We start from the raw sequence: 206,470 nt of genomic DNA on the forward strand, positions 1-206,470 counted from the left end.
GTTGCCATGGGAACGGGAGGGAACAGGCTGGAATTGGGCAGGGTGCTGGCACTGCCAGGGTGGAGCTGCCCGGCCTGGGTGCTGCTGGAACAGTGCCCACCGCCGCCCCGGGGACACGGCCCGAGGGGAGGCTGCTGTCGCCGGGGCAGTGCCAGAGCAGCGGGGCCGGGGCCATGCACTGCCCGGGCCCTGCCCCTCAGCCCAACCCCTGCCCCTCATGCTCCCCTTCTGCCCCTGGGTCTGTGCCAGAGCAGAGCTGGAGCCATCCACTGCCCCGACCCTGCCCCTCAGCCCCGACCCTGCCCCTCATGCTCCCCTTCTGCCCCTGGGTCTGTGCCAGAGCAGAGCTGGAGCCATCCACTGCCCCCACCCTGTCCCTCAGCCTCCCCTCCTGCCCCTGTGCCCAGCTGCAGGCGGGTTTGCAGCTCCAGGGCTTTCCCAGCAGCACGGCCAGCTCCCCTCCATGGCCAGGGCTCTCTCCCTTGCCGTTCTCCAGCCCCATCAGGGAGGTCCCACATCCCCTTTCGCTGCTGCAGCCCCTGCCTGGGCTGAGAGGGGGCTCAGCACAAAGCAGAAGTGCCCCCTGTGCCAAAGCTGCCACCTATGAACAGTGGCACAGAAAGAGACCCTTTGTGGCAGCCTGCAAAGTCCTGGATGCAATAACAGCTGGGCAGCTGGCATTAATAACAACAATAATTGTATAATTGTTGTATGGAAGGGAGCTGCCGAGCCCTCTGAGCAGACACAGGGATGTGCCTGGAGGGGCAGGGGCTGGGGTGTACCTGGGCACGAGCAGTGCCCGGGACAGCCCCGGCGTGCCCAGAGCTCAGGGGGTGAGGGTCCCGCTGCCCCAGGACAGCAGCACTGCAGCACTGGGGGCAGGCGGCCTTGGGCTGGGCTGGGGTGGGTGCCAGGCCCAGCCTCTGCACTCCCCAACAGCGCTGGGCTCACTTCAGATCCCTCTGGGAGACACAGAGGGTGACGGAAACATCACCGAGAGCTTCCAAGGCTCAGGCCGTGGAAAGTTTGATTCCTGGCACCAGGGGAGGTGTGTTTCCTGTGGGTGACAGGCATCCACCAGGGGAGGGCTTTGCAGGGTGGCCCTCCCGGCCCAGCAGCCCAGGGAAGCGTTCCTCACGCCTCTGAGGGCCACAGGGCCAGCCTCGGCGCGCTGCCCGTGGCACAGGGAGCTTGCCCACAGCACAGGTTGCCAGGGTTTCCAGGTGCTTTAACTGCTGCGGTTTCTTTGCTCCTCACAGAGCGTTAAACAAGTCTGGAAGTGGCTCTTGTGGGCTCCCATCGCACGCACACCCTGCGCAGGACCTGCAGCAGCTCCCGAGGGTGCAGCCAGCACGGGACAGCAAGGGGAGGCTGCATCCCATCCCTGGGGTCCCACCGGCGCTCGGCAGGCTCGGTGCCACTGCCCGCAGTGCTGTGGGCACGGGGATGTTCATCTGAGGGCTCCTCACCGCTCTAGGGCTCGTTAGAGCAATTCATCACCAGCCCCACACCCCGTGCCGTGCCCAGCCCCGGGGCAGCCCCGCACAGAGATCCCCTCACTGCTGACATTCCCGAACGCCAGCGCTCGGGGGCCGTGATCGTGCGGTGCAGAATTGTTCCAGCAGCCCTTGGCAGCGCTAAGCTGTTCCCGGGCAGTGTCGGCGCCCGGATGACAGCCTGGTGACCGGTGCCAGCAGCTCTCCCTCGCTCCCGAGCCTTGGGGAGGGCTCTGACAGCGCTCCGAGCTCCTGCCCGGGCTGCCAGCTCCTCTCCGAGGGATGGAGGGGAATGGAACGGATGGAATTGCCTCCCCACGCTTCAGCGGGGCTGGCTGGGGGCCCTGCAGGGACAGCCAGGGGCTCAGCAGCCCCAGGGGCACAGCCCTGCCTTGGCTGGCACTGCGGGGACCCTGCCAGTCTCAGGGAGCCCCTGCACACTGCCCTGGCCTGATGGGCATCTCTCCCTCCCTTGGGCTGCCTGTGCCTGGGGCTCCCTGAGGGGTCTGTGCATCCCAGCTGGATGGGGCAAACAGGTATTTTGGGTATTTTGGGCACTGCTGTGTTCTGCAGGCCCTCAGAAGGCACTGTAGCCAAGAGAGGGTTCTGTAACCCTGTGATGCTGCACTCTGCAGGCCGAGGTCCCTGCTGTCACACCTGGGTTTGCCACCTGACAGCAGAACAGCACTGAGCCCCCTGGGTGCCAAGGATTTGGGATTTTGAAGGTGTTTGCTGTCCCTACAGGTACAAGGTGTCACCAGGCACAGCCATCCCCCTCCCGTGTCTGGCTGCCTCACCTGGCTCCAGGCTGGGCACACGTGGAAGGTGCAGGTGGCAGGGCTGGGTCACCTTGGACCATCTGTGCTGGGCTGGACACACCATGTCCGAGCAGGTGATCCCCAGGGCCACCAGGACTGGCCTGGGGGAGCAAGGCCAGCACTGCCACTGCTGCCAGCACCCCTGGGAACAGCTCTGCTGGGCTCTTGCACACCAAAGTCCGTCACTAATTAAGGATTTAATATCCAGATCTCTGGAACTGACCCATCCCTTACTGCCACCATGGAATTCCTTCTCCCTGTCTCTCCCCCAGGCAGTTGGGAGCACAGCAAGACACTCGGGTACCTGCTGTGAGGTGGTGGCCCAGGAGCTGCAGGAGCCACAGGAAATATTGCTGTATTTCTGGGGGCTGAAGCAGGCCCCAGATGCAGCTGACAGTCACACACCCCGCGTCACAGCAGCAGCGCAGGGTCGCTCACCACACCAGCTCCTGCCCCACTCGCTGCAGGCAGAGGCTCCCGGTGAGTCCCAGCAGGAGCTGCTTGCAGGGCACTGGGATTATCCTCCCCAAGGGCACGGTGGGGAGCCCAGGGCCAGCCACGTCCCTGGACACCAGCACAGGCCATCCTGCCCCAGCAAGGACAGGCCCAGGAGCCCCTGTGCCCGCCAGGAGCCACCTGTGGCTGTGTCAGTAAATGGGCACAAACACAGGCAGCGAACGGCGATCTCCAGAGCCCCAGCACAGGGAGCCCAGCCCTCCTCTGGAGCCCCTGTGCCCGCCAGGAGCCACCTGTGGCTGTGTCAGTAAATGGGCACAAACACAGGCAGCGAACGGCGAGCTCCAGAGCCCCAGCACAGGGACCCCAGCCCTCCTCTGGAGCCCTGCAAAGAAGGGAAGGGAAGAAGGTGCTGAGGTCTGGCAGCCGTGGCCGGGCTCCTCATTACCGTGGGATTTGCTGTAACAGATTCCCATCAGTCACAGGAGAATGATGGGTTTATTTTTAAACAGATTAAGCATCTACTGCTGACAGAGCACATCTCAGCACTGCCCGGGCAGCGAGCAGTGCCCGTGGGGAAAAGGCAGTGGGAAAACCCAGGGGAGGCAGTGGCTGAGCTTGGCTGGCTCAGAAATGTGCTGTGAGATCCTTTGGAGGCAGATGTGAGTGTCCCATCAGGGCTCAGTGGCACTGGGACCTCGGGGCTGGCACTGCCATGGCTGCAGCTGCCGGGCACTGAGGATGTTTTCCTGTCCCTTATAGAAACACATAAAACATTTGCTAGTTCAGGGAGATTCTTCTGGATAAGGCAAGTGAATCAGCAGCGACTGATCCTCCTGCTCTCTCTGGACAGAGGCAGGCTGGGGGCGAGGGAGCTGATGGCATCACTGGAGGCTCAGCAGGAGTGAGCCTGCAGCATTGGGGCAGCAGAGGATCAGCCACAGCCCCGTTCAGGTGTCCTCATGGCCCAGAATTGGCAGGGAACGCTTAGGAGACGGTTTGTTATGGTTTGTTGGGTTCCCATTCCCGGGCACGGGCCCTCTCCAGTGCCCCCCATGCAGCTCCCAGGGAGATGGAGGATTTTTCCTGTGTTTCTGCTGGATCCATCCTTCACTAAAAATAAAGCTGACTTTCCTGCAGCGGGTAAAACCAGTGATGAAAATCCCCATGAATACTTCATCAGGCTGCCTGCCTGCCTTCCCATGGATTTTCTGTCGCCAGGAGAGCGTTTCCAGCAGCCGTTGGTGCCTGGAAGCCAGGACTGGGGGGAATCCAAATCAATCACGGCTGAAAGAGGGAATTTTCTGCTAAAGCCGACTGCTCCCGGTGACATTATCCATGTAAGAGCTCTGGCAGTGCTGCAGGGAGGGTTTTACCCCAGGACAGAACGCGGGGCTCAGGAACCAGGGCTGGGGCACCCCAGCACTTTGAGGATGTGCTGGGGATGCAGCACGAGGAAAAGCAGCAAGAGGATGAAAATTTGGCAGGGAAGATCCCGCTCCGAGGGCACAGGAAGCTGCTGGAGCTGCAGGGACACCTGAGGCTGTGCTGACAAGGAAGGTTTGGAGGCGATGCTGCCGCAGGGGTCAGCAGCTCCCCCCTCCTGGAAGCTGCTCCCGGTGGTCCCAGCCCAGGGACCCGCTGGAGCCCGTCCCGTGCCTGTCCCGTCTCCTGGGCTTTCCCACCTCACCCCATCGCTGGGGACACCCAGCACGGCAGGAAGAGGTTCCCCGAAAACAAGGCCTGAAGACCAACGTCCTCATCGCCTCGTGTCTGCCTGAGCAGACACTGAATCATCCCAAGCTGGCATTTAAAATAGCAGCATTCCTGTTTTTAGCAGGAGCATTGCTCAGTCCTAAGAGGAGGAGCAGGCTCTGTGGGATCTGCTTGCTGTGCACCGCCGGGCACGATGGAGGCACCGAGGGGTTTGCCCGGGGGTGCCCGAGGGCTTCGCCGCACCCTCGGCCCCGCTCGGGCCTGCTCCGGCCCTGCCGCTCGCTGGTGTCACCGGTGTCACCCGGGGCCCTGTCCCGGCTCGGTGTCACCCTGGGGCCTGTCCCGGCTCAGTGGCACCCCAGCGCCCTGTCCCTGCTCGGGCCCTGTCCCCACTCGGTGTCACCCGGGGCCCTGTCCCCGCTCGGTGGCACCCGCGGCTCTGTGCCACTGCCGCAGGACAGGTACGGCTCAGCTCGTCCTGCCTGACCCAGTTAGCACTCGGCAGCGAGATGCGGCTCTGGGAGAGCAGAGCTGCTCAAATCCATCAGAGCCAGCGGCATTCTCCCTCCCTGCTTCCCTCCCGCAGGATCCCACCTCACCTCCCGCCGTGCCAGGGATGGGCTGGGGGTCCTGGCTCGGTCCTGGGACCCCTCCTGCTCTCAGGCTCCGTCCCGAGGCACAGCACACAGAGCCTGAGCTGCTCTCCGTGCCCAGGCCAGATCCTCCCCAGCCCGGCCGCCCTTGTCCCGCACACACACGGGGCTGTGTTAGCTCCCATCCTCGGGGATGCCAGGTTTGCCATTCCTGCCAAGGGATGCCTTCCTGCGCCCTGCTGCCGGGCAGCCTTGTGTCACAGAATCACAGGATGGATGTGTGAGAACGCCCTGAAGGCCATCCCACCCCTGCCATGGGCTCGGACACCTTCTGCTATTCCAGGTTGCTCCAAGCCCTGCCCAGCCTGGGTTTGAACAGTTGTGGGATGGGGCAGCCACAGCCTCCCTGAGCAGCCTGTGCCAGTGTCTCACCAACCTCCCTGGGAAATGCTCCTTCCTCACATCTCACCTAAACTGACCTGTTTCCAGGTCCCTGCCTTCAGGACTCCCCAAACCACAGCACACGTTCACACAAGCCAGGCTCTTGCACAACCTGGCTCACTCCACCGGTGTTTATGTAACCCAGGAGCCTCAGCAGCAGTGACCTGCTTCCCTCTAGCCTGCTTATCAAAACCCCCAAACGGGACTGCAGTGGGTGCCAGCTCAGGGCAGGTGCTGGCATCGCCTGGAGCCCGTCCCACTGCCCCAGCACGTTGGACATGCCCAGCACGGGCACCCCTGGCAGCACACACAGCACAGAGCTCACCTGGCCCCAGGCAGGCTGTGCAGAGCTCACCTCCAACCGGAATCCTGGTGCTCCGTGCCCAGCTGGAGCTGCAGAGGGAGATTCCCCCGGGAATGCCCAGCTCTTGGCCCAGGTGGTGCCAGTGCAGCAGCATCACCCACCCACAAACACATCCCAGGACCCACAGAGCCCACTGCATGGCCTGGGCAGCGTTTGCCCTTTTATGCCTGAAAATGACCCAGAAACACGCCCAGCCGTGCTGCCAGTGCCTGGTGAATTGCCTCTCATGCACCTGGGAGTCCGTTGCTAATGAGGGCTGATGAGAGCTAATGAGCCCTCAGCTCACCCCAGCTTGGAGCTGCGGTGCCCATTGATCCCATCCCGGGGTTTCCCACTGGTCCATCAGCCTCAGCAGAGCTGGCAGGAGCTGTCCCAGCCCCGGGAGGAGAAACCCAGGCAAAGTGCCCGGAGTGGAGGCAGCAGCAGGGCAGGGGGCTGGAAAGGGTCAGGGTCTGCACTGCCCCCTCTGCTGCACCCTCTGCTGCACCCTCCCACAGCATTCTGCATGGCTGCCTCCTGCCGCATCCCTCCCACAGCCCTTCACTGCTCTCCTCCCCCTGCTCCTTCCTGCCTCTCTCCTGCTGTCCCAGGCTGAACCCAGAGAGGAGAATTCCTTCTGTGCCAGCAGGGAGGGCTGGGGCAGCCAGGGTCCCCAGCTGACAGCTCTGAAGGGAGGGGACAAACCCCCGTCCCCTCAGACGGGGGGTCTGGGGAGCAGAAGGGGAGCATGAACAGGGGACAGCATCCTCCTGCCCATGGCTGCACCTCAGGGATTGCTGCTCAGTTCAGGAATTAATCCTGAAAAGCCGAACATCAAACAATCCCTTAAAATCCCACTTTCCCGGTGGTTTTGTGTTGAGAACAGTGACACAATGACTGCAGCCCTGGTATCCAAGAGCTCCCCAGAGCCTGGCACCACATGCACAAGCCAGATTTCTGCTATTCCACAGCCAATTTTATCATTACAGCAGAATTTTATTTTTTTTCCTGAGCTGGTGTGTTCATAATGGTGTGAAACCAGAAAAAGCAGGAATTCTTTCACTGAGGAACAGCAGGAAAAATACAATGCAAAGGCCTAGGTTTTGCCTGGCAGTGGAATGAGGGAGTTTCAAATGTCAAACCTGCTGAGCTTTGCTGCAGCTGAAGGAGCCCTTCCAAGCCGTCAGAGGTGTCACTGTGTTGGATTCAGGCTCTCTGTTCCAACTGACTTCAGAAAATGGCAAAAACACGCCTTTAAGCCCCAGCCGTTGGCAGCGTTGGCTGCACAAATAAATACGCTTGTCATCGCTTGATTTTTTTCCCATTTTCCAAGTTAAAAATGTTCCGGAAGCCAAATGCCACCAGTTGGACCCATCCCTGGGCGTGCACACAACCAGCAGGGACACAGGGTGGGCCCAGGGCTGGGGCAGGTGGAAATCCAACCTCAGCATCCCTGCACTTCGGGTAACTAAAACGCAGTATAGAAAAAAGGGAGGTTTCTTAAAAACCCAACACATGAATCTGCCAACAGTGAAGGAAATCAGATATCCACTGGGAAGGTAAGGCTGGGACAAGGGCAGCTGGAGGGGTGGTCAGTGTTAGCAGCAGGGGTGGCAGCACCTGCAGTGCCAGAATGTGCCTGTGAGGGATCACAGAATCACAGAATAGTGGAACCACAGAATAATGGAATCACAGAATCACAGAATCACAGAATAATGGAATCACAGAATCACAGAATAATGGAATCACAGAATCACAAAATCACAGAATAATGGAATCACAGAATCACAGAATAATAGAATCATGGAATCACAGAATAATGGAATCACAGGATCACAGAACCACAGAAGTACAGAGTCACAGAACCACAGAATCACAGAACCACAGAATAACAAGGTTGGAAGAGACCTCTGAGATCATCGAGTCCAACCTATGCCCTAACACCTCACCCAGACTGTAGCACCAAGTGCCATGTACAGTCTGTTTTTAAACACATCCAGAGATGGTGATTCCCCCGCCTCGCTGGGAAGAGCATTCCAGTACTTTACTATTCTTTCTGTGAAGTTTTTTCCCTAATATCCACCCTATCCCTTCCGTGCCGTGGCCGGAGGCTGTGTCCTCTGGTTCTGTCAGTGCTGCCGGTGGGACAGACCGACCCCACCTGCACACACCTCCCTTGGGGAAGGTGCAGCCAGCCCCAGCGGGAGGAAAGGAGGGACCCTGGCCAGGGCAGGATGAACTGCTTGGAGGGTGGGAGCCCCTCTCGGGCACGGGCACACCTGCGGGCACACCTGCGGGCACACCTGCGGGCACACCCGGGCCATGCTCAGCCCGCCCAGAGCAGGGTCTGGGGGCTCAGCGTGCCTCTCCCAAAATTCCAAAAATGCAATTTCCCCCCCAAAAATATCTCAGGGGAAACTGAGGCACGGAGAGACCCCCCAAAAAATGAATTTCCCCCCTCAAATATCTGGGGGGAAACTGAGGCACGGGGGTCCCCAGAATTGGAATTTCGGGTGCCTCCCCACGCAGAGCAGCGCTCTGGGGTCCCGGGCCGTGCCACAGCCGATCGGGGGTGCCAGGGCACGGCAGCGCCGGGGCTCGGTGCGGGCTGGGGAGGGGCACAGCCCGGCCGCCGGCCGAGGGACCGCAGCCAGCCCGTCCCGTCCCCGCCGCGCTGCCGCGGGCAGCTGTTGGCACGCTGTCTGAGCCGGCAGCGCCGCTGCACCTGCATGGCACGTCAGGCGTCGGAGCTGCTCGTTCCGGGGATGGATCGGGAAGCAGCAGCCGTGTCCGCGGCGAGCAGCGTGTGATGTGGGCCGTGAAGTGGAGGCAATTACAGCTCATGATTTGACAAAGCTGCTCCCGCTCCGGCGCTTGCACGGAGCTCCCTCAGCCCGGGCAGGGTCACTGCGGAGCGATGGGTGAGGAACCAGCTGGAAATCCATCCCTGCTCCATCCTTATTCTGTCCCTGCTCCATCCCTGCCCCATCCTTATTCTATCCCTGCTCCATCCCTCCTCCATCCTTATACCATCCCTGCTCCATCCCTCCTCCATCCCTGCTCCATCCCTGCTCCATCCCTGCTCCATCTCTGCTCCATCCTTATTCCATCCCTGCTCCATCCCTCCTCCATCCTTATACCATCCCTGCTCCATCCTTCCTCCATCTCTGCCCCATCCCTGCTCCATCCTTACTCCATCCCTGCTCCATCCCTCCTCCATCTCTGCTCCATCTCTGCTCCATCCCTGCCCCATCCTTATTCCATCCCTGCTCCATCCCTGCTCCATCTCTGCCCCATCCCTGCTCCATCCTTACTCCATCCCTGCTCCATCCCTGCCCCATCCTTATTCCATCCCTGCTCCATCCTTCCTCCATCCCTGCCCCATCCTTACTCCATCCTTACTCCATCCCTGCCCCATCCCTGCTCCTCCCCAGTTCCTAACGTCAGTGGTGAATATAAAACAGCAGCAACAACAACCTCCAGCCTGTGATCTCATTTGCAGCCCTCAGTGACAGCACTGAATGAGCCAAAAAAGGGGAAAGTCGTTTTAATTAAAACTATTGCTGGAAGAGAATTGTGATTAACTGATGTCATGCATTAAAATTACAAATCCTGGGAGCAGAAGTGACAGATAAAATAGCACAAATTGGTTACAAATCCATTTGCTTCAAAAAAAAAAAAAAAAAAAACAAAACCAAAACAGCTGGAAACAGGCACATGGTTTATTATTACAGATTAATTAGCTGTGGGGGTTCATGCAGAGGTGCCAGCTGAGATGCCAGCCGTGTCCGTGCCCACTGTGCCCTCATGACGCTGGCAGTGCAGGGCCCGTGTGCCCTGCAGGTGAGGGGCCGGGGGCTGCCCGGCTGCCCCAGGGGATGGGGTCTGCCCACGGCTGCTCTGGGGGCACAGGACACCCCAAGGGACAGCACGGGGTGGCACCACCGCCACAGCACGGGGAGGCTGCCCCGTGGAGCTGCAGTGTTTGCCCACACCACGCCGCGTTTCTATTTTTTGTCATTCCCCTCGTTTGACACATTCTGGTGATGTTTCCATCCCGGTTGCCATGGTGACTCGCGGCTGCTCCGTGCCTCCTTCTCTCCCAGGTGCTGGCACAGGAGTCACCAAGGCCCCGCCGTGCTCCCGGCAGCCTGGGGGCAGGAATGGCTTTTCTCCTGCAGCTGCCCCAGCCTGTCCATCCCCAGGCTCCAGCATTAATGCTTGAGAAGTTCCAGCGAATCCCAGATTGGTTTGGGTCGAGGGGACCTTGAATTCCACCCAGTGCCACCCTGCCACTGCCCCGGGTGCTGCAAACCCCAATGTCCAACCTGTCCTGGGGCACTGCCAGGGACCCAGAGCAGCCCCAGCTTCTCTGCTGTGGATGGAAACTCACGCCATGTGTCTAAGCAAGGGCTGCAGCCAAACCCTGAGCAATGCTGCTGGGACAGTGCCCGGGCTGCCAGGCCAGGATTGTCCCTGATCTGACAGGATCACACACTGAGGAGTGCAGGGACACTTTGGAGCAGCCCTGGCAGCCCAGCCCTGCAGGCAGAGCTGCTTGCCCACTGCCAGCCCCACTGCCATCTTCATTGCCAGCCCCACTGCCATCCTCACTGCCATCCTCACTGCCATCCTCACTGCCATTCCCACTGCCATCCTCACTGCCAGCCCCACTGCCAGCCCCACTGCCATCTTCATTGCCAGCCCCACTGCCATTCCCACTGCCATCCTCACTGCCATCCTCACTGCCATCCTCACTGCCATTCCCACTGCCATCCTCACTGCCATCCTCACTGCCATTCCCACTGCCATCCTCACTGCCATCCTCACTGCCAGCCCCACTGCCAGCCCCCTGCCAGCCCCACTGCCAGCCCACTGCCATCCTCACTGCCATCCTCACTGCCATCCTCACTGCCAGCCCCACTCCCCAGCATCCCCTGGAGATGCTCCTGAGGCTGGGCATGGGCAGCCCTGAGCCAGATGAGCCCAGCAGACCCATCCCTCATCCCCCGGCCCGCAGTGCAGGCAGGGCCCACCCTCGCTCTCTGCAGAGCAGCTGTGGCAGCAGCAGCAGCAGCAGCCCCGCGGTCAGGGAGTGCTTGTGCACTCGGTTCAGCGCTTTTGGAGCTGCAAGGAGCCGGCCGGAGCAGCAGAGAGCGGTGCCGGCCCTGTCCCGGAGCTCTGAGCTCGGGCAGGGAGCGGTGCCGGCCCCGGCCCCGGACGCGGGAGGGCAGCCGGGCACCGCGCAGGGGCCGCGCCCGAGCCCCGCCACCCCGTGTGCCCGGGGGCTGGTACCGCCCGGGGACTGGCACTGCCCGGGGACTGGCACCGCCCGGGGACTGGACCCGCCCGGGGGCTGGAACCCACCCGGGGATTGGCACCGCCCTGGGGCTGGCACTGCCCGGGGACTGGAACCCACTCGGGGACTGGAACCCACCCGGGGATTGACACCGCCCGGGGATTGGCACCGCCCTGGGGCTGGCACCGCCCTGGGGCTGGCACCGCCCGGGGACTGGAACCCACCTGGGGGCTGGCACCGCCCGGGGACTGGCACCGCCCTGGGGCTGGCACCGCCCGCGGGCTGGCACCGCCCGGGGACTGGCACCGCCTGGGGAATGGACCCACCCAGGGACTGGCACCGCCCGGGGACTGGCACCGCCCGGGCACCGGCTCGGGCTGGCGGCGATTCCGGCTGGCCGAGCACATTGTGGTGCAGATTACAGCGATGTTCCCAGGAAGATGGTCTGTCACATCTCATCTCATTCTGCATTCCGGCTGCGCTCTCTGCGCGCCCTGCCCGGCCATGGCAGCACGCAGGGTGCTAGCACTGCCCGGGCTGTGGAAAGAGTCAATGCGGCCCTGGATGGGGCACCACGGGGGCACCCCAGAGCCACTGCCATGCTCACGGTGCCACCAAAGTCCCCACGGGGCTCGGGGTCCCACCAAAGCTGCTGCAGCACTCGTGGGGCCAGCGCCCGGGCTGGGCAGGAGCTGCCCCTGTCCCAGGAGCTCAGCAACAGCAAAAGGAGGGACAAGGTTCTCCAAAAGAGAAGGTGAATGTGTGCTGGAGGTGCCAGGGCAGGAGAAGAGCATTCAGGGCTCAGGCACACTGTGCACTGCTCCCCAAATATCCATGGGCTGGCGGAGCACAGGAGAGCTGGAGAGCGACTGTTCGCAAGGGCCTGGAGCGCCAGGACATGGGCAATGGCTTCCCCTGCCAGAGGGCAGGGTTAGATAGGGTTTTGGGAAGGAATTCCTGGCTGTGAGGGTGATGAGGCCCTGGCACAGGTGCCCGGAGCAGCTGTGGCTGCCCCTGTATCCCTGGTAGTGCCCAGGGTCAGGTTGGACAGGGCTTGGAGCAGCCTGGGACAGTGGGAGGTGTCCATGGCAGGGGTGGGATGAAATGGCTTTAAGGCCCTTTCCAGCCCAAACTGTGCTGGGATTCAGAGATTTATTCACCTGCACAATTGTACACAATCCAGGGACAATGACAGGGCTCTATCAGTTCTTTGCCCTTTTGCCCAAAACAGAACACTACTGATCCACTAAATACTCCCTCTCACCATCCAGATCAGCCGATTCTGAAACGGGTCTTCAATCAGAATCTTTCTGCCCATCCATTTACAAACTTGCCTGGCACACATGGATTCTTGCAGCAACCCAAACATCTGGCTGGTCCGAACCCCCATGTCACTCCGAGGACATTTCCCCACCCTCCTCAGCCCTCCCCCCAGCCATGGAACTGCCAGCGAAGGTGGAGCAGGGTGAGAAATGGATGCACCTCCCCGCTCTGCTCCCAGAACAATTCCGGGATTCATCCTTCCCTGGCTGGCTGTGCTCATGAATAAACACCGCCGCTAACAGCCCTTTACCTCGGCCCCAGGGAGGCATTTCTGCAATTTCTTGCTAGAATCCCTCTAAATGCATCGCTTCCCGGATCCCCCGCGGAGATGTTTGCACCAGCAGGAGCTGCGGCGTGCGGATGTCAGCAGCGGATCGGTTCCGATCCCACCTCGCTCACCTTCCCTTCCCTTCCCTCGCCCCGGCAGGCGCGGGCGCCAGCTGCGCTGCAGCCTGCCCAACGCGGCTCCGGCCCCGCCGCCAGCCCCAGCCTGCCACAGCAGAGGGCGAGGAGACAGTGCCACCGTGTCTGTGCTGCTGCCAGCGGGACACAGCGCGGCGGCCGGGACGCCGCTCCTGCACCGGGAGCAACGGCACGGGAATACGGCACAGCTGGCCAAACACAGCCTGGGCAGCACCCCGGGGGCCGCAGGGACCCCCTTCCCACCCACCGTCCTGGCTGGGCCCCCAGCCCCGGCCCCATCGCCACTGGGATGCGCTGGGCGCCCTGGCACAGAACCGGGTGGGAGCATTCGCTGCCAACCCCTCAGCCAGGCGGGATGCGCCGGGGTGCCGGGATGCCCTCGGGTTCTGGGATGTGCCCAGGTGCCAGGATGTCCTTGGGTACCGGGATGCCCTCAGGAACTGGGATGCACCAGGGTGCCAGGATGTCCTTGGGTTCTGGGATGTCCTCAGGTATCAGGATGTCCCTGGGTACCACGATGCTCTCAGTGCCGGGATTCCCTCGGGTACCAGGATTCCCTCAATACCAGGATGCCCTCGGGTACCAGGATGGGCTCGGTTCCCCTCATGGAAGTGGCACCATGGTGAGGGTGAGGGTGGGGGGGGGCGGTGCAGAGCCCAGCCCCGTGAGCCCCCTTTGGGACCCCCGGGGGATGGATGTGCTGGGTGCCCGCGGTTCCCTCCCCTCGGCAGAGGCGGTCCCGTGTCCCGGCCGTGCGGGAGCAGCCCGGCTCTGCACATCACCAATCTGTCAGCCTTCCTCACCGGCGGCTTTCGGAAAGCCCTGCAGGCAGGTGCAGGTGCCACATCAATATGTCAGCGCTCTGATGACGGGTTCATAATATTTTCTGCTTGCATTCCACTGTCTCCGTGTATTAGCAAACAGGCGTCTCCCAGCGCTGCTCGCCAGAGCCAGGGGTTGGGATTTAATAACAAAATCATCCTGGTAAATCATTAGTTGGTGATTCAGCATGGAAATGCCTCATTAGCACTTCAGCATGTGCACTGTGTGACTTATGAAAACCTCTGAATTATGACTAATTAAGTGCAGGCCAAAATAATATCCCAGTTCAGAACAATAGTCAGGATAAAATAAAAAGTAAAAATTAAATGAAATAAAATGAAATAAAATGAAATGAAATGAAATAAAATAAAATAAAATAAAATAAAATAAAATAAAATAAAATAAAATAAAATAAAATAAAATAAAATAAAATAAAATAAAATAAAATAAAATAAAATAAAATAAAATAAAATAAAATAAAATAAAATAAAATAAAATAAAGTAATTAAATGTGTGAGGCCACCAAAACTGGTGCATACTGGGAGGAGAATCCACGTGCACAAGGTCAGAATGGAACAGTGCACAGAAATTGTGTTGTTTTGGAAGATTCCTCCACCCTGAAGCGCTGGGACACAAAGTAACATCAACCTCTAATTAACAGAAGTTTTAAAACCTTCACCATGCTAATTAACTGCTACATTAATCACAAGAACTTTGACTACCAGCACATTCAAAGCCCTCTCCAATCAAATCCCTTTTGCTCTGCAATGCTTGACCCCAGGCACTCTGTGCCTGCTTGGCTCCTCGTGGCACTGAGGGTGGGGGTCCCGCCGTTCCCCACCCAGGACATCCCCCGGCAGCCCCACGGCGCTCACGGGGGCTCCCACGCTGGCCTCAGTCCGTCACGGGGAGCAAGTGATGCTGAGCGACCCTCTCACCCTAAGAAAGGCTCTAAGAATAATCTCCTAATACACTCCTGCATCCTGTCGAGGCTTTAAATAGCTGTTTGGAGTTCAAATTTTAAAAACTGTTGAGCTCAAATCATTTATGACAACTTGGGAGCCAAAAATAAATGGGGATGAGGAAAGAGGAGGAGCCGTCCCCCGCCGAAGGCGCCGAGGAGAGGAGCCCGTGGGCTGAGCCTGCGTGCAGCCAGGGTCCCTGGGGCTCAGGGCTGGGGGACAGGGGACAGGGGACAGGGCTGGGGGACAGGGCTGGGGAGAGGGCTGGGGACAGGGTCACCCACCCCGGGGTGGCACTGCCCAGGCCTGTGCCCAGCTGGAGGCACTGGGAGTGTTCATCCTGTGGGGAAGGGGCACAGGGGGCTTTGCCTGGGACATGGAGTCTGGCTCCAAGGAGCCCCTCTGAAATGAGGAGGGACTGTCTGACTGCACCAGCTCCTCATGATGTGGGTCCATTGTCAGGATACTCCTTTGTCCTACGGAATATCAGCCTGTACTCTGATCCAGTTTGTAATTGGAAAAGTGCAGGGAGCGCTCTCTCAGCTCCGCTCCAGGGACACCTGCAGCACAGCTGTGCACAGGCTCTGCCTGTGAGATGCACTCTGAGCTCGGGAGAGGGCAAAACAGCTGCCAAATCACACAATTCCAGAATGGCGGGGGCTGGCAGAGATCTCACAAACCCCCTTGTTCCACCCCTGCCATGGCAGGGACACCTCCCACTGTCCCAGTGCCCAGCCTGGCCTTGGGCACTGCCAGGGCTCAAGGGGCAGCCACAGCTGCTCTGGGTACCTGTGCCAGGGGCTGCCCACCCTCACAGGGAACAATTCCTCATTCCCAATCTCCCATCCATCCCTGCCCTCTGGCACTGGGAGCCATTCCCTGTGTCCTGTCCCTCCATCCTTGTCCCCAGCCCCTCTCCAGCTCTCCTGGAGCCCCTTCAGGCCCTGGCAGGGCTCTGAGCTCTCCCTGGACCCTTCCCTTCCCCAGGTGAGCATCCCCAGCTCCCCAGCCCGGCTCCAGAGGGGCTCCAGCCCTGGGGCAGCTCCGTGCCCTTGCCTGGTCTCACTCCAGCTGGTTGTGCCTCCCTTTCCCTGGGTCCACCCAAGCCAGGGTGACCCTGTGTGACCCAGGGCAGTCCCCACAAGCGCTGTGCACTCGGGCCAGTGCTGCCATCCCTGTGTGGGGCACACCCTCGCTGTCCCCTCCCTGTGCCAGCCCAGCCAGTGCCAGCCCTGTGCGCCAGGCTGTGAGCAATCGCCGCTCCCGGCCTTTCCAGAAATACTCTGCTCTCCTGCTCACTGACCTCTGATCCTTTATTGCGTTTGCATTCTTCTGGAAAGCCCAGGAACGCCGAGGATGCCCTGACACTGGCGTCAGGGGGGAGGCTGGGACAGCCCATACTACAGGTGACATCCAGCCCACACTGTAGGTGACATCCAGCCCATTCTGTGTGTGACACCCAGCCCATTCTGTGTGTGACACCCAGCCCATATTGCAGGTGACATCCAGCCCATATTGTAGGTGACATCCAGCCCATATTGCAGGTGACATCCAGCCCATTCTGTGTGTGACATCCAGCCCATATTGCAGGTGACATCCAGCCCATACTACAGGTGACATCCAGCCCATTCTGTGTGTGACATCCAGCCCATTCTGCAGGTGACATCCAGCCCATATTGCAGGTGACATCCAGCCCATACTACAGGTGACATCCAGCCCATTCTGTAGGTGACACCCAGCCCATATTGCAGGTGACACCCAGCCCATTCTGCAGGTGACATCCAGCCCATATTGCAGGTGACATCCAGCGGCTGCGGGAAGCAGTGCAGCCCCACCGCCACCACGGGCACCTGGCCAGGGCACAAGCTGTGGCTGCCCCTTCCCTGGAAGCGTTTCAGGCCGGGTCGGGCGGGTTTTGGAGCCGCCTGGCCAGGCGGGATGTTTGGGTTAGATCCTGCCCGTGTCAGGGGGCTGGAACGAGGTGGTGTGTGGGGTGCCCTCCAAGCAGTGGGCACAGAGCTAAGCCGGAGTCTGGGCAAGCTCAGTCTGGTGCCAGTGCCGGCACATCACCCGCGGTGCCCGCAGGACACGAGGCCGCTGGAGGGACACGCCGGCCCCTCCGCACCCCCAGGGGTCCCAGCGCTGCTCGGAGCAGGCACAGGGATGGTTCGGAGGTATTCGCAATTTCCTCCCACCCCGGGGGGACTCCCGCCCCCGCCGGCCGCCAGCGGCACGGGGAGAGCTCTCACTGTTTAATAACAGAGATGGGGCACAGGCAGCACAAATGAACCTGCTGATGGGAGCAGCAGGGCAGACACACAGGGCTCTGCTTGGCACGCAAGGCTGCAGCCCCTCGTGACTGCCACAGAGCCAGGAGATGGTGGGACAATCCCGGCCCTGCAGCTCTGGGACCTGATGGATGCCACAGCCCCACCTGCTCAGGTGTGGGACCCGATGGATGTCACAGCCCCACCTGCTCAGCTCTGGGACCCCATGGATGTCACAGCCCCACCTGCTTGGTCCCGGCCCCACTGCTGCCCTGCCCTGCCCTGCCCTTGGGGACAGCAGCCCCTCTGCCGCCGCGGGAACCGGCGCCTGTGCCAAGCAGCGCCTTTGGGGCCGAGCCTTGTTTACTCTGCACTGGATGTTCACATCCCGGAGCCGCTCAGCTACATAATCGCCCAAACCAACAGGGGCCCCGCGGCCGCGCTGCGCTTTGTGCTTGCCCAGCACGCTCGGGGACATCAAAGCCCTGGCTCGGGCCGCAGCCAGCCCCCGGGCCCTGTCTGGCCGCGCTTCCCGCCGTGCCCGGGGGCGCTGGGCAGGTGGGAGCGCCCTGGGAGCGGCGGGCAGCGCTGCGGGCCGGGCCGGCTGCCCCGGGAGCGCTGCCTGTCCCAACGCTGCCCGGGATCCTCACAGCTCCGAGGAGAAGGGCTGCGGCCATGCCCGGCTGGAGCCGGGGGTCTTTGGGCTCGGGGAGTTGGGGCAGGGGGTGCTGGCTGGACACGGACTCCTTGCACCAGTGGTGTGCTCTCACACTCTCACGGCCCTTTGCTGCTGCCCTGGTTTGCCAAACTCCTCTATTTCACAGCATCCATAACAGAGGGGACGTGACTGTCACCATCTCCTACCTGTGGGGTGGCTCTAGTGGGCCAAGGGACAGCGTCCCAGCTCCGGGGGACACAGGGAGCGCAGGCTCCAGCTGCCTGCCTGCCCCACGGGCCAGGGGTACAGGCCCCACCACCATATTTGTTCTTTGAGCAGCAAATAAACCTGGGCCAAAACCAGAAGGGTTTGTGGCCACAGCCGCGCGGAGCCCACAGCCAGCAGGCCTTGGTGTCCCACACGCGCAGGAGTTCCACAGCTCACTCTCCTCCAACAGGAGCTGTAGAGGTGTTTTAGTTTGGAAAAACATGCTATTTCCACCTGCAATGTCGTCCTGTGCTCGTTCCATGCCTGGGAAAGGGGGGCAAAGCGCTGGGAAGCAGCGAGTGAGACACTGGGAGAAGGACAGGGAGGATGTGGGGCACCTGGACCAGCCCAAGGCACTGGCACTGACAGCTGCTCTGTCACCCCCACCCTTCTCTGTGCACCCAGGGCCGCAGGGCAGCTGAGCCAGGACACCCTGCCCGGCCCAGCCCGCAGCTCCGGGGCTGGCGCTGCTGACTCACAGCGGGACAATCTCCGGCCCAGCCCGAGTGCCCTGGGGCCCGGGGCCGCTCCTGCCCGCGGCCAACGCCCCGAGAGCCCCGGGGCAGGGCAGGATCCACCTGCGCGGGGCTGCACGGCCCAGCCTCGGCTGCTCTGCGGCTGGGAACGGCACGGCTGAGGGTGAGGGTGCTGGGGGCGAGGGCTGGCCTGGAGTGAGGGTGCCGGGGGTCAGCCCTGGCCATGGTGTGAGGGTGCCGGGGGTCAGCCCTGGCCATGGAGTGAGGGTGCGGCCGGCCTGGGCTGGCCGTGGCCCCCAGACATCCCGGGCTCTGCTGCGTGGCCAGGGATGCCCATGACTGCCCAGGACAGACCCGGCTCTGCTGCTCTCCTTGAGGTGTGACGGGAGGAACCGCTCAGGGGGATGTGAAGGACAGCGCCGGTGTTGTATTGCACGTGGGGACGCGGTGACGCTGCCGTGGGACACAGGACGGGGTGTCACCACTGTCACAGGTGCCCCAGCACCTCTCTGAGCAGCTGGAGCAGGAGCAGGGGCACCAGACCCTTCCCTGCCCCTGCCATGGGCCTTTCCTGCATTTCGGGGTCCCGGGGCACGGCGGGCTGGGGTCCGCGCGGCTGTGGGCGCCTTTCTGCAGCGTCAGACGGATCCGCCCGGCTGCACCCCCGCGATTTATTCGGCTTAATCCGGCGGCGGGCAGGGCCCACCGCGCCCCGGCGGCCGGGAGCCGGCTCAGCCCCGGGGGCCGGGCCCTCCCCGCAGGGAGGGGACTCGCTTATGAAAGTTGTGCATGGGGAGTGTCCGGGGGGCCGGAGCAGACGAGCGCAGGGCGCGGGGCACTCGCTGCGGGCCGCCGGGCGGGCTGGGCTGCAGCACCCCGCGCTCCATCCCCGCGGCACCGGGACAAGCGGCACCGGGGCACCCCGAGCTCCATCCCCGCGGCACCGGGGCACCCGAGCTCCATCCCCGCGGCACCGGGGCACCCCGAGCTCCATCCCCGCGGCACCGGGGCACCCGAGCTCCATCCCCGCGGCACCGGGGCACCCCGAGCTCACCGGCCCCGCCGCACCCCGAGCTCCATCCCCGCGGCACCGGGACAAGCGGCACCGGGGCACCCGAGCTCCATCCCCGCGGCACCGGGGCACCCGAGCTCACCGGCCCCGCCGCACCCCGCGCTCCATCCCCGCGGCCCCGGGACAAGCGGCACCGGGGCACCCGAGCTCCATCCCCGCGGCACCGGGGCACCCCGCGCTCCATCCCCGCGGCACCGGGACACCCCGAGCTCCGGCCCCGCCGCACCGCACCGGCCGAACCCGCGGGATGCACCCGCAGCGCCGCGGGAGTCTCTGAGGCCGCTCTCGTGCCCTTATCACTTTTCCAGCCCAGCTTCTGCACTCTGACTGTTGGACGGAGAACTGATAAGGGTATGCGGGTGGCACGAGCACCGTCCCGCCGCGCTATCCCGGGGCTGTCCCGGCTCCAGCTGCGGCTCCAGATGTGGGCTCAGCTCCGCAAAGCAAACGCAGGGGATACTGAAACATCTTTTTTTCAGTAAAACCTGGCGGGTCCCGTCACTCCGGGGTTTTCCGTTTCAGCATCTGCAGCAGGTCTCCAGCAGGAAAGTGCATCTTTTCGGAAAAGGTCTTGAAATGCTTTTTAATGCATTACCGTTTGCTTTGTGTTTCAGTGAAGTCAGCTGGGAATTCTTTGGGATCAACGTAAAGAATCATTATAAAAGTAAGAAATGAGTGTAAGACTCCTGTGCTTTCCTGTGCCTGCAATTGTTTCCGTTTAAAGCCATTTATTCCCGACATTTCCCTGGGTTTCTAGGTGAGTTCCTGCCGGCCATCTCCAGCCACGGTAGCCGGAGGAAATGATGAGCACTGCAGAGGGACCAGGGCAGCGGACCCGGGATGAGGTAAGGGGGTCTCTGTGCTCCCCTGGGGGGCTGCAGCCCACGTCCCACCCAGCCCGGGGCTGCCGGGGGTCCCACAGGGGCTGCCCTGCATGGCAAACCGATGCCCCAAAGCACCCAGGAACCCCTCCACATGTCCATCCTCCTTTTCCCAGTGTTCCAGCTATTCCCACCTGTCAGATCTTTCCTCCCCTGAGGTGTTGGGCAGAGCGAGTGCCAGCACAATGCCCATTCTGGGTGCTTGCCCATGGATGTGTGGCTGGAGGGGGAGGAAAGAGCCAGCACCAGCACAGGGAGGAGGTTTCTTTCCCCAAGGGATACAGCCTGGCCTGGCTGAACCCCATGGGCCGCACGGCCACACCGGGGGCTGCCCTGGCCCCCGGGACCCCCACAGCCCCCGCGGCTGCAGCCCCACAGCCACCCCTTGCTGCACAGGGCTCCCCAAAGCACTGACACCCCCAGAAGTGCCCTGCACACCCTGGTGCCTGACAAGGGCTGCAGGGGAAACCTGAGCCCCACGGGGCTGGGTGCCCCAGATCCCCAAAATTCCCAGGTCAGGCATCAGGGCAGGGAGAAAAGTGGAGACTCAGCTCCATGTCAGGCATTGCATGCACATGGCCTGGCGAGGGAATGCACCCCTAAACCCACCCCCTAACCAGAGCTGGGGCCCCTCCTGACCCCTGGCTTGGCCCCAGACACTGACTCAGCCCCAGAGTGGGAGTCTGAGGCCCCCAGGCTCACTGCCACAGTGCCACACTGGTGCCACACTGGTGCCACACTGCCACACTGCCATACTGGTGCCACAGTGCCACACTGGTGCCACACTGGTGCCACAGTGCCACACTGGTGCCACACTGCCACAGTGGTGCCACACTGCCGTGGGCCAGGCACGGCTCCCTTCTCCCTCTGCAGCCCTTTGGGATCCAGGGCTGAGCCGCAGCCAGTCCCTGCCACAAACCCTTGGGGCACAGAGGGAAGCCCAGCATTTGGGACACGCTTTGTCACCCCTCGTCGATGGCTTTTTGTCCCCCAGTGACTCCGGCGCCAGGCCAAGGGGCGGGCAGGGTGTGACCCCGCCACACCCCAGCTGTGGGCACACACAGCACCGGGCCGGCACCGGTGGGCTCCGAGCGCTCGGGGGTGCCAGCACTGCCCCGCACACACCCAGGCAGGAGGCGCGGAGGTGGCGGTGGTCGCACAAAATGCAGCGAGGGAGGAGGGGGTTTGTCCCCACCATCCCGCCCTGAGCCGGCTGAGGGACGGAACCGGGGCGGTCACGGCATCCCTGGGCACCGGGGGCCGCCCTGGGGAGCACCGGGAGCTCCGGGAACCCCGAACGGGCGGGCGAGCGCCCCGAGCCCCCGGAACCCCAGATGTGCGTTGTGCATGAGGGGCCGGTGGGGGCCGGGACCCCGTGCGATCCCTGCGCAAACAGCCGCCGGCGGGCTGTCGGTGCGCGTTCGGCTTTGCCCGCGGCAGGAGCGCGATCAGCCGTGAAAAGGCGGCTTAGCGGCGCCGGGAAACTCCTGAGGCAGCCGAATTCCCGCGGAGCCGGCCCGGGCCGGGGGCTGAGCCAGCGCCGCCGCTCGCCCCGAGCGCGCTGCCCCGATATTAAAGTCCCGAATAGGAAATTCCACCGCTTCAGACAAAAACAGCAGCCGGATATTTCATAAGTGTCCCGGCGGACATGAAAGCCGCACCAGGAAATTTCGCTCGGCGGAGATATTAAAGTGGATGCAGCCCTTGGGGCACGGGGCGAGGGGCGGCCGCGGGGACACGCGTGAGCACATCCCGCCGTCCCTCGTGTCGCTGTCCCGGCCAGCCCTCAGCCCCAGCAACGGGCACCGGGCACGGGGCTGAAGGGCTCGGGGTGACACACGGAGGGCAGCAGCCGAGCCCCAGCAGGGCACAGGGCAGGGTCCAGGGGCGCTGCCCTGGGCTGGAGGCGCTGCCAGCTCCGGGCACGGCGGTGGCACTGCCCCGGGCACAGGGCACAGGGCAGGGTCCCAGGGGCGCTGCCAGCCCCGGGAAGGGCACTGGCACTGCCCCGGGCACAGGGCACAGGGCAGGGTCCCAGGGGCGCTGCCAGCCCCGGGAAGGGCACTGGCACTGCCCCGGGCACAGGGCACAGGGCAGGGTCCCGGGGGCGCTGCCAGCCCCAGTGGCACTGCCCGGGCACGGCGCAGCATCGCTGAGCCCGGCGTTGCCGGGAGCGCCGCCCCCGCAGGCACGGAGCGCGGCTAATTGCAGGTTATTGCAGCGCTCTGTCATCAAACACGGATCCGCTCTCTTCCGACACGCGCTCCGAGCAGCGCACACTCGGATGTGCTCCTGCCTCCGCTCAGCCTCTCCTCGGAGCGGCGGCTGCGGGGCCGCCCCGGGGCGGGGGTGCGGCGCGCTTGGGGACGGCAGGGACCGCAAGGCTCGGCTCATCCCGCCCCTGCCACGGCAGGGACACCTCCCTCCCACCGCCCCAGGGTACCCCCAGCCCTGCCCAGCCTGGCCTGGGCACTGCCAGCGACCCAGGGGCAGCCCCAGCTGCTCTGGGCACCTGTGCCAGGGCCTGCCCACCCTCCCAGGGAACAATTCCTGCCCACATCCCATCCATCCCTGCCCTCCGGCAGTGGAATCCATCCCACCTCGTTCTGGCACCCAGCCCCTGTGTCCCCAGTCCCTCTGCAGCTCTCCTGGAGCCCTTTAGGCAGTGGAAGGAGCTCTGAGGTATCCCCAGAGCTTTCCCTAAGACATCTCATGCCCCAGCTCTGGCTGAGGCAGGATCCAGCAGCTCAGATCCTGGCTTTACCCCAGCTCAGCCCGGAGCCCCACACCTCTGCCATGCCCAGGGACCGGGCACTGACCTTTTCCTGCTGCTGCTCCCTGTGGGGATTCCCCAGAACTGGGAGTCAAACACAACCCAAAGAGCATTGTGATGGCTCCTCGAGAGAAAACGAGTTTCTAAAATTAAAGGAGCAAAATAAGACAATGGAATATTTTTGCATTGATTTTCTTGCCATGAATATTTATAAAACTTAGTTCAATAATATTAAGGAAATACAGGACAGTGCTGGGTGAGAGCTGCATCCCCATCCCATGGCAAGGCACACACTGGACCTCAGTGCCTGTGCCCCAGAGGTGCAACACTGATCCCAGGAGCTCGGGGCAGGGAATCACCTATCCAAAACCCAGAACCCCCCCCCAAAATAACCCCAAAAACACAAGGAACTTATTGCCCATTCCCACAAGCAATAAACACGGTGCCCAGAGATTGCAAGCATTGTTTTCCCCCTGCCCCACCACAGCACACTGTCACCTCAATTGGTAAATAATCACACAAATTGCCTTGTCACTCCATCCCTTCTGTGGCTGCCCCTGGATCCCTGGAATGTCCCGGCCAGGCTGGACGGGGTTTGGGGCACCTGGGACAGTGGAGGTGGCCCTGCCATGGCAGGGGTGGCACTGGGTGGGCTTTGAGGAGCTCCCGAGCCACTCTGGGATTCGGTGATGCACCCCTGCAGCGCAAGAGGCCTCATCCCCCGTGCCACCCGCAGGGATCCATCCCTCCCGCCAGGAGCTGATCTCCGCCCTGGCACCGAGGGCATCTCCGGCCCCTGAGGCGAGGGGGGCTCTGCTGCCCCTCGGGAGCAGCCCCGGGGGAAAGCCACGGGGAGAGGCAGGAATGTGCAGAGCGCAGAGGGAAACGGGGCAGGGACGGAGATGTGCTGTCAAGGCAACACGAGGGCAGCGCTGGGAGAGGGAACGAGGGGGGACGGGGTACCCTGGGGGCACAGGGAGCCAAGGGTGGGGACAGGGACACAAACACCATCCGCTGCCCCGCTGCCCACCAGCACAGCTCCAGCCCTGCTGCTGGTGAGGGAGGATGGCCCAGGGCCCCTCAGCATCCCCCGAGCCCATCACTGCGTGCTGCCCCACGGAACCCCCAGAGCCCATCACTGCGTGCTGCCCAGCCCTACAGAACCCCAGAGCCCATCACTGCGTGCTGCCCAGCCCCACGGAACCCCCAGAGCCCATCACTGCGTGCTGCCCCACGGAACCCCCAGAGCCCATCACTGCGTGCTGCCCAGCCCTACAGCATCCCCAGAGCCCATCACTGCACACTGCCCAGCCCCACAGAACCCCAGAGCCCATCACTGCACACTGCCCAGCCCCACAGAACCCCCAGAGCCCATCACTGCACACTGCCCAGCCCCACAGAACCCCAGAGCCCATCACTGCGTGCTGCCCAGCCCCACGGAACCCCCAGAGCCCATCACTGCGTGCTGCCCAGCCCCACGGAACCCCCAGAGCCCATCACTGCGTGCTGCCCAGCCCCACAGAACCCCAGAGCCCATCACTGCGTGCTGCCCAGCCCCACAGAACCCCAGAGCCCATCACTGCGTGCTGCCGAGCCCCACAGAACCCCAGAGCCCATCACTGCGTGCTGCCCAGCCCCACGGAACCCCAGAGCCCATCACTGCACACTGCCCAGCCCCACAGAACCCCAGAGCCCATCACTGCACACTGCCCAGCCCCACAGAACCCCCAGAGCCCATCACTGCACACTGCCCAGCCCCACAGAACCCCAGAGCCCATCACTGCGTGCTGCCGAGCCCCACAGAACCCCAGAGCCCATCACTGCGTGCTGCCCCACGGAACCCCCAGAGCCCATCACTGCGTGCTGCCCAGCCCCACAGAACCCCAGAGCCCATCACTGCACACTGCCCAGCCCCACGGAACCCCCAGAGCCCATCACTGCGTGCTGCCCAGCCCCACAGAACCCCAGAGCCCATCACTGCACACTGCCCAGCCCCACAGAACCCCAGAGCCCATCACTGCGTGCTGCCCAGCCCCACGGAACCCCAGAGCCCATCACTGCGTGCTGCCCAGCCCCACAGAACCCCAGAGCCCATCACTGCGTGCTGCCCAGCCCCACAGAACCCCAGAGCCCAGCAAGGGACACAAGCTGCCACCCTCCAAGGCCCAGCACTGAGCAAACGTTGGCACCAGAGACACCAAGGGGGGCGGCTCTGGCTGCTCAGTGGCACAGGCCACCACAGTCTGATTTCCAGACCTTTCCACAATTAGCCAGTCTGAGCCAAACCTGCTCCCCACACTGAGGAGCAGAGTCTGGAGAGGTCCCTTCCCCGCCCATCTGCAAACCCTGCTGCCTACAGGAGAGGCTGAGACTCTGCTCAGGACGGGCATGGAGGGCCCAGCTCAGAGAGGGGGCAGCAGGCACAGCCCGCTGTGAGGCCCATGGCTGGGGCAGCTGCACAGGGACACAGACCCAGCCTGGATCCCAGCTCAGCACCTCGGCAGGGAGGGCTCAGGTGTGATCGGGGCACGGGGAATCCCCTGCTCTGCTCGGCACCCGCAGCCCTGCTGTGCAAGCTGCGGTCACTGCCCCCAGCCAGCCGGGGCAGGGCAGGGACGGGGCGCACGCAGGGAGCGAGGGCACAAGCACAGGGCTCCGTGCTGCTCTGCTCGCTGCCTGAGCCCCACAGCCAGAGCCCCACACCCGGGGCACCCTGCTCCCCCTTCCCTGGGCTGTCAGAGCCCCAGAAAGCTCCAGCTCCTGCTCAAAATGAGGCTTGGGGATAAACCAGGGAAGCTGCGCCCTGCTGAGCCCTGCTCCCCACGCACCCATGCCAGCAGCAGTCCCTGCCAGGCCCTGACAGCTCCCTGAAGCTGCTGCTCTATTTTTACCCCTTGGTTGCTATAGAGACATCAGAACCGCTCCCCGTGATGATGCAGCTGCTTTTGGGTGATGCAGGCTCTTCCAGAAGCACTGCATCACCTGCTGCATCACCCACTGCATCACCTGCTGCATCACCTGCTGCATCACCCACTGCATCATCACCCACTGCATCACCCACTGCATCACCCACTGCATCACCTGCTGCATCACCCACTGCATCACCTGCTGCATCACCCGCTGCATCACCCACTGCATCACCCGCTGCATCACCTGCTGCATCACCTGCTGCATCACCTCCTGCATCACCCACTGCATCACCCACTGCATCACCTGCTGCATCACCTCCTGCATCACCCACTGCATCACCCGCTGCATCACCCACTGCATCACCCCCCATTCAGGTCCCCTGGGACACCCCTCTGGCCCCAGGGACGTGTGCCAGCCCCGTGCCCTCGGCACTGCCCTGGGATGAGTGAGGGGTCACACAGACCTGCTCCATCCCTCACTGGTGTCCTGGGATGAGTGAGGGGTCCCACAGACCTGCTCCATCCCTCACTGAGGTGCCCTGGGATGAGTGAGGGGTCACACAGACCTGCTCCATCCCTCACTGGTGTCCTGGGATGAGTGAGGGGTCCCACAGACCTGCTCCATCCCTCACTGAGGTGCCCTGGGATGAGTGAGGGGTCACACAGACCTGCTCCATCCCTCACTGGTGTCCTGGGACGAGTGAGGGGTCCCACAGACCTGCTCCATCCCTCACTGAGGTGCCTCAGGATGAGTGAGGGGTCACACAGACCTGCTCCATCCCTCACTGAGGTGCCTCAGGATGAGTGAGGGGTCCCACAGACCTGCTCCATCCCTCACTGAGGTGCCTCAGGATGAGTGAGGGGTCACACAGACCTGCTCCTTCCCTCACTGAGATGCCCCGGGCTGCGCTGAGCTGCTGCTTCCCCAGCCCGCCCCGGGTGCTGCCACGCTGGGCAAGGCTCACCACGGCTCCGGGCAAAGCCACCAGAGGGGACAAGGAGCAGCTCCCCCTTCTCCAGCTCCCCTGTTACCAGCTCCCCCTTCCCAAGGCAGGGCCAGAGCCCAGCCAGACCTCAGCAGGCTCCAATAAAGGGGGGGGCAGCTCCCCGGCTGCTCGTCCAGGCGGGGTGGAGCTGGGGTGGCCCCACAAAGCTCCCAGCATCTCTGCTGCTCTCTGCAGCGACGGTTCTGTCAGCTCTGCCCTCTCTGTGCTGCCCAGGTGAGGATGCTGGGTGCCCCCCGTGCCACAGGGGACTGGCATCGCCAGCAGCACTTCCAGCACTGCCCATCTACACACCCCCAGGGCTGTTCCGCGTGGGCAGAGCACCCTGCGGTGGCACCAGCCACCTCACAGCCACCCCGTCCCTGCTCTGTCCCAAACCCATCGTGTCCGGAGCCCGTCCCGCTGCCCCCAGGCTCTGCGGAGACCAAAGCCAAGGCTCAGACCCGCACAGAGCTGCAGCCTCTCCAGCAGGCACCCCTGCAGCCCGTTGCCATGGCATCCTCGGGGATGGCACAGAGCAAGACAAGGAGGATGAAGACAGGTGGGCACGCTGGCTCTGCAAAGCCAGGGCACGGCCGGGGCAGGTGTGAGCCCCTCTGGCAGCAGGCAGGGGCCGTCCTGCTCCCCTCCCAGGGCTGGCACGACAGAGCTGGCATCGCCACGCTCCCCTCCCTGCTGGGGCATCTCCCACCCAGGGACACCTGGGGGCTGTGAGGCCACGCCGGTGGAGCAGGAAAGGGAATTCTCGGGGTTGAACATCCTAAAGGATAGGTCACTCCTGCTTGCCAGCCAGGAGCAGCCAGCCTGGGGTGCAGCACAGGGGTGAGAGCTCTCAGGGGCTGCCAGGGGGCAGAGCACGAGGGGGGTCCTGCAGGGGAGGGGGCTCCCCAAGCCTTGCTGTCAGCATTCTCCTCATTGCAATCATCAGGCACCTTCCCTCCTCCCTCCTTGCCACCACCCCTGACCCCGCTGGGAGCAGAGCAGATCCCCCTCACCACGGGGATGTGGTGGCTTCCCCTGGGCTCCTCCTGCCACCAGCTTGTCTCTTCTAAATTTGTGGGTTGCAGGAGTTTATTTTTAAGGTGTTTATTTTGTCAAGGTGTTTATGTTATGTTGCTGTTAGGACTTAATGTGTTCATTTTTGACAAGTAAAGTGGTGTGCTCATGCATCAGAAAATGGACAGATAAACATTTTTGGGGGGTTTATGGCCAGTTTAGGCAGCTACTGCAGAGTGTCTGCGTTACCAAGTCAGGAGGAACCTGCCGTAAGATTTGCCAAATGTTCCCTAACATAGTAAGACTGACTTAATTTCTCTGCTGGCTCCGATTCTCACTGTCATCATCTCTGAATGAAGAGCGCTGCAATATTAGATTATACTTTATTAATCACAAGAGAAATTTCCCCAAATGTTAATGTGATGCGGGGGGTGTGATGACAAACACCCTCACAGCCGTGATGGATCTGCAGAAGGGCAGAACCCCGGGGGTCAGGGTGGTGGTCGGGGCATCTGTGACCATTTCCCCCTTCCTCCGAACTCCCTCTGTGCCGGGACTGCTCCGAAAGGGCACCGAGGGAGGCGGAGGAAGCTGATGGGGGGCAGGCTCCTGCCCGGCTGCGGGCTCTGGGGGCGAAGGGGGGCCAGAGCGGCAGCACAGCGCCCAGGGGCGGCACCGAGGGCAGCAGAACGGAGCCCAGCCGGCCCTGCGCGGCACGGAGCGCTCGGGCTGCCCCAGGGTGCGCTCACACCGCGCCGTCATCGACATCAGAGGGGCTCGGGGGCCGTGATTGCCGTGCTCCGAGCGGGGACAGCCGCGGGTCTGGGGAGCCCCCGGAGCAGGGACACGCACAGACACCCCGCACGGGTGGGCGTAGACGGGCAGGGACCCCGCAGACCCCCGCACACGGACAGGGACCCTACAGCCCCCCGCACACCGACACAGACCCTGCAGCCCCCCGCACACCGACCCCACAGCCCCCCGCACACAGACACAGACCCCGCAGCCCCCCGCAGCCCCCCGCACACCGACACCCCCGCCCGCCGCTCCCCGCACCCACCTGCGGGCGGACGCGCCGCCCCCCGCGCCCTCCTCCTCGCGCAGCGCCGGGCACCGGCACCAACGATCGGCACCGGCACCGCCACAGGCACCGGCACTGCCACCGGCACCAACGATCGGCACCGGCACCGGCACCGGCACTGCCACCGGCACCAACGATCGGCACCGGCACCGGCACCGGCACCGCCACAGGCACCGGCACCGGCACCAGCTACTGCCATCGGCACCGCCACAGGCACCGGCACCGGCACCAGCGACTGCCATCGGCACCGACACCGGCACTGCCACCGGCACCAACGATCGGCACCGGCACCGGCACCGGCACCGGCACCAGCGACTGCCATCGGCACCGCCACAGGCACCGGCACCAACGATCGGCCCCGGCACCGGGCATTCGGCACTCGGCACCGATACCGGCACGGCACAGGGCACAGGGCAGCGGCACCAACGCCGGAGAGCGGCACCGGACACCGGCACGGGCACCGGCGGCAGGTACCGGGCGGGGTGCGCACCCCACCATCCCCTCCGCGGCCGGGGGCGGCGGCGGCGGCGGCAGAGGGATGGCCGGGGCTCGGAGGGGCGCGGGGGACGCCAGTCCCGGCCGGAGCGGGGCAGAGCCTCCCGGGTCTCCCCCCGGTCCGAGGGGCCCCCACGGGAAGGGGCCGTGGGCAGCTCACGGGCAGGGAGCGGCACCGTGGGCGCTTTTGGGAGGGGCTGGGAGCAAAGCGGGCACTGACCGCGGGTCCAGGGGCGGCGGGATCCCCATGGAGGGCTCGGAGGGATGGATGGGGAAGGGCCGGGAGGCTTGTGCCCTCTCCAGGGGCGCTCTGGGGGCACCGGCTGCTCCGGCCTCCAGCAGCACTCCGAGGAGCGAGGCAGGGAGCGGGGGCAGCAGGAGCGGTGGCAGCGGGGTCAGAGGGGCGGCAGAAGCAGGGGGCGGTAGAAACACAACAGACAGCATGACTGTGGCTGCTTCTGCTCCCCTCCGGCAGTGAGGAGGCAGAGATCCCGGCTCCAGCCCGGGAAGCCATCAGGGCAGTTCGCGCAGTCTCCGGTGGGCTCCGCGCTGGGGCCCCCAGACACAGCGGGCCGGTGGAGACCGTCAGAAGCTCCCTGATCTCCTGGGGAACCCGAGCACCCATCCGGGCAGCTGCTGCACGAGGTGGGGGACACGGCCACAGGGACAGTGGGACGCGGGGCAGTGCCCAGAGCTTGGCACGCCGGGATGGCAGGAACAGAGCAGTGGGGCTCAACTCTTCCCCGTGGTTCCCCCACAGGCAGCAGTGCCGTCGCCCAGGGGAAGCGGCAGCAGCTGCCATGGATGAAGGGACGGAGCTGGAGCTGGGGGGCCACTCCCTGCTGAAGGCCGTGTGGCTGGGCCGGCTGCGCCTGACCCGGCTGCTGCTCGAGGGCGGCGCCTACATCAACGAGAGCAACGACAAGGGCGAGACCGCGCTCATGGTGGCCTGCATCACCACGCACGTGGACCAGCAGAGCAGCCACAAGGCCAAGATGGTGAAGTACCTGCTGGACAACAGAGCCGACCCCAACATCCAGGACAAGTCTGGCAAGACGGCGCTGATGCACGCCTGCATCCGCGGGGCTGGGGGGGACGTGGTGTCCCTGCTGCTGGACAGCGGGGCAGACCCCAGCCTCGAGGACCACTCGGGAGCCTCAGCGCTGGTCCACGCCATCAACGCCGAGGACAAGGCTGTGCTGCAGCGCCTGCTGAATGCCTGCAGAGCCAAGGGGAAGGAGGTGATCATCATCACCATGGACACATCAGCCTCCGGCACCAAGACCGCCAAGCAGTACCTGAACGTTGCGCCGGCGCTGGAGTTCAAGGAGAAGGCTCCCCTCGAGGAAAGCGCAGCCCCCTCCAGTGCCCACCTGAAAAGTCCCGTCTCAGCGCCTTCCCCTGCCGAGAAGGAGAGCAGCCCTCTCACCCCGCACCCTTGTCACCCTGGGGACCCTGAGCCCCCCTCCCCGGGCCGGCGAGCTGGCGCTGCCCGCAGAGCCCAGCTGCCCCGGCTGAAGCGGCTGCGCTCGGAGCCCTGGGGTCTGGTGGCACCCTCGGTGCTGGCGGCCTCCAGTCACCGCGACGACACGCGGCCCTGCGCCGACAGCGAGGTCATCACGGGCATCGGCGACCTCTCGCTCTCCAAGAAGCCCTCCGTCGCCCGCAGCAGCAGCAGCAGCAAGGGAAGGGACCCCTCCCTCTTCCCGCCAGTGGATGAGCAGGCACCGGGGCCGCTGGCACGGAAAGCCGCCCACGAGAAGAGCCCGGGCGCCCACCCGTGCCTGTCGCGGAGCGCCACGCTCCCGGAGGAGCCGGAGAGCACCGGCTCGGCCGCCAGCTCCGCCGCAAGGACGGACGCTCCCCTCTGGCGGAGGCCGGGCACCGAACACAACGGGGAGCCGCCGGTCGGCGAGGCGGGGAAGGCGCCGTCCGAGAGGCGCAGGCTGAGCGGGTCGCAGCTGGTCCTGCCGGACGGCGGCGGCGACTCGCCCTGCGGCAGCACCGGCACATCGCCCAGCGCCGGCCGCCGCCGGCCGCCCGGCCTGCTGGAGCGGCGAGGGTCGGGAACCCTGCTGCTGGACCACATCTCGCACGCCAGGCCAGGATACCTGCCCCCCCTGAACGTGAACCCCAACCCCCCGATCCCTGACATCGGCTCCAGCAAAGCCCCCTCCCCGCTGGCCGCTGCGCTGAAGCCGCTGGTGCCCCTCACACCCGGCTCGCCCAGGCGGGGCGACCTGAGGGCCCACAGGAAGCTCCTCCGCAGGCATTCCATGCAGGCCGAGCAGATGCGGCACCTCTCCGATTTTGAGGAGGTCGTGGCGCAGTAGCCGTGCCCCGTTTGCTCACAGGGAGGTGGCCAGGGCCGTGCTGGCCCCGCAGAGACGGGACGGGTCCCACAGAGTGGGCGCTGGCTCCGGGGACACTTTGGTGGCCAGCGGGCTCAGCCCTGAGCCCGGGGGCTGAATCGGGCGCGGGCTGATCGGGAGATCGATCCCGCACCGTCCTAGATCGCCAAGCTCCGTGCCAAGGATCCCACCTGCAGTTCACTTATTCCTCACTAGTTGCAATCCGCTTTTCTTACATTCTGCTCGTTCTCTCACCGAATCCCGGCCCGGAGCCCCCGGCGGTGATCTCTGGGGCCGAGGCGTTCGTGAAGTGCCTTCCAGGAGGGAAAGGGGCTCAGGACGCGGGGACTCGAGGGGCGGAACCCCGGTGCGGCCACGGACCGTGTCGGTGCTCTCCCGGAGCGGGAGAGGGAGACAGTGCTCCACCTCCGGTATTCCCGGAGCTCCGGCGGCTCGGCACACCCGGCACCGCTGCAGCCCCGTGGGCTGCGGGCCGGGACGGGCTTGCCTCGTCTCTGAAGCGTCTGAACCTCAGGGGTTCATTCCCCGCCACGCCGAGGAGCTCTGAATCCAGGAAGCGCTGGATGTCCCCCCGAGCAGGATGGTGCCAGCCCGGCCGCACGGGAGCCTCTGCCAGCGGCGGGGAGCCGGGATGCCAACCCACCGAGGGTGACACGGGCTGAGCCCAGCGCTTCATCCCGCCGGGACAGCCGCAGGCACGGCGCCAGAGCCGAGACCCCGCGGGCCCCCCGCCCCACGCCGCTCCCCACGCACGCTGTGCCGGCCGTGAGCCGCGGCTCCCGCAGCCTCCGTCGCTCCACGATCGCGGTTATTCACGGGCTGCGTGCGCGCAGGGGGCAGGGCAGGTGTTGGGGTGACGCCGTGGCCCTGCGGACACTCGTGCGCTGGTTTTGCACTGCACTAATAAAGCGCTCAGCTTTGGACCGAGGCTGCTCTCGCGTGGAGCCGGCGCCAGCCGCCCGCACGGGGCCCGGGAGTGCCGCGGGGACCGCCGGGGCTCCCGGAGTGCCCGGCCCCGACACGCCGGGGGGTCCCAGGGCCGGCGGAACGATCCCGGGCTCCCCGCGGCTGCCCGCCCCGGGGCCGGAGGTGCCACCCCGCCCCGCCCCGTTCCGCCCCGCCCCGTTCCGCCCCGCCCCGCCCCGTTCCGCCCCGCCCCGTTCCGCCCCGCCCCGTTCCGCCCCGTTCCGCTCGCAGCGGAAGCGCCACGTCAGGGGGGCGGTGCGGGGGCGGTGCCGGGTTGCGGGTGCTGGTGCCGGGTTGCGGGTGCCGGTGCCGTGCTCGGTGCGGGTGCCGGTGCCGTGCTCGGTGCGGGTGGCGATGCCGGGCGCGGTGCGGACGCTGTGCCTGGCCGCGCTGCTGGGCGCGCTGCGGGCCGGCGGCACGGAGCTGACGCTGGAGCTGCCCGACAGCGCCCAGCGCTGCTTCCACCAGGAGCTGGAGAGCGGCGTCAAGTTCACCCTCGACTATCAGGTACTACCCTGCCTGTACCTTCCTGCAGCCCTGCATGCTCCGTGCCTGCACCCCCTGCCCGGGCCCCTCCGCCCCGTTTGTGCCCCATCCCTGTGCCCCTGCCCGTGTGCCTGCCCGTGCCCCGGTGCCCCCTTGCCCACAGCCCTGCCGTGTGTGCGCTGTTTTCTCTGCCCGTGCCACCTGCCCGTGCCTCTCCCACACTCCCATCCTGTGCCCTGCAGAGCCCCAGGCAGGGCTGCAGTTCCACCCCAGCTCCCTCCATGCTGCACTAGGAGTTGTTCCCAGCCCCAGCTCCATGCCCGGCAGTGCCCACCTGAGAGCCAGGCCTGGGATGTGCCCACACCAGCCATGGACCTGACCTCCCTGACCTGGGTCATGAGGGCTGTCCCTGTCTCCAGGACCCCACTTGAGCCATGGGCACCCCAGCTGAGTTGCTGGCACCGTGGTGCACAACTTCCCCAGGGCTCCCCTGGCTGGGCCCCATCCCATGGGCATGGTGCCCGCTGGCCTCTCACAGAGCTGTGGGGCTGGGCAGGGGGCCCTTGCCACGTCGCTGGGCGTGTGCCACCATCGGAGATGCGTCTCCTGCACAGGTGATCAGCGGAGGGCACTATGATGTGGACTGCTACGTGGAGGACCCCAACGGCAAGACCATCTACCAGGAGACCAAGAAGCAGTACGACAGCTTCTCGCACCACACCGAGGCCAAGGGTGTCTACACCTTCTGCTTCAGCAACGAGTTCTCCACCTTCTCCCACAAAATCGTCTACTTCGACTTCCAGGTGGGCGACGAGCCGCCCATCCTGCCCGACATGAACAACCGCGTCACTGCCCTGACACAGGTGGGTCCCGGGAGGGAGGCAGGAAGGGAGGCAGGGTCCTGCTGCAGCCCCAGGCAGCCTTGTGGGATGGCAGTTGGGGACGTGTTCCCTTCCTCCTGCACTGGATGCAGAAGTGCCAACCGCCGGCCAACAGCCCCACCACACACCACATCCTGTGCCCTGCCTTGCTCAGGGGGCTGCGCGGGCTCTGGGCTCCCCTCTCTGCAGCAGCCGTGTCCATCCCACGTGAGGGAATTGCATCAGCCATTCCATCCATGGGTGTGTGCTCTGGGCTGGGCATCCGGGTGCCCTCGTGGGTACTCTGTCCCAGTGGGGAACCACCTTGCATGGGCTCTGGCAGGAACCTACCACACAAACACTGCTCTTGAGCGTCCTGGCACGGCCCTGGGCCCCCTCAGCTGAGCCGTGTCAGGAGTGACAGGGCGCTCCTGTCCTTGTCCCCAGCTGGAATCTGCCTGTGTCACCATCCACGAGATGCTGAAGGCGGTGATCGACTCCCAGACCCACTACCGGCTGCGGGAGGCGCAGGACAGGAGCCGAGCCGAGGAGCTCAATGGCCGCGTCTCGTACTGGTCAGTGGGGGAAACCCTCATCCTCTTCGTGGTCAGCATCGGGCAGGTGGTGCTGCTCAAGAGCTTCTTCACCGAGAAGAGACCCAGCAGCGGCGGAGCTGGCACCTAGAGCTGCTGGCTGTGCCCGAGTGCAGCGGGCAGCGGGACAGACACTGCGCCTCTGATCTGTGCCGGGACAGGCGGGGGTGGGACAGGGGGCGACGCTGCTGAGCTGGTGACACAGCCACCCGAGGACAGGCGTCCCCAGCATCACCTCCCATTTGCCATCGTCTGGCCTACCCTGTCCCCTCGCCTGGCCAGCCTGTCCCCGTTCTCTGGCTGCACTGGGGAGCAGGGGGGACCAGCACAGCACAGCACCGGGCACCCTCGGGACTGGGACGGGACTGGGACGGGACTAGGATGGGACTGGGACGGACTGGGATGTAACTGGGACTGACTGGGACGTGACTGGGACAGGACCATGCGCTGCCCCTGAGCCCTGTGCAGCCACCAAGGGCAGGGGCAGCCCTGGCCCCCTTGGCATCCCCCAGTGCCCCCAGCCCCAGCAGAGCTGCCCGTGGGCTGGGGGGGTCTCTGTCTGCACCCCAGGTGCCCTGTGGCGGGCAGGGTGCTCCCAGCAGCGGGACACAGCACCCGCAGCATCCAACAAGGGAAGGCTGTTTGCTGGGTGGCTCTGGCTCTGCCAGCTCCTCCCCTCGCAGCAGTTCTCAGGCTGGCAGCAGGGGGTGTGCCTGTACCAGGTGGTATTTTCATACACCAGTCCGTGCCTGAGACTCAGCCCCCTCACACATTCCCCGCACACGTGCCAGGGAAGCCCATCCCTGCCCCAGAAGCACGGGGGACCCACACACGCCTGGGACTGCAGCCCCTCATTCCCTGGAGCCCCACAAGACCCCTGGAGTGACTGGTGTGCTGGCCCTCCAGCCCTCAAGCAGGTGTGAGATCATTTTTCAGAGCTGAAGCAACTCCACTAGACTTTGCCACTTTCAAATAAATCCCTGCAAGCATGGCTGGCACTGCCGTTCTTGGGCACAGCCCTGCCTGCCTGCCTTGCCCCCTGCCCACACAGCTGAGCTTGCTCCTGGCACAGGACACGAGGAGGAGGACCCTGCTGGCCGCCAGCAGGAGCAGGAGCAGCAGCCCTGTGTGTGCCCTGTGTGAGGCTGCAGCGTCAGTGGGCTGGGATGGGGTTCCCACTGCGCAGCGGGGACTGAGGAGCCAGGGGAGCACGGGGGGCCCCGGGCAGAGCCCAGCTCGGGGGTCCCTTCCCTGGGGCTGGGGGATGCCAGGGCATCTCTGGTGATGCTCGGGGCGCAGTGAGGGGCCCGGGCAGCCTCAGCCCTGGCCCAGCTCCCCGGGCCCAGCAGCCCCCCCGTGCTGGCTGTGCCGGCAGCGTGGCCTTGGGCAGTGCTGCGGGCGGGAGAGCTGCCCCCGGTGCCTCCCAACAGCCTTGGGCAGCAGCCAGCAGCTCCTGTTTGGAGCACAGCCCGCAGCAGCAGCGCCCCGGCACTGCCTCCAGCCCTGGCAGGACCAGCCCTGCGCCCTCCGTGGGGATGCACAGGGAGGGAAGCCCCCAGCCCTGGCCAGGCTGGCATGGCCCGGAATGTGCCCCGGCCTGGGGACTCCTGAGCCACCCACGGTGGGGACAGGGCAGCTGTGACCCCCATGGGTCAGGGGCTGGCTCTGGGGACACCAGCTCAGCTCCCAGCGGGGGACACGGGAGGGACAAGAGGTGGCCACAGGACACTTTATTGCCGTTCAGGGCACAGAGAAGGGAGAGGGGACGGGGGCACCCCACCAGCCCCAAGCCCCCAGAGGCGCTTTGGGCACAGGGAGAGATCAGCAGTGCCTCCATCCGCATGGAGCTGTGCTGACCCCCCTGCCCCGCGGCCCCAGGTGGTGTCACAGGGAGCTGCGGTGGCACGAGGGCTCCCTGGCAGCCCCTCGGGGCCTGCCCAGCCCCCGGGCTGCCCGCTGGGGCGGCAGGGAGGAGGCCGAGCAGCGGAAGGAGCCCGTGGGTGGGGAGGGGGGCTGGGCCGGGGGGCCGTGCCTGCACGGGCACCCCCAGCCCCCCCGGAGCGGGATGGTGAAGAGCCCGTAGGTGATGGGGTCCAGGCACGCGTTGAAGAGGCCGAAGATGAAGAGGACGTGGGTGAGGGCCGGCGAGATCCTCTTCTCCACGGCGCGGGGGCAGAACCAGTGCCAGAGCCCCAGCAGGTAGTAGGGGGTCCAGCAGAGGATGAAGGAGGAGACGATGACCAGGCTCATCCGCAGCATGCGCAGCCGCGCCCGCGGGATGTTGTTCCTGGAGCACCGCAGCGACGCGTCCCGCGAGGAGACTGGGGGGGAAACGGCGCTGGGACGGGGCCGAGAGCCGGGGGAGAGCCGGGGGTCCCTGCAGAGCTGGGACAGGGCGGCACGGGGTGCCTGGCACTCACAGAGGCCCGAGCCCATGCGGCGGGAGATCTCCAGCAGGATGCGGGCGTAGCAGCAGACCATGATGAGCAGGGGCAGCAGGAAGAGGCAGGCGAAGCCCACCATGTTGTAGAGGGTCTCGTGCCAGGCCCGGGGGAAGCTGCCGCGCGTGGTGCACTGCGTGAAGTTGTGCGGGGGCTGCAGGGTGATGGTGTGGAACAGGAACAGCTGCAGACGAGAGAGGTGGGGTGGGGCTGATGGGGGTTTGTCCCTTCCGAGCCAGGGAGGGCACTGGAGGCTGAAACAGGGACCCCCGACCCACAGGGACGGACCCAGCTTCGGGGGGAATGACCAGTTACGCCCCTTGCATTGAGAGGGGCCTGGGGCATCCCCAGAGCGGGCAGAGCTGGGCAAGGGGGGCGCTGCCACAGCCACTCCATCGCCAGCTCTGCGTGCCCATCCCACAGGGCCGTCCATCCCCTCCCTCTGGGTCACACGGCGGCACCGGCCCTGGCAGCGGGCCCGGACAGTGCCACCGCACACGGGGCCGGGCGGGGTGTTACCAGAGAGCCCGGTGGGTACCTGTGGCACGGCCAGCCCCGCGCTGAGCAGCCAGGCCGCCTGCAGCATGGCGCGGTTGCGGGCGCGGGCGCGGGCGATGGCCAGCGGGCGCAGGATGGCCGCCTGCCGGTCCAGGCTGATGACCACGGTGACGAAGGCCGAGGCGTACATGGCCAGCAGGCGCAGGTACATGAGCAGGCGGCAGGCCAGGTCGCCCGCCCGCCACTGCAGCGTGATGTTCCAGACGGCGTCGAGCGGCATGACCAGCACGGTGAGCAGCAGGTCGGCGGCGGCCAGGTGCCGCAGCAGCAGGCGGATGTGCGGGCGCCGGCCGCTGCCCCGGCCGCCCACCGCCCGCAGCAGCGCCAGGTTGCAGCCGGCCGAGAGCGCGAACAGGCCGAAGGTGACGGCCACGCGCGCCTGGGCGGCCGCAGAGAAGGTGGGCAGCCGCGGGGGCTCCTCGCCCCTCTGCTCCGGGGGGCTCCAGGCGCAGCCCCACCCGGGGGCCGGCGTGCCGGGGGGCTCCGTGCTGCTGTTCCCCACCGCGCGGCCCGGCTCTGCACGGCCCCTACCTGCCACAACAGGCAGAGGGGCAGCGGCAGCCCTGAGGGGGCTCTGGGCGGGGCAGGCCGCACTCGGCACTGTGGTCCTGTCCCCCAGAGCCCCCTGCCCAGGGCCGCAGTGCCCACGTCGCGTCTCTGAGCTCACTTCCCTGTGTTCCATCCTTGCCTCGCTGCGTCCTGCTCTACCTCCCAGCCTCCAGCAGCCCCCAAAGCCCCTCCGTGCCCCCAGAGATAACGGGGTCCCTGGCACCCAGCAGGGCAGAGGAAGACAATGGCAGCTGACCCCAACACGCCCCCACCTCAGGCCATCACTGCTGTGCCCCTCATGATCCTGCCTGGGACGGGGACCCCACCCAGCCCAACAATGAGCCTGCAGGACCAGACACCCCATTCCCCCTGCCTCACCTGCATCCAGGGAGTCCTGCCTGGCATCCCCCAGCCAGGCCATGGCAGGGCTGGTGCTCACACAGTGCCCAGGCTCTGTGCTGAGGGCTCCTGCATCTGCTCTGGGCACGAGGGGAGCGGGGCAGGTACCAGGGCAGGTACTGCAGAGAGGCAGCACCTGCTGCTGCTGCAGCTGCTGAGGCGTGGGCGCCCTTGGCTGCTCGGAATGGTCCTTGACGTAGCCAGCAGCTCGGAACAGCACGGTCCTTCCCCTGCCACCCACAGCACACGGACACACACGTAAGCATGCGTGGTGCTCACATGGGAACGGACAGTGGGATGAGCCCCACATCTGTGGGAGAGACCCCCCAGCCCAGGGGGTGCTGCCAGCGCCCCCCAGCTCTGGCACTGCTGCTGCTAGGGCCAGGAATCAGAGCACACAAGGGCTCCTTGCATTGAGGTGCAGCATTTGGGGGGCCCAGAGACGCACAGGTCCCTCCTTCCAGCCCTGTGGCTGCCAGCTGCTCCCCCAGACTGTGCTCATCCCCATGGCAGTGTCCCCATGGCTGGAGCCCAGGTCCCTTCAGCCCTGGCTGGAGAGCAGGGGCTGCAGCCTAGGGGAGGGCAGGCCAGGGGGCTGCTTTACATCTCAAAGGCTTGTCTCCTCCAGTCACGCCCTTCCTCGGCCCCAGCAGAGGATATTAACCTCATTAGAGAGTCCTTTCACACTCCATGGGGTTCATTAACCCCCCGCCCTTCACCCCAGACCCCAGAGCGGGGAGGATACTCCCCTGACACATTAGCACATGGCTGCCAGGTCCCAACACCCTCCTGCTAATGGGGACCCCAGACTTCAGGGAGCCACCAAGGGGTGGGAGCAGAGGGTCCCCGTCACTGGCTCCTGGCCGCGTCTCCAGCCCGTGGGCTCAGGCCCACCCCCACACCGAGCTGATCCCCAAATCTGCCCCTCTCACTCTGCATGGGGGGCCCCCACAGCCCCAGAACTGCCAGGTGGGAAGGCTGGACCTGGAGGGTGCTGGGGATCCTCAGCCCTGCCTGGCCGGGGGTCCGGCCCCAGGACAAGGGGAGCGCTCCTCTTGATACTCCCCCAGGCTGCTCCCCAGCTGGCTGCCCCTCAGCCCCCAGCCCTGCAGCCCAGCGAGCAGAGCCAGGCATGGCTCTCCTGGGCATGCCAAGCCCCATTCGGTGCCCAGCTCCTGAACAGCCACACGGACACTCAGAGAGGGCACAAGGGTTTATTCACATCCAGCCGCGCCCGGCGCGTCCAGCACGGCTCCAGGCTCCCACGGGCAGCTTGTTCCTGCAGCTGCCCCAAGGGCCGCGTGTCCCCAGGCTGCAGGGCTCCAGACGGGCATCGCGGCTGCTCCAGGCCCGGGGACTCACCCGGGTCAGTGCCGGGGCTGTGCTGGGAGCAGAGCCTCCAGCAGCGAGAGCAGGTCCTCTGCAGAGACATCCTGGGGAGAGACAGGGACAGGGTGAGCACCAGGCAGAGCAGCAGGCAGGGCTGGGGCCGTGGCAGTGACAGCCCAGCCCCTGGACAAGGGACTCCATTCTGTCCCCACTAATGGGATCCCGACACATACGAGGGAGGGAAGCACCAGGAAGGATGGGGCAGGCTGGGGGACCCACCTCAGCCCCTGCACAGAGCAGGGCTCCCCTCTCCATTGCCTACCCCAGACAAGGCCGTTGTTACCCCAAAACCAGTTCCCGCACTGCCCCACACCAGGAGCACTCTGAGGCCGCCCCAAGGGTGTTAATCCCTGCCCCTCGCCAGCCCCGTGTTGAGTCACCCCAGTCCCCAGCAGCACGTACCTGGGTGACTGTCCCTGTGCCCACAAACTCTGGCAGCAGCAGTCCCGTGTCCAGGACATCGCCGGGGAGATCCGGGGGGGCCGCGGCCCCTGCGGAGTGGGGAGGGGTCAGCCAGGGTGACGCAGCGGAGGTGACAGCCTTGTTCAGCGCTGAGGAGGTCCCCACCGCGGGCAGGTACGGGGGTGGCCCCCACGTCTCCGTCTGGATGTTGGAAACCACAAGAACCTCTGGAGGGGTCCCGGTTGCAGGGATGTAGGAGGGAGACCCCCAGGTCTCCATGGCGATGTTGGGACCCCCGAGTGCCTCTGGGAGGGTCCCTGCAGCAGGGGTGTAGGGCGGTGACCCCCAGGTCTCTAGGCCCAGCTCCGGAGCCCCAGGCACCTGTGGGGCCGTGCCCGCAGCAGGGCTGCAGAGCGGCGACCCCCAGGGACCCGTCCCCAGGCCGGGGGCCCCGTGCAGCTCCGGGGGCATCCCCGCCATGGCGGGAGAGCCCCAGCCCGCGGCGCCGGGCGGCGAAGCACCGCGGGGCTCCGCGTCCCGGCAGCAGCCCAGGCCCCGGGGACACAGGGGACAGTGTCGGGGGGCCGGCGCGCCGCGGCCGAGCCCCAGCAGGGCGGACAGGTGGGCGATGTAGCGCGTGGCGAGGCGCAGGGTCTCGATCTTGGTGAGGGTCTGCCCGGCGGGGGCCAGCGCGGGCGGCAGGTAGTGCCGCAGCCGCAGCAGGGCCTGCGCCAGCCGCCGCATCCGCAGCTTCTCCCGCTCGCTGGCGCTCTGCCGCGGGAGCCCCGCCGCCGCGCCGCCCCGCAGCGCCCTCCTGCCCCGGGGGCGGCTGCCGTGCCCGCGGCGGGGCCCCCGGGCCGCGGCGGGGGACGCGAGCCCGCACGAGTCGGGCGATGCCGCGGGAGAGCTGCTGCTGTAGCCCTGCGGGTCCGCGGCGCCGCGCTCGGCCCAGGCCTGCGGCGGGGCGGCGGGCAGCGTGCCGTGGGCCATGGCAGCGCCGAGGCTGGGCCGGAGTGCCGGCGGCTCCGGGCGCCCGCCTTTATGCCGGCCCGGAGGTGTGAGGAGGCACCTCGGCGGCCGCAGCAGCGGCAGCACTTCAAAGGCCGGGGGGCCGGGGGGGCCCGGCGCGGCTGTGAACGCGGGGTGACGAATTTCACCCCAGAGGTGTGAAGCGGCTCGGTGCTGCCCGCGCGGGGCGGGGGCCGGGGCTGAGACCCACCCGGGAGCTGCAGCGGGGCCTCAAGGGCTCTGCCGGGGCAGCTGCAGCGGGGTCTCGGCACGGGGGTGCAGGGGGTGCCCTGGGCCGCTGTGGGGCTCTCATGGGGCTTCGGTGCGGTTTGCAGTGGGTCAGCGGTGGCGTGTCCCCGCGTCTCCCTCCGCTGCCCCTGTGGCTCCGTGGGACACCCCCAGCCGGTTTGGGGGTGCGGGTGTCCCACCGGCCCCTGGCGGACCCTCGGGCCGGTGCCGGCAGTGGCCGGGGAGCCCCTCGGGCGGGTGCGGAGGGCCGGGGCTGGGAGGAGCCCCCCCGGCGCGTTCCCAGGCCCCGCAGGTGTCGGGCCGGCGGGTGTGAAGGTTTCCCGGGAAACGGCCCCGCCGAGGCACGGAAAATCCATCAGGGAGCAAGGGGACACGGGCATGGCACGGCACGGCCCCAGAGCTGGGGGACAGCCTGGTCTGGGGGTGCACGTGGGGGCACAGGAACCCCCGAACTGGGTGTGCACTGGCTGGCACTGCGGGGCGCAGGATCCCCGAACTGGGTGTGCACTGGCTGGCACTGCGGGGCACAGGACCCCCGAACTGGGTGTGCATTGGCTGGCACTGCGGGGCACAGGACCCCCGAACTGGGTGTGCATTGGCTGGCACTGCGGGGTGCAGGATCCCCCAGCTCGGGTGTGCAAAGCCCTGGGAATGTGAGGGGCACAGGACCCCCGAACTGGGTGTGCACTGGCTGGCACTGCGGGGCACAGGATCCCCGAACTGGGTGTGCACTGGCTGGCACTGCGGGGTGCAGGACCCCCAAACTGGGTGTGCACTGGCTGGCACTGTGAGGTGCAGGACCCCCAAACTGGGTGTGCACTGGCTGGCACTGCGGGGTGCAGGACCCCCGAACTGGGTGTGCATTGGCTGGCACTGTGAGGTGCAGGACCCCCAAACCGGGTGTGCACTGGCTGGCACTGTGGGGCACAGGATCCCCGAACTGGGTGTGCACTGGCTGGCACTGCGGGGTGCAGGACCCCCGAACTGGGTGTGCACTGGCTGGCACTGCGGGGTGCAGGACCCCCGAACTGGGTGTGCACTGGCTGGCACTGTGGGGTGCAGGACCCCCAAACTGGGTGTGCATTGGCTGGCACTGTGGGGTGCAGGACCCCCGAACTGGGTGTGCACTGGCTGGCACTGCGGGGCACAGGATCCCCGAACTGGGTGTGCACTGGCTGGCACTGCGGGGTGCAGGACCCCCGAACTGGGTGTGCACTGGCTGGCACTGTGGGGTGCAGGACCCCCGAACTGGGTGTGCACTGGCTGGCACTGTGGGGTGCAGGACCCCCGAACTGGGTGTGCACTGGCTGGCACTGCGGGGTGCAGGACCCCCCAGCCGGGCTGTGCAGAGCCCTGGGAACGTGAGGGGCACAGGATCCCCACAAAGCTGGGGGCGCAGCTGAGGGGATGCAGTGGGGACTCAGGAGCCCCAAACCGCGTGTGCAGCGAGCAGTGCCCAGCACGGAGCCAGCCCACCCGAGGCCACCAGCCCCATGCCAGCATCCAGCCCAGTCTGGGCGCGCAGGGGTGTCCGAGGGGCGCCCCACGGCCCGGCCAGGCACGGCCCCTCCCGGCCGGCCCCCTCCTGGGCCGCATTAGCTGATGCGCTCCCGGGTAATGAGTTCTGCGCCCGCCGCAGCCGCTTCCCACCTCCCTGTTTGCACAAGTGCTGCAGCGCGGCCGGGCCGGGGCAGCGCCGGCCCTGGGGTCAGAGCCCCCGCAGCGTTGGGAAAATCTTTAGTTCTGACAAAGAGTGTCTAAGTCTTGTGAATTCCTTCAGCTTCAGCCAGAAGTGCTTAGTCCTGTATTAATGTATACAAGTGGTTATCTCAGCCTTAAATAGCGTGGGCTTGACCAACACTGGTAAGAAGATATATCTCAGCCAGACCACAGAGCTGGGATGTATTCAAAGAAAATATTTTTTTTTTGGTTTTGGCCTATTACCAAAATCAGATAATTTGAGGAATGGGGTGTTCCCCAAACAAGCACCAGAGAACCTCAAACACCCCTACTCTTATGTGAATAAGCCCCCAAAAGTGATATAAATATGCAAAGGAATTTGTGAGACTGTTTAGCATACATGATGAGTTTTGGGAAATGTAATTAATAACTTACAAAGCTTTAAACTAGTCTGTTAGGCAGCTGTGGTATTGGTAGTAGGAGACATCCCCTGCACACCCAGCACTGAAATAAAGCGATGCTACTTTCTAATACTGAACTTACAGTGTTAGAGGGTTTGACTCCCAACTTCTGGTGACAGCAGGACACCCTGCAGCCCCTGACCCCGGGAGCAGGGTGGGTTCCCCCGTCCCTTCAGCCCCTCTCAGTGGAGCAGGGTGCAGGGCCGTGAGGCAGCACGGGCAGGGCACACGACAGAGCTCAGCCAGCGCCCAGCTCAGGCTGTACCCCCTGAGCCCCCGGAGCCCCCAGGACACCTCCGTGCCTGCTGGGGACCCGCCATCCCGGAGCAGAGCCCGTGTGGTGTCCGGGGCTCATGCTTGTCCCTCTGTCCCTCTGGGACGGGCACCGCTCGCAGGGACAGTGCCCGGGCTGTGCCTGGTGCAGGGTGGGCGCTGCCAAGCGCCCGGGGCTGGGCACAGGGCAGGGGCCTCTGCGGCTCGGGCTCCCGGCATCGGAAGGTCAAGGCCCGGGCTGCGCTGCCGTGCGGGGCGCTGCGGTGCGGGGCGATCCGCCGCGGGGCTGCGGGGCTGGCGGCACGTTAGCATCTCTCACGGCCGTGTGAATGGGTCCCCGCACACTTCCCAGCGCCGGCAGCGCCAATTAAGGACCGAAGGAGTCAGATCTGACACCTCTGCAAATGGGCCCGGCATTCCCAGGCTCCTGCCGCCCGCCCGGAGCGGGGCGAGGCTGGGGGAGCTCGGTACCTCCAGGTGGGCGCAGAGGCATCACCCCGCACCCCCGGCCCAAATAACGCCGGGTTACCCCCAGACACGGCCCGCAGAACCGTGCCCAGCCAGGGCCAGGCACAGCCCGCGCCCTCAGCCCCTTCGGCAGAGTCCCCTGCGTCCCCTCGGGGCAGGAACGGGGTCCGGGGGCCCCACGGAGAGCCTGAGGCACCCCCTGGATCGAGACCCTGTGCCTCACCCCCTACTACACCAGCCACCTCTCTGCCCTGCTGGGAGGCACTGTCCCCGGGGCCTGGGTGTGCCAGGACACGGACACGGGTGTGCTGGGGGTCACCTGCCATGGCGGGGATCCCCCCAGAGCTGCACGGGGCTCCCGGCATGGGGACGGCTGCCTGGGGTCTCCCCTCTGCACCGCAGAGGTGCCTGGGGCTCCAGAGCTGCATGGAGGGTCACCCCCTACGCCCCTGCTGCAGGGACCCTGCCAGAGCTTCAGAGCACTCCCGGCTGCCCTGTCCTGCAGCCTCCCCACAGATGTGCCACAGCTAATGGGGCACCTTCCTGCTGCTGCCTGGAGCCTCCCAGGGCAGGACTGACGGACACGGGGCACCACAGGATGCCCACACCTGGGTCCCAGCTGCCCTCACATCACCAGGTACCCAAAGACCCTCCCCGGCCCAGCCCCTGCTCCTGCAGGCTGGGGTGCAGGATGGTCCTCGTGGGGTGGGTGCAAGGTGGGCTGTCCCACAGCCGCTCGCCTCACACAGCTCGGCACCCTGGGCCCCAGCCAGGCTCACCTCCCCAGCTCCTGCTGCAGCCCGTCCTGCCCAGCTGCACCCCAGCACTGTGGGGCTGGAGCTGCCTGCAGCCCTGGACACAGAGCCCACACGGGCACGGCGGCATGGCAGTGGGGCTGTGGGGCAGTGGCAGAGCCATGGGTCAGTGGCACAGCCATGCTGCAGAGCTACACGGGATGGGACAGACGCCAGGATCCTCCCTAAAGCCGCCCTGCAGAGCTGCTTCCCTATTCCTCGCTGCGGGACCTGCTGGCTGCACCCCAGCACGGGCGGGCTGGGAGCACCCTTCAGCCTGCACCCCACACGCACAGCCAGGTGCTGCCCACTGCCAGCCCAACCCAGCCCGGATGTGTCCCAGGGCCCACCCAGGCTGTCCCCAGCCCTGCTGACCCCCATCTCCCACCCGCCTGGGGGTCTCGTCCCTTCTCTGAGCCCAAAGGCAGCTCTGTCCCTGCAGGGCGGCCGTGAGGGACAGTCCCTCCTGCCTGCCACAGCCTGGCCCTGCCCCGAGCCTGCAGCACCTGCCCGGAGCAGCGCGGGCAGAGGGTCCTGTGCCAGTGCCCCAGAGCAGGGCCCAGCAGGGGAGCTCACACGCCGCTGTCAGACAGAGGGGCTGGGGCTGGCGTCAGTGAAGCCCCAGAGCCACTTAGCACCAGGCTCCTAACAGCCCGGGGGCTCACAGCCCCGGGCCCTGCAGGGCCCCTGGCACTTCCTACCCGGTGTGTCACAGTCCCCACAGCACGGCCCCAGCCCACAGGGTGCCCTGGAAACTGGGCAAGTTTTTATTTACTGCCCAGAGCGCATCAGCCTGGCCTCCCCTTGGCCAGACCCCGAGTTCCCCGTGCCCATCATGCAGGCGTCAGCCCATTCCTGGCAGTGCGGGGGCTGGAGTGGCCGAGGGTCCGTCCTGGAGGCCAGGGAATCACAGGCGCCTCTTATTTGGTCCGGGTCTCGCTCTCAAACCAGCTCTGCACCGCGGCCTTGTTCTCCTCCACCCACTTGATGTTAGCGCGGGTCTGCTCCAGCGCCTGCTCCAGCGCCCGCGTCCCCGACCCGAACCCGATGTCCTGGTTGTCCTCCTTGAACTGCTCCAGCTGCCAGGCAGAGACGGGGCTGGAGCAGGCAGGGCAGATCCCAGCACACTGCACACCCCCCAGAACACCCCTGGGAGCGCTCCAGCACCACCCCAGCACCTCTCAGCTGCTCCCTGGCAGGACCCCTACAGCCCCCAGGAGCACCCCGATGGCCTCTGTGAGCCCTCAGCAGCCCCCAACATCATCCTGACAGCCCCAGTAGCACCCTGAGAGCCCCCAGCACCATCTCAGCAGCCTCCAGGAGCACCCCAACAGCCTCCAGCAGCCCATGCAGCACCCCAACAGCCCCCAGGAGCACTCTGACAGCCCTTGGGCGTCCCTGCCACCACCCCAGCAGGCACCCAGCAGCCTGTGACAGGGACAGAAGCCTCTTGGACCCCTGGGCTCACAAGGGGCAGGAAATCCCCTCTCAAGGGCTGCTGGCACAGGGCAGCTCTGCCAAGGCTGGGGTCCCTGGTCCCCCGGCTCCTGCCGGGGTCCAGCCTCACCTGTTGCAGCTCAAACTCTGTGGAGAAGCGCTGGGTCACAGATAAAATCAGGCGGGAGAAGGAGAAGGAGCCGCCGCCATACCTGGGAGAGCAGAAGTGTGCTGAGCCAGGGGGAGGGGACAAGGGAGGGGACAGTGCCACCCCCAAGGGGCGCGGGCAGGCAGACAGGGGTGCCCCAGCCCCCGCGGTGCTCACTGGGTGAAGAGCGTCCTCCAGTTGGCACGGATGAAGTCCCAGGCCAGGGACTGCCCCACGACGTTGCTGGCAATGCTGTTGATGGTGGAGGTGGCATCCTGCTTCCGGATCTTGGTAGGGTCGAGGGTGTACTGCAGGTACCTGGGGGGCACAGTGAGGGGCTCAGGGGCTGGCAGGGGCAGCGGACACGCCGAGGGTGATGGGCTGGTGGGGACACAGCGCGGGGCCAGCCAGACCCCACACGCACCGGCTGAGGATCCAGGGGTCGGGGCTGCAGGCGAGGGCTGTGCGGAGCTTGTCGGCCTCAGACACCACACGGGCCTCCTGGAACTTCTTCCAGAGGAACTGCCAGGCATCATCCCCGCCCGTGGCCACCATGCTGCAGTAGATGGCCGAGCGCAGGTTCGGGGGGACCCTGTTGGGGTGAGAGCCGTGGGTGCCAGGAGCCCCTTGCCGTGCCCATCCCCACCCCACACACAGCACCGCGGCTTCCCAGCACTCACGGGTTGGGGCTGCTGGTGCTGTTCTGCCACTGGCTCAAGTAGTTGGCAGCCAAATGCTGGCAATCGGTGACACCGTAGGAGCAGGCGGTGCTGATGGCATTGGCCTCGTTGTACCTGGGGGAGAGAGGCCGTGAGGGCTGGGGTCTGGCACAGGGCACCCACTGGCCAGTGCTGGCACGAGGCAGGGCTGTGCCCCCTACCCAGCGCAGCCAGGGAGACCCCAGGGACCCAGCCCAGCCCCAGGGTACTCACTGGACCATCAGCAAGCTATCATTGAGGCGAGTGCTCCAGTTATTGGTGAGTTTCTTGTAGTGCTCAAAGAGAGGGGTCACCTGCTTTTTCATGTATGCCTGGGGGCAAGAGGGGGTCAGTGCCCAGTGACACTGGCAGCAGCCCCCACACCACTGTGGGGGCAATCCTGGCCCCTCACGCCCAGCACAGGGGGCTGGCACCACTCACCGACATGGCCCCAAAGACCTCGCTGCGGTCAAACATCAGCTTGAAGTACTTGAGGTTGGTGAGTGCTGCCTGCCAGGGCATGTATTCCGTCTCCCGGCTCAGGAACCGTGTCGTGTTCAGAGCCAAGGTCACATCCACGTACTTGGCCCTGTCAGGGGTGACGGCAGCGTCACCTCCCCAGCCTCACTGGCACTGCCCAGCCCGGGCACCCACCCCATGCAGCCCCTCACCCCAGTGGCACCCAGACCACCAGGCAGGGCTCACCTGGCCAGGTTAAAGGCGTCATCAATGATCTGGGCACGGTTGATCACAGGGAAGACCTGAGAGAGCAAAGTCAGTGTCTCAGGGCAGCCAGAGCGCGGTGGTGTGAATGGGGTCCCACCCCACAGCCCTGAGCGCCCCGTGTACCGAGTGGTTAGTGTCAAGCTGCTGGACGAGCTGATTCCAGTTCTCCTGGTTGTAATTGACACGGAAGTACCCGGTGACATTGAGGTTCAGCAGGAGCCAGTCGGGGCTGGTGAGCCTGAAGTCGTTGTTGGTGTCTGGGAAGGGGACAGGAGGCTGTGCCAGAGCTGCACTCGCACCCGCCAGGGAGGGCCAGGCTCAGCCCCCAGCACCACTGCCTCCCTGGGAACCCCGGCCAATGCCGTGGCAGTGGAGGTGGCAGCAGGACCCCCACTCGCGGCCAGGACATGCCATACCTGTGACTTTGGTCAGCCAGGTGTCGTTCCTGCGGCCACTGCCTGTCATCCAGGTGATGGGGACGATCCAGGTGTAGCTGCGCCATGGACAGACAGGTGGTGGGACTGGCCCTCATCCCCTGAGGCCTCAGTTCCCAGCCAGCCCTGCCACACTCACTTGAAGACAGAGGGTCTGTCCACAGAAGATGTGGGGTCCAGCAGGAAATGGGCCTGGCGGACGGCGCCGCTGCGGGTGTCGACAGTGACCACAGGGAAGCCCATCTGCAGCGTCCAGCGGTCCATGATGTTGCTGATACTGTCAGGCAGCTGGACCTTGTTCTTGTCCACCGCCTGCGGGGATGGCAGCACCTCTGGTCACCAGGGCCAGGGGCACGGCCAGCGTGGGGCACGGCCAGCGTGGGGCACGGTCAGCGCTGCAACCCTCACCCAGCACGTGGGACCCCGCCACACCTGGCAGCCCCCCAGAGCCAGGGCCAGGGATGCTGCAGGAGCACCAGCCCCCTCCTACCTGCTGCAGATGGACCCAGAGGTCAGAGTAGATGGTGTTGCTGTAGGAGAAGGTGTGGAGGTAGGACTGTGGGAGAGCACCAGGAGAGACGGGTGAGCAAGGGCAAGTCTGGGGTGTGGGACCCCCCTAGAGCAGCCAGGCAGGTCTCTACCACGGGATGCCCACCCTGCACTGGGCTCGCTGCCCCCCAGTACCAGCAGCACCTCACCTGCAACCCCTCCTTGAAGATGTCCTCGCTAAGGAAGCTCGAGAGCATCCGCAGCACCGATGCTCCCTGCAGGGACAGCAGGTCAGAGAAGCCAGGGGCGCCCCAGAGTGCATCCCCACCCCAGAGCCCCCGTGCACACCTTGCTGTAGGCGATGCTGTCGAAGACTTCGCTGATCTGGGCTGGGGTGTTGATCTCCTCCTCGCGGAAGGAGAGCGGGTGGGAGCTGGCCAGGGCGTCGGTGGCCATCACGGTATGCAGCTCGTTCAGCACCATCAGGTCTTTCTGCAGAGGGGGCACCAGCACCCTGCTCAGCCCCGCTGCGCCGCCGGGCACCGGGGCAGCCCTGGGCTGCCTGCTCCCCCGCCCGTCGCCCTGGCACTCACAATGTTCCAGTCGGGCTCAGCAGAGTCGGCACCCAGGTACTCCACGTACGAGGCGAAGCCCTCGTTCAGCCACAGGTCGTTCCACCACCGCAGCGTCACCAAATTCCCAAACCACTGCAGAGGGCACAGCACTGCCTCAGCCGCCAGCCGTCAGCCAGGGCGGGGGGCCAGGGGTGCGGCAGGTACCTGGTGTGCCAGCTCGTGGGCGATGACGGTCACCACCCGCTCCTTGTTGCCGATGGAGGAGTACTCAGCATCGAAGAGCAGCGAGTTCTCCCGGTAGGTCACCAGCCCCCAGTTCTCCATGGCACCCGCATTGAAATCGGGGAGGCCAACCTGGTCTGGGGGTGGAGGGGTCCCGTCAGTGCCCCACTGACAGCACGCTGGACCATCGTCCCCCCTGCAGCGGGCACTCTACCCGGTGCCCCGGGCACCCCGCAGCACCCACCAGACTTGGGGAGCGGGTAGGCCGTGTTGTAATGCTTCTCAAAGAAGTTGAGGATGGGACCAGTGACTTTGAGAGCGTAGGTGCCCTGGCCCTCTTTGATGGCTTCGGGGCGGCCCCAGATGCGAATCTGGAGAGGAGAGATGCAGGACTCATCAGTGCCCAGGCTCAGCCACCCAGGTGGGCAGGGGGTGCACCCCACCCCATCCTACCAGTGTCTTCCCCGTGTTATTCTCCACGGGTTCGAACTGGCTGACAATGAAGGCCAGAAGGTATGTGGACATCCGGGGAGTGGTGTAAAACTTGGTGACGCTCCAGATTTCTCCACCAATCTCCTGCTGCGTGGTGTCTGTAGAGATCAGAGAATCACCCCACAGCCCTGCCAGGCCCCCAGCCCCCCAGTGGGGTCCCCCCGCCCCACTCACTTTCGTCAGGCATGTTGGAAATGGCCTTATAGCCAGAGGGGTAGATCAGTGTCACTGTGAAGTTGGCTTTCATGGCCGGCTCGTCGAAGCAGGGGAAAGCCTTGCGTGCGTCAGCCGCCTGCATCTGTGTGGTGGCCACCACCTGCCTGTGAGCCAGCCCCATCAGTCCTGGGGGTCCCTGGGGAGGCCGCACCCCCCAGTCCCCCTTCTCCCATCCCCACTGAGGCGGCATGAGGATGCAGGGGTGGCACAGAGGCTCCACACACTCATCCCATGGTCCTGGTGGAAGAGGAACCCCAACACCAGCCCATGCCCTGCACTGCCCTGTGCCAGCCCCTTCCCACCACCACACTGGGCCAGCCCTGTGGCTTCCGCCCTGTCCCCTGCCCTCCACCTACTTGTTGCCCGAGGCATCCGTGTATTCGCTGCGATAGAAGCCAGCCAGGTCATCGGCCAGCTCCCCGGTGAAGCTGCTGGACAGCCGGTACCGCTTGCCCTGCTGCAGGGGAGCGCCCAGCTGCAGCACCAGGTACTGGGTGGGAGTCTCCAGCCAGGTGCGGGAGATGGCAGGGAGTGTGCCACCATCCTCTGCCTGCAGGGTGGCATGGAATGTGCCCTGCATGGTGTAGTTCAGGTTCTTGCTGTGGATGAGGATGAGGTCGGTGGCTTCCTCACACAGGAACACCACACTGCTGTTCCCCTTGAAGATGTACATGTTGTTGGCATCAGGCTTCAGGAAGGGCTGCAGGGACACCTCATAGAACTCTGGCTTCAGCGTGGCCGGCAACCTCCACTGGTTCCAGGGGTTGTTGGGGGCAGGGGTGGTGGTGCTGGTGCTGGTGCTGGTGCTGGTGCTGGTGTTGGTGCCAGGGCTGGCCGTGGTGCTGGTGCTGGTGCCAGGGCTGGCCGTGGTGCTGGTGCCCACATCTGATATGCCCTTGTTCTTTTCCTGGGCGTACACCACCGAGAGTGCAATGATGGTGGCCACAGCCCCCAGGCCCAGCACGATGGCCACGATGCCCACGGTCTTGCTGATGAAGAAGCCACCTGCCATGGTGGGCAGCAGGAGCGGCACTGGCAGAGACGGCGCTGGTGCAAGCACGGCTTTTAGCCTCTCGCTCGCACGAGGTTTATTAGTCCAAGTTAATGGGTGAAGGATTAAATGGCCATGGGGTTCAGGGCGGTGACACGCCCTGGGATGAGCTTTCCACCCACCCGCCCCTCAGCCTGGCAGGAGCACCACGGCCCGGCGCCGCTGCTGCAGGGGCAGAGCTGGCAATGGGGGGTGGCACCATCGGGGAGCGTGCAGGAGCTGTGGGCCTGGACCCCTGGAGTCCTTCCCCAGCGCTGGCCAGGCCCTGCAGAAGGAGGGACAGAGCAGGTGGTCACAGCCAGCAGCCACATCCCCACCACGCTGCGGGGCCCAGCGTGCGTCCCCATCAGCCAAGCCAGACGCAAACTCAGTGTCACCCCATTCACCCTCGAGTGACAGGGTCTGAGCCGCTGCCAGAGGGTCCAGGCTGCCCTGGCGTGCGGGGCACAGCTCACAGGCTGCCCCAGCCAGGGAATGCAGGCGCAGCACGATGCCTGGCAGCCCCACCCAGGGAAAGCAGGTGCTGCACGGGGCCTGGCAGCGGCGGGGGAATGTGGGGGGAATGCTCGGGCGGAGCTCCCTCTGCCCACAGCCCTCTCAAAGTCCAGGGTCGTGCCCCTGGAGGCAGTGGGGTCAAACTCCATCCTTGTGAGCCCAGCCCCAGTGGGCACAGGTGAGGTCCCCACCCAGGGACCTGTCACACACTGGGAAAACATAGGAAGTCCTGTGCTCAGGATCTAATCAATCTCTCCATAGGGAGATATGGGCAGGTGTTGCCAGGAGCCACAGCTGGGGCAAAGGGCAAACCAGGATGAGTGAGTGGTGTCCTCAGGGAATCCTTGCCCTGTCCCTGACAGCACCCAGCTGCACCTGCCAGGGCCACTGTGCCCGGCATAAATCACTCGGGATGCTGCTGGTGTTCCTGGCCCTTCCTGTTAGGCACAGCCATGCCCCAAGAACAGAGGTCACTGCTGGCTCTCTCAGTGCCACCCCCAGCCTGGCTCTGGCCAAAGGCGTTGGGGACAGTCCCCCAGAGGCCCCAGGGGCACAGGCGGCCGGGAGGGTGCCAGGCACTCTGCACACCGCTGTCCCAGGCCTGCTGGCCCTCCCCACAGCCCCTCGGGCACAGCACGCAGGCATCCCCCTTGGCTGGCCTGGGGAGGGGCTGGATGGAGCCACCGGGGAGCAGCAGACACAACACCCACACCCGCCTCCCCCAGCCTGCAGAACTCTGTCCCCACCCCAGTGCACCCCTCTCTGGAGCCCAGCCAGCAGCACACACATCTCTGTCCCACAAGCGGCACAGATGCTGGGCGTCACCCCCGTGGGCACGGGGTCCCTGGGGCTGTGGCCTCACACACCCCACAGGCTGACAACCCCAGAGCCCCCCACACCGCCATGCACCCCAGAGACCCCCCAAGTTCCGCACTGCACACGGGCCCCATAACCCCCATGTACGCGAACCGCACTGCCAGCCGCACAGCCCACAGCCCCCGCAGCCCCTTGCCCCGCTCGGTGCAGCCCAAGGCACCCCGCGGAGCCCCGCTTGGGCTCTGCACCCCGAGCCTCCGCAGCAGCACGGTGCCCGCTCACCTTCCTGCGCTCCGCCGGGGCCAGCGGGTCCCGCCGGCCCGGCTGCCGCTTCCTGCGCCCCGCGGGTCGCCCTGCCCGTCCGAGCTCTGCCCGTCCGAGCTCTGCCCGCCCCGGCCCCGCGCTCTGGCTCCGAAGGGAGGAAAGCTTCCTCCGAAGCGCCAGGGCAGGAACGCGCAGCTCTCGCCCCCTTAACCTCGTGTCTGCCGGCCGGCGGGGCGGGGGCACGGCCCGGGGCAGCGCGGAGGGAGAGCAGGGCCGGGAGGCAGTTCTGAGGCAAAAGGCGGCCGGGGACCGGGCCTGGCTCTGGGAACGCGCTCCGGCGGGCAGGGCTGAGCCGAACCGGCCGAGCCTGGCACCCGCGGGTGCCACAGCCCAGCACAGCCGGGGCAGGCGGTGGGCTGGGGCCCGGAGCCATGCCCGGAGCCGTGCCCGGCGTCAGCACCATGCGGCAGCTCGGAGCGGCCAGGCGCTGTCCCCCACAGCCCCTGGCAGGCCGCATGCCCCGCTCGCTGCTGCTGTGGGCCCGCCTGCTGACCCAGCCAGCGCGGCCCCTCCGGGCACAGCGGGGCACGGCCCGCGCCTGGCGCTCCGCTCCGCACCCGCTGCAGCTCCGGGGCTGGGGCTGCCCGGGCTGGGGGCTCGGCCCGGCCCAGGCCAGCCTCAGCCAGGGCCGGGGAGCAGAGAGCGGCCGGGCCGGCAGAGGGGCTGCCCCGCAGAGGGGGGCCCAGCGCGGTGCCGGGCCTCAGCCCAGCGGCAGGCCGGGCAGCGGGGCCGAGCTGCCGCAGAGCCGCCCCGGGCGCTGCCCAGGGAGCACGTGGGGCCGGACACAGCCTCGGCGCTGGGAGTGCTGTGGCGTGGGGCCGGACACAGCCCACAGCATTGGGGGTGCTGTGGCGTGGGGCTGGACACAGCCTCAGCGATGGGGGTGCTGTGCCGTGGGGCCGGACACTGCCCGCAGCGTTGGGGGTGCTGTGGCGTGGGGCCGGACACAGCCTCAGCGATGGGGGTGCTGTGGCGTGGGGCCGGACACAGCCTCAGCACTGAGGGTGCTGTGGCGTGGGGCCGGACACAGCCCACAGCGTTGAGAGTGCTGTGGCGTGGGGCCGGACACAGCCTCAGCACTGAGGGTGCTGTGGCACTGCCCACGGCAGCCCAGCCCCGTGCCCCGGCCTGGCGCAGAGCAGCTCGGCGACTCCCTGGCCATGAGGTGAGCCGGAGCATTCCCTCCGACTGTCCCAGTCCTGCCAGACTCCGCGCCCCAGCCCCAGCACATGGCCCCGGCACGATGGCTCACCTGCACCCTTCGCCGGCACCTACGACACGACAAGGAGGAGGAGAAATAGGAGGAAGCAGAGGAAAAGGAGAGCCAGCAGGGAAGAGGACACAGCAGGTTGCCCAGCTCCTTGACCTCCAGGCTATTGGCCAGCTGGGGAAGGGTTAAGCTGCAGGGAGGGGAAATTCCTTCCCGGCAGAGTCACGGTTTCCCTGCCAGGGGAAGTGGAGGCAGAACCCGGAGCACAGCTGGGGAGCAGAGGAAGGGCCCCTGGCCAGCCCCAGGGCTGGTGGCCAGATGGAGCCTCGGCGGAGCCAGGGGCACGGGGTACGTGGCTGACAGAGCCCATCGGGGTCACTGTGACCCCCAGGACAAACCCTGCTCCTCCCCGGCCTCAGAGCAGCCCAGCCCCGCAGGTCCCACACACCCACAGCAGACACAGACACGGCTTCAGGGGCAGTTTATTGGGACACAGGGATGCACTCCAGCAGCCCCAGCCTGGCCTGACCCTGCAAGCCCCCCAGGCACTCACTCCCATCCCTCTTGCTGCCACAACCCCGCTCCAGCATGTCCCCCGCACGCTGTCCCCAGGGCACACAGCAGCTCCCAGGAGTGACCCCACCCAGCTGGGGCCCATCACAGAGAGCAGGACCAGGGCAGGGGACAGCCATGGCTGGGAGGGTGGAAGGGACAACCTGCAGCTCCTGACAGAGCCGTCGCTACAGGCACACTTTTGCCTCGGGGAATCCCAAGAACCCCAGGAGAGGCAGGAGCCAACTCTTCCCCGCAGCGAGGAGAGGCTGCGTGTGCACAGGGAGGGAGGGGAAGGAAGAGCAGCCTCCGTGTTGGGGGACCAGGGAACAGAACTGGGCCCAGGTGCAGAGGGAGGGACCCCCAGCCCGTTCTCTGAGCCCTGTCACTGCTACTTGCCCTCAGCCACCATCGGGGCCTGTGTGCCACACGGGCAGAGCCCCGGCAGGAGCCGGGGACCCCAGCTCTGCTCAGCAGGCAGCCCCCAGCACGGGCTGCTCACATGAACTGTGACAGGTTGGGCACTTTGATGTTGATGTCCCCGATGTTGATGTTGCGGGGGATCTCGGGCAGGTTGATGTTCTTCACGGCCGACACAGCGCGGGAAGGAGCAGCTGAGAAGCCTCCCTGGGGACAGAGGGACCGTGACCACTGGTCCCACCCCAGAGCCCCCCTCCACAGCCCCTTCACCATAAACCTTCAGTGGCCTGGGGTCGTTATCCTTGACAAAGGAACCGCTTCCACGGGCAGCTCCCTGCACTCGTGACCAGCACCACGGGGCAGGATGTCCCCAGCCCCATCCGAGGGCTCAGGCAGGCGGACCCTGGGAGTGCCCTGGGTACCCCCCACGCCCACCCCCGTCCCCATGGGCCACCCCCGCACAGCCCAGGCTCCATCAGCTCCCAGGGGCACAGCCGCAGTGTCACCGCTCACCTCTGCCTTCTCCAGCTTGCCCTGGGCCTCCACCTGCGCCACGATCTCGTTCATGTTGGTCTCCAGCACCATCCCGCCGATCACCATCTCCTGCAGGATGTGGTGCACCTGCCAGGGAGGGACACGGGGAACAGAAGGCTCAGGGCCCGCTCCTGGGAGCTCGTCAGGGGCCAGCATCTCCCCAAGGGACACAAATCTACCCCTGCCCCCTTCTGAGCTGCCTGGAGAGCAAAAGGGTTGCCAAGGGGAGCCCCAAAGCTCCACTTTCCACCTGCACCCCACTGGAGATGACACCCACCCACCGGGCCCCTGCAGCAGCCTGATGCAATGGGTTCCACTGGCACAGCCTGGACACGTGGCTGGTCCCTCCTGGGCCAGGTTACAGCAGGAATGTGTCCTAGGGATGACCCAGCAGGCAGCAGGGCCCTCAAGGGGCAGGACACTTCTCCCCAGAAGCTCCTTCTCCTCAGAAAGCCAGGCCAGAACCTGGCCTCTCCCCTGTCTCTGAGGAAGGTCGAGACTGTGACACGGGCACAGAAAAAGCACACAGCTGCCAAGGGAGTCTGCTCCTTTCCTGGCATCCCTCGAGTTCAAGGATGAACAGGCAGGCAAGGCCAGTGCAATCACACAGCCAGAACAGGGAAAGGAACATTGCTGAGTTGCAATCCCAGAAATTGCAATCAGCCCCGAGGTGGCAGCCAGGCTGGGCTGGTGGCTACAACTCCCTCCAGCTCCTGCTCCTGGCTCCTCTCAGCACTGCCTGCACAGTCAGCAGTTCCCAGTGAGCCTCCAGCACAGATAATGGATTTATGGGTCCCAGATACTTCCGTGAAAGAGGATACGCAGGAGCACGGTTGGGTTATGAGATTGTTTTATGGTTTCACAGAGCCAGGCTGCACTTGTGACACCTTGTGAACTTCAGGACAGTGCTGGGGAGAATAAAGAACAGGAGAGAACGTGCAATCCCAGCAACTGCGGAGGGGCAATCCCAGCTCTGTGCGGTGACCCAGCCCAGGCTCCCCACAGCCCCTGTCCCACGGTGCCTGCAGCAGCACGTGTGTGGGATCAGCAGGGCACAGGGTGGCCCCAGGCAGCTCTGGCACCCCCATCCCACAGCCCAGTCCCAGTGCATGCTGAAGCAGCGGGAGCAAGTGGCTCCCACAGCCTAAAAGGATATGGGAGCATCGGGAAACGTTCCTCCGAGATCTGGCTTCAGCCCAAGCTGGCTACAAACCAGCAGGGCAGAAATCTTGAGCAAGTTTTGTTTTCCAAGCCAAAGCACAACACTTCCTGAGAAATCTGTGTTCCCTCTGGGACTCTGCAGCTGCTCAGTGCAGCTCACACTCCACTGCGAGGAGGAAAGCAGGGCTGAGAGCTGAGCACAGCCCACCCTGAGTCCCCCTTGGACAGGGCATGCCTGCACTCTGAGGCTGGGGCTCCCAGCACCGGCAGCCACAAGCACTGGTGTCACTGGTGCCTGAGCAATGCCCCCCTCCACCAGCCCATGGCAGGAGCAGGACCCCAGGCCTGCCACAGCTCTGGTGCCATGGCCCTGTGCTGCAGGTAGTGCAGGGTGGAACTTCAGACAAAAAACAATTACAGAATGCAGCCAAAGCTGCACCTGGACCCCTGCCCAGGGAGACATTCACTCGTGGGCCTGCCTGGGCATCCCAGGGGGGCAGCCTGGGCCCAGCAGGACACACCAGCACATTCCCAGCACCCCAAATGCTGTCCCTCTGCACCCAGCTCCGGGAAGCACAGGAACACGAGCACATCTGAGACATAAACATGTGCCAAATATAGAGAGAGACCAACCGATAATGGCCAAGAGTTGAGTCAAAGCTGGGAAGCAGCAGGAGCATGGCATGGGGAGGGCTGGGAGAGCCTGGGTGGCCGAGCTGGGGTCTGCACTACCAGAAACCCCCAATTCCCATCTCCTGAGAATGTTCCTCTGTCAGGAAGGGTCAGAGGAAGGGTGAGCCCACTGCTGCTGGCCAGGGTGCGATGCGCCCTGCCCAAGGGCTGCAGGCTGCCCCTGGGGCTCACTGTTTGACATGCAGAGCTCATGTAAAGCTGACAGTGAGGCTGAGTGAAAAGCTGCTGGGTCCTGCCGCTCCCACAGGCAGCAGCCACGGGCATATCCTGCCCCAGCTGTGGGCAGAGGTTACCTGGGCAGCTGCCAACACTTCTCCCACAGCTGCTCGGCCCTCCTTCCAGCTCTGATAAACACTTAGGGCAAACAGTGAAACCAAAGCCTGACCTCAGCAGCTGGTAACAGAGAGATACCCGGGACCTGCTCGCTCCCCCTGCCTGCCAGTTCCCCAGTTGGAATCACCAATGGAAAGGGAGCATTTTACTTCCTTTGACTTTTTCTTTCCCCAGTGCTCTTTTTTGTTGATATGTTTTTGTCTCCAGCAAAGCAAGAAAATCTTGATCAACAGCAACACAAGCCTGCACCCTCAGCCAAGCCTCTCCCTGCTCCAAGCCTATTCCTGGCTACCTATCCCCAGCCATCTTCAGCCTTGTGACCCAGGACATGATCTAAGAGGACGCTTCCTGTCCAGATCTCCGTCCAGCTCAAGAGGAAGCATTACAGGCTGCGCTCAAACCAAAGTTTACCCAGCACTCTGAATTCCAAACACTCCCATTGTTCCTGCCCTTTTCTTTGCCACCAGCTGTAGCACAATGTAAATTCCCACGAGGTGTCACGGCCTGGAGCAGAGGCAGAACGCCCCGGGCCCTGGGCAGAGGCTGCCAGGTGCAGCAGAGCTGGCTGTGCAGCACACACCCACAGTGCCACCCGGCCCTCGGCTCTCTCCTGGGGAGCTCACAGTGCGAGTGCCTCGCAAAGAACACGGCTGAAAGCTTCCCATACAGGATCCCAGTGCCCCCAGAGTGACCCCTGCCATCCCCACACTCTCCTGGCCAGCCCAGCCCAGGAAATGCAGCTCTGGAGCAGCCCCGAGCCCAGCACCCACCTTGTCCATGTGGAAGATGAGGTCCAGCTCACAGACGTTCTCAAAGCACTTGTCCAGCGTCTCCACAAACACCTGGGAGAGACAGAGACCGGGCAAGATGGTCACACCAACCCCGTGGAACGCTCCAGGAACAGGACAGAGGGACTGGAAAGCTGGAGAAGGACCTAGGCAAGCGTGTGGCTGAACATGAGCCCAGGTGTGTCCAGGTGAGCAAGAGGCCACTGGCACCTGGCTTGTGTCAGCCCCAGCGTGGGCACAGGCCCAGGGCAGTGCCTGTCCCCTGAGCTGGCACTGCTGGGGCACCTCCAGCTCTGGGCCCTACCTGACAGCAGAGACCTTAAGGGGCTGGAGCGTGTCCAGAGCACGGAACAGAGCTGGGAAAGGGCTGCAGAATTCCTGAGGGAGTGGGGAAAGGAGCTCAGCCTGGAGAAAAGCAGGCTCAGGGGCACCTTCTTCCCATATCCTGGTGTTCAAAGGGTGGCTACAAAGCTGGAAACTCTTGTAATGCGTGGAGGCACATGGAAAGACACTGAATGATGGGTACAAGTTCCTCTTGGGGAGACTCCAGTAAGGCTCAAGAGGAAAATTTTTTCCAAACAAACAGCGGGTGAATAATCTCCATGAGGAAGAGAGGTATTCCCCAACACTGGGTATTATTCACATGCCAGGGTGTTGGGAATTGTCTAGGCCATGCTTTGCCAAGAAAGGCTGGACCAGACAATCCCTGAGGTCCCTTCCAACCCGGGATTCCAGAATCCTCGCATTAATGGTTGGACTTGGTGCTCCCAAGAGTGTTTTCCACCCTGAATAACTCTATGTGTCTATTTTTAAAGACATTCCTTCAGACTGCCGTCCCTGCTGCTCCCAGGTGAAGGAGCCATGTAGAAGCGTGCAGCCCCCCGCCACCACGGCCCCGAGGGCTTCTCAGGCCTTCCAGAAGGGCTGGCACAGGGCTGGCACGGCCGCGAAACGGCCCTGGGTGGCGCCAGGGCAGCTGGGCGCTGCGGGGACGCACCTGGATGAGGTCCAGGATGCCCAGCTCGCTCTCGGAGGAGTCCACGCAGAACACGAAGTACAGTGTGGCGTAGTGGCGGTAGATCAGCTTGTAGTCGGAGCCGCCGAACAGGCTGCGGGGACAGGGGCACGGCTGAGGGGCACAGCCCGCACTCGGGGGAGCGGACAGCCCGGCACGGCCCCTCCCGGCCGCTACCTGCCGCACTCCAGGAAGTTGCAGATGTGGTCATCGCGCTTGAGCACCAGGTGGAAGGTGTCACGGATGATCTGCTGCTGCACCTCTTCTGCCTGCAGGAGGAGAAGCTGGCTGGGCGCCCGTGGCACCCGCGGCTCCGGGCCACGCGCCGGTCCCGGTGCCCCCGGGGGCATCCCGAAGGACGCGACCCGGGCAGCGGCAGGTGCCGCAGCGACCGCCCCGCTCCCGGGACACCCCCGGCCCGCCGAGCGCACGGCGCCCCCAGCCCTGCGCTGCTCCCGGGCCCGCACGGGGCTCAGCACCCCCGCCGCAGCCCAGCGGGGCCCCGGCCCGGTGCCGGCCCCGGTGGCGCACCAGGTGCTGGTAGAAGCGGACGAGCCGCGGCTTCCCGTGGTTGTTGAACACGAGGATGGCGTTGATCATCCCGGCGGCGCGTCGGGCCGGGCCGGGCCGGGAGCAGCACTGGCAGCAGCACCGCGGCCGCGCACCCACCGCAGGAAGCCCCTCGGCCGCCCCGGAAGCGCACCGGGCTCCGGTGGGCTGAGCCCGGGGTGACCCTGCGGAGCGCCGGGCCGCGGGAGCGACCAAAGCCGCTCCTGGGCGGGGGCGCCGCGCGGCTGCACCGCGCCTGCCGCCGGGGCGGGCTCCTCGCAGCCCGACGGGGCGGACGGGCAGGCCTGGAGCCGGGATGCGGCGGCCGCTGCCCGCGCCGCGACCACCGGGACCACCGCGACCACCGGGACCGCTGCTCCCCGCGCGCGCCGCCAGGGGGCGCGCCAGCCCCGCCGCGACCGGCGCAGGGGCGGGGCTATGTGCTGGACCACGCCCTCTTTTAAAGGGCCAGCGACTCTGTCTGCCCGAAGGGCACGGGCGGGGCAGAGCTCACGGGCCGCTGCCCGGTCCCGCCTCCCCCAGCGCGGGCACACACCGGCCAGGGCCCGCAGGAACGCCTTGCCCTGGCGACTGTGAGAACAGGGCGGGGCAGTCCCGCGGGGCACCGGGCGCTAGCCACGGGCCCTAACCCGGAGGGCACGAACACGGCTCCTCGGGACCGGCGGGCACGGCGGGGGACATGGAGGGCAGGGAGAGCAGGGTCAGTGCGCGCCGCGCGGGGCGGGGAGGAACGGGGAGGGGAACGGGAGGAACGGCGGGACCGGCGGCGGCACACCGCGCGTCCTGATTGGCTGCGGCGGCTGCGGCCCCGGGCCTCCCCCTTCCGATTGGCTGAGACAGCAGCCTCATGAATCCGCGTTCTGATTGGCTGTGATGGCCGCATCCGTCTGAATCCGCGTTCTGGTTGGCTGAAGTGGCCGCATCCTTCTGAATCCGCGTCCTGATTGGCTGAAGCGGACGGGCAGCGGCTCCGTGACAGCCGGCGGTGCCGGGGCCGGCCCGGGCCCGCTCCGGGTCCCGCTCCCGCTCCCGCTCCGGGTCACACGGCGCACCTCGCTCTGTTCCCCGCTCCGTGCCCCGCTCTGCGTCCCGCCCTGTTCCCCGCTGCGTGTCCCGCTCCGTGCCCCGCTTTGTTCCCCGCTCCGCGTCCCACCCGAGCCCTGCCCGGTGCCGCGCTCCGTGCCCCGCTTTGTGCCCCGCTCCGTGTCCCGCTCGGTGCCCCGCCGGGTGCAGCTCCAGGCACAGCCCCTGGCCGGGCGCCTCGGGATGCAGAGCCGCGAGCCTCCTGCGCCCCGTCCCTCTGGGCAAATCCCAGTGCGGGCAGAGCCGTCTGCGGCCACGTGCGGGGCGAGGCCGGCCGGGCACTGCGGAGGGAAGCGGCGTTCGGGGACCGGGGGCACCGGCGGCTCCGGGCCGGGCAGCAGCGGGACGTGACGGGATGCTGGGCGGCCGCAGACAGGCGGGGGGGTGTGAGCACCGGCAGGGGCAGCGGGAACAGGGCAGGGAGCTCAGTTTTCACCACGAACGCACACAAAAACAAACCAGGAAAGCAGAAGTGAGCCCAGACAAAGGGCTGCGTGTGGAGACTGACTCTGCTGCGATTAGTCCGGCCGGCGCCACCTGCTTCCATGGAGATGAGAATCTCCCGACACACCAGCCGAATCACGGCTGCCTCCGCACGCTCCTTCTGCTGTGGGGAGGAGACCCTCCTCCTCCTCTTCTTCCTCCTCTACCTCCTCTTCTTCCTCCTCTACCTCCTCCTCCTCCTCACGATTGGGAGCCAAGCCTGCAGCCCGCAGATCCTTGGCTGGTGCCACCCACTGTCCTTCCCGTGCCACATCTCACCCCATCCCTCCCTTTGGGGGCCAGCGGCCTCCTGCCGCCCCATCCCCACAGCCACGGAGCCCAGCCTCTCCCTCTGCCTTCTTGGGGCAGCCAGCAGCACCCCTTTTCCCAAACCCTCCAACTTCCGAATCTCCTGCTCCCCTCCCACACCACATCCCATCTCGCTCCCTGCTCCTGCCACCCCCGTGGCCTTTCCCTCCGCCTCTTTGTGTTGGGTGAACAGCATCCCCCAAACCCCTCCAATTCCTGTCACACCCCTCATTCCTCTCCTCCCGTTTCGGGGGAGAGGGGAGTCCTTGCCATCAATCCCTACAAGCTATTTGGGCCGCACATGACCTTTCCCACCGCCGTGGCGGAGGAGAGCGACGCCCGGCTGGCCCTGGGTGTGCTGAGGAGGTCACCCCCTCCTCGGCATCATTCCGTGGGGCCACAGCCCCCGGAATGGGGGGTCACGTAGAGAATGGGCCCCGTGCTGCGGGAGGGGACACAATGCAGGGTCACTGTGGGCACAGGGACCGCTCCCAGCCCGCTGCCCCCGCCTCCGACCCCCCCGGACCGGGACCGGGACCGGGACCGGGGGCGGCCCCGGCTCCGGCGGACGGCGCTGCTGCAGCGGGGGGGCGGTTCGCCGTGCTCGGGCAAGTTGAGGAGGGGGAGGAAGATGAAGGGCGGGCGAGTTAGGAGGAGCTGCTTTGCATCCCTTCACGTCAGCCCTGCCTCATTCCCTCCTTCTTCCTTCCTGCGCACCCAGCGCCGGGCCCGGAGCCGCCGCCGCCGCCCCGTGGAGCCGCCGGTGAGTCCTCACCGGACCCCCCGTGCCCCCGGAGCCCCCCCAGCGGCCCCGCCGCCCGAGGGGCACAGCCGCGGGGACCCCGCGCCGCCGCCGCCGCCGTCCTGCCCCGCGCCGCCGCGCCGGGAGCGATGGCGGCGGGAGGCACCGGGCGGAGCGGCGCGGACGGCGGGTCCCGGTCCGCCGCCCCTCCGGGACCCCCCCCGGAACTTTCCCGTGGCCGCGCTCAAACTTTCCCGGCCCGGAAAGTTGCGGGAGGGCGCGGGGCGGGGGCCGTGACCTGTTGCGGGCGGGGGGAGCACCGGGAGGGCCCCGCACCGGGAGCGATGCTCGGGCCGGGCCCGCACCGCGGCCCCGCTCCCCGGCCCTGCCCCGGTTCCCGCAGTTTCCCGGGTTTGCGAGCCCCCAGCGGGAGCGGTCCCGGGTGGGGCCCCGTTCGCGGCGGCGGAGTGCTGCGGGCAGTGCGGGAGGCTCCGGGCCGCTCCCGCACCGGGCGGGTCCCGCTCCACCTTCAGCCCCGGAGCACCCCGGGGTGTCCCCGTGTGGCAGCTCCGGGGGCTCCGTGGGGACTGGGGGGCCTTTGAGCTCTGCGCCCAAACAAGGGACCGCGGGGAGCTCTGGCCTTAACAGGGTGTGATGGATAAATTAGTGATAATGAATTAATTAGTCGGGCATTAGGATTTTTCTTGTGAGCAGCTGGGTAGGAAGAGAAGGGTGACCAGGGAGAATAGGGGCAGCCTGATCTGCCCTGGAGTGGATCCTGACCCCACGCCACGTCCAAAGCCTGCAGCTCCATCAGACTCTGTTCCCCACGCCCGGTTGCTGCCCCACGCCACAGCCCTGTGTCTGTCCCGTGGCACTGTCTGCTCCCCACACGGTGCTCCCGGGCTGGCCTCGGTCACTGCTCTCGCCCCGGTTTGAGCTGTCCCCCCCGAGCTGTGGGTCCCAGCGGCTCCCCCAGGGCACAGCTGGGTGCGGTGGGTGCTGTGGGGGCCCAGGCTGGCCACAGGGTTGCACAAACACACCCTGGGCCGGGGGCAGGCTCCAGGCGTGGTCCCGGGTGCCCAGGCCCCGGCTGGCCGTGGGGAGCAGCGGCTGGGGCGGTGCTGGCCGGGTGTGCCCGTGCCCTGCTGCCACCCTGGTGCCAATGTCCTCACTGCCTGGAACGGGCACGTCCCCTCGCCTGGGCCCAGCTCCTCTCCTCGGGCAGCCCTGCGTTGTGCCCTCTCTGTGGGTCACACTGTGTCCCCCAAAAGGGGAAACAGGAGCTCTGCTGCACCCCAGCACAGCCCCACACCTGGGGGTGCCCCTCAGGGTCAGACACGGGCCCCTGCGGCAGGGAGTGGTCACCTCTGGTGGTGCAGGTCACGGCTCATGTTGGCACTTTGGGCTTGGTTTAATCCCCAGAAGGTGTTTGTTCGGGCAGTGTTACTGGGCCATTTTAATTTATCAGCGAGTTTGGGAGTCACGGTGTGGACAGGGAGGAGCGCAGGCGCTGCCTGGCTCTGCTCTCCGGCTGGGAGTGCTGAGGAATCTCCAAAGCAGCGAGTTTGTGCTGCCAGGAGCACGCCAGCATCCCAGCCCGTGAGGGACAGGCTGCCTGCCCTCCTTTATTTCCTTATTCCTGGTGGGGGAGTCCGCCCAGCTCAGCCCCGGCTCCGGGCACGTCCCTGGGGCTGCCAGCCTGGAGCCGGGCGGGCACGAGGGGCAGCCTTGTGCCAGGGGGGTTCTGCTGGCTTTGTGGCCTCTGCCGCCCGCTCCCGGTCTGGTTCCCCGAGCCCCGCACAGTGCCCCTGTCTGGGCTCAGGTGCCCGCTCCTGGAATGCTCAGGGCGCGGGTGCCACGGAGGTGGGGCGGTGGGGCTGGAGGAATGCTGCAGGATGGCTGGGATGGGGTGTGCCCAGCAGTGCCAGCAGTGCCCAGTAGTGCCCAGCAGTGCCAGCAGTGCCCAGTAGTGCCCAGCAGTGCCAGCAGTGCCCAGCAGGGCCAGCAGTGCCTGGCAGTGCCCAGCAGTGCCAGCAGTGCCAGCAGTGCCCATCCTGTCCCTGTGTGCTGCCTGTGGCTGGAGTCCCCAGTGTGAGTCATGCCCTTCCCAAAGGGCTTGGCCTAGGGCACAGAGACCATGGTCAGTGTTCTCCCTTTGTTCCTCTGTCCCACATTTTCCCCTCAGCCCCCTGCACCCCCTCCCCTCCTGCTCCTCCCCCTGGCTGTGGGTCGCAGTGGGGCTGGTGTGGGAGAAGCCCTGGCACAGCCCGTGCCCAGCATGGCATTCCCTCAGCCCCAGTTCCTGCCCAGGCACGGGGAAATGTGCGTGTCAGAGGGGAGGGAGGTGCTGCTCAGAGCTGTGGAGGAAGGCTGTGTTTGTGTGTACATGGGGGTCTGTGTTGTGTTTGTGTGTTTGGGGTCTGTGTTTGTGTGTTTGGGGGTCTGTTTGTGTGTTTGGGGCTCTGTGTTTGTGTGTACGTGGGGGTCTGTGTTTGTGTACATGGGGTCTGGGGTCTGTGTTTGTGTGTCTGGGGCTCTGTGTTTGTGTGTTTAGGGGTCTGTGTTTGTGTGTTTGGGGGTCTGTGTTTGTGTGTTTCGGGTCTGTGTTTGTGTGTTTGGGGTCTGTGTTTGTGTACATGGGGGTCTGTGTTTGTGTGTTTGGGGTCTGTGTTTGTGTACATGGGGGTCTGTGTTTGTGTGTTTGGGGGTCTGTGTTTGTGTGTTTGGGGTCTGTGTTTGTGTGTTTGGGGTCTGTGTGTGTTTGGGGTCTGTGTTTGTGTGTACATGGGGGTCTGTGTTTGTGTGTCTGGGGCTCTGTGTTTGTGTGTTTGGGGTCTGTGTTTGTGTACATGGGGTCTGTGTTTGTCTGTCTGGGGTCTGTGTTTGTGTGTTTCGGGTCTGTGTTTGTGTGTACATGGGGGTCTGTGTTTGTGTACATGGGGTCTGGGGTCTGTGTTTGTGTGTCTGGGGCTCTGTGTTTGTGTGTTTGGGGGTCTGTGTTTGTGTGTTTGGGGGTCTGTGTTTGTGTACATGGGGTCTGTGTTTGTGTGTTTGGGGGTTTGTGTTTGTGTGTACATGGGGGTCTGTGTTTGTGTGTTTGGGGTCTGTGTTTGTGTACATGGGGTCTGTGTTTGTGTACATGGGGTCTGTGTTTGTGTGTTTGGGGGTCTGTGTTTGTGTGTTTGGGGTCTGTGTTTGTGTGGACATGGGGGTCTGTGTTTGTGTGTTTGGGGTCTGTGTTTGTGTGTACATGGGGGTCTGTGTTTGTGTGGACATGGGGTCTGTGTTTGTGTGTTTGGGGGTCTGTGTTTGTGTGTACATGGGGGTCTGTGTTTGTGTGGACATGGGGTCTGTGTTTGTGTGTTTGGGGGTCTGTGTTTGTGTGTACATGGGGGTCTGTGTTTGTGTGGACATGGGGGTCTGTGTTTGTGTACATGGGGTCTGGGGTCTGTGTTTGTGTACATGGGGGTCTGTGTTTGTGTACATGGGGGTCTGTGTTTGTGTGTTTGGGGTCTGGGGTCTGTGTTTGTGTGTTTGGGATCTGTGTTTGTGTGTTTGGGGTCTGTGTTTGTGTACATGGGGTCTGTGTTTGTGTACATGGGGTCTGTGTTTGTGTGTTTGGGGTCTGTGTTTGTGTTCATGGGGGTCTGTGTTTGCACACAGGGGCTGCTCTGCTCGCCCGCCTGCAGCCTCAACAGAGGGCTCTCCCCCCAGAGGGAACAAGCAGTGATGAACTTTCTGTCCCAAACTTTAAATGAAAGGGGAGAAACACGAGTTGACTTTTCCAGGCCTTTCCGTGCAGCTGTCCATCTGTTGTTTGAGTGACAGTCGGGTATTTCTGGTGCAAATTCACAGGAACAGTGTGTCAGCACCTGTGGACGGCTCTGCAGTGTCCCGTGCTGTCACCTCCTGCTCCGCAGAGGGTTTGGGCCCTGTTCCCTGCAGAGTGCCACAGGTTTTAGTTAAAGTGACCCGTGCCCAGGCGCTCTGCCGTGCCCAGCAAAGACAGACTCACGGGAAGTTGGGGTGAATGTTCTCCAGACTGGCTCCAGGGATAACCCAGGACAGTGCTGGCTGTGAGAGCAGGGAGGGCTGGTGGGACAGGGCGCGTCCTGTGGCCCTGGAGATCCATCACCACATTGCCCCAAGCCCCATCCAGCTGGACCAGCAGGGCTCGGGCAGCCACAGCTTCTCCGGGCAGCCTGTGACAATTCCCTGCCCTCGTCAGTCTGGTGCCACCCTTCCTGGCACGCCAGGTCCCTGTCCCCGGTCCCCTCTGGCTCTCTTGGAGCCCCTTTGGGCGCTGAGGGAGCCCTGGTCACCCTGCAGGTGTCCCCTCTGCAGACATTGCTCGGGCAGGGCCGTGCTGGGCAGTGTGGGCAGGAGGAAGCAGCCCTGCTCATTGTTCTGCTTCCACTTCTCCTCCGTGGGGAGCTGCCAGGTGCCCGGGCAGTGCCCAGCCCCACGTGGAGCTGTGGGACAGCAATTTCCTGGGGCCTGTGGGTGGGAGCCACCAGCAGCCCAGGGTGGGACAGGGAGGGACGGTGAGGGGCTGCTGGGGGGCTCCTCCTGCCCCTGAGCCCCCCAGCACTGCCCCGGTGCCCCCGGGCACGGCTGGCACTGCCCCGGCCCTCAGAGCCGCCCAGGCTGGAGCCCACGGCCTGCCCGTGCTGGGGCTGGCCTGACAAGGAGAACGGGGAGGAAGGACGGGCAGAGCTTCCAGAGGAAGAGTGCTCAGCACTGCCTCTAAATTTATCTTTCCTGTTTCTCAGCAGCAGCAGCAGCATTGTCTCATGCCCATTCTCTGTGGTGCCAGGCGTTGTTCTCCCCTGTCCCTCTCACCGTGTTATCCCGGTTTAACCAGCTCTGTCTCTCCCCCTCTTTCGCTTTCAAGTTTCAATCCTGGTGAGCTCCTGGCTGCTTTCCCCTCCTCTCAGCCCCGGTCTGTTCCCACACCCACCCTCCCAGGGCCCTCCCCATGTCCCGCAGCCCCAGCCCTGCCCTGGGGGTTAAACTGGGGACTGGGTGGTTTCCAGTTCCCCTGGGCTCAGGACTAGAGCCCAGGAGCAAGCTGGAGAGCAGGGGTGGGAGCTTTCCCTTTGTCCAGCCCGTGGTGGGCTGCTCTGAAGGGAGAGCTTCTCCTTGGAACCATTTGGTCTGACAGGACCTTTGAGATCACAGAAGCCTCAGGGCAGCCTGGCCTGCTCTGAGCCTCCCCAAGGGATGACCAGGGATGCCCTGGGCTGGCTGGGTGGATTGGGGACACCCTGGGCTGGCTGAGCAGATGCCAGTGCCCCCCAGTGTCCCCAGTGCCCCTCAGTGTCCCCAGTGCCCCCCAGTGTCCCCAGTGACCCCCAGTGCCCTCTGTGCCCCCCAGTGCCCTCAGTGCCCCCGGTGCCCTCAGTGCCCTCTGTGCCCTCTGTGCCCCCAAGTGCCCCCAGTGTCCCCGGTGCCCTCAGTGCCCCCAGTGCCCTCTGTGCCCTCTGTGCCCCCAGTGCCCGTGGTGCTCTCAGTGCTCCCAGTGTCCCCAGTGCCCTCAGTGCCCCCAGTGCGCTCTGTTCCCCCAGTGCCCCCCAGTGCCCTCAGTGCCCCCCAATGCCCCCGGTGCCCCCAGGCCAGGCTCACCCAGCACTGGCTCTGTTTTCAGGAGCAGCCCCGAGCTGCAGGGCCCTGGGCAGTGCTCCCAGGGGTGTCGGGTTCTGTCCCTGTGCCCTGTCCAGCCGCTGACACTCTGCACAGCAGTGCCAGACCCGTTCTTCCAACTCCTTTGCAAAAGATAAATATGTGTGTTTTTGTGTAAAATCCTGGCCTGTGCCCGGAGTCAGGAGCCCTGCAGGAGCTTTCACAGCATGATGACACACAAAAGCACGCGGGCAATAAGCGGGAATGGCATTCCACCCTGGCCCTGCGAGCAGCAGCCGAGTGCTCTGCTCTGTGGCTCTCAGAGGTGCTGGCCATGCAGACAGACCTGGTGCTGTGGGGCAGCAGCACAGCCGGCTCTGGGTCAGCCCTGGCTGGGAATTCATGCTCTGCCGCCGGCAGGGTCCTCTGTCCGGTGCCTCCTGCTCCGAATGTCCAGCCCAGCCTCCAAACACTCGTCCCTGACCTGCTCGGCTGTGCAGAGAGGGATCTGAAACCTTTCCCACCGTGGGGATGTGAAAGTGGAAGTGGTGTTGGCAGCTGTGCAGCCGGGTTTGTTCTGTAACGGGGCACACGTCAGGGAGCCTCACTGCTGGGCAGTGGGAGTGGGGCAGTGCCAGGTGGGCGTCCAGAGCCCGGCGCGGGTGTCAGGGGCTCGGTGCGCCCCAGCTGCTGCCGTGCCTCCTCCTGCCGTGGTGGGAAGCTCTGGTTCCCTGCCCTGTGTCCCCTGGGGCTGTGCGAGGTGGCACTCGCTGTGTGTGGGTGTCCCTGCCCTGCAGCCCCTGCCTTCCCCAGCACAGCCTCCAGCAGGCACACGCGTGGCACATTACCCGCTTGAGTGTTAATTATCACGCTCAAATTAGCGCCCCTCAGCTGTGATTAACTCATTAACCAGCCCTGTGCAGGGACAGCAGGGTGGCAGAGCTCAGTGTGCCCGGCTGTGGGCACAGCAGCCCTGGCATTGCAGCCCTGAGCAGGCACAGGGAGGGTGGCAGAGCTCAGCAATGCCCGGCTGTGGGCACAGCAGCCCTGGCAGCCCCAGCTCTGCAGGATCCCTCTCTCCAGGCTGGGATGAGCTGCAGGAGAGCAGTGGGAGCTGCCTGTGCTGTGATGAGGCTCCTGAGTGCTGGGGCTGGGCTCTGGGCTGCAGGGCTCAGGGGTGCTCCTGGGACACTGAACCTGTCAGCACAGGTATTGCTGTGTTCACCTTCCTCAGTGCCCCTGGTGCCAGGATCTGTGCCAGCCCTGGGTCTCCATTTCTCTGTCCTCGCAGCCCAGCACAGGGCAGAGCCTGGGGACACAGGGACAGAACCAGGAGCCACTGTCCTGCAGAATGGATGGGCTCCACACATGGAAATACCAAAACTGAAATTGTTCCAGGCATAAGGGCAGAGATGCTCTGGAAAGTGACACCCTCAAGTGAGAGCCTTCCCACTGTGGGGATCTTCCCTTGCACCAGAGCAGCTTTCACATCCCTGTGTTCCCTTTGGGGTGACACACATCTCCCATTTGTACCATTTTGGGTTGATTTTCCCCTTTTACAGCCAGCTGGGCAGCACACACCAGGATTCCTGAGCTCCTCCTGCCTGTGCGTTGTCTCCTCAGAGCTCTGGCCACGTTTATGGCTCTGCCCCAGAGTCCCAGCAGTTTGTGATTAACCACAGCTGGGGATGCTGAGCAGGAGCTCAGCAGGGCTGGTGCCACATGGAGTGGGGACGTTGCTGTCACCCTCAGCCCGGGCTGCCCCGGGGTCTGTGCAGGGCCCCAGGGAGCTGTTGGCCCTGCCCCAGAGCACCCGCTGTCCCGGGGGCTCCATCTCCCTCTGTCCCCGTGCCAGCCCTGCTCTGCCCCGCACCCCGGTTCCTTTGGGCCCTTTGGGCGCTCCGGTGCACCCCACAGCCAGGCTCTGTTAGCCCTGCCTCTGCAGAGGGTGCCGCGGGAGCAGGGGCAGTGCTGGGCACACACACCCAGCCCCGTTGGTTCTTGCAGGCAGGGCTGGGCGCTGGCAGGGATTTCAGGGCAAAGGGGCTGCACCCACGCTTTGCCCTCTGCTCCCTGCAGGGCCCAGCGCAGCCCCAGGGCCTGGGTTTGCCCCTGCCGCAGCCAGCCCTGATCTGTCCTGCAAGGCTTTGGGCTGACCTGGACTCACGCTCGTTCCTGCAGGTTTGTTTGCCCGGGTGTTTGCTCCTGCATTGCCCAGAGGACCAACAGTGAGGTGGTGAAGGCAGTGCCACTGCAGAGTCCCTTTCCTGCTGTCCCCATCTGTGTGTGTGTGAGTGCTGGGTTTGTCAGCGCCTCGGCGCCTTTCAGGGGCTCCGCAAAGAGCAGATTTATTTTCTGCTATGCTGAGAATTAGCTCCCCTTTCTTCCTCTTCCCTCTGCCCCCGCTGGAAAGAGAGAGAATGCAGGGAAGAAGAAAGGATTTCCATCGCGGCGGTGATTGGCACAGCCCTGAATGAGAGGTCATTCCAGCCGGCTCTTTCTTTTCAGGGCCCTTTTTTCCTGCTCCCTGTATTCAGGCTGGCAGCATTCTTTCTTTTCAAAGCTCCTCTGTCTGTCTCTCTCTTCCCCCTCCTTTATTTTTCATCCCTTTTCTTTACTTTTGCTGTCTTTTCATTCTGTTTTTCTCCACCCCCTTGGGGCTCCATTTTTTTCTTTCCCTTTTCCTCTATTCAGTTCCTTTTTTTCTCCTCGCATCTCTTTTGAATAGCTCGGCTATTTTCGGAGAGGAAAGGGACTGTGCCGGGGAGAAGCCGTTGCAGCAAGGAGGAACTTGAAAGTCTTTTCTTTCCCTGTTTATTTCGTTTAAAAGCAAAAATTGTTTTCCAAGGCAGAGCCGGGGTTCTGTGTGGAGCCTTTGAAGGCAGGCTGGGACAGCGGCAGGGCTGGGGCCCGTCTGCTCTGGAGAACCATTCAGTGCCCAGCACCGGGGCCCTGTGCTGCCAGAGGGGCTCCAGGCAGCAGCAGCCCCTCGCCCCCAGCCCTCCCCACACCCCTCACCTGGGCTGGAGGCTCTGGCTGCCTCTGGGCTCGGGGCAGCAGCGTTTGTGGGGATGGGGTGACCGTGATCCCCAAGGGCAGCCCCTGGCGCTCTCTGCTGCAGCACACGCCTGCGTGCAGGGGGAACGGAGGGAGGGTTTGGTGCAAAGGGGAGTGGGGGGCTCACACAGGGGGTCCGTGAGGACACGAGGGGTGTGCCAGCTGTGCAGGGGACAGCTGTGCAGGGGACAGGTGTGCATGGCCAGCTGTGCAGGTGCCAGCTGTGCGGGTGCCAGGTGTGCATGGCCAGGTGTGCATGGCCAGCTGTGCAGGTTCCAGCTGTGCATGGCCAGGTGTGGAGGTGCCAGCTGTGCAGGTGCCAGGTGTGCATGGCCAGCTGTGCGGGTTCCAGCTGTGCATGGCCAGGTGTGCACGGCCAGCTGTGCGGGTGCCCCTCGGTGTGCCCGGTGCCTGCGCTCAGGCCAGAGGTACACAAGGTGCCAGGCTCCCCAGAGCAGTGGCAGGAGGGGTCCCACACCCCGGCCCAGGGCCCGGGGGTCCCGTGGCTCTGAGGAAAGCAGGTGAGCCTCAGCAGGTGAGCCTCAGCAGGTGAGGCTGGGCCGTCTCTGCTCCAGGTGCCCCCAGAGCTCGGCTCGCCGTCCCCGCTGCCCCGGTGCCCTGGTGCTGTGCTCTGGGAGGGCAGGCCTGGAGCATGGTCAGTTTGCTGTGCAGTTGAGGGAGGAGGGCTTGAGGCACAGCAGCTCCTTGGGAAGGCAGGTGGGGCCAGGAAGAATCCCCTTCCCAAACGCTCCCTGCCTGGGCACCGCTCTGGGCATGAACCACCGGCGGCTTTGGGGCAGCTTCAGTGGGGCTTTGGCATGGTGTTGATGCAGCTTTGGTGAGGTTTTGGTGAGGTTTTTGTGCACCTTTGCCTGCCCACAGACCACCCCAGCATTTGCCCTGGCTCAGCCCACACAAGGTTCCCAAAGAGACCTCCCCGAGCAGGGACAGCTCTGGTGGCCACAGGCCTGCTCTGCTGGCCTCCTGGCTGTGCCACCACACAGGGGTGCCATGGAAGGGCCTGGCTGTGCCAGCACACAGGGGTGCCATGGAGGGACCCCCAGTCAGAGCCAGGCTCCCTTCCCTGCCCCTTCACCGCCCCAGAGCCGCCTGCCTTCCTCCCCTCGTTCCCTTGCCCCCTGCCCAGTGGATGCAGCCAGGACTCTGGTTTTCAGGAAACGCCTTTCCCACGTGGATTGTGGTCTCCCCTTGTTTGGCTGTCACACAGAATTTGAGGGGGAGCTGCTGACTTGCGTGCTGGCTGTGTTGGGATCGTGGAGTCAGGGATTCCCACATCTGGAGGGCCCTCAGGGATCACCTGTCCCGTCTTTTCTGGGAGAAGTCCAGACTGGGCCAGAGGGGCTGCAGGTCAGGGCGGTCAGGGGCTGCAGGAGGGTGGCAGGGCACTGTCACCCCGCTGTCCTTGGCCACCTTTGGGTGGGGGCTGCGGGAGGGCAGAGCGGGGCCAGGGCCCGTGGTTAATTAAACAGATCATTCCTTTAAAGCGAGATCCAAATAATTGTAACCCTGAGATAGAGAAGGCATTGGAGGAGATGAAATGGGAGAGAGAGAGAAAGGAAGCAAAGGACAGAGGTTCAGAATGGAGAGGGAGATTAGGAGAGAGATGAAAGAGAGAGGAGAAAGATAAGAGGGAGAGAGGGGACAGATCTGGCGCGAGATGGGCGTTGCCAGGGAAACGGGAGGAATGAGGGAGCAATGGAGGGATGGAGGAGCAGAGGATACGGGGGGTGGGGAGCGAGGGATGGAGGGGCACAGGGATGGAGGGGCACAGGGATGGAGGGGCTGAGGGATGGAGGGGCTGAGGGATGGAGGAACAGGGATGGAGGGACAGAGGGATGGAGGGGCTGAGGGATGGAGGGGCTGAGGGATGGAGGGGCTGAGGGATGGAGGGACAGGGATGGAGGGACTGAGAGAGGAACAGAGGGATGGAGGGACAGAGGGATGGAGGGGCAGGGATGGAGGAACAGAGGGATGGAGGGGCAGAGGGGTGGAGGGGCACAGGGATGGAGGAACAGAGGGATAAAGCCCCAGTGTCAGAAGCAGGAAAAGGGGAATTTCCAGCAGAACAGGAAGCAGGATGAGGTGTCACAGCTCAGCACAGGTGCCTGTGTGCTGGGAAGAGCATTTGGGATGGCAGCGGCAGCCCCTGCTGCACCCCAGTGCCAGGGCTGATCCTGGATCCCCGGGCAGATAACGGAGGAACCAGGCAGCTCTGTGCTCATCACACTTGTTCTGCAGCACTGGAAACCTCTAGCTCTTGGCAACCATTCCCTTTTCCCTCCCAGTCAGGGTTTGCCAATAACCATACATTTTCAAAGGGGCAAATATTCACCTCTGACTGATGGACACGGTGATCAGAGTGAGAATATCCCAGTTCTGTGGAATGTTTGCTAAACCATCACCAGCACCTCTCTGCAAGCCCCGGGTTGTGTCCCTTGTCCTGTGAAGCCAAAGCCCCCAGAGGCTGCTCCTCCTGCACCCAGAGGCTTCAGGGACACTGTGGTGCCACTGCCTGGGGATTGTGGCTCCCTGAGCCACTGACAGTGCAGGTTTCTTTCTTCTGGAGAAGTTTTCCTTAAAACAAAAGTTTTCCTTTGAAAATGTAGTTTGACAGTATCTGGTGTGGAGACGCTGACTGAATTTAAACAGGTGTTTGTTTTCTGCGGCTGCTGCCCGTTTCTCAGAGGTTTGGCTCATTTTTGCAGCAGTTCCTCTGTACCAGGGTCAGTTCTGGGGCAAGAAGTGCCAGTTTCGGTTCTGCCACGGCGTGTGGGTCAGCCCCTGGCACACAGCACCAACAAGAGCCAGGGCCAGCAGTGCAGCCAAGGTGACCCCCAAATCCCTGGGCTGGGGCAGGGCAGACGTGCTCGGTCGGGTTTAAGAATAATTTTAGTTGTGATTTTCAGGAGAACAACATTTTTCTTTTTGGAATTGTGGGGGGTTGAGCAGCTTTATGTGAAATCTGCAGGCAAGATGAAAGCCTGTTTTCCCCTTTATTAAATTTAAATGAAGGCTGCTTTTGAGAAAGAAAGGAAAATAAAATCAAAGGTTTTCTCACAAATATCAGATACATTATCAGCCATTTTCTGGTAAGAAGTCTTGAACAGGTTTACTCCCCCCTTTCCCAGTGAGAGCCCTGCAATGGGGTCCTGCAATGGGGGTAGCCAGGAGCAGCTCCTAAATGTCCTCTGTGCCGTGGCACCGGGCTTGTTAGGCGGCCTGGGAAGCTGTGCAGGGTCGGGTGACACAAAGTGCTGCAGGTGCCAGCTCTGGGCACTTGGCACTGGCACTGGGCACTGAGCTCTGGCACTGGCACTGGGCTCTGGCACTGGGCACTGGGCATTGGGCTCTGGCACTGGGCACTGGGCATTGGGCACTGGCACTGGGCTCTGGCACTGGGCACTGGCACTGGGCTCTGGGCATTGGGCACTGGGCTCTGGCACTGAGCTCTGGGCACTGGGCTCTGGCACTGGCACTGGGCTCTGGCACTGGGCACTGGGCATTGGGCACTGGCACTGGGCTCTGGGCACTGGGCATTGGGCACTGGGCTCTGGCACTGGGCACTGGCACTGGGCTCTGGCACTGGGCACTGGCACTGGGCTCTGGGCATTGGGCACTTGGCACTGGGCACTGAGCTCTGGGCACTGGCTCTGGGCACTGGGCTCTGGCACTGGGCACTGGCACTGGGCATTGGGCACTGGGCTCTGGGCACTGGCACTGGCACTGGGCACTGGCACTGGGCATTGGGCACTGGGCTCTGGGCACTGGGCATTGGGCACTGGCACTGGGCACTGGCACTGGGCTCTGGGCACTGGGCTCTGGGCACTGGGCTCTGGGCATTGGGCACTGGCACTGGCACTGGGCACTGGCACTGGGCTCTGGGCATTGGGCACTGGGCTCTGGGCTCTGGGCATTGGGCACTGGGCTCTGGGCATTGGGCACTGGGCTCTGGCACTGGCACTGGGCACTGGCACTGGGCTCTGGGCATTGGGCACTGGGCTCTGGGCATTGGGCACTGGGCTCTGGCACTGGCACTGGGCACTGGCACTGGGCTCTGGGCACTGGCACTGGGCTCTGGGCTCTGGCACTGCCCTGCCCCTGCCAGGCTGGGTGGGCTCCTGCTCGCCTGCTGGGGGCTGCTGCTCCCTGGGAGAGCTCAAATCCATCCCCAAACCCTCTGGATTTGGGTACTGGGCCTCCCTTCCCTGCAGCAATGGTTGGGTGAGGGCTGGTGGGTGCTGCTGCCTCTGGGCTGCTGAGGGGAGCTGGGAGTGGGGCCAGCTGGCAAACGAGGGTCACTAATTGGTCACTAATTGGTCACTAATTGGTCACTAACCCCTCCCGGAGGCTGTGGGGCAGCTGGGGCCGTGCTCCCCCCCAGAGCCGCTCTGGGGCCATGGCTTGGGTGGCTCTGGGCTGTGGGTGCTCCCTTAGCTCGGACCCTTTGGGTCTCAGGTGTTACAGGCAAAGCTGTGGGTGCCAAGGTGAGGCTGCTGTGGGCCAGATGAAATGTTTGAATCCATGCTGCCCAGCTGAGGATTTACCAGGCTCTTATCTCTAGAGCAGTGGTGCTAGCTGAGGTGGGTGGGGTGGCACAAGGACTGGGCAGGTGGGTGAAACCGAGGGAGGTAAAACAGCGAAGGGAAGGGAAATGTGTCCACAGACACAGCACTTAGCCCGGTGGCTGGGAGATCTGAATCCAGCAGGGAATGTGCTGGGAGTGGAGAGCCTGGTGTGCAGATGCTGCTGCCACAGTGGCCCAGAGTGAGAGAAGTGAGTGTCTGGGGAGCTAATCATGGAGCAAGAGAGGGAAATAGAAGTAAAATAGCACAAAGAAGTGAAAGCCATGAAAAACCCTATTGTGGGTGAGCAGGTGTGAGTGAGGAGCTGGTGGAGACTCTGAGGGGGCAGCCAGGGCAAGGGAGGGCAGGGTCTGCAGGATGTGCCAGGGCAGAGCCTGGATCTTCCCTGATGTGTTGGGAAACACGGGAGCAGAGATTGCACCAAAACTAAACCTTGGAGTGGGAGGAGAAATGAAGAAAGAACCCCAAATTTCACAACCCCAGCGCTCAGGGCCAGCAGGCCCCAGTGCTGTCCCAGGTGCATGGCGGGGCAGGTGGGTGAGTGGGCTGGGAGCCGGGCCCTGCCGCTGGCACGGGGGACACTGCCTGTGTCACCCCCGTGGGACGGGGCTGGCAGTGAGGGCCTGAGCCCGGTGAGGGCCTGGGCCCGAGGGAGCCGCGCCTGGCGCAGAGGGCTGCCCTGCAGAGCTGCGGGTACCGAGGCTGGAGGAGCGTTCGGTTCCAGCAGCGGCACGGAGGGGCCCGGAGCGCGGGGCTGAGGGGCTGGGCAGCAGGCACCGGGCCCGGCCGGGCCGGAGGAGGTGCTGGGGTCCCTGCCGGGGTCCCCGCTGGGAACAGGAGCCCGTGCGGCGCTCGGGGCTCGGCGTGCCCCGGCCTGGGCACGGTGCTGCTCGGTGCTGGGCCCGGGGCCGTGCCCGGGGTGCAGCGGGGCTGGCAGCGCTCTGCGGGCAGTGTCCCGGCCGTGTCCCGGGCAGCCGGAATACGTGACCCCCCCTCAGTGCCGGGGCGTTGGGCAATGGTGAAATGGTGTTTCCAGCTGCCGCGGCGAGTCCCGGGGCGCGGACAGGGAAGTGAGAGCGGGAAGTGCGGCCGTGCCTGCGCCCTGTTCCTGCTCCCGGTGCTGTTTGTGCAGCTGCGGCTCCGGGCGAAGCTCCTGCGGCGTGTGCCGGGCTCGGGGCGCGATGGAGACCAGCGCCGAGAGGTTTGTGCAGCGCAGGCTTCGGCTTCCCTGCTGAGAGGGCAGCGCGGCCCCTTCCCGCTGCCCAGAGCAGGAATCCGCACTTATTTCCCTTAAAAGCCTCTCTTTTGGGGTGGCTGTAAGGTTCTCTGTACTGCTCTGGGGAACATGTGGGTGCGTTGTTCTCGTCTCGTGGGGCTTGTTTTGGGGGGCAGAGACCCATGGTTGTGCTGGGGGGGCACTGAGCCACCCCTCTGCCCTGCTGGGCTCGTGGGGAGAGCAGCTGGGTCCCCTCTGCCGTGTCCCCAACCCCGTGTCCCCCCTCTGCCGTGTCCCCCTGCCTGCGGGGCAGCTCGGGGCCCCGCGGGACGGGCTCGCAGCTGGCGGGGTGCGGCCCCGGGGCTGCTCCGTGCCCGCCAGCTGCCGCCTCCCTGACCGATCGCTCTTCTTCCTCCCAGCCCTCCTCCTCTTCCCGCCGCCGCCCTCCCCCACTCCGCGCTTTGTTTCGCTGCCTCCGCACTGGCGCTCCCCTCATCCCCTTCCTCCTCCTCCTCCTCCCGCCCCCATCCTCTTCCTCTCCATGTCCCGTCCGCTGTGTCCCTGCCCGCCGGGAAGGAAGGGGTGCCCGGGCAGGCGGGGTACCTGGCTGAGACCTTCCCCCGGCAGCCTGACCCGGGGCCAGGAGCCCCCCGTGCTGTGCCCAGTGCCAGCCCCGCGGTGGCCCAGCAGATGTCAGGGAGCTGAGGAGGGACCCGGTACCCCGGATACCCGGTACCTGCGGGCAGCCAGGCCCCTGTGCTTGGTGCTGCTCCCTTCTCTGCCTTTTCTCACTCTGGTTTGGACCTTCCCCATCCCATCCCCTGCCACGTGCTGTGCCTGGTGTTTGGGGCGCAGGGCAGTGGCATGAGGGGACACTCCTGGGCTGGGCAGGAGCAGAAGCTGCCTGCAGCACGGAGAGAGGCTGACGTCCCCAGCCATGCTCGGGGTCCCTCTAGCCGAGCTGGCTGCAAGGATGCTGCCCAGCACTGTGGGGTTTCCCTTCTCCAAGGCGGAGGTTCATCCCACGATCTCCTCCTGCTCTGGGGTTCTCCTGGGACTGTGACAGGATCTGGCTCAGAATTTATCCGTTTTACCTCCCCCGCAAGATTTCTTTGTTGTAGCTGCAGGAATAATTGTATTTAGGAGAGCACTCCTTCAGCAGGAGGAAGCGGCAGCTCCTGGCTGTCCCCGCTGGGGGAGGGTGCTGTGGTGGCACTGGGAGCCCCAGGGTGAGCGTGCCAGCCTCCAGGGCTGAGCCAGCACAGCCCTGCCTGTGCCAGCCCCACTGCCAGGCTCTGTCCTGGTGGGTCTGGGCCCCGTCCCTCACGCTCCCTGTGCTGGTGCTGCTCCTGCTGGGGCTCAGAGCCACACTCGCACACTCAGCTGTTCCCAAACTGTTGGGTTCCCTGCAGTCACTCTAGGAGCCTGAGGGCATGCAAGCAGCCAGAGTAACAGCCCATCCGGAGAGGCTGAGAGTGGGCACGGATCTCAGCTTCCCTCCTCACCCCAGCCCTACAGTGGGAACCCCTGGGGCCGCTGTGTCCCCACATCCTGGGCTCTGTGGTGCTGGGGGCATCACCGCTGTGGGGCTGGGGTTCCCTGGGGAGGGCAGTGGGGGCTGGCTGAGCCCCTGAGCACGGTGTCTGTGCTGGTGGGTGCCAGGGGCTCAGGGTCGTGTCTCTCCCCCTCAGCCATGACAGCGTAGGCCGGCGGCGAGAGATGGATCGGTTCAGCGAGTGCGGGACGCAGACGGACGCCGTGGTGGTGCTGTCCCTGGCACAGGCTGCCGTGCTGGGCCTGGTGTCCGACAATGAGCTGCTCGGCGCCACCGTCACCCCCACCGGCTTCTTCCCGGGGCTGGCCGGGGAGCAGCTGGACAATGCCGCCGCGGAGCCAGGGGAGCCCGAGGGAGAGGAGCAGGCGCCCGGGGATGGGCAGGACGAGGACGCCCTGGAAGCAGACTGCTCCCTGGAGAAGCATGCCCGCAGGAGGAAGAGGCCGCCCGTGAGGCTGATGCCCAAGGTCAAGAGTGAGAAGGCAGAGGTGGAGGCTGAGCCGCCGTACAGCGCCTCGGTGCCCGGGGACGAGGAGGGCGAGGGGCAGCACGGCCACGCGCCGCAGCCCCCAGAGCCCAGCCAGGAGCCGGCGGTGCAGAGCGGGGCCGTGAAGATGATTGACCTGGGCACCTTCAGCAGGAAGCCCCGGCGGCTGCGGCACCTGCGCCGGCACCGGGAGCCAGAGGGCAGTGAGCGCCGGCACCGCGAGCCGGAGGGCAGCGAGCGCCGGCGCAGGGGCAGCGACCCGGCCGGCGGCACCGGGGGGGCCGCACAAACCGCGGGCACCTTCGAGACGGGGGCTCCGTCCCCCGGGGAGGCCGAGGCCCCCGCGCCAGCGTCCCCCGAGCAGGTGAAGAGCGAGCAGGGCTGTGTGTGGCAGGAGCCGGGCGAGCTGGAGGCGGCCGGCGGCACCAGCGAGCACAGCAGGAAGGCGCAGCTGGACCGGCTGGACATCAACGTGCAGATCGATGACTCCTACCTGGTGGAGGCGGGCGACCGCCAGAAGCGCTGGCAGTGCCGCATGTGTGAGAAGTCCTACACCTCCAAGTACAACCTGGTGACCCACATCCTGGGCCACAACGGCATCAAGCCCCACTCCTGCCCGCACTGCAACAAGCTGTTCAAGCAGCCCAGCCACCTGCAGACCCACCTGCTGACCCACCAGGGCACGCGGCCCCACAAGTGCGGGGTGTGCAGCAAAGCCTTCACGCAGACCAGCCACCTGAAGCGGCACATGCTGCTGCACACCGACATCAAGCCCTACAGCTGCCGCTTCTGCGGCCGCGGCTTCGCCTACCCCAGCGAGCTGAAGGCGCACGAGGTGAAGCACGAGAGCGGGCGCTGCCACGTGTGCGTGGAGTGCGGCCTGGACTTCTCCACGCTCACCCAGCTGAAGCGGCACCTGGCCACGCACCAGGGCCCCACGCTGTACCAGTGCCTGGAGTGCAGCAAGTCCTTCCACTACCGCAGCCAGCTGCAGAACCACATGCTGAAGCACCAGAACGTGCGGCCCTTTGTCTGCACCGAGTGCGGCATGGAGTTCAGCCAGATCCACCACCTCAAGCAGCACTCGCTCACGCACAAGGTAGGGGCTCAGGCTCCTCTGGGGTGCTGCCCTCATCGTGCCCAGAGGAGATGTGCCAGCTCTGCGTGCAGGTGCTTGTGGAGGGGAGTATCCCAGCGCTCCCAGTCTCGGGGGGAGGTGGGTGGTGCAGGTGGGCAGTAGCACCTGTGGCTGGCGTTAGCTGGGGTCACTGACATGCAGTGAGGGGATCCCTGGGACCCAGCCCCTGCCCTTCTGGGGGTTCCCTTCCTCAGGGAGGGAGTTTCAGACCTGCTGCAGGGTAATGTGGGGAGCCCTGTCTGGGAGCTGTCACCGCCCCTCTGGGCACGGTGTGTGTGGGTACTTGCCCTTTTCCTTGGGCTCGTTAATGGGGAGCAATTGGGCTGAGCCCCAGAGCAGAGCTGGCACTCAGCTGCACTTACAGAGCCTGTCCAGCCCCCACCCACAGCCCCTGCACATTGCTGGCCTCAGGCCAGGCTGGGCTCTCAGATACACACCGTGCTGTGCTCAGCACAAGGAGCCCGTCCCTTGCCCATGGGGTCCCTTCTCCACTCCTGGCACCCCTCGTGTGCCCAGTGCCAGGGGTCTGCCCGAGCTCTCCCCCCGGCAGGGCGTGAAGGAGTTCAAGTGCGAGGTGTGCGGGCGGGAGTTCACCCTGCAGGCCAACATGAAGAGGCACATGCTGATCCACACCAGCGTCCGGCCCTACCAGTGCCACATCTGCTTCAAGACTTTCGTGCAGAAGCAGACGCTCAAGACCCACATGATCGTGCACTCGCCTGTGAAGCCCTTCAAGTGCAAGGTACTGGTGGGGCTGGGGCTGGCGGAGCTGGGGTGTGAGAGCACAGGTGCTGCTGTGCTGTGCCCACAGGAGTCTGGCCAGGCTGAGCCCTCGGGCATGGAAGCGCTTTGTGATGCCTCCCCTGCTCACTTGGGCATGGAATATCTGCCCTGAGCTGTGGTGGGAGCGTTGCTGCTGAATGAGAACCAGTGCTTCTCTCTGAGCAGTGTTGGGTGCTCTGGAGCTCCCAGCAGCACCAGCCGGGCATCCCCGCGCAGAGCAGGAGGCGGGAGGGAACCCCATTGTTCTGAGCCGGGAGGGGCTGCAGGAGGGCCGCAGCCCCGTTGCTGTTGCTGGGAGCCCCAGGGCAGCCTGGGGGCCAGGCCTGTGCTGCAGAGCCCTGGCCAGCTCGGGTGACCGCGGGCTCGCTGCCGGCAGGTCTGCGGCAAGTCCTTCAACCGCATGTACAACCTGCTGGGGCACATGCACCTGCACGCCGGCAGCAAGCCCTTCAAGTGCCCCTACTGCTCCAGCAAGTTCAACCTGAAGGGCAACCTCAGCCGGCACATGAAGGTCAAGCACGGGGTGATGGACATCAGCCTGGACAGCCAAGGTGGGTCCCCAGCACGGCGCTGTGACTGCCCCGCAGCCCTGGAGCCGGGCTGGGCCATGCTGGCCGAGGCGGGTTCGCTCTCCTCGCCCAAGGGCCGCCCCACGGGCACCCAGATCCAGCAGGGCTGAGGCTCCCGGGGAGCTGCAGGCTCCAGGCCCAGGCAGGGGGAGCTGCTGGCCCCAGCCCTCCCCGCAGGTGCCTCACTGTGTCCCTGTGCTGACTCCTAGATGCCATGATGGAGCTGGCTGGGGCTGACCACACCGAGCTGGATGGCCAGCAGGAGATGGACGACTTCGAGGAGGAGAACTCTTACGGCTACGGGGCTGTGGGCAACCCCCCAGACGAGCACACGCTGGCCGAGCAGGCCATGAAGGAGATGGCCTACTACAACATGTTGTAGCCCAGGCTGGTGGGGCTGTGGGGGCTTGCTGGGTTAAGAGGGGCTGCAGCACCCAGTCAGGTCCCCCAAGCTGGAGGGATGGCTTCCAACTGGGCTTGGGGAACACAGGGATGTCCAGAAGACTTTGCTGGACCTGCCTTGGCTCTGCTGCTGCCCCCCTTGCCCCTGCCTGCACCCTGCAGCTGCTGACTTGAAGCTGCAGGCAGGGGAGGCGTGACCCAGCAGATCACTGAACGAGTAAGGATGGAAGGGGCTGCTGTGGAGCAAGATGATGAGCATCACTGATTATTCTACCTCCTGGGTCCCCCCTCGGTGCACAGGGGTTCCCCTGACGGGCAGAAGCCCTGCCCGCTGAGGAGGTGGGTTTGCATTTCCCACTCCCCCGGGGCTCTCAGCCCTGTGCCAGGCCCTGGGATGCAGAACAGAGTATTTTCATAGAAGCTCAGGGTGCAGTCAGCGCCCACAGCTCCGGCTCTGGAGCTGCAGCCAGCGGTGGAGCCGGGGGAGGCAAACCCAGCCCAGCCCCAGCAAATGATGGTATTTTGAAAGTAATTTATTTTTTTCAGATGTGCCGCGTGGTTGGTTTTATCTTTTCACTGAGTTCAGTTCCCTTCAACCAATGTGCTTTGTAAACCCGTGTAAGCTGTGTGGTCTGTGTGGGGAGAGGGGGTTGTGAGGGGCTGAGTGGGGTCCTGGGCAGAGGAACTGGCACCCCCTCCTTGCCCCCCAGCTACTCTGGGCTGGAGGGAAAGGCTCTCCCTGGGGCAGCCTGTGAGGTGGGGTTTGCCCCTCCATGCCCAGGGATGTGGCAGGGAAGCAGTGCTTCCCTGGGGCAGTGCTGAGTCTGGCACCACGCTTTGGGCTCTTCACTCTGTGCTGTGGGGCAGAGGACTCACTGCACCCACAGCACACAGGAGCATCCCCAGGAGCACCCAGAGCTGGGCGGGTCCTGGCAGGCATCAGGAGCCAGGGGCCAGCCAGGGCACAGGGGCTGGGGCACCTGTGCTGACCCCACACACCCTGCACTGTGTCAGTGGCTGAGCACCATCTGCCCCATCCCCAACGCCCCGGGGTGGGTCACTCAGCCCACTGCCCCTGCCAGCCTTGGGGCAGGATGGAGATGGCCACAGAGCCTTGCTGAGCCTGGCAGGGCTGGGGACCCCCAGACGCTGTCCTCAGGCCAATGCCAAAATGCTGCAGTGCATGGCCCCCCCAGGCTGGCAAGGCTGAGCTGAGGGCTCTGGTGCCCCCCCTGTGTGCAGTGCAGAGCTGTGCCAGGTGCTGTGCCGTGGCTGGGGAGATATTTAATGGCACAAACTGTTACGGGGTACATGAATCAGGGCAGGACACACACACACCCACACACACCCCCCCACCCCACACTCCCCTGCTACAAAGGCTTTAAAAACACTCCTAAGAAAACTTTAGAAAAATTATTCAACTGTTCCTGAGCTGTGCTGGGGAGCTGGGGAGGGCACTGGGCCCCTCCCAACCCCATCCATCCCAGAGATGGAGAGGCCGTCTCCTATTTCTTGCCCAGAGCCTTGTCCAGGTTGTTCTTGATGGCATCGAGGAAGTCGGTAGTGTTCACAAAGTGCTCATTCAGCTTCACACTGGGGAGACAGACAGGGATTGGGGGGGGTCCCTGCCTGCCTCCTCCCACAGGCACCACAGCCCTGGCTCCAGCATGTGGCCCCTGCCCAACCCAGTCAGTAGCGAACAGCCAACCTGAGTCCCTGGGGACTGTCCAGAGAGGCCAGCAGCTACCACCTGTGGCCACTGTGCCCAGCCAGCTCCTGGACACTTTCCTACTCTCAAGGCTGCCCTGCAGGGCCAGCCCGTCCTTGTGGTCACTGTGCTGTTCTTGTGGCCACCCTAGAGGGTCCCCCCACCCGCACGGTCACCCGTGCAGCCACGCTGCCCCCCTTGTGCCCTGAGAGCCCCCGTACTTGGCAAGGCCGTGGATGCAGCCAGCGAGGTCCTTGGTCATGGTCCCGCTCTCCACGGTGTCCACACACACCTTCTCCAGCGTCTGCGCAAACCTGGGCACGGGTGTGGGGCACGGTTTGCGCAGCTGCTGCCACGGTGCGACCAGAGCAGCTGCTGCAGGGACCCTCCCCGGGGATCCCACCCCCTGCTCACTTGATGAGCTCCGGGTTGCTGTCCAGCTTGCCGCGGTGCTCCAGGCCGCGCGTCCAGGCGAAGATGCTGGCAATGGGGTTGGTGCTGGTGGGTCGGCCCTGCGCAGAGACAGGGGTCAGCTGTCTGCTGGGGACACCCTGCCCTGGGCAGCCTGGCGCAGGCAGCTCACAGGCTCTGCCCACCTTCTGGTGCTCCCGGTAGTGGCGGGTGACAGTGCCGTGGGCGGCCTCGGCCTCAATGGTCTTCCCGTCCGGGCACACCAGGACAGAGGTCATCAACCCCAGGGAGCCGAACCCTGCGGGGGGACAGGGGTCAGGACAGCTCCGGGGGTGACGCTGCAGAGCCCACCACACCCTACCCTGCTCCACCTTGGGCCAGGATGTCTGACTGGACATCCCCGTCGTAGTTCTTGCAGGCCCAGACGAAGCCGCCGGAGGATTTCAGCATCTGGGCAACCATGTCGTCGATGAGCCGGTGCTCGTACCAGATCTTCAGCTTGTCAAACTCCGTCTTGTAGTGCCTGGGAGCCCGGGCCGGGGTCAGCCACGCTCACCCCACGTGGGTCTCACTGCCAGCACCCCCAGGACAGCCCAGACCCCCCCCCCCAAGGTCCATACTTATCAAAGATCTCCTGGAAGATGTCCTTGAAGCGCCCGTCATAGGCCTTGAGGATGGTGTTCTTAGTGCTCAGGTAGAGCGGCCACTTCTTCTGGATGGCGTACTGGAAGCAGCTGTGCGCAAAGCCAGAGATGGACTGCAAGGGAAGCGCAGAGCCTCGTGGCACCCTGTCCCTAGCTGGCATCCCCAGGGTGGGAGGCACGCTGCCCCGAGGGCCCCCTGAGCCCCAGCAGTACCTCGTCCGTGTTGTACATGCCCATGCCCACGCCGCCGCCGGGGAAGTTGAACACCTCCCACTCCTTGGTGCCGCTGCCGTCCTTTGGCGTGAAGATCATCTTGAACGTCCCGGACTTGTCCACCACGAAGTCGGTGGCTTTGTACTGAGGGGGCAGGCAGAGGGTCAGGCAGGGGCGCAGGCAGCTGCTGGGCAGCCACAGCTCCCTGCCGTGCTCTGGCTCACCTGGTCACCGTGGGCGTGGCGGCCAATGGTGATGGGCTTGGTCCAGCCGGGCACCAGCCGGGGAATGTTCTTGCAGATGATGGGCTCCCGGAACACCGTACCCCCCAGGATGTTCCGGATGGTGCCGTTGGGGCTCTTCCACATCTTCTTCAGCTTGAACTCTGTGGGGCATGCAGATGGGACCCCTGAAGCAACCCCAGCCCCCCTGAAGCACATGCCTCCTGCCAGCACCCAGCTCCACTGTGCCACGGGCTGCTGCCAGACCCTGCTGCAAGGGGAGGGAGACAGCCAGCATGAGATCGTGGCTGGCACAGGGCACAGGTCAGCGTGTCCCCAGGCCCATGGGGTCCCCACAGCACCCACAAGCCCCCAGGGTGGGCAGAGGGGCACAGCACTGAGCATGGTGCAGCCCCAACCCACCGGAAACCTGAGCTGGCAGTGGGAAGGCACTGCTGACCCCAGAGGGCACAGACAGGAGGCTCAGCACCCCACGGAGCTGCCAGCACCCCCCCACAGCAACGGGAGCTCGGCCCCGTGCCCACCTTCCACCCTGGCTTCATCAGGCGTGATGGTGGCACACTTGACAGCCACGCTGTACTTCTGCGTGGCCAGCGCTGAGTCAATGGTGACCTGGTCATCCGTCTTGTCCCGATGCGGCAGCCCCAGGTCGAAGTACTTTAGCTGGACATCCACGTTGGGCAGGATGAGCTGAGGGGCCAGCAGAGTGTCAGAAGGCGGGAACAGCGTGGGGTGCCGGGGGAGCAGCACCACGGCATGGCCAGCCCTGGCACCCCTCCCAGCCCAGCCTGGCTGCCTGCCCAAGCTGGTTCCCCCTGCCCCAGGTGGTTCTGCTGACCAGGATGATCCCCCCTGCCTTGAATAGGCCTCTCTGTGTGAGACAGCCCCTGCTGCCCACAACCGCCTCACTTAAAGGTCGTTCTGGTAGTTGTGCCCATTTTACGACCTGCTTCCTGCAGACAGAGGGACGGAGGCAGGAGGGACAGACAGAGGGCAGCACAGGGATCACCGGCTCTCCGTGCAACCCCCCAGCTTCCCGGGGGCACACCCCCCATCACCTTCTCCTTAATGAAGGCCCAGATGATCCGTGTCATCTCGTCCCCGTCCATCTCCACCACTGGGTTTGCCACCTTGATCCGCTTGTCGGCATCTGGAGAGCAGTGGGGGGGGTGTGAGGGGTGCACCCCTGGTCCCACGGCTCCACACCCTTGTGTGGGGCCAGGGCAATCTGTGGGCACCACACAGCTCCATCCAGCCAGGTGTGGGTGCCACCCTGGCTCAGGGCCAGGTACAGGCAAGCCTCACTGGGATCTGGGCCCCTTATTGGGGTCACCACTGCTGGAGTGGGGGTCAGAGTGCAAAATCCACCACGTGAGGGGGACAGGGACAAGGACACATTCCTCCCAGAGTGGGATTTACGTGCAAGCCGGGCTCCAACGCCTCAGTGAGATCAAGAATGGGACCAGAACCAGGAGCAGGTGCAATCCCCTGGGGCCAGATTCAGGCACAAACCGAGGTGCAAATCCCTGTGTGGATCCTGGACCAGGACTAAACCCCTCTGGGTGCCAAACCTGTCTGTGGCTCAGGCTGTAAACCCCCACGCGGTACCCAGAGCAGAGGTGACCCTCCCTGAGTGGGACCGGAGCATTGATAGGCAACAAAACTCTGCGTGGCACCACGACCAGGATTTTGGTACCCTCCTGAGGGGCGAAATTCCGCGTTGGTCCGGGACCTTGAGCGACCCCCCCCCGCACCAGGCTCAGACCAGGTACGAGCTGGAGTGCAAAACGCCACGTGGAACCGGGACCAAACTCCCCAGGGACCAAAGTCACCTGTGAAACCCCCCGTAGAACCGGGACCACCCCCCCAGGAGCACACCCAGCTACAAAACCCGCCGGGGGTCGGCAGGGGCCCGCGGACCGTCGGTACGCGCCACTCCGGATCCCGTTTCAGACACCGCCCCCCTAAAGAATCCGAGCCGCCCCCCCGTGGGTCCGGCGCGCTCCCCGGGCTCGGCGGGCACAGCCCCGCGGTGTCCCCCCGTGTCCCCACTCACAGTGGCGGCGCTGCCCCGCGGCGGCGGCGGGCGGCGGGCAGCGGGGCAGGCGGCGCAGCGCCGGGGCAGCGCGGAGGTAACGGGCGGCCATGGCGTGGGCGGACGCGACGGGGCGGACACCGGGGCGCGGCTCTCTCCGCCCCGGGGCGGGACACAGCCCCGCTCCCCTCGTGGGGCCCCGCGCGGCTCCGAGGGGCCCGCGGGGGGTCCCGCGGCGGGATCGGGCCTGGGCCGCGTCCGGCCCCGGCGCCGGAGCTCGGCGCGGCCGCGATCCGCAGCACCCCCGTTCCCGCCGGAGGGATGTTGCATCCCTGGCTACGTCGGGGTTACGGATACGTGGCCAAACCCCGCGTGGAATGGGGACCAAACTCCTCCGGGACCTGATCCTGTTGTAAATCCCCTCGTGGAACAGGGAACAAAACCCCCTGGGACCAGACCTAGCTGCAAAACCCTGCCTGGGACCAGAAATTAAACGAAACGTGGGGATCAGACACCGGTTTGAAATCCCTCGTGGAACTGAGAATGGCCCCACCCCCCAGGACCAGACCCATTTGCAAAACCCCTCGTGGAACCGGCATCAGACACCCTCAGGATCAAAAACCCAGCTGTAAAAACCCTCCTAGAACCGGGACCAAACCCAGCTGCAAATCCCCGTGTGAAACTGGGGTGGCACATGGGGCTGGGGGCGTGCGTGCACGGCCTGACCCTACATGGAAGCCGCGTCCCTGCTCCCGGCTGGGCTGGCGCGTGACTCGGCAGCTGGATCCAGCAGGACAAGGGCAACTGCCACTGTTCCACCGGGGACCTTCACCTCGCCTGGCCCCGCTGGGGAGGACGAGGAGGAGGAGGAGGAGGAGGACCACGACGACAACGAGGACAACTACCGTGATGACAGCGACGACGGGGGTGATGCACACCAGGGGCACCCCAAGAAGGTGCACGGAGTGTGCCAGGGTTGCCAGGAGGCTGCTCGGGCTGGGAATTTGTTGTCCTGCTGTCCCAGCCAAGCCGATGGCTTTTTTTAGCCACATGGGACGGGCAGAGCCTGCTCCGGGAGGAAAAACAGCCCTGTAGCTGGCAGCCCCCGGCGGAGGGGCAGGGGGAGCTGCGGCAGTCCTTGACGTCGGCTGGCTTTAACATTAACCAGAGCAGGAGCCGCGGGCTGCCGGGGGGGCCGGGCTCCGCCGTGTCCGTGCTCCCAGCGCCCGGCCCGGGCTGCCGCGGCCCGCCGCCCCGGCCGGCCCTGCTCGGGGGCTGCCCCCCGGCTGCCCTGGCCCTGGCCCCGCGGCCGGAGCCGCCCAGAGACCGCAGCGCCGGCAGGACGGGGCCAGGCCAGCGCCGGGACGGTCCCCGCGAGGAGGGCCCGGGGGCGGCCATGTGGCACAGGCCCAGGGCAGGCCCCACACAGCGGCACCGCCCGTGCATCCCGGGCCGCGGCCCGGCCGCCTCCCGCTGCTCCGCTCCAGCGTACGGCCACCCTGGGGACACAGAGGGCCGGCATCCCGGTGTGCTCCACGGCCGCCCTGGGGACACAGAGGGCCGGCAGGGGCCGGCACTTCAGGGGGGACAGGTCCCGGAGATTTGGGGCCCAGCCAGAGGTCGAGAAGGACACGGTGTGGGGCTGTGTGTGTCTGCCCGTGGAGGGGGCACCGAGGGGCTGACAGGGCCGCGTTCCCTCATGCTGCCCGCAAACACACGAGCCCTCAGCGCTGCCCAGAGCTGCTGGCCCGCGGGCTGGAGTGGGGGCTGTGTCCCCCCTTGGGCGACCATTGAGCTCCTGGGGCTGCCAGCGTGGCCCTGCCTGGGCACTTCTGCCAGGCCAGTGCAGGCAGTGTTTCAGTGTCCGTGATCCCAGCAGCTCTGGGTACTGCTGGCACCCAGCTGCCAGCCACCAGCTCTGTGTGCCACTGTGGGCACACCCACGGCCATGCTGTCCCTGAACCACACAGAGCTACGCATTGCCATGAGGTGCCCAGTCCCATGAATTGCCCCAAAACTCCCTGAGCTCGCCACCACCACAAGGATCTCATCATGATGCCTGGGGCCGTGTACACAGGCATTACGTGTCCCCATAGCCACCCCTGCTACCAGGGACCCTCAGGAAGGGCCCCCAGTGGGTGCTGCCCCCCAAACCACTCTCCCCAGTAGTCCCATGGTGCTGGAAGCCGCTCAGTGTGCTGGGGCTGAAACACTCAGTGCTGGGCAGGACCCCTTTAGGGCCGGTGCCATCCCAGGAACCGTGGGGGCAGCGATGGCCCCCTGCAGTTCCCGCCCCCCATGGGGGTGACTGCCCAGGCGGGAGCAGCAGCCCCACATTGGGGTGACTGCCCAGGCAGGAGCGGCCGCCCCACATTGGGGTGACTGCCCAGGCGGGAGCAGCAGCCCCCAAAGTGGGGGTGACTCCCGGGCGGGAGCAGCAGCTCCACACTGGGGGTGACTGCCCAGGCGGGAGCGGCCGCCCCACACTGGGGGTGACTCCCGGGCGGGAGCAGCAGCCCCCAAAGTGGGGGTGACTCCCGGGCGGGAGCAGCAGCTCCACACTGGGGGTGACTCCCGGGCGGGAGCAGCCCTCCCCCGGCCCGCGCTGGCCCGGGGCCCCCGGCGCGGCGGCGGGGCCGGGGCGGGGCGGGGCGGGGCGGGGCGGGCCGGCCCTTTGTTGTGCTGCGGGCGGAGCCCCCCGGAGCCGCCCCCGCACCGCCCCGCGCCGCCGGGGGGAACACCCCGGAGCCGCCCCCGCCGCCTGCGGCTCCCGCCGCGCCTCGGAGCCGCCGAGCGGGTGAGCAGCGGGGGGCACCGGGCGCGGGAGGCGTGCGGGAGCAGCGGGTGTGCAAGGGACGGGCGCGCCCGCGGGGTGCGTGTGCGAGGGCCGGGCTCGGGTGGGTGCGCGGGCACGCGCCGTGCAAGGGGCCGCGCGTGCACGTGCACGGGGGTCCCCGAGGGACGGGTGCGGGGGCTGGGAGTGCGTGAATGTGAGAACGCGCGGGTGTGTGACCGTGTGTGACTGACTGTGTGTGTGACTGACTGCGTGATTGTGTGCCTGTGCGTGCGAGTGACAGCGTGTGAGAGTGTGTGTGCATCACTGTGCGTCTGTGTGTGTGTGACAATGTGTGTGTGCATTGCTGCGTGGCTCTGTGATTGTATGACAATGTGTGAGTGACAATGTGTGTGCGTCGTTGTGTGATTGTGTGACTGTGAGTGACAATGTGTGTGCATTGCTGTGTGGCTGTGCGTGAGTGACAATGTGTGTGCATTGCTGTGTGTGCACCTGGGTGTGCCTGTGTGACTGAGCCGGTGGGTGTGCCTGTGTGTGTGCCTGTGTAAGTGTGTGTGCATGTGTGTCTGTGTGTGCCTGTGTAAGTGTGTGTGCCTGTGTGTGTCTGTGTGTGTGTGGGGTGCAGGCGTGCCGGGCCGTTCCCACAGCCTGTTCCCAGGCCGGTGTTTGCCGCCCAGGGTGTGAGCACCCCGTGACCCGTCTGCGTGTGTTTACATGTGCCGGGTGTGCGTACAGCAGGCCGAGGGTGTGGAGGCACACACACGGCGCTCAGGACAGCGTCACAGCTGCTCACGGGCAGGCGTGTCAGAGCCCGCTCGGGACTGGGCCACGCGTGTGTGCGGTGTGTCCCACGGGTGTGATGTGCCCCGACGCCTGCGGGGTGCACATGTGCTGTGTGTCCCACACATGTGGCCCCAGCGTCTGAGGATCTGCTGGTGCCCAGGCAGCCCCTGGTCTTGGGCTGCAGGGAGGGTCAGGGTCCCATGGGCTTTTGGGTCATCCCTTGGGCCCTAGTGCCTGCTCCAACTGGGCCTGGGGCTGCTTAGGGGGCTGGCACCCCCTCTGACCCCGAGGAGCACCAGGGCAAGGGTAGCGAGGGTGCCACGGGACCGAGGGTGCCGTGGGGCTGAGGAGACCGGTGCTGCTTTGGGCTCTGTGGAGTCAGGACTGGCTGGGAAGGGGGCACCCATCCCTGAGCCTGGACCCTCCATTCCTGTACTCCGGGGAGCTGACACACCTGTGCTCAGAGTCCACCACCTCGCTGCCCCCCAAGGGTGCTCAGTGGCTGGGGTTCCTGATGGCTCTTCCCTGCCCTGTGCCAGGGCTGCCCAGCAAGGGGTGGGGGCCCTGTGTACCCTGCAGCTCCGTAGGCAGGCAGTGCAGGGTTCAGACTGGTCCTGGCATCGCAGGGGACAGGTGGACTGTGGGGATACCCCCTTGTCCTCAGAACTGTCTCTACCATTGTGCAGGAGCGATGGGAGCAATGAAACGGGTGTGTGTGGTGGGGCACCCAGTGCCCCGGGTGCAGGTGCCCCGCAGTGCCCTGCCGGGGCAGAGGGGATGCTGTGGGGCAGCGTGGGGCTGGCTGTGTGCCACCACCCCCGCCCCAGCCAGGGCGTCCTGGCAGTAGGGTCTGAGCTCACGGTGGGCCAGAGAGGTGGGGGGCAGCCCAGCTTGGCCCCGAGGGAGGCCCTTGGCTAGGCAGGGTGTCTCAGCCGGTGCACGTGGAATGGGGGATGCCCGGGGCCCGTGGGGAGCCTGTCAGAGCTGCCAGGAGCTGCAGAGCGCTCCAGCTGCGGCCGGGTATCCCCGCTGCAGGGAGACCCGCGGTGTGCGGGCAGCCGGCGCTCGGCAGCTGGGGCTGCAGCATCTGTGGCTGGGCAGGGCCCTCCGCTCTCTGCAGGTGTGCATGCGTGCGTGCTCACCCTCCGTGCGTGTGCGTGCTCAGAGCAGGCACTGCCGGCTGCTGTCTGGCGGCTCCCGCAGCCAGCCGGTTCGGGGGCGAGCGTGTGAGCCCCGCCAGGTGGGGAGAGCCCGGCTGCGTGGGCAGCGTGCGAGCCGGGCGCAGGTCCCTGAGCAGGGGCCGTGCTGGGGCAGGCTGCGGGGGCTGCTGGAGCCGCTGGGCAGCAGCAGCAGCTGCGGTGAGGCACACGCAGCCCGGCCCGCTCTCTGCAGGCGGCAGCAGCGCCCGGTTCCATCGCTGCCTTCCCAGGCACCCGCTGCCAGTGGGAGTGGGGTGCGGGCGCTGGCGTGGGAATTCGGTGCAGAAACCACCGCCCCACCTACCTGCTGACCCCAGGCCACGGGTTTTGGTGCTGCCCAAAGCCCAGAGAGGTTTCCCCGTTGCCGGCAGTGGGCAGGGAGGGCGGCACGGCCGCCGCAGCGGGGCGTGCCAATGCCTGCAGCGGGGCGTGGGGCACGCACGGGCCTGCCGGGGTGCAGAGCGGGGCAGGGAGCTGCGGTGCCCCCGGCACTGCCCCGCTGGCAGCTGCGTGGGCAGGACAGGAGATAAATGGGAGTTTGGCGTAAACAGCCCTGGCTGCCAGCAGCGCTGGAGTGCCGCTTAAAGGCACAGGCTCTGGCCTGGTTCTGCTGCCTGCTCCTGCCCTCCCTCCCGGCCTGCTCTGCCCTCCTTTTCCTCCCTGCCTGCCCCTTCCCTTTCCTTCTCTCCTGCTCCTGCCCTCCCTGCTCACCCCAGAGCAGCTGCCCTCCCCACGGGGGCTCCCCCGTCCTCGCTGCATGCCATCGCACCCGGGTGTTGACGCAACCCTGCCACGGCCGTGCACAGGTGGCAGCCAGGTCCCTGGAGCCCCCCAAGATGCCGTGGGACGTGGGGCAGGGGGCCATGGCTGCAGGGTGAGCGCCTTCTCCCACCCTGTTCAGGGTGACGTGCTCGGCTGGCTGAGTCCCGGCCGTCTGTGCCACTTCCCGGGCAAAGGGTGCTGCTGATAAGGCTGGGGTGGAGCTGTGGGACTGTCCCGGGCCTGGGAAGGAACAGCAGGAGCAGCGGGAACAGGAAGGGAGCAAAGTCGATTTGGGGCAGAAGGGCAGCCCAGAGCCCCAGCACTGGACAGCAGGTATGACCTGTGAGTGGGCACCATCCGGCAGTGCCAGGCGGGCAGAGTGTGGGAGTGTGGGCACGGCTGTCCCGGGAGTGTGGGCACAGGCATCCACGGAGTGTGGGCACGGCTGTCCTGGGTGTAGGGGAGCGTTTCTCCTGGGCAGGGGGCTCCAGGTGGGTCCCGCCATTGCAATCCAGGGCTGGGACTGACCAAGAAGGACACGGGAAGCTCTGCCCCAGACCCCACACTGGGAGGGCAGCGCTGGGTCCCCCGGCCCCAGTGTGCTGCCTGGGGGATCCTCGGACCCCGTCCCCCTGTCCCCCCGTCCCGTTGCCATGGCGATGTAAGGAGTTGTCATTAATAACAGTTGCGTGGGCGCTGCTGGCCGGGTGGGCAGTGCTCTGAGGGCTCGGTGAGCCCTGCCCACGGCCCAGCCAGCCAGGGACAGAGCCCCCCGAGGGCCAGGCAGAGATCGTGCCCAGCACTGCCTGCTCGGCGGGACCCCTGGCGCGGGCACAGGGGCTGGCAGGGTTGTGTCGCCTGCACCGAGTGCTGCCTGTGGGGGCACCGCTGCCGGCCAGGTGTGCCCGTGGTGGGGCTGGCTCAGGCACCCGGTGGTACCCCGTGGCTCGGGAGGGAGGGAGGGAGCGCTGGGCTGCGGCGAGCAGAGCCCCCAGCCCCGGCAGTGTGGCCGTGGGGCACAGCTGAGGGACAAGGGGGCGGCTCTGGTAGCGGCCACGGGGCCGAGCTGTCCCCAGGAGGGCAGGACACTCCCGGGACAGCTTTTCCGGGGACAGCAAGATGTGCTCCCAGCCAGCCCCCTGCACGCCCCGGGGTCCCGGCCCCACCGGCCTTCCCTGATCGCGGGGAGTCCCTGGCTGCCGCCAGCCCGGGGACAAAGCCCCGTTCCCTCCGGACCGTGGCGGCCGCGGGGCGGGGGCTGGGGCCGGGTCCCGCTGGGGCGGCGTGGGGGCGGTACCGGCGGGGAACCGCCCGCCTCCTCTTCCGAGCGGCCCACCCCGCCCGGGGCACCGGCGGGCTGGGGCCGAGCGGGTCGGCGCGCCCGGGAGCGGCTGGGTACGGCTCGGGAGCGGATCAGGAGCGCTCGGGCGGGGCCGGTTCGGTCCGGCCGGCGGGGCCCGCCCGTGGCTGTACGCCCGGTGCCGCGGGGCGGGGGCCGGGCCGTGCCGTACCGAGCCGCTGAGCCCCTTCTCTTCCCGCAGGTCTGCAGCGCCCGGGCGGCTTCGCGGCCGCGGCGGAGCCCCGCGGCTCGGTCCGGGATGGCGGCGCGGCCGGTGCTGCCGGTGCTGGCGGCGCTGCTGCTCTCGGCGGCTCCGGAGCCTGTCCCGCGGGTCAGCCTGCCCTACGGTGAGTGTCCGCTGCCTTCGGTGGGTGAGGGTCCGCCGGCACCGGGGAGGGGAGCCAGCCCCCGCCGAGGGCTCCGGCTGGCGTCTGCCCCGGGGCGGCGGAGCGTCCCGCGTCCCCCGGGCTCTGAACGCCGCGTGGAAACGCCGTGTGACAGCCCCGCCGGCTCCCCGGGACACCGGGAGCCCTCCGTCCTCGGGACACGGAGCACGGCTGGGGCAGAGCCCCGGGGTGCTGCGGGGTGTGCGGTCACGCAGGCCCGCGCAGAGCCGCAGCGGGGGTGGGTGTGCCGGGGGCACCCGGGACCGAGCACTTGTGCCCCGCGAGCGGGGCGGCGGTGGCGGCCGGGTTCCGTACCAGATGGGGAGGGTGAGCCGGCCGGGGCACTCTGCTCAGGGTGTCCCTGGGGTGGGGGACGCGCCACAGCCCCTCCTGTGCCGTGCTCAGCTCCGGACAGCTCTGAGCCCCTCTGCAGGCACTTGTCACCTGCGAGGCCCGAGTGCGGGGGGCTGCGCTGGGCAGGGGCCAGGAGGGACATCCAGGAGGGTGCTAGGGCAGGCAGAACTGTAACAAGTGGGGGGCCTGTTTGCAGCCCCCTCTGCCCTGCAGAGCCCCCAGCAGCTGGCACGGGCTGGGCGAGGCGTGGGGCGCGCTGCTCGGGCTCACCCTGGCAGCTGTGCCGTGCGGGGGAGCCACCCACGGCTGCGCTGCCAGGAGTGGCTGGATCCAGCTGCTGCCGGCCAGCAGAGCCCATCCCGTCCTGCGCTGGGAGGCTGCCGTGGTTTGGGCAGCTGCGAGCGCTCCCTGGCTCAGCGTGCTGCGCTCACTAGTGTCGATGTGGCCCCAGCACACGCTCCCATGACCGCTGGCCGCGGCCGTGGTGGCTCCAGCAGATGTGGGACCTGCTGAGCTGGACAGGAGGCTGGGACCCAGTGAGACAAGCAGCTCGGCATCGTGCCACGCTGTGCTGTGCCGTGTTGAGCCACGCTGCCCGGCCCTGCCTGCACAGACCGGTTCTGCCCCGTGCTCTGCACACCTGTGGGAGCTGTGGGGCTGCAGCCACGGGCACTGCCCGGGGATCCCGGCCTGGACCCCGGCGAGGCGGGGCAGCTGGGTGGGGAGCAGGGGCCGGTGGCCGGTGTGTGTCCGGCGGTGGCTCCCTCGGAGCTGCCCACGTGGGGCTGCGGTCGGTGGAAGGGAGGAGCTGGGAGCTGCTCCCCTGGGAGCACTGGATGTGCCTGCAGCAGGTTTGTCTGGAAGAAGCAGGTCTTGTCCTGACAGGTCCCTGGCAGCCACACCAGCAGCTAGCTCCCCGTGTCGGCACAGCTCTGCAAGGCACAGGGGCCCCGTTGCCCCTCCGCTGCCGTGCCCATCACGGGTGGCATCGCCCCACCACTAGGGTGCAGGGCCCCTCACAGGAGGATGCCCTGGGGCATCAGCTTCCTCCTCTCTGCACCACTGTGGAGAGCTGGGCTGGTGCTGGGCCCAGCTGAGCCCCCCGGAACGGGGAGGATGCTGCCCCATCTAGAGGCACCTGGGGTTGGTGGAGCAATGGGAGGGGAGAGCTACAGGGTGCTCCCCACAGTACCACTGCCCCACAGCTCCTCGATCCCTCACAGTGGTTCTCGCCAGGCAGGGCCTGGCAGGAGCTCTGGGTTTGTTGTCCTGGTGGGGCTCTGGGAGCAGGCAGGGGCTTGGGGGAGGTCAGGGAGTTGGCAGCGTGAGTCAGCCCGACGTGTCCCGCTCACACAGCCAGGCCCATCTGATTCAGAGCGGCGCTAGGAGAGGAAGGGCTTCCGGGGCCAGGCCACCCACGCGGGACAGGACGGCATGGGACGGGACAGGACGGGCACTCCCTGACTCAGCATGGACTCAGCACGGCCACTGGCCCGTGTCCGGCACGGGCTGAGCCCCGTGGGGCAGTGTGGGCAGCACGGGCTGAGCCCCACATCCAGCACGGGCTGAGCCCCGTGGGGCAGTGTGGGCAGCATGGGCTGAGCCCCACATCCAGCACGGGGCTGAGCCCCACATGCAGCATGGGGCTGAGCCCTGTGTTTTGCAGAGGCTGAGCCCTCTGGGGCAGTGTGGGCAGCAGCAGGATGAGCCCCACTTCCAGCACGGGGCTGAGCCCTCTGTTTTGCAGAGCCTGAGCCCCGCAGGGCAGTGTGGGCAGCATGGGCTGAGCCCCACATCCAGCACAGGGCTGAGCGCCGCATCCAGCACTGGGCTGAGCCCTCTGTTTTGCAGAGGCTGAGCCCTGCGGGCTGGGGCATGAGGATACTCCCAGCGCTCATCTCCCTGTGGGCCTGGGCTGGGCTGAGCCTGCCGTGCTGCAGGGCTGAGTCCAGGGCTGGACGTGGCTGGGCAGCTGCCCCAGTGCTCAGCAGGGCTCTTGTGGCATCCTGAGGGCCAGGAGGTGGCTGTGCCTCGCGGCGGCCTCGGGCACTAGCAGGGCCCTGCACAGTGCGCTGTGGTGTGTCTGGCGCTGTGGGCAGAGCTGGATCTGGCCCTGGCTGCCCCGGGTGGGTGGCATGGCCGAGGTGCTGGGCAGAGGGACAGGAGCAGCCGTGGTGCAGGGTCCTGGGGTGAGGTGCCAGCACGAGGCTGATGCCTGTCGCTCTGCCCCACAGACTCGGCCGAGAGGGTGGTGCGGCGCTTTGAGGCACCTGGCGTGTCCAACTACACGACCCTGCTGCTGAGCCCGGACGGCAGGACGCTCTACCTGGGGGCACGAGAGCTGCTCCTCACCCTCAACACCAGCAACTTTCAGCCCAGCTCCCCAGCTCGTAGGGTGAGCCCAGGGTGGGCTGGGCGGCCCTTGGGGAGGGAGGGGGCACCCAGCTGGAGTGCTGGGGATCCCCACCAGCATTTGGGTCCGTGTGAGCCATCGTGTATTCAGGACCAGCCGCCCTAGAGCAGGATGATTGAGGTGGGGAGGATGTGGTTGCTATGAACAAGCCCAAGGAGGGTGTGGGTTGACCAGACAGGGACGGGGGACTCCCAGTGACTGTCCCTTCTCCACAGCTGCTGTGGAGTGCAGATGAGGAGAAGAAGAGGCAGTGTGTGTTCAAGGGCAAGGACCCCCAGGTGAGCCCCACTGCCAGCAGGCGTCGGGGGCAGTGGTGGGTACGGGCAGTGCCCTGTGCGGGGTGGGTATGGGTGAGAGCTGAGCCAAGGGCTGAGCTGGGTCCTCTGACCCCCACAGAGGGACTGTCACAACTACATCAAGCTGCTGCTGCAGCTGAACAGCACCCACCTGTACACCTGTGGGACCTGCGCCTTCAGCCCGGCCTGCGCCTACATCGTGAGTACAGGAACAGGGTCCCCTGCAGGTCCCCCCGTGCCGTCAGGGCCCTGCCCTGGGGTCCCTGGCACTGGGACAAGTGCTGCTGGCTCACAGCCTCCTCCTGCTGCAGAACGTGCAGCACTTCAGCCTGGAGCGGGACGCGTCGGGGAAGGTGGTGCTGGAGGACGGGAAGGGACGCTGCCCCTTTGACCCTGAGTACCGCTCCACAGCTGTCATGGTCGGTAAGGCACGACACCCTGGGACCCCCGCCCTTCCTCCTGTGCCCCCTGGAGCCCTCGCCCTCCCTGCAGCGCCCTGGGACCTTTGCCCTCCTCCCCGTGCCTCCTGTCCCTGCGTCTGCCCGGCCAAGCCGTGCCAAGGCCAGGCTGTCTCGGCCCCAGCAGGGCCATGCTGGTGCCGTGTGGCGGGTCCCAGCAGGAACGTGTCTTTGGCAGACGGCGAGCTCTACGCCGGGACCGTCAGCAACTTCCAGGGCAATGAGCCGACCATCTCCCGCAGCCAGGAGAGCCGCATCGCCCTCAAGACCGAGAACTCCCTCAACTGGCTGCAAGGTGAGGGCTGAGGGCTGGGGCTGGCACGGCTGCTTGGGGCCTCTCTCCCCTGCAGCGAGGGAGGAAAGGAATGGGGCCAGAGTGCTGAGGGTGCTCGTGCCCCCAGACCCAGCGTTCGTGGGCTCAGCCTACCTGCGGGAGAGCCTCCCTGCCGGCAACCCTGAGGGTGACGACGACAAGGTCTACTTCTTCTTCAGCGAGACTGGGAAGGAGTTTGACTATTTTGAGAACACCATCGTCTCCCGCATCGCACGTGTGTGCAAGGTGGGCATAAGGCAGCAGGGGGGTGTGGGGGCTGTGCCTGGGGCGTGACTCGCTGCTGGGGTGGGGGGATGTGGGGCCATCCTGCACACCTGGACCCCCATTCTCTCAGTGTGTGGGGTGCCCTGCGGCCGCGGCATCGCCCCCTGACCCGCCGTGCCACGCAGGGGGACCAGGGCGGGGAGCGCGTGCTGCAGCGGCGCTGGACAACCTTCCTGAAGGCACAGCTGCTCTGCTCACACCCTGAGGACGGGTTCCCCTTCAACGTGCTGCAGGACATCTTTGTGCTCACCCCGGATGAGCTGCGCTGGAGGGAGACGCTCTTCTACGGTGTCTTCACCTCGCAGTGGTGAGTGGTGGGGAGCCAGGGCAGCACGGGGGGTTTGGCAGGGCCAGGCCCTGATCTTGCCGCGGGCTGTGCCCGTCCTCACCAGGAACAAGGGCGGGCTGGGCAGCTCGGCCGTCTGCGCCTTCCCCATGCGCAGCGTGCAGCGCGCCTTCGGCGGGCTCTACAAGGAGGTGAACCGCGAGACGCAGCAGTGGTACACGGACACCGGCCCCGTGCCGGAGCCCCGGCCGGGCATGGTAGGTGGCCCCTTGGCGCCTGCCCGAGCGCAGGACGCAGCACTGCCCCGTTGCTCTCCTGCTCCCAGTGGCTGCCACAGCATGGTACCCAGCCGCTTCCCCAGGCCCTTCCGAGCCCCTTCCTTTCCCTGCAGTGCATCACCAGCCACACGCGGCACCTGAAGATCAATTCATCGCTGCAGATGCCAGATCGAGTGCTGAACTTTATCAAGGACCACTTCCTGATGGACAGCCCTGTGCGCAGCCAGCCGCTGCTGCTGCAGAGCCAGCGGCGCTACCAGCAGATCGGCGTGCACCGCGCGCCCGGCCTGCGCGGCACCTACGACGTCCTCTTCCTGGGCACGGGTGGGTGCAGGCGGGCTGGGCAGGCCAGGCTCTGTGCCCTGCGCCCCGGCCCTGCTCAGCACGGCCCCTCTGTTTGCAGACGACGGGCGGCTGCACAAGGCCGTGAGGGTGAACCACGGCGTGCACATCATTGAGGAGATCCGCCTCTTCCCTGACGGGCAGCCCATTCTCCAGCTGCTGCTGGACCAGGACCAGGCAGGAGCTGGGGCGAGGGGGGCACTGGGGGATCTGCCTGCTTGAGGCTGGTCCTGTTTGTGGGCTGGGGGACAGAAACCTGGGAAGGCAGGGGTGTGCAGGAGCCCACCCTGCTGACCCCAGCGTGTCCCCTCCTGCAGGGTCTTGTGTATGCAGCCACCTACACAGCAGTGGCCCAGGTGCCCTTTGCCAACTGCAGCCTGTACCGCAGCTGTGGGGAATGTGTGCTGGCACGGGACCCCTTCTGTGCCTGGAGCCGGGGTGCCTGCCGCAGGCTCGCCCCACATCCCCCGGCACACCCACAGTAAGTGTGCACCCTCTGCCATCCCCTCCACCCCAGGGCACCCCACTGCCCTGCCCTCCCTCTGTTCCCAGGCTCTGGGCACAGGACATCGAGGATGCCGACACGGAGCGGCTCTGCCAGCCGGCCAACGCCTCCCAGCCCCGTCCCCGCATCCTCCTGCCCCCAGGTGAGTTCCCGCTGGTGCTGCTGTGAGTGTGTGTCCTGGGGGATCCCCCAGACTCCTGATCCACCATCAGCAGCCCCTGCCCACGGCTGGGGCCCCGTCGCTGATGCTGGCTTGTCTCTGCAGCCTCAGGCTCCCCGTGCCAGCAGATCCAGCTCCCTCCCAACGCGGTGCGGCCGCTGCCGTGCCGGCTGCTCTCCAACCTGGCCTCGCGGAGCTGGCTGCACAACGGGGCTCCTGTCAACGCCTCCTACCTGGTGCTGCCCGACGGAGCCCTCATTCTGGTGGGCAGCCCGGAGCGCGCAGGCACCTACGAGTGCTGGTCGCTGGAGGAGGGCTTCCGCAAGCTGATGGCCAGCTACTGCGTGGGCGTGCAGGAGCCAGCCCTCGGGCCAGCAGACCCTGGCAGGAAGGTGGCTGCTGGCCGTGACGCCCTGGAGACGGTCAGCACATCGCGGAGCACCTCAGCGGTGGGCAGTGCTGCAGCACGGCTGGACGGCAAGACCTACTGGACCGAGTTCCTGGTGATGTGTGTGCTCTTTGCCGCCGCCGTCCTCGTGCTGGCCTTCTTCGTGCTGCACCGGCACCGCGACGGCATGAAGGCCTTGGTGGAGCCCGGCGACCCCAGCAGGCACCAGAAGCCGCCCCGCAAGCCGGTGGAGAGCCTGCCCCTGAATGGCAGCAGCCTGCCCAGCACGGCTCCTGAGCACAAGGGCTACCAGGCCCTGCAGGACAACTACATCGTCAGTACCCCCGTGCATGAGCCCCCAGGACCTCCACGCACCTTCTCTGAGTCAGAGAAGAGGCCTCTCCACGTCCGTGACAGCTTTGTGGAGGTGTCTCCTGCCTGCCAAAGACCCCGGGTGCGCCTGGGCTCCGAGATCCAGGACTCGGTGGTGTGACGGGGACGACAGCCGAGCCCTCACTCACCACTGCCTCTGCTCTGCTGAGCCTCGCCGGACCATGCACCACTGCCAGGGTTCGTGTCGTCTGTGTGTGCATGCCCAGAGCCCGGCACCCACCCTCTGCGGCAGCGCCCACCAGCCAGCGGGGCCTAGAGCCTGGCGGCTCCCTGGCATCACCTCGGTACCTGTGGGTGTGAGGGGCGCCTCGTGCCCGCCAGGGCCCTGCAGGACGGCTCCAGCCCGGCGTCCCTGCTGCAGGGATGGGCACGGCTCCTGGCTCAGGCTGCTGGTGCCGGGCTGACCCCCTCTATGCAGAGGGCAGGAGGGGCGGCCGCAGACCCCCCGTGCCCCAACTCACTGTGACGTCCTGCTGGGGACCCAGGGCCACGCGTGCGGCTGGGCAGCGCCAGCCCCGCGGCATGTGCTGTGTGTTTGTGCTTGGTTCGTTTTTGATATGTGGAAAATGTGAATTGTGTCCGGGGAAGGGGAGCTGGGAACAGCTTCCCCTGCGCTGGGTGGGCAGGGACACCCCCACGGCCCCACGCGCGTGTGTGGAAACGTCTCTTGTTTTTATATAAAGTCCTTCAGACACGTGCGTGCGGCAGGGCTCCGTGCCTTCCTCAGGCAGAACCTTCCCGGCTGGCCCCGTGGAGAGCAGCCTCGTCTGGCTCTCGCTGCAGCCAGAGGCAGATCTGCCCATGCCTCCAAGGGGACAGAGGGCTGTGCTGGCCATAGCTCTGTGCTTGGCTGAGCACTGGGCCAGGGCACGTGGGGCCCTGCAGGGACAGTGGCTGTGTCCCTGTGACCTCCTGGCAGTACTGGGCTGTCCTGGGGCCCGTGCCACGGCAGGGTGGTGCAGGGAGGCCCTGTGGTGCGGGAGTGCAGAGCAATGGGGTGATGCCATCCTGGCACCATGAGAAACAGGAGAAGGCAGAGGTGACCAGGAGTAAGAAAACTGGGGGCCTGGGGCTGGGAGGAGGGCAGCCCCCAGCAGGAGAGAGGCGGTGACAGCCCCCTTCCCAGGAGCACAGTGTTGTGCTGCATGTGGGACCCACTGCCCGTGCAGGGAGCATCAGGTCCTCGTCCCCATCCCACCCTGCTGTGGGCTGACCCTGCACACTTTGCCAGCAGGACCTGACTCCGTGGTGGCTGAGGGCGAGGCCTGGGATTGCAGCCAGTGCTGGTTGTGAGCCCTCCCGCAGCTGGGAAGCACCGGCAGTGCCAGCACAGGCTGGGGAAGCGGTGAGCTCCGCAGAGATGGCGTGTCCAGGCAGGATTCCCCCGAGGGACCAGCACTGCCTTGCTCCCAGCTGGACCCGTGCACGGAACTTCCTGCACAGCCTGTTCTGGGACATCAAAAAAGCCACTGGAGGCGTTGGCTGGTGAGCTGCCAACAGACACGGCCCCGGGGCTGCAGGGGCACGGGCCTCGGCGGGCAGATACCGTCAGCACCGTGGGGCAGCGAGCTGGAAGGGCTGGCAGCGCCAGGAGCAGGAGCCACCGTGTGGGAAACAGCCACGCCAGAGCCCCGAGAGCCAGCGGCTGCTTTGCCCCAGCACGGGGCCAGCCGGACCCACCGCAGTGCCGGCAGGGCAGAGAGGATCCTGAGCAGGGACAAAGGACCCTGCTGCTGCCGCCCGCAGTGACGGTGCCACTCGCTGCCCAGCGCTCCCCTCCGTGCCCCGGCCTGAGCACCGAGCCCTGTGCTGCCCAGAAGGACCCCAGTGTGCAGCAGGCGGCCCTGGAAGGGCTGTGGTGGAGCAGGACGTGGAGCCGTCCCCTGCAGCGGCGGCTGGCGGCAGGCAGAGAGGGCTGGCAGGAGCCCATGTCCCCAACACCCTGGTGGCACCCGTCCCACAGCCAGACAAAGGCAGCAAAGAGCAAGGGTGAAACCAGAGCCCTTTAATTGTGTCCTTACAGGGACTGGGGGAGGAAGAGGCCAGGGCGGCAGAGCAGCTGCTGTGCTGGAGCCAGAAGAGGGCAAAGACAGAAAGGGAGGAGGAGGAGTGCAGGCTCTGAGCACAGCCGTGGGGGGACAGCTCTGCTCTGGGGTCCCACCTGTACAGTGACTCCTGGGTGACTGCTCAGAGAAAGTACCCCCCTTTGGGTTATTGCTTGTGGAAAATGATCCGCTTTTTGGTTATTGCTCAGAGAACCCACATTCAGTTACTGCTCAGAGAAATGGATCCGTGTGGCAGCAGGCAGGCTCCCAGAAATACAGGAGAGGCAGAAGAGGCTGGCAGGGGAGGCAGCTCCCTGCCTGCTGCTGGAAGGCACAAGGTAGGAATTGGTCCTGAGGGCAGAGTGGCCCCAGGCAGGAGCAGGGCTGCCCTTGGAATGCATAGGGATTCAAATTCTAATGCTGAGACGGCAGAGGAGCTGCAGGAGAGGCAGATTCCTGGGACTCCCTGCTGCCAAGCAGGCACCTGAGAGGGGAGCAGGAGGGTTCCTGCCCAAGGCATTGCAGCACAGCCTGGCCACTGAGGGCCTGGGGCTGTGCTCCCTGGAAGAGGAAATGGCTGAGCCCACAGAGAGCTGCAGGAACTGGAGCGGAGCTGGAGGAGTGCTGCTGGACAGCCAGGGGCTCACAGGACAATCTTGAAGGAGCTGCAAGAGATACGACAGGATCTGCACCTGCTTGCTAGCTGACACAAAGGGTTTACAAGCACCCAGCGCTGCAGGGACCAGAATGCCCGTGTGGGAGAGGCTCTGCAGAGCCAGCAGGGGATGCAGAGCTCTGGCATTAGGGCAAGCTTGGCACAGGGCAGCCTGCCCTCGTGCACCACAGCTGTGCCCCAGTGCCAGTGAGCAGTGAGGGTGATGAGCCCCAGCCAGGCTCTGGGGACCCTCACCTGGCAAAGTCGGGGGAGCGGGAGACAACGTGCTGGAACTCGGCGAGGTTGATGGTGCCGTCCTTGTCGATGTCGGACTCCTCCAGGATCTGCGGGGAAGGGGAGCAGTGAGCTGTGTGCCGGGGCTCTGCAGGGCCCGTGCCCCGGCTGGGAGCCCTCACGTTTTGGATGAGCTGCTCCATCTCTGCGCTGCTCAGCCGGGACCCCTCGCCTTGCCCTGTCAGGCAGTTCACCAGTTGCTCCAGGTCCTTCCTGTCCAGAATCCCATCGTTGTCAAAGTCTGCGGAGACAGACAAGGTAGGTTTTGGCAGGGCCACAGTGACCCCAGGGAGCCACAGACACCGGCACTGCACCCTCCATGCACCTCACCATGCCAAACCAGCTGTTCCCACAGGGAGCTCCTAAAGCCACTATCCCCATGGGTGCTCCAAGGGCACTGCCCGCCCTCCTGAACGTCAATTCATCACCCTGCTCCCGCTTCCTCCAGGTGCAGGGATCCCAGAACACAGCACCTGTCCCCAGCCTTACCAAAGATGCGGAAGGCATAGTAGGATTTGACGTCAGAGGTGGCAGAATCGCTGAAGACACTCAGCATATCAAGGAAGTCTTCAAAGGACATGCTGTCATCCTCGGCCTCTGAGGTTGAGAACACGTGGCAGATGCGCTGCTGGAAGGGGTTTGCCTGCAGACACGGGAATGGCTCAGGCAGGGCTGGGGCCCTGCTGGCCCCATCAGGCACACCTTGGCTGTGGCTGGAGGTGAGCAGGTGCCCCGCTCTGCCACTGCTCCATCACCCATGGCACGGTGATGTCTGTTCTGTGTGCCTCCCGGGGTGCAGCCCATGCAGCAGGGATAAGCAGGGTCCCCCGTGGCACAGCAGGAACCCCCAGGGTCCGGCACAGCAGGGACCCTTGGGATCCTCCATGGCACAGCAGGGATCCCTGGATCGTCACTTGCTCGATGAGGGCAGGGAAGCTCTTGGCTGGCACAGCGAGGCCGTGCTGGGCGCACAGGGCCCTAACGCGGAGCAGCAGTGTCCCGGGTGTGCCAGGCACCATACCCGCAGCTCAGGCAGCGTCAGGATCTGGCTCTTGGGGACCCGCGCGGAGCAGGCGTTCTGCCTCTCCTCCTTTGGCAGCAGTTCACTGAACCTCCGGTAGGCACTTTAAGAGGCAACAAAGAGAGCGGCTCTGTGGTGCGAGGGTGGCAGCACCGTGTGCCCGGCCGGCACCGGCCGCGCTCCCCAGGGCGGGCCGGCCCGTTCCCACCGCTCCTGCCGGCTCTGCCGGGCCGGGCCGTGCCGGGCTGCCACCGGAGCAGGGAGAGGGGCCGGTCCGGCTGCCGCCCACCCGGCTCCGGGGCAGGCTGAGGGTCACCGGGCCGGCCCCAGCCCCAGCTCCGGGTCAGGGCGTCACCGGCAGCACCCGCGGACCTTGGCCCCGTCACAAGCGGCTCCGAGGGAGTGCCCCGGCGCCTCCCGGCTCAGCGGGCCGGAACGGGAGCTCTCCGTGCCCCGCGGCACAGACTGAAGCCCCGCGGGACCGGGCCGGCAGGCGGGGGGCACTCACGGCGGTACTTACAGCAAGATCTCCTGCTTGCTCAGGAACGTCAGCTCCTGCGGGGACAGCACGGCTCAGCACCGGCACCGGGGCCAAGGCCTGAGGCAGGGCAGCCCAGGCGGGCCCCGCAGCCGGCCCTGTGCCCCGGTGCGGTACCTGGTACTCGCTCAGCAGGTCCCGCGGGATCAGACTGGCCGAGCCGCCCATGGCGCCGCTTCCCTGCGCGCTTCCCCGCCCGCCGCCGCGGAGCTGCCCGCCCCGGGCGGGGCAAACGCGCACGTACCGCCGGCCCCGCCCGCCCGGCACGCCCGGCTCCCCGCCCGCCACCGCGGAGATGGCGGCCACGCCGGGAGGGGAGCCGGGGGAAGCGAGCCCCGAGGAGTTCGTGTACAGCGAAGAGGACTTCGTGCTGCAGGCAGCCGGCTGGGGCGACCCGGGCTCCGCGCCCTCCCGGTTCGACCGGGCGCTGCTGGCGGGCTGGAGCGACCGTATGGAGCGGGGACTGTTCCGGTACCGGCTGGGAGCGCTGCCCACCCGCGTCCTGCCCGGCGCCGTGCGCCTCGTGGCGCAGCTGAACGAGCAGCGCAGCGCGGAGCGCCGCCCGCCGCAGCCCGTCCGCAGCCTCCGCGACCCCTTCGACCCCGCCGCCTTCAACTTCACGCGGCTGCGCCCCGCCGAGCTGCTGTTCCGCCTGCGCCGCGCCGGCGGCCCGGAGCCGCTGCTGGTGGCGATCAACGCCAGCCCGCTGGAGCGGGGACACGTGCTGCTGCTGCCCGAGCCGGCGCGGCGCCTGCCGCAGGCGCTGACGGCCCCGGCGCTGCGCGGGGCGCTGGAGGCGGCGCTGCTCAGCGCCCACCCCGGCTTCCGCGTGGGCTTCAACGGGCTGGGCGGCGGCGCCTCGGTGAACCACCTGCACCTGCACGGGCTCTACCTGGACCGCCCGCTGCCGCTGGAGGCGGCGCCGGCCGAGCCGCTGGGGCCGCGCCTGGCGCTGCTCCGCGCCGGACCGGCCCCCGCCTTCCTCTTCTTCGCCGCCGGCCCCGCGGCGCTGGAGCCGGTGTCGCGGGCCGTGTGCCGCGCGGCGGAGCACTTGGGCGCCGCCGGGCTGGCCTGCAACGTGCTGGCCACGCGGGGCGACCCGCCGGCGGGGCCCGGGGGCGGCCGCGGGCTGCGGGTGCTGCTGTGGGCGCGCCGGCCGCTCTTCGGCCCCAAGGCGGGCGAGCCCTTCGCCGTGGCGCTGTGCGAGCTGGCGGGGCTGCTGCCGCTGCCCGCCGAGCCGCTCTACCGGGACATCACCGAGGAGCAGGCGCTGAGCGCCATCCGCCAGCACCTGCTGCCCGAGCCCGAGCTGCTGCACCTGGGCGGGGAGCTGGCGCGGCTGCTGGAGCGGTGATGGCACGGACAGCGGCCGAGGCGCTGAACTGGGGGCACGGGCGGTGGCCGGGGCGCGGAACCGGGGGCACGGACGGCGGTCAGAGCGGTGAACCGGGGGCACGGACGGCGGCCGGAGCGCGGAGACTGTGGCATGGAGAGCGGCCGGAGCTGAACCGGGGCCACGGGCAGCGGCTGGAGCGCCGCAGAGCTGAGCGCACCGAGACCGGCAGGGGGCGCTGCGGGTGGAGGACATGGAAGTGACGGTCACGTGGCCGCGCGAGGCCGCTCTGGTCGCATGCCCGGCTCTATGGTGCGGTCGCCATGGGAACGCGGCGGAGCCGGGAGCGGTGCGATGGCGGCGGCGGGCGGCAGCGGCAGGGGCAGCGTGGGCCCGGGCCCGTCCCCGGAAACCCCTCCGAGTGAGGGGGCGCCCATCGCCGCAGCCCCCCGGTACCGTCCCGCTGCTCCCGCCGGACCCGAGCCGCGGAGGAGGCGCAGGCGAGTGTGGGGTCGCAGCCCCGGCAGGGTCCGGCTGGAGCCCGTCCGGCCACCCCCGGCGGCGCCTCCCGCTGCCTCACTCGCGCTCGGTCCCGGCCCCAGCCCAGCCGTGGCACAGTGCCCAGGCGGTGCCCGGCGCTCCCAGCCCCCGGGAGCCGGTGCGGGTCCCTCTGACCCAAAATAAATAGTGTTGCCTGAAAGTGCCCCAAGGATCCCCTGTGTGACCCAGCCGGGCACGGCTCCGTGCCCAGGAGCGCCCTGCCCGCCTCCTTAGGGCTGTAGCGAGCCGGGCTGGCTCGGTTGGGCTGCCCGCTGTGCTCTGTGTGCGTGGGGCATCGGGGCTGTCCCCACTGTGTGCCCTACCCGGTGCCTCGCTGAGCTACTGTCATCTCGTGTCTATTCCAGTGTCCCCTCCATCAACCTGAGCGGCTGCAAGTACGACAGCGGTAAGTCAGAGGGACGGGGACCCGCAGGCTCCCCTGGCGCTGCCAGCCAGCAGCGCTGCTGGCACCCTGTTCCCGCTGGTTTATTCACTGCTGCCGGAGTTTGTCACACTTTGGACTGAGATTTCTCCCGATTTAAAATGCAACAGCAGCGCGAGCCCTCAACATCCCCCCACACTTGTGTTTGCCAGCTGTCTGCTAAAATGGGCAAGAGGGGTTGGCCACATAAAACTGGTGTTCCTGACGCCTTCCAAGGGGTTATGCCAATACCTTGTACCTCTGAGAGGGGAACTGCAGCCCGGAGAGCTGCATGCTCCATCCCTTGGGGTTTGTCAGTCCCTGAGCGCAGCCCCTCGGGCAGGGATGTGTTTCACACCCCATCCCCGGTTCCCTGGGGTGTGTCAGCCGCTGTCCGTGGTCCCGGCTGGCCCTGTCACTGCTTGCCTTGGCACAGTGCGGCGGGCGGCGCAGCACTGCGGGATGAAGGAGGCGGCCGAGCACGAGGAGTGGACGGTGTACTGGACGGACAGCACGGTCACTCTGGAGCGCCTCATGGAAATGAAGCGCTTCCAGGTAAACAGAACACCTGCCCAGCAGGCATCGCTCGGGACACAGGGCTGTCTGTGGAACAGAAGCGCCCAAAGTGTGCCTTGTGCCATCTGTGCCTCGGCGCCAGGGCATAGGGTCAGATGCCTCTGCTTGTGCCATGTCCCTGGCTGGTGTCATCAGCAGCACTCAGCAGCTGTGGTGGGAGCAGCAGCGTGCCAGCCCTGTGATGTGCTGTGAAATAAACAGCTCTTAGGCTGCTCCAGGGCTAAGATGGAATAGGCAGATAAATCAGTAGTGAAGCCCAGATAAAGCAAGTCTCACCCCCAGCAGTAGTTCAAGGCAGCCACAGGCCTGGCTTCCCTCTCACTGCTGGTTCTCCGTGCACAGGCTCTCCTCGGGGCTGGGAGAATCCATCCCCGCAGGGCGCCGCTGATCGGGGTTTTTCTGCACCACTTTCAGAAAATCAACCACTTCCCAGGCATGATCGAGCTGTGCCGCAAGGACCTGCTGGCTCGCAACCTGAACCGCATGCTCCGGCTCTTCCCCAAGGAGTACAACATCTTCCCCCGCACGTGGTGCCTGCCAGCAGAGTGAGTGGCGTGGGACAGCGCCCTGGGGACAGGGGACACGGGCAGGGAGGCTGCTGGCCTGCTCCTTCTGGGCACCAGAGCCCAAACCTGCATTGCTTTGGCACACACCACCCTGACCTCTTCTGCAAACCTCCCAGCAGAGCTGGAGATGTGTGCAGGGAAAAGGAGGGACGGGGAGGCTGGGTCGGGTCACACAGGGACCCATCTGTGACTCCTGCAGATTAGGAATGGGAGTTCAATTCATCCCCTGCAGAAGTTCAGTGTGTGCTGGCCTGCAGCACCATGGTTTCAGTACCCACCTGTTAGGAGAGAGTTCAGAGGGGTGTTTTTGGCAGCTGGTGATAGTCACCTCTCCCTTGCACAGCTACGGAGATTTCCTTGCCTATAGATCCATGAGGAAAGCAAGAACATACATCTGCAAGCCTGACAACAGCTGCCAGGGAAGAGGGATCTTCATAACCCACCACCCAGAGGAGATCAAGCACGGGGAGCGCATGATCTGCCAGCAGTACATCTCTGAGGTACTGGGGTGGTCCTGGGGGAGGATTCCAGCATGCTCCCTGCTCCCCGGGTCTCCTCAGGCCTGCTGGAGGTGTCGGTGTGGCTGTGGCACATCGGGGACACAGACAAAGCTTGTCCCTCTGCTGAGCAGCACAGGCAGAGGAGCAGTTCCTCAGCTCACCCCTGCTCCTGCCTCTTTCCTCTCAGCCCTTCCTCATCGATGGCTTCAAGTTTGACATGCGCATCTACGTGCTGGTCACATCCTGTGACCCACTGAAGATCTTTCTCTACAAGGAGGGCCTGGCCCGGTTTGCCACCATGAGGTACATCGATAACAGCACGAGAAACCTGGTAAAGAGGAAGTTTTAAAAAAACTCATATAGTATCAGTAGGTATCAGTCCTTAACTTGTTCTGGGGGCATTCCAGGCCTTGAAAAGGCAGGTATTGTATTGGGGGTTGCAGGAGTCCCAGCTTGATGCTTTCCTGTCCTTCCTCTATGCTCCTTCCTCCACCTCACAGGAGGTGTTTCAGGAGGGATAGTACATCTACCCCAAGGCCCCACATTGGGGCTGTTCACTGGCATTACTATGGAATCATGGAATTGTTTGCTTGGATGGAACCTTGGAAGGTCTCCAACCTCATGCTGAAAACCTGGTTAACAATAAATTCATACCTGGTTTCTCAGGGTCTCACCCAATCAGGTTTTGAAAACCTGCAGAGTGAAGCCTCTCCCCACCCCTGGTGTCTCTGGGCAGCATGTTCTGCTTCTGGCCCTGATAAGAATGCTCAGTTCCACACCATTCCTACTCTGCCCATGCTCCAGGCAGAAAAGAACATGGGAGTATCTGCTGGGGCTGTTTCTGTTCTTGCTCAGTGGTTCAGAGTGAACAAACATCTCTTGTGGTTCCCTGCCAGGGTGACATCTGCATGCACCTGACCAATTATGCAATCAACAAACACAATGAAAATTTCAACAAGGACGACATGGTGGGCAGCAAGAGGTACTGGCATGTCCCAGCACTGCAGGAACACTGCCTGGGGACACAGGTTTACCTCAACTTTCCTGGAGTGACACAGCTGAGCCCTTACCACCCCCTGTTCCCACACAGGAAACTGTCCACCCTGAACGCCTGGATGGCAAAGCACAACTATGACACATCAAAGCTCTGGGCAGATATTGATGACATTGTTATAAAGACATTGATTTCAGCTCACCCTGTGCTGAAACATCATTACCAGAGCTGTTTCTCCAACCGCACTACTGGCTGTGCCTGCTTTGAAATCCTGGGCTTTGACATTTTGCTGGATAGAAGGCTGAAGCCATGGCTGCTGGAGGTGAGGAAGGAGTGGAGAGCTCAGAGCTGGGCCACTAGGACAGGGAGTTTGTTTGATTCAAAAGGGCCACCTTGCTCACAGAATTAACCAGGCTCTGAAGCCAAACAACCTGCTGTGAGCAGGATCCAGGAGAACCCATTTCCTGCACACCATCTAACAACAGGGATTTTCCCAAGCCTTCAGACCCCTTGTCCTGGGAGCGCCCTGAATTTGTGACAGCTGCCCCCTGTGGGGTGGGGTCCAGTGACCTGTGGCACAAGTGGGCAGGAGAGAGTGCTGTGTGTGGCTCCTGTCTCTGGCAGGGAGCAGAGCATCCCGGGGCGTGGCTGGGCTGCCAGGTTAGGTTACCTGCTTGTCTTGGCAGGTGAACCACTCTCCCAGCTTCAACACAGATTCTCAGCTAGACCATGAGGTGAAGGATGCCCTTCTGTGTGACACTTTCAACCTGATCAATGTGCACGCCTGTGACAGAAAGAAGGTGCTGGAGGAAGACAAGCGGCGGGTAAAGGAACGGCTCCTGCAGGCCAGCCAGCCTCCCTGGGAGTCCAGGTACTGCTGCTCCCCCACGGTGCTGCAGGTCCCAGTGAGCAAAGACAGGCACGACAGAGCAGGATAACACCAGGGCTGGCTGTGGAAGCTCCCAGAGCCCGGGCCATTGTGCAGCCTCTGAACTGTCCCAAGCCATCTGCGTCCTGCAAGGAGGAGCCACGGCTGCTCTCTGGGTGCCAGGAGATCTGTGACACCTTGTGCTCTAGGTCCTGACAGAGCTCTCCCCAAGCTGCATCTGCCTGTAATCTCTTTTGCTGGGGATGGGCAGTGCCAGCATCCTGGGCTGGCAGGGATGCTCACATGAGGAACCACAGCCCTGCCTCAGGAACTGGGGATACCCTTCTGCAGGGCAGGGGTCCTTTCCAGGACTGAGGGTTTCTCGTTTCTCTGTCTGCCCTATGTCCTTTCACAAGCCCGTGGTCAGTGAGCCTGCTGCCTGGCAGGCAGGCTGTGGCTCTCTCCAGCTGCTGTTTCCATCAGGAGTCCTGGGACAATCCCGGGACATGCTGGGCACACCAGCCCCACGCTCTGCCTGTGCCAGAGCCTCCCTCACAGCTCCCTGTGCTCCGTTCCGCTGCAGGCGCAGGGAGCAGGAGAGCAGCCAGGCTGCCTGGCTGGCACAGGCTGAGACCTACGAGAACGAGCACCTGGGGGGCTTCCGACGCATCTACCCAGCACCCGGGACAGAGAAGTACGAGCCATTCTTCCAGCAGAGCAGGTCCCTCTTCCAGGATACAGCAGCATCCAAGGCAAGAGAAGAGCATGCCAGGTATGCTGCTCCTGTGGAAACCCACTTCTCACAGGTGGCATGGAGACTGCTTGCTCCTGACCCCTTCCTGGGGAGCAACTCTAATGCTTGGCACGTGTAAGAAAGCGGGGAGAGTGGGAGGGGAAAGGAATGACCCTGCATGTGCTGGGGCAGCACAGCAAAGTGGCTCCTTTTGGATGGACTCCAGAGAGGAAAGGGCAGTAGTCCATTGACTTTTGCACCGTGGAGACACCATTTCCCAAATGTCGCCCTCCCTTTTGGCAAACACAGCCTAATCCAAGGGCATCTCTCTTTTTAAAAGTCTCTTTACAAGCTTCCCATTCCCTCTCTTGGCACAGTTCCATTATGGGCTATTCATATAGAACTTGGGCCTGCAGTAAATGTCCCAAGGTTGAAATCTGCCCCAGAGCCCTTTGCAATTGTGGCTCTGAGCTGTGAGTGACTGTGCTGTTGTGTGGCAGGCAGCAGCTGGAGGAGATGCGCCTGAAAAATGAAAAGCTGGAAGCTATCAGGAAGAAGAAAACAGAGAGGAATAAAGGCACAACTCCTACAACCCACCTTTCCTACAGAAGCACCAAGTCATGGGACAGAAAGGTATGTCAGTGTCAGCACTGTCTGTGGGCTCTCTAAGTCACTGATATGGCTCTGGGAGCTGCACTGAGCCATTGGGGCACCCATGAGGCAGAAATTCCAGGTTTGACTCCCTGCCTGAAGTTCAGAGTCAACAACTTGTGTCAGCACTACTTGCAAGCACCTTTCCACTTTGGCTCTCACTGGGATCTCTGTCCCTGCCGGGACTGTAACTGTGCCCAGGGCTGGAGCAGCTCATGGCTGTCTCACCTGTGCATTATCCCAGCTTCAGCTTTGCTATAGCTCAGGTGTGTCTCTGCCGAGGTGCAGCGTGTGCAGTACAACTCCATGAAGCCCCAGAACATTGTGGAACACGAAGAGAAGAGGAGACTGAATGCTCTGCTGCAGCGTGAGAAGCAGATCCGAGGGCTGGGCATCACTGAGCTGCTTTCCCAGCTGCTCCCCACGGCTGAAACCCAGAGACCCTACGTGCTCCAGAGCCAGGTAATGGCACTGCCCACAGCCACCCCACACAGAAGTGGACTGGAGCAGGGTTGGGCACTGAGCATCTCTGCTGGGGCAGGATGGCGGCTGCTGCAGGCACGGCAGCTGCTGTGCCTTCAGAATGACGAGTCTGGAATGGTGCCGGGGACATAGCTGGGGACAAAGTGCGGGGTGATGCTTCACTGTGCACCTGGTTGTGACTAGAGACTCTTCTTTCCCATCTCCTGCCAAGGCCTACAGAAGTAAGCCGTGGCCATTTTCCTTCCCTCCTTCCAGCTACTGTTTCCCTGGGATGTCATTGAGGAGCACAACGCCCACAAATTAATGATGCTTTTCTCATTCCTGGGAGTCCCAGCTCGGCCCTTGGCACACAGGGTTTTACCCAGCCCTGCAGCCCAGGGCCTGCCACAGCACATGGCAGGCCCAGATCCCAAGGACACGGAGACCCTCTGCATTCGAGGCCAGAGCATCCCGTGCCACGCGCGGCGCAGGGGCGCCCGGGCGCAGGGCGGGGGCTGGCAGCAGGGCCCGGCGGCGGGGGCGGCGCTCCCCCAGCCCTGCGCCCACCCCCGGGGGCAGCAGCCCAGGGAGCAGGGTCTCCCTGGCACCACCAGCCAGGCTGAAGGCTGTAAGTACACAACGCTGCCAGGCTGGGAGGAACGGGTGGGCTCCGTGGAGCTCTCAGGGATGCTGGGACACTGCTAAGCGGTCACTGTGCTCTGCTCGGGGCACTGGTTACCGCTGGAAACCTCTGAGGCCTGGAGATCCCATCTGCAGGGACAGGGAAGAACCATGGGTGGTTTCCCAGGATCAAGGGTTGATGTGCAGGCACGGGGGAGTGTGAGAAGCAGGAAAGTCAAAGGGGTTTTGGGGACGCATTAGGTCCTGGGCGTCAGAGGGGACATGGTGACACAGCATAGCCCCCACTCTCTTCCCAGCACACTGCTCCCTGCCTGTGCTCCCACCCTCCAGCCTTGCCCAGCCCAGCTCCCTGGCATCGGCTTCACCCACTTTGCAGCCTCAGGACCCTGAGGAGCAGGGGCAGAGGAAGGGCTGCCAGAACCGAGCCCACGGGGAAGGGCAGTGGGGGCTGCTGAGCTGCAGGCTCTGCACGACCCCACAACCATCTGTGCTGTTGCAGGTAACGCTGGTAGTCGGTCATCCTCCGATGGGGGCAGCTGTCCCCCGACGTCCCCAGCCAGCCCCCAGCAGGCCCCATGTGATGGCACTTCCAGCTGTGCTGTGGAGCTCCCCGCCGCCACTGCCGCGCAGCACACACACACCTCACACCGCGGCAGAGCCTCGTCGTGCCAGTGCGTCACACCACGCCGGCACCTTGCCCCGTGCCACTGCCCCTCAGATTCACAGCCTGAAAAGCACAGGTAACACGGCCAGGGGCTCAGCCTTCCGCCCGTGCGTGCTTGCCTAAGAACCAGGACTTGCAGGATGAAACCAGCACAGATGCTGGCTGCCTCCATCAACTCTGGAGTCAGCTGCTGAGCCCCCTGACCAGCACCTGGGCCCAGCACGGCTCCGGCCACCTGCCCCGGCTGCCTTCACCCCTGCCAGGGCCGGAGACTGGTGCTTGTGCCCTGCCCGCTGCACGGCCGCCTGCGCTGAAGCCCTCCGGAGGCCACCTCTCTCAGGACCCGTCGGAAGCTCCCGCGCCGGCCCCGCCCGTCCCCGGGCCTGTTCCGGGCCATGGCGGGGCTGCTCCGGCGCGCCCTGCGGGCCGCGCCGCTCCTCGCCCGGGCCCCGCGGCGGGCGGCGGCGGCGTGGCCCGGGGACCCGGAGCCGCCGGACCCGGCGCTGGAGGACACGCAGAGGTGCGGAGCGGCCGGGGCGCGGCGGGGCGAGCGGCGGCCCGGGCGCTCACGCGTGTTCCCCGCAGGGCGCGGCGGCGGCGGGCGGCGGCGCGGATGGAGCGGCTGCGGCGGGAGCTGGGCGGGGGGCGCGGAGCCTCCGAGCGCGTCCTGACCTGGCAGGCCATGGAGCAGCTGCGGTGAGCGCGGGGCCGGGCGGGCCGCGCCTGCTGACCGCCTCGGTGAGCGCATCGGTGACCGTGCCCGTGCCCTCAGGTTCCTGCGGCGGGAGCTGCCCGAGGAGTGGCCCTTGGAGCGCCTGGCCGAAGGCTTTGGCGTCAGCACGGACGTGGTGCGGCGGGTGCTGCGGAGCCGCGTCTGTCCCTCTCCGCAACGCCGCCTGCGGCAGGACCAGCGGGCGCTGAGCGCCGCCGCCACGGCACCGGCACCGGCACGGGGGGCGGGGGACGGGCGCGAGGTGCGCGCCCCCGACGGGACGCTGCTGTACCGGCTGCCGCGGGGCTGGGGCGGGCCGGGGCCCGGCGCTCAATAAATGCACTTGGGGCCCGCCTCCGCCTGTGCCGCTTCCGTCGCGCCGGCCGCGGGCTCCGAGACCGCGGGGATGAGCTCCGAGGCGGCGGGGATGGGCTCCGAGGCCCTGGGGATGGGCTCCGAGGCGGCGCGGCTGCTGGAGGCCGTGGACTTTGCAGCCAGGAAACACAAGGACCAGCGGCGGAAGGATCCCGAGGGCACCCCCTACATCAACCACCCCATCGGTGCGGAACCCCCCGGCACCGCGGCCCGCTCTCGGGAGCCCCCCGCGGCCCTCTCTCCTACCCTGGCACCCCTCCTGCCCCGGCGCGCTGCCAGCCCCCGGGAGCCCCTCGCCCTGGTCCCGGGACACAGCCGTGTCCCTTGTCCCGTGTCCTTGGGCCCGATGGGGGCAGAGCTGCCGGAGCACGGCGGCCCCGGCTCTAGGTGTGGCTGCCGCCCCCCTGTTGCCCGGCCGTGCCTGGGGCCCGCGGGAGCTGCTGAGGGGCCCCCGTGCCGCAGCCGCCGCTGCCAGGCCAGGGGACAGCCCCACCTGGGGGGCACTGCCAGCCCCCCGGACCTTCCAGCCTGCCCAGCCGCGGATCCACCGCGCAGGACGGGCCCGCGGGGTGTGCCCTGCCCAGGGCTAGCCTCGGGGAAGCCTCGCCGCTTCCTCCCACCTTTCCGTTCTCGCTGCAGCCGTGGCCAGGATCCTGGCGCATGAGGCCGGCGTGACGGACATGGTGGTGCTGCAGGTAACGCTTGCCCTGCCCCGCCCTGCCCGCTCCCCGCGGCTCGGCCCGCTCCCCGCAGCCCCCTGGTCCCCTGCTCGCCGCAGGCCGCCCTGCTGCACGACACAGTGGAGGACACGGACACCACGTTCTCGGAGATCGAGGAGCGGTTCGGCGCGGAGGTGCGGCGCGTGGTGGAGGAGGTGACGGACGACAAGAGCCTGCCCAAGATGGAGCGCAAGCGGCTGCAGATCGAGCGCGCTGCCGCCTGCAGCCGCCGCGCCAAGCTGGTCAAGCTGGCGGACAAGCTGCACAACCTGCGGGACCTGAACCGCTGCACCCCGCAAGGTGCCGGGCCCGGGGCCCAGGGGGCGCGGGGAGCACGGCGGCAGTGCAGCGGCACCGGGCACCGGCCCCGCCGGTCCCGGCCCGCAGCACGGCTGGCGCTGCTGCCTGTGCCGAGGGACAGAGGGCCCCGCGGCCGCGATGGGCCGGGGCGGGAGGCGGGGCCGGTGTCAGTGCCGGTGTGTGTGTGCCGGTGTGTCAGTGCCGGTGTGTGTGTGCCGTTCTCTCCGTGGGACCGGGTGGTGCGGGCGGCCGCGGTGTGGCGGAGCCGGAAGTGACGTCGCGCGTGTTCCCGCAGGGTGGTCGGAGGAGCGCGTGCAGGAGTACTTCCGGTGGGCGGCGCGCGTGGTGTCGGGGCTGCGCGGGAGCAGCGCGGCCCTGGAGGGGGCGCTGCAGCGCCTGTTCGAGGCGCGCGGCGTGCCCACGTGACCGGGCCGCGCCCGCCTCCTCCAATAATAAACGTGCGCACAGATCGGCGTCTCTGCGTTGCCATGGTATTGCGCGGTTCCGCCGCCGTCGAGTTCCGGCCGCGCCGCGCCCGCGCCCGGGCGTTCCGGTGGCGCCGCGGTCCCCGCCATGGCCCTCGCCGGGCGGCGCGACGCGCCCGAACCGCCGGACTTCGGCATCCTGAAGCGGCTGGCCCGAGACCAGCTCGTCTACCTGCTGGAGCAGGTCCGGGGGCATCCCCCACCGGGGCGGGCATCCCCCACCGGGGCGGGCATCCCTCACCGGGGCGGGCGCTGGGGGTTGGCGGGATCGGCACCGGCCCCGGGCGGGGGTCGGGAGCCGGGGCGGGCGCGGCTCGGGGCAGCCGCCGGGTGCCCGCCCATGCCCGCCTGCCCGCAGCTGCCCGGCAAGAAGGACCTGTTCATCGAGGCCGACCTGATGAGCCCCCTGGACCGCATCGCCAACGTGTCCATCCTGAAGGTACCGCGGGGCCGCTCGGGCCGCCCGCGCCCGCCGCCCGCCGGCGCCCGCGCCCACGCCGCGCCTGTCCCCGCAGCAGCACGACGTGGACAAGCTGTACAAGGTGGAGACACGGCCGGCCCCCGGCGCCAGCGACCAGTGAGTGCCCGGGCGGGGCAGGGCAGGGAGGGTCCCGCGGCCCGGCCCGGTACGAGCGGCCCCGGCCCCTCTCGGTGCAGGTTCTGCTTCCTGGTGCGGCCGCGGGTCAGGACCATGAGGTTCATCGCCGGTGAGTGCGGCCGGGCCGGGGCCGGGGCCGGGGCTCCGCCCGAGGGGCTCTGCGGGCCGGGGGGAGCCGGGCCGGGCCGGGCGGGGGGCGGCTGTGCAGGGGCTCTGCGGGGTCTCCACAGATATCGTCAACGCTGACAAGATGTCGGGCAGGAGCAGGAAGTACAAAATCATCTTCAGCCCCCAGAAGGTCAGTAGGACCCACGGTGATGCCCATTTGCACTTTCCACTCCCCTGTGGGCACCAAAAGTTGTTAGTTTTTAACCCAGAAATGTTTGCGTAAACCCAAGCGTTGTGACACTGGGAAGGCGCTGACCCCTGCAGAGCTTTTCCTGCTCAGAGCTCACCTGGCCCTGAGGGTCTCCCCTTCCTTCCCTTGCAGTTCTATGCCTGTGAGATGGTGCTGGAGGAGGAGGGGGTCTTTGGTGGTGAGTGGGGCTGCGGGGCTGGCCCGGGGAGCTGACACCAGAGGATCCCAGTTACACCCCAGTGCTGGGATCCCCGTGTGGGCAGGGAACACGGGTTCTCTCGAGGCTGGCTGCCAGCCTGCAGGCCAGTGTGTGCCCACACAGCACAGCCCCTCTCCTCTGCCCGAGGAGAGGAGAGAGGGTCCTGCCCCTGTCCTGTCTAGAGCTCCACAGGCCCTCTTCTGGGGCTGCTGTGATTCCTGGGGCTGTTCCTGCCCAGGGCTGCATCAGTGTCCCCTGTTCCTGTCCCGCACACAGATGTCACCTGCGACGAATGGTCCTTCTACCTGCTGCCACTGGATGAGGACATCATTAGCATGGAGCTGCCCGAGTTCTTCCGTGACTATTTTCTGGTCAGTGGGACACGTGGGGGGTGACAGCCTCTCTGGGGCTGGGGACAGGAGGAGGTGTGTGGTGCCCTGCTCAGCCCTCAGTCTGCTCCCAGGGGCAGGTTTTGCTGGGCAGGGGTGGCTCGGCCCCAGCTGGCCCCTCTGCCCTGCCCGGGCAGCCTCGGGGCAGTTCCCGCTGTGTGCTGGGGATGGAGCTCCCAGCCCTGCCCAGGCAGCCCTGCCCAGGCAGCTGCCCACACTGCCCGCCTGCTCCCAGGAGGGAGATCACCGCTGGATCAACCCCGTGGCCAGAGCCCTGCAGCTGCTCAACTCCCTCTATGGCCCCTTTGGGAAGACCCACGGCATCGGCCGCTGTGCCAAGGTGGGGCTGGCACGGGGGGCTGCGGCTGGCAGGGCCCTGGGCCCCTCAGCCACGGGGCAGCACATCAGAGCTGTCACCGCCCGTGCCACCTCCTGGGCGGATTTTGGGGGTCCCGTGTGCCAGGGTGGGTAGCGCGGGGGCGGCTGCTGCTCGCTGGGTGCCCCGAGGGCGGGAGTGTTTGTGCCTGGCCTTGGCCATCAGCCCCGCTGTGTGCCGGGGCCCTGGCTGGGAGCCCGGGCTGTGCCCTGCCCTGGCACCCTGTGCCCCTCACAGATGAGCTACGAGCTGTGGCGGGACCTGGAGGAGGAGGGCGACGGCGAAGGGCAGGGCAGGAAGCCCGAGATTGGCCACGTGTTCCTCATGGACAGAGGTGGGCTGAGGCAGGGGCGGCACATCCCAGAGGGGCAGGAGAGCCCCCGGGGCAGCAGGAGGAGCGGGAGGGCAGCCCGGCCGTGCTCTCCCTGCAGACACCGACTACGTGACAGCGCTCTGCTCCCAGGTGGTCTACGAGGGGCTCGTGGATGACACCTTCCGCATCAAGTGTGGTACGGGGCGAGGGCAGCGCGGGCAGCGCGGGCTCTGCATGCACAGAACGGGGCAGAACGGGCTCTGCACCCACAGCACGGGGCTCTGCACCCACAGCACGGGGCAGAACGGGCTCTGCACCCACAGAACGGGGCAGAACGGGCTCTGCACCCACAGCACGGGGCTCTGCACCCACAGCACGGGGCTCTGCCCTCACCTGGCCAGCAGGTTTTGTGCAGGTTTGTGCCTGGCATTGTCAGGCATGGTGCTGTTCCCACAGGGACAGTCCCAGTGTGCTGCTGGACGTCATCCTCACTTTTCCCAGGAGACTGGGCTGGCATCCCCTGTCTGTGCTGCCTCTTTCAGCAAGGCTCGTGCATGTGGGAATGTTGCTGTGTCTGGGACAAAGCAGCTCTTGGCTTTTCCCTGCAGGCAGTGTGGATTTTGGGCCAGATGTCACCTCTTCTGACAAGAGCATTAAAGTGCTGCTCAATTCCCAGGACAAAGTGAGTGCTCAGGAGCCTCGGGGGATCCCTTGGTGGGAGAAGGCAGAGTGAACCATTCCCCGCTAAGGCTGAGCAGGGGTGGCTGGGGCTGCTGGGCCCTGGGAGCATGGTTCAGGCACAGAGAGCACAGAAACCTGGTGCAGCTCCACTCTGAACCTGTCAGAGTCCCTGCGTGCAGCGCTGTGTCACAAAGGAGTGCTTTAAGGTCACTAGGGGAACCCCAGCACAGCTATGTGCAAAAACAGGTGTCATTATAAAAGCTGCAGCTTGACAAAATTCATTGGTAAAGTTCTAAATGGTTAAAGCACACAGATGAAAAAAAATTATAAATCAATCCATCCAAACCAAAATCAACTCAAAAATATCTCCATGGAGGTGGAGGTGGGGAATGAGGGGGGAATCCAAAGGATAGGAAAGGAATACAGCTGACCCTCCTGTTGAGTCACAAAGTTCATAGTAATTTTCCATCCTGGCCACAGTTCAGGTTGGTATTTGACTATGGAATTTGACAATGAAAATATTACTCCACTTGGGTCTTTATTCAGGTTACAAAAATAATTTTCCCAGGCTGTTCATTAAAAGACAGTAGCTGGTTAGACAGTGCTAGTTCCTGGGAAGAGAGAGAGTTTCTGCTGAGCTGGGGGGACCCTCAGGGCTGACCCTTGAGGAGCTTTCCCAGACCTGGCGTGGCCTGGCTCAGAGGGACACGCTGCCAGGGGCTGCTGTGCTGCCAGCCAGGGCTCTGGGGCACGGGTGGCACTGCCAGCGAGCTGTGCGGGCTGTGGGCAGCATTGGCCCGGGGCTGCAGCTGGCCGGGCCCTGGCAGCTGTGCTGCTCGCACAGGTGTTCAGCCAGATCCGGAACGAGCACTTCTCCAACGTCTTTGGCTTCCTGAGCCAGAAGTCACGGAACCTGCAGGCGCAGTACGACGTGAGTGTCACCCTGGGATGCGTGTGGCACTGTCCCTCGTGCATCCTGGGCACAGCCGCAGTGCAGCCTGGGCACCGTTCCCCAGTGCAGCTTGGGCACCATCCCCCAGTGCAGCTTGGGCACCACCCCAGTGCAGCTTGGGCACCACCCCAGTGCAGCCTGGGCACCACCCCAGTGCAGCCTGGGCACCGTTCCCCAGTGCAGCCTGGGCACCGTTCCCCAGTGCAGCTTGGGCACAGCCGCAGTGCAGCTTGGGCACCATCCCAGTGCAGCCTGGGCACCATCCCCCAGTGCAGCTTGGGCACCATCCCAGTGCAGCCTGGGCACCGTTCCCCAGTGCAGCTTGGGCACCATCCCAGTGCAGCCTGGGCACCATCCCCCAGTGCAGCTTGGGCACCATCCCCCAGTGCAGCCTGGGCAAAGCCCCAGTGCAGCCTGGGCACCATCCCAGTGCAGCCTGGGCACCATCCCCCAGTGCAGCTTGGGCACCATCCCAGTGCAGCCTGGGCACCGTTCCCCAGTGCAGCTTGGGCACAGCCACAGTGCAGCTTGGGCACCATTCCCCAGTGCAGCTTGGGCACCATCCCAGTGCAGCCTGGGCACAGCCCCAGTGCAGCCTGGGCACCATCCCAGTGCAGCCTGGGCACCGTCCCCCAGTGCAGCTTGGGCACCGTTCCCCAGTGCAGCCTGGGCACCATCCCCCAGTGCAGCTTGGGCACCATCCCAGTGCAGCCTGGGCACAGCCCCAGTGCAGCCTGGGCACCGTTCCCCAGTGCAGCCTGGGCACCATCCCAGTGCAGCCTGGGCACCGTTCCCCAGTGCAGCCTGGGCACCATCCCCCAGTGCAGCCTGGGCACCATTCCCCAGTGCAGCCTGGGCACCATCCCAGTGCAGCCTGGGCACCATTCCCCAGTGCAGCCTGGGCACAGCCCCTGCTCTCCCTCTCGCAGCGGCGCCGGGGCATGGACATCAAGCAGATGAAGGACTTTGTGTCCCAGGAGCTGAAGGGACTGAAGCAGGAGCATCGCCTGCTGAGCCTGCGTAGGAACCGAGGGGCAGGAGGGGCCCTCGGCTGTGCTGCTGGGGCTGGGGGCAAAGCAGGGGCTGGGGGCCCTGGGTGTGCCCAGCAGGATGGGGCAGGGGCTGCTGGCCTCTCCCCTCAAAGGCACTGTGTCTCTTGGCTGTGTAGATATCGGTGCCTGTGAGTCTATCATGAAAAAGAAAACCAAGCAGGACTTCCAGGAGACCATCAAGGCTGAACACTGTGAGTGCTGCTCCATCGGTGCCTGCCCCACTCTGAGCCACGGCCTCGCTGGCCCCAGGCCCGCCCTCGTGCCTGGTGTGCCCTGTGTGGCCCCGTCCTCGCAGCCCCTTCTTTCGGGGGTGTCCCAAGCTCCCCAGTGGGGTCAGGCTGCAGTGTGAGAGAGGGACTGTGGGCTGGGCTGGGGGCCATTCCCTGGGGTGCTGGAAGGGCAGCAGAGCCCAGCAGGCTGGCAGGAGCCCTGGGGTGACGCTGCCCGTGCCCCTGCCACAGCACTGCTGGAGGGCTTTGACATCCGTGAGAGCACCAGCTTCATCGAGGAGCACATCGACCGCCAGGTGAGAGCAGGGGCTGCTGCCTGCAGCAGGAGCACGGTGCTGGCCCCTGACCCTGCTCCCACAGGTGTATCCCTTAACCCCACTCCCACAGGTGTCCCCCGTCGAGAGCCTGCGCCTCATGTGCCTCCTGTCCATCACTGAAAACGGTGAGTGCCGCGCTCTGCGGGGCCAGCAGGGCACCCAGCCCCAGCCTGGCACGCAGCTCACCTGCTGCTCCCCGCAGGTCTCATCCCCAAGGACTACCGCTCCCTGAAAACCCAGTACCTGCAGGTGAGCGAGAGCTGGGCCGGGCGGGGCCCCCTCCCCGTGCTCCCGGCCACGAGGGGCTGGGCAGGGGCACGGCAGGGGCTGGGCCCTGGTGCACAGCTGCACGTGAGCCCCAGCACGGCCCCTGCCTGCACAGCCCCTGCCTGCACAGCCCCCCTGAGCCCCTGCACAGCCCCTGCCCTTGCCCTGTGCCTGCTGGGGGCTCTGAGCAGCCTGTGCCCTGCCTCAGAGGGGCCAGCCCGTGTGCTGCCCGTGCTCACAGAGGGCCCACGCTGATCTGATGCTGCTCCCCGCTCACAGAGCTACGGGCCCGAGCACTTGCTGACCTTCCACAACCTGAAGCGCATCGGGCTGCTGACCGAGCAGGCAGCCGGGGAGACGCTGACAGCCGTGGAGAGCAAAGTCAGCAAGCTGGTGACAGACCGTGCTGCAGGTGAGGCAGCCCCTGCGCCGTGTCCTGCAGCCCGGCAAGGGGAGCTGCTGGCCCAGCTCTGGCTGGAGGCACGCGGCCAGTGATGGTGCTGCAGGCAGGGCAGGGCAGGACAGGACAGGGGGCTCTGCTCTGGGGCACCAGGGCTGGCAGCACCACGGCCGTTCTGCACAGCACACAGCTCTGCACAGCGCTGCCAGCCTGGCTCCGCCGTCCAGACAGAGCCTCCCCAGCTGTTCCTCCCTGTCGTGTTTTCCAGGAAAGATCACGGATGCATTCAGTTCTTTGGCCAGGAAGAGTAATTTCCGAGCCATAAGCAAGAAGCTGGGGTTGGTACGTCCTCAAGGGCTGCTGGCTGGACACAGTGACACAGAGCACAGAGCTGTGCTTAGCCCGTGCCCAGGCTGCAGGCCTGGCAGCCCAGGGGCACACAGCTCAGGCCCAGAGCTGCTGCAGCTGCTCCAGGCAGCCTGGGGGCTTCTCCTGGGGCTGGGGGCCACTGCCAGCTCCCCACTCTGCCCTGGCCCAGCGCCCTGCGAGTGCTGGGGCTTTCCTTGCCCCCTTCAGACACTGCAGTGGCGCTGGGCAGGCAGCCCCGTGTCCTCCATCCTGGGCAGGGCTCCTAGGCTGCCGGCAAGGTGACATTTCTGGGACATTTCAGGGACATTTCTGTCCCTGGCCCCTGCTGCACAGCCCACCCAGGCCATGTGATGCTGGCTCTGGCACGGTGGGGACAGAGCTGTGCTCCGAATGTCTGTGTCTCCTCACCCCTGCACCTCTGAGGGTGAACGGGGCACCTTTGGTGTCACCTGTCACTGCAGATCCCTCGGCTGGATGGCGAGTATGACCTCAAAATGCCTCGGGACATGGCCTATGTCTTTGGCGGGGCCTACGTGCCCCTGAGCTGCAAGATCATCGAGCAGGTGAGCTCACCTGCTGCGGGACAGAGCCGGGCACATCCCTTCAGCCCTGCCCCCTTCTGGGGCACCCGGCAGGGTCCGTGTGCCCAGGCCTAGGGCTGGTGGTGGCCGTGTGCCCCGAGAGCCCCCCGAGCAGTGCCCCTGCCGTGCCGTCCCTCAGGTGCTGGAGCGCCGCGGCTGGCAGGGCCTGGAGGAGGTTGTGCGGCTGCTCAACGGCAACGAGTTCTCAGTGTCAGGTAGTGGGGCTGGGGGCGGCGGGGCTGCCCGCTGGCGTTCGGCCTCCTCATGGGGGCTGGCATGGCCTACAGCGCCCTTCCCTCTGCAGACAGCGCCGTGGAGGACAACCCCGCCTGGGATTGCCAGCGCGTCATCCTCGCCGTGTTCCTGGGGGGCTGCAGCTTCTCCGAGATCGCGGCACTCCGCTTCCTGGGCAAGGAGAGAGGTACGAGCGGCCCGGGCAGGGCAGGCTCCGTGCTCCGTGCTCCGTGCTCAGGCTGGAGCCCGCGGGGACGGGGCTGGCAGTGCCGGCGCTGCCCGGCTGGGGCACTGACAGGCCTTTCCTGCAGGGTGCAAGTTCATCTTCCTGACCACGGCCATCACCAACAGCGCCCGCATGATGGAGGCCATGATCGAGGCCAAGGCCTGAGCCCTGAGGGCAGCCTGCCAGTAAAGATTCTGCTGACAACGACGCGGCCTGCGCCTGTCTGTGTGCGAGCGCGACCCGCTGGGCAGCCTTGATGCCGGGGCCACTGCGGGCCGGCGGGCCCGGTGGAAGCCGCGGCTTAGGGCCCGGCGGGGACGCGCGGGGAGCGGCGGGCACGCGCGGGCTCCGCCCGGGCGCAGTCACGGTGCGCTGTCCAAATGCGGCCGCGCGGGGGCGCCGTTACCGCGCAGGGCGCGGCGGCGGTCTCGCTTCGGATTGGCTGGCAGCGCCCAAGGCTCTGCACTGCCATTGGCTGGGGGCGGCTCGGGGGCGCGGCCCGGGTGGCGGTTGTGGGCGGGGCCGCGGCGGCGCGGCAGCCAGTCAGTTTGAATCGGCGGCGCGCAGCGATGGAGCGCGGAGCGGTGAGGAAAAGGTGCGGCACCGGGGCCGGGATAACCGCGAAAACCGGGATAACGGGGGCACACCGGGGCCGGGAACGGGAGCCGGGGCGAACCGGGACTCGGGGCTGGGGCGCGGCGGGGCGGAGGCGCTGCGGAGCGCGGCGGGTGGTGCCGGAGGGACGGGCGGGGCTCGCAGGCTCTCGGGCCCCGGCCCGGCCGTGCCGCTGACGGCCCCGCCGTGCCCAGCGAGGCGCTGGCCAACGAGGCCGTGTCCTGCCTGAACCGCGCCTTGGCCGCGCTGCGGGACATCTGGGAGGAGATCGGCATTCCCGAGGAGCAGCGCCTGGAGCGCACGGACGTCGTCCGGAAGCACATCAAGGTGAGGGCCGCCGGTTCTTCTGTTGGGCCGCGCACCTGCTGCATGCAGCGGCAGCCCGCGGCCCGAGCGGCTCGGCCTGAGCCCACCCAGCGCCGCTCTCTCGGGGCTCAGCACGGGGCCGGGGCTGCCGCGAGCGCCGGGGGTCCCTGCCCGGCTGTTGCCGCGCTCTGCCCTCGCCCCGCGCAGCCCCGTCCTTCCGCGCTCCCCACACCCGCTCGGGCACAGCCGCGGGTCCCTCTCCGTGGTCCTGCTGCCCTGCCCGCCCTCGGTTCCCACGCCCTGCCTCTAACCACACCCGTGTGCAGAGCCTCCTGGACATGATGGTGGCGGAGGAGGAAAGCCTGAAGGAGCGTCTGCTGAAGAGCATCGCCGTGTGCAGGAAGGAGCTGGACACTCTGTGCCGGGAGCTCCAGCTGGGCCCCTTTGAGGTGAGGCGGGGGATCCTGGGCTCTGCCTGGGTGTCCCAAGAGGCCCGAGCTCAGAAGGCAAATATCTATTCAGAACTGCTTTTCTGGATGCTTGGTAGAGGCGAGGGCTTTGTGGCTCCTCACAGGCCAGGCATTGGGAGGTGGCTGTGTGGTGCTCTCCAGCACCTTGTTTGGCGTGTTGCTGGTGTTCATGCACCTTCCTGGGGAACATTTCACTCACAACCAGGCCTGGTGGCCCCGTGTTTGTATAAAAACTCCCAAGCATGAGCCGGGTGCTGGAGAAGTGTGGAACAGAGCTGATTTCTGGCCTCTTGCAGACGGAGGAAAGTACCATCCTGCAGATGGAGAAGAACCTGCGCACGTGTGTGGAGGTCCTGCAGAAGCAGAAGCGGGACCGTAAGCAGGAGCTGAAGGCCCTGCAGGAGCAGGACCGGGCCCTGTGTGACATCCTGTGCACAGCCCTGTTCTCCATCGACACCGGCACCGTGCCCAGCCTGGACGACCTGGACCGCTACCGGCGCCACGTGGCCTCCCTCAACACCCTGAAGGTGAGCCTGGGGCTCAGGGGCCGCTGAGGCGCCCACAGGGGGCCCTGGGTCTGACACTGCACCCACCCCAGGAGCAAAGGCGGGAAGAATTTGTCAGCAACAAGCGTCAGATCGTTCTGCTCATGGAGGAGCTGGACCACACCCCGGACACCAGCTTCGAGCGGGACGTGGTGTGTGAGGATGAGGAGGCGTTCTGCCTGTCCGAGGACAACATCAGGGCCCTCCAGAACCTGCTGCAGCAGGTACGCAGCACTCTGGGCCAGAGCTGGGGCTGCCACCGCGATGTAAGAGCAGCCGCTGGGCTCTGGCAAGGCTGCTGTGTGTTAGAGCATGCTTCCAGGGGCACCGAGGGGCTCTCGTGTGCCACGGTGTGTTGCAGTTTGAATTGCTGCTAGTAAATTCCAGGGTAAAGAAGCAAAAGAGGCTTTGGCATAATATCCATAGATGTTTAATTCAGCCGTGCTGTGAGATGTTCTCCTCTCCCACACACACCCCCCAAGGTGCCCCTCTCCCCCATTGGCCTCGTGGCTGACCTTGGTCTCCAGGCAGTATCGAGCTGAGGCTCTATCAGGGAAAAGAGAGGGAGAGCCTCAGGAGCACCTGTGTTGAGGCATAGGAACCGGGGAAGGAGCCAGTGAGGTGTAGCTTAGGAGAAGCCCCTGCCCAGCGGTGAGGCTCAGTGGGTGCAGCAGAGCCGGAGGCTGCGCTGACCCCACACTCCCCTTCCCTCCCTTCCCTCCCGTGTGCAGCTGGAACGGCGGCGGGCCCTGAACGAGGCGCTGTGCGCGGAGCTGCGCTCGCGGATCCTGGCGCTCTGGGAGCGGCTGCAGATCCCGCAGGAGCAGAGAGACTCCTCGGCCGTGCACCTGGCCGGCTCCAGAGCCCGCACCAGGAGAGCTGTAAGACCTTGCGGTGCTCACGGGGCAGGGCTGGGGCAGCAGCCCCGGGGGCTCTCGTGCTCCTGGCTGCTCGGTGAGGGCTGAGGGGAGCGGGGAAATTCTGCCTTTGTGGAGGGAGGAGCTGGAGGCTCGTGCTGCAGCTGCCTCCTCTAGAGAGCGGCTCACGCTGAAGATGAACCCTGTTCTCCCCTCTCCTCGCTGACCTTGCTCTGCTCCCGGGGCAGCTGCAGCAGGAGGTGGACCGTCTGGAGGAGCTGAAGCTGCAGAACATGAAATCCGTCATCCACGCCATCCGGGCAGAGCTGGCTGACTACTGGGACAAATGCTTCTACAGCCAAGAGCAGAGGGAAAGGTTCAGCCCCTTCTATGATGGTGGGTGCTGGCTGGGCAGGCAGATGTGGGGAGGGATCCCAGGGCTTCCAGCAGCCCCCTGACCTGGCTCTTGTCCCCCTCCAGAGGATTACACAGAGACCCTGCTCGAGCTGCATGACGCTGAGGTGGGAAAGATGAAGATCCACTATGAAAGACACAAAGATCTGTTTCAGGCTGTTCAGAAGTGGGAGGAGAACTGGAAGCTGTTCCTGGAGCTGGAGGTATTGTCTGGGCAGGAGCATGGGGAGCCGTGGGTCAGGGTGTGCCTCTGCTCCCCTGGGACAGTGCTCTGGAAGGAGCTGGGAGCCACTGGGGAGCCAGGGCGGGCCAGTGCAGGGATGAGGTGCTGTGTTTCGAGCACTGGGGTGTTTGTGCAGGGCTGGCTCCTCTGGGGCCTTCGCCATGTGAGGTTGAGGGGTCTGGGTGGTGTGTCTGTGCCTCTCCTGACCACCCTTCTCTACCAGAGTAAAGCAAATGACCCCAGTCGCTTCACCAATCGAGGAGGAAACCTTCTGAAGGAGGAGAAGCAGCGAGCAAAGCTGCAGAAGACGCTGTCCAGGGTAGGTCCAGCCCTGGGGAAGGACCTGTGGTCCCACTGACAGAGGAAAAGGGATCCTTGGGTGTGGGGACACCTGCGGTCAGGGCAGCCCCTACACTGCCCTCGTGTCCTGATCAGCTGCAGGAGGACCTGGAGAGGAAGGTCCAGACCTGGGAGGAGGAGTTCAAGGGACCTTTCCTGGTGAAGGGGCAGCAGTTCGTGGAATATGTGTCAGAGCAGTGGCAGCAGTACCGGCTGGAGAAGGAGAAGGAGAAGCAGGAGCGGGTGAGTACAGAGCTGAGCGTGTTGGCTCCTGCCTGGGAGTGTCCCTGGCTCCTGCCTGAGAATGCCAGCCTAGGGCAGTCCCTGCTGGGCCCCGGCCACCGCCCTGGGCTCTGCCGGCTCATTCCCAGCTTGGAGGCAGCAGCACTGGGGCTGGTGCCCACGGCTGTCACGTCTGAGCGGGCCGAGGTGACGCTTTGCTCTGGCCTTGTGTGACTCTGTGCTGAAGTTCCTGCTGCGAGGCCGTGCCAGGCTGTCAGCAGGGAGCCTGGCGGTGTCACACTGTCGGCAGCCCCCGGTGCTCAGTGTGTGAGTGCAGCCGTGTCCCACAGCACCTCAAGAAGAGCCGGGAGATGGAGGCGGAGATGCTCTACGGCAGCGCCCCCCGCACGCCCATCAAGCGGCGCATGCTCAGCCCCCACACACCTGCCAAAGTAAGCAAGGTAAAACGTCCCTGCAGGCGCTGGGCTGGGCTGGGCGTGCCTGGAGCGCAGCCTCGGGCTGGCTCGGCCCCGTGGGGACGGCTCGGGTGCTGCAGCCCAGGGCAAGGGAAGGTGTCCTGTGTGACGCGCGCTCTGCTCTCTGCTCAGCTCCACGGCACCTCCAGCGCCAGCACCGCGTCCAACACCACTGTTCGCTCGGCCCTTGGGGCAGCCCTCTCCCACTCGCCCACCTCTCGGCTGCCTCCCTCCGGGAAGAAGGTGAGGGGCCTTGGGGACTCCCTGCCGGGGCTGGGCTGCAGGGGACAGGTCAGCTGAGGCGGTGCCGCTCTTCTGCTGTCACCCCGTGGTTCACCGCCTCCCCTGCTGAGCCCGTGGGGGACAGAAGCCCCTGTTTGTCTGCAGTTTGCGGTGGGGCTGCTGCCATCCTGCTGGGCTGTTTCTGGGACCTGAGGGAGGAGGAGGAGGGCGCCAGAAAATCTTAGTCCAGCCGATATTTCTAGTGCACCTGTTCCTTAGTGCTGAGCCTGCAGCTTGAGGGACCTTCAAAATGTGTGTGGGCTGCCAGACAGAGCCTGAGCATCCTTGCCTATGGCAGGGGAGGGGAACAAGATGGGCTTTAAAGTCCCTTCCCACCCACACCATTGCAGGACTCTGTGATTCTGTGCTGTGTGTTTCAGGGGCCAGAATTGGAGCGCAGAGTCTGGAGAGCCCCCGGAGCCTGACCCTGCTCTGGCTCTTCAGAGGGGAGGGCGCTACAGGTGCCACAGCTCTCCTGCATCCCGTAACTGTCACCTTTCCCCACAGTTCAGCCGGGCCCGGACCCCCACCCGCCCGGCAGTGAAGCCCCCCCGACGCAGGCTGAGGGAGCAGAACAAGGAGAACGCGTTGCAGCTGGACAGAACCACCCTGAGTGGTGGGTGCACCCCCAGAGCCCCTGCCCAGCATAACCACAGCGTTAGTTCTGTTGCCAGCACCTATTCTGAGTTTGCGGTAATTCACCTCTTCTAACCCCCCTGTCACTGCACAGCACAGGACCTTTGCTCCTCCTGTGTCCCCCCGTGTGTCCCCCTGTGTCCCCTCTGCCCCATGGAGAGCTTCTGGCAGAGCTGGTGGCAGAGGGCCCTGAGCAGCGCCGGGGACAGAGCCGTGCAGGGACAGCTCCAAGGCAGAGCCCCTGAGCGTGGAGTGAGCAGGGGCTCCGGGGGGGCTGCCTTCCTCTCTCAGGGTGGGGACCCTGGGCACCCGGGACAGCCTCTGTCCTCGCATCAGGCTGGGCTGAGCCAGGGATTTACCATTGTGGGACACTAACAAAAGTTTTCTACTCTTTATACACTTCAGTAAAGAAAGGCATTAATGTTCATGGGCTACATAATACAATTTGTATTCCATCTCCCATTGGCGGCCTGGCCTGCCTCTCTCTGTCCCCTCTGAGCTGTGAGGCAGCAGCCCCCTCCCTTCCCTCATCCCGCTCGTTTCCCCGCTTGTTTCCACAGCGCCAACTCTCAAAGGCTTCCAGCTCTGAAAGTATCTCCCGTGTTCTCAACTCCACCACCAACAATGCCGCGTGATGCAGCCCTGCTCCGGCAGCAATGCAGGGCCTGCAGCAGCTCCCGCTCCCGGATAACGCTCCCCTCCGTTGCTGCTTTAGAAATGTGCTTTTATTAAATAAAAAATTTTAGATGTTGTAAATAAAGTCCTTGTACAGCCTCAGCCTCCGGGCGCGTCTGGGGGTCCCTGCGCGGAGCGAGGGCAGCACAGATCCGCGGGGCGCGGCCTGGCGGGTCTCAGCCAATCAGGAGCAGGGCTGCTGCTTTTCCGGCCAAGTCCAGCGGCCTCAATCTGTGCCCGGATTGGCCAAATAAACTGGAATTCCGAGCTCTGATTGGCTGAAAGAGCTGGCGCTCCAATCCATGAGGTGATTGGCCAAACAAGGAGCTGTCCCCATCATTTCCTCATTGGCTAAAAAAAAAAAAAACAACAAAAACCTCGAACTTTCAATCCTCATCCGGATTGGCTGAAGAAGCAGTCCAATCCGAATCCTGATTGGCTGAAAAAACTAGCGCCGCTGTGCCCTGGCGAGCCACGGCCGCACCTCAGTGCGGACCGTGCCGAGCCAGAGCCGCACCTCAGTGCGGACCGTGCTCTGCGCCCCCTGGTCCAGCTGTGCGTCCCAGTCCCCCTGAGTTCTTCTGCACGCCCCAGAGGAGCAGAATCAGCCCCAGCTCTGTGCCAGCGCTGCTGTCTGTGCCACTCCCCAGAACGAGCACCGTGCTCACACAAACGCAGGCACACCCCCGTGCAGTCCCCGCCCCAGGACAGCTTCACTGGAGCCCGATATGCTGGAACATGGCTCACACACACCAACACTGCAGCCCTTACGGAAAAGTGAATTTAATGAACACATCCAGCCTGCCCCAGGGTGTCCCTGGCCCTGATGCAGCTGCAGCCCCACTCCAGCGTGTCACTCAGGTCCCGTCCTGTGCCGCAGGAGGGCTGCCTGCCCTGCCCTGAGCACAGAGCAGTCCTGGAGCTGGTCCTGCAGAGCAGAGCCTGCCCTCACCCCCATCTGCAGCACGCACAGCTCCTGGGGCCCTCAATGCTCCCGCACACGCACATAGGTGGTCCAGGGCCCACACACCACCTCCTCCACCCGCAGCCCCTCGGCCACCAGGTGCTCCACGCGGTGTGCCTGGTCACAGCTGGTGTTGTTCCCGTGTCCCAGCTGCCCGTATTTACCTGCAGAAACAGTCATGACACAGCGTGGCCCTGGGGCCCCACACGGCAATTGCTCCTGGTGTTTGTGGGGAGGGAGGGAGGGAGGGAGGGAACACAAGAGCCCCCAGTGTAGACAGAACTCGGACAGCGACAGAAGAGCCAAGGGCGAGAGAACAGGAACCAGAAGCTGCTCCCAGGGAGGTTGTGCAGTCCCAAAGCAGGGGTGCCACTTACCCCAGCCCCAGGTGTAGAGCTCCCCGCCTCCTGCAACAGGGACAGCACCATCAGGCAGCACCCAGTGAGCTCCATCCCCCACAGTGCCCCTGCCCCCAGTGGCACTGCCCCGAGGGTCCCGGTGAGCGCCAGCACCTCTCAGTGCCCCTGCCCCGCTGGACACTCACGCGTGACCGCGGCTGTGTGTCGCGAGCCACAGCTGACCGCGCTGACCTCCAGGTCCTGTGGCAGATCCAGCAGCGCAGGGAACGCCTGGATGGAGATGAATGCAGCATCCTGGGCAGCCAGCTGCTCCTGGCAGGGCATCAGCTTGGTGCTCCCTACACAAGAGGGGACAGCAGCATTGCTCACAGGCTGAAGCAGGCTGGCCCTGCGCTGAGCTGCAGGGGCTGTGCAGGAACCCGGCCCCCTGCCCTCAGCCCGGCCACGCGGCACTGAGTCAATGCCCCCAGCACCCACCTGCGCCCTTGGCCTCATCCCGCGCTCGCTCCTCTGCCAGCGCTTTGGAGGGCAGGGCCAGCTGCCCCGACTCGTTCCAGCCCCACATGTACAGGTCTCCTGCCTCTGCGGTGGGGGAAAAACGCATCAGGCAGAGCTTAGGCTGGGCCGCACCTGCTGGCAGCACTGGGTGCTCCGGGGACACCCACACCCCACACAGCCAGGTCCCCCCAGGCCATGTGCCGCCAGCAGTGTGCCCAGCCGTCCCACCCAGAGCAGCCCAGGGCAGCCCAGCCCGGCCCAGCCCAGCCCGGCCCGGCCCTCACCGCTGACGCTGGCCGAATGCCACCCGCCGGCCGCCACCGCCCGCATGGGCACCCCGGCCAGTGCCTCCACCAGCCGCGGCTGCAGCTCCGCCTCCAGCTGCCCGTGGCCCAGCTGCCCGTGCCTGCAGGGACACACACGGATTGACAGACAGACGGACAGACAGACACACAGCCCACCGCATACAGCTCCTGCCTCCTGCCCACAGACCCCACCAAGCCCTTCCTGCCGCCACCAACCCAGCTCCAGGCTGGCAGAGCCCGAGCAGCTGAGGGAACAGCCACAGCTGAGCAGAATTAACCCCAGGAAAAGCCAAGCGCCAGGGGGAGAGTGATGCCCCGCACCACAACACCAGCTACAGCCAGGGGTGCGTGGGCAGCAGCGGGACACAGCACCGGGGGCTGCCGTTGTCAGAGATGGGGCAGGAGCAGGAGGGGCTGGCGGGAGCAGCTCCGCTGCAGAGCGGCGCCTGTTTGGTCTGGGGAGCTTCAATGTGACAGCTCAGGACTGGAAAGGCTGTTCACGTTGTGGAATGGAAAGGAATGGAATGTTCACATTCCATATGGAATCTGCAGAGGACTGAGGCAGACACACTGAGAGCTGAGCGGCACGGAAGGGCCTGCTGCAACAGGAAAGTGGCTCTGGGCACTCCCTCACGAGAGGGTAAAGCTGACCACAGCCAGCAGCAGGAGAGGGGCTACAAAGGGTGAGCTGGGCCAGCACCCGGCTATCACACAGCACAGCTGTCACACTGTGGGACACACTGGCACAGGCAGGCGCGAGAGGATTCTCAGATGTGCTGAATAACCAAGCTACAAAAAAGCTAATCCTCAAGTACACATCCCCACATGTAGACACCTTTCCTCTGAAGGGAAGAAGGACCAAATAATGCAGTGCTGGCAAAGCAACAACTGCTGATGATAGCTGAGCGTTGTGTCTGCCACCAGCGAGCGGGGAGCAGGGACAGGGAGGGAAACGCTCCTGAGCGGTGACAACAGGGAAGGCACTGGGCCAGGGCACGCAGCTCTGTGACACACGAGCACTGCTGGGCTTGTCTTCCTCAAGCAGCAAAGAGGAACAGAGCAACCCTCCCGCGCTACAGCTGAGAACAACCAGCTCCCGGGGCCAAGCCTCATCAGGCACCAGCAGAAAGCAGGGATCCAGGGCACCTGTGGCTCTCCAGCACCTTCTGGGAAAACCCGACTGGGCAGCAAATACACCCCCGAATGAACACCTGTCCCAGAGTGACTTTATGGTGCTTGTATCCCCCGCCACCTGTTCTCTTTATGCTGGATATTAAGTTCTGCGCTTTTAAGACTGGCTCTGAGAGCAAAAGGAGGAAAAAAGGAACAGAGTTTGTTTTCAAAAACTGCACTCACTCCCCCACATCCTTCTCCTAGACTGTGTTGTTTGCAGCACAAACAGACAGCAGGAGAAAGCACTCTGCTTTTTAGTTAGTTTAGCTAGCTGAGGCAGTGAAGTTCCCTAGACTAGGAGTTTTCTTTTTCTTAGAACTGTTCAAACCTACCCTAAACTGAAAACCCAAGAGAACACCAAGAGCTCACACCTATAACCCCCCAAAGCCTAGAATGCTGCATTCCAGAGCCAGAAAATCTAATAAAAGACTAAGCAAACAATAATCTACACCTCACAAAAACTCTCCAAATTTGCCATCTCTTCGGAACAGCAATTTTTTTTTGTTTAATATTATTATTTTTTTATACTTGTAAACTCTTTGCTTATTAAATAAATAACTTTTTTCCACTTTTCTCCAAAGATATCTTTCCCCAAACCAATGTAGGGGAGGGGCCACTTGAATATACTTTCTAAAAGAACCCACCTCAGAAATTTCCTCCCAAAATTTACCCTAAACCAAAACAAATACAAGAACACCTTTGTGACAATAAACTGAGCAGTGCCACCAGCTGTTAAATGCGCCCAAGTTCAGCTGCTGGCAGCTGACACAGGGCGCTGGAGGCTTTTCCCAAGGGGTTCATTCCCCTCCACAGGCTGTACCAGAGGGACCTGGCACTGAGCTGATGGAATCAGTCACAGACTGATGGAATCAATCTCCAGTTCAGAACACAAGAGCTTTGCTGCCAGCGAGGGTGGACTCGGGGGGAACAGGGGCATGGCGAGGCCATCACCCCCCAAGAGAAGCCTTGATTTGGGATGCCTGTGCCGGGGGACCTGGCTGTGGTGGGGGACAGGTCCCACCAGCAGGTGGGCGAGCACTGGGCACCTGCAGCTGTACCCCAACGCTTCTGTCAGCTGTAAGGTAACATTCCCAACTCCACCCCAGGGGAAAGTCAGGAGGCGTATGCTGGCCCCAGGCAGTTCGTGCAGGCTAATGGGGGTTCAGCCCCCGAGGCGACCCCCATTCCGACACCCTCTCACCTGCACTCCCCCGTATCCCTTCTGCATCCACCCCCACCGTTCTCTCTGCCTCCCACCAGCACCGTGCTTGTCCCGGAGCTCCTGCAGGCCCACCCGCCGCCCCGCTGTGCCCGCTGAGCCCCGCTCACCTGCCGCCGCCCCAGGAGAACACCTCCCCGGCGGCGCCCAGCGCCAGGGCGTGCTCCGTGCCCAGCACCAGCCGCCGGGCCCGCACGCCGGCCGGCAGCGCGGTGAAGAAGGGCGGCCGCGGCGTGGCGAAGCCGCCGGGCAGGAGCGGCAGCGGCCGGCGCCAGGGCGGCTCCGGGGGCAGCGGCCGGCTCCAGGCGGGCTCGCCCTGCAGCGCTGCCCCCAGCGCCGCCTCCCGCCGCCAGGCGCCGGCCGCCGCCGCGCCCCGCAGCACCAGGTGCGTCTCGGACGGCAGCGCCTCGGCCCAGCCCGGCAGCCGCCGCCGCAGCCCCGCGCTCCGCACCTCCAGCCCCGCGCCTGCCGCGGCGGCATCTCAGCGACCGGCCCCGGGCACAGCCCGGGGAACGGGACGGGGACAGCGCGGGGGTCTGGGAGGACGGGACGGGAACGTCACCGGGGGACCGGCGGGGAACGGGCGCGGTGGGAGCGCTGGGGGCTGGGGGAGTCCCATCCCGGGGGAACGGGCGCGGTGGGAGCGCTGGGGGCTGGGGGAGTCCCATCCCGGGGGAACGGGCGCGGTGGGAGCGCTGGGGGCTGGGGGAGTCCCATCCCGGGGGAAGCGGCGTCAGGGGAAGGGGCGGACAGGACGAACCGAGGCGACCGGCGCGGCAGCGCACGGTGGGGACGGGACCCGCCATCCCGGGGAGCGGCAGGGGGAGCGGGCACGGGCCGGCCAAGGGCCGCGCTGCCCCGCGGGAGGGACGGCACCGGGGCTCCGGGCGGGCCGGGCGCGCTCACCGGTCTCCACGACCACGTAGCTCCAGGCGGGCCACACGCGGGAGATGCCCTCGGGGCCCGCCTCCAGCCGCCAGGGGCCCGGGCCCGGGCCCGGCTCCCCGGCCGCCTCCTCGGGGCTGAACCCGAACGCGAGCCACAGGCAGGCGGGCGCCGCCATGGCCGGGGCGGAACCGGCAGAGGAGGGGCCGGACGTGACGGCGCGGGGCGGGCGGACAGACGGACAGACGGACGGAGGCCGGGCCGTGGTCCAAGAGTAGCTTTAGTGTTCCCGGGCGGGCCTGGCTCCGCCGCGCCGGGCCCGCCCCGGGTCAGCCCTCCCGGCTAAGGCAGACGGTGGCAAAGGCAGCGGCAAGCCCGGTGCTCCCCTCGCCCCGGGGCAGCGCCCGGGACAGCGTGGCCCCCGCCCCGGGCAGTGCTGAGCCAGCTCCGCGTGCAGCCCGAGCCCAGGGCGGCCCTGGGACAGCGTGTGAGCCTCGGCCTGGGCAGCGTGTGCAGCGTGCGGGACCCGCGGGCCTCAGGCGAGCCCCGGGTTGGGCTTGATGAGCCCGTAAGCCACGGCGTGTGCCAGGCTCTCCTGGGCCGCCTGCGCCACCCGCGGCTTGTCCTTGTCCTTGGCAAGCACAGAGAGGATCTCCAGCATCTCGCTGGCGATGAGCTGCTCGGCCACCTCCCGAGCAGCTGCCATCATGTTCATCACCACCACGGCGCCACGGTGCTGCAGCTCCGCACTGGGGCTCAGCAGCAGGGCCTGCAGGATCTCCAGCCAGTGCACCGTCTGCAGGGGAGCGGGGCCAACATCATCACGGACCCCAAGGGAAGGGTTCCAGCTCCCCACCACAGCCCCATCTCAGAGTCGGGCCCAAGACACGACCGGCTGCCCTGGCTTCTGGGGCCAGAGCTCCAGGCCACCGCAGGGAGGGAATATGGGACACAGGGTGCTGTGTTAGGGTGCACTCACCACCTGGGGAATCCGCTTGCAGATGGGGGGATGCAGGGTAGTCAGCATGGCTAGGGTGCCCGAGGCTGCCCGCCGCAGCTTCTCATCCTCCTCCCCACTGTACAGGACCATCAGCTTCAGCCGGTCACTGCCCTCAGCCAGGAACATCTCCTGCACCTGCACAGGGGAAAGAGCAGGGATCGGGGGGGTGCGGTGGTCCAGCAGCCCAGCACAGACCCCAGCCCATCCCGGCCTTCACCTCCTTGCTCATGGCCATGTTGCACATGCACTCAGTTGCGGCTAGCCGGATCAGCTCGTGCTCCTCAAACATGTAGCCCTCGATCATGGGCACAGCGCGCTCTTTCAGGATCTTCTGCCTGGGAGGCAAGCGGGCAGTGAGCGCTCCCTGCCCAGGGCAGCCCCCCAGGGCACAGCCAGCCCCTCTCCCCCATCCCTACCGCAGCCTCTCGCTGATGCCAGCCAGGTTGGTCAAGGCCATCAGCCCCTCAAAGTTCTCCAGGCCCGTGCGCTGCAGGTGCAGGAGGCTGACCAGGGGCCGCACCACCTCATAGATCTGGGGAGACAGAACACATGGCACTGAGTCAATGCCCACTGCTGCTCCCAGCTGAGCCCCTGCCTGGCAGCCCCCAGCACTCACCCGCTCCCCAGGGAACGCCATCTCCGGGTTGGACGTGATGGTGATCTTTGCTAGGGCCTGCGCTGCCTTGGTCTGCCCCACCTCAGTGCCCTCCAGGGACAGTGGGATCAGAGCCTGGGGGCAGAAACAGCAGCCTGTCCTGCAGCCAAGGCCACAGCACCAGGGCAGCCACAGCTTTCCCCAGCCTCATGTCCAAGGGAGCCAGTGCAGCCCTGCTAAACCACAGAGCGCCAGCACCCTGGAGCAGTGCAGGGCAGAAGCACAGGGGATCCATGCTCTCACCTTGCCTCCTCCCTGAGCAACCACACCACCCCGGTCTTCTGCCTCCTCCACCAGTGCCAGGAACACTCTAGGGACCAAGTGGGACTGGTTGCAGCACAGTGGGCCCAGGCTGCACCAGACTCCTGGACATCCTCCCTGCTGTCCAGGAGCTGGCCTTCAGCACAGGCACGCAAGTTCACCAACAGGATGCCGGCAGGCTGGGAACCCGGCTCCCTCTGTCCCACCTGGAGATGAGCTCCCGGCAGGAGCTGGTGAGCGCCGGGTTCTCGCTCTTCACCATGCAGGCCAGAGCCGACACCACGCCGGCCGTCAGCAGCTTCCGCACGCGCCGCTTCACAAACTCGGGCTTGTCCTGTGCCACGGGCAGGGCACGCTGGGCTCAGGAGCACCTGCGCAGGTGCCCGACCCCCCCGCGGGCCTCAAGGACACCGTGTCCGCGCTGGGAGCCCAGGCTGTCCCACCACGCGCTCTCCTCCTAAGCGCAGCCGTGCCCTGCTCACCTTGGGGTGCTGCTCCGGGATGTGCTGCTTGGCATACTTGGCCAGCTCCAGCATCTGCGGGTCCGGCTCCTCGTGGTCATAGCTGTTGGTACAGTTCACCAGCGTGGAGGCAACAGCATAGAGCACACTCCTGTCCTCTGACTGCGGCGACAGTGGGCACCTGTCACACTCACAGCAGGGCGGAGCAGCCAGGACTGGAGCCCACCCAGCTTGTCCCACACACCCCCCCCGAGCATGAGCCCCACACCTGCTGCAGAACATTTCCCTAGTGCCAGGGTGCCCATCCCACAGCTCTTGGTATGCACCTTGGCCAGCTGGAACATGGCCTGCATTGCTGCCTTGTCCTCCACAAACTCCTCCTTGACATCTGCATCGAAGGTGAGGTAGGCCAGGCCCTCCACAGCCCAGCGCCGCGTGCCCGCATCGATGGCTTCGTTGCAGAGCCACCTGGAGAGTGCTCCCTGAGCCTGGCTGCGGGGCTGTGCACAGCCCAGCTGCAGGGAGCCCAGCTGGGGGGCACCTTACCCACTCCCCACACCCGGCCCCGCTCACTTGCGGCACTGCTTGGCCAGCTTCATGGTGGATCCCTCGGCAAACTGCTTCATGCTGAAGTCCGTGCCGCCAGCAGATCCCAGCTTGCAGAGTCCCTGCAGCCAGGAACAGAGTGTGGGAGCAGGAATGCATGTAGGCAACCTGATGTGAGTCCTGGACCCACAGCAGGGGGGAGCAGCACTGTGACCGGCGGTGCCGCACCCACAGCCCAGCCAGGGCCCTGTCACACCCTGTGCCAGCTGCTCACCATGAGCAGTTCCACACCCACAGCCCACCCCGTGCCAGCTGCTCACCACGAGGGCGCGGATGCGGATGCTGTCCCTCTCGCTGTGCTTGTAGATCTCCTTGAGCAGGTTGACGCCGTTGGCCGTGATGAAGGAGGCGCGCTTGGCCTTGTCGGCCGCGTGGATCAGCGCCTCCACGGCCACCAGCTGGTGAGCCTCGCACACAGAGGCGCAGAGGGACAGCACGCTGTCCATGATGCCCTCCAGCTCCAGCACCCTGTTCCCTGCATCTGAGGGACCCTGCAGCAGGCACGACACTGTCTGAATGGCCCGCAGCTTTCCTGGCAGCTCGTGCCCCTCGAACCAGCTCCTTCAGGGAAAGACCACCAGAAAGGGTCAGCATGATCCACCTGCTTCTCCCTGCCCCACCTGCGGAACCTTCCCCACAGCAGGTCCCCAGCCAGCATTAGCACTGAGGGTGACAGGTGCTGCCAGGCTGCAGGTGACAAAAGCCCCGTCACTCCCAGGACACCCTGGCTCACCTCACATAGTCCTCACACAGACGGTGGAAGTTTTCCCTCTCGGCATCACACTTCAGGTCCTCATAGAGTTTGCTCAGCAGAACAGAGGTGCTCATGCGGCTGTTCTCTGTCAGGGGCAGGCTGCCCGAGCTGCCGCACACGGTGCTGCCCACCTCCAGGATTTTCTTCAGGCCTGGGAAAGGTCAGACAGCCCAGTGAGGGGCACGGTGGCATGTGCAGACCTGGGGCAGAGGAGCACAATGCCCCAGCAGGACACTGCTAGCCATTCCACTAACCCTGATCAATCACCCAGAGGCTCAGGCTGTTGTTGGTCTCCTTTGGTGACCTCCTGGGCACCACTTTGATGAGCAGGTTGAGGGCGTTGTCACGGCCATGCGCTGAGGCCCCTTCCAGCACTAGCAGCTCCAGGAGGTGCTTGATCAGCAATTTCAGGTCCTTGGAGGAATCTTCCAAAAAAGACAGAGCCCAGCAGTCAGCACCCTGGGCATGGCCCCACCCCCCCATGGTACAGCTGGCAGAGATGCTGCCATGACCAGGGGCTTCTGCCTCCTGTTAACCTTGGATCAGAGCCTGGCTTTGCCGCAGGGAGCAGTGACAGGGCAGCAGCAAATAGCCCCATGGCACCTCTTGCACCTACCTGGGGCTGTCCCCGTGCAAGAGCCAGCCAGGGCAGCCCACACTCACCCAGCACCACTGCATCCTCCTTCCCACGGAAGTCCTTCTGCAGCCCCTCCTTCAGGGAGTCGAACACGACGTGCAGCAGGTTGCAGGCAGCCAGGGACACCTGCTCGTGCTCCACACCCAGCACCGCCGCGAGACGGGGAGCCCCCAGTTCCGCCAGGATGGCCGTGGTCTGCAGGTACAAGCACACCTGTCCTCCGGAGCCCTTGGGGAAGCCTTGCCGCTCCCCAGCCCCTTATCAGGATGGTTTCCTCTCACAAGTTCAGGCCTGGCAGGTAACAGCTCGGAGCTCCCCTGTGTCCCTCTGCAGCCTCCCCAGCACGGCTTTCCCTGGGCCCAGCCCTGGGGTGTGGTGGCACCTACACGAGAGCGGTGGCCGGAGCACAGCCCCACCAGCGTGCGCAGGGCTGCCAGCATCAGGTCAGCCTTGGCCGTGTCCAGCAGCTGCATCAGCAGCCGCACACCGTCACTCTGGAAGATCTTCTCTGCTCCAGCCTCTTCCCGTGCCAGCACGATCAGGTTCTGTGCAGCCTGTGGAAGGAGAGTTCTGTCTGGGTCACAGCAGCACACTGCACAAGGAACTGCTAGCAGCTGCAGCCACCCACTCTCCGCCCCTGTCTTGGGGAGCATTCTGTGGGCAGCAAGCCCAGCCTGCCCAGGCAGCACCACTTAGCCACCACTGGCCAGGAGCAACAATCCTCCCCTCCTCTCCTCCCAGCCACAGCACTGCACCCCACTCCCTGAGGTCAGACTTTCTGCTTCTTCTCCGCATCCTTTTCTTCAAGATCCAGCAAGATCTGGAACATCTGCTCTACTTTCGAGTCCGTGCAGGCCATGGCCTTCATCTGCAACAGAGCAGAAAGAGCGGCTCAGTCCTCCCCGCCTTCTCCCGCCAGGCACAGCCCCACAGCCCCAGCGGGCCGGCAGCCCCAGTGCGCCCCGCTGACCTTCTCGTGCATGCTGCTGCCCAGGGCACGCAGGGCCTCCTGGAAGGCCTTGTTGCGGGGCTCCAGGCTGAGGCAGCGCTGCAGGTCGCTGACGGCCTGGTCCATGCGGCCCAGCTGCTGCAGCGCCTGGCTGCGGCGGAACAGCGCCTTCACGTCCCGCCCGTCCGCGGCGATGGCTGCGCACAGCGGTCACTCACCGGGCCCTGCGCCCGCCCGGCGCCCCACGGGCGGCCTGCAGGCTGCTCCCAGCCCCACCGACTGTACCTTGGGTGGCATCGGCCTCTGCCTTGGCGTAATCCTCCTGTGCACAGACAGCAGAGAAAAATGCCTGAGCACTGCTGGCACAAGCCGCACGCAGCCCACGCTCCTAACTTTGGGGACTGGAGACAGGATGGGAACGGCGGCACTGGAGACAGGGAGCCAGCACAGTGGGACACCCTGTCTTTCCCAGAATACGACCCTCAGAAAGTGTCCAAGGAGCCCTACAGCCCCCCGTGCTTTTCAGGCACTTCTGGTCTACTCAAGCCCTTAAAGTTCCTCGTGTCCACCCCCTGCCCCAGACAAAGATTCCCTGCCAGAGATCAGAGAGACTGTGACTGCTTGGGAACAGCCCCAGCCAGCCGGGCAGGTTCGTGCAGGCCGCGGGGACGCACCCGCCCAGCGCTCACCAGCTTCAGGTAACACGCGGCCCGGTTTCGGTGCAGCACGGCGCGCTCCGACGGGGCCTCGCTCAGGCTCAGAGCCTCCGTGTAGGCAGCGAGGGCGGCTGCGTGATCCCCCGCCTGGAACAGCGCGTTACCCCGCGCCCGAAGCTGCTCCGCCGTCACCTGCCGAGGGGCACCGGCTGGGACACAGCCCTGGGCCCCGCACGGACGCGGGACAGGGAGCCCCGGACAGGGAGCCCCGGGACAGGGAGCCCCGGGACAGGGAGCCCGGGACAGGGAGCCCGGGACAGGGAGCCCCGAGAGAGGGAGCCCAGGACAGGGAGCCCCGAACAGGGAGCCCGGGAGAGGGATCCCGGGAGAGGGATTCCCGGCACAGCGATCCAGAGACCCCCGGGACAGTGACCCCCCTGGGACAGTGAACCCGCCGGGACAGGGACCCCAGGTATAGGGATGCAGGGACCCCCGGGACAGGGACCCCCCGGGACAGGGATGCAGGGACCCCCGGGACAGTGACCCCCGGTACAGGGACCCCCGGGACAGGGATGCAGGAACTCCCGGGACAGGGACCCCCCGGTACAGGGACCCTCGGGACAGGGATGCAGGGACTCCCGGGACAGTGACCCCCGGGACAGGGACCCGCCGGCCGGTCCCGCCCGGCCCCGCTCACCGGCTCCTCCATGGCGCCGCACCCGTGACGTCACCGCGAATCGCCCGGGGAACCCTGACGCCACCGCCCTCGTCACGTGACGGGGCGCGCCCGGAGGCGGGCGGGGCCGACGCTGCAGCGCCGCCTCGCGGCCCGGCGGTGCCAGCACCGACGGGCGGCGGCCCCGTGTGTGTCCCCGCGTCCCCCGCACCCTCCCGCCGCCCCGCTCTGAGCCCCAGAAAGCGAGTGTCCCCCGTACGGAACCCCGGAGAGAGAGTGTACCCCGTACAGCCCCGTACTGAGCCCCGGAAAGCGAGTGTGCCCCGTACTGAGCCCCGGAAAGCGAGAGTGTCCCCCGTACAGCCCCTTGTTAACCCTGCCGTTCGAGTGTCCCCCCCGTCCTACCCCCCGTGCGGCACCCTGAGGTGCGCGTGTTCCCCCCATCCACCCCCCGGGATGTGAGTGACCCCCCTCCCCTCCCGTCCCGCGGCCCCCCCGGGTGCCAGCGCCCCCTGTGTACCCCCCTTGCCGTGCCGTGCCCGCCCTCAGCAGCCCTGGCCGGGCCGGGTCACTCTGGGGGCGCCGTGCGGAGCCCGGGTGCGGGCCGGGTGCCCCCGCGGGGCCCCACGGGGCACGCAGCAGCCGCGGGGCAGCAGGCGGCGGAGGCGGCACCGGCGGCTCCGGTAGAAGTGGCAGAGGTCGATGGCCATCAGCACGAGGACGAGGAGCCCATAGAGCCCCACGAAAGGCAGGGCCAGCGGGTTCCTGCGGGGTGGGGCGCTTCAGGGGGCAGCCGTGACCCTGCCGTGGTACCGGGGAGGGCCAGGCGGGCCCCTGTGGGCTCCGAGGGACGCCACAGCCCCTGCCCCAGCAGCCAGGAGAAGCCGCCGGGAGTGTCCCGAGGGGCCCCATCGTCAGGAGCGCAGCCCGCTGCAGCCCTGCTCACCGCAGCAGGCCGGGGCTAGCCAGGCTCGAGAGGTTCACTCCAGTGAGGGCTTCCAGGGCCAGCTGAGAGCAGCAGGACTTGAGAGCGTCCAGGCGGGGCTGGCAGCAGTAGCGGTGCCCGGGCGGGTCCGTCAGCCGCGGGCAGTAGAAGCCGGGGTGGGAGCGGCCATCAGGGCCCACGTAGCCCTCGCAGAGGTGCAGGTTCTGCACCAAGACTGCAGCGGGGAGCAGGGCATTGCAGAGCGCAGGGAACGAGCCCCCGCCGCGGGGACGCGGAAACTGCGCAGCGCCTGCAGGACAGGCTGCCAGCCCCACACCATGCTCTGTGCCGCGATGCAGCGGAGCAGGCCTGCGCTGGGCTGGGCTCAGCACTCCCAGGGAGCCTGGCTAACATGGCACGGGGGGCCCAGCTCGCCCCTCAGAGGGGGCTACACCCCACGAGGCAGCAGTGGCTGAGCAGAGCTCCCCTGGCACTGCCTTCTGCTGCCACGGCCCTGAGTACGCCGTGACCTCCAGTGCTCACCGAGGCCTCGGCAAGGGCAAACGTGGACAAGGGTAGTGATGGTGGCAGGGAGGAGGGGAAAACGCCCAGGACAGCAGGTCAGCCCCCAGCCCCGTTCTGAACCCCTCCCTGTGTGCCCTGTGGGGACAGCACTTAGACCCCACAGAAGCGCGGCAGTGGGAGAAACCCAGCACCACCACACCTGGGCCCCCATCCCCAGTATGGACCACCACCTCTCCCTGCAGAGCCTCCCAGCACAGATCCCCACCGTTGTCGGGGAGCGACCCTCAGGGGACAAGGCCCCATCAGGGATGGGCTCAGGGAGCAGGAGGGGCAGGAATGGGGCTGTACCTGTCCCAAGGATGCTGGGCAACAGAGCCGCGGTAAGGAGCAGCTGGAGCAGGTGCCCATCCAGCATCTTCCCGGCCAGCCCTGGGCAGAGGCAGTTGCGGCTCCAGTGGAGGCAGAAACCACAGCCCCTCCTGCTCCCGCCTCCATCGAGCCTCCACCAAGAGCCGCTCAGAGCCATTAGAGCCTCCTGCACTCCCCTGTCCGCAGGGACCGGGCTGGGGGCGGGAGCATCACTAATGAGCTTCTGGGGCCAGGACCAGGATGGCAGGCTCCCTCCCCAGCTGGATGCAGGGCACCCGCAGCCGTGTCCAGGGCCCCAGCTGGGCACCTGGGCCCATCCTGGAGTGTCTGAAAGGGCACTGGACCAGGCCAGGGCACAGGGCAAGCACTGCGAGGTGCTGAGCTTCCAGGGGCCAAACCCTGGGGGGGTTGTGGATGTGCTGGGAGTTGTGCAGGAATCATGCAATCACAGAATCATTTCTGTTGGAAAAGACCTCTAAGCTCATCCAGCCCAACCCACCCAAGCCAGAGCTGAGGCAGTTCCACGCCCCACCCTGTCCTTCCCAATGCCCTCCCTGCGGGAAGTAAGCAGCCCCAGGGGGCCACGAAGTATGGCCTGTGGTTCCCACAGCAACCAGGAGGATGCTCTGGTGACACTGTGTAATTAGCTGCGACTCAGCCACTGCAGCTCCAGCAGAGCAGAGCGCCAGGCTTGCTCTGAAACGGGGCTAAAGGCTCTGGGTTTGGGGGAGGCACTCCCACGCTTCACCCGGCATTGCTGTCCGCACCAGGAGCTGACTCCCATCCCCCTGGCTCCTGCCCAGCACCAGGCACTGCCTGCTCCCAGGCACAGCTGGGCCTGGCCGTGCCACCAGCCTCTCACAGGTGCCAGGGGCTCCTGGCTGGCCCCCGCCTGCCGCGGAGTGCTGCCCTGTCTCCCCACAGCACACCATTCCCGCTTCCCTGAGTGAGAGCCACAAACCACACGGACACCAGGGCCCTTGGAAACAGCTTTGTGTTTCCTATGAGCTCCAGGAGAGGTCAGTCCCAAGTCCACAGCACTTCCTCAGGCAGCTGCCCAACACGGCGGGTGCTCCTGGGCTCCCCTTGCTGCCCTGCCAGTCAGGGGGAGCCCTGCACAGGCCCTGCCCCAGCCACCAGGGTGGCCACCCTCCAGGGCAGCCTGCCTGTGACAGGGCAGCAGCGTGTGTCCCACCAGCAGCAGCAGAGCCCAGCCTGCAGCCCTCCCCAGCCGCGCTCGGCCCGCCCGGCACCGTGTCCAGCCACGTCGGCTCCAGCCCTGCCACAGCAGTTCATTCCAAAATCTATCTGAGAACACGGAGCTAATAAATTAGAAAGCGGCAGCACAGCCTCTGCCAGTCTGCTGGCCCCGCTCCACTGCTGCACTGGTGCTGCTCCTGTGCTGTCCAGCCACTCCACTCCTCTCCTGCTTGACACTACCCCAGGCGGATGCGGAACGTGGCGATTTCCATGGGGTCCAGGTGGATGTTGGTGCTGTTGGAGGCTGTGCCCAGCGGGTACATCAGTGTCAATGAGGTGGGCTGCAGGGAGCCCAGCTCCAAGCCCTGGAACAGGCCTCCCAGAGCTAGCTGAGGAGAGAGGAGGAAGTGGGGAGGCCCAGGTGAGGATGTGATGCCTGGGGCAGCACTGTGCCCAGGACAGCCTGACACATGCCATGGCTGCCATGCCGAGCTCCCAGCCCAGCTGGTCCAGAGGAGGTGTGGGGGCAGCCTGGCCCTACCTTGCCCTGGCTGGTGGTGCAGTTGAAGCCCAGGTTCTTGGCCTCCAGGCTGCAGTCGAAGCCTTTGCGGTGCAGGATCAGTGCTGCCTCAGCCGATGGTAGCGAGTCATCCTGCAGGGAGGGGAGTGTGAGGCACAGCACTGGGGACAGCAGGGGCAGGACCCCACCAGAGTCCCACCAGAGTCCCACCATCCCTGGGCCGTGGCTCACCTCTGCCTGCAGCGTCCGCAGGTTGAGGATGTGGAAGTCACAAGGAAGGGTGGTGGCAAGGGGCACAAAGGAGCGCAGGGCTGGCAGGGCTGGCTTCTCCAGTGCCACCGGCATGACCAAGGCCTCAGCATTCTGGTGCACAGAGGTGATGTGGCTCAGCAGGGAGGGGAAGCTGATGGGGCGCTCATCCTGCACCTGCCAAGTAGCACACGGGTCAAGTGTGGGCCCAGGAAGGCAGGCAGAGCCTGGGCAAAGCCCAAAGAACCTCCTTTCCAGCAGTGCCTTGAGACCAGGCATCTGCCAGCACAGTGCACACGGAGCTGCCCCTGTCCAGGCAGGTCCCCCCGCCCCAGCACCAAACAGGACCCCAGCTAGCTGATGGTCAGGCTACAGACCTGCTACAAGCCTGGCTAGACTAGTGGCTAGCAGCTAGTGCACAAGACAGGGAGAGACAGCAGGGCCAGGCTGGCCATTACCTCAGGGCTGCCAGTCCTGGTGCCAGGGAAGCTCAAGGCTTTAAACATGGAGACCAGTTTGGAAAAGAAGCCGGAGCTCTGGATGGGTGGCACAGCACACGCATAGAGGGCAGCGAGGGGATTGGACAAGAACACTGTGATTATGAGGGCAACGTGGCTCCACAGGCACAGAGCCCACTGCACGTCCTGCTCTCCCCATGCCCCCTGCTCCAGGCCCATCCCTGCCCAGTGCCAGCATAATGGCACAAGAGGGGAGAGGACACCGCATCCCATCACGTGTGGCTTTCTGCAAATGCCTCCACCCTGCTCCATCCCAAGGCGGGCTGGGCTCTCAGCCCTGCTGCCTCACAGCCAGCACCTTGTTGGCAGTGCTGCGGCGCTCCAGGAGGAGCCGGAACCGGTTGCAGGTACGCTTGTTGTCCTTCAGCCCCTGGCCCAGGCCCCGGTTGTCATCCTGCATGAGGCGCCGGTCCAGGATCACCTCCAGCTGGCCTGTGGAGAGCAAGTCCCTGCAGCCCAGGCTTTACCAGGCGCCAGCCACACCCCACAGCACAGAGCCCCCAGCGACAGCAGGACCAGGGCACCCTGCCCAGCCTGCAGCACCCTCCTCCCCTGCTTCCCTTTGGGAGGACAGCCCCAGCTCCACAGCAGGTCCGCAAGGCACAGAGCCCAGCTTACCGCTGTGGAGGCTGGAGACCCCCAGGGCCTGGGCTGTGAGCAGGGTCAGGCGGCTCTGCATGTCCTGGATGTAGGCCATGGCAGGCATCGGGTAGAAGTTGGCCTGCAGAGGCAGCTTCTGCTGGTACCTGCGGGGCTGGATCTGCCAAGGAACAGAGATCAGTGGCCAGAGGTGGATCCCACGGTGCCTGGTGCCAGAGCACTGTCCCCCTGTGGGCAGCTGCTGTCCCTCCCCAGCCTGCTGCATACCTGGAAACCATTAAGGTCTGTGAAGAAAGTGTCATCACTCTCAATGTCAGTGCTAAAGCGCAGGGCCAGCTCCTTGTTGATGTGGTCACGGATGTCCACCAGGCAGGACACATCCAGGGACAGGCCCTCCACCCCTGTGGGTAGGCAGTGAGAGGCTGAGCCTCAAGGGCACCATGGCCCAGTTCCCTGGGCCAGCAACACCTGGTGCAGCCTCAAGGCCTCACCTGGCACATTGTACAGCCGCACCACGGTCTGGACATGCTGGTAGTAGCTGGCAACCTCTGAGTAGAGGGGTCCCTCCATCACCCGCACCACTGGGGGGTCCTTGGGAGCGTAGGGCTGGGGAGAGGGATAGCTGTGCTGACGCTGCTGCCTGAGGACAGTCCTACGGACACAGCTGTCAGCTGGCTTCCACAGGTGAACCCTGTACCTTGGCCTCGCCATCAGGCAGGAAGAGATAGGCCCCGCTTTTGTCCTTGGACGTCCTGGTGCCATAGACGAGAAATTCGCTGCTGACCCTGTGCGCCTGCTCCTCCCCAGCTGGGCGCAGGCTCTGCAGGTGTGTGCCAGCACAGCAGTAAGAGCATGAAGCAGCCGGATGTACCCCTCCTGTGCTCCACCCCACGCCCTGTCAGAGGCCCACACTCACCTGCAGCAGGCCCGTGCGCCCCAAGAAGCAGGCCTGCAGGTGCTGGTTCTCCAGGCAGAAGTCATCAGCAGCAGCTGGGAAGACGTGCAGGGGCAGAGCCTCGGGCTTGCGCACGGGCACGTCCCGGCCGTGCAGGTACAGGCGCGTGGAGGACCTTGGCGTGGCGTGGCCGTCCAAGGCCTTGTGCAGCTGCAGTACACGCAGCCCCAGCGCGGGCAGGCGGGCCAGGACAGACACCTGCAGGCAGCATGGGGACCTGAGCCAGTCCCTCCTCTAGGAACGACGGGGGCTCAGTGGGGCAAAGACCCTGCTCAGCCCTGCAGGGCCGCTGCTGAGGAGGGACACGCATGGGCACCCGCAGGTTTGGCGGCTGTGGGATCTCGTGTTGTGGGGCAGGGACAGAGCAGGGCTGCCGCTGTGTCCTGGCAGCGTGCAGGATGGGAGGCTGGCACAGATGGGCTGTGGGTGTGGCACACCCCATACCTGGTAGACATCGGGCACCCCATCAGTGGCAGAGTTCCACACTGCACTGAGCTGGGAGGGCAGGGGCTGCCCCTCCTCGGAGAGCACACACACGTGCGGGGAGTCCACCAGCACTGGCACCACACTCAGGCGCTCCTGCTCCAGCGGGTTGAACACCACCAGGAACCTGTGTGGGGTAACACAGGGCTGGCATCCCAGCCTCACAGCATCCCAGATGTCCCATGCCCCACACTAACTACAGATCCACTGCACCTACCCACAGCTTCACAGGTACTCCCCCACAGCCCCATAAGTCCCCAGAGCAAGGCAGGAGGCCCTACCGAGGTGAGGTGCCCAGTTTGACCACTGTCCTCTCTGGGAGAGAGTCCTGGCTGGAGCGGGTCTCATCCTGGGGAGGAGTAGTAAAGAGTTGGAGTGTGCCCCATGCCCCTGCCAGTTGGGCCCAAGGACATGGGCACAATCTGGGGCTCTCTTCCTGGCCTCTGCAGCACCGAGTTGCTTCTGGGGGCATGGGGACAGCGTGCCAGAGTGCAGGGAGGCAGGGGCTGGTGCTGCTCACCATGCCAAGGAACGGCGCAGCTGGGTCGTGGCGGTACGTGTCCTTGTCCCCCAGCACAAGGTAGTGCGCAGCATTGATGATGACGCGCTTGAGGTTGGTGAGGGATTGGAGCAGCCTAGGCAGAGGCAGAGTGAGCCACCATCTACATCTCCCTGGGAGAGGGAGAACCTCCCCACAGCATCCCCACACCTAGCCGTTCTCCCAGCCCTGAGCCCACCAGCCCCACTCTGAGACAGGCTCTGAGGGCGCCCTGGCCCCCACACGCACCGGACTCCGTAGTCCACGGCCACAGCCTCCTTGGCAGTGCCAGCGATGGCATCGTGGTGCTGGAAGAGGCCCAGGTTGCGGCGGGCGTTGGTCAGCAGGGCGTAGTCAGAGAGTGGGTACCTGCCATCGGCACCGGCACGGCGGGAGTGGGCGAGTGCCAGGCTGTACAGGATCTCGGCCCCCCTGCACAGGGACAGAGTCACTGAGTGTCCCTGGTGCTGCAATACCACGGGGGCTGGCCTGGGAGGGGGGTGGCAAAGGCACACACTGTCCTGGGACTGGGTGAGGGTTTGGCACTCTGTGCACCAGTCCAGTGTGTTGGCAGCTGGCGCAGACCAGAGACTGTTGAGCTCCCAGATACTGCCTGGCTACCCCTCACCCGTGCCCCCCGCACCCCTCCTGTGCCCTGTGGACCAGCCCACTGCCCCTCACCGGAGGTGGGCCTCCAGCACCCGGTCCAGGCTCTTGTAGAATGGCCGGGAGGTGAAGTATCCTGTCCAGTAGTGATCCTCTCGGTCGGCATAGGAGAAGAAATCCCCAGTCAGAACTGGGAACCCAGGCGGCCTCATCCCTGGCACGATGCCCACTTTCTTGTACAGGGCGTCAAAGTAGTCGGAGAGCGTGCCAAACTGTGCCTGCAAGACAGCATGTGCAGCCCTGAGCTGGGGCTCCTGCAGTGGGGGCTCTTATCACCCTTCACAGGACTGTTCACCCCTCCAACTGTGCTCTGCCGTGGCCTCCTGCTGCCCCCACCTCCACAGAGCTCTCCACACATACCTGGACATGGAGGTCGGGCCGAGAGTTGAGGAAGTCAAAGATGCGCTGGTAGTTGAGGAACTGGGCGTCCCACTCCTGCGGCTTGTCGTAGCGGAAGTCATCTCCCAGGGGCACCAGCAGCACCTTGCTGCGGTACAGCTTGGACTTCTTGCGGTACTGGTCCAGCAGCAGCTGGGCTCTGTGTGGGGGCCAGGGCATGAGGCTGGCCCCTGGTGGCCCACAGGGCTGGGAGTGGCGTGCCCCCTGTCCCTGCCGCACTCACCGCTCTGCCACGTTGGCATCAGTGATGGCGCGGGGAGGCACCTTCCAGGGACAGTTGATCCGGCCCCCGGGCAAGCGCTTGAAGTCAAACTGGCAGCAGATCTTGGGGTCTGGGCCACAGGTGTGAGGCACATCATAGCTGTAGAAGGGCATCATGTGGCAGAGGATGTCCGTGCTCGTGTCTGGATCTGTGGGACCGAGCACAGGTGAGCACCAGCCAGGGCTCTCCTGTGCCTGTCCCTGAGCAGGGGGGCCCAAAGACAGCAGTCTGACAAAGCAGACCTTAGTGCTCAGAGGGCACAGCAGTCTCCCCCAGTGTGTTGCTGGACTTGGGGGCAGGTGGAAAGTCACCCTGACGCCGTCCCACAGGGCAGACACATCACCTCCCAGTGCTTGGCTCATGTGCACAGAAAAGCAGCTGGCAGCCATTCTCTGCTGCCACCTGCCCCACAGGGCCCCCTCTGCAGTCCCCTCCCAGCAGCCCCTCACCCCACGTCTGTCTCCACATGAACTCCAGGTTCTGGGTGGCAGCAAAGTGCTTCTTGATGGCATAGTGCACACGCTGGATGAGCATGGCCGTCAGGTTGGAGCGCTTCAGCAGGTAGGGCATGGTGGAGCTGTACCCAAAGGGGTCTACGGCCCAGCCCGACCGTGGCGTCACACCTGGGGGCACAGAGACCTGTCAGCCCCATGCTGGGCCAGCAGCACCTCGCGTGAGGAGGGTCCTGGCAGGCCCCCAGCCACCATCTGCCCGGCTCTCACCAATGTTCTTCTCCAGCCACTGGTGCCCCTCGATCAGCTGGTCAATCATGGCAAAGTAGTGGGAATTAGCCTCATCAGCCATCACCCAGCCGCCCGTCACCATCTCCAGCTGCCCATTGCCCACCAGCCTGCCAGGGGGACACCCAAGATATGACCAGAGCCCTGCGTGAGCCACATGTCCATTGCAGAGTCCTGCCCTGAGCCACCTACAGTCTACATGCAGCCCCCACAGCCACCACTGCCATTCCCCCCTTGCCATGCTGTCCCCACACAGAGAGTCATCCCTCCACAGCCCAACGCCAACCACAGCCCGCTCTCCCTCCACTGTGTCCTCCATCCCCGATGCTCTCAGGGCAAGGGGCAGACAGGGGGACCCTGTCTCACCACACAATGCTGCTCTCCAGGTCTCCCACCCTTCCATGAGTGCCCTGGGCCTTGCACACAAGTTCCCCAGCCCAATCAGCACAGGGAGGGGCCCAGGGCAAGACCTGTCTCTCCCACCTCTCCCTCCACAAGGCAGTGGGTCTGACATCTGATGGCACTGGGAGGCTGCTGGCAGTTTGAGGGCACCCCATGCTGAGCAGTGCAGGGCCCATGGCAGCCTTCCAGTCCCCAGAGCCGTTCCCTCACACACGCTCTGCTCTCAGCCTGCCTGGGAGCTAGGTGGGCACTGGGGCCAGGGGGGCAGCCCTACCTGCGCACAGCAGCCCGCTTCTGGGCACTGATGTTGTCCCACCACTTGGAAAAAAAGGAGATCTCAGACCAGATGAAGCGCCGGCGTGGGTCCTCCTGCATCTTCAGCACCATGCTGTTGAGGATGTGCTGTGTCTGGTCGTAGTAGTACTTGTCAAAAGTCTTGATCCAGCCTGGCAGCACAGGTGGGGGTCACTTTGGGGGCCCAGGTTCCCTGCCAGCACTGCTCCCTAGCAGGAGCTGGGCCAGCCCCTGCCTCTCACCTGGGTCATTGTGGGAGTGCGGCACCACAAACACCTGTAGGGGCTCTGTGTCCCATTCGTTGGGCTCGTAGGTGATGTCGAAGCCCTGCTTCCAGACACCACCGTCCTGGTTGTCAAAGGGCAGCAGGGAGTACACAGCCAGCATCTGTGGGTAGGAGACAGTGCTGTGGCCCCTGAAAGAGCAGAGCTAGGACTCCATGGATGCCAGGTATGGACTCCTCATATGCTAGCAGAGCTACCAGACGCTCACCTGCAGGTCTGGGCTCTGTCCTTTGCCCCCTAGAGCAAACTGGCAGTCTTGTGGGGAGACAGAGAGGAAACTTGGGCGATTCTCAGGGGGGAGCACCCAGGAGCCATTCAGGGGGTGCTGGGGCAATGCCGGCTGCCCCTCTGCATGGGCTGTCAGCTCCAGCACCGAGTCCTTAATGTGGCTGATGATCTCATGGTTCTCCTCCAGCAGCTGCTCCAGCTGCTCGATGCGGTTCTGTAGCACCGAGATCTGGCTCTGGGGGCACAGCGAGGGGCAAGAGGTCACCCACAGCTGCGGGGAGCCAGTCTTGGCCCTGGCACCTTAATGCCCAGAGACCAGGGCCGGCTTCTCATTAATTTCCCTGGCCGAATGTCCCTGTTTGCCATCCCAGGACCCCTCTCACTCACCCCAGACCCTCCAAACTCACCCTGGGGAAATTGCCCCCACTCTGGTGTCGTGTAGGGTCATGCTGTACCCGGTCCAGCATCAAGTAGAGGGAGAAGACGGCCACGCAGAAGATGGCAGCTCCACACACTGTCACCTGCTTCTTCAGCTTCATCCCGAAGGGATGCAGGGACTCACCTGCGCCGGCACTGGGGGGGAGCCAGGCCGGACAGCGCAGCCCCGCTCCGCGGCCTCCTGCCTCCTCCTCCAAGAGCCCTCACCGCGTCCTACTTGGCTTAATCCGATGCTGGATATTTATATCCGCAGATGGGGCCGGGGCCGGAGAGGCCGCGCGGCCCCGCAGGGCCGGGCAGCGCCCGGGCCCGCCGCGCTGAGGCCCCGCGGCGACGGCCCGGGCCGGGAGAGGCCGGGCCAGCACCGACCGTGTCACCGCCGCCACCCCGTCCGCGCCCCGGGCGGCTCCGCAGCCCGGCCCAGGCCCTCACATCGCCCGCCGGGGCCCGCCGGGATGGGCCAGGCCAGGCCAGGCCCCGCCTCGCGCTCCGCCCGCTGCGCCGGCCCGCGGGGGCGGCACCGAACCGGCCGGCACCGAACGGGCCGGGCCACGCGGGGGCGGCACCGAACCGGCCGGCACCGAACGGGCCGGGCCACGCGGGGGCGGCACCGAACCGGCCGGCACCGAACGGGCCGGGCCACGCGGGGGCGGCACCGAACCGGCCGGCACCGAACGGGCCGGGCCACGCGGGGGCGGCACCGAACCGGCCGGCACCGAACGGGCCGGGCCACGCGGGGGCGGCACCGAACCGGCCGGCACCGAACGGGCCGGGCCACGCGGGGGCGGCACCGAACCGACCGGCACCGAACCGGCCGGGCCACGCGGGGGCGGCACCGAACCGGCCGGCACAGCCCGGCCCGCGGGAGCAGCCGCCCCCAACCCCGCAGCCGAGTTCAGATGCCGGTGCCCTCCCGGTACCCTGTCCCGGTGTGCCCCATCCCGGTGCGCCCCATCCCGGTGCCCCGTCTTTGATCCCTGTCCCGGTGCCCTGACCCAGGGTCCCGTTCCAGCTCTCTGTCCCAGTGCCCTGTCTCAGTTCTCCCCCACGCCGTTCCTGTCTAAGTGGACCCCATTCTGGTAACTTCATCTCGGTACCCCATGCTAGTGCACCGCGTGCCCTGGCACAGTGACCCGTCCTGGTGCACCATTACAGTGTCTCATCCCAGTGCCACGTCCCAGTGCAGTACAAGTCCGTGTCCCCTCACAGCTCCTAGAAGCACAGCTGCAGAGCTCGTGTGTTTATTGTACAAGACGAAGCCGGGCAGGAGCTGTGGCTGCCATATCCCACCCTGAGGTATGCAGGAGCCCCTGCCCTGGGGCTCAAGCACCACACAGCTACCCCTCGGTACCCACTGCCCAGACAGGGCTCTGCTGTGTCCCCAGCAGTGCCGTGGGATGGATCCAGGGCCCCTGGTGCTCCCTGTCACCGCTGCCTCTTGCGGATGGCGACGAGGTCCTGGTGGATGGAGCAGAAGTTGGGCCGCTTGTGGGGGTCATACTCCCAGCAGCGCTGCATCAGCTGGTACACCTCCTCAGGGCACTGCTCGGGAGGGTCCAGCCGCAAACCTGGGCAACAGGGATGGGGATGTGGATCACCGGCCCCTAACACCCCACATCCCACCGTGGGATGTGTCCGGCCCATCCCACAGGCACAGCCCCACAGTGCTGGACCCACAGCTCATGGTGGCTATCAGGAGCCAGCCCCAGCCGTGTCCCCTACCATGCTCCACTGCCTCCCGTGTCTGCTGGTTGCTGAGGTTGGCATAGGGGACGGCACCCAGGCTGAAGGCTTCCCACAGCAGGATGCCAAAGCTCCAGACATCACTCTCTGAGCTGTATCGGCCTGGGGACATGGGGCAGGACAAATGCTGTTGGCAGGAGCATGGGCCCAGTCATGCCCATGCTCCTGAGGGCTGAGGTGCTCGGGGTCCCTGCCTCCCTCCCCAGGACCAGGTGTGTGGGAGTGGGATAGTGCCAGCTGCGGGGTGCCAGGCCATGCCTGCTCCATCCTGTACCATAATTGAGTGCTTCAGGGGCTGTCCACTTGACAGGGATTTGCTTCATCCCCCCTGTGGCGGCGTAGATGCCATCCTCCTCCTCCCGTGACATCCCAAAATCACTGATCTTCAGGGTGTTCCTCTCCGTCACCAGGCAGTTGCGAGCAGCCAGGTCCCTGAGACAGCCCCAGGCAATCAGCCGTGTGCCCAGCTGTCCCTGGGGCTCCACCTGGCACGGGATGGGGTGGTGAGGATCCCAGGGCTCCCCGTGCTGCCAGGGCCCACCTGTGGATGCAGTGCTTGCTCTCCAGGTACTCCATGCCAGCGGCAGCATTCTCTGTCATCTTGACCAGCTCCTTCACGCGGAGGTGGGGACCCTCACTGCGCAGGAAGGTCAGGAAGTCCCCCCCTGTGCCCAGATTGCAGAGGCGGTGGGTGCCAGGCAGCGCTGGCAGCTCACCCAGGCGCGGGTGCGTGGGAGCGTGGGGCGGGTGCTCACCCTGCACCAGCTCCATGACGATGTAAATGGGCTGCTTCTGCGTGCAGACGCCGATGAGCCGCACGATGTTGGGGTGCCTGTACTGCTTGAGAATCCTGTGGGGACAAGGATGGCACTGTGAGTGTAGGGGGGCCTGGCTGCTCTGGGCAGGAGACACCCGCTGCCATCGCCAGGGCACTGTGCCCAGCCAGCCTGGGGACACAGCCCTCAGCACGAGGGTGCTGCAGTCCCAGCACTGTCCAACAGCTCCAAGAGAGGACAGATGTGACAGGAGAAGCCCAAAGCTGCACGGACCTGGCTTCCTGCAGGAACTTGGCCTTGAGCTCAGGCGGAAGGGTTTCCCGGCAGGATTTCACAGCAACGGGAGAGTTGTCAGCACGCAGGCGTCCGCTGAACACTTCCCCAAAGTTACCCTTCCGAGACACAGGTGCACTAGGCTCAGCTCACCGTGCGGCCCAAGGCAACCCTTGTCCTCCTGCAGACCTGTGAGGACAGCCCTGCCCTCCTGCAGACCCCACAGCACCCCATCTCACCCGACCAATGCGCTCCCCCAGCAGCACGTCCTCGTGATTCAGCACCCATTTGTCCTGCAGCAAACAGACACCCGTGAGCTGCCCCTGGCCCACAGACCCCTGCAGGCCCCCTCAGGCAGAGCCCAGGTCCAGGTTCCCCTGTCTACCTGGAGAAGCATGCCTGTGGCCCTCAGCCCAGCCATCAAGAGGAGAAAGGGCCAGGCAGAGCCGCCCCTGCGCAGGGGGCCCCACCCTCCTCCCCACTGCCTGTCTCACCCTGGGCACAGCCCTGGCCAGGACAATGCCACTCTTGCGGGTGATGGGCTGCTGGCTCTGCAGGAGGTTCTGGATCAGCAGCGGAATGGTGGGGAAGCCGTCACCCTCCAGCCGAAACATGTTCTGCAGGGAGGGAGGCCAGGAGGTTGTGATGGGCAGGAACCTGTGCCTGGCCACACAAGGCCACCCCAGCCATGCCCCCTGCTCGTGGTCACTCACTCCCACAGCCTGGATGATGAAGTGCCGGGGCTGCCCATCCCACAGCACGCTGAGCACGTACTCCTGCTTGCCCTGGCTCTCCCGCACCAGGAAGTCCCCAGGGCAGGTGAGCAGCTCCTGCACCTCCGAACGCGGGATGGCCCCGTGGTACCAGACCTGCTGGCACAGCGGCTTCTGCACGTCTGGGATGAGGGGCACGGGGGGTGGCAGCTGGAAGGAGACAAGGTGAGCCCAGCCATGCACGCTCCTGACTTGTGCCAGAGGTGGGGCAGCAGGAGTGTCTGGAAGCTGTGCCCAGGGCAGGTGGGAGCAGAATCTGGAGGTGCTGAAGCAAGGGAGGCTGTGTGGCCAGCAAGGAGAGGACAGGCTCATCAAGGCAGCTGGCCAGAGAGCAGGGTGGCGGGAGGCACCCAGGGACTCACCGAGTACTTTGGGCTGAAGATGCCCGTGATGTGGTTCTTGAGGGTCTCCAGCGCGCTGGCCCCGCTCCGCTCCTGCTCCTGGAAGGAGGCACGGGCTGTGCACCAGCTGTGCAGCCCATCGCTGCGGCTCCCGGAGCGCAGGAGGCGAGGCCGACTCACCGTGGAGGAGACGGACTGCCGGTCCTCTGGCAGAGGCAGGGCAGGCAGGGGCTCCCTGGCGCCCAGCTCTGCCAGCTTGCTGGCCAGCAGGTCCCGCTGCGCCCGCAGCTTGGCCTGGGCACACAGGCAGCCCTCGAGCTGCTGCCGCGCCTCGTGCAGCCCCTGCCGCCTGCCCAACAGGTGCACCCTGGCGAGGGGAGCGCATGGTCAGCACCCGCTGCCCGGGCCCCTCGCCCCCCTCTGCTGCACCTCACCGCTCCCCGGGGCTCCGGCCCTGCTCCTCGTCGTGGATCTCTGCCTTCAGCTCCTGCATCTGCTGCTCCTTGATACTCACGGCCTCTGTGGCGGCCACCAACTCCTCCTCAACCGATGTCAGGCTGCAAGAGATGTGTGCCAGCAGCGGGCTTGGCCCCTGTCCCTCACCTGCCCCTGCCCACGGCTAGCCCCACTCACCAGTGCTGGACACTTTCAAGGGTCAGCTCATTCAGCTGCAGCTCCCCTGGCACCAGGTTTTCTGTGTCCTCCAGCAGGCTCTCATCAAAGGACACAGCTGGTGGCATCTCAGATTCGTACCTGTGGGCACCCAGGACAGCTGTGCCTCCACTTGCCCGTGCTGGCCGCTGCCAGCCAGAGGCAGCAGGGCCGTACCCAGCAGAGAGGCTGCGGCTGTGTGGAGCCATACTGGTGGCTCTGGATGAAGCTGCTGTACTCAGTGGCAGGGTCGATGGCCTGGATGGCACTGGCAATCTCCTGGTGAATGGCCAAAAGATCCTCCTGTACCAGGCTGCTGATGCTGCAGTACTCGCTGAGGATCTCCTTTCTGTGGGAGCACTGCTGGTTCTGGGGGGCCGTGGGCGTGCCCAGGGGGCGGGAGTGGGGTGCAGGGTGGCAGCAGGGCACAGGATGGGCAGTGCAGCACAGGGTGGGCAGTGGGGCACGGGATGGGCAGCGGGGCAGGCAGGGCTCTTACAGGACGAGGACCATCTCCTGCTGCAGACCGTAGAGGGATTGATGCAGGCTGGGCAGCACCCGCTGGTAGTGGTGCTGGTGGTGCAGTGCGGCCGCCTGCACAGCCAGCACATACTGATTGTGGAGGGCATGGAGCTTCCAGAGGCTGCGCACATACTTCTCCTTTGCCTTGTCGCGCTCCTTGTCTGTGGAGAGAGGCTGTGGAAAACCCCAACCACCAGCACACCACCTGCCCCAACAGCGGGGCAGGCGTCACAGGGTGAGGGCTGGGAGAGGGTCCCCGGGCAGGCAGAGGAACCGAGCCTGGGGTGGTCACACTGTGACACAGAGATGCCCCTGACACACAGCGTGGTGTCCCAAGGCCCCAGGCTTGTGCCTGGCTTCCTGGGGGCCAGGCTGCGCTCTCCTCTATGCTGCCCAACCCCAGAACCCACACCCGCTCCAGGCTGGGCTGTAGTTTTCACGGAGTGCAGGGTGCTCCAGCCATCCCTGACCCATAGGGGAAGCTGGGAGGTCACACAGGGGTCAGGGGCCAGGTTGGCACCTTTGCTGGCCTCCTGGTACTTGCGCTTGGCCTGGGCACTGTCACGGGCTAGGCTGCGGTACTGTGCCTTCAGCTTCTCCATCTCCTGCTGCGTCGTCTGGAGAGGGACACAGTCAGGGAGCGGGTCCAGCACATTCCGCTGTTCCCCTGCTGGCTCCGACGTACCCGGCTGTAGTCTTGGCTGAGCTGCTGCCACTGCTCGCTGAAGGCTCTGCGCAGCTGCTGCTTGTCGCGGATGAGCAGGCTCAGCTTGGCCAGCGGCCCCGCTGCCAGCTCCTCCGCGTGCCGCCGCAGGATCTGGCTCAGCGTCTCGGTCCGGCTCACCAGCACCCACCAGGACTGCGGGAAAGGGAGTCAGGGATGGCGTGGAGATGGCATCCTCCAGCAGCACCTCTCGGGCTCTGCAGGGCGCCGTCCTGCTCTGAGGCATCCCTACCTTCTCGATGTGACCACCGTGGTTGCCATGGAGCTGCCAAGTGCTCTCCTGCTTTTCCAGCTGGGAGAACATGTGGTGCAGCATCCCTGCATACTCGCGGTCACTCTTGGCCCGCTGTGACATCCACTTCCTCATCAGCTCCAGGAGGCGCAGCTCCCCATCCTGCAGCCGCAGCAGCGCGCTGTGCCCCTGCGGGCACCACAGCTCCGGCCCAAAGCCCATGGCACCGCTGTGCAGCCAGGGGGGCTGTGGGGCACCGGGACAGCCTGAGCCACAGCTGCCACCCTGCACTGCCTGCACCAGCGGCCGGGGCCTTTGCATTTCACACCCTCCTAGCCCATCATCCGGTCTGTGCAGCAGAGATGGCCCTCCCCACCCACTGCAAACAGCCCTGCAAAGCCTATTCAAAGCAGCAGGATGAGTGCTCCAAGCTCTGTGGGAGCTGGGGCCTGTGGGGATGGTGCTGGGAAGGAGGAAGTGTGGAGCCACGGACAGCAGTGTCATCTCTGCCATGCACAGACTGCTCCCCAAGGGCAGCACCAGCCCCTCCTCTCTGGCAGCTGCAGTCCTGTCCTGCCCTTTCCCACCCCTATGCCCACGGTGTGGGAGCTCCCTGGGGCTGGGGCACTGGTGGGAAGCCAGCGGAAGCTGAGGAGGGTGCTGAGCTGCAGAGAAAGGTGCGGAACCTGGATGTGTTCCAGCATGCAGGACGCCAGTAAGGCCACTGGGAGTTAAGCTGATCCCAGTGGCAGTCCCCGGATGCCCTGCTCTGAAACAAGAGTGCAACAGGAGCAGGAGAGTGCTGGGGCACCTCCCTGTGCAGCGCAGGATGTCTCCTGGCACGGCCCTTGACCTCACCAAGATCTACCCCCCAGCCTTTCAAAGGAGTCCCCATCTCTGCTAGTACCTCACCAGGGCACAGTGCCTCCGACCTACATTTGGTGCTGGGTCTTCGCTGTGAGGCTGCTGCTGGCGTCCTGCTGGGGCCGGGGCTGACGCGGTCTGGACCCGGCGCAGCTCCGGCTCCTGGGGAGGAACAGGAAACCCAGTGCTGACCATACAGCCATTGCGAGATTTCCTGCGCTTCCTGCCCTCCCTGCCAGTCCCCACACCAGCAGCCAGCACACAGTTCTGCTGCAGCTAGGCAGTTCCCAGCCCCACCAGGGCCTGACACCAGCAGGTCCAGCCCTGTAACCAAGGGCTCCCCTGCTCCTGTGGAGCCTTCGCTCAGCGCCAGTCCCACCCAGCAAAGCCCCTCAGCTGTGCCTGGTCCTGCCTGGCTCCCAGCCCCACTCCATGTCCCTGTGTCTCCAAGAGACTGCAGGACCTGGGGGGTTCCTGAGGACTCTGTGTAGCCCCACTGAACTGTGGCCACCCTGTCACCATCCCCAAGCCTGGCCCTTGTGACAGGGAAGGGCTGCAGGACAGAGCATCCACTGACAGACATGCAGAGTGCTATGCCCCAGCCCTTGCTGCCAGCCTGCATCCACAGAGCCAGGACCACACTGGGCACCAAGGGCTTCGCTGGTGACACGGCAGCACTGCCCAGCCCTGGCAGCTGCCACCACCACTGCCACTGCCCAGTGGCACGGCCCTGGCAGCTCCACTCAGCTCAGCCTAGCCACCGCCTGGCTGTTGGGCCTCCCGTGCCTGCCAGGGAGGCTCCGGCACCAGAGGAGTTTCAATGTCACCTGCAGGACATTGCCAGGCCGATTCCACTTTTAGAGGAAGTCAGGGAAAAAACGCGTCAGCCGGGAGCTTTGCTGACTCGCCTTCCTACAGCAGAGCAATGTGGGGTGGCCACGAGCTGGAGCAGCCCCAAGGAAGGGCTGCCACCGTACTGCTTCTCCCACCACCACCACCCCTCCAGCATCCCCTCCCCGCCTGGCCAGGCTGCTCCTGGGCGGCCGGGGCTGGGCGGCTCTGCGTCTGACCGCAAGGGCAGCAGCTCTCTCTGGAAGGCAGATTGCTGCCCGGCCCCAGCCCCGCCTAGGGAGAAAAGGAAGAGCAGGGTGAGCGCGCTGCAGGCTGTGCCTGCCACGGGGACCTCGCTCCTGACCACAGGAAGCCGCCGCGGCCCAGGCGCAGCGAGGCCGAGCGCCTCCGCGGAGAGGAGCTGCCTCTGCGATGGAGCACAGCCACAACAGGCTCTTTTGTGGGGCTCGGTGAGGCTGCGGTCGGCTGTGTCCGCAGCTTGGCCACAGCACGAGCGGGTCCCAGGTCCAGCCAGGACATTCCTGCACCAGGGTGGTGCTAGACACGGGGGCTGCAGCCAGGGCCTAGGCTGTGGTGAAGGGACTGAGCCTTGTGCTGTGGGAAAGGGGTGCTAAGTCCCCAGGCTTTTCACACGCACACACCCACACACCCACACAGCCCGTTTCTGAATTAACTGCCCTCGATGCACGTCCCCATAAGCAGCTCATGCAAGGGACATACCCTGCCCGTCCCCACCACATTTCCTGCCCACAGCCAGGGAAGGGCAGTGCCTGGCCCGGGGGAAGGTCTGCAGGCTCCAGCCCACCTGCAGAGCACATCTGGGTGCCCCTGAGGCCCACAGTCTCCACGGCCAGGCCACTGCCCCAGCCGGGCACCCACGGCACATAGAGCACAGGCAGCGGAGCTGGTTTGCATAGTTCTGAACATTTAATAACTCAGTCTCTCTAGCGTTATATCCACATCCATTAAATTAAAAACAGGCTCAGGAGGCAGCTCCTGGCCGATTAAATTACAAGAAAAAATTACTGTGCACCAAAAAGTTGTTATAGAAAAATAGTCCTGTGGCCCCTGGCCAGCGGCTCCATCCACGGCTGGCCCCGGTGTGCGGCGGCGGACGGCAAAGGGGCGCGTGGCACTGCCCCCCAGCCCACGGGGAAGGGGCAGCAAGGGGAAGGGCTCCAGCGGGGAGCAGAACAGATTGTCACCAAGTGGGGGCAAGGCACGTCGGGGGGCTAGGGCTGCAGGAATGCTGGGCACTGCCCAGCACAGGCAGGACGCAGGCAGAGCTGGGGCAGTGCTGGCACTGGCGCTACCTGACGGTCCCAGCCAGCAGCACCTACAGCCCTCCCCAGGGGCAGAACACAAGGGGCCCAAGGCAGCCCCCCAAAGCAGGGACTGTGCGAGGGATCCCTGCCCAGGCTGTGGGCTGTGCCATGGGCACAGGGTCAGGCGGTGCCCAGCCTGATGCTCCCCGGTGCCAGGGCTCCTACCCGCTGCAGGCAGCGGCGGTGGGATGGGGAGGCAGTGGACAGCAGCAGCTGAGGCCTGGCCATTATTGCTGTCGAAGGGCACGGGTGGAAGCAGACAGGCCCAGGGGAGGCGGCAGGGAGCTGGGACACAATGAACTGAGCCTGGGACGCAGCCCCGCACGGGCTGAGGGTGGGAGGGGCAGCGGGATGCTGTGACACAGGCTGGGCTCAGCCCTGCCACAGCCAGCCCACCTTGAGCCATGGCAACCCAGGGATTTCACACGCTGCCCATCCTGCAGAACTCACAAGATCCCAAGCAGCAGCCATACACCCAGCAGGGGAGACACTGCTGCCATTGCAGGGCCAGGAAGCGTTGGGCCCCACTGCCACCAAACACCCCGGCATGGGGCACAGGATGGACGCAGGGCCAGGAGAGATGGTGCAAGACCGGGACGGTGCTGTGCTGGGGATGGTGCCTGCGGGACCATGCCTGGCCACCCAGACTAGGGCTGAGGGATGGTGCCAGTGGGTGGGAGCCCCAGGCTGCTGCAGTGCAGGAAGGGGACAGGGGCAGAGTCCAGGGCCCCTCAGCCTCACCTGCCCCAGGCCTGCAATGCTGGGCAGTGAGGAGGGAGGGGCAGGAGGGCTCATCAAAGGGCACTTTGGTCTCTGATGAAGGCAGTCCTCTCGCTGTGGGCCTCATAATCCTCACCGTCCGACTCAGAGGGACCCTCCTCCTGCCAGATGTCGGAGGGGAGCCCCTTGTAGGAGATGATCCCGCTGTCCAGGGCATACACCTTCACACCCCGCAGGCTGAAGCCTGAGCGTGCTTGCAACACCAAGAAGATGGTGACAAAGATGATGACAATGAGGATGCAGCTGAGGCTGGCGATGAGGACAGGCAAGTTGACCGGAGGGGGGGCCTCAGCTGGTCCTTCGCCATCTGCCAGGGCAGGGGATGCACGACTGCTCTGGGTCTGGTGGGAGCAGGAGAAGTCCAGGCTGCTGAAGTGGGAGTGCGCAGGACAGGTGAGGCACTGGTTGGGGCCAGGTCCCGCACAGGTGGCACAGGAGGGGTGGCAGGGCAGGCAGAGGTGGGGTGCGATGGGCTCCACGCTGTTCTCCAGGTTGTAGTGCGTGCTCTGGACGCCGGGTGCGAAGCCGGGAGGGCAGCGCTTCAGGCAGCTCTTCTGGTGCAGGTAGTACCCCTCCTCGCAGACTGTGGGACAGGCAGGGTCAGCTGGGGGCTCCCGCACCCGCACTCCCCCCCTGCTGTCCCCACACTTACCCACGCAGGTCTGGCTGGGGGTCAGGGTCTTGCAGCCACTGCTCTCCAGCTGGTTGGAGAGGCTGGGGGACTCGGTGGCCGTCCCATACAGCACGAGCGTGAACTTGGTGAGCGTGCCTGCAACAACGCAGGGTGAGGACCACAGAGGTGCCCACAAGATGTGCCCATGACAGGCACAGGGAGGGGGCTCACGCTGGTTCCCCATCCTGGCTGCCAGGGCACAGCAGGGTTGTGCCCACCACCTGGGAGAGCGTCTCTTGTGGGGCCATGACCCTGCACGGGACTCCCAAGGGGCAGGGGGTCAGGTGAGCTGGCACGGGGTCTCCTTTTGCCTGGACTGCCCCAGAGGGGCTGCAGCACCATCCCACATGCCCAAGTCCAGCCTCTCCCCAGCCACACCACCCTAAACATCCAAGATGTTACTGGCCCCTCAGCTCAGGAGCAGGGGTGGGGGGGAAACTGGGTGACTACACAGCTCACATCCCAGACTTGGAGGGAGGCAGCAGACAGGGAAGCACACCCCTACCATAGTTCTTGGCATCACTGGTGTTCTCAATCTCCAGCACCCACTCCCCAGAGGGGTCCTCATCCCACGAGTGCGTTGTCATGAAGGCCCAGTCATTGAAGCCATCGGCCGAGAAGTCGTGAGGCCTGAGCGACAAAGGCAAGGGCACAAAGATGTGGCTGTCAACACATCCCAGACTGACCAGGGGCCAGCCGGGGGCACGCCAGAGCCCAGCACGTACCTGGCAGCCAGCAGGGTGGAGCGGGTGCCCATGGGGCTGACCAGGTGGATGGCCAGGTCCCCGCGGCGGTTGTAGGACAGCGTCAGCCTGGCCTGCGCGTGCTCCAGCCGGCTGATGTAGTTGGCTTTCCCCAGGCAGGCATCCACCTTCTGCCGGACCTCGAGACGCTTCCCAATGTCCCTGCCGAGCACAGGCAAGTGTGAGGCCAGTCTCAGACTGGGGGGACAGACCACAGTCCCCATTCCTTGCTGTGGGGCTCTGCAGCTGTCCTGGGGACTGGGCACCAGGACAGCTAGAGCGGGAATCAAATCCACAGTGGGTCAGAGTGGCACCACCACAGTACCATTCCCAGATGGGTGCAGGCAGGAGAAGGGGTGCCCCAGCTCCTGGGCATGAGGGGCAGGAACTGCGCTGCCCAGTGCTGCCACACATGAGCCCTGAATAGGCCCTTTATTCACACACCGCAGGCCAGCTACACCCTGCATGGCCCAGCCAGAGACGGGATGGGCAGAGCCGTCCCCATCCTGCTGCTGGCCTGTGGCCGCTCCCCCCCCAATGCCAGCACAGGATGTGCCTGCTGTACCCACACAGGGCTGGCTCCCCAGGCGGTCAGGGCAGGGCCCAGCCCTAGCTCCCCTCGTGCACAGCAACATGATCTCCCCACCCAGGAGCCCCGAGGGAGTGCCCTGTCCACAGACAAGACTGCACTGTGGCAGCAGCAGCCAAGCAGGAGTCAAAGGAGCTTCTGTCTGCCCCCTGAAAAGCCCCTCTGTCCAGGATGACTCGTGCTGGCTGCACCCCAACCGCAGCGCCCCAGTCTGCCTATGCTGACTGGCCCAGCCCCACAGCAGGGAGGCTCATCGGTGGCGCCAGAGCGGGATGGCTGGAGGTGCCTTTCCCAGCTCTCCCCAGGCTCTTGCAGGATGCTCCAAGGGTCTCAGCAGTAGTTCAGTCCCAGAGATTCTCCCCATTCCCTGCTCTGGGCCCAGAGGCTCTCAAGCTCCTGTGCAGAACAGATGCTGAGTGATCCTCTCCTGGGCTCACCAGCCCATACCTGGGCTCTGCAAGGATGTCAATGACACACTTCCTCTGAGGTCCCACCGTAGTCCAGTTCTTGGCCAGGCTCACCATGGCCCCAGCATCCAGCAGGCCGTAGCCATACGAGTGGCTGACTGTGGACAAAGAGGGGGTCAGCACCGCTCCCGGGGGTGCCCAGGGAGGGATGTTTGCCTGGCCATGCTGCCTCCTTCATGCCACAGGGCTGCCAGGGCACTGTGCCTCAGCACCCCAAGGCCAGCGGTACATGTAGGAGTGGGAGACCCCGCTCCCCTCCCAGCGCCCCGGTACCTTTGCGGCCAACGCCGTTGGTGACCCAGTCATTGGCGTTCAGGTGAGCCGGCTTCGAGGTCTGCACCACCAGGTGCTGCATGTCCCGCCACGTCAGGTTCTTGCTACAGGGAGACACGGAGCTCGGGTCAGTGCTGGCTCCCGCTGGCCCCAGGCAGGCCCACGTCCAGGTGCCACTGCAGCATGGGGCAGACACAGCCACCCCCAGCCATGCCTTACTTGGCTTCCAGGGCGAGGGCGATGATGCCGGCAGCCAGGGGTGCTGAGGCTGACGTCCCCGTGTGCAGCTCAGTGCACTTCTGTCTGAGGTCAGTCGTCACCTGCGAGGAGGAGAGCCAGGGCAGGAAATGCTGCAGGCACATCCCACCCCGAGCCCCCGGCCTGCGGGCAGCAGCAGCCCCCACTCACAATCTGCTTCTCGTTCTGGTTGCCGCTGCTGTAGGTGGTGGCGAGGGTGGAGGAGCAGGCCTCGCTGTACCAGGGCACGTTGCCGTACTGGGTGGTGCTGCTGATGGACAGCGTGTAGATGCTGTTGGTGTAACCGTCACAGTTGCAGCTGTCATGCTCGCGGCCCCCATTCCCAGACGCCCAGACGAAGATGGAGCCCAGCCCGCCTCGGCCCTAGCAACAGAGGCAGGGTGAGGGCAAGCACCAACAGTGCCACACACAGGAAACCCCAGGCTGGAGCTGGGGACAAGTGGGTGGCACCAATCTGAATCAAACAGACAGAGTAAATGCAGCTGGGACACAGGGGACAGCATGACACCCCAGTCACAGCCCACCAACATGGGCGCCCTCAGCACCACTGTGCCTATGGAGGGTGCCCAGCACCTCGGCAGAGACTCCAGGGCTGTCCCAGTGTGTGACACACCAGGCAGCAGGAGGCCCAGACAATGTGAGGCTTCCAGGAGCCCAAGTCTTTTTCTGCTCAGAAGTCGCCTGGCCTGACTCTGTCTGTGTGGGATTGCAGTGCCTGGCAGAGCTGGGGGAGCCCACAACAGAGTCCTGGCCATGTCTTGGCACCCAAAAGTGGCAGCTACCCTTGCAGAGGACGTGACAGAGTCAGCATGACACCACATGCATCTCTCTGTAAGGAATCCTGGGCAGAATATGACAGCTCACCAGCTGGGCAACACTGAGAGCACAAAGGGACAGTGGGGGACGACGGGTGGAGGATGCGAGGGTGAGCACCTGACACAAAACCAGAAAAGAACCAGGAGAGGGCTTGGGAGAGCAGGGAGAGAGCATCTCACACAGGAGCCCTCGCAGAGATAACACCACACGGGAGGAGTCCTGACTCAGAGCCATCACACAGGAAGAACAAGAAAAACTAACAGAGCCTGATCCTAGAGATGGGCTGGAAGATGGCTCATCCCGGGAGGGCCAGGGTAACACCCAGGGCAGGCAGAGGGAAGGGAGACCCGGGAGGAGGGCAGGAACGAGGCCAATACTCCTCCAGCAAACCCTCCTTCTCACCTGGCTGACCCCACGGAAGAAAGCCTCCTCTGCCAGCCGGGCCGGGCCATCCACAGTCTTGCCGTCGTCCTCAGGGCCCCAGCTGGCACTGTAGATGTGGATGTGGTTGGGGTTCAGGCCCAGGGAATGGGCCTCCACAGCATCGGTCACCTCCCCATCCAGCATGCGCACTCCTAGGCCAGAGAGCAAACGTCACCGGCGCCCGGCCGGGGCAGAGCGGCCACGGTGCCGCCGCTGAGAGCCCCAGAGCCCCGCTGCCCCCTGTGCCACGGGCTGCCACAGGGCTGCCGCAGCCAGCAGGGCCCGGGGCCCCAGCTCAGCACCCCCAGGAGCCGGCGCAGGGCAGCACCCACCTCCGATGCGGGCGTTGTACGCCACGCCAACTCCACAGATGCCGTTGTTTGCCACAGCAGCCACTTCCCCAGCACAGCGCGTGCCATGTCTGCAACCAAAGTAGGATGAAGCATGGTCATGTAGGGTGCGAGGAGCACAGGGGTCAGTACAGGCTGCAGCCCCTGCAACCCCCACCCGGGCTGCCTCCTGTCCCCTCAGACCAGGCAGCCAGTGAAGGCTCCTCCATCTGCCCTCCTGCTCCAGAGCCAGGGCGCTGAACAGCCCACACTGGCTCTGGGCAGAAAAAGGATGCTGCTCAGGGCAAAAAGAGAGGTGAAGGGTTCCCCATGGGGCAGAAGTATGCCACCAGCCTCACAGCTCCCAGTGGCCCATGTGGGGTGGCACTGCACCAAGTCCCTGCTACACTTAGGCTCTGTGTCTTCGCCCCTCCCTCCTGCCTCACCTGTTGTCATTCATCTGCGTGTAGCGAGGCTGCGGGTCCGGGTCCTGGTCATTGACGTCAAAACTTGCCCCTGGGTCCTGGAAAACAAATTGGACACTTGGAGACTGTCTACCTCAGCCAACAAGCCCCACTGCCCTTACTCCATGGCATGAGGCTGAGCTGCTGAGCAGGGTGGGCAGGCTCCAATCCCATCTCCGTGTCCCACCATGGTGGGCACCAGCCCTGTACCTCACAGCTCTGGGGTTGCCCTGCATGGACACAGCTGCCCAGACCAGCGACCACAGCACTCCACCCTGCACCATCACCCAAACTCACATAGTTGGCCTCCAGGTCAGGGTGGTTCTTCTCAATGCCGTCATCCAGGATGGACACCACAATGCCCTTGCCCGTGTATCCCTGTTCCCAGGCCTGACGCACGTTCAGGTCCCGCTGGTTTGTGTTGTACTGCCAAGAGAAGCCTTGGCACTAGGAGAAGCACCCAGACATAGCCACTGTGATAGGCCCAAAACCCACCCAGCTCTCACCCCGCTCTTCTGCGGGTTGTGACAAGGAACCCCAGGGACCTGGGCACAAGGTTGGGCTCAACTAGCTGCTCTGAAAGCAAGATTGAGCCCCAGCCTATGCTTGAGTCCCACAGACAAGGCACCCTTTGCAGAGATCAGGCTTGTGCCCAAGCTCCAGGAAGCAGAGGCAGGGAGCCATTCCTGGGCTAGGCAAAAGGCTGTGCCTCCTAGTCCAGCCCTGGGTACGCCACCCGCCCTCTCAGCATTCCAGCCAGGAGCCACAGCTCTGTGAGCAGTCTCCTCCCTGGGGTGTTCCCATAACACAGCACGGGTGGCTGCCTCAGGCTTTCCCCCTTCTCCTCCTCCTCCTTCCTGCCAGCCTAGCAGCAGCTGCTGCCTGACAGCAGTTCCTAGGTTGCCACACCTGTGTCCCCAAGCTCGCAGCCACAATCATGGGCACAGGCCTCCTTCTCACCCGACACTCACCAGGTACCACTGCTGCGGGAACTTGGGGTCCGTGGGCTCCATGAACACGTCTCGCTTGGTCCTGCGCTTTGCCACCTGCTGCTCCAGCCACTGCACCTGAGGGCAGAGAAGGTGTGGGGTCCCCCGCCAACCCTCACGAGCCCAGCCCTCAGGCTGCCTGGCGGGGCTCTCCCCGGGAAGCTCCCTCAGCTCTGGCCTGGCAGAGCTACTGCCACCCCCAGCCGGCCCCTCAGGCCCCCCTCCTGGCTGTGCCCTGCAAGGCTCTGCTCCAGTGGAGCGGGACGGTCAGAGCGCCAAGCTCTGCTGAGACACGGCTGCCAAGAGCTGCCACGCCACACCACACACCTTCCGGGGCCTGGGCTGAAGCCAGAGGGTGGGGAAAACAGCAGCCCCCACACACTACTACTCTGGGATCTGTTTATTGCCCTGCACACCTTGTCCTGCCCCCAGCACACAGAGCTCTCCTGGGGACAGAGGCTCTCCTGGGCCCTGGCATTGCAACAACCCACAGGCCACTGACACTGGCTCCACCACCCCCCTGCCCTTGCCAGACACGGGGTGGGCTTCCATGCCCATCTGCCAAGGAATGGTTAAGGCAGCTGGGCCCTGTCCCGTGCCCAGCACTGGCTCACGTGCCTTTGTGAAGTGCCGGGATCAAAGTCAGGCCCTGCTCGCTCGTACCTGGGGCTCCCTGGCCAGGCGGCTGTGCCAGGGCTGGTGGGGTGACAGGGAACGCTTGGCCACGCCGCGGTGCCGAAAGTGGTAATAGTCACCAAAGATCTGCAACAGAGAAACGCTGCTCGCGGGACAGCCCTGACAGCCTGGTCTCCCCGATCTCTACACCCCGTGTGTGCAATGTGAGCTCCAGGGCTGCCGTGCACGGGCTGGGCCCCACTCCAGAGTGCTTGGTATTATGTCCGGTACTCTGGGCAGGACTGCCTGTGAGAAGCTGTGGCAGCTGGGGACAAGGCAGCTAGGAAGACCCTGGAGCAGCAGAAATGCAACTGCTGTGCACCTTACCCTCCTGCAGGTCCCCACATGGCAGCAAGTCTAACATTGTCCAAAAAAACTGCTGCCCTAGCAGGAAGGCCCCAGGCAAGCAGTGGCAGAGAGGGACAGGCCTTTCAGAATCAGCCTGTGAGAGACGCCAGACTCAGGAGACAAACCCACTGCTTCACCCCCAGTGCCACCCAGCTCCACCTGGAAGAAGGTCCCAGTGGCTCCAGGCCCCACACTCCAGGAGATCCTGGCCAGGGCAGGGTCTGTACCAGCCTCTGCATCTCTGGACAGGCTGCTGGCTTCTCCCCAGGTGCCCCAGTGGAACACCCACCCAGTGCCAGTCTCCACCTGAGGCACAGCCAGTTTCAGTGGGGCAGAGCAGGGGGCATGCAGGCATCCAAGCCCAGCAGGGTCCAACTCCCACTGCCAAGCAGCCGTGCTGTCCTCACCCCAGCTCCACTCCCACTGAGGACAGCCCAGAGTGGGACTCCAGCACAGCCCAGCTGGGGCAGGACGGGAATCCAGGACAGCTGGTGGGGCCAGGAGGCCATTCTGCCGCCCAGATGGTTATTTTTAAACCCCAAACCCTCTCCAGTGCTGTCATTTCCGTGTCCCCTCTCGCACATCCTGGGGCTGACGGACACAGTGGCCCCACCCTGGCTGCCCAGGGCCTCCCAGCCCAGCAGCCTGCCCCAGCTGGGGAGAAGGGAACAAGCACACACAGAGCGGCTCCCTGTGAGCCACAAAGCCCAGGCAGCAGCCACAGGCAGGATCCAGCTGCCCAGGCTGTGCCAGAGCTGGAGGGGCTGGGCTGAAAGGGCTCTAGGAATATGAAGACATCTCACCCTCCTCCATCTCAGGTTGCCCCAAAACCGTCTGTTTGGGGCTAACAAACCTCCCCAGCTTATGAGAGCCCTGCAGATGTGCTGCTAATTTGGACAGACTGGGCCAAGCAAGGTGCACCCAGCTGAGCACCCTGAGGCCAGGGCAGCAGTCAGCTCTCTCAGGTACACATTTCATCCTGAAGCCTGGCCCCGTTCCTCTGGCACACCGTGTTCCCCAGGGTGCCTGTCAGTTCAGAGCCCCCGAGGAGGCGTCAAGGTACAAAGCCTCTGCACAGGGCTGGTGGGGGAATGCAGGCTGGTCGCTCTCCCTCAGCATCCCTCACCCCCTCCGGGGTATGGACAGAGCCCAGATTGTTCCTGCACACAGAGTGCAGCTCTGACTGGTCATCCACCTGGATTAGGTCTGCACTGACACTGTGGTGGCAGCCGGGAGCTGGCCAGCCCACACACTTCCACCCTAATCTTCACTGTCCCTGTCCTCAGCAAGGACAAAGCCACCCCCCAGCACCACGTGTCCCTGGTGCCAGTTCAGTGCTGCTGCTTGACCCCTGGCCACAGCTCACAACAACCCTGGCCAGCCCCAGGGCTAGGAGGCTGCCTGCATGCCTGACCACAGCCCCTGGAGTGGAGCAACATGCTGCACCTGCAGCCCAGTGGTGTGGGAGACAGGACCACCCCCTCCCAGACAGAACTGTCCTGGCAGCACAGCCCAGGGATGGCTCCATCAGTGTCCCTCCCCAGTGACCCCAATCCCAGCAGTGGGGGGCAATGCCTTTGCCCCCTTCTCTGCACAATCCCAGCAGTGCAAACCCCCCTACAAACCCACCTCACTGCCACATGCAGCCCCCACCTCTGACCCACGACCCCTCACTGTCCCCTGTGCCCTCCTCAAGCCCTCCCCAAGGTCGCTAGAGCCAGTCATGGGCCCTCTGCCCAAGTGCCACTGGCTCCTATTCCATAGGCAGCAGCATAGCCACAGGTATGCCAGGACAGCACAGCTTTGGGGACAGCGTCCTGAGCCCAGGCTGAGGCCAGGATCCTCTCAGAGAAGGACACTGGGTTCCTCTTAGTGGGGCACTGCCAGATGCACCCAGTCCCCCATTCCCAGCCTGGCTGCATGCCCTGTCCCAGTGGCACACACCCCCAGGAGCAGCAGTCCAGAAACCTGCAAGGCAAAGCCCCAGGCTCTTTCCAGCCACGTTCTTCCCACTGGACTGCCACGACCCGTCTGCAAAGCCCTGGCCAGCAAACCTCGTCCCACAATGCAGACAGTGGGGCAGGCTCCAGAACAGGAGAAAACATGTCCAGACCAGAAGCTCCTGCTACAGCCTGGGCTGCTGCAGCATGTGGGGCTCTGCTTGCAAGGGCAGGCTCACTGCTGTGAGGGCACGGGGAGCCAGGAAGAGGAGCCAGCTTCCAGGCGCAGAACCACGGTGTGGGGAGAAGACAAGGGCAGAGCTGGCACAGAGCCTCTGCGGCTCACAGGGATGGAACTCATGACAGCCTGGGCTCTCAACTGAAGTACAAGGCCCTGCACTGTGGAGATGAAGCCACAGAAGCAGTGTCCCTCGGCCCTGGGACCAGGCACCACAGCATGATGGGCAGCACTGCCAGGAGCAGGCTGATGGTACTTCACCCCCATCCCCACTCGAGGGGTCTCATCAGACATCCAGGCTGGTGGACATGCCACTCTCGCAGTCCCCTGTGCACGGCAGCTGCCTTGGCCTGACAAGTTCTTTCCCCTGAGACCTGCTCTGAGCCACTTCCACACTGACAGCAGCTGCCTAAGGCAATGCCATGGCCCACCCAGCACAGACACCCTCACTGGGGTCTAGCCACAGCCCCCACAGTTCACTCCTACGACACAAGTCCCAGAGGGCCCAGAGTACCCAGTGCCCATGCAGGGCTCCTTTTGGGTGGCAGGACAAGGTCCTGCTGGCTCCTGTAGCAGCCACCCTCCCTCCCACTGCTCCCAGCAGCTGCACACAGCGAGGTCCTGACACCACAGCCACAGTTGTGCAATTTCCTCTGGGATTTCACCCTGCACTTCCTTCCCAGAGAAACAGCTCACTCCCAGCCCAGCCACGCACACTGCCTGGTTGCTGGCTGACAGCAGGGAAAGCTGAGAGCCGGGGGGACCTGCTGACACACCTTCTGTCAAGGACAGCTCAGGAGTAAGAATACACAGCTGCTGTCAGACCCCTCTGGGGACAGCTCAGAGACGCTGCTGCTGTCCCACTGAACCAAGGCATGCTGCACTGGGCAGCTTGCTGTGGGGAGCAACAGTGGAATCTGGAAGCCTTCCCCATCCCTCATCACACAGCACTTCCAGGCCAGCTCCTCACGCTAGGATGGGCTTTTCCTCCTTCCCCATCCAGCAGGCAGCGTACCATGTCACCAGCGGTCCCAGGGACAGGGGGAGACCCTGGCTCCGTACAGGTAATTGCCACCACTGAGTCAAGGCAGCAGATGCTGGAAGGCCACAGCAAACAGGCACAAACACAGTGGTCCTGCTGCCAGAAAGAGCGGGCCCCAAGCCAGCTCTGGGACTAAGCTCAGCACCTGCCCAGACCACGTCACAGAACACTAGTTCAGTGAGAAGGGGAAGCAGGAGACTTACCGGGCCTAGGTTGAGGAATCCATGCTTCCTGGCCAGCCTGTCAGCCTCCTGGGGTCCTGCAGGGACGAGCACAGCCCAGGTGTTGGTGTAAATATGCTGGGCCAGCACCTCCTGGTCCAGGAGAGTGAGGGCAACCACCAGAGTCCAGAGCAACAGCAGCGAGCAGGGCCTCAGATCCATCAGAGTAACGGGGTTCCTCAAGCGGGCGAGCAGGAGGGTCCCAGGAGCAGGAGGGTCCTGGGAGAAGCAGGTCCAGCAGCCTCCCGGCGTCAGCACTCCGAGGCACACCGGCCTCTCTGCCCTACTGGTCCCAGCTCAGCCCAAGGCCACATGGGGCCAAGCTCACAGAAGCACAGGAACAAACCATCCAGGACAGAAGCACGATCTGCAGAGACAGGACAGAGGTCATGCCCAGGGCACCTTTCCTCAGCCCTCGGGAGGGCAGGCTGCGCCTCGCGGAGACCCTCGTGGGTCAGCCCCTGGGCAAGGGGGCCTGGCACACAGCGCCTGCTGCCCCCACGGCACACCGACAGCCCAGGAGCCGCCTGGCTTGGCCGTGCGCCCACATCTGCTCCTGCATGGAGGTGCTGTTTACCTTGCCTATTACCCAATGTTTGCTTATAAACACAGAGAATTTACCAGGAGGAGAGGAGGGCACCAAAGGACGGGAGAGGCAAGGCAAGAGAGACTGCTGTGCCTCCTGCTGCCACTACCCCTGCTCCAACTGGGATGGGACTATCTGAGTACAGAGGTGGGAGCAACTGAGGCCTGCCTCTCCAGTCCCAAGGGGAGCCCAAAGGAGATGTCCTCAGGTGCCAGCAAAATGAGAGACTGGAAGGAGAAAAGACAAGGGGAGCTCCTGACCTCTAGCAAACCTGCAGGCTCTCATCTCCACAGCCATTGACCAGGCAGTGCCTGGCAGCCATGGAAGCACTGTGCTGCCTGTCACCAGCAGCAGCTCAGCTCTACCCTTCCTCATGGAGCACAACATGGTGACACCAGTGTGACTCATCCCCACAACCCGGTGGAACCAGGACCAGGAAAAGGGGCACACCGTCACCTCCAGCATGAACCCAGGGATGCCCAGGAACAGCTCACACTTTTGGGACAGCAAACGCAATAACTTGTAGGGAAAGAGCAAGGAATGACCCACTCAGTGTAAGGGAGCCCATGACATGATGGTACCAGGGTGAGCTCCAAACTCGGAGCTCCAGAGGGACCCTGGTCATGCTTCAGAAATCTGAAGCAGAATATCTGGCCAGCTGGAAAAGTGAGAGCCGGCAGTGCCCAGAGGAGCCACAAGCCCCTCCATCCAGAAGTGGCCACAGCGAGCCGGCAGCCTGCGGCACTGCCACAAGAGAGAGCTCCGAGCAACGCCGGAGACCCCGCCAGAGGCTACGGCACAGACAGCGCAGCGACCCTGGCACAGCTGGGCTTCCCCATCAGCGACCACACATCGGCCAGCCCCGGGCCGGACCGCCCCGACAAACGGCCCAGAGCCGCGAGCACCCGCCGGAGGCTGTACGGGAGCCCCGGGTGCCAGACTGTCAAGGCCCTCAGCACAGTACGGCACAATGGAAAACTACCTGCCGTGGTCCACCAGCGTACGTGCCAATACCGGGCACCCAGGCCGGGCTGTTTCCCCGCGTTGGTCCCGACGCCGGCAGCCGTCCCGCTCCGGCGGTGACCGCTGCACGTGGGGACAGTCTGGCCGCCGGGGCACAGCCCGGACCCCGCGGCGCCTTCCCGCCGGACCCGTCGCCAGCGAAGCACCGCGTGCTGGGACGGCCCGGCCGCCGCACCCAGCCCGGAGCCGCGCTCCCGGCTCCGCACCGCGGCCCGGCCCGCGCCCGCTGCCCGAGGAGCCAGCCCCGCACGGGAGCAGCCCGGCGGCCCCGGGCTGAGCGGCGGCCCCGGGCCTGCACGCACGGGGCGGCTCCAGCGGCGGAGCTCCGGACGGCGGCGGCCGGGCAGGGGCCGGGGCGAGAGGCGGCCTGGCTGCCCTTCGGTCTCCCGCGGCGGCGGGGGCCGTCCGGAGCTCCGAGCGCGGCCTCCCGGCTCCCCGCTCGCTCCCGGGGACCGCCGGGCCCGCACATCCCCGCCAGCAGCGCCCTAAGCCTGGGGCTGCCTAGCGGCTGCGGCCCCGCCGGTCGCCCCGGCCCCGGCCCCTCCGCCGCCCGGGTCCCGTCCGGCAGGGCCGCCCCAGCTGTCAAACCGCGGTCGCCGGCCGGTCGAGCCACCCCAGGCCGATGCCGGTCCCGCGTCCTTACCGCGCGGCCTGCCCGCTCCGCTCCGTCCCGTCGGCAGCCGGGCCCGTCTGTCGGCGGCGCCGCGTCACGCCGCGGGGCGCCCGGAGCGCCCGCCCCGGAGCCGGGCCCGGCCCAGGCAGGGGCGGCCGGGGCGGCCGGCGGGGCCGCTTGTTTACGCCGCGCAGCTGTCAGCGCCGCCCGGCCCCGCCCCGACGGCCAAGCCACCGGCCCCGCGCGGCTCCCTCGGCTCGGCCCGGCCCGGCCCGGCCGCCGCTCTGCCGGGCGCCGCCGGATGCCGTCACCGCCGCCCGCCCCTCCGTCCCGTGCTGCATCGCCGGGTCCGGCACGGACCCCCGGCAACCCCTCCGCGCCGCCCGCCAGTAGCGGGGCCGCTCCCCGTGGCCAGTAGCGGGCACAGCCCGGGGCTCTGCACGGCCTCTCTTGCAGCCGAGCGTGGGGCTGTCCTTGCCAGCCGGGGGAAACCCTATGCCAGCCCAGGCGGGAAACCCGGATCTGCGCCGTGAGAGCCGTGAGCCCCCGCCACGGGCCCGCGGCAGTGACCGGCGGTGTAAGGGTGCCTGCAGTGAAGAGCACGCAGAAGATGCCCAGTCTCCCACCTGGTGCAGCAAGTGGTGCGTTATGCTGTGACACGGGGCTGGCAGGACAGGAGCCCCGCCAGATTAGCCTGTTCCAGCCATGGCAGACCCCGGAGTAGAGAGTTCCCCAACCAGGCTGCGGGAATCGCACTTCCCATGAGGTCCATATCGTGGGGCTGCAACCCCAGGAATGTGTGCAGCAGCCTGACAGAAAAACTGTCTGGTAAAGAATAACACAAGGAAAATCTATTAGCCTCGTTTCAAGAGAGAGATTTCCACCAAGGAGAAAGGTGAGAAGTGAAACACGGTTTCAGTCATTTGTAAAGAACAACCCACGGTGAGCACGGGACCATGTCATTAGCAACACAAATGCAGCAGAACCCAAAGTGACCTGAACCCAAACTGACCTGAATCCTCCACACCTGTGATGAGTCTGGCAGCCCGGGGCAGGAGCAGGTCCTAGTGCTCTTTACAGAGAAAAGGAAGTCACTAAGATACCATGATCGAGATTGTGAAGCATTAGCAATCACACAGGAAACAGTCACCTTGGTAACTGAGATGCTGAGAACAGCCCAGAAAATCTAGCACAGGGCAGGTTGCTGTGCTAAACTGGGTTAGTTCTGCAGGGCAGTACCCTGGCCGCAGGCTGGGCCTACCCTGGCCGCCAGCCCCAAGTGCTGCACCAGAGACCGCCAGCCACAGGGGCTGTGGTGCCCCAGGCCCACCTTCAGGGCCACGGTCCCACCAGGGGGAGAAGGCACCCACCAGACAGGCAGCACTCACCGCAGTGTCACTGCAGCATGCTCAGGACTCGTCCCTGTAGCTGGCAAGCCCGGGCCTGCCCTGGGGGGCACAGGGAGCCAGCTGTGCCCCATGGAGTTATATGGAGGATGCATGGACAGGGGCAGGGCCGGAGCTGGAGTCCAGAGCGGTGGTGGGAGGGAGGACGGGACACGGGCTGCCTGCCCCACCCGTGAACCTTATCTCTGGATGCCTCCTTTGGGCGCTGGCAGCCGTGCCTAGGCAGGTGAGGAGCTGCTGCACAGCCCGGTGACACGCGGTGCTGAGAGGAGCTGACAAAGGGCCCTTGTCAGCGCGGGCTTATCGCGGTGCTGCGGGGCAGGCAGGCAGGAAGCACTGCGCTCTTACGCAAACCGTGGCCTGGGACCCGCGCTGACCCCACAGCCCCGCCAAAGAAAACGCCTGGCTCGGGAAGCACCTGGCTGCAGGTGGCACAATGCCAGGACGGGGAGGAGACCCGCTGCCCCAGCAGCCCCGGGCCCAGCCGCAGAAGGAGCAGAGAGGGCCCCCAGCATGGACCTGAGCAGCCGCTGTGCCCCACTCGCCTCTCAGGGCTGCCGGGCACCCCTCTCTGCCCCCAGCCACCATGCAGCCAGGGCCTGAAACAGCGACTGCCACACATCTGCCAGGATCACAAACCCTTCTCTCACACTTGGGGACCATGGTCTGGGGGACCTGCAGGATTGCAGGTGAAAGCAGCTAATGAATAGGCAATAGCAGGAAAAGGGCAGAGAGCCCACACAGAGAAACCAGCAGAGAAAACCAAGCAGGCAGAAACTTCTGGATGCACCAAATAAACACCAGAAGGTTTACCCAGCACAGAGCAGCCTGCTCTGCCCCCCATGCCAGCAGAGGTGAGCCCACAGTCCCTCTGTTGTGCTGTCCAGCCTTCTCCCTGCACACATCCTCACACTCTCCCAAAGCTAAGGCTGCCGTCCCTTTCCCTGGAGTCTCTCCAGCCCATCCCCTCCCCTCCACACTGGATAGTACCAGCAGGCCCTTTAGTGCCCAGGGAGCTGGGACTGCCGTGGCACAGGCAGGGTTTCTGCTCCACAAGGTCCAGCTGGCTCCAGCAGCTCTATTTATCTCTGACTCCCAGACACAACATCTCACTGTGGCCACATGCAGGGACCTGGGCCCAGCCCAAACACCCTGACCTTGTCCTGCAATACAGCTGCAGACACAAACAGCAGCTGCTCAAGGTGAGGTCTGTAACTATCTGCTTTAGGCTTTGTCAGCAGCAGTCCTAATGCTGCCAAGGCATCGATCCACAGCCTAGTCTGGCTCTGCCTCTGCTCTGGGCTGCAGGACGTGCCCTTCCATCACCTGTCCTGCGACAGCACCCTGTCATCACCTGCTGGTCAGGTGCAGGGACAGCCTTGCCCAGCCTAAGTCCATAAGGTGCCCGTGGCACTTGGGGCGTTGCACACAAGTGACACGCACAGGGACACACGCACACGCAGGCAGGGAATGCCAGGCTGGGAGCCCACCTGCAGCCCAGCAGTAGGAATGCCATGTGCCCACGGGCTTTGTGGGCTGCGGAGGGGCTGCTCACAAGCACGGACACACAAACCCAGCCCAAAGACCAGCAGGTGTGGCTGGCACAGCACTGAGGGGCAGACTGGCCGGTGCTCCAGGCTCACTCATGGAACAGCTGCCAGCCTTCCATGGCCTCACACCAGCCCAGGAATGGGGGGCTCAGCCCCATGAAGTGCCTCCCACCCTGCTGCAGCCCAGCTGCCCACTGCCAAGCGCTGCAGGGCCAAGATAGCAGCAGCCACTGCACTGGGGAAAGGGAACATGGGGCAAAAGACTTCACAGTGAGGGGCATCTTCCTGCCATGGCCTCCAGCACCTGGAGCCACAGAAGTGAGCCAGGCTTGAAGGCATTTCCCTGTTTGCCCAGGTCTTTAGTTTAGCTTCACCTGAATGGGACAGTATCTGCTTTGTGTGCAATCCCCAAGCTTCCTCATAGCTGTGGCCAACTGCTCCTCCAAGTCCTGCTAAGGCTTATTCCTTGCCACGTGGCACAGGAGTCACCAGCTGGGAACACGCTGTGACAACCCTCAACATTAACAACATAAACACAGAGTGGGTGTTCTGGTTGTCACCTGGGTGCAAAGGCCAGAAGCACACCAACAAGCACACAGATCCACTCTTGCTCGTTCCTGGCGGAGGCTGTAGGTGCTCTAGGATTATAAAGGCACCAATGCCTCAGTTGCTCAGGCAAACCATCAGCTTCATGGCATCATTTCTGCCTGCAGCAGAAACAGGTCTGTATGGAGGGCACTGCAGGGACACCCTTCCCCAGAACTGGAGCAGGGACTGAGTCAGTGCTGCAGGGGACTGGGCCCACCTGCCCCCATGCCTGGATCTGCCCAGCCCTGGCATCTCTGTAGGCCAAGGAGAGTCCCCCAGGTGAGAGCCAACCTCCGTGGTGGCCTTGGGACCTCTGCAGCCACTTCTGGGACCAGACTAGGGTGGTACTGCTGCAAAAAATTGGGTCTGCTCTCCCCTAGACTGGCTGCAGGAGACGCTGCCAGAGGGACATCTCCCAACCCAAACCAAGGACACCAAAAGAAAAGCACTTCCCTGCACTCCCCTGCGGATTGTGCTCCACTGCTGACCCACCAACTGGAAAAGCACATGTGCCCTGGCCTTTCCCGGCTGCCAGAGCTGGCCTCACCCCACAGGGCCTCTGCCACACAGGCACGAGAGCACCTGCTCTGCTACTGCCAGTGAACTGTTAAAGCATGGCTCTGCCCCCCTGCTTCCTAAATTTCCCTGCCAGCTAGCAGATTTCATGGAAGATAAGAGGGTTTCCTCTTCCTTTCTTCGTAGAAGCCGGCAGAAGGTGGCGGGCAGAAAGTGGCAGACGTGGCAGTAGTGGCTTGTGACGCAGTTTTACCAACTTAAGAGAAACGATTATCTTCTGCGGCAGGATGTGCGCCCAGGGACATCCCGCACCCGCCGCTCCCCGACACCGTGGGACCGCGCAGCCCTCGGGAGCTGAGAGCTGCTGACACAGGCAGCGCCCGGCTGCTCACGGAAAATCCCCAAGCAGCAGCCGTGGCCGCAGCCTTTCCCCGCAGACACTTTACCACACCCCCGCCAGGGGGACTCCCGGGAGCTGCCCCGGCCTTGCCGAGCGGCACGGCGGAGCTCCTGCCCCGCCGCAGCCTCCCGGCGCTGGCCAGGCCGGGCGCTCCGGGGCCCGCGGCGGGGCAGGAGCTGTCTGTCCTTGCTGGAGCCGGCCGGCAGCGGGCAGAGCAGGGACACTGCCCTCCCGGCTGCCGGGAGCAAGGGCGGACGCCGCACGAAGGAGCTGCTCGGCTGCAGCAGGGGCCGCGGCCACCGGGCCCCGCTCCGCCCCGAGCGGCCGCGCTGGCAGCGGGCACGGCGCAGCCCCCCCGGCCCCGCTGTGCGCCAAAGCGAGCGGCGGTTTTCTCCGGCTCTGGGGGGCGGTTCGGCACAGGAATGTGCCGGGGGACGTTCCCCCGGTCACCGAGCTGCGGGTGACCCTGAGCGCTCGGTGTTCCAGCAGCGGCCGGCCCAGCTCCAGCCCCGCATGGAGCGCTCCCTGCACATGGGGACGGCCGGGCCTGCAGAGTCCCGGCGCCATTCAGACACGGCCGGAGGCGCCAGGCGAGCCGCCCCCGGGCGAGCAGCAGAGCGCTATCGCGGCGCTGCCCGGTGCCCCCGCCGGCCGATGGCCGCTCGGCCGGTGCCTCGCCCTGACGCCCCTTCGGGGGGAAACCCGCGTGGTGCGGGAGGGAACGGAACGTCTCCCGGCCGAAGGCGGGTGCGAAAGGAGCGGGGCCTCCCCCTGGCACCCCGCCGCGAGCCCGGCACACCCCGCGGCGCGCCGAACCGCGGGCCCGGGAGGGGGCTCCGAGCAGCGGCCCCGGCCCAGCGTCACTTCCGGGCCGCGGACGGTGCCGGTCGCGGCGGAAGCGGCAGAGGTTCCGGTTCCGGGTGAGCGCTCGAGGCGCCGTTGTCAGCGGCTCCGCTCGGTTCGGCCCGGCCCGGCCCGGCCCCCGCCCGCCGCCACCATGTCGGTCCCCAGCGCCCTCATGAAGCAGCCGCCGATCCAGTCCACGGCGGGCGCCGTGCCCGTCCGCAACGAGAAGGGTGAGCTGGGGGCCCGGGGCTCGGCGGGGTGGCCGCATGGGCGCGGGGCCGGGGCTGGGGAGGCGGGGGCGCGGCGGCGAGACCCCCGTTGACGGCCCGGCGTCCGCAGGCGAGCTGTCCATGGAGAAGGTGAAGGTGAAGCGGTACGTGTCGGGCAAGCGGCCCGACTACGCGCCCATGGAGTCCTCGGAGGAGGAGGATGAGGAGTTCCAATTCATCAAGAAGGCGAAGGAGCAAGAGGTCGAGCCCGAGGAACAGGAGGAGGAACTGGCCAACGACCCCCGGCTCCGGCGTCTCCAGAACCGCATTGCCGAGGACGTGGAGGAGCGGTGAGTGCTGGGTCAGGCAAGAGCTGAGCTTCCTTTGCCTGTTTGGGGCCAGGGGGCTGACACTCTGCTCTGCTACAGGGAGAAACTGCACAGGGCAGGAGCTGGGAACATGGTCCAGTGCAGGAGTGTTTGTGACTTCTCATATCCATGCTGCACTGTACCTGGGGCTGCTCTTCAGCCAGGAGCCAGCCAGGTGCAGCCCATGTCCAGCTGTGTTTGCGTGGATGGTATCAAAAACAGGCACCAAAATAGAAATTAGTGCAGCGTCCTGAGGCTCAGGGTAGCGAGGGAGGATGGTGTCTCATGAAGTGTACACAGGGTGATAAGAGCCTCCACCACATTGTCCCTGCCCTCACGCAGGCTGTGCTCCGCTGCTGCCCGTGATATTTCCATCTCTGTCATCTGCAGAAAAACACCACTGAGTGCTGTTTGCCTGCCGTGGAGCTGTGGTTGGTTTTGTTTTCAATAACAATCTTCTCATTGGGAACTCCATTCTTCCTTGGAGCATGCACAGGGAAGAGCTGCCAGTGCCCAGCCACTGTGGCCTCCTGAGGGAATGTATCCCTGTGGCTGTGTTTGGCAGTCCCAGTGCTTACTGTGGCCTTGCCAGAAGTGGTGTGTGAGCAGTCCCTTTCCTGTAGCCCCCTATTTCTCAAGTGCCGTGTGTTAACTGGCATGTCTTGCAGGCTGGCAAGACACCGCAAGATCGTGGAACCTGAGGTGGTTGGAGAAAGTGATTCAGAAGTGGAGGGGGGAGAAGCTTGGCGCCTGGAACGGGAGGACACCAGTGAAGAGGAAGAGGAAGAGATTGATGATGAGGTGTGTTTGCAGAGCCAGATAATGGGCCTAGGAAAGCTGGAAGGGCACGGGCTGGAACTGCCCTTTGCATGGATATGTGGGCTGTCTGATGTATTTGGACAAGTGTCACACCTAGCCATGACTTAACTGGCGGGTTACCATCCTCTGGCATGGAGCAGGACACTGGGGGAGGCCACGCTACATCCAGAAAGGCATGTGCATCTTCTCAAAGCCAGCAGTCCAGACATGACATGCGTTTCACAGGAGAGAGAAAAGTGGTAGCAGGGCTGGCCTCTGACTGCTCTGTGCTTGTCCCCATTAGGAGATCGAGCGTCGGCGTGGGATGATGCGTCAGCGAGCACAGGAGAGGAAAACTGAGGAGATGGAAGTGATGGAGTTGGAAGATGAGGGTCGGTCTGGAGAAGAGTCTGAGTCAGAATCCGAGTATGAGGAGTACACGGACAGCGAAGATGAAATGGAGCCACGTCTCAAACCGGTCTTTATTCGCAAGTAGGTGATGGAAGTGCACGGGCTGGCCCTGGATCGTGGTAGTCAGAAGCTGGGGCCCTAGGAGACCTTGCAGCCACGGTCTCTTCTCACTGTGAGGAAGCCATTCACCTTTTTGGGGTGGGATGGGACGGTCACAGCCTGGCAGGGCACAGCTAGGGAGCAAGGAACAATCCCCGCTCCCACAGCCCTATATCAATTACATTGGGTTGCTGTGACATCAGGCTGCAGAGTCTGACCAAAGCTCTTTGTGGCAAAAGGACGTGGTAGTCCCCAGGAAGGGGAGAGCCCCAGGACTTGACCTGTCCTTGGAGAGGGCAAAGGCTGAAAGCAGCTGCGGTGTGGGAGCCAGCGAGAGGCTGAGCCACTGCTGGCTCATGGGAGGGCTGAAGGCTGTCACCGCTCTGCTCTCAGGAAGGACCGGATCACAGTGCAGGAGAGAGAAGCAGAAGCTCTGAAGCAGAAGGAGCTGGAGCAGGAGGCAAAGAGGATGGCAGAGGAGCGGCGCAAGTACACGCTAAAGGTGCGGAGGGGTGGGCTGGAGGCCGGAGGGAACGGTCACTGCAGCAAGCTTAGCTTGGACCTCACTGCAGATTGTAGAAGAGGAAGCAAAGAAGGAGCTGGAGGAGAACAAGCGTTCACTGGCAGCACTGGATGCACTTGACACAGATGATGAGAACGATGAGGAGGAGTACGAGGCCTGGAAAGTCCGTGAGCTGAAGCGTATCAAACGAGACCGCGAGGAACGAGAAGCGTAAGTATTGTCTGCTAGAGGCTGAGAGCCCACAGGCAGTTAAAGCACCTTTTCCTCAGCTGCCCTTTGGCAGCAGGGTCCCAGCTGGACTGAATGCCCAGAGCTCCTCCTACCTGCCCTCAGGGTGCCTTTGCTCCCTAGCAGTAAATGTGTGAGCTCTCAGGTGGTAGCTGGGGACAGCCTCTCTCCCAGGAGATGCTGTGGGGACACAGGGTCTCAGGAGCTTCTCTCCCACCCAGCATGGAGAAGGAGAAGGCAGAGATCGAGCGCATGCGGAACCTGACAGAGGAGGAGCGCCGCGCTGAGCTCCGGGCCAATGGCAAAGTCATCACCAACAAGGCAGTGAAGGGCAAATACAAATTCCTGCAGAAGTACTACCACCGTGGCGCCTTCTTCATGGTGAGTGTGCTTAGGGCTAGGCCTGGCTGCACTGGCTGCGGGTGTGACACCACAGGGCCACCTTTTCCCTGTGGGGAGCCTCCCCTCTCCCGCGGTGCCGTGGGACAAGAACCAACTTTCAGAGCTGACCCAGAGTAACCTCACCAGAGCATGTCAGGTTAGGGGTTCCCAGCTGAAATGGAGCTGAAGCTGCAGAGCTGTCCCTGTGCTGGTGTTCAGGCTGACACACCCAAGTCAGCTCTGCACGGGCCACTGGAGAAGCAGCCTGGGGAACAATGCTCACATCTCCCACTCTGGCAGGAGTTAATAGGGCTGCAAGTACTGTGGCAGCCCTGGCAGAGCAGCAATATGACCTTCAGGCAGCTTCCCCCACTGCTGCCAAGACTTGCTGGAACCTTTTAGGCTAAGCAGGTGTTTCCTCCTGCAGGATGAAGACGAAGAGGTGTACAAGAGGGACTTCAGTGCTCCGACCCTCGAGGACCACTTCAACAAGACCATCCTGCCCAAAGTCATGCAGGTGCGTGTCATGCTGGCAGAGGGTGCCCAGCCTGGATGCCAGGGGGTGGGCAGGTGGGAGGAGCTGGTCCTGCATCCCCCTGAACAGCTGCTCACAAGCTCCTCTGCTCCCCAGGTCAAGAACTTCGGGCGCTCAGGGCGGACGAAGTACACGCACCTGGTGGACCAGGACACCACCTCCTTTGACTCTGCCTGGGGCCAGGAGAGTGCACAGAACACCAAGTTCTTTAAGCAGAAGGCAGCGGGGGTGCGGGATGTCTTTGAGAGACCCTCGGCCAAGAAACGGAAAACGACCTAGGAGCACGGGCTGGAGGGTCTGGTGTGGCAGATGCTGGCAGGAGGGCGCTGCTCTGCCAGCTGCCAGAGCCTGGGCAGGGCCAGAAGGGACATGTTCCAGGACTCCTGTGGTGGCAAGCCCTTCCCCTCCCTGTACCATGCCTACCCAGATGAGGTGTGCCTCTCCCTGTGCTGAGCAGACCCGAAGGGTTCCTTGCCCACGCAGTGTGGAGGATGATGGCCTGTGGTGCTGGCCAGGCTGGTGGCCACACTATGTCCCAGCAACGGCCACCGTGGAGCCTTAGCAGTGTCTGGCACATTGCAGCACCACCCCTGGCTTCAGCACATCCACTTCTGGAAGAATTACAGGACTTCTGCACTTCACTGTTCTACAGCCCCTTGCTTGTACTGTCCCAGGTGTCAGTCTGGGCCCTGTTTTGAGGTGGTCATTGGTGACCCTATCTCCTCACCATGGTCCTGCAGGGCTTGGCTTTTCTACCTGTATGGGGTGGGAGGGTTTGATTAAAGATTGGATTTTCTTACTCTGGCTCCATTGTTCTTAAAGACATGGCCATCCTGTTCTTGTGCCTTCCTTGTGAGCCATGGTGAGCTGGGGTAGCACAGGAGGCACCAGCCTGGGCAGGGCATGCACGATCAGCTGTCACCACTGCCTCAGGACTGTGCCTGGGCCTGTCTAGCCTGTACTGTCCCGGGGCAGAGATTAAAAGGGGGAGAGCAGAACATCTCACTGCTCAGGCAGGTCACTTTGTCCTGCTCTTGTCAAGGGGGTGCCCAGCTGGCACTGCCAACACAATGCCACATGACCGGGCCCCACTTGTGGGTGCCATGCACTCAGGGCCAGGGGCATGTGCTCAGCACTGTGTAGACCACAAAGACAGCCCAGTCCCACCAGTGCCTTTATTGGTATGGCAAGAGGCCCATGCCTGGCAGCCCATGGCCCCCCAGCTCAGTTGGTGAGGGTGATGAGAGCCTCCACCACGTTGCCCATGTGCTCGCGCAGGCTGCGCTCCGCTGCGGCCCTCGATATTTCCATCTCTGTCATCTGCAGAAAAACAGACACAGCCCCATACAGCACCCGCAGGGCCCTGGGGGACACCCACCCATGGGGACACTGGACCGGCCTCAGGGCAGGATGCCCCGGCCTCCTCCGTGGGTGCACCCACATCTGGGACATGTCACAGCCTGCTTGGGGTCCCGCCCGTACTCACAATCAGCTCTAGGTCCTCCTTCTTGATGGTCACTTTTGCCAGTTCTTTCTCCCTACGACAAGAGATGGACAAACCTCCGGTGACCAACAGTCCCTGCCGGCCCCTGCCCCGGTGCTCCCTCGGCCGTCAGGTGGGCAGGAGCGACCCCTCACAGCAGCGTGGGGCTGGGAGGGGGCCGGGGAGGGGCCGGGATGTCGCACAGGACAGCAGATGCCTGGGTCGTGTCCCGAGCGGCGACAAGTTGCAAGACAGGCACTGCCCCGGAGCGAGCGCGGACGGTTACCTCTCCTGCTTGGCTTTCTGCTCCCGGGACCTCCGGTCTCCGATCACCGACATAGCCTGCCAGAACGAGCGCGGTCACCCCGATGCGCGGCACCGGGCGGGTCAGCGCCACGCCGGCGGCACGGCCACCGGCACCGGCGTGCAGGCGCGGCTGTCAGCGCCCAGCTCGGCCCCGCTGCAGGCAGCGCCCGGCCTCCCACCCTGGCCCGGTCCCGTCCCGCCGCCGCACCGTCTCCAGGTTGGAGCTCTGGATCTCCTTCTCCTCCGCGTAGTCCGTGACGCGCTCCAGGTCCGCCGCGCCGCTATCGTGCTTCCGCGGCTTCTCGGCCGCGCGCCCGCCCGCCCCATCGCTGCCGCCGCCGGAGCCGTTGGGCTCCGTCTCCAGCTCCAGCTCCACATCGCCCTCCGCCGCCATGCCGCCGCCGCCGCGGCCCGCTTCCGGTCACGTGTGCCGCCAGCGGGGGCGGCCAGCGGCGCGCGCCGCCAGAACGGAGCGCGGGCGAGGCCGGCTTCCAGGCCCGGCCCCGCCGAGAGGGCACGGCCAGCGCTCCCCGGCGCTCTCGGGGCTCCGCGCAGCTCGCAGCTGCCAGTGCCGGCACTCCGGGCCGCTCGCTAGCAGCGGGCCGCCGGCGCTGCCGAGGCGCGGAGCCGGCCGGGCGGGCGCCGCCCCGCCGCTGCCCGCGAGTGCCCCCTGGCGGCGCACCGGGACTGCCGGGTCAGCCAGCCCGACATGGCCGCCGCCGCCCCCACACGGATGGGCGGACGGGGCAGCCGCGGCGGCGGCCTGGCCGACTCCCCGGGCGCTGCCGGAGGCGAGAAGCGGCCGGGCTGTGGCCGTGCTTCCCCGTGCCCCGGTGCCGGGCCGTCGGAGGCCGTACGGCAGCGCGGCCCCGGCTGCCGCCCCCGCCGCTCCCATGGCATGTCACCCCCCGCCGTGGGGACACCGCGGGCCGGGCCTGGCCCTGCGCGGTGTGCGCTAGCGGGGGGGCACGGGAGATCCGTGTCATCGCCGCTGCAGGCGCAGCCCCGCCAGCCGCCGTCTCAGGGCTCTGCCCGCACAAAGCCTGAGTGGCTGTGGAGCGGCTGAAGAAAGGCGATGCCAGCCCCCTGCATCCCCTTGCTCGTCCCCAGCTCCTGCCGACCCCGGGCCAGCCTGCTACCCGCTGGATGCGCTTCACGCCGCCCCGCTACCCAGCGAGGTACCTGTGTCCCTTGGGTGCCTCTGTGCCCGGTGCTGCTCCCCCCTCCAGTAAACTCCGCATCCCCCAGCCCCTCCACACAGCTGTATGGTACCGCTCTGGGATCAGGGAGACGCCCTGTGCAGAACACAGGTGCCCCTCACGCAAGCTCATGTCCAGGGCACCTGCTCGGGCCTTGCCCTGCCCAAGGAGGGCCGGGCTCAGGGCAGGGATGCCCAAGGCCAGGAGTCACCGGACAGTGCCCATTGAGCACGCCAGGGGTGGCTGCCTGGAGGGAACAGCGAGCAGATGGCAGGGCGGGCCGAGCTGACAATCCCCTAATCCCATCAACGCCGCGGGGGCTGAGCAGAGCCGAGCCGAGCTGGGCCATGGCGGGCACAGCGGCACGGGGGCACCTCCTGCACCCGCTGCTTCTCCAGGTGGGACTTGGGGTCCGGCGGGGCTGGGAGCGGACGGGGAGCGGACTGGGCGGGCAGGGTGCGCTGGGCCGGGCTGGGGAGGAGTGCCGGTCCCCCGGGATCCCCAGTGACCGTGCCCCTCCCCAGCTCTGCTGCGGTTGTCACGGGCTCCGCGTGTCCACGAGCACGCGTATCCTCTACACGCTCCTGCACGTCCTGGCCTCTGCTGTGTGCTGCCTCATGCTGTCCCGCACTGTGGCCCAGGCTATCACGGAGAAGGTGACAGAGGGAACCGGGACACCCAGGGTACCAGGAGTATTGGGGGTCCCAAGGGTACCATGAGTTCTGGGGGTACTGGGGTGCCAGGCACTTCAGGGCACCCAGGGGAGCACTGGGCATGTCAGAATTGCCGTGGGCATCAGGAGTACTGGGATTCTGAGGATACTGGGATGGTGGGATAGTGACAGGGCTGCTGGGAGTGACAAGGGTGCTGGAGGTGCCAAGCAGGAAGGCGTGCCAGGGGTACCAGAGATGCAAGATTTGCCTGGCATGCTGGGGGTCCCAGCAGTCCCAGGGTACTGAGAAAGGTACTGGGAATGGTGGGAATATTGAAAGTTTGGATGGGCTGGATGCCATGAGCACTGGGGGATGGTGGGTGGACGCACCAGCAGCCCTGTCCCATCAACCACCGTGCCTGCCAGGTGCCCTTCTCCGTGGTGCTGTGCCAACACCTGCCTGGGGGCACAGACTGCGAGCAGCTGGTGGGCTCCTCGGCCGTCTACCGGGTCTGTTTTGGCACTGCCTGCTTCCACCTGGCACAGGCTGCCCTGCTGCTCAACGTGCGCTCCAGCTCTGACTGCCGTGCGCAGCTCCACAACGGGTGAGGATGGGCCATGGGGCTGGGACAGGGTGTTCTGGGACGGGGCTATCAGGGGCTCTGTCCTACTTACGTTACCTGCCCTGCAGGTTCTGGCTCCTGAAGCTGCTGGTGCTGGTGGGCCTCTGGGCCGCAAGCTTCTTCATCCCTGAGGAGAACTTCATCCAAGGTGTGTCCCCACCCTACCTGAGCTGGGACCCTGGGCACCCCTTTTGTACCCCACTTGCCCTGTGCCATCTCTACCTCTGCCGTCTTCCCCCAGCCTGGCACTACACAGGTGTCTGTGGGGGCTTCGCCTTCATCCTCATCCAGCTGGTGCTAATCACAGCCTTTGCACACACCTGGAACAAGAACTGGTGAGTGCAGGGGTGCCGGGTGGGTACCTGTCCCCTGCCACTGCTCATCCACTCTTCTGCAGGCTGACAGGAGCTGCGCAGGACAAGCGCTGGTATCTGGCTGTGCTGCTGGCCACGGCCACCTTCTACACCCTCGCCTCTGCCGCCTTCTCCTTCCTCTACAAGTTCTACACCCACCCAGCCGCCTGCCACCTCAACAAAGCACTGCTTGCCATCAATGGCAGCCTCTGTGGCATCATGTCCTTCATCTCCATCACACCGTGTGTGCGGCTCAGTGAGTATCACACAGCACAGCGTGCTGGGGCTGCCATGCTGCATGGCCAGCTGTGTCCTGTGCTGACTGTGGGCCCCAGCTCAGGGCCAGCACTGGGGCACTGGAGGAGAACCCAGTTCTGGGTTCCTGGCCCTTCCTTTACCTTGGCACGAGGCGTTGGATGGGCGAGTGGCAGGAGGGGGCTGTCCAGGGCCCCCTGAGAGCCCCACCCACCAGCTCAGGTTACTCCAGGAACTCCAGTAACACCTCTTATCTGCGCTCTTGCAGAGCAGCCGCGGGCAGGGCTGCTGCAGTCCTCTATCATCAGCTGCTATGTGATGTACCTCACCTTCTCTGCACTGTCCAGCCGTCCCCCAGAGAGAGGTGGGTGTCCCTGTCCACCACCAGCCGTCCCCCCATGATGCATGCCCTTCTCACGTCCACCTCCTTGCAGTGCTGTACAAGGGGCAGAACCTCACCGTGTGCTTCCCGGGGGTCGGGCAGGATGAGCTGCAGACAGAGGACACCACCGTCGCCGTGCTGGGCGCTGCCATCATGTACGCCTGCGTGCTCTTCGCATGGTGCGTGTGCCCTGCCCGGGCACGGCCGGGCTGCCAGGGCTGTCCCGAGGGGCGGCAGGGCAGGAGCAGGTGGGGCGTTGGTGGGTGGACACGGGCAGCACAGCAGAGCTCCTGTGGCGTTGGGAATCCATGGGGCAGGCTGGGAGCCTAGCACAGCGCGATGGGTGCCTGTGTCATGATTTCTGCCTCTCTCCTGGGCACAGCAATGAAGCCTCGTACCTCGCTGAGGTCTTTGGGCCCCTCTGGATGGTCAAAGTCTACAGCTTTGAGTTTAAAGTGAGTATGGATGCAGCTGTGCTCCATGTCCTCCTGCTAAGGGCGCCCCAGACCCACCACCTCAATGCCCTGTCCCAGCCCCAGAGAGGGGCAGGTCTGTCTGGCAAAGCACAGAGGGCTGCCCACACCACCTGCCTTGGCATCAGGCAGGGCTCAGCCTGGCCTTGCTGGCCACGGGGCTGGGCTGTCAGTACTCTGCTCTCCCTGCAGAAACCTTCCTGTTGTTTCTGCTGCCCTGAGAAGATGGAGGAGGAGCTGAGAGGTGAGTGCAGTGTCTGTGTGGGAGTGGACAGAGCCTGTGTCCCAGCCTGGGAGTGCCATATCCCCACACTCCCCCAGGCACTGACCAGACATGTGAGCAAGTAGAGGAGAGTGCCAGAGGACAGTTCATCATTGAGGATGAGCAGGACCGGGTGGTCTACAGCTACTCAGCTTTCCACTTTGTCTTCTTCCTTGCCTCGCTCTATGTTATGATGACACTCACCAACTGGTTCAGGTAGGGCTCTGTGCTGCTGCCCAGCCCTCCCTGCTCTCACTCCAAACCTCTGTGCCAGGCTGTGCCAGTATCACCGAGCTGGCACCTGCTTGGGGTTGCTCAGGACTGTGCCCGCAGACCTGCACTGCTCCAGTGGCAGCCGTGCAGCGCAGCAAGAAGGGCTGGGGGGCCATGGAAGGCACATGCCTAGGGGCACGTGGCCACTGGGACACAGGGTGATCTGGTGGCTGCAGCTGGCACTGGAACCGCCTCTGCTGGCATCCTTTGGGTACCCAGCCCTGCCCTCTCCCACCAGCTATGAGAACGCAGTGCTGGAGACCACCTTCACACATGGCAGCTGGTCAACCTTCTGGGTGAAGGTGTCCTCGTGCTGGGCTTGTGTCCTGCTCTACCTGTGGCTGCTGCTGAGCCCTTTCTGCCTCCATGGCTCCCCACAACACCGACGCAGCAGTACAGGGCCACGCGTCGTGCGGCGCCGACGTGCTCCACAGCGCATCAACGTCTCCACATAGCACCTGCCGGGACAAACTGCGCCCAGGGCTGGTCCCTGCTGTGCCCTGTGCCTGTGCCCTAGCCCTGCTTGGTCCTCCTGGCCTCCCCTGACCCCCTGTCCCAGGAGAGGCAGCACCCGAGAGCCTGAGGGGAACATGGGAGATGGATGCCAGGGCCACCCAAAGGGCCAGAGCCAGCTGGTGGCAGGTGCTCTGCCCGCAGCCTGGAGGCCCTGGCCTCACTGGGTGCACTAGGGGAGCAGGGCTCTGCCCTGGCTGCCACTGCCGTGGTGCATTCACTGTAAATACCTGCCTGAATACATTTTTATATAAAACTCTGAATTGAGCCTAGGCCGTTGCCCTGCGCAGGCTGCTGCCATGGGGATGGAGGAAGGGGGTGCCAGCTCTGTGAAACACCCCGAGTCAGCAGCACTGCTGCAAGTCCCCACAGAGCCTGAGTCGGATGGGGGTTCTGCTAGACCCCCGTGCTGCAGGCAGCGCAGGCTGTCCTCTGGGGAAACAATGCCTTGCTCATGCCTGCTGCAAGCACAGGCCACTGGGCAGCCTGCCACAGCATTGGCATGGCCCTCTGGGGCAGCCCCAGAGAGCCCCATGCCACCCTTCTGTCCTACAGTCGAGCAGTCACAGCCATTGATGCTGATGGGGAACAAGACGGAGCTGTGGCCTGGCCTGGCAGAGGGGGTGCACACAGACCAGAGGCAGCCGGCCATGGCGAGCAGCAGCTCCTCAGGGCCCCCGGGTAACCAGGGCCCCGCTGCCAGCCCCAGCCTCCGGGCTGCCTGTTCTGCGGGACCAGCGCCAAGGACGGCACCGGCGCGGTGGAAGGCGGCGCTGCATCTGGCTCGGCTCGGAGCCCAGGCTGCCGCGGGACCCGTCGCCGTGCTGCCGGCTGGGGCTGACGCCACTATTATGGCCCTGCGGGGAGGTGAAAAGGCCGATCGGCGCCGGCCTCAGCACGGGGCTGGACCCCGTCGCCAGGCGCACGGCTCCGCGCTGCTGCCGGACGGGCAGCCACAGCTGGGCCCGCCCCGGCCGTGCCGCAGCGCGGCTCTCCCCCGGTGCGCAGGCCCGGCCGCCATCTCTCCACCGCCGCCCTCCGAGCGGCCCGGAGCCCCGGCTGCGCCCCGGCCCGCTCCGGCGCCGTGCCGGTCAGCTTCACTCCTCGACGCTGCCAGCTCTCCCAGCCGCCCCGGGGCGCTCGGCCCTCAGCCCCGCGCGGAGCCCCGGGTGCTGCCCCAAGGGCCGCCCAGGCCCGACCCCACCTTTGTTCCTCACCGTCAAGATGCCGCCGCTTGACTCCGCCACGGCCGTGCTCGGTCCTTCTCCGCGGACGCGATTGCTCCGCCGGCAATACCCATGCTCGCCCACCCCCCGCCCGGCGCACGGACGAGCAGACGCAGCGTGCAGGGCTCCACAGCTACTTTAATAGGGGACGGCGCCGCAGGGCGCGGGGCGATGCCGGGGGTCCCGGCGGGACCCGGCCTGGGGCGGCGCGGGGCATCCTGCCGGCGGGACCGGCCCTGGGGCGGCAGCCCGGCGCGGCCGCCTGTTACTTGTTGCCCTCCTTCTTCTCATCGGCCTTCTTCTGCTTCTGCTGCATGATCTCCGAGTCCCTGCGGGGAGCGCGGCGGGGCTGGCGGCGGGGCCGGCACCGCCGCGGGGCGGGAGCAGGGAGCGGGGCAGGGGAAGCCGGCGGGCCGGCCCGGCGCTCACCTCTGCTTGCGGGCGGCAGCCGAGAGCCCGTCGTCCCGCCGCTTGCCCTTGCCCGAGTCGCTCTGCTTCTTCAGGTTCTTCTGCCGCGCCAGTTCGCGCTGGTTCCCGCCTGCCAAGCGCGGCGGCCTCAGCGCAGCCCGGCCGCGCTTACGGGCCGCGCCGCCACCCCCCACACCCGGCCCGACCGCTGGCCGCAGGCCGGGTCTCGGCGCGCCGGCGGATCACGGCATGGCCCCTGACCCCGGCTCCGCCGCACTCCCGGGTCCCAGGGCAGCCTCCCACCACACTCGTGAGCCGCAACCCCCTTTCCTTCCTGCCTTCCCCCCCCAACTCACGGGTCATGGCGCCGCTCCCTCCCACCTCCACTCCACCGCCACGTCCCGCACTGACCCCCCCCGCGCCCCGCCCCGCGCCGCGCTTTAAGGGATGCGACAGCCAATCACTGCGCCGATCCACCCCCCGCTGCACTCCCATTGGCGCGTCTCTCCGGCAAGGCCCCGCCTGATTGGCCGCAGGCTATGGCCTCCCTTCTGCCGGCGGGGGCGAAAAAGGCGGAAGGTTGGGCGCACGCGCTGCAGCCACCTCCGCGCGAGAGGATGCGGGCCAGGAGGAACCGCCCCCCGCCGTGACGTCACGAGGAGCGAGGGAGCCCCGCCCGCGGAGAGAGCGGTGCGGGACGGGCGGTGCGGGACGGGGGGCGGGCGCCGTCCCGCCCCTCCCGCAGGCCCCCCGCCCCAGGGCGTGTGGGGCGATGGGGGGAGGATGGTACGAGAGCTCCTCTATGTCCTCGGTCAGGCTCTGGGGCGCTGCGGGGCCGCTCAGATCGCTCCTTCCGCCGAGGGCGGTGCGGGGGCTCTACAGGGAGGGACGGCTATAAGCGCTATCCGCGCCAACCGGGTACGGGACGGGCATCCGTCCCTGCACAGCCCAGGTCGCCTACGCACGCGGGGCTCGGCGGCGGCATCGGGTCGTGGCGGGAATTCTGCGGGCCGGTGCTGGATGGAGGGCTCTGGCGCTTCGCCAGCCGTGAGAGCTCGGTGTGGATCACCTGCGGACGAGGGGCGGCTGCGGTGGGATACCCGACCCACCGACTCCCACGAGATCCTCTTCCTCCCCGTCACTCCTAGTACCAGGTGCTGTGGGACCACCGCCCGCCCTCGCACTCCGCATCCCGCACCTTGCTGGCCGGGTCCAGCTCCAGGGCTCTCTTCAGGACGAGCGCCGCCTCTGCGTCCCGGCCCTGCTCTGCCAGCAGCTGTGGGGAGAGGAGCGGAGGGTGGCTGGACGGCCGGGCCGAGCGGCGCGGGACGGTGCGGGGCGATGCGAGTCTCACCTGCCCGCGCCGTAGCAACGCCCGACCGTTGTCGGGGCAGATCCGCAGGGCCGCCTCGCAGGCAGCCAGCGCCTCCTCCGCCCGCCCCAGCTTCAGCTCGGCAGCCGCGCAGTTGTTGAGGCACTTCACGCGCTGCTCCCGCAGCTCCTCTTCCTCCTCGGGTCCGGGCGGAGCTGCGGGGCGAGTGGCGACCTCAGCGTTCCAGCCCCGCAGCCCGGGGCCCTCCCTCCCTCCCGCCCGGTCTCACCGGCGGTGGGGCCGTCTAGGGCGCGCAGGGACAGCCGGTACGACCGCAGCGCCGCGGCGAAGTCACCCCGCGCGAAGTGGAAGTTGCCCCGCTCCCGGCGCTGCGAGCCCAGGCGCAGGCGGACGGCGGGCGGCAGCGGCTGCGGGTCGGGGCCGTCCCGCACCTCCAGGAGCGTCACCTCGAACAGCAGCGGCGCCTCGGGGGGCACGTCGGGCTCCCTGCTGGTACAGCGCCGGCTGCCCGCGACCCCTGCCCGCCCCGGTGCCCTGCTCTGCCGGCCCCACTGGCTCGGCTCCTCCTGTCCCCGCCCGTCCCTCCTGTCCGCCCGCCCCGGTCCGTCTGCCCTCCCGCCCCCCGCGTGCTCCATCCCCCGCCTGCTCGTTCCCCCGCCCTACCTGCCCGGGCGGCCGTAGGCGTAGGGGAAAGCGGCGAGGAAGAAGGAAACCTCCCCGGGCTGCATGGTGGGGACGCCCAGCTCCAGAGCCTGTGGACGGGCACGGCGGGGCTGGCGGGTCGGAGCCCAGGGCGGCGCTGAGCCCGCACGGCACTGAACCGCGCACCGGTTCGGGCTCACCTGCACGACGTCCCCGTGACCCGGCACGAAGATGAGCCGCGGGTCCCTCTCCACCAGCCCGCCGTCCTCCAGGGCGCCCAGCACCTTCACCGACACCTCCTGGCCCGGCAACGGCCGCGGCCCGCCCGGCCCGGCCCGCACCACGCGCTTCCGCAGCAGCCGGTCCTCTGCGCGGGAGGAGGCGCTGACAGCCGAGCCAGGAGTCCCGAAATTGGCACTCCCTGCTCGAGTCTCCCCGGTACCGGCCGTCCGAGCCTGGGCCGCCGGCCCGGCTGGCCCTGAGGCCGCCCGTCGGCGCTCACCCGTCAAGTCGCTCCAACCGTCGGAAGCGAAGAGGGGCCCGAAGCCGCCGGGCCCCGGCACGGCCAGAGCCTCCAGCCGCCGGTAGAAGAGCTGCTCCTCCTCGCGCACCGACGGCACCGCGATGGCGGTGTGAGGCAGCCGGAACCGCACCCGCCGGTCCTGGCCAGGCCCCCGCGGCCGCCCGCCGGCCCCTGCTTCCCTCTCCGGGGAGCCGCCGGGCGACGGGCCCGGCATGTCCGCCCCCGGCGCTCCTCACCGCCCGCCGCTACCCGCTGGCCTCGGTCCGGGCCCGCCCGGGGCTCGGCGGCGGCTGCCCACGGCCCCCAGCCCGCAGCACCGGGCGTGCCGCCGCCGGTCCCGCCGCGCCGCGACTGCCGGGGGTTGCCCGGGCCGGGGACACCGCGGAGCGCATGCCGCCGCGCCGTTACCTAATGCCGGGAAGCGGCTCAGGGGATTAGTCCGCGCCGGCGGCAAAAATAGCTGGCCCAGGGCGAGCCCCGCCACAGGGCTCCCGCCGCCCGCCCCTGCCCCTCGGGACCGCCCGCCGCGCCTTCCCGGCAATGCCGTGGCCGGGCGTCTCCGGTACCGAGGCTGCAGGCCGGGTCTGGCCTATCCCAGCTATCAGCAGAAGAATCACTGTGAGCATCTCCATCCAAGGCTGTCTCACATCAAAAGCCTGATTCTAACAAGAAGCGGGGTCTCCCAAGCAATCTGCTGCTGCTGTTTTTTCCTTGCTCATCCGGCCCAGTCTTTGAAGCAGTGCCAGTTGCTCCAGCTACCCTGAAGCACCATTCCCTGCTTGGGGGAAATGTGTTACTTTGGGTGGTGGCTTCTCCCTAACACAGGACCAGCTCTCCACACAGGACCAGCTCTCCACGCAGGCCTCACTGAAAGGTCTGTAGCCATCCTGTTTGCCAAATATTCCAGGCAGCAAATACACAAATACTTCATCAGATGCCTTTTTCTCCTCACTTTGAAGCTCAGTACCTTCAGTGCAGCTGCAGGATAGTGGGGGACATCTGGGCAGCCACCAACACAGCGCTTCCACATCCTCTGTCCATCCTGCCTGAAAGTTTCCCCAGGCCTGTGCTAACTTCACCCAGGCTGCCCTGAGCACCAGCAGTGATGCTATGGGCCAAAGATGCTGACAAGTTTTACCTGTGTTCAGTGCCCCAACGGGCACCAGGGCAACAGTCACAGAGCAGGGAGCAAAGACAGGACTAGAACCACTTTCCTGACTTTCCTTGGCTTGATGGAGAGCACGGTCCTGCCCATCAAGGAAGCAGCACTACTGTTACATGGGTAATTGTCAGATGTCAGTGGAGCTGAAGACTCCTGCACCAGTTTGAAAGCAGATTTATTGCTGCTGCTGAGTGAGGCCCTTGCCAGCCTGCGCTGCTGCCCACAGGCACAGTATGCACCATGTACCTCTGAACTCACCAGGGCAGCACACAGCAAAGGCACTTGTGGCCACAGCTCCCCTGTCCAAAATGTGTGTAAATGCAGCGCCCCAAGCCCAACACTGGGACTGCTGTTGCTGCTACATTCTGGAGGGGCTCAGGCAGCTGAGGAAAGAGGATAATGGGCTAAAAGCCAAAGTCAGTGACTAGGAGGGCTCACTGTAGGGAACAACTTGCAGCAGGAAGCTGCTGCCTATGAAGAACAGGATCCCATTGCTAGGTCTGATGGGCTTCCTCAGGACAGGGACACTTGGTCTTAAGGGGGTCATTTTATTGTTTCACTTCTCCAAATGTACAAAAAAAATTAGAAAATAACTGTACCCCCACCCCCTCCCAAACCACAAAACAAACCTGGGGAGCCCCACAACAGTGCAGCTAAGAGACGGCAGAAAATTAAACATTACTAGATACAGCAGCTGGGGCCCCTCGGCCCCCATGGCCACTGGCTCTCCACAGCCCAGAACTGGCCCCAGTCTGACCAGCGCTTCCCCAATTCATACAGAGCTCATTCTGACAAGATGGCAAGTAGGTACTTTACAAATCCTCCTTCACCTTCTTCTTGGATTTCTTGGATTTCTCTTCCTCCTGCAGCACGGGAGTGTTGGTTGCCTCCCGCTTCAGGTAGCTGATGAAGTCACTCACTTCTCTGCCTCCCTGCAGGAAACAAATGACAGTCAGGCAGGAGCTGTACCCACGATGGACCTCCCCTCTCCTGAAGGGGGGCTCAGGTGCTTGGAGGGAGACCCAGGTGACTGCAAGCAGAGTCTCCCCAGAGCCTACAACTAAAGTACAACACTCCCAGCAGGTACCACCAGGTGTGTTCCCAGGGAAACAGGACACAGTGCCACCCCCTACTCCAAAGAGGCTTGAGTATAATTAGAACACCTGGATGCTCTTCACTTCTTTACAAAGCATCAAGAACAGCAAAATACTCACCTCATACTTCTTTGGACTCTGCTTCTTGCCAGCTGGAGCAAAATAGATGGTGGGGAAACTGGAGAGAGAAGAAACACATGAGCTCCTAAGATGCTCTGATTTCTATCAGACCAGCCCCAACTGAAGGGACTCACATCCCACACTGCCCTGGTTTAACATGGCACAGCTTCAGCGGCTCTGAGGCACCAGGTGTGGCCTTCAAGAGCCTGGCAGATCTGGATGAACTCACAGGTTCAAGTTTGCTAGCTGAACTGCTTTTGGAACAGCAAGCCCAGATTTGTTTTCACACTGCCAGGAACAGAATCTCAGCAGATTCCAAAGCAGCAGGACAGGCCTCCAGGCAGAGCCAGGACACCAGAATCCTGGAGAAGCCAGGCAGATCAGTGTATTTTGTTTTCACTCTTGATTTCTCCACACCAAGCCATTGCCCAGCAGTCACCCAGCTATTGCCTGGCAACCCCCACACCCTTCTCCATGAGGCTCTTTCAGCTCTTCAGTGCTGTGCCTGAAGTCAGACTCATGCACTGACACGTGGTGTCACAGCAGTCACACCTACCCTCGGACTTCGTAGGGAGAAGGCACATCATTGGCTGTAGCATCCATTTTGGCAATGATGATATTGGGATCTTTGCTGAGCTGTGGGTAGAAAGAACCCATCAGTAACCAATTCCAAAATCCAGGAACCCAGCAGTCAGCATGATCTGAGACAGTGGTGTCAGAGGACAGTGCATAGGGAATGCCACTTCACCAACCTTCACAACATGGGAGACTATCATCATGCAGAGGGAAAAGATCCAAAAAGAAACTTGGGCAGTTGAGGCCAGTCACTGAATCCTAGAATATTCCTGTGCCCTAGCCAATAACACAGACTAAATATACCAGTGTGGTTGCTACCACAGATCCTGCTGCAAGATATCTGCACTCTGCAAAGAAACCAAAATTTGTAATCCTCAGGAAGGCACAATTACACCCCATTATCACAGAAGCTGGAAAGGACCTGCAGGATCATTTAGTGCTGCAAAATTCTAGTTCACATTTGCAAGAATCTCACCTTCTCCCCCAGTTCTTTGTATTTGGGCTCCAGATTCTTGCAGTGGCCACACCACGGTGCATAGAACTCTATCAGGACATCTTTGTCTTGTGCATTAACTATTTCATCAAAGTTCTCAGCCACCACCACCTGTAAGGGTTGATCACACCAGTTAGTTCCTTCCAAGGCAGAGATGAGGTGATGGCATGACGTGCTCCATACACTCCACCCAAGCCTGGGTCTCCCACACCTGCACAGCAAGCAGCAGAACCAAATACAGCACTCCTCATCTGCACCATGCAGGGAAAAACCTGCTGTAAGTTACCAGCACTACCTCCAAGTGAGGTCTGCATACGGTGTCCTCGCAGGAAGAGAAAGCCATTTCTTTTTAATCCCAGCAAGCAATCAGCAGGACTGGCTGAGGCTGTCCCCATCGCCCCAAAAACATCTGTGAATCCCGTGACTTGCTCTCCTGTGTAAGGCTCTCATCAAAAAGCCAGGCCAGGGAATGCTGTTACTCAGGGCAGAATTGCCTGGGAGGGTGAAAGGCAGGAATTGTACCAGATCCCAATGATGAAATAAACAGGGAGATCCCTTAAACAGTGCAGTCACAACCAACAGGAAGACCATGCCATGAAGGACTGAGCATAAGCCAAGAGGGCAGGCCTTTGTGTAAGCCCTGGAAATCTGGATGCTGCTGCACTCACAAAGCATGTAACTACTGGGGCCAAGCAGCAGTTACTATGCTGAGAGAAAAAAAAAAGAACCCAAACTGCAAGCTGCATGTCTCCCTCACCTCAGAAAGCTGCAGTGGAACAAGGGAGTGAGTAATTCCTCTGTCAGCACAGAGGCCTCTTGAGCTGCCACCATCCTCACTCCCAGCACTTCACACAGGCACAGGAAGCTGCTGCTGAGCAGTGTCTCTGCAGCCATAAGCAACACTCACCTTCACAGGGCCATCGTTGCTTTCAGGGACAGGTTCTGATTTCAGGTATTTTTTCAAGTTTCCATCAAAGTAATCTTGCAGGAATCTCTCCAGAGCCTTTCCGTCACGGCTGAAAGAAAAGTGATGTTACAGCCATCATCACACAGACAGGATGAGAGAGGGAAACTTTCAAGGCTTATTTAAGCTACTTCCACCCACACAACAGATGCCACCTGCATCTCTGACAGCACCAGTCTGGGGCTGGCTTAGTAGACCCCAGAACAAGTGCAGTGATGTCCTTAAGGGCTCTGACAGGAGGCTGGATACACATCCCATTCAAAGTTTTAGGCATTCCAGCATTCTTCATGTTTTGGTTTTTTTTTTCAAAATGAAAGGTACAATGAATTCTTCTGCCCTTTGTTGCACCCTAAATCCTAACCAGAATTTCAGGATCTTGAATTAAATTCTCTCCCTTTATATAACAGCAGGGACTGCAAGCTTTCTAAAGAGTAGAAAAACACACGAGTAGGAGCAATTTTGACCCAGCAATTGCTTCTTCCAGCTGCAACAGCCAGCTTTCCTGTTTCCTCAAAGCTAACAAAGTATCATCTGGTCAGAGACCTCTAGACCAAAGTCCATTGAATCAGACCCATTACCATCAAGTTCAAGAACTCACGAGAACTCTTCTTGCATGACATATTTATCTCCTTTGGCAGTTCTGATGGCAACGACGGGGGCCTCACCCACACTGCTGTCCAGACCAAACTCAGAGAGCTCGTGGCCAAAGGTTTTTCGACTAGCAACAGCATAAGACAGTTTGTGGCCAGCATCCAAGAACTTCTTTGCAATCATCATAACTCTGAGGGAAAAAAATAAATAAAACCCCAAAGTGTTATTTCTTTGAACATCTTTGAACATCTTCTACATGATGTAACACCCTTCAAGATGACATACACATCAGACTAGGAATTCAGTGGCACAATGTGCTGTTCAGAGCCAAGTCCTACAGAAATGGTGCTGAGAAGCAGACCAGTAGACTCATGCCTGTGGTGACTGAGGCAAGTGTTGCACGTTTCCATGCCCCACCTGCGTGAGCCCAGGCTCTCAGGCACGAAGGGCAGAACTGCACAGCACAGCAGTGAAGCAGGCTGTGGGTAAGGTCTAGGTTCCTAAGGACCAGGGATCCAGGAGCAATCGCCCAGGATTTCAGAGCACTGTCACCCAAGCTCTGGAAGCGCAGCAAGGCAGGAACAGTGCGAGGCCCATTCACCCCCACCACTCCCACCTGTTGCGCCAGTAGTTGGATCCCTTGGCATTCTTCTCATAGTCAACGTCGTAGTATGCCACCAGCAAGTCCTTGCCCTGGATCAAGTCTTTGTTGTCTTCAGTCATGTGAGGGCAGATGCCAAAGCTGTCAACGAGAGAGGTATTAGCAGAGTCCATGACCCCAGAACAGGCCTGACACAGCACACTTGCTTCCCACCCAGGAGTTAAATGCCAGTGACCAATCAGGCCCCAGGAAGAAATGCTTTGCTCATTCCTGTACCAGGTTTTTCTGAGAAAAATCTCCATCTCCTGCCACATCAGTGGCTAGAGCTGACTCAGTTAAGGCCAAAGCTAGCACAGCTCTCACAGGTTCAGTTTTTAAACAGAATGGTTAGAATATGGAGAGTGTATGCCAACAGCCACATCAGGATTTCAGGAAGGTGTCCCCAAAGGAAAGCAGTGCCAAGACATGCAGCAGAAGTGGCAGCAACGAAAAAACAAGCTCTGACAGGGCCAAAGCCAACTGGGGCCAGTCTATCACATTTGTTGGTGAGAAATCACTCACATGTTCTCCTGGATGAATTTCTTGATCTTTCCACTGGTGATTTTGTCTTCTGCATACTTGACAGAGCTCTCCTCAAACTTGTTGGTCAGGCGTGGAGGACGGAATAGGACTATACCTCTGTGGGAAAACAGGTATTATCAATTAGTTCAAAGTGTCCCTGGGAGTCCAAGGACAGCAGCCAGATAAGACAAAAACCCACTCTCAGTAACAATCCCCACTCACCATTCATAGCTCAAACATCACCGTCTAGTTTCTTGATGGCACTAGTGCACTAAGTGTACCTGTCAGTTCCTTCTCCATGATTCAGAAAGGCCACAATGAGAAACAAAGCTCTTACCATAACAAGGAATATGGAAACAAAATGTCTCTGTTGAGATACTTTTGACCCAGAGGCAGACACAAACACTTCTGAGACCATTTACACCTTTCTATCTCAATTCAAAAGAAACACCACTGTCAGCTGGGGATGAAACCAGACCTTAAGCTATGTTTAGAAACTGAAACCATTTTAGTGGAATCCATGATTTTTTTCCAAATGCCTAAATAAGAAGAAATCTTTGTATTAAGTAACTTACTCTCCATCTTCCTTGTACTTGTGCAGCAGCTGCTCCTCGGTGGTGTGTGCAAAGCGGTAGTTATCCCTGAGGCTGTTGGCTGCTTTCATGAACTCCGAGTAAGCATCCCCAGATGCATCACCAAAGAAGCCTGCAGCAGAAAGGCAGACTGTGACCCCAAACCAACCCAGCTCTGGACCCTCTGCAGGTCCTAGCATTTCTCCCTACAATGCACTGGATCAATCCTGAATCCAGTCCTTCAGTGCATGCTGAGGTGTTTACCTTTGACTGCTTCTCTCCCATTTTCCAGGGCTTCCCTGCACCACCCCCTTCCCCCATTCCAGCAGCAGAAAAGTTACTCAGGAGAAGCCCAAACTGGTCATTCAGCCAAGGACAACTGTCCCCTGGACACCCAGACATCCACTGGTGATTGTGTAACAGCCACTGGCACTTAACAACGGTAAGTTTAGGAATGCTGGTTAATACTCATGTGGTTATACCCACAAGATGGCACCTGATTTGCACCATCTGCTGCTGCCACGTGTAACCACAGACACCCAATGCCAGCAGCCCTCCGATGTCACCAGAGCAACAAACACATCCAAAACAACCCAAAGCTACCTGTTGTCAGCCAGCCAAGAAAGCAACAACCTTTGGAAAACATATACTGTGGTGCCACGGGAGCCAACGAAGCCAGATGGCCAAGAGAAAAAAAGGAAAAGAAAGAAATTTGGAGGTAATACCCAAAGGTCCTCAAATCCAATCTCCCACTTGAAGCGGGACGAGCCCCAGTCAGAGCAGGTTGCTCAGAGCTTTGTCCAACTAAGTTGCGAAAATTTCCCAGGCTGAACATTTTAAAATCCCTCTGGATACATGTTCTAGGCTTTATTGCTCTCATTACCAGCAGTGGTTTTGTTCACGTGCATCGGGAATTTCATTTGCTGCAGCCTGTGGCACTGCCTGTGCTCTTTGCACACCAGCTCCCAGAGCCCACTCCTTCCACCACCTCTACTCACCCACGACAGAAGCATCTTTATCACCAATGAACTTCTCAAACTCAGCCACAGAACCGAGAGCCACCGAAGCAGGTCCCGCCTGTTTCTTCAGATGGCTGACAATCCCATCTTGAAAGATTAGTAAAATAATTAAAGGTATCAATACCAAGTTCCATAAGGTATTTTTCAAGCTTCCTAGATCAGAAATTGTTTCTGCAGAATCCACACACATCTCCCATACAATAAATATGTGAACTGAAGGACTGCTCCCATCAGCTTCACACAGGAGCTTTCTAGCATCCTGGGAACTAGGAGCTAATGTGGAGACCTTCACCTTTAAAGGAGAGCTTTAAGGGAAAACAAACATCCCAGGCTTTGTCAGCACAAAGGGTTCTGGAGAGACTAAGGGATTGGGGGCTGTATGTGTAGGTGTGAACCTTCTCTGCATCCCTGGCTGTTACATGCTGCCTCCTGCAGCAGATCAGCAAACCAGACACTGCCAAACAGTTCTTACCTGCTGTTCTGGGCCCATCATAGGTCCCTGCCTCTTCTCCATCTCGAAAAATCTTTAATGTGGGATATCCACTGACTCCATATTTGTTACAGGTGTTGGAGTTTGCTGTACAGTCAACCTAAAGGAAAAGAAACCTTGCTACTCAGACTGAGGTCCAGCCCTAACACACCCATCCCAAATAAGGGACTAGAGGGATCCGTCACACACTGCCTGGTGCTCAATAGCCCAGACTGGGAAAGAGGTAGCACAGGAAATGAGATGCCCGGAAAAATATTTGAGAAAACACTGCAAAGACTAAATAGTTTCAAATTCGACCAGACTACACACTAAAAAAAATACTAGAAAGGATAGTTTCTTGCAATCGATGACATGGAATTTCTCAGCCCCTTGTCAGTCCCAAAGTTCATATAACATTTGAAGAAAACAGGCTGACCTGACGAGGAGGCCATGGTGCCAAGAGTCCATGCCACTTCCCGTAAAGGAAGAGAGAAACCCTGATTTGAGAAAACGCTACGAGCTCTGTGCAGAAAAGAAATCTCCTAGTCAGGATGCCTCAGTGGGTACGTGCAGCACGGTGCTCGCTCTCAGGCTCATCACACAGCGCCGAGCAGGGCCATTTCCCCGGCTGGGGCGAACCCTCACACACCCTGTGCACACCCGCCGCGCGGCTGCGGCCCTGCAAGGACCGCCTTCCACGTTATTTCAGGGCTCCGAGGCACCAAGCAAACGGCGACCGCCAGGTCTGCAGAGCAGGAATGCGGCCGCTGGCCGCCCCCGGGTCTGCCCAAGGCGGGAGCCCGCGCTCACCTTCACGAGAGGCACGATCCCCTTCAGCCGGGTCGCGGCCGACTCGTACTCCGGCGCCAGCCGCTTGCAGTGTCCGCACCTAGAGGCACGGAAAGGAGTCAGACCGGCCGGGTGCCCCTCGCGGCCCGCCCCCGGCCCCCCGCCCCCAGCGGCCCCTCACCAGGGCGCGAAGAACTCCACGAGCACCAGCCCCGGGCGCTCGGCCAGGCCACTCTCGAAATCGGCATCGCTCAGCTCCACCACGTCGGAAGCGCGGGCGCAGAGGGCGAGCAGCAGGAACAGCAGCAGCGCGGCGGGCAGGGCCGGCTGCGGGGGCCGGGGCGCGGACATAGCGGCGGCAGCGGCGGGAGCGGCGCGTCCAGCGGTCCGGGAGCGGCGGGGCCGGGAGCGGCAGCTGAGGGAGCGCCGGGGCCGCAGCCGGAAGTCCGGCCCCCGCATCCGGATCTGCCGTGTGGCAGCTCCTGATTGGCCGGAACGTCACGGCGCACATGCCAGCGGGGCGGGGTGTCCGCGCTGGCCCCGCCCCTCCTCATGGCCGCCGGAGCTCGGCGCTGTGCGGGCCGCGGCGGGGGCGGGCTGGGGCCGTGCGCTGGATCCGTCCTCGACCCGCGGTGCAGTCCCCTCGCACCGAGCTGTGTCGCGCCGACCACAGCGCCTGCCCCTTCCCCGAGGCCGCGCTCTGCCGAGTGCGCTGTCGGTGTCCGGGAGCTGTGCTGACCCCGTGGATGGATGTGCGTTAACCCAGCCGTGGCCGTATCGCGCCGTGCCAGTGACACGTGCCCAGCACATGCCGCACGACAG

General features: G+C 64.8%; 27 protein-coding genes across 44 annotated transcripts; 12 read left to right on the top strand and 15 right to left on the bottom strand.

The window, feature by feature from the left end:
* Positions 1-29,114: 29,114 nt before the first annotated feature.
* Positions 29,115-32,401, top strand: ANKRD34C (ankyrin repeat domain 34C). Of its 2 annotated transcripts, none has more exons than XM_063169234.1 (2): positions 29,115-29,546; positions 30,332-32,401. In XM_063169234.1, the coding sequence occupies exon 2, from the start codon at positions 30,372-30,374 to the stop codon at positions 31,902-31,904; it is 1,533 nt and encodes a 510-aa protein (XP_063025304.1). In that variant the 5' UTR covers positions 29,115-29,546; positions 30,332-30,371; the 3' UTR covers positions 31,905-32,401. The 2 variants fall into 2 exon arrangements, with proteins under 2 accessions (XP_063025304.1, XP_063025302.1); XM_063169232.1 differs by lacking the exon at positions 29,115-29,546 and adding an exon at positions 30,135-30,216.
* Positions 32,402-32,574: 173 nt separating this feature from the next.
* On the top strand, positions 32,575-35,839 carry LOC134425486 (uncharacterized). Its single transcript, XM_063170151.1, has 4 exons — positions 32,575-32,591; positions 32,633-33,416; positions 34,010-34,258; positions 34,703-35,839. The coding sequence occupies exons 1-4, from the start codon at positions 32,575-32,577 to the stop codon at positions 34,937-34,939; spliced, it is 1,287 nt and encodes a 428-aa protein (XP_063026221.1). The 3' UTR covers positions 34,940-35,839.
* Positions 35,840-36,732: 893 nt separating this feature from the next.
* Positions 36,733-38,839, bottom strand: LOC134425431 (putative gonadotropin-releasing hormone II receptor). Its single transcript, XM_063170064.1, has 4 exons — positions 38,775-38,839; positions 37,828-38,378; positions 37,269-37,473; positions 36,733-37,169 (listed from the first exon to the last, which is right to left on the bottom strand). The coding sequence occupies exons 1-4, from the start codon at positions 38,815-38,817 to the stop codon at positions 36,733-36,735; spliced, it is 1,236 nt and encodes a 411-aa protein (XP_063026134.1). The 5' UTR covers positions 38,818-38,839.
* A 7,424-nt stretch (positions 38,840-46,263) lies between these two features.
* ANPEP (alanyl aminopeptidase, membrane) lies at positions 46,264-55,044 on the bottom strand. Its single transcript, XM_063170065.1, has 21 exons — positions 54,895-55,044; positions 51,313-52,272; positions 50,915-51,060; positions 50,702-50,838; positions 50,493-50,619; positions 50,231-50,385; positions 50,045-50,158; positions 49,800-49,943; positions 49,661-49,726; positions 49,453-49,518; positions 49,102-49,274; positions 48,945-49,021; positions 48,652-48,785; positions 48,508-48,563; positions 48,244-48,391; positions 48,037-48,134; positions 47,785-47,898; positions 47,529-47,696; positions 47,282-47,422; positions 47,087-47,168; positions 46,264-46,598 (listed from the first exon to the last, which is right to left on the bottom strand). The coding sequence occupies exons 2-21, from the start codon at positions 51,966-51,968 to the stop codon at positions 46,440-46,442; spliced, it is 2,961 nt and encodes a 986-aa protein (XP_063026135.1). The 5' UTR covers positions 51,969-52,272; positions 54,895-55,044; the 3' UTR covers positions 46,264-46,439.
* Positions 55,045-55,318: 274 nt separating this feature from the next.
* Positions 55,319-61,037, bottom strand: AP3S2 (adaptor related protein complex 3 subunit sigma 2). Its single transcript, XM_063170066.1, has 6 exons — positions 60,880-61,037; positions 60,526-60,617; positions 60,331-60,442; positions 59,316-59,387; positions 56,338-56,445; positions 55,319-56,031 (listed from the first exon to the last, which is right to left on the bottom strand). The coding sequence occupies exons 1-6, from the start codon at positions 60,946-60,948 to the stop codon at positions 55,903-55,905; spliced, it is 582 nt and encodes a 193-aa protein (XP_063026136.1). The 5' UTR covers positions 60,949-61,037; the 3' UTR covers positions 55,319-55,902.
* Positions 61,038-61,413: 376 nt separating this feature from the next.
* Positions 61,414-83,584, top strand: ZNF710 (zinc finger protein 710). Of its 5 annotated transcripts, none has more exons than XM_063170071.1 (5): positions 61,414-61,618; positions 79,729-81,178; positions 81,768-81,959; positions 82,377-82,551; positions 82,779-83,584. In XM_063170071.1, exons 2-5 carry the CDS (start codon positions 79,757-79,759, stop codon positions 82,949-82,951), a joined length of 1,962 nt encoding a protein of 653 aa, XP_063026141.1. In that variant the 5' UTR covers positions 61,414-61,618; positions 79,729-79,756; the 3' UTR covers positions 82,952-83,584. The 5 variants fall into 5 exon arrangements, with proteins under 5 accessions (XP_063026141.1, XP_063026142.1, XP_063026140.1 ...); XM_063170072.1 differs by lacking the exon at positions 61,414-61,618 and adding an exon at positions 63,480-63,556; XM_063170070.1 differs by lacking the exon at positions 61,414-61,618 and adding an exon at positions 77,962-78,022.
* Positions 83,585-84,369: 785 nt separating this feature from the next.
* Positions 84,370-88,306, bottom strand: IDH2 (isocitrate dehydrogenase (NADP(+)) 2). The gene is made up of 11 exons (XM_063170074.1): positions 88,246-88,306; positions 87,248-87,339; positions 86,714-86,879; positions 86,172-86,332; positions 85,948-86,091; positions 85,711-85,847; positions 85,462-85,613; positions 85,276-85,388; positions 85,094-85,191; positions 84,901-84,993; positions 84,370-84,564 (listed from the first exon to the last, which is right to left on the bottom strand). The coding sequence occupies exons 2-11, from the start codon at positions 87,296-87,298 to the stop codon at positions 84,477-84,479; spliced, it is 1,203 nt and encodes a 400-aa protein (XP_063026144.1). The 5' UTR covers positions 87,299-87,339; positions 88,246-88,306; the 3' UTR covers positions 84,370-84,476.
* A 7,018-nt stretch (positions 88,307-95,324) lies between these two features.
* Positions 95,325-102,653, top strand: SEMA4B (semaphorin 4B; the record flags this gene model as incomplete). The annotated part of the gene is made up of 14 exons (XM_063170073.1): positions 95,325-95,448; positions 98,076-98,236; positions 98,470-98,532; positions 98,651-98,749; positions 98,862-98,973; positions 99,187-99,303; positions 99,410-99,567; positions 99,732-99,913; positions 99,999-100,149; positions 100,284-100,494; positions 100,574-100,689; positions 100,830-100,993; positions 101,065-101,159; positions 101,283-102,653. Coding segments are annotated over 14 exons (2,529 nt in total), but the record flags the coding sequence as incomplete, so codon positions are not given.
* Positions 102,654-103,943: 1,290 nt separating this feature from the next.
* On the bottom strand, positions 103,944-106,710 carry CIB1 (calcium and integrin binding 1). The gene is made up of 7 exons (XM_063170075.1): positions 106,629-106,710; positions 106,494-106,528; positions 105,974-106,076; positions 105,442-105,595; positions 105,075-105,193; positions 104,914-105,002; positions 103,944-104,668 (listed from the first exon to the last, which is right to left on the bottom strand). The coding sequence occupies exons 1-7, from the start codon at positions 106,677-106,679 to the stop codon at positions 104,647-104,649; spliced, it is 573 nt and encodes a 190-aa protein (XP_063026145.1). The 5' UTR covers positions 106,680-106,710; the 3' UTR covers positions 103,944-104,646.
* A 73-nt stretch (positions 106,711-106,783) lies between these two features.
* GDPGP1 (GDP-D-glucose phosphorylase 1) lies at positions 106,784-108,281 on the top strand. The gene has a single exon (XM_063170079.1). The coding sequence runs from the start codon at positions 106,807-106,809 to the stop codon at positions 107,863-107,865; it is 1,059 nt and encodes a 352-aa protein (XP_063026149.1). The 5' UTR covers positions 106,784-106,806; the 3' UTR covers positions 107,866-108,281.
* An 869-nt stretch (positions 108,282-109,150) lies between these two features.
* TTLL13 (tubulin tyrosine ligase like 13) lies at positions 109,151-115,857 on the top strand. Of its 2 annotated transcripts, none has more exons than XM_063170077.1 (12): positions 109,151-109,360; positions 109,796-109,926; positions 110,291-110,447; positions 110,635-110,778; positions 111,344-111,429; positions 111,538-111,763; positions 112,128-112,312; positions 112,893-113,081; positions 113,543-113,675; positions 113,976-114,155; positions 114,432-114,783; positions 115,297-115,857. In XM_063170077.1, exons 1-12 carry the CDS (start codon positions 109,151-109,153, stop codon positions 115,539-115,541), a joined length of 2,238 nt encoding a protein of 745 aa, XP_063026147.1. In that variant the 3' UTR covers positions 115,542-115,857. The 2 variants fall into 2 exon arrangements, with proteins under 2 accessions (XP_063026147.1, XP_063026148.1); XM_063170078.1 differs by having other exon boundaries at positions 113,982-114,155; positions 115,297-115,855.
* On the top strand, positions 115,857-116,510 carry NGRN (neugrin, neurite outgrowth associated). Its single transcript, XM_063169236.1, has 3 exons — positions 115,857-115,981; positions 116,047-116,157; positions 116,234-116,510. Exons 1-3 carry the CDS (start codon positions 115,857-115,859, stop codon positions 116,508-116,510), a joined length of 513 nt encoding a protein of 170 aa, XP_063025306.1.
* A 29-nt stretch (positions 116,511-116,539) lies between these two features.
* Positions 116,540-117,993, top strand: HDDC3 (HD domain containing 3). Its single transcript, XM_063169237.1, has 4 exons — positions 116,540-116,733; positions 117,188-117,243; positions 117,327-117,567; positions 117,863-117,993. The coding sequence occupies exons 1-4, from the start codon at positions 116,580-116,582 to the stop codon at positions 117,991-117,993; spliced, it is 582 nt and encodes a 193-aa protein (XP_063025307.1). The 5' UTR covers positions 116,540-116,579.
* A 119-nt stretch (positions 117,994-118,112) lies between these two features.
* VPS33B (VPS33B late endosome and lysosome associated) lies at positions 118,113-125,801 on the top strand. 3 transcript variants are annotated; one of them, XM_063170080.1, is made up of 23 exons: positions 118,113-118,236; positions 118,411-118,491; positions 118,568-118,629; positions 118,710-118,759; positions 118,881-118,948; positions 119,141-119,186; positions 119,484-119,578; positions 119,832-119,936; positions 120,210-120,306; positions 120,404-120,481; positions 120,894-120,967; positions 121,811-121,897; positions 122,848-122,938; positions 123,087-123,161; positions 123,432-123,496; positions 123,588-123,642; positions 123,720-123,766; positions 124,064-124,196; positions 124,453-124,526; positions 125,015-125,116; positions 125,274-125,349; positions 125,439-125,555; positions 125,680-125,801. In XM_063170080.1, the coding sequence occupies exons 1-23, from the start codon at positions 118,141-118,143 to the stop codon at positions 125,757-125,759; spliced, it is 1,854 nt and encodes a 617-aa protein (XP_063026150.1). In that variant the 5' UTR covers positions 118,113-118,140; the 3' UTR covers positions 125,760-125,801. The 3 variants fall into 3 exon arrangements, with proteins under 3 accessions (XP_063026150.1, XP_063026151.1, XP_063026152.1); XM_063170081.1 differs by having other exon boundaries at positions 118,571-118,629; XM_063170082.1 differs by lacking the exon at positions 119,832-119,936.
* Positions 125,802-126,116: 315 nt separating this feature from the next.
* On the top strand, positions 126,117-131,739 carry PRC1 (protein regulator of cytokinesis 1). 4 transcript variants are annotated; one of them, XM_063170084.1, is made up of 14 exons: positions 126,117-126,189; positions 126,404-126,536; positions 126,842-126,964; positions 127,282-127,512; positions 127,584-127,754; positions 128,262-128,411; positions 128,636-128,783; positions 128,868-129,004; positions 129,248-129,343; positions 129,460-129,606; positions 129,936-130,046; positions 130,194-130,304; positions 130,851-131,036; positions 131,540-131,739. In XM_063170084.1, the coding sequence occupies exons 1-14, from the start codon at positions 126,164-126,166 to the stop codon at positions 131,612-131,614; spliced, it is 1,845 nt and encodes a 614-aa protein (XP_063026154.1). In that variant the 5' UTR covers positions 126,117-126,163; the 3' UTR covers positions 131,615-131,739. The 4 variants fall into 4 exon arrangements, with proteins under 4 accessions (XP_063026154.1, XP_063026157.1, XP_063026158.1 ...); XM_063170087.1 differs by having other exon boundaries at positions 130,851-131,000; XM_063170088.1 differs by having other exon boundaries at positions 130,851-130,959.
* A 682-nt stretch (positions 131,740-132,421) lies between these two features.
* On the bottom strand, positions 132,422-137,250 carry RCCD1 (RCC1 domain containing 1). The gene is made up of 7 exons (XM_063170089.1): positions 137,079-137,250; positions 136,283-136,637; positions 133,760-133,881; positions 133,455-133,559; positions 133,163-133,315; positions 132,996-133,025; positions 132,422-132,782 (listed from the first exon to the last, which is right to left on the bottom strand). Exons 1-7 carry the CDS (start codon positions 137,233-137,235, stop codon positions 132,640-132,642), a joined length of 1,065 nt encoding a protein of 354 aa, XP_063026159.1. The 5' UTR covers positions 137,236-137,250; the 3' UTR covers positions 132,422-132,639.
* Positions 137,251-137,373: 123 nt separating this feature from the next.
* Positions 137,374-143,804, bottom strand: UNC45A (unc-45 myosin chaperone A). Its single transcript, XM_063170083.1, has 20 exons — positions 143,734-143,804; positions 143,070-143,228; positions 142,666-142,702; positions 142,402-142,577; positions 142,207-142,299; positions 141,818-141,985; positions 141,458-141,626; positions 141,049-141,219; positions 140,774-140,945; positions 140,301-140,601; positions 140,008-140,102; positions 139,761-139,902; positions 139,456-139,596; positions 139,180-139,307; positions 138,956-139,022; positions 138,674-138,787; positions 138,474-138,589; positions 138,275-138,392; positions 138,037-138,192; positions 137,374-137,853 (listed from the first exon to the last, which is right to left on the bottom strand). Exons 1-20 carry the CDS (start codon positions 143,743-143,745, stop codon positions 137,593-137,595), a joined length of 2,796 nt encoding a protein of 931 aa, XP_063026153.1. The 5' UTR covers positions 143,746-143,804; the 3' UTR covers positions 137,374-137,592.
* Positions 143,805-144,257: 453 nt separating this feature from the next.
* LOC134425050 (protein shisa-like-1) lies at positions 144,258-145,577 on the bottom strand. The gene is made up of 3 exons (XM_063169238.1): positions 145,511-145,577; positions 144,659-144,872; positions 144,258-144,477 (listed from the first exon to the last, which is right to left on the bottom strand). The coding sequence occupies exons 1-3, from the start codon at positions 145,575-145,577 to the stop codon at positions 144,258-144,260; spliced, it is 501 nt and encodes a 166-aa protein (XP_063025308.1).
* A 932-nt stretch (positions 145,578-146,509) lies between these two features.
* On the bottom strand, positions 146,510-154,583 carry MAN2A2 (mannosidase alpha class 2A member 2). 2 transcript variants are annotated; one of them, XM_063170091.1, is made up of 23 exons: positions 154,277-154,583; positions 153,850-154,104; positions 153,600-153,744; positions 153,338-153,509; positions 152,644-152,771; positions 152,371-152,544; positions 151,883-152,069; positions 151,621-151,798; positions 151,276-151,478; positions 150,844-151,026; positions 150,577-150,691; positions 150,338-150,405; positions 150,018-150,183; positions 149,535-149,771; positions 149,316-149,438; positions 149,110-149,224; positions 148,886-149,019; positions 148,637-148,778; positions 148,317-148,450; positions 147,959-148,036; positions 147,483-147,677; positions 147,273-147,383; positions 146,510-147,120 (listed from the first exon to the last, which is right to left on the bottom strand). In XM_063170091.1, exons 1-23 carry the CDS (start codon positions 154,406-154,408, stop codon positions 146,968-146,970), a joined length of 3,528 nt encoding a protein of 1,175 aa, XP_063026161.1. In that variant the 5' UTR covers positions 154,409-154,583; the 3' UTR covers positions 146,510-146,967. The 2 variants fall into 2 exon arrangements, with proteins under 2 accessions (XP_063026161.1, XP_063026160.1); XM_063170090.1 differs by lacking the exon at positions 147,959-148,036 and having other exon boundaries at positions 154,277-154,581.
* A 949-nt stretch (positions 154,584-155,532) lies between these two features.
* On the bottom strand, positions 155,533-161,384 carry FES (FES proto-oncogene, tyrosine kinase). Of its 3 annotated transcripts, none has more exons than XM_063170092.1 (19): positions 161,279-161,384; positions 160,343-160,588; positions 160,072-160,245; positions 159,907-160,003; positions 159,364-159,547; positions 159,076-159,213; positions 158,847-158,966; positions 158,648-158,770; positions 158,394-158,580; positions 158,235-158,312; positions 157,813-158,022; positions 157,594-157,716; positions 157,339-157,392; positions 157,100-157,218; positions 156,806-156,900; positions 156,592-156,715; positions 156,325-156,482; positions 156,030-156,152; positions 155,533-155,875 (listed from the first exon to the last, which is right to left on the bottom strand). In XM_063170092.1, exons 2-19 carry the CDS (start codon positions 160,562-160,564, stop codon positions 155,733-155,735), a joined length of 2,472 nt encoding a protein of 823 aa, XP_063026162.1. In that variant the 5' UTR covers positions 160,565-160,588; positions 161,279-161,384; the 3' UTR covers positions 155,533-155,732. The 3 variants fall into 3 exon arrangements, 2 of the variants coding, with proteins under 2 accessions (XP_063026162.1, XP_063026163.1); XM_063170093.1 differs by having other exon boundaries at positions 161,255-161,337; XR_010029681.1 differs by lacking the exons at positions 155,533-155,875; positions 156,030-156,152 and having other exon boundaries at positions 156,345-156,482; positions 156,592-156,687; positions 161,255-161,337.
* Positions 161,385-162,963: 1,579 nt separating this feature from the next.
* On the bottom strand, positions 162,964-176,977 carry FURIN (furin, paired basic amino acid cleaving enzyme). Of its 4 annotated transcripts, XM_063170095.1 has the most exons (16): positions 176,904-176,977; positions 174,634-175,018; positions 170,851-170,949; positions 170,170-170,265; positions 169,496-169,645; positions 169,181-169,257; positions 168,738-168,826; positions 168,385-168,557; positions 167,317-167,529; positions 167,128-167,228; positions 166,909-167,012; positions 166,616-166,733; positions 165,562-165,741; positions 165,342-165,466; positions 164,816-164,932; positions 162,964-164,746 (listed from the first exon to the last, which is right to left on the bottom strand). In XM_063170095.1, exons 2-16 carry the CDS (start codon positions 174,811-174,813, stop codon positions 164,178-164,180), a joined length of 2,391 nt encoding a protein of 796 aa, XP_063026165.1. In that variant the 5' UTR covers positions 174,814-175,018; positions 176,904-176,977; the 3' UTR covers positions 162,964-164,177. The 4 variants fall into 4 exon arrangements, with proteins under 4 accessions (XP_063026165.1, XP_063026166.1, XP_063026168.1 ...); XM_063170096.1 differs by lacking the exon at positions 176,904-176,977 and having other exon boundaries at positions 169,496-169,624; XM_063170098.1 differs by lacking the exons at positions 170,851-170,949; positions 176,904-176,977 and having other exon boundaries at positions 169,496-169,624.
* Positions 176,978-182,278: 5,301 nt separating this feature from the next.
* On the top strand, positions 182,279-186,530 carry MFAP1 (microfibril associated protein 1). The gene is made up of 9 exons (XM_063170099.1): positions 182,279-182,409; positions 182,519-182,738; positions 183,425-183,557; positions 183,859-184,046; positions 184,458-184,566; positions 184,637-184,797; positions 185,037-185,196; positions 185,624-185,713; positions 185,828-186,530. The coding sequence occupies exons 1-9, from the start codon at positions 182,331-182,333 to the stop codon at positions 186,008-186,010; spliced, it is 1,323 nt and encodes a 440-aa protein (XP_063026169.1). The 5' UTR covers positions 182,279-182,330; the 3' UTR covers positions 186,011-186,530.
* A 362-nt stretch (positions 186,531-186,892) lies between these two features.
* On the bottom strand, positions 186,893-187,952 carry HYPK (huntingtin interacting protein K). Its single transcript, XM_063170100.1, has 4 exons — positions 187,729-187,952; positions 187,501-187,556; positions 187,218-187,269; positions 186,893-187,051 (listed from the first exon to the last, which is right to left on the bottom strand). The coding sequence occupies exons 1-4, from the start codon at positions 187,912-187,914 to the stop codon at positions 186,956-186,958; spliced, it is 390 nt and encodes a 129-aa protein (XP_063026170.1). The 5' UTR covers positions 187,915-187,952; the 3' UTR covers positions 186,893-186,955.
* Positions 187,953-188,476: 524 nt separating this feature from the next.
* Positions 188,477-192,777, top strand: SERINC4 (serine incorporator 4). Its single transcript, XM_063170101.1, is given in 13 exon segments — positions 188,477-189,117; positions 189,244-189,375; positions 189,798-189,976; positions 190,063-190,142; positions 190,236-190,329; positions 190,392-190,603; positions 190,871-190,966; positions 191,037-191,163; positions 191,367-191,439; positions 191,650-191,714; positions 191,716-191,757; positions 191,759-191,935; positions 192,231-192,777. Coding segments are annotated over 13 exon segments (2,016 nt in total). The 5' UTR covers positions 188,477-188,595; the 3' UTR covers positions 192,448-192,777.
* Positions 192,778-193,849: 1,072 nt separating this feature from the next.
* SERF2 (small EDRK-rich factor 2) lies at positions 193,850-194,557 on the bottom strand. Its single transcript, XM_063169235.1, has 3 exons — positions 194,496-194,557; positions 194,161-194,269; positions 193,850-194,060 (listed from the first exon to the last, which is right to left on the bottom strand). The coding sequence occupies exons 1-3, from the start codon at positions 194,500-194,502 to the stop codon at positions 193,997-193,999; spliced, it is 180 nt and encodes a 59-aa protein (XP_063025305.1). The 5' UTR covers positions 194,503-194,557; the 3' UTR covers positions 193,850-193,996.
* Positions 194,557-196,851, bottom strand: LOC134425051 (peptidyl-prolyl cis-trans isomerase FKBP8-like). The gene is made up of 8 exons (XM_063169240.1): positions 196,617-196,851; positions 196,315-196,481; positions 196,136-196,224; positions 195,741-195,958; positions 195,494-195,666; positions 195,338-195,415; positions 195,105-195,208; positions 194,557-195,015 (listed from the first exon to the last, which is right to left on the bottom strand). Exons 1-8 carry the CDS (start codon positions 196,849-196,851, stop codon positions 194,979-194,981), a joined length of 1,101 nt encoding a protein of 366 aa, XP_063025310.1. The 3' UTR covers positions 194,557-194,978.
* A 1,476-nt stretch (positions 196,852-198,327) lies between these two features.
* On the bottom strand, positions 198,328-206,026 carry PDIA3 (protein disulfide isomerase family A member 3). The gene is made up of 13 exons (XM_063170102.1): positions 205,830-206,026; positions 205,670-205,748; positions 204,863-204,980; positions 204,370-204,477; positions 203,375-203,504; positions 202,800-202,916; positions 202,254-202,379; positions 201,645-201,827; positions 200,990-201,098; positions 200,065-200,193; positions 199,570-199,649; positions 199,014-199,071; positions 198,328-198,731 (listed from the first exon to the last, which is right to left on the bottom strand). Exons 1-13 carry the CDS (start codon positions 205,997-205,999, stop codon positions 198,612-198,614), a joined length of 1,527 nt encoding a protein of 508 aa, XP_063026172.1. The 5' UTR covers positions 206,000-206,026; the 3' UTR covers positions 198,328-198,611.
* Positions 206,027-206,470: the final 444 nt, after the last annotated feature.

The sequence above is a fragment of the Melospiza melodia genome, chromosome 15, assembly GCF_035770615.1.
Source record: "Melospiza melodia melodia isolate bMelMel2 chromosome 15, bMelMel2.pri, whole genome shotgun sequence".
Taxonomy (NCBI): Eukaryota; Metazoa; Chordata; class Aves; order Passeriformes; family Passerellidae; genus Melospiza; species Melospiza melodia.

Excerpts from the sequence above, each read along its gene's own strand:
- ANKRD34C (XM_063169234.1), top strand. The coding sequence starts at position 30,372 with ATGGATGAAGGGACGGAGCTGGAGCTGGGGGGCCACTCCCTGCTGAAG.
- LOC134425486 (XM_063170151.1), top strand. Across the intron at positions 33,417-34,009 it reads AGTTCACCCTCGACTATCAG|GTGATCAGCGGAGGGCACTA; the intron begins GTACTACCCTGC and ends TCTCCTGCACAG. Across the intron at positions 34,259-34,702 it reads GCGTCACTGCCCTGACACAG|CTGGAATCTGCCTGTGTCAC; the intron begins GTGGGTCCCGGG and ends CCTTGTCCCCAG.
- LOC134425431 (XM_063170064.1), bottom strand. The coding sequence starts at position 38,817 with ATGGCCTGGCTGGGGGATGCCAGGCAGGACTCCCTGGATGCAG. Across the intron at positions 38,379-38,774 it reads GCAGGACTCCCTGGATGCAG|GTAGGGGCCGTGCAGAGCCG; the intron begins GTGAGGCAGGGG and ends CTGTTGTGGCAG. Across the intron at positions 37,170-37,268 it reads CCGCATGGGCTCGGGCCTCT|TCTCCTCGCGGGACGCGTCG; the intron begins GTGAGTGCCAGG and ends TTTCCCCCCCAG.
- ANPEP (XM_063170065.1), bottom strand. The coding sequence starts at position 51,968 with ATGGCAGGTGGCTTCTTCATCAGCAAGACCGTGGGCATCGTGGCCATC. Across the intron at positions 49,275-49,452 it reads TCTGGGTCCATCTGCAGCAG|GCGGTGGACAAGAACAAGGT; the intron begins GTAGGAGGGGGC and ends CCATCCCCGCAG. Across the intron at positions 49,022-49,101 it reads GACAGACCCTCTGTCTTCAA|CTACACCTGGATCGTCCCCA; the intron begins GTGAGTGTGGCA and ends TCCATGGCGCAG.
- AP3S2 (XM_063170066.1), bottom strand. The coding sequence starts at position 60,948 with ATGATCAACGCCATCCTCGTGTTCAACAACCACGGGAAGCCGCGGCTC. Across the intron at positions 60,618-60,879 it reads TCCGCTTCTACCAGCACCTG|GCAGAAGAGGTGCAGCAGCA; the intron begins GTGCGCCACCGG and ends CTCCTCCTGCAG. Across the intron at positions 56,446-59,315 it reads TCATCTTCCACATGGACAAG|GTGCACCACATCCTGCAGGA; the intron begins GTGGGTGCTGGG and ends CCTCCCTGGCAG.
- ZNF710 (XM_063170068.1), top strand. The coding sequence starts at position 78,579 with ATGTCCCGTCCGCTGTGTCCCTGCCCGCCGGGAAGGAAGGGGTGCCCG. Across the intron at positions 78,770-79,728 it reads CCCGGTACCCCGGATACCCG|CCATGACAGCGTAGGCCGGC; the intron begins GTACCTGCGGGC and ends TCTCCCCCTCAG. Across the intron at positions 81,960-82,376 it reads TGAAGCCCTTCAAGTGCAAG|GTCTGCGGCAAGTCCTTCAA; the intron begins GTACTGGTGGGG and ends CGCTGCCGGCAG.
- IDH2 (XM_063170074.1), bottom strand. The coding sequence starts at position 87,298 with ATGGACGGGGACGAGATGACACGGATCATCTGGGCCTTCATTAAGGAG. Across the intron at positions 85,389-85,461 it reads GTCAGACATCCTGGCCCAAG|GGTTCGGCTCCCTGGGGTTG; the intron begins GTGGAGCAGGGT and ends GTCCCCCCGCAG. Across the intron at positions 84,994-85,093 it reads AGCAACCCGGAGCTCATCAA|GTTTGCGCAGACGCTGGAGA; the intron begins GTGAGCAGGGGG and ends ACCCGTGCCCAG.
- CIB1 (XM_063170075.1), bottom strand. The coding sequence starts at position 106,679 with ATGGGCGGCTCGGCCAGTCTGATCCCGCGGGACCTGCTGAGCGAGTAC. Across the intron at positions 106,529-106,628 it reads ACCTGCTGAGCGAGTACCAG|GAGCTGACGTTCCTGAGCAA; the intron begins GTACCGCACCGG and ends CTGTCCCCGCAG. Across the intron at positions 105,003-105,074 it reads TGGAGCAGCTCATCCAAAAC|ATCCTGGAGGAGTCCGACAT; the intron begins GTGAGGGCTCCC and ends CCTTCCCCGCAG.
- GDPGP1 (XM_063170079.1), top strand. The coding sequence starts at position 106,807 with ATGGCGGCCACGCCGGGAGGGGAGCCGGGGGAAGCGAGCCCCGAGGAG.
- TTLL13 (XM_063170077.1), top strand. The coding sequence starts at position 109,151 with ATGTGTTTCACACCCCATCCCCGGTTCCCTGGGGTGTGTCAGCCGCTG. Across the intron at positions 109,927-110,290 it reads ACGTGGTGCCTGCCAGCAGA|CTACGGAGATTTCCTTGCCT; the intron begins GTGAGTGGCGTG and ends TCCCTTGCACAG. Across the intron at positions 112,313-112,892 it reads CAGCCTCCCTGGGAGTCCAG|GCGCAGGGAGCAGGAGAGCA; the intron begins GTACTGCTGCTC and ends GTTCCGCTGCAG.
- NGRN (XM_063169236.1), top strand. The coding sequence starts at position 115,857 with ATGGCGGGGCTGCTCCGGCGCGCCCTGCGGGCCGCGCCGCTCCTCGCC. Across the intron at positions 115,982-116,046 it reads GCGCTGGAGGACACGCAGAG|GGCGCGGCGGCGGCGGGCGG; the intron begins GTGCGGAGCGGC and ends TGTTCCCCGCAG. Across the intron at positions 116,158-116,233 it reads CAGGCCATGGAGCAGCTGCG|GTTCCTGCGGCGGGAGCTGC; the intron begins GTGAGCGCGGGG and ends CCGTGCCCTCAG.
- HDDC3 (XM_063169237.1), top strand. The coding sequence starts at position 116,580 with ATGAGCTCCGAGGCGGCGGGGATGGGCTCCGAGGCCCTGGGGATGGGC. Across the intron at positions 116,734-117,187 it reads CTACATCAACCACCCCATCG|CCGTGGCCAGGATCCTGGCG; the intron begins GTGCGGAACCCC and ends TTCTCGCTGCAG. Across the intron at positions 117,568-117,862 it reads GAACCGCTGCACCCCGCAAG|GGTGGTCGGAGGAGCGCGTG; the intron begins GTGCCGGGCCCG and ends GTGTTCCCGCAG.
- VPS33B (XM_063170080.1), top strand. The coding sequence starts at position 118,141 with ATGGCCCTCGCCGGGCGGCGCGACGCGCCCGAACCGCCGGACTTCGGC. Across the intron at positions 119,937-120,209 it reads GCATCGGCCGCTGTGCCAAG|ATGAGCTACGAGCTGTGGCG; the intron begins GTGGGGCTGGCA and ends TGCCCCTCACAG. Across the intron at positions 120,968-121,810 it reads TGCTCAATTCCCAGGACAAA|GTGTTCAGCCAGATCCGGAA; the intron begins GTGAGTGCTCAG and ends CTGCTCGCACAG.
- PRC1 (XM_063170084.1), top strand. The coding sequence starts at position 126,164 with ATGGAGCGCGGAGCGGTGAGGAAAAG. Across the intron at positions 126,190-126,403 it reads CGCGGAGCGGTGAGGAAAAG|CGAGGCGCTGGCCAACGAGG; the intron begins GTGCGGCACCGG and ends CGCCGTGCCCAG. Across the intron at positions 128,784-128,867 it reads GTTCAGCCCCTTCTATGATG|AGGATTACACAGAGACCCTG; the intron begins GTGGGTGCTGGC and ends GTCCCCCTCCAG.
- RCCD1 (XM_063170089.1), bottom strand. The coding sequence starts at position 137,235 with ATGGCGGCGCCCGCCTGCCTGTGGCTCGCGTTCGGGTTCAGCCCCGAG. Across the intron at positions 133,026-133,162 it reads ACACACAGCCGCGGTCACGC|GAGGCGGGGAGCTCTACACC; the intron begins GTGAGTGTCCAG and ends TCCCTGTTGCAG. Across the intron at positions 132,783-132,995 it reads GCTCTACACCTGGGGCTGGG|GTAAATACGGGCAGCTGGGA; the intron begins GTAAGTGGCACC and ends CTGTTTCTGCAG.
- UNC45A (XM_063170083.1), bottom strand. Across the intron at positions 141,627-141,817 it reads GCTCCGGCCACCGCTCTCGT|ACCACGGCCATCCTGGCGGA; the intron begins GTAGGTGCCACC and ends TTGTACCTGCAG. Across the intron at positions 140,103-140,300 it reads TCCGCATCCGCGCCCTCGTG|GGACTCTGCAAGCTGGGATC; the intron begins GTGAGCAGCTGG and ends TCCTGGCTGCAG.
- LOC134425050 (XM_063169238.1), bottom strand. The coding sequence starts at position 145,577 with ATGCTGGATGGGCACCTGCTCCAGCTGCTCCTTACCGCGGCTCTGTTG. Across the intron at positions 144,873-145,510 it reads GCCCAGCATCCTTGGGACAG|TCTTGGTGCAGAACCTGCAC; the intron begins GTACAGCCCCAT and ends TCCCCGCTGCAG. Across the intron at positions 144,478-144,658 it reads GCTAGCCCCGGCCTGCTGCG|GAACCCGCTGGCCCTGCCTT; the intron begins GTGAGCAGGGCT and ends CCCACCCCGCAG.
- MAN2A2 (XM_063170091.1), bottom strand. The coding sequence starts at position 154,408 with ATGAAGCTGAAGAAGCAGGTGACAGTGTGTGGAGCTGCCATCTTCTGC. Across the intron at positions 149,772-150,017 it reads GGGTGCCCGATGTCTACCAG|GTGTCTGTCCTGGCCCGCCT; the intron begins GTATGGGGTGTG and ends TGCTGCCTGCAG. Across the intron at positions 148,779-148,885 it reads CAGACCTTAATGGTTTCCAG|ATCCAGCCCCGCAGGTACCA; the intron begins GTATGCAGCAGG and ends GTTCCTTGGCAG.
- FES (XM_063170092.1), bottom strand. The coding sequence starts at position 160,564 with ATGGGCTTTGGGCCGGAGCTGTGGTGCCCGCAGGGGCACAGCGCGCTG. Across the intron at positions 158,967-159,075 it reads AGCTTCATCCAGAGCCACCA|GTACGAATCTGAGATGCCAC; the intron begins GTATGGCTCCAC and ends GGGTGCCCACAG. Across the intron at positions 158,771-158,846 it reads CTTGAAAGTGTCCAGCACTG|CCTGACATCGGTTGAGGAGG; the intron begins GTGAGTGGGGCT and ends CATCTCTTGCAG.
- FURIN (XM_063170095.1), bottom strand. The coding sequence starts at position 174,813 with ATGGATCTGAGGCCCTGCTCGCTGCTGTTGCTCTGGACTCTGGTGGTT. Across the intron at positions 168,827-169,180 it reads ACGCAGATGAATGACAACAG|ACATGGCACGCGCTGTGCTG; the intron begins GTGAGGCAGGAG and ends CTTTGGTTGCAG. Across the intron at positions 168,558-168,737 it reads GTACAACGCCCGCATCGGAG|GAGTGCGCATGCTGGATGGG; the intron begins GTGGGTGCTGCC and ends TCTCTGGCCTAG.
- MFAP1 (XM_063170099.1), top strand. The coding sequence starts at position 182,331 with ATGTCGGTCCCCAGCGCCCTCATGAAGCAGCCGCCGATCCAGTCCACG. Across the intron at positions 182,739-183,424 it reads GCCGAGGACGTGGAGGAGCG|GCTGGCAAGACACCGCAAGA; the intron begins GTGAGTGCTGGG and ends CATGTCTTGCAG. Across the intron at positions 183,558-183,858 it reads AGGAAGAGATTGATGATGAG|GAGATCGAGCGTCGGCGTGG; the intron begins GTGTGTTTGCAG and ends TGTCCCCATTAG.
- HYPK (XM_063170100.1), bottom strand. The coding sequence starts at position 187,914 with ATGGCGGCGGAGGGCGATGTGGAGCTGGAGCTGGAGACGGAGCCCAAC. Across the intron at positions 187,557-187,728 it reads AGAGCTCCAACCTGGAGACG|GCTATGTCGGTGATCGGAGA; the intron begins GTGCGGCGGCGG and ends TCGTTCTGGCAG. Across the intron at positions 187,270-187,500 it reads CAGAAAGCCAAGCAGGAGAG|GGAGAAAGAACTGGCAAAAG; the intron begins GTAACCGTCCGC and ends CTCTTGTCGTAG.
- SERF2 (XM_063169235.1), bottom strand. Across the intron at positions 194,061-194,160 it reads GCTGCCGCCCGCAAGCAGAG|GGACTCGGAGATCATGCAGC; the intron begins GTGAGCGCCGGG and ends CGCTCCCCGCAG.
- LOC134425051 (XM_063169240.1), bottom strand. The coding sequence starts at position 196,851 with ATGCCGGGCCCGTCGCCCGGCGGCTCCCCGGAGAGGGAAGCAGGGGCC. Across the intron at positions 195,667-195,740 it reads CCTAGACGGCCCCACCGCCG|CTCCGCCCGGACCCGAGGAG; the intron begins GTGAGACCGGGC and ends CTCGCCCCGCAG. Across the intron at positions 195,209-195,337 it reads AGCTGGACCCGGCCAGCAAG|GTGATCCACACCGAGCTCTC; the intron begins GTGCGGGATGCG and ends CCTCGTCCGCAG.
- PDIA3 (XM_063170102.1), bottom strand. The coding sequence starts at position 205,999 with ATGTCCGCGCCCCGGCCCCCGCAGCCGGCCCTGCCCGCCGCGCTGCTG. Across the intron at positions 205,749-205,829 it reads GTGGAGTTCTTCGCGCCCTG|GTGCGGACACTGCAAGCGGC; the intron begins GTGAGGGGCCGC and ends CCGTGCCTCTAG. Across the intron at positions 204,478-204,862 it reads TGATGGGCCCAGAACAGCAG|ATGGGATTGTCAGCCATCTG; the intron begins GTAAGAACTGTT and ends TAATCTTTCAAG.